Genomic DNA, 288,358 nt, shown 5'->3' with positions numbered 1-288,358 from the left:
AGAGGTTTCCACTCCTCTCCCTTTATGGCATCTGAAATTCTATTGTTTGAGCTTGTTTTGGGGTGGTTATTAAAACATTCGTGTCCATTATTTGAGATAACTTAAACTGTTATCAGTCCTTTGTACGTTAGGATTAACGAATGTCAGAATCTGTCCTGAAAATATGTTCATTCGTACTTTAAGATTAATAAGTGTCAGAGTCAGTCCTGGAAATATGTTTTGACAAGTCTGGCTGGGAAGAGGAAGTACCAGGTCACTAAATTCCTGAAAGTATGATGACAAAAGCCGCTCCAGGGAAAGGGAATTTTAACCCAGGAGACTGAGTGCAATAAACATTTACTTCCCACACTTCAGACCTGCACCTACCAGCTGGCCTGTGTAGAGGCAACAGATGGAACATTTTTAACAAATGTGACATACTTAATCTCAGCCTAAAGATGCGTCATTTTGAGAATTACTGAGGAAAAGTTCCTGAAGCATTTTGAGTCCCCGCAGAAAGAAAATAAATTAGATGACTGATAGATAGATAGATAGATAGATAGATAGATAGATAGATAAATGATAGGTAGGTAGATAATGATAGATAGATAGATAGATAGATAGATAGATAGATAGATAGATAGATGATAGATAGATAGATAGATAGATAGATAGATAGATGCAGATTTTTCTACTTAAAAATGGAATGTTTTAAATGGGCTGGCAATTTTATATCTAATATCTTACACAGTATTAATACTTGACTGTTTATTGCCTTATTCATTGTTATTTCATTGCAAACTTTACAATGAGAATCTCAGTAATACTCTTCTGCTAAAGATGATCAAATGAAGGCATTATCTATTTGAGCTCACACCTCATTATAACAAAATTAAGTGATTGCCAAGTCAGAATCAAAACATTTCTGACATTTAGATTATTTGTTGTCTTAGTATTGCATGTCTATATAACATAACTTTTTAATACAGGGTTCTCCTAAAATATTCAAGTGGTACCCACACATGCAAAGTAGCATGTTTGGTAGGAAGAAGGTCAAATAATTTGCATGCCTTTTCCCCCCACCTCTGGAGCAAGTTTCATATATCTTCCTGGGCTTCACTTTCCTCTCTATGAAATGACAATAACAATAATAATAATAATAGTTACCTGTGGATACTGTGAGGTATTGTGTTATGAGGATTAAATGATACAATGCCTGTGTCTGTGCTTTGTAAACTCAAGTACCCTGTATTTTTTAGTTTTATGATGTTTTATACATTAGGTAGAGGTATATAATATGTGTAGGTCTCTATGTAAAGGTATAAAACTTGGTCACTAAATTCTCATGAAAAGAACATAATCTTCACATGTAAACAATCAAACAACAACAAAAACATAGTCATAAGATTTTCTAATCCATGTTTAAAACACAAGTTTTTAAATAATCTCTATGTCATGTCTAAGACAAGCATGAATCCAAAAGTGAGATCAAAGAAATGACTGCTTCAGCTCTCAATTTCCAAAATAAAATATCCTGCTTCAGCTCTATGGCCAATTCACTGTGATAAGATCAACTACAGTCTCTAAAAACTTATATACACTGTAGCATACACCATGCACTTACACAATGGCATAATGTCAGAGTGCAAATGCCACCTCTTCAGAAGGGACTTTCCTATTGTCCATTCCAAAGAACCACCAGCCCACTAATCACTCTCTGTGCTAAATCTGTTTTATTGCCTTTGTAACACATGTTATAATTGGAAATATCTTATATTGGTTATTGGTGCATTATATCAGCATACAATTTCCCCATTCCCATTCCCATACAAATATACAAAACATGAAAGTAAATTCCTAAAGGATAGAGATTTATCTGTTCACTATTACATTAGTAGCACTTGGAATAGTGGATGGAATCATATTTAATAAATAGACAACAAATAAATGGACATTGAATGAATCTTTATGTAAAAAATATTGAACAATTAGTCATGTCAGAAAGATAACCAGTACAGGTAACATAAGTGCATGTTTATCTCCATCAGCTCTGTCCCTTTATCTCTATCAGATCTGTTGATGTTAGTATTGTATTTTTCTTCTAGAAGAACTTTGAAAGTACTGGGTCAATGACTCAACTTCTGACCCTGATTTCTCCCTGACATCCAGGTGTTGGGTCTTGAAGTATTGAGGCCATTTCCCCTGAGTTGTGGAAATATGAACTAACAGATTGTGAACTGCCAAAAACCTCCTTCCAGCTCAGTCAGAACATTGTCAATGACAGTAATGTTGACAGTTTTTACTTCAGAAAATATAGGTATAATGTGATTTCAGTTATTCATCTCCTCAGGTTGATGGATGGAAATCTGAGCACTGTTTTTAGATGCTCGGTGAGGAATCTACAGACATCCATATTTTTCCTCCTTCTGACAAGGCTGCCATCCCACTGTCGCATCTTAAGACTTTTCCAATTCATGAAGAACAGATAGGTTTTTGTTAGCTCACTTCTATCCTGGCTGCAGTGTACATGTGTCAATAACTTATGTTTAATTACCTCCATCCACTGCTATTATTTCTTCAGCATCATGGTTAAGAAAGCACCTTTAAGAATATGAATTTTTATCATTGTTTAAAGTAAGGTTGGGTGCCTGGCAGGTGTGGCTCAATGTATTGATTCCTTGTCAGGGCACATGCGAGGGTTGCTGGCTTGACCTCCAGTATGGGATGTGCAGGAGGCAGCCAATCAATGATTCTCCCTCGTCATTGATGTTTCTATCTCTCTCTCTTCTCAGAAATCAATGAAAATATAATAACTAACTAAATAAATAAATATTTGGTGATCTTGTCAAAATAGTATACTTGGTCCCACTATTTTCTTGGGGGGATATCAGGACTCCTAAAATACTGTTAGAGGCTTGGTGACCATATAACAAATGATCAGTAAAGAATAGATTGCCTTTATCTTGCAGGGTGAGGAGATAAAGACAAAGATAAGGAGTGGGTGTTCACATTATATAAACAAGAAAAAAGATACTGTGTTAGTTTGTAAGAATAATGTTAACAGGTGGTTGTTCTAATAAGTTATTAGGAGAAATCTTCCAGTTGTCAGAAAGCTGGACCTGGCAGAAGTGGTGTTCAGCTCATCTTTGATGCAAGTATTACATACACTAATCCATGAATGATAACATGAGAGTTGGTACATATGATAGTTAATTTTATGTACAATTTGGCAGGGCTCAGGGTGCCCAGGTATGTGGTTAAACATTATTCTGCGTGTTGGTGTGAGAGTGTTTCTGGATGAGATTATCATTCAGTTCAGTAGACTGAATGAAACAGATTCCCCAATGTGGGTGGCTATTAGCCAGTCTGTTGAGGACCTGAATAAAATAAGAAAGCAGAGGAAGGGAAAATTTACTTTCTTTGCCTGTTTTTTAACTTGGAGATTAGAGCTCTCCTCCACTCAGACTGGAGCTTACACCATCACTCTCCTGGCTCTCAGGCCTTTCTTGTTGGACTAGATCTAAAGTCTTGGGTCTCCTGGGTCTTCAGCTTCTATATAGCAGATAAAAGGCCTTCTAGGTTCCATAATTACATGAACCCATTTCTTATAATAAATTTGTCTGTCTATCTCTCATCTATCTATCTAGCTATCTACCTATCTATTGAAAGAGCAAGAAAGAAGCTTCTTATTGATTCTGTTTCTCAATACTGGCTAATATGGTGCATATATGTGGTCCTTGAAGTACCCATAGGCTAAAAACACTTACACTCAAAATCATGTGTCTTTGAGAGTTTCTTGTAGCCTAGAACACAATATTTGATTCCAATTTTTTAATAGCTGAATAAGTTGGTTGTCTTACTGTTCTTCTCATCAGAATCACCAAACAACAATAAGAAAATTGACCAAAACAAACAAACAAAAAAACTAAAAACCCTCTAACTCATCCTCACCAAATTTTTGAGGCATCTATAACCTAAAATTACAAATTCAAGAAAGGGCTAACAAATGAATTGAATATCCAACAGGGTGCCCCAGGAAAAGGATGCCTGTGTTTGCAAAGCTCAGAAACAACCTCAAGAAACATCTCCAAATCATTGACCCAAACATAGAGGTAAATCCAAAAGTCCCTTCTCTGGATTAATCAGGTGGCAATAACTTTCTCAGAGCAAAAGTAACACTAAGTCTCAAGAAACACACTGCCCAGTCAGATTTGTAGGACACATTCTTTTTGTGAGGCTAGTAGGGAAGAAAACTTGGCATTGTGAGTAGTTCTACAGTGTCAAACATTAGAAAAAGTAAAGGCTAAGAAAAATAGTTCACTCTCATAACAACTCTACTCCTTTAAATGGTTTTCTTATAATCTAGAAACTGCTTCTTAAAAAATATTTTTTTATTGATTTCAGAGAGAAAGAAACATCAATGATGAGAGAGACTCACTGATCTGCTGCCTTCTGCATAGCCTACACTGGGGATCAAGCCTGCAACCCAGGCATGTGCCCTGACCAGGAATTGAACCATGACCTCCTGCTCAACCACTGCTCAACCACTGAGCCACTCCAGCTGGGCTAGAACCTAATTTTTATTCCTCTTATCACATGAACCTCCACTGAGCATATCTTACTGAAAAATAATTAATAACCAAAAATTAGCAAGCACAGAAATTATATAAATATGCTATAAGGAGAAAATGAAGACAGTATTGGGAAAAATAAATAGTAAATGATTTTAAAAAACACTTTGGAGTGGCTGTTATGAATACATGAAAAGTTTGAACGGATCAACAGGGATTTAAAAAAAAAACAACTATATATAACACAAGGACGTAAAGGATATGTACTAAAATCAAAGGATATATAACTATAGAGAAAAAATTAAAAATAAATGATAAGCAGGCAGAGCTAAAAAGCAAGAACAATAATTCATTAAAAACAAAAACAAAAACAAAAAACAACCTAAGGAGTGTAAATGAAAATAGACATTTTTGAAAACACATTAAGAAATATGGGGCCTAAGATTTGGAAAAGGCAAATTAAGTAATATAGAAATGAATAAAGAATTACAGGACATCATAGAGAAAAATATAGGTATTGAACTACCTAAAAGCTGGGATCTTTTACATTCTGGAACCTAGCTCCACCATGATTGGCAAGTTGGGGACTGTTAGAAACTGTTCTGAGAGTTTGCTTTTGAAATTCTGAAAAATAGAAGGGAAAAAAATGGTCTTACATTAGATACTTAAAGATTCACTTTTTAAATTTCTCATGAGATTTATGGTCTCATAATTCCAAAAGACTAATGGAAATTGCCTCCGCTTTTTATTTAAAACACTTTTTCTCAAACAACTCTTCCCTCAACATTTCCTTAGTTCAGAGTTACATAAAGGTAGGCAGTGTGGTCTGCATTTCAAGCAACCCCAGTAGACCTCGTATGCATTTCTCCTTCAACCTATACACTCGCCTTCCAACTCTGCTGAGAACCAGAACAATGGCTGGATTTTAACTGACCATTTCTCTTTGCAAAAGAATCTGCATTTGGAAGGATGCATAAGGAGGGCTCTCTTTGGGAAAAGGAAGAAAAATGCTTTTTACCAAGGAAAACATAACAACCAGTGATCTTTCTTAATCCTTTTTTTTCCCCTACCTGCATTATGTTCACATGCAGAAAGCAAGATAGAATGTCCAACACTGTTTAGTCTAGCTTTGGAAAGAAATGATTATTTAAGTTGTTTTAAACAAATACCAGACTATCAAATTGTGTGCAATGGATGAAGAATGTTGATCACCCACACTTTGCTCTCTTTACTAGTGTTAAATATCACTCTTCCTTTAAACTGAATAAAACATCATCAACAGTGAAAGGAATATCCCCTTTGCTATATTTATAAATGTGGGAAGACAGATCTATCCCTAAAAGTGAACATTGACACAATTTTCTAGCAAAGAATGATCTGATTGCTATTGCAAAATACCTGATCAGGGAACAAGACTGCATTATTAAGAACTAATAACTCTACACCTCCATCTTAGTGGGTTTCAATATAGATGAAAATAAAAGCATATAATTATAAACAAATATCCCAAAGGTTAAATAATCTCAAGAAATCAAGACAGATGATTATATGCCTCCCACTTGATAATAATAATAATTTACTCCAATAGCTAATTTTCTCCCACAATATTTTTGCTTTGCCAAACACCCTTCAAATGTTAGTCCTCTCTCAAATGACTTCAAATTTAAAACTAAGTAATGAAAACTCCCATGCATTACTCACACACATACTTGCAAACATAGCCTTTGCATTTCCAATTCAAAATATAGGCAGTCAGTTCTGATGAGACCATGGGGGAAGGCTTCACGGTCAGGAGGAAACATGGGTTGGCTTTCCCCTCTCCTGCCATCATCAATCACAGATTGAAACTCATTTTAAAATTAGCCTCTACCAAACATAATTAAAGGAGTAAATCCACTGCAGACAAAAAAGATATTAGTAAACCCTCTATAATCCATGAGATTAGGTTAGGGCAGTAAGAAAATAGGCACCAAAATGCTTATGCAATAAATAAATAAACAAACAAACAAACAAAAAACATGGCCTGTTAAAATAAAAAAAAATAAAAAACAGGTCTCCATAATAATGGTCTCTCCCCTAGAAACCCAAACACTAGCTTGTATATTAATTACTGCTTTGTCATCTTTTGACAGCCACTGAGTAGTTAGGTCTTTCTTTCTATAGGCACTCAGTAATTTAATTTTCAAACATAAAATTTATTTTTCAAGTTACATATGTTTCATGGAGAAGGAAGAATGACAGCAACACAGTAAAAACCGAATTTGTATACTGACATTTTGCATATGTGAATGTGTTACCTCATTATAGTCATTTAAAAAAATCATTCATGATAGATGTATTAGTTTCTTGTTGCTGCTACAATAAATTATAAAGTTAGCAGCTTAAAACAATGTACATTTATTCTCCTTTGCTTATAGAGGCTAGAAGTCCAAAATGAGTTTTACAGAGCTAAAATCAGGTGTCCTCAGCAGAGTTCCTTCTGGAGGCTCCTAAGGAGAATCTGCTCTTTGCCTTTTCCAGCTCCTGGTGATTGCTGGCATTCCTTGGCTTGTGGCTGCATCACTTGAATCACATTGCATTCTCCTCTTCTGTAGTCAAATATCTTCCTCTGCCTCTCATTTTAAAGGATATGTGTAATTTTCATTTAAGGCTATAAAGAATCTTTCCATTTCAAGGCCCTTAACTTAATCATACCAGCCAAGTTTCTTTTGCCTTATATGATAATATAGTCACAGGTCCTGGAATTATGACATGAACATTTGTGGAAATAGTATTTACCTACCACAGATAGTCTTATTTCTGTATTATTTTTTCTTTTTTATATAGATGAGGAAATTAAAGGTCAGAAAGTAGCTTACCCACTTTCATGGGCTCATACAATCATAATTCAAAGCCCTCATTGATTGCCCTATTTCAGGGGAAAAAATTTGTATTTGAAAATTATTTTAGAATTTTAAAATATATATTAATACAAAAATTGGTATGAAAATGAAAATGTGATGAGATCTTATAACTGATGGCTTCCTCGATGTGCTTCAAAAAGACATACAAAATAAAGTTTGTGCTGTACAAACATATCTCCATGGTCCATGAGCTAAAAACAGGTGAAATCCCATCCCTCTTCCACAAAGACTAAAGCTTACTCCAGGTTTATGTAAATGTTTAATCATGTAAATGTAAAGTTATTGACTACAGATAATTTATGGCCATTTCCTTATAAAGGGAAATAGAAATTTTCTCTTTGATTTGAGTTCCAGGAGTTGCTCGGAGGAGGGGCTTGGCCAGGGGGTAAGGAGGAAGCTAAATGGGCTAAGCTTTGGACCTGTAAGCCAGAGCTCCACTTATCTCTCTTTTATATTTAAGAGTCCCGAGTGAAAACCCTTCTGGGAGTAATTTTTCTGGTGTTAAAATTAATTTGGAAAGCATTATTCCTAGCCTTTAAGGACTTTTATGACTCCTAATGTGTCTATTATACATCTAATACTCGCACGTGTGTGTCTGTGTGTGTGTGTGTGTGTGTGTGTGTGTGTGTGTGTGTGTGAGAGAGAGAGAGAGAGAGAGAGAGAGAGAGAGAGAGAGAGAGAGAGAGGAGAGAGAAGGAGAGAGATAACAGAGCCTGAATCTCTACATAGTGAATTCCTCCCTCATTTTTGCCATTTTCAAAATAGTTGCCCATCCCTCTAGACTCTAGTCTAGAGCTAGACAATCCGGCCAGATCACAGTCTTTAAGTTGTGAACCGAGTCAGAGTGAATGAATCAGGTGTGCCCGCCACAGCATGCTCAGCCACTCTTTCTAGCCACTAGGGTGTCTTTAGTGTACCCACTTCCTCAAGTGAGCTAGTCTATCATCACAGCAATAAACACTTAAAGCCCTCTCAGCCTCAGCCATTGACTTCCTTCGCAGCCAGCCACATATGCAGGCACTTCAGCTGTGTCTATAAACACACACTAGTAGGGGGAAAAACAAAGTAAAAGACACCGTTTATTTTGCAAACAACTGCTCAAAAACTATATACTCCTCTAAATCTAGTTAATTATTTTCAAAATAACTTGGCTGAATACAGTCTTTTTTTACATCTTCAAACAGATCTTTGTTTGTTGACACATTCTTTTATATTTGTAAGAAGCACATAAGGACTCCTGCAAGGTCATGCATTCCTAGTGTAATCAGCTCATAGCCTTGGCTTACAGAAGGAAACAGTACAGAAAATAGTCCTGTAATAGAAGTTCCTCTCCTGGTAATAGTGGGTAGTAAACTCCAAATATTGCACTAATGCTTAAGGACCACTAAAATACTTTAGAACTTCATACCAAGATCCTAGAATTATAGTTGACCCATGATCAATGTGAGAGTTGGGATGCAAACCCACCAAGCAATCAAAAATTGACTCCCCAATACTTAGTTGTACCTCAGTATCCACAGGGGCTTGGTTCTAGGATCATCCTTGGATTCTCCTATATAAAATGGAGTACATCAACGCACACAGTCAGTCCTCTGCATCTGTGGACTCCCAATCGTGGATTCAAATTCAAAACAGTACAGGTGTTTATTGAAAAACATTTATGTATAAGTGGACCTGTGTAGCTCAAACCAGTGTGGTTCAAGGGTCAACTGTACTTGATTTAAAGCAAGTTCAAAAGTATTCATTTAAATCAAGCTATACAGTAAGTCAAGCTGGCTTCTTTAGATTATATCCTTCTTTCATTCCTTCATTCATTCACTTATTTCCCTCTCTATACATACCACTCTTTCTTTCACATTAGTAAAAGGACAAAAGCTTTTGGTTTTGATGTAACATCCCATCTTTGCAAAATGAAGTGAGTTGCTCTACCTTTCTTAAGAATTATTTGTGCATGCCTTTTTCATATACACTTTTTTCCCCCAGTGCTCATTAAAAGGAGAGAGAATTCACATTAAAAAGACAGAACTTTGCTGGGATATATCCCAAGCATATACAATTGATTAAATGTGCAACTTTCTAAATGGTGCACATTTTTATTATTTGTGAAACATTTAGAAAAACATGTTTCAAAATATTTGTAGGAGCCCATGGTGGGCATACAAATAACACCAGTCTTTGAGAATTTATTTTTCTAAATAACAGTCCAGTGAGTAGCACAGAGTGCAGGATGTCACTAAGGTGGGGTGGGAGAGGGAGGGATAGCTATGCTGACACAGCACTATTGATATATTCAGATGAGGTAATCAGCTGTCATTGAGAAAGTCTTTGAGGTAAGTGGCTTAACAAGCATTATTATAATTGCCTCTGGCAGCAAAGGGCTTGGCAGGGGGCGGGGGGAGGGGGGGGAGGCTGAAAAGAGAGTGAGGACACCAAGGTCTTGATGGCAGGGAATTGTCTCCCCAAAGGGACTCACCTTCTCACCTTCTTAAGATAATTCCCTAATACACGTCTTTAGGAGGAAAAACTTGCTGCTTGCCAATTAGGCTTGTTAGCAGTTATTTTTTAAATCTCTCTTTATCTACCTTTAATCCATCATTTCCCATTCTGTTTCCCAAAAGACCACATTCCTAAAGCATGTTCAGTAGAAGTGGAGTTGTCCAGATGGTAATGCCAAAATCATTTATAGGGCAGCAGAAAGGGGCCGTGGAACTGGAGGACCTGGCGGCAGCAGCTCCACATGCTTCCCTCTGCCCATGCATGTGTTGGCAGTGTGCACCGGTGAGCCAGAGTTCAAGTGCTGTTATGAGTCACATTTCACACCCCTTGGCTACTGCAGAGTGTTTAGGAGGCAAACATCTCATCAGCCTTGTAGACTTGGGCAAACAAGCCTCTTGAGAATCACAAGTGATTTTTCCTCCTCCGTCCAAGCAGGCGTCCTCTCTGTCATTGTTTCAATTTAGACTCTGAAAGGCAGTCCTCAAAAACAAAAAACACAGACGCTCAAGCAGGTGAGACTTGCCAATCAATGAAATTGCAAGAGTGCAACAGGGAAGACAATCTAAGGCTGAATAGAAGCAAAGTTGGAGCCATCTTCCCTTTTCTTCTCCTGCTTGACCTCATTTGGTTTTGATAATAAGGATGTCTGGTCCCCAGACATCCTAGTCTATGAACTCATGGAAATCCATATTGGTTGTCATCTCCTTTTGTGGCTGTAAACCCCATGATACCAACCAGTTAACCAAGTCTAGCCTCATTTTTTTCTGGTAAATTCCATTTACCTTTACCCTAAGACCTAACTTCCAGAAATTTTTGCATTCTCAAAAAAACATGTCAGGGATTTGAAACACAAGCTATTTCTGGCAAAATGAAATAAAAAAGTTAGTTGTAATCCCATGGAAATGCAACAAGAGTCTGCTTCTCTGAAAAAGTGAATGTGTTCATATATGCAATGGACATGATATGCAATGATGGAGAAAAGCACACTTTAATTAAAGTGGATTCTTTAGTGTCATATCAGTTATAAAAATACTTTGGTACTATTTAGCACAATGTCTAGAGGAATAAAAATTGACTCACATATGAATCGGTCCTACCTCATCATGATTACTGTGAAAATCATATTTTCTCTTACTCCTCCTCAATAGCCAAAACCAAATCTTGCCTTCATCTCCATCTCATGAATCTAACCTGATCAAACAAGGACTTGGCTACTACTGCTCCCTTACCTAATTTTAAAGTCCTAAGAAGATATGCTGTCTTAGCAATTGGATTCTCAGCTTCACTACTTTTCTGTCAACTACCGAGGGATAGTCTTTAAAATCCCATGCCCATTGTAAACTAAGAAGCCCAACGCTTCACCTTCGTCTTTCTACTAAAGCACACAGTGACCTATCTAATTTGTCCCACCACCTTTTAAAAAATGTGAATAATGACAACACTCACAGAAATATTATACATATTGTCACATAGATGCTATATTCATTTGATAGGGCTGCAGTGACAAAGTATCAAAAACTGGGTGACTTAAACAACAGCAATTTATTGTCTCACAGTTCTGGAAGAAAGAAGTCCTCGGTCACGGTGTTAGGAGAGTTGGTTTCTTCTGAGGGCACTGAGGGAGAATCTGTTAGTGGGCCCGTCCTACCTTCTGGGAGTTTGGGCATCCCTTGGCTTTTTATAGATAGAATCCCAACTTCTGTCATTATGTCCACATGGCATTCTCCCTCTGTGCGTGTCTATCTCTGAGTCTAAATTTCCCCTTTTTATAAGTACACCAATCATACTGAATTAGAGCCTACACTAACGACCTTATCTTACTTGATCATCTGCATAGACCCCCATTTCCAAGTAAGGTCATGTTTGCTGGCAGTAGGCATTAAGACTTCAACATCTTTTGGGAGACCCAATTCAACCTATCACAGAAGCTAAATAAATGTCTTTTGAATTAAAATTGATTATACTTTATAAATCACAAACCCCTACCCAAACCTATATACTATATGATTATAGAAAGAGCAATGAAGTCCCTCCTGTCCAAAATGGGACATAAAAGAACAGGCAAAAAACATTTTATTCACTAGATGCTTCAAGTGGGTTCAGAAAAAAATAATTTTAACTAGATAGTTTTTGGCCACTGATGTTTGAAAATTATGGTCAGTACTATGCACTTCGGGGTGTAAGTTGATTTCTAAGTCAGCCTGTTTTGTTTTTGGTTTTTTTTTCTGACTTGTGTTTTGACCTAGACAAATCATGTAGGTTGACCCTCCTCCCTTGGTGGTGTTTCCCACAACCTGCTGGTACAGCAGCTGTTCACTCTCAGACACACCCCCACCCTGTATTAGGTTTGCAAGTTAGAGCTAAGTGGAGCAGGATATATGGTGGCTGCGTCAGAATCCAGTACAGGTTTGCTTTTAATAAGTTATTTAAATTTGAAGAGTTGATTTAAGTAGAATGAAACAATAGAATGTACTTTGACCTCAAAATTTTCACAACACTTACTATTCATTATAGATTTCTCTATGCAGTGCTTTTTCAACCATGCATATTTTTTATTTCCTCTCCCCTCCCTCAGAAATACAAAGGCATAAGTTTTTTTGTTTGTTTGTTTAAGAAGTCCTCTAATAACTGACGATAGATGAGAACAATGTCTTAGTTCGTAACAGAGAAATTTGCCTGCTTTGTTCTCCAAATTAATTCTTTCCCAATATGACTACAGTGTTCCTCTTCAGCTTACCTAAGTGCCAAGCTCTACTTGGATGAAGTGGCATATGGCTGCAAGTTATAAAAACAAAGTGATGAGCACTCCCTTATTTGCATTCCAGATTTAAATATCCACAGGGAATTCGCAGTACCTATTCTTATAGTATGAAGTTGATTCAGTCTCTCAGTATCGCAATTTGGTCACTCTCTGAAGGAACAGAAGAGAGAATGTTAGGTTATATTTACTGAAAGTGGATCATGCTTCTGGAACTGTGCTGGAGACATTACCTCTAGCCCTCAAACCAGTCACACAAGAAAGGTATTATTGTACCAACTGACAGATGAGAAAACAGAGACTCAGAAAGGTTATGTAGATTGCCCAAGAACACAGTTGGCAAGAAATAGAACTAGCATTCTATTCCAGATGCCAAAGTCTACTCTCCTTTTTTATCATGGCATTCATACTTAATTTTTTTTTTTACTTTATCAACTTAAAAAATGGTAACTCCAAAAACACTATTGTTATAGTCATGTCAAAAGCATATTAGAGTCACTGTCTCTATGCATAATTTTTTTAATTGCTCTTTTAAAAAAAGTTATGTGAATTATCCTTTCTATTTCAAAGATAATCACTTGTAAGAAATTCTAGATCTAATAAGATAGGAAGATATATTATTTTACATGTCATTTTTGAAAGTAAAACTTTAAAAATAAATCACAATTAATTGAATTCAGAAATAAACACTAATAAGAATGTACAGCTTACAACAGGGGTCAGCAAACTATCAGCTGTGAGATACATCCAGCCTGTGCCTTGCTTTTTATATGACCCATGAGCTAAAAATGGTTTTACAGTTTTGAATGGTTAAAATTAAATCAAACTTAGAAGACTGTTTCATGAGCATTATATGAAATTCAAATTTCAGCATCCATAAATAAAGTTGTTGGTTGTTGTTTTTTGGAACACAGCCTTCCACACACTCATTTGTTTATATACTGTGTCTGGCTCTGAGCTACAATGGCAGAGTTGAGTAGCTGTGACAGACATTATACACCCTGCAAAGCCAAACATATTTACTACCTGCCTTTTACAGAAAAAGTTTGCCAGATCCGATTATACTAGTCACTAATTGCTCTCAAAGAAAGTACAATATGGAATAGTGGTTCCCAACCTTATAGAATAGTGGTTCCCAACCTTTTTTTGGCCAAGCCCCACCTAAACATCTCTACAATCCTGATGTCCCCCGCCCCATGACATATAATTTTTATTATTCAAGAAGTGAACTCCTATTCACATGGAGGAAGCCTAAAAGGCCATTAACTTAATCTAAATAAGCTTCCAAAGAACATGGCATCTAAGAAAGAGAAAAATAAAAAAAACGGTAGGACAGTTGAGGTACTGAGGAAGAAATCACTAAGAAATTGTTTTAAAAATAATAATAATATGAAGTGATATGAAAAATAGCAAAGTTTTAAAACATATCATAGAGAACTGAAATGCATAAATACGTCATAATATATATTTATATACTGTATATAAAGCTCCTAGAACCATAAGAAATGCAAAAAAAAAATTCACTGTTAATAACTCATTCTCAAATTGCCCTCCTTAAAAGGCAAATTGTCCCCCTGTGGGGAGTGTGCCCCACATTGGGAGCCACTGGTCTAGACGGATAGGACATTTACACAATTATCTTAAGGACAGATCAGTTCATAAAGGACTTTGAGCTCACTGAATATTCAAAGGACATGAAGATGTAAAAAGACTGGAGGCACAGTGAGGGGTGAAATAGGTGAAGGGGGCCAAAGTTACATCCTTCCAGGGATAGAATAAATGAGTCCTAGAGATATGATGTACAGCACGATGATCACCCTGGTAAGTCTAGTACACATCTGACACCATGCAGAGTTCTTAGAACATAATTGATTATATTTTCTATGCTGTATCTTACATCCTCGAGACCATATAGCTGGCAATTTTTACTTAGGAATCCCTTTCACCTTCTTCACCTCAAATCCCTCTCATCTGGCAACCATCGATTTGTTCTCCGTACATATGTGTTTCTATTTTGTTTGTTTTTATAATGCAAGGCAGTCCTAAGTGGCAAGGCTGTGGGATAGACCAGGGCCATCAACAAAAAGGCAGTGTAAACCCAGCCTGTAAGACAGAAGTAGGATGGTCTGTGGGCCTGCGAACAGCCCACGTGACCTACAAGAAATCCCACCCACCCAAACATTGCTGAGGAGTGGGGGAAGGAGGCCCCTTTTCCCAAGAACAAATGGAAAGGCCTGTTATCTGAACTGTTGGCACTGAACAGAGCAAAACCCTCATCTCAATAAAACTCCTTAAATACAAAAATATTTAGTATGCTCAGTCTGGCTCCTCTTGGTTTTTCTTTTCTTTTTATTTTTTTTTTAAATGCTCAACGTAGCGTACAATTTATTTCTCCATTTATAGAAAGTCCTCCCCCCCCCCCCGCCCCCATTCTGTTTTGGTTTGTGGGGTTTTGTTGTCATTTCTTCCTAAAGCGCTGTTTCCTCACATTTGCATCTCCCAGCCTTTTTAATGTGATATTCCATTTAAACTGCCTTTTAATTGTACGTGCTGCCTTGGCAGAACATGACTGATGTACCCGCGTTAATTAGAGCTCCAGTCAGCAGCCCATGCCAGCTGGAAACTGAGAAACAAGCGTAAATTATTCTGTCATCAATCAGCTCGAAAATGTTTGAATCACTAATTAGTTTGTAATTTGGGTGACAGTTTATCTGACGCAGGCAGTGTCAGAAACTTCAGATCTTAGATGAATAATTTGCCAGGAACAAGCACAGATTCCCTGCTTTTAAATACATGAAGGTTTATCTGCATGTTGAAAGGTGGCTCGGCAGTCTTCATTAACTTCCCACTGGGACTATGTAAATCAGGAATCAGTGTGAGCCTCTTCAGGCCCCGGTGGCTTAGCAGATGATATTTAGAAAAAGAAAGCCTCCTTTTCTCTCCATGTTTTTTTTTTTTAATTAATAATTCATAAACTGATAGACAAGGATGTTTGGGCTTTAACAGCTTAAAAAAATCACAATGGCTTTTTTTTCCATTTTGAAAAAAGCAATCACCCCCCTTTTACATGAAAATTAGTTGTGCTGCATCTTGCTGTTTAACTGATTTATTCTCCTCCACCATCATGTGACTGGAATGTAAAATGGGGAGTGATTATTAGCCCTTTCAAGAAGGATCATTATTGGGACTTTATTAAAAGGCAGACTTATGTTTCCATTGAAAGAGAAAGGTATGTAGACAGGGGTGAGGGCAGGAAAGAAGAATGAGCAGTGAGAAATCAAAAAGAGGAGTTTTTGTCTAGAAGCATCGAAAGTCTATTCTTTACCTACTTTGGATGCTAGAATGGCTCCAGTTATTTGAATCAAGGATCAGGCCTGTGTCGTAACTCCCTGTGTTAACTGTTGATAGACAGGATGTCATTTGTGGGATACTTTGGGATTACGATGAGATTTGGATCTGTAGCTCCATTATCCCTGCATTTATAGGCCACACGTTGCTGTCTCCAGACATGACCACGGATAAAGGGAGCTGTCACCTTTCAAAATGTGTTTGCAAGAGGTGAAGTCAGGCCATCCTATTTATTGGAATAGGGCCTAGTGAGCCAGAAGTAGCAAAGACAGTGCTGTCCATTTCTAGTACTGAAAAGGTAGGTGAGTTTAAAATGTTCCATACCCTCTTCCTAGCCATCATTGAGTGCCACTATGACATTCCAGATGGAAAGGCAGAGGGATTACCATGTGATGGAAGAGCATATGGATCAGAAGGTGGTGTAGACTCTTTAGTCCAAGTCTGGGCTAAGGCATCCATAACCAGGAAGGGAAATATAGGGTGAAAGAAACTGAGCTAAAAACGTAGCATTAACCCTTTTTTCTTTCAAAATGAGGCCCTCCTTTCTTTTGTCCGGGAGTTTCATGGCAATCTCCCATAGCCCTGTCAGTCATACTTCCTCTCAGAGGTTAGTTCCTCATTTCACCCCAAAAGCCACTTCCTGAGTTCAAGTGGAGAGGTCTCTCTTCTGGGTGACCAAAGTGAGTTCCTGGCCAGACACCCCCGTCGTCTCTTCTCTTCCTCACTCATGCTGTACCTCCACATCAGTCCATTGACATTGAACTCATTCCAAACAGAAGGGTAGACAAATGGAGAGGAGGAAGGAAGCTGTGTTTGCCAAGGGCAAGGAAAAGAGCAAAAAAATAAAATGTTCAGAATCCCTATGGTGTGTTGAGAGGACAGTGAAATAAATAATCTGACTAATTAATACAGAGTGTTTAGATTTAGGGACAGTACATTTATCCTGTGGATAATGGAAATTCATTCACTCAAAACTTCCAAATGAGGAAGTAATATACTGAAGTTAGCTAAGTGAAATATACAATGTCTATAATTTGAGTAATATTATTTTGGTGGTATGCCTTGAAATTGGCTTATCTAAAACAGAAAGTTCTTAAATATCTTCACTTTTGATCTGCCACGGTCTTTCATTCCACTAAAGGAGTCTTCATTCATTCAACTATAGATTTTAAGAAGTCTATAATAATAAAAGCATAATATGCTAATTAGACCAGACATCATTCTGGATGACCTTCTGGATGAAGCAGGGGCTGGGAGGGAAGCCTGGGTCCTGGGGTGTCTTCCAGTGGGCCAGAGGGAAGCCTGGGTGCCTTATGCCAGAGGGAAGCTGGTGCTGGCAGTCGGGAGAAGGAAGGCCTACTCTTGCACAAATTTTGTACATCAGGCTTCTAGTTTTAAATAAAAACATAAATATTAAAAACTGAAGAGACAAGCTATAACCTGGGGAAAATATTTTCAAGCCACATACCCAACAAAGAACTAGTATCCAGAATATATAAAGAACTGTCAAAACTCAACAGTATAAAATAACAAACAAGCAATCCAATTGGAAAATAGCAAATGACACAAAGTGAGAAATTAGACTGAAGAGGATTTACAGATGGCAAATAATCACATGAAAAGATGTTCAGCATCATTAGCCATTAGGAAAATGCAAATTAAGACCATAATGAAACATCACACATTTTTATCAGATTGCTTACTATCCAAAATAGTGGTATTACCAAATGCTGGCAATGATTTGAAGAGACTGGGTCACTCCGTGCTGGTAGAAATATAAAGTGGCATAGCCCCTCCAGAAATAAGTATGGCAGTTTCTCACAAAACTAAATATGTAGTTACCACACCACACATCAATTGCACTCTTGGATGTATAGTCCAGAGAAATAAAAATTTGTTTACACAAAAACCTATATGTGAATGTGCATAGTGACTTTATTTGTAATAGTCCAAACTGGAAAGAACTCACAAGCCCTTCAATGGTGAGTGGTTAAACAAACTGATATACATCCATACCATGGAATACTATTTGGCACTAAAATGGAACAAACTCTCATACAAGCAATAGCTTAGATTAATCTCAGGAAAATTATGCTGAGTCAAAAAAGTCAATCCAAATGCTATCTGATTGCATTTTACTAGTAAGTAGCATTCTTAAAATGACAAAAGTATAGTGATGGAGAGCATATTGATAGAATTCTAGGTGGTAGGAGTTGGGAGGAAGAATAGTGAATGGGGTCATTAAGGCAAAATGAAGAATCTTTGTGATGATAGATAGAACTGTTTCTGCATCTTAACTAGTGGAGGATGCATAAATCTACAAATGTGGTAAAATTGCATAGAACCAAATACACTCATAAACACATTCACACACATACACAAGTACAAATAAAATTGGAATTGGAAAAACATTGGTGGGTTGTAGCAATATCAGTGTTCTGGTTGTGATATGCACTGTGGATTTCCATGATGTTATCATTTGGAGAAAACTGAGTAAACAGTACTCAGATCTCTCTGTATTATGTCTTGACAACTGTATGTAAATCTACAGTTACCTATAAATAAAAGTTTAATTTAAAAACTATGTTGTCTACTGGGCTGGGGGTCATGGAGTGATTAAACGAGAGAGAGAGAGAGAGAGAGAGAGAGAGAGAGAGAGAGAGAGAGAGAGAGAAGGAGGATTGTGAGAGGCAGAAAGGTGGATGGAGGTGGAAGAGGGTATAAGGAATAAATGGTGATGGAAATAAACAAAAGAAGAGAAAAGAAAAGGAAGGAAAAGATGTAGTCTAGAATAACTTTGTCAGTGTCTCTGCTTGAAAGGTCTGCAGAAACACAGGACCCATGGGGAATTTTCTCTCACCATTCCAGAGGTGGAAATGGACGCAGGTATTATTCAGGGATCCAGGTTGATGACAGCTCTACCATGTTCCACATATGGTTTCTAAGGCCACTCTGTTGGTGGGGAAGTAGGATTAAGATCTCAGATAGCTGGAAGGGGAAGAGTATGAAGAAGAAGCATGAAAGGGAGAATTTTATGAGACAAGCTTGGAAGTGGTGCACACCACTTGCTAAAAAGAACAACAAACAAGAAAGTTTGTCAGAGCCCAGGGGGATACTTTAGCATTATTTCATTTCTTCCCTTTCTAAATGATTCTGAAAGAAATCAAAATAGCCTCCTATGATGAAAATTATATTTGTTGAATCTTTGGTAAATAAAAGGGAAAGATGAAAGTGCTGCTTACTACTGCCACCTAAAGCAATATATCTTTAAACCTTGTTATTTTTAAGATAATTTATTTCACTATCAAGCTCTTATTAAAAATTCAGAAATGGAAAACCAAGTCGATGATTACCATATTAGCTTAGTAGCATCTAAATTGCCTTTTATAACCCTTAGCATATTAGTATAAATCAAGCATCTGAGGGAGTGGGACAGCATACAGGTTAAGTTTTTTTATAAGAAGGCAAGAGGGAAGACAGGCTCAGAGCCTGCTTTTAGTAGATCACTCCTGGATAGAGCATGATAGGATAGTGCATTAGGTAGCTAAGATGTATCATAAAAACTCTAGATACCAGGCAGAAGCTATAAGCAGATTAGCCTTACCTACTTCACAACCAACCATCTGATTTACCCAATCATTCATTCAACTAATGGGAACAAGTGTACAAATACTGTACCAGGGACTAACAATTCAATGGAGAGCAAAACAGACCAAGTCTATGTTCCATGGAGTGTATAGTCCCTTTGAGGGTCAAGCCATTTCAAATAAGATGTGATACGTTTTTGATAGAGGACGTAGAGTTTACTGTGACAGGATATAGCAGAAGTCTAGGCTCAATCAGAGATGGCTCCGTTGTGGAAGATTAAGTTGCCATGTGATGAATTATTAGGAGTTGAACTAGGATACGAAGATGGAAAGAGGCAGAATTGAATGTGTTGGGTGAATTTTTTTCTTGTGGAGGAGGGAAATTATAACAAAGAAGTGGGAAAGTTTGGGTGAGCACCTCAGGCTTCTGTCAATGTAAAGAAATGGGAAGTTTGATAATGAAACTCAGAGTCTAGGTGCCCTATGAAGGCAAACTCTGGCTCTATAATGGAGTGGTCATCCCAGAAAAGAAGGCAGTAAAAGAAAACAGTCTTTCTAACACATGCTCTTCCCTTTTCCTCTGTCCACACCTCAATGATAAAGAAGACTAAATCTCCAGTTGTGCATCTCCTTCTCTTGGGATATATCTATCCCAAAGTCAGTTTTAACTCTTTAACTCATCCAGTAGCATGCTCCCCAGAAAAGTCACTGAAATATTGACTAACCATTTATATCGCTTGGCTGTGGACTCAACTATTCAGTCTTGTTTCACCTTCTCGTTACCCTCAACTGCATGGTCCAAAATGGCTCATAACCTTATCCACAGTCCAGCCAGAAAATTGTGAGGGTGGGGAAATGGAAATGGGAAGAATGTTCCTTCTTTCATAGGAACTTGTGTACCTCCATCCCCCTACATTCCACAGGCCAGAACATATCTATGTGCCCACATCAAACCCTAAGAAGGCTAAGAAATGTATCATTTGTTTTAGGTGTTGTTATGTGCTTAGCTAAAAATTAGGAATTTGATTACAATGAGATGAAGGGGAGAATGGATATTAGGACAAATAGCAATCTCTGCTGCATCATTTTCTTTGAACATGATTAATCCCTTGTGTAGGAATTTACTGCAATTTCAATTCAAAGTAGATCAGTAGTAAAGGCCCACTTATGTGGAAATACAAAGGAAGAAAAAATATTTACAAAAAGCTCTGGTTATTCATTTGAGGGGGTGGGGAAAATCAGGCCACATTACACATTAGAATATTTGGCTCTAGAAATCTGTAGACTAAAGGAAAAACAATTCTATCCATCAGCCATCTTGAATTGTATACTCAGAATTCCCAAAGCTTTGGGAAATTTCATCTTAAGTTAAGAAAACAGAGAGTTGTTAGCCTCTGTTAAAAGATGGTCATAATCATTAGCCAGGTTCTTTATCCTATCATATAAGATCATTGATGATAATTCCATTCTTTAATCTGCACAGATAGAACCTCTTAACTCTGTCTACAGCCTCTGACCCACTCAGGCTCCAAGCAGCTTCCTGAAGAAAAATATAAAGTCGGTACCTCACAGCTGTCAGTACCTCACTGCTGTACTATTGATCCATTTTACTCCAAGTTTTTCTCTAACATTGGCATCCCAGTTTCTGGGTTCTGGTCTAGTCCTAATGATCAAATTTAGCCTTCTTTCTTACTGGCCAAATACTGTGAATCAGTTCCCTTCTTCCTTCCTATTACATTTCTTCCTAGGTCCCTTTCCCATGAATAGCTTTTCAATAGTAGATTCCTTTATTCTTTAAGTGGAATCATCACTGCCCTATTCATCATTCAATTTGATTATTAGATGTTTGAACTCCAATTTCTTTGGAAAACAAACTATTACTAAGCCAACTAATCTGAAATTCTTCTGGGACCCACTTAAATCCTCTCTCTCTCTCTCTCTCTCTCTCTCTCTCTCTCTCTCTCTCTCTCTCACAAGCACACACACACACACACACACTCCACATAAGGATGTTTTGGTTAACAACAAACAGCATATATAACACTGTTTCCAAAAAGATTATATTAAAACTAAAACATTCTTATTGCCTAGTGACTTCATAATGTCCTAGCATCGTAGTGCAATGCATTTCTCATGTGTTTGTGGTGGTGCTCATGTAAACAAACCTACTGCATTGCCAGTCTTAAAAAATACAGCGCATAGCATACAATTATATACAGTACATAACACTGAATAATGATAAATAAACATCTATGTTACTGGTTTATGTATTTACTATATTACACTATTATTATTATTATTATTATTATTATTATTATTATTTTAGAGTATTCTTTCTACTTATAAAACACTTTTACTGTAAAAAAGGAACCCATGTTATACTGGCAACTTGTGTTTATTGTGACTCTTGATTGCATCATTTACTCTTGCGCTTGACTTAATCTCATGCTGTTTTTACAATAATATGCTGTACAGGTTTGTAGCCTAGAAGCAATAGGCTATACCATATAGCTTAGGTGTATAGTTGGCTATGCCATCTAGATGTGTGCAAGTGCACTGTATGATCTTCACATAGTGACAAAATCACCTTACAACACGTGTCTCAATGTATCCCCATTGTTAAGCAGCACTTAACCCCATTATCAATAATGTCTAATATTTCATTTTTGCCCTCAAAGCCTTCTTTCCTCATTTGAGATCAGCCTTTAGATAACTATCTATGGATACTCATCCTTGGAATCACCAATTAAAGGCCTAATTTCCATTTGTTGACTGCTACCCCTTTGGTTCTACCTCAATTCCTGATATTACCTTTTATTATTGAAGATAGTTCATAACTACCTTAATTGGCAAATGACTTTGTTTAAGTGATGCTGTAGTCAAGAGCTTTCTGAGTTGTCTGGCATTTGCTGGTTAGGACTAGAGATATCCTCCATGAAGTAGGAGAAGTTGAAACTTCACACATCTTTCATGGAGTAGGTATCTAACTAGCTTCCATTTGTTGCTATAAACACCTGGCCCTTATGCTAATCTGTTTGGTATCCAAACAGTCTTTTTGATTCCCCACTGATAAAGCTGCTCTTAAGCTTGACACGTAGAAAGGAGAACAATAGAGTGAAATAGAGTTAGGAAAGGTCCCACGCCAAGAACACAACTACATAGCTTCCACCTGGTCCCAGCACAGATAATGTTTCGATGCAGGACACAGGAAATGGGAGACTGTGAGCCTCCTCATGCTTAACTGGGATCTGTTACCCTCTTCCTTCATCCTGCTGTGCCAACATTTTGAAATTCATTCTCACTCCAATCTTCCATGCTGGGCCTTCAATTTACATGGCCCATCAAGACATTATTTTCCACCCTTTTCAATATCATAATCAAAACATTGACACACTGCCATCAAGTACATGTTGGTGGACAAACCATAGGCTTGTACTCCAAATAATCTAGCTTCCCAGATTGACAGTGAACCTCATCAGAAAGGATTTGTTTCCTCCAAAAAAAATAAATAAATAAACAGAAAAAAAACCCACCCACACAGCTATTAAAACAAATACCAACAATTATTAACATTAGCCTATTCTCCTTCATTTTATTTATTTTTTAAATATATTTTATTGATTTTTTGGCCCCCCTCCCTCCCATACATACCATCCCTCCCCAGAGTTTTATGTCCATTGTATTCTCCTTCATTTTAAAAAATGACCAGGATCTAAATAAACTCAAATACCAGGGCACCCCTAAGGAATTATTTTGAAAAAAAATTTTTTATTTCCTTTACCCACTCAAGAAATGATGTTTAACTCTTTCTCTTACTTACTATATTAGAGTTGTAAAAAGGCCCCAGGCTCCATGTGCTATTAGGATCTACGAAGTATGTTTGTCCAACAATGGTCCGTAATCATTCAGCTACTAAAATAACTCTTAACAGAGATATATTGTACCTTTATAATCATCATTTCCCCAAACCATATCCATGTCAGGCATTAATAATCAATCTCAGACTTCTTTCCTTCCAGCCTAAAACCAGACTTACAATAGAATACTTCTCCACACAGTGTTCCCCATAGCAATTTACCACTGAAGAGAGTCAATCTGGGCACAGAACCTGAAATTAACTTGTTTTCTTAGTCCCAGCTAGAACCAAAAGTCCTTTGCCACCATGACAGCTACCTGTGATAAATCCCTAGAGTATTTCTCCAGACCATGTTAGTTGCCTTTTGCTAAGAATCCAATCTTTTCTATCTACAGAGTTTGGCAATATGACCTACCCATCACTTTAATTTCAATTTAGTAAGTTTTCTTTCATTCATTACTTCTCCTTTGTTGACTTCCCTTTTGTGCCTCAAGTTTTTTATTAACCTTATTTCACTTTGAATATTTAAATCTACATAGAAACTTGAGACAACACTAGTAATATTGGCAGATTCCCAGCTCACTTAACCACTTTACCTTTCTACATCTTTGCAATCACTCCAATTTTGAGCAGAGATAGAAAATGATTTTTGTTAAATAAATGTTTGGAGTTCTAAATGAACAATTGTAATTTAATAGTGTATTCATTTCCTAGGACTGCCATAACAAAGTACCAGGGATTGGGTGGCTTAAAACAACAGATATTTATTGTCTCACAGTTGCGGCATCTAGAAGGCAATGCTTTCTTTGAAACCCACAGGGGAGGATCATTTCTGGCCTCTTGCTCACTGCTGGTGGCTTGCCAGCATTCCTTAGGGTTCTTTGACTTGTTGCTGTCAGGTTTTGATCTCAGTCTCTGTTGTCACATGATGCTTCCCCCCACTGGGTCTGTCTCAGTGTCTCCTTTTCTCTTCTAATTAAGACACCAATCAGATGGGTACTAGACTTTTGCAGGTGATCACTTTGTAAGGTATACACATCTAATTGCTATGTTCTACTTAAAACTATTACAATATTGTATGTCAACTGTAATTGGAAAATAAAATTTAAACAAAGACTCCAGTCATATTGGATTAGGGCTCATCCTAATGACCTCATCTTAATTTGGTTGCATCTGCAAAGATAATAAAGTAAGATTCACAGAGGTACCGGGAGTTAGGATTTCAACATACATTTTAGGGAATTACAATTCGACCCATATCACCAGGGAACATGGCTTTAGAGACAGTGCTAATTGTCTACGTTGGCAGACTTGAGCCATGCTTAAATGGGAGAGAGAATGCATTACCCTTGTTGTGAGAGGTGTATCTCAGGTAGTTCATCTGCGTGTGCAGGTGTGTCACTCTCAAACATTTCTGTTTCCAGATGAGATGCTATACACCAAGTGACAGATTTATTGGCTGCTCTTCACATATGCAGTCTTGCCCTGAAGGAACAATTATTAATTCAGCAAGGATTCCAAATAGATTCCAGTTCCTGTTCTTTGAACAATATCTTAATTCTTGATAGTGTCCTTTGCAAAACATAATGAATCTAGATGAAAGAAAAAGTATTATTCTGTTTATATACATTTATTATATGCCACATATAAATATTGTTGGTTTGTTCTTTGTAAAAATTACACATTGCCATTATGGAAGAGTAAAAAAAATAATAGAAAAATATAATATAATAGCCCATCATTCCCTATATCTTATTATTATCTTCCTGTAACTCCTTCCAGTCTTTATGTATAAATTTGAAAAATAACTATGAACATACTACAAATACAAATCTGCATTCTTTTTTAAGTGAAAAGCTTTAAATCTGTAGTTTAATTGTGATGATAGTTACAAAAATCACTCAGTTCTTGGTAAGGAGACAAAAAAAAAAGAAAATAACGTATTCTTTGGCCCTAAGCTGAAAAAAATTGCATATTATGAATAAACAGCTTTAGTTTATAATAAATGACTATTAGTTATTTAGGTTGTATTAGATAACTAAGGAATTAGGTCTACCCACCAAAGTGGTTTAAATAATGCCATCTTGCCTAGCCAGCGTGGCTCAGTGGTTGAACATCGCCCTATGAACCAGGAGGTCATGGTTTGATTGAGTCCATATTGCAGGCCCAATCCCCGGTTGGGGGCATGAAGGAGGCAGCTGAACAATGATTCTCTCTGATCATTATGTTTCTATTCTCTCCCACTCGCTTCCTCTCTGAAATCAATAAACATATATTAAAAAATAGATAAAGGGCCTATGCTTTAGTTCCCCACAGATAATATAAATAATAATAACAATAATGCCACCTTTTTTCATCTCAGGCACATAGAACAGGAGAGAAATATTTGATGGGAATAAATTTGGCTGTGCTCATCACATATGCCTAAATAATCAGCAATGTAGAATCCCCAAATTAAATAGATAGCTGTATGTTTCCTGTCTTTTTTAAAAAAAATATATGTGATATATTTCTTAGAACTATATATAATAAATATATAGTGAAATATATGACAGAAATATGAGGCAACATCTTTAGTTTCTGATTTGTTTTTCTCTTCTTATAATTCTCAGAAATTTCAATATATCTACACTGACAGTTCTCTTGACGTTCCAATCTATCAGTTTGTCATCCTCCTCAACTCATTACTTAATCTCTGTGTCACCAAAGTTACTCACTGGTAAAGCTACAACTGGAATCCAATAAATTCACTAAAAATTCTCTCTACTCCATAACCACCCCTGCTTAACTTCTCTTATTCATTCTCTCATAGTTAAAGAATGTCCAATTCCTTGATAATTACCAATTTTCTTTGCTTATGAAATCTCATCTTGACTTCATATTTCCACACAAATTATAAATCTCTAGTCACTCACTATTTTCTCCATCTCCACTACTAGGAAGAACAATTGAAGAAAGTCGAGAAATTAAGCTTTTGAACTTCAACTAAGCTTTCATTGTTGGGTGTCTTATTTCAGTGTATTACAGCCTTCATAACAATTTTTCTATTTCCACATTCTTCAAGCCTTCGGTTCCACCCCAAAGTATATTCCCCACACCCAGGAAATGGCCACACCTGCAGCTTTAAAGGGAAGATCAAGGCATTTGTGGTCAGGCAGATCTAGGACCTCCACATAGTTGCTGTGTGACCTTGGGGAAGTTATTCACTTCCTGCAAACCTCTCACTATTGTGAGGATTAAAGAAAAGAAAAAAAAGAAAAAGGAAAAAAAAACTTTGTGAAAGCCCATCACCCAGTCTCCAAAAGGTGCCCAAAGTCAATAAATGTGAGCAGAACTCAAAAGTTGAATATTAGATAGCCACCTAGATTGCATTTGCTTAAGTCTGGCCAGGAACCAGGAACTGAGTGACAGAGTTTGTGACATTAAGACTCTACTCTTAAAAGAGATAGAATGTGGTGATGATAGCTAGGAACAATTTGGGTTGAGTGGAGTAGCCTCAGTATTTTTCTTCTTTTGCTTTTTCTAGCCTCTTTTCAAGATGGCTAGCTGGAGGAATTGTAAAAACTTTTGAAGGGTCAGCGGAGAAGTACATGAAACAAAACCAGGAGAGGATCTGGGTTTTTCAAGATAGGCTAAGTTTTCTGTGTTCACTTAGATGGCCAGCATGTCTATGAGCCCTGATTCTTGGTCCTATTCCAGCTAATGTATTTTCTTGTTAACCCAGTGCTGATGGCTCACATACTGACAATTTGGGCCCTTGTGACAAAGCTTGGGGAGATATTTTAAAACATCCACTGTGGTCCCATTGTGGAGGTGACAGTCTTTTTAGTGTGTGTAAAAGTTTAAGCTGCTCTCCACAGCCCATAATAGCAGAAACCACAGCTACTCATTCAGAGCAAAAAGGGTGCTTGAGTAATTTGAGGGTTAATGAACATTCTGACTTAGATGGGCTGGTTTTGGAGGGTTAGGTGCCATGGACCAAACTAGAACTCTTTCTAAGTTAGGCAGGTTGTTCTATGAAGATTCACCACAAGATCTGCAATGTGCTAAGCCATGTAATCTAAAAAATGCCACCTGAAGTAAAAGTCCTTACCTAAAATAGAGGAGGAGTGGGATGGTGCTAATAAGGTTGGCATCCTCTGTGTGACAGACTCCCTGTTAGAGACTTCACATATCCTATTATGGGGAACTATGGTATGCCTGGTTTTTTTTCTAAGCACTTCTCACATAATAACTCATTTAACACTCACAATAACTCTATGAGGTAGGTATTATTATTAGCTCCATGGGGTGGTGATAATCCTCACCTTAGGATATTTTTTCCATTGATTTTTAGAGTGAAAGGAAGGGAAAGGGAGATAAAGAGGGAGGGAGGGAGGGAGGGAGGGAGGGAGGGAGGGAGGATGGAGAGAGAGAGAGAGAGAGAGAGAGAGAGAGAGAGAGAGAGAGAGAGAGACAGAGACATTGATGTGAGAGAAACACATTAATTGGTTGCCTCCTGCACTCGCCTGACCAAGAATGTGCCCTTGACCAGGAATCAGACCTGCAACCCTTCCTTGTACAAGCTGACATTGTAACCACTGAGGGGCACTGGCCAGGGCTATTGGCTGCATTCTACAGAAACAAATGTAGAGGTGCACAGCAGGCAAGATCCAAACAAAAAGCTTGTACTGCCTCATTCAGCATCCAATCGCGTTCTGCGAGATGCACCTTATTATCTCCCCATTTTGCATAAGAGGAAACTGAGTCTCATAAAAATTATGTGGTGTCAGGTAAAGGTTACATCAATTTGGTAGCAGGTCTTTGGGTTCTGAAGTCTATCTCTGTCTCATCACCTCGTGCTGCCTAGTATTCTGAAGCCATGATTCCTCCTCCAAGCAGAAGTGGCACCTGACAACCGAATGGGTTCTGTCAACAGGCACACATGGAATGGATGAGCGCAGGTGTCTCGGCAGGTCTCCCCTGTGCATACAGTCTCAGCGAGAAGGGCCATAAAACAGGGATAAAATGAAAGGCTTATGAGTACTAAAAGGCTATAAAATCTCCCTGGGTTTCATTTCTAGCAAATCAAATGGAGAGGAAAATCCATCCTGGCTCTCTCTGAGCTCTGCAGAGGTGGTCTAATTCTGAGTCCTTCCTATATGCTTCTGTACATTGCAACACAAACCTCAACTCTTCTGGTTGAGATGCTGGTAGTTTGCATGGGGCAGTTTCAAAACTGGTCCCTGCTCCTGTTCAGAACTTGTGATTGCCGGGACCGGTTTGGCTCAATGGATAGACTGTAGGCTTGGAGACTGAAAGGTCTCGGGTTCGATTCCGGTCAAGGGCATGTACCTTGGTTTCAGGCATATCCCCAGTAGGGGGTGTGCAAGAGGCAGCTGATCGATGACTCTCTCTCATCAATGTTTCTAACTCTCTCTCTCTCCCTTCCTCTCTGTACAAAATCAATAAAATATATTTAAAAAAAAAAAAAAAAAAAAGAACTTGTGATTATTGCCCAGCTGGTGTGACTCTGGGATTGAGCATCAAACCAGGAAACAAGAGGTCATTGGTTTGGTTCCTGGTCAGAGCATATGCTGGGTTGAGAGCTGGATCCCTAGTAGAGGGTGTGTAGGAGGCATCCAATAGAATAGATGATGTTCCTGCCTCAAAGATGTTTCTGTCTCTCTATTCCTCTTCTTTCCTCTCTCTCTCTCTCTCTCTCTAAAAATCTATTAAACATTTTTTTAAAGGAACTTGTAATTATTACCTGATTCTGGGTTGTCTAAGAAGGAGTTTCCTCCCCAAGACAATGAAAGATTGCATTCATGATTTTACTTTATATGTTGGGAGAAGCTTCTGTTAAGATATTAATTTCCTTTCATCACTGCTTTTGTAGCCTTTGTCCCCTTGTGAATAATACTAATACATTATGTAAAAACTGCATGTTGTTAATATACTTTATTAACATTGTGACCACTGAATTCTTAGAGATTTTATTTTCCTACAAATAAAAATGTTAGTTAGCTTTGGCTGTTCTGAAATGAAGGCAAGAAAGGGGCCTTCATCAGTTGTCCAGTCAGTTCTCCTCACCCTGGCCTCATGGTTTAAAACTAGCTGTGGCAATATTGTCTGGCACACATTCTGTTCAGGCTGTTGAGCCAAAAGAAGCTGTCTGCTTTGATGGCTAAGTTGAGGTTGGATTAATATCTTACCAGTGGATATCAAGAGCAGAGAAGAGTATGCTGAAATGGGGTATTTGGGAGAGGGAGGGAAAGTGCCTGGTAGGAGCTGGGGTCTTCAGTAACATGGAAGTTTTGTACAAGTCTTTAGTAGGAAGTCATTCAGAATAAACAGTAAAATTAGGGTAGAATCAGAAGCAGTGGGGGTGGGCAATGAATAATGGGGTGAAAACAACAGTCAGAGATCAACTGACACCATTCCAGTAACATGGAGATCTTCAAGTTGTGTCTGATGGGGGGAGGCAATAAAGAGCCGTGTAGTAGACTTAATCTGTTTGATTCCCAATGAGTCATATAAGTGGATTTCTGAAAAAAATTAAGGAGAATGAGGACTAGACTGATCAGGAGCCATTCAGCCAAGCTGGTTGGCACTGGGTAGTCTCACTTAGTGTCCATGATGGGGGATGAACCAGAGGTTGTGGGTGTGAATAATCTAACCAGGCATCAAAGAAATACAGGCACAAGGGACCCTACAGATAGCCTAGACTTCCTATGGTGGTAGCTCTGTGAAAATACTAGGGATCTCTTTTGCAGCTTGGAGAAGGTAAGTCTGTCCTCAAACTTCTCAGACTAAGAGTAAGAAGACAATTAAGACTACATGCTGCTTGACAGTTGTGGGTTGGTTCCAGGAAAGGAGGTGGAGTTCTGGTGCAGATGGGGGTGGGGAGAAAGAGATAATATAAATATAATACTTGAGAGTTCAGGATTCATTTATTTAACGGGAATTTAACTAACACCTGCTGTTGACACGCATTCAGTTGTGGACAAAAGAGAAAGTGAAAAACAATTATAAATGCCAAGTGAAAAGGGCTACAGTGGTGTAATCCAAGGCTTTATAGAATACCAAGAGCCCCAGTCTAATCTTTGGGAGCTCATGAATGTTCCAAGAAGTGACACCTAAACTGAGAGCTGTGAGTAATGAGCAGTTCAGCCAATAAAAGGGTGATTGGAGTGTTAGAGAGAAGAAAAAATTTAAGGTTTAGCATGTGGAGAACTGAATCGTGGTACAATGGAGAACTGAAAGTTACCCAGTTTCACTGGAGTGAAATATATTCAAAGAGGTGGCAAGGGACAGATAATGAAGAGCTTTCTACAAGGGTTTATACAGTTCAGCCTCATCATTTCAAATTTAGGGTATAGAAGGTCAAAACTCCACCCTGTACTGTATTAAGAAAGCTTGATTTTTAGGGTTGAGAAGTGCTGATTTAGATTCTGGCTCTGCCATGTAATATAGGTGAAGTGAATGATTCCTCAAACTCTGAACCTCAATTGCCCATTCTGTGAAATGGAAATTCTTTTCATACATTGTGTAGTTCTTTTTCAAATTAGAATGTTTCACCATCCATTTGAGGAGAAATCTTTAGTAAATGGAAATAATTAGTCATTTAGATTTTTTATATGGTTTTTAATACCTATGACATTATTCAAATTCATGATATTTTCAGTAAAACAGGACAATGAATATAGAAGACAAATATACTGCTAGCATTGGGAGTCTAGGTTCAGACTCAGTTTTTTATCTATAAATCGAGAAAATAACACTTGATTTCTCATTTCCAAGCACGTTGTAAAGTTTAATTGTATGTTATCCATAGAGCACTATGAACTTCTCAGCATATAAATACCAGTTTCAGACCTCTTATTAATTCATCTTTCTTCTCTGACTTATCTACATGCCAGCCCTGTGTAACTCAGAACTTTCGGCATTTTCTCCTCAGATACTCCTGATCTTTCTTACAAGAAAGAGTCAGTCTCTTGTTCTTTTTCTCCATCTCTGGATGTCTGTGCATTGACCTTCACTCAGCCTATCTATGTCTCTCATTCATCACATCCTCTGATACATTTTCTTTGCTCACTGAGGACTTTGGTCAAAGGATGTTTCAGACCATAGAGACAGCTTGGTCTTCCTAGTACTCCCATGAACTTTCAATTTTACATTTTAATGGGTACCGGTCGGATTCTAGTCCATGCAAGACAGATTGATGATTTGGTTCTATGGTATATTCGTAACTCTAAATCTTCTAGACCCCTTTGGTTTTTAAAGAAATTGATAAGTCATTAAGGCTGAGACAGTGCCCTTCTGAACTGAAGACAAATGTCTAACTTGTTCAGGTCACTTGTGGCCTAGTGGGTTAAGCCTGTCATCTCTGCCCAGTTTTATTTTTCAGATATTATTAAGCAAGACAGTGTTTTTACCTGATTTTTTTCTGAGTGGGATTTCTACAGACAAAACTCAAGATGATGTGGTCCTGGAGGGCAATTAATACCTGGAAATAAGACCCTGCTCTCCTTCCTCAAATGAAATTCATTGCTTTTTGTGCTAACTGCAAAGCAGGAATGAATTTTATTAATACTGAATGCAAAGTTTTTAATTTTAATGAAAATCAACAATGGAGTTTTTTAAGGTTGGACTCAATATTAATAATCTCTCAAGTATTTTCAGTGTTTACAACAGATGCTGCCATATGTCACAAACCACAACTACACTGGATAAATAGACAAAACACTTTTGCTAAAAGTGAGAAAAGGTTAAATAATTTCAATACAACCTACAAGTTTCAAAAAGATATCACTAAAATGCTATTTGGGTGTAATTTCTACCAAAAATTAGTTGGGACACAACAAATATGGTTTAATTCTTGGGAGCAGCATAGGTAAATTGGTTAAGGTTCAGGTTCACAAGGGTCTACAATTGTATCCATAATATTTAAAATTTTTTTTAAAGAAAACAAGATCAAAAGCAAATGAGGCAAAATGCTGATTTTATAAGTGGCAAATGCATAGCTATTCATGGTATCATTTCTATTTTTGTCTCAAGTTTGAAATAAAAATATGGCTTTGAAATAACAGTATTACTTATAATATTTGTAATTTTTTTAATAAGTTTTTATTTTTCATATTATTACAAATGTTCCTCCCCCCCCCCCCCACCATTGCTCTCCTCCACCAGGTTCCCACCCCACCCTCTGCCCTTTCCCCTCTCCCCATTGTCCTCATCCATAGGTGCACAGTTTATGTTCAGTCTCTTCCCACGCCCCCCTCTCCCCTTTTCCCCAAGAATCATCAGTTCACTCCCCTTCCATACCTCTGATTCTATTATATTCAACAGTTAATATTGTTCATCAGATTTTTTTAATTTCCTTGGTTTTTAGATTCACTTGTTGATAATTACGTATTTGTTGTTCATAATTTTTATCTTTGTTTACTTTCTCTTCTGAAAGAACCCCCTTCAGCAATTCATATAATTCTGGTTTGGTGGTGATGAACTCCTTTAGCTTTTTTTTATTAGTGAAGCTCTTTATCTGGCCTTCGATTCTGAGTGATAGCTTTGCTGGGTAGCTTATTTTTGGCTGTAGGTTCTTGCTATTCATCACCTTGAATATTTCTTGCCATTCCCTTCTGGCCTGCATGGTTTCTGTTGAGAAGTCAGCTGACAATCGTATAGGTGCTCCTTTATAAGTTACTACCTTCTTTGCTCTTGCTTCTTTTAATATTCTCTCTTATCTTTTGCTCTTGGAATTTTAATAATGATGTGTCTCGGTGTGGTCCTCTTTGGATTCCTTTTGTTTGGAGTTCTGTGCGCTTCCTGAACTTGTAAGTCAAATTCTTTCACCAGGTGGGGGAAGTTCTCTGTCACTATTTCTTTCAGTATGTTTTCGATATCTTGCTCTCTCTCATCTTCTGGAACCCCCATAATTCTGATGTTGGTTCGCTTGAAGTTGTCCCAGAGGTTTCTTACATTATCTTCAATTTTCTGGATTCTCTTGCCTTCTAGCTTCTGTGGAGGAGTGTCTTCTGGCTCTTTATGTTCCAAATCTTTGACTTGATTCTTGCGATCTTCCCTTCTGTTTTTAGGACTCTGTAGAATATTTTTTATTTCAGACAATGTATTCTTTATTTCTTGTTGATCCCTTATCATTTCTTGTTGACTCTTTATTAATTCTAGTTGATCTCTTTTCATATCCTCATAGGCCTTATCCATCTTTTCTAGGAAATTCTTGAAAAACCTTATAAGCGTAGATTTGAACTCTATATCCAGACGCTTTTTGTCCTCCATTTCTCTCGTTTGTGATCTATTTTGTTGTCGCATTTCGCAGTTACAGATGGGATGGGGTTTCAGGGTGGAGCCTGCAGCTTTGGCTTCCGTCAGCCCCGCCCTATGCGGGTCCTTCAGTGCTTGCTGCCGGCGCCTCTGAGAGAAAGGTGCCCTCGATTTTCGCCTGCTGCCAAACAGTCTATGCTCTCCCACAATGAGCCCGGTATTGGGGTTCAGTTCAGTTGGAAGTGGAGTTGGAGGTGGCGTTCACAGCAGTCTGGAGCCCCAGTCTCCTTCCCGTCAGGGCAATCCCGCGGCACAGCCGGCCGGCCCTTCTCTGGGGGCAGTGTGCGCGCCTCCGGGACCTCCTTTCTCCGCTACCCCGGGGTTCCGACTTACAGCCCAGCTCCCTATGGCTGAGCCTGAGTCCCCGGGGTCTGGCCCAGAACTGGGGTTCAGAGCAGTCAGGGGCCCAGCACAGTCGGAGTTTTCTCTCCTTCCCGCTTGGGAACGCCCGCCAGGCACTCGGCCTCCCTCCTCTCCGGCTCCGTCCTCTCCGCGCGCGCCGCGTGTCTCCGTACCTTAGGCTTTTACAGCTCCTCCGTGCTTCCTTCTGGTTTTCTCCTTGCTTCTTGTTGTAGGATTTCCAGTCAGTCGACTTTCCTGTAGTTCTGGGTAATGTCCATTTTATATTTTAGTTGTATTTTATTAAAATTGTTGTGTGCGGCTGCGGCTAGTTGCCTACCCGAGCAGCCATCTTGGATTCCTCCAATATTTGTAATTTTGAAGAAAAAAAATGGATGATAAACCTTACAGGAGGTTCAGGACTCCAGTCAAGAACCTAACAGACTGTCTTTGCTGGAAACATGTTATGGATGGAAAGGTGGCATTGAGCATGGAAACAGAAACCTTAAGATGCTTTGAGAGTTCCATTTATGAGTTAGCTCTATAATTCTTTACAGCCAAAAGCAGAATTTTACATTTGTCCTTGTTACTTTTCATCCTGTGCACCCACAAATCTAACCTATTGAGGTGTTCCTTTAAAAGCATTTATTGTCTTTATAAACATACAATTTTTAAAAATAAGCATTTTAGAAAAAGAGAAAGCAAGAAATCTTTGTAAATACTATCTTTCAGAAACAGAAGCATTTTTTATATACCCCTTTTCCTTCACAAATTGAAATAGAAATGAATATTGAATGGACAAGAAAATTTCATAAAAGTCAACACTAAACATTTTTATTTAAAATTTAATAGAAAAATTATAATGCATAAAGAAACAGAAGGAATTTCTGAAACTCGGATAAGTGAATCTTTTTTACAAGAGATATTGATTCTATACCATCAAATTAGTTAAAAAGCAGATTTGGGCTTCCTGTGTCTGGTCTGGCTATGAAAGAAGCTTAGAAGTCCCCTCTCCATCCTAACAAGTAAAAACTTGAAGGAACTGAAAACTCAACAAAACTTGTTAGATGTGTCAGAGAAATGAAGTCATAGAGCAAACTGCAGCCTCCACATTGAAGAGACAGACAGGAAGATGCAGAGAATCACTGATAGGAGCAGAAACCCAGAGACCAGAAAGTTCTGTTGGAGGGGTTTAATTGATTGATTAAGCAACTCAAGCCCCATCTCTGGTACTGAAAATAAGATCATTCTCATACGAACCTCAAGTAGGAGATGAACTGGGTAAAGGAATATTGGGGTACAATTGGCAGGAACCTTAGGAAATAAATGCTATGGTAGGCAACAAATAAAAGTCCACTATATGGATTCACTTTCTTGTTTCAACTAAAGTGGTTCAAGTACTTCTTGACTGTCTCCAGCTGCAGTTAATCATGATGCCTTTCTTATAGATTCATGGTGTTCTCTTGTATTCTTTGGTTATCTCACCCTCCTCTCTTGTCTACTATTTGTTTTAAAAGCTGAATCTACTACAGAATTTCTTATGCCCTCATACTGATTTTTGTAGTTGCTCTCCCTTCTCATTCTCATGGGATATTTTAGAATTATATAATATTTTAAAAATATTTTTTATTGATTTCAGAGAGGAAGGAAGGGGGAGAGAGATATAGAAAAATCAATGATGAGAGAGTCATTGATCAGCTGCCTCCTGCACACTCCACACTGGGGATCAAGCCCACAACCTGGGCATATGTCCTGACTGGAAATCAAACTATGACCTCCTGGTTCATAGGTCAATATTCAACTATTGAGCCACACCAGCAGGGCTAGAATTACATTTTTTAGGCTCAGCTCCCATCCTCTCTATATGTGTTTTCCTGTATTCTTCTAAATACTTTAATAAAGGAACCTAACAATAGTGACAATTATATTGTTACTAGAGGCCCATTGCACAAAATTCATGCACTGAGAGGAAAGGAGAGGTCTCTCAGCCCAGCCTGTGTCCTCTCACAGTCTGGGAGCCCTTGGGGTATGTATGACTGATGGTTTAGGCCCACTCCCCATCAGTCAGGACATTCTCAGCGCTGCTGTGGAGGTGGGAGGGGCTCCTGCCCGGTTTCTGGCTCACAGGGGGCAGTTCCTGTGTTGAGTGGGATTGGGCCAAAACCAGCTCTCCAACGTACCCCAAGAGGCCCCCGACATTTCTCAAGGGGCCCCTGATTGCAAGAGGGTACAGGCCAGGCCAAGGGACCCCACCTCAGCCTGACTGGGGCCATGGGAGGTTGGCTAACTGGGGAGGGACCACAGGAGGGCTCCAGGGTGTATCCAGCCAATCTCGCTCAGTCCTGATTGGCCAGATCCCAGCAGCAAGCTAACCTACCAGTCAGAGCATCTTCCCCTGATGATCAGTGCATGTCATAGTGAGTGGTTGGTTGAGCACCCTTAGCATATCAATAGTATATTATGCTTTGATTGGTTGAATGGACAACCAGACGACCAGACACTTAATATATTAGGCTTTTATTATATAGGATGAGAAGAGATGCAAGAAATATATCAGTTAGCCTCACTCGTTCCTTTATGTTATACTTGATAGGGATAGGCAGGTGTTACTGTAACATGCTATAATGTTTTTCCCTAGGGAAGAACATTTATTTAGCAATCTTTAAATGGGTAAAAGTTTTGAAAAGAGAGAAAAAAATATGATTCCTGATCTGGTACCAGTCTAGAAATCTTTCTCCAAACTGCTTCTTAGGCTTACCTCTCCTCTGTTCTGAGTTTTCTATCAGTGAAAGTAAGAAATCTTTGTGATGTGAAAAAGAAACCCTCAAGCTGATTAGCTGATTGTATGCCATTTTGTTTTCTCCACACTTCATTAGCCCAGGTAATTGAGAGTCGGCTCCATTTCCCTCTCCTACGGAGATTCTTCCTTCTCTCTTTCTCCCTCCCATTCCCACTCCACCTATGCCTCCCTCTCTCCTCCTCCCCTCTCTCTCTCTATCTCTCTCATTCTTCCTTTCACACATATACACAATACACACCCTTGCACATACAATCTATCTCTTTCACAATATATCACTTTCATCTAAAGTTTGAGATATTCTAAATATTCCTTTAGCCGTGAACTACATGACAACTCTTATAGTGAGTTTAGGATGCAGAGAAAGATGGCCAAGTTTAATGAAATTTTGTTTGAAATTTTTGTAGGTCTTAAGGAATTAAATTATATATGTTTTATAGGGAGTTCATTTATTATTTTTTAATTGCTCCAATTTAAGATCTTTAAAAAACCAAGTAGTGAGTTATCCTACCTAATAAAAAATTAATATACAAATTAACCATCACTCCACTCCATAAGCTATGCCCACAAGCCAATCAGAGTGAGTATGCAAATTACCAACCAGTGGGATTGGGCCTAAATGGGCAGTCAGACATCTCTCTAGGGGTCCAAGATTGCAGAGGGTGCAGACTGGGCTGAGGGACAAGCCCCTGCCCCCCGCCCCCATGCATCAGGCCTCTAGTTTATAATAAGGAGGCAAGGTTTGAATAATCATCTTTTCTGTATTGCAATAAAAATATCAGGAATATGTCTTATATTATTAACCCCACCCTAATCACAAAACACCTTAAGAGTTTCTCAGATACATAACTGACACTTGTTTCTATGAAATGCTTAACCATATACTATTATAAATTTCTCACAAACTTTGAAACTCAATAATTATGAAAGATAGGTGTGTACATTCCTTCTCAATTTTTGGTGGAAATTCTCTTAAGAAAACCTTAACTATATGTCACTTGCATCTTAATGAGATAATTTTTATCTTTGATTAGTGCTTTTATACTAAGAAATTAGTATTTATTTTAGCTTATTAGATAACCTATGTTAATAAAATAAAACACTTTTCTTGTTTTTTTTCCCATCATAATCTAATTCACTTGGCCATACTCATTGTTCGGGTGCCAAATTTATGTGATGACAATTGGATGTGTGGTTCTAAGCCAATAGTTAACTGAGCCTTCTGACAAATGACAAACATTACCTCTTAACTGAATACACAAATATGTACCAAGTGATATGTTTACTGATATTTTTTACTTTAGAAGATAAATGATTGAATGACAACACTATGCATCTCTATTATAAACCCTATAAAGTTCTATTTATTTGTTATTTCCAGATAATATGTTTCAAGATAAAGTCTATCTTAACAGATTGCATTTCCAGGAAAAATAATTACTGTTTCTGTTTGTTGCTTTTACCACAAGCACTTTCAAAGGCTGCTTAGAAATAGCAGCCTTTGAAAATGAGCCTAAGAGCCCTACTACATACTGATGGAACCAAGACAATACAAATGGCTGATAAGATCAGCTGTAGGAGAACTGGAACCTAGTGACAAATCCCAAAGCCAAAGGCCAGTAGTGTTAAGAAGAAAGCAGACATATGACTAATGGCGGGAGACAGAATAACATTATCAAGTCACAAAGCCTAGGGCTAGACTAGCAGGGACAGGTAGAGATGGAGTAGGGGTCATGGAACATGGCGGAATGGATAAGTCAAATGGAGCCACTTGGAAAGGCAAACTTGGCTGCTCCCTTACATCTGCACATTGTTTTTTCATTGGCTACCTCTTGAGTTTGAATATGACAACATTTGGTAAGGGAAGTATCACAAACAGGTCTAAGATATTTAAAGATGAAAGCTATTTAGAGTCAGTTCTGTCCTTTGCTCACACATACACACACAAAACATTTATAAAATGTATTATTCACGCAAAGCCCAGCCATTATGACCCCTTGAGGGCATAATTTTGTATTAAAGAAGCATAAGTCTGGCATTCAAAATCATTGAAAAACAATGTGCATTTTTACTGCAGCCATTTATAATAAAAATCTAAGGAGGGATACATGCAAAAAAAACCTGGGCAATGTTTTCTTTCCAATCTTGTCAAATGCTTTCACTTAAGGTAGTTTCCCAAAAGTTCCTGTTTCTCCCCATAGTTCAACTCTCCAAAACTCTTGCTCAACCTGTGAGCACAGCATTTTTTGTTTCCTTCCTCATCTGTCTCTGGTGCAGCCTCTTTAATATGTTGTTCATTTTAACCTCTCTGACATCCCTGTTCCTTTTTTTACCAAGATTCTGTTGAGCAAAAGTATGTCTAAGAACTCACACAGCCATCAAAAAAAAAAAAAAAAAAGTATTCTCTTTGTTTTCCAAGAAGGTTTGTTGAGGGCGGGGAGAGCTTGAAAACACTTGTAACTTGTTTCTTTTATCCTGTCTCACCAGTAACATACATGATCTTTCCTTTTAAAGCAACAGTTTGTTAAGTAGCAAGGTTAAAAAGGAAAGCTCTGGCCTTGCCTTTGAATTATGGAATGCAGGCAAAGCTTTCCTTTGAAAGACAGCAAAGCCCCAAATCCTTGGCCACGTACATACACCAAGGAGACTTTGAATCCAACTTTACAAGTTTAAGTTGAGAAAACAGTCACATCAAGCTCAGGGATAAACCAGGGTTAGCTTTACAGTAACTCAGAGCTGCTCTGAGTGTTTATACTTCTTTCAGGGACTTGCTTTTCGACATTAACAATTTTATCTTCTATGATAAATATTTATTTTTGAATTAGCAATTATCAAATGGGCAAAATTGTGCATTAATCTCTTGAGCACAAAATATGACTGTTTGGGTCACAAACTCCCCACCAGGTCTGACTATTGGCAGAACTTTGTAATCTAGGTAAAGAAAGAACTAGGATCACTTGAGTGATGAGTAGTAATTCCAAAATCAGATGGACTATGTACAACAGTATGATAAGAATATTTGAAAATTAAACTTCCATGGGCCTCCCCAGGCCCCGATGAACCAGGACCCCACTGTTGGAGCCTGGAACTGCCTGCCCCACCTCATCAGGCCCCTGATGGAACAGGATTTTAAGACAGGGCCTGGGGCAGGCCCCACCTGCATATGCAAATTTACCCACCATCACTCCTGATTGGTGGGTGGCATAGGGAGGATACAAAAAATGCTGTGCTCACAGGTTGAGCAGGGGAGCAGTTAAGGGGCTATCAGGATGGCAGGCAGAGTGGTTAGGAGCAATCAGGCAGTCAGACATCCCGTGAAGGGTTCCAGATTGGAGAGGTTGCAGACTGGGCTGAGGGACAACCCCCACAGTGCACTAATTTTGTGCACCAGGCCTCTAGTTACTCTATAAATTTTTTCAGAACTTTATCCTGAAGAAAAATTTAGCTATGTGATTTACAAGCAAAAATAGTTATTACAATGTTATTTGTGGTATTTTTAAAACTCAGAATCTACCTATATGTGCAAAATTAGGTAACTGTTAAATTTATTATTTTGAAAAATGTAGACAATTCACAACTTACATTTTTGTAAATGTTTTAATAACATAAAAAGCATAATATTAGTAATAATATCCAGATACAAAACCATGTTCAAAAGGTAGTATTTTTTAATGTTTGATGTCATTACACTATACAACAGGTAACTTGATGTAATCCTGACACTTTTCTATATCTACAATAAGTATGTATTATTTTTATGATGGGAAGTGGGGGGAAAGGAGAGCATTTTGGTCAGCATGATAAAAAGGTCAGATCAATGCACTCTTCTTTTATTATTATCAAATAATGGAAATGGTTAAAGACACATAACAGACATTATAATAATTGTGATTTACAACTGTTTCTTGTGCTTAACAGGGTGAAAATAGCATCACTATGTTTTTGACTGTGAAGAATAAAAAAGCGATATTTTATTAATATGGAAAAATTAACTTAAATATATAATTTGTATGAAATTTACATAACTACCATGTACTTTTGGAATTTAATAACATTATTTCATTATGCGAGGTCTTGAGCTGACAATTAATAGCCTACTCTATGCTAATCAAAGACTCTTTCATTATGTGATGCTTCACAAAGCACCAGAATAGAAACAAAGAAAATGTATTGTCTCTCAGAGGAGCTTGGATAGTATACTTCTGACTCACTTGGACAATCTGACCCATAATTGTGGATAGGTTTTAAAATAAACCAAATTCTTCTGGTTCCATAATTAGAAATAAGCAACTGTGTATGTAATTGGGATGATCATAACCAAATAGAGGCAAGTTTTCTCTAAAATGGATTAGAGAATAAACTTGTCATCTTGATACGTCTGGCTTTTCCACCCTGTTCCTTCAACATACTCCAACTCTGGTTACTTTCTCCAGTTAAAAGGCAGGATTCAGCCTACATACGCATTAAATTGGGAGATATTTTGAACATCCTGCCACTTTCATTAGCTTGCTATGAGAGACAAAATTTCTTTCATTTTTTGCTAGATCCCTGACACACAAGAGAATTTAAAACGTCTCCCCAGAGACCAAAGGTTGAACACTTAGGTGGTGTTTGGCTCTACTATCTGACTCTGAAAAACAGTATTTTCTTTTAAGGGGGTGGAGAGCTGAACACATAATTCATCTTCATTTGATTGACAGATATATTGATAGTTGCATAGCAGTTTTGTAAGTAGTTTAGTTTCCCCAATTGTATTATTAAGTGACAAGTACAGGGAAGAAAAAAATCACTTTTAGCAAATATGAAATTTTAAAATTGTTTCAAAAGTGGAAGAAAATTGAGTGGCTGTTTACTTCACCTCATGTGTAAGATTTAACACCCTTTCTCTCCCGAGCCCCTCCTTGCCCTCCATAAAGTCATACTCTTATAAAGTGATACCTGTCCGATTGAATGTATTTAAGTAAAATGATTTCCCAAAACATATCTCATTTAAAACTGTAATTTCGGTGGCAGGAACTTTGGCATCAATTACAGAAATGTTACTGACAACAAAAACATTCCATTTACCAACAAAGGTCAGCCGTAAATCTTTAAAATATGTATGTATAGCTCATTAAAGTAATGGGTTTGCAACTGTGATCAAAACAGATGTTCATAAAATCAGCATTTAAACGCGAAGACACTATAAAATAAATGAAGATGAAATTAATTTAACAAGTTAATTCCAAAGCTGAATGGGAAAGATGAACAGTAAAGGAGGCATACTGCTCAAAGTGAGATGATTTGGGTGGCAGTCAAAGACAAGAATATTGCAGTGAGCTAACAAACTGGAAAGCCAACAGAGGGTTTATTGTAAGAGTGATTTGCATTGGGCACAGGCATTAACTTTATATTGTTTTATTACAGCAAATAACCTTGTGTTCTCAGATTATATTAATATATATGTATAATATAAAAAATAGAAATACTTGGTTCATTTCCTTTCTTCTCATTGAAGATGAGGGAGTTTCATCTCAACTAACTTAATTCTAGTTTTAGCAAAACCCTCATGGAAAAAGAAAAAGATCCTAGAACCATTGACAACTATTATTTTTAAACACCAAGTTGGGGGTACAAGGGTAGCAGTAGAACCAAAGTTGGAGTTCTCTAGAGCACGGGTCCTAAGGGATATTTAAGAGTTTCTTTCCTGAGCAGGTGCGAGCAATTATGCAAGTCACACACGTGAGCCTATAACCCAGCTCTCTCTGTTTGCATCTTATTTCTACAAAAAAGGGAAGGTTCAGAAGGGTCATTTCTGGGGCAGAAAGGGCACAGGCTACTTTACATACCCACACACAATGCACTACCCTGAAGCCCAAGGCATTTCCCATTATGCTCCTGGGTGGGAAGTAAATCTTGGACTGAAGTGTGTTCTCACCAGTGGGAGGCAGCTGGCAGAGTTTGGGTGGCCTAGCTGTGTCTTGGCCTTGCTGTTGGCGGCAATCTTTCTCGTGGTCATTGATAAAGGGCATGAGGGCAGCACTGGCTTTAAATCTTCATAAAATAAAGACAACTGTGACAGAAGTCTGGTTTGGATGCCTCACATAACAGAAACACAGCCAAATGTGCACAAACTTCTGTCTGGAAAAGCAGACAAAGAAGTTAGCACTGAGCTAGGGCAAGAGGACTTGGCCTCCAAAAGCAAGTTCCTGAAAATAATGGTTTCACTCAAAATTTGATTTATACTGAAATAATCCTCTCTGTGCCCACTACAGGACTGACTCCTTTGAAGACTGTAAAGCTGGCTCTGGCAGAACTATAGTTTTATTTGGGATCTTTTTTTAAAAAAAATATTTTTGACATAATTAACCATATAGCTCAACTTGAACAAATTGATTGTCATAAATGCAAGCCCTCAAACAATTAGGTGCCCCTCTTTTTTAAACAAAAATCAGGTCTAAGGCAGCCAATAATTATCCATGTTGGACTTCACCTTGAATTCTTTGGTGTTTTATTGACTGGTTTCTTCTTGTACATTTTCACCATATAGTGGATCTTATTAAAACTGAACAAAATTACCAAACTCATAATTTTTCAGAGGGATGAGTTAAGTCAATAAAACAAGTTAGGCCTAGCCAGCCTGGCTCAGTGTTTGAGTGTTGACCTATAAACCAGGAGGTCAGGATTCGATTCCAGTTCAACCAGAAGCTCTCTTCAAAGGAAAACTGTGATAAATTGCTTTGTGAACAAAAATACAAAAGTTTTGGTAGGATATACTCATCAATATCTGAATACTGGGCTTGTTAAAAGTTTAGGAGATTTATAAATGCATATATGAATATAAGTATAAAAATGGAAACATAAATTGCACTTATAAATATAAATATACATAAAACTGTTATGAAAGGCAAAACAGTTCAAATGATAATAGTCATCTAAACTGCTTTGCCATATCAGGTAACATGGTAGCCACTAGCCATACAGAGCTACTGAGAACTAAAAACTAAAATATAGCTAGTGCAATTGAGATATATTGTAAGGGTAACATACACCAAGTTTTTGAAGACTTAATACCAAACAAGTAAGATATTTTTATTGGCAATTTTATACTGATTGCATCTTGAAGTGAAGTTTTTGATAAGTTGGGTTAATAAAATATATCATTAAAATTCATTTCATCTATTTCTTTCTAATATTAATGTGGCTACTAGCAAAACTAAAATGACATATATGGCTCACATTACATTTCTATGGACAATGCTAATGTACAGGCCTTAAATATGGAGTTTACCTGGAGGGACGCATACGTGGAACCTCTTTGCATGAATGTGTCACAGGTACAGGCAAATGGTGATTATGGATTCTCGAGGGTTTGTTTTCTTATTTTAGTAAAATCTTCTTTTCCTATTTAAAAATGAACATCTAATTTGGAATGGATTCCCCTGATGCATTTCTCCCAAGTTTTTAGTTGTGACTGTGACAAAAAAAAATAAATAAATAAAAGTACCATCAGTGATGTTGAAAGCCCTTATTGATTAAAAGATTTCCTAGATGCATGTAACATGAAGTTTACAGAACTTGCTCAGAAAAAAAAGTGCTTAAGGTAGCAGAATGTCCAAAAACAAACAAATAATGCAAATACAGGAAGTGCCCAAGAAGCTTTAGTTATCAAGCAACACTTTGCTGCTTCTAAGTCAAAAACAGACTGCATTTAATCAGCAATTGAACACCTACAAGAAGGAGTCTCTATCTGGCTTAAGGTGACATTCAAAAAAAAACATCACAAACTTCCTTACAAAGTTCTGAGCCCCTTGCTTTAATAAATGTCAGGCTTGACTTAAACATAAATTGTCCACAGATATTGATGTCCTTTGTGTAAAGTGTTTGACATGGACAGATGTAATAATATGCGGGGCTAAATATTTTTAAGCCCTGAAAGATTTTTTTTTCCACAAAGGTTTGGATCTGTAACTAATTAAAAATTAGTCTTGTCTATGGAGATTCAACTTCACGATAAAACTGTCCCACTGGCTAAGACCTTTCATATTTTGGAAGACATAACTTTGTTTTTCTCTTTCCCTGTTGTTTCCTTTAAATACTAGCAATAAAACAGAAGGAAATACATTTAGCCCTAAGACCCATCTGGAAATGATATTTCAAATAATCCTCTCATGGGCCCCTGAGTTTAGGCCACAGTGGCCTACTTCCCTTACCTCTGGAAATTCTCTAGATGAAATCAGAAGACTATTGACAGTACTGCAACACCCTTGGGGCTTGGGAAAAATAAGTATGCAATCATCTTTAAAACTCAGCAATAGTTACACCAACATTCATAACAGTACTATTCACAAAAGCCAAAAGGTGGAAGCAACTCAAGTGTCTATCAACGGATGAGTGTACAAACAAATGTAGTATACATACATACAATAAAATATTATTCTGCCTTTTAAAGGAGGAGGAAATCCAATGGTAACAACATGAATAAACCTTGAAGATATTACACTAAGCGAAATTGCCAATCACAAAAAGACAATTACTGTATGATTACACTTATGTGTGGTAGCAAGTCACATTCCTAGGGACAAAAAAGTAGAAGGGTGATTGCCAGGGACTGAAGGAAGAGGGGAGGACTCTGTTTCATAGATATAGGGTTCAGTTTTGCAAGATGGAGAGTTTTGGAGATTAGTTTCAGCAACAATGGGAATATACTTAATACTATTTGAACTGTTCACTTAGAAATGGTTAAGATGGTAAATTTTATGTTACATGTTTATTATCACAATTAATTTTTTTTTTGAAACTAGGCAATAATAATCTCTTCCTTTAATTCCGGGAATATGCCCGCAACAAGGGTACATGCCTTGACCAGAATTGAACCCAGGACCTTTTAGTCCTCAGGCCAAAGCTCTATCCACTGAGCCAAACCGGTTTTGGCACCTCTTATTTTTAATGAAAAACCAGGTTAGGTGTAAATAATTCAATAATAATCTCTTCCTTTAAATCAACTATTTGGCTAGTTGATTCAATGATATTTATGTTCTTCAGAAGACGTTTTTGTCAGGGAAGTTCATTGAGTATTCAGTGTGGGAACTCAAAGGCCCTAGAGACAGCTAACCCACATCCCCAGACAGCGAAACCCACCATTGTACATGCAGGTCAGAGGAGTGAGGTCCAGGGAGGCAAGATGGCTTTGACCTAAGACCATGAAGTTAATTGGCAGTTTGGTCAGGGCAAAAATTAAATCCCTTCACAACACAATACTCTGTTTTCTTGTACACATCTGTAACCCAGCAAAGCTTCCTGAATAACATGTTAGTATTATAAAACCTCTTATTTTTTTTATTTTATTGATTTTTTACAGAGAGGAAGGGAGAGAGATAGAAAGCTAGAAACATCAATGAGAGAGATATTCATCAGCTGCCTCCTGCACACCCCCTACCGGGAATATGCCCGCAACAAGGGTACATGCCTTGACCAGAATTGAACCCAGGACCTTTTAGTCCTCAGGCCAAAGCTCTATCCACTGAGCCAAACCGGTTTTGGCACCTCTTATTTTTAATGAAAAACCAGGTTAGGTGTAAATAAATGTCAAAATCTTCTTTTCATCCATTGATGGCTGGCCCCAAAGCTCTTTCACAAACAGAATAAAATGTAGAAATAATGAGGTCTCGTTAGTATATGACTTCTCTGAATGTCTAGACTTTAGCAATTCTGCTATTATGGTTTTGATCTTCTCCAACACTGATGTGAATTGCTGCTGAATCATTCGTTTAGAGAACATCAAAAACGGCCTATAGAGAGATATGACTAGCCTGTTTAGAAGGCCACATTTTTAGAGTCATGATTAATCATAATTATTTGCACAGAATACCTACCTAAAGCGATTGTCACAAAATATAAAGATTTGAGCTTCCTCCCTATCACTTAGAAACTTCCAATTATGCATTCACATTCTCAAGGGTCTAATCCACCTGCGTTTCATTCCCTGTCTGGCCTTCCAGAAAGCCAGGCCATGTAGAAGCACAAATTTTTATAATTCCATTACCCTGTTGAGAACAAAAACAATTCCCAAAGTTCACAACCAGTACTATTTACAACACCTACATTCTCTCTCTAAACCAGACAACTTATGACTTCAGGATACATGCCCAACAAGGCTTTTACTTTTAATTTGGTCAGTCTCTGGAGCACACTATCTCAATAATAGCTTTATTATTTTTGCTCTCAACTTTTTGGAACCACAGCTGCCCGCCTCTCCACACAGGAGACCTGTGAATCTGCAGTAATCTCAGAGAGCACCACAAAATATTTTAAATTGTCAAGGAAATAGAATCTCGGTCACTATGCAAAGTGCTAGCTCCATTGAGTTGTCAGTTTTGACATTAGATCACATACATTACTTTGATGATGTCTTATCTTTATGTAGCTGGGTATTTAGTGGTTGCTGTGATATAAAGCAAGGACTGTGCAAAATCAGTGTGAATCAACAAATGAGGGCAACAGTGTCCAATCTGATTCCAAGTTTGAGAAGTTGTACAGTGCACAACAGGTATACCCTCCATGTTAGTAACTGTGGTTACCTACGAGAAAATTAAAATAGTAATTTTGCCTTTCAACATATGTGTATTATTTTATTTTCCAATGGTTATCAAGTTTTTAGGACAGAAATACATACTGAGTTGTTTGGACCTAAGTACTTAATATATAACTGTTAAGTATTTCTTTTAGCCAATGGACATCATGAAAAAAAAAATTACTAAATCACTGGAGTCACTGAGAACTGACAAAGTTAAAAAAAACTCTGCTCTCGGAGGTATTAGGGTTGATATTGTGGAAACTTGAAGTAGTTTGAGTTCCCACAATGAGTTGTTGTAAAAGGTTGGTTTTGTTTTGTTTTGTTTTGTTTTGTTTTGTTTTGCCAGATTGTTGATGTCCCAACACACCCTGTGACAATGATGACAAGGAGGAATTCTGTTACTAAAAAATTGGACAACAGGAGGGGATGAAAAGCAGAAATACCACTGCTAAGCAATTGAATGTGGCTTCCAACCTGAAGCTTAAATAGACTTTTTAAAAAATCTATTTTATTGATTTTTTTTGCAGAGAGGAAGAAGAGGGATAGAGAGATAGAAACATTGATGAGAGAGAAACAGCCATCAGCTGCCTCCTGCATGCCCCCTACTAGGGATGTGCCCGCAGCCAAGGTACATGCCCTTGACCAAAATCAAACCCATGACCCTTCACTCTGCAGGCTGATGCTCTATCCACTGAACCAAACCGGTTAGGGCTTAAATAGACTTTTTGTTTAAATTAGCTAGCAGGGACTCCAGTTTTTGGAATCTTATCCTAAGATGTTCCCATTCTATTTTAAAGCAAACAAAGGGCAGGGGCCCTAAACAAATTTCCTTTTAGCCTTGACATTCCCAATCTGCTAAAGGATATCAGCAAATGAACAACAAGGAGGCACCTGTAACTATGACACTTTCAATGAGATACATTTCCAGGTAGATACCATGAGGCAAAAATTTTCACAGCATTTTAAGTGTGATGACAATGTCTTGATGAAGTTCCCAGAAGTCATAGATAGCTTTCATATCAAAGAAAAGCCAAGCGATTTCAGACTTTCTAATTTCTTATTATTCAGCATGTTCTTAATTGTAAGACAGACTTAAATGCTTGAAATGCCCCGTAATTGGATTTCTGACCTCTGTTAAAATCACAATTCTGTACCAGTTGGTTGCAATACATCTGTTGCTGGCAGCGACCATTCCTGACCATGTTCAGGTTTGCCCTTTCTGGTCCAATTTTTCTCTCTGATGTCTTTTGCTAGAAACCACCTCAAATAAATTTGGGGGGGAAAAGGCAGAGTAATAAATTCCAGTAAAAAAAAAAAATTATGGTGACACTTACTTGGACTTCCTTGATGCAGATTTGTCAACAAAATTGATTTCTCATCGTTCAACATGTTTCTCCGTGTTCAGCAATAGTAGCTTACCCTGACAAATGGGGCAACTTTTGGAGACTCGTCTTAATTATCTTCATCCATAATTAGCTAATGACCAGCAGATACACAAGAATGTACCCTAGATGCTCCTTTGCCTGCATCATTCATTTTACCCTAAGAGATTTTCCTTGTTAAAAGCCATGTGGCTGGAACAGATGGCCTGCATGTGTTATCTCCATCTTTATCAGCTTCACGGACATTTCTGTTGGGGGGGAACTTGACAGTAGCCGAATCTTCAGGGATATCTATCCTATAGCCATCTGGCATTGATTTTTCAGCTCAAACCCCTGAGATTTCCTGAGTGTCTCAACATGAAGGAAGTAATAAGTCTTCGGTCACTGCATTTGCTAGCAGGGGTAACCAGGACTTTCTTCACCTACGAATGTAAGGCTGAGATCATTTTTATAAAGGTGCCATCTCCTTCCCATTCAAAAGGTTATACAATTAAACTGAGAGTTCATTTTATTTTTATAGGATAACGTGTGAAGCTAAAGATCCTGAGTACATTCTCAGCCCCTGAACTTAGTAGCAGTGAAAGCTGGAATAAGCCACAAATATCCTTGGCCTCAGTTTTCTTGTGTATAAAATGGGAATAATCTTAACATCTATACCACAAAGTGGTCGAGAGATTAAATTTGAAAGTGATAGTCACTATGAATTATTATTACTTACATGGGGAAACTGGTATTTTGAACTCAACAGGGTTGGGTAATCTATTTGACTTGAACCTTTTTATTGTCTTTAAGTTCCTGTTTATCTTTTATTGCGTTACTAAAGGGGGGGTGGGGTCCCTCAGCTCAGCCTGTCCCCTCTCACAGTCCGGGAGCCCTCAGGGGTGGGAGGTAACCCGGTGATCAGGGGAAGGCAACGCTCCATCACACCTCTGCTGCTACCACAGCCAGCAGCACAAGCCTAGACTGGCCATGGTTACCTGAGCCTCGGGCTACCCCTGGGCGGCTGGGAAGCCACCATCTGAGGCTTGCCTGGGCCTTGGGCCAGCCCTTGGTGGCTGAGGGGCTGCGGAGACTGGGGGACTCTGGAGGCAGGCTCAGAGCAGCTGGGTCTGCCTGAGGGCAGGCCTGGCCTTGCAGCACACCTGCTGACCCTGTGAAGCTGAGGGGACTGGACCCCACCATCTTGTGGCTGTGGGCACTGCCATCTTTGAGGGTGTGACAGTCAATTAGCATATTCCCTCTTTATTGGCTGTGGACGCCACCATCTTTGAGGGTGGGGTAGTCAATTAGCATATTCCCTCCTTATTAGCTGTGGGTGCCACCATCTTTGTAATGGCAGTGTTATAACTTTATAACCTTCTCTTCCTTTAACTCCTGAAATTATGACTTTTGAAGGATTTCTAAATTACAATTTTTAGTTCTTTTTCTCCAAAAAACTAGAGGATTTTTTCCCTTGCTTTGTTTTTTTCCTTAGTTGTTCTTAACTTGGCTTCATGGGTAGAACATTCTGAAAGTCACTTTTTTTTTAGAGAAATAAGTAAACAAACTCAGAGAGGGAGGCATTGTGTGGGATCAGAATTTTCTTTTTCCGTGGCCTTCCTATCATACATCACCCAGGGACAGCAGCACAGCCTTAAACAAGTTCAGAAGAAAATATGCCATTTTTAAAATTGCCTTAAGATTGACTCCATTCGAGGCCTGCTTTGGATGCCACAGCTGACTCTTCCATTCCTCTCAGGCTCTTGAGGAAAGGAGACTCTCCTTGTCTGTCAGTTCATCCACATCACTGGAATGGCATCACTAGAATGGCATGTTCCCTTATTGCTGATTCTGACTGGCAGTCCCCTGCAAGGGCATTGACAGGCACTGACTGGTTTTCCACCGTTTAATGAGGAAGGTACTCTGTACTCTTGACATCAGCTCGGCCCTCCTTGTCTTTTCATTTCAATCTCTTTTAAGGAGGCTTTTACTTTATTTTATTTTCAATCATATCACCTTTGTTGATCGAATACTAAATAATTATTTCAGGCCAGCCTTGCATACAAACATTTAGATTTTTTCCCCAGAGGCCCACCCAGCTTGAGATACTGGTCAGACAACCAGTTTGTCTCGGGTTGCTTGGGACTGTCCTGGTTTTAGTTAGCACTGAGGGGCAGCATCCCAAGAAATTCCTCTGTCCCGGGAAAGCCATGATGTGGGTCCTCCTAGCCCTACTGAACAGTGTAATTAATTTGGTCTAAATTTAGATTCTCCTAACTTGCTCTGAGATCGTTTCCACACAAAGCTCTCTTTATAGATTCCAATGCTGTATCTGAACAAGTTCCACTTGTTTAACAGTGATCTGGGGTCAGAGAACTCTTTGCAAGTTTGCCCTTCATCTATGAAACACTCTTTTTCTCATTCCCAGCATCCTATTTTTATCCCTTTTCTTGTTGCATCCATTTGTAAGCTTTGGAGAATTTTATAAAATGTGGTCACATGAGACCTAGCCAATTTGGCTCAGTTGTTTGGAGCATGGTCCCGTATGCCTAAAGGTCAGGGGTTCAATTTTGGTTGGGGCATATGCCTAACTTGAGGGTTCAGTCCCCAGTTGGGCATGTCTGAGAGGCAACAAATTGATGTTTCTCTCTCTCTCTCTCTTCCTCTCTCTCTTCCTCTCTCCAAAATCAATAAACATATTCTCAGATGAGGATTTAAAAAAAATAGATTTTTTTTTAAATGTGATTACTTGAACTCTTGTTTTATAAATTAATTGGTTGGGTTTAACTCAAACAGTCAGTTCACATAAAAGAAAAATAATAAATAATGCAGTTTAAAATATTAACTGTGGGTTTGTTCGATAGTAGAATTATGGATATTTTTATTTTCTTCTTTTCTAAATTATATTGTGCATATATTACTTTTATAAGACAAGATCTTTTATTAACTTTAAAGTTAGATTTTAAGCCAAAACCGGTTTGGTTCAGTGGATAGAGTGTCGGCCTGCAGACTGAAAGGCCCCGGGTTCGGTTCCAGTCAAGGGCATATAATGTGGTTGCAGGCACATCACCAGTGGGGGGGGGGGGGGGTGCAAGAGGCAGCTGATCGATGTTTCTCTCTCATCGATGTTTTTAACTGTCTATCTCTCTCTCTTCCTCACTGTAAAAAATCATATTTCTGGTCAGGACTGCCCGTGGGAATATACTAGAAACGAATCTAGGTCTTCTGTGCAGAAAGACATCATGCCAGGAAAGGAAGCTACTTGGGTTCAGGAAATAAAGTAGGAAAGCTTGAGAGCTGTCAGGCAGATCGTCCAGATATCAAGTGGACAACGTCAGTTGGAGCATGAACAAATTTCAGGAACAGGTGGCCAGAGGCAAAATGGAATTCAGAAGGGGAGGAAGATGTCAGGAAAATAAGTCTTACAGTATTTTTTACTAGACCAGGGAAACTTTCATATATGTACTCATTTATTCACTTAAAAATATTTATGGAATACATTCTATGTGCCAGAATTTTCATTAAATGAGCCAAAGGTATAAAAAAATCATTATCCTTCCTTTTGGAACTTACATTCCAATGTGATAGTGACAAGAGTTAGCAAATATAGTAAGTATATATATTTTTAAAGTGCTATGGCGAAAAAGTTTGAGTAGGCTTAGGGGCATCTGGAATGCAAAACAGAGTGGATGGAAGAAGGATTGTAAAGTTAAGCTTTAGGACAGTGAAGGACTCAATTAGTAAAAGTTCTTAAGGAAACAGTGAATGCAAACGAGGACTTTGTAAAAATTCACTGGGGTCAGAGCTATTTGACATGTGACCTGTATAATTGGTAAGATAAAAGGGGAACAGTGGCTTAATGTCAAATAGACCTGGCCCAAATTGGGTCTTCAACTGAGAACAACCCAGTTCTGCAAAGAAGTGCAGAAAGGATATAGAATCAACAAGATGAACAAATGAATGAAAGCAGCGATGAATGTAATAACAAGTACAAACCTTATGCATTATGAAAACTTAGACATATATCCACTGTTGCTTTTTATTAAGAAAACAAAGCATCCCAGAGGAGAAACATTATATAAATTGTACTGTTTAAAAATTGCTGTGTTCATTATGAGGAGCTTAATTATGGTTATCAATTATAAAAAAAAAATCAAAGTCTTGTCAAAGAGTTTGTAATAATGAATGTTTCTCATTAAACATTAATGAGCAAGTGGCTTATTCTGAAGGCATAAAGTCTGTGGAATACCATAATTTTCCTCTCTTGTTTAAAAAAATTAATATTCATGCAAATTAAGACCAAATTACTACAGCTTAGTAGTTACTTAGTACTACAGATTATGGATTTGTTTATTACCATAGAAGCCAATTATATTTGTCAGCATAGGCTAGATTATGCTATGATAAACAAACCTTGAAATCTCAGTGGTTTAATAAAACAAAGGTATCTTTCTCACTCATGCAAAATGTGATGTCAGTTGGAGTATCCCTCAAAACAACTCTTCTCTGTGCAGTAATGCAGCAAGGTCAGCTGCTTCTATTTCAGACCATTTCATTTTAGACCATTTTAGCCTTTAGGGCCATCAGGCAACAAAAAGAGACAGGCATCAGGGTGTGCAGCCACACTGAAATGCTTCAACCTGAAGTGACACCCATCACTTCTGTTCACAGCCCAATGTCACATGGTTTCAAGTTATGCATCTGGGATATGTGGGGGAAGCAGATGGATATTTAATGAATACTAATGTGCCTGTAACAGCAGTATCAAAACCAAGAGGAGAAATTAGTGAAAAGCATATTACCTACCTGGTAAGGAATGCTAGGATATATACATTATGTGATCTCTCAACACATAATAATCTGGCCACTCAGTGTATATCCTATATAATAAAAGGCTAATATGCAAATTGTCCCCTCTACCAGGAGTTCAACCAGCAGGCAAGCCAGCCAACTGCCCATGTCCCCTCCCCCTGGCCAGGCACCAATTCATGCACCAATTCCCCCTCATATATATATTGAGTGGCCAGATTATTATGCATTCAGAGATCATAATAATCTGGCTACTCAGTGTATTTTGCTTAAAATTGGAAGGAGAGGAGGAGAGAACGAGCAGACTATTCCAATAACAGCCCTGATTCTTGGAAACAGTAATTCATAAATCTATAAGTTAGTGATATCATTGCCATTGTATCCCTGTGGCTGAAATGGTACAATAATAATTACTCACAGTCCGCCCAGCCAGCGTGGCTCAGTGGTTGAGCATTGACCTATGAACCACAAGGTCATGGTTAGATCCCAGTTAGGGCATATGCCTGGGCTGTGGGCCCAGTCCCCAACGTGGAGCATGAAGGAGGCAGACAATCAATGATTCTCTCATCATTGTTTCTACCTTTCTATCCCTCTCCCCTCATCTTTGAAATCAATAAAAATATATATTTTATTTTATTTTATTATTTTAAAAATAATTCTTTATTGTTGGAAGTATTACATATATCCCCTGTTTTCTCCCATTGACCCCCTCCAGACCACCCCCCTCCCACCCCAGGCCCTCACCACCGGATTGGCTGTGGCCAGGGACCATGCATATATGCATTCAAGGTTCTTGATTACTTCCCCCCACTCCCCCCCCCTCCTCTAAGATTCTGCCCTCTGTGCCATACTTCCATGTCTCTGGATCCACTCCATTCATCAGTTTATTCTGTTACTTAGATTACACATATGAGTGAGATCATATAATACTTGTCTTTCTCTGACTGATTTCACTTAGCATGATACTCTCCTCAGGTCCCTCCATTCAGCCTTGAAGGGTAACAGATTATTCTTTTTTACTGCTGCATAGTATTCCGTGGTATAAATGTACCATGGCTTTTTTATCCACTCATCTACTAATAAGCATGTGGGTTGTTTCCATATCTTAGCTATTGTAAATTGTGCTGCATAGGGGTGTATGAACATATAGAACATAGGGGTGTATACATTCTTTCTGATTGGTGTTTCAGTTTTCTTAGGATATATTCCTACAAGTGGGATCACTGGGTCAAATGGCAGTTCCATATTTAATTTTAATAAAAATATATTTTAAAAAAATAATGTGTCACAGGCCAAGAGGGAGCAAACCACCTCTCAAAGGAAAATTGAAGGTGTGTCTTCCTTGAATGTGGGGTTATAAACAGTACAGGCAAACCCCACACTTCCGGTGGGTATACCACTCTTTCAAGTCTAAGAAACGCTCTCTCAGAGCAGTTACCAAGGAACACAGTGCTTGACTGGGAAGAAAAAATCCTCCATTCTAAAGTCTTGTTTGAGAACACACACCATTTAACTTCACTTTCTTCTTGATCCGTAGGCTAAAATCGCAAAATAAATGAAGGGCTGAGTTAATTAAATGCATATTTTAAAGGCATTTATCTGCCAGTGATTGGCTGAGGCCACTTACAGTAAAGTGTGGAGTAGTTAATATAAGTGCCGGCCATCTCCTAAAGGAGGTGACCTCGAGGTTATATAATTGTAGCAGTAATTTATTTAGCTTAAAATAAATGTTCTCAATTAGGTCGGGAGGCATTATAATAACACAAGTGGGATTTATATTTGCTTAGGTCTTGGCTGTGAGGGTTTAGTTATTGGATTTGTTTGCCTATATTTAGTCCTCCAATTCATGAGCCTTCCCAGTAAAGATCGGGAGGCTCGTTCATGTTGATTAATAGGGGCCCAGTCCTCCCATTGCCGATATTGGCCTGATCTCGCCAGAAGCAGTGGAGGAGCAGACACATTAGCACAGCTGCCAGCAATCAACATTATCTGGGGGGATCTGCTCATGGGAACTGCTTCTCCCCCCAAATACAGATCCATCAGCATCTTAAATGTGCACATAAATTGGGGCACTTCAGGACTTATTGCAGGATTTATCTTACTGAAATTTGTATTGTTACACACACACTTCTCTTCCTCTAATCTGGTCCTGTAAGGCAGAAAAACTATAATCTGTGATACTGTACTCTCAAATGTGAACTTTTGATTTAATTATTTAGATAGGGGGACTGAAGTGTCTTTACCATTCCTTGGTCAGATGTGGTAAAGACATTTTAAAAGTCAACATGCAAATGGCCGATTCTTTTATCTACCATGTCCACTCAGACCTCTCTGAATTTTTCAATCTCTGCATGGATGCCAAGTATGCAACTAATAATTCTTTATGAACAAACAGAATCATTATTATTATCATTTTTATTTATTTATAACCTGTCAAGAGATGAGAGGTTGGTCAGTCATAGGGTCCAGCAGGAACCGGTCTGAAAGCACAGGACTCAGCCAGTAGATGTCCCTGTTAGACTCACAATAGTGGAGTGTTCATGCCCCCTTGGGAGGGTGCCAGTTCTCTCAGGATGAGTGTAGCTTGCTTGCAAATGTGTATTTCTGTCCAAAATTTTTCAAAGCCTAAAAGGAAATCTGGCACCAGTTGTACTTATGTTCCAGTTTAGACTGTCAACTTCACAACATACTGTATGTTTAGATCAACCAATGAGGGAGAAGGGTCCACTCATTGTCCTGATGAAGAGGTTATGTTCTCCCATCCCAGTCCCCAGCATAAAACACAGCCTGTGGGTCACCTTCCTTCTCCAGGGGAACTGAAACGAACACCTATCTCACTATCTGCTCAGAGCCATCTGCTTTGCTGTTTGGGCTTTCACCAGCACAAACTTGGGGTTCTTGGAAATCATTGAAACCCTTTATTTCCTTCCTTCCTTCTTTCCTTCCTCCTTCCTTCCTTCCTTCCTTTCTTCCTTCCTTCCTTCCTTCCTTCCTTCCTTCCTTCCTTCCTTCCTTCCTTCCTTCCTTCCTTTTTTTCCTTCCCTTTCATTTTTGGTCTCTTATGCAACATATTCAAGTAAGTCATCAAACATATGAAACTGCTGGAGATGAAAACTGTCACCAAAGCAAAAAGGAAGGTGTATAGATGTATTTTCCAAACAAACAGTGCTCACTACCAACTCATTTTTTAAAATTTACTTTTAGAGATAGGAGAAGGGAGAAGGAAAGAGAGAGAGAGAGACATTGACATGAGAGTGAAACACCCATCGAACTGTCTCCTACATGTACCCTACCAGGGACTGAGTTGGCAACCAGGACATGTGCCCTGACTGGGAATTGAACTGGCAAGCTTTGGTGTACTGGACAATGCCCAACATGCCAGTTTCCAATTCATTCTTATTTGATGTACTTCAGTGGCTTTGCAACCTAGAGAAGCGGTTTCTTCAAGTATCTACCAGCACATCAGTGAAGGATATGAAGACTTTATTTAAAGGTTGCATAACTGAGTCTCAATTGCTATGATGCTTCTAGTCTCAGGAAACCCTGTCCAGTGGAAAGAAAATTAGACTCCACATTATGAGACCCATGTTCTATTTTCAATTTATCTTTCATTTTTTTGTGTGATGTTTAGTAACTTAACTTTTCTGATCCTGCTTAATTCTCTGAGGCACGGGGGATAATAACAAGAACAAAGGAAGACAAAGTTTTCATAAGTTGAAAATTTCTTACTTCTCAGAATTGTCCCAAGGCATAAGAAAGATAATGTGTATAATCCTCCTGAATTATACTCAATTACTGCTTACTTCTTTTCTCCTCCTTCTTTTTTCATTGATCTGATCAACAGGAAGGTGAAGATTACTTTTAAAAATTGATGAGAGGATTAAGCTGCTTAAATGAAGCTTGGGGATATTAGAACATATCAGAGGTTTTATTTACTATGCTCCATAGCATCTTCTCTATTCCTTTGAACACACAACATGTGTTCAACACCAGAAGAGCAATGCAGATTATGTGTCAGACTGCTCATAGACTCTTTGATTTGAAAGCTGTGTGGGTTAAGCTATGTTTTCTTAGCTGTCAGACCATGATAGAAGAAGTCATTTGTATAACAAATATAACATACCTAACCTAAAGTATGGGTAACTTCTCTAAGATCCATGCCTTTGTCACTTGCTCATTTGTGTGTTTATTGAAAATCTCCTCTATGTCTAGGCCTCAGATAGCGGGAAGGTGATTCTCAGATCATGGCTTTTCCTACTATTGAGATCACACTATAGTTTAGGAAGAACATCTCCAGGTGAATATCTCCAACTCTAACTGATGTATGCTAGATAGAATGAAAGAACTCAAATGAGGAAATTTTGCATGCTCAGAATAGTGACAAGAATGTGGGTCAGAAAAAAAGTCCCTAAAAATAACTATTTAAGAGGTGGGACTCAATTGATAATTTACTACAGAGGCCCCTAACTTTCAATCCAGCATCTCTATCCTTTCAAAGGCCAAACCAGACTTCTCAGTCCATCCAATAGAGCCCGGAGGATAGGAGGGCCAGGCACACTTCTGACTCTGTATGTTCATTGCCTCAGTCTCCTCTCTCCCCTTCTCAGATCACCACATTGCGTAGTGACCTCTAGATGTAGTAAGAGAAACTGGCTTGCCCACCAAGGACTATACATTGAGAGATAATTTTAAAATATTACAAAAGCATATAAATTTAACAGAGGGTTCTTATGTGTGTAATTTCAAAGCACTTAGAAAAATTACTCTTTTAGCACTACAGTGGGACCCAGTTCACGTTTGCATCCTGTTCATATTTTAGGTAATCAACCTGTAGACAAGATATTAACTCATTGTTTTAGGCTATAGACCCTAGAACAATAGATAGGAATAGGATCCTGTTATATAGAAACACATCTTTCGCTTCAACAATGATAGGAATTCCATATAAAATGTATACCTCCCACCATTAGGATAGCACTAAACATTTGAATCCGTTTCATGCTAAAGATTTTTCCCAATATGCATTTTGTAATCCTTACAAACCAGGCCAGGTGAAAACACAGCCCAAATATTGTAACTATAACTACAGCCGCTCAGTAATAATTTTTTAAAAGAGAAATATCTAGAAAATAGAAATGTTGAGGCAGGTAGAGCTCTGAGACACGTGTACTTGAAGTCTGTTATCACTTTGACCCATGGTGTTTATGAAGTAAATGAAGGCTTTTCCCAGAAAGCCATGGAGACTGGTCTTGTCCTGTAGTTGTTTTCTTAAGAGCCTGGAATAAATTATAATTTTAATGACTTTATTGGTATGACAGGGCAGATGTGTTGAGGAAACTCAATATAACTGAACACCTGCTAAAGGGTAGGTTTTGTGGCATCTCTCCTTTTGCTATCCTCTTTGTCCAAATCTGACTGTGTAATGGACCGCTTTCTCCCATACCTTCTTTCCTTTTTCTCTAATTTTCCCCATAACTGGTGTTTGGAAAAGGTAAGTGATTTAAATAAACAACAAAATAACAGCAACAACAAAAACACGCTACTTTTAAATGTCTCCAGTCCTTGGATTTTAGCCAAATACATTTCTATATTGTGGTCAGTGAGCCTGAAATGGATAGATTTGCAGAGTTTGTGAATTGGCCTTTTAGAAAAACAATCTAGGATATTTGTGAAATGTTCCTTGTCTGGAACAGCAAGTACAAATATTTCTACATTTACGACCATTGCCCATTTGAGAACCTTTAATAGTCGTGCCAGGAATGGAACTTGGGATGGTACAGAACAAAAAAACAAACTGTTCAGAAATATATACCATTCATCAAAAGGGTATCCGTAAGTGCATGGAAACATGTGAATACATATAACGCTATCAATGACATCTTCGATTTGCAATAAAAATAATAATATGAAATAATGTTAACATATCTTTGCTAATATCAGCAATCTAGTAATATTAATATAAGCATGCCTCACAGATACTGTGGGTTTGGTTCCGACCTCTGTAATAAAGTGAGTTGTAATCATTTTGCTGGTGCAGGGTCTTGCATTCAATTTGTAAAAAATGCAAAACCTGTGAAGTGCAATAAAGCGAAACACAATAAAATAAGGTATGCCTTTAGTGATATTAACTAGATAATGTCTTTTTTCACCTATGTTTTCAGACTTTATGGACATCCTGCACAATATTATCCCAAATTTATTTTTTAATGTGTGTGTATATATGTGTGCATATTTAAAACACAAGAAAAATATACATGAACATTTTTGCTGTGTTTTTCTCTGTGAGGTAAGGTTATGTACCATTTTATTCTTTTTCATTTCTTTGATATTTCTAATATTTCTAATACAAACATGTGTTACTTTTGCATTCAGAAAAAAATAGAAATAAAACAACAACAGGATAGGCTATGTGTCAACATGTCCACTATGCATATAAGGACTGATAGATAAATTCTATGAAACACACATTGGAATAATGGTTGTGAGACACATACTTTGAAGATAAATGACATGTTTCAAGAATCTAGGAAGGAAAAAAGTAAAGGAAAAAAAGAATAACAAGAAATACCAAAGGGTGCAAACATCTGTCTCCTAATCCTATATAATAAAAGGGTAATATCCAAATTGACCCTAACGGTGGAATGACCAGTACGACCAGTTGCTATGATGTGCACTGACCACCAGGGGGCAGATGCTCAACAAAGGAGCTGCCCCCTGGTGGTCAGTGAGCTTCCACAGGGGGAATGCCACTCGGCCAGAAGCTGGCTCATGGCTGGCCAGCACAGTGGTGGTGGCAGGAGCCTTCTCTGCTTCTGCAGCAGTGCTAAGGATGTCCGACTAATGGCTTAGGGTCCCGGGCTTCCAGAGGGATTTCTGACTGCCAGTTTATACCTGATCCCCTGGGAGCTGGCCTAAGCCATCAGTTGGACATCCCCTGAGGGGTCCCAGACTCTGAGAAAGCACAGGCTGAGCTGAGCGGACCACCGCACCCCCACCCCGAGTGCACGAATTTTCATGCACCAAGCCTCTAGTGTATTCTATAATAATCCCTCAGACAAAGATCCTAGGGAAAGGACAGAACATGATAGAGTCCTTCCCTTATCTTTAATTTCTTTCATTTGTCTTCCCTCCCCCATATCACCAAAAGCATTCTGAAAACAAACTAATACTTCATTATGTTTATAAAATAACAAATCATGCAAAATATGCTCTTAAAAGGCTAGCAGGAAGAAGAAGCAAGTGCTTTCCCCATAAGGAAGGGCACGTGTTCCCATACACCTGAAAGACAGAACATCATTTGCTTTTCTCTTATGGAATATTTCTAATGCATAGGTGTCCAAACATATTTGAAGCACATTAAAAAAATTTTTTTTTTAATTTCAGAGAGGAAGGGAGAAGGAGAGAGAGATAGAAACATCAACGATGAGAATCATCCATCAGCTGCCTCTTTCACGCCCCACACTGGGGATCAAGCCCACAACCCAGCCACATGCCCTGACTGGGAATCGAACTGTGACCTTCTGGTTTATAGGTTGACACTCAGCCACTGAGTCATGCTGGCTGGGCTTGAGGCATTTGAAAGCTGTTCAAGGACAAAAATGAAAATATGTAGAGAATCGAATGATTCTGTAGTTTTTGTTTTGTTTTGTTTTGTTTTGTTTGTTTGTTTGTTTGTGTGTTTGTGTGTGTTTTGTAAATGGCTGGCCATTCCATCTTAGACTGCTGACTTTACTACATCTCAAAAACATGCATTTCTCTTGCTTTTGTAAGTAAAGTGTTTTAATTCTGTGGACACTGGCACTAGAAGATGCAGATCTAACCTCAAGCAAAAATAATGATGACTTTGTAGAAAACATCACATCTGAATTATGAGTTCTACAGAGCACGTTGGTTGGAATGACACTGTCACCAGCTATCTCAGTACGTTTTTAATAAAAATTCTCCCACCTTGATCAATCCATGCTCTACAATTTAAAGCTGAGATTAATTCTCCAAGACACATAATAGTTCAGTATTAACACTTGAAATCATCTTATAACTGCTTGCTTTCATATTTGGCATGACTATTGTACCACCTCAGAAATGTCTTCTATTGACCTTTAGATTAAAGATGTGTTGGATTATCATGATTGACACTTTTAAAATGACTCATTCTTGCCAAACACAGCATAACAACTTTTTAACATTCTCTTCTCTTTACAACTGCCTCTACTTTCATTATATGAAACATGGCTGTATTCTACACCACCTCTCATTGCCTAACATGCTTTTCTTTTTCTTTTTCTTTTTTGATAGTTCAAGAAGATTTACATTTGGAGCTAAATGTTTCAGTGATTGCTCTGTTGAGTTTCATTATACCAGTGTAGTTAATCAAAGCAAGTCTGGCCTTGCTACCATGATTCATTGTATGGTTTTTGAACTTAATCATTTACACAGAATGAATATACACATCATTGCCAGGACTAGATTTCTTTAACAGCCTGCATGACATGGTACTGTAAATGCCTTTGTTGACTGCTTGTTCCTGGGAACTGCAGAGTTGCTAGGGTTTTTGTTAAGACATTTCATTGATGGGCTTTTGATTAGAAAAAGGCAAATAGGAAGCCCCTAGGTGGAGCCGCAGAGAGCAGAGGAAATGCTGGTGGACCACTTATCTCCAAGTTGGGCTAACTGGGAATCCTTTCATTTGTACATAATGTTTCCTTTCATGTGTGTGTGGTCTTCACAGTCATAATTAACAAGTAACCTTTCTTCGCTCTCATTCCTAATCCCATCATAAATTATTGGCTGCTGCCATCTGGGTAGGGTTTGGCAGATCTGGGATTTTAAGTACAGCCTGAGGGAATTACAGGGTTGTTGTTTTTAAAGTGAAGAAGCTAATTGTCTAAGTATTAACATATGGGAACTAGGTCTAACACCAGTAGTTTCTGTGTCTAACAAGTCAAGCCCAGTGATGCTTCCACAGACAACCTATTCCTCAACAAAGAAAGCAGATTCACATTTAACCAGAGATGGTGGAGTATGGAAGCCTGCTCCAGGCTCATGGTAGTCGACTCTCAATTTTTCAGGCATTTTATACACTGTTAGTTAGGTAGAAATATTATTAAAAATAAAAGTATATAAACATTTAATTACATTAAACTTTTAAATGGTAAATACTCGTAGTTCATAACTTTTTAAATAGTTTACTATATTTTACTACAAAAATAAATACTTTGCTACTCATTCTTGCATGGTGATTTGGCTGCGGGATTCCATTTTTCTGACTTCGTTCTACTGTTGTCTATGCTCTTGAGGTTATTTGTGTCCAGTGTATGTGTATGGTGGAAAACACTAAATACAGTCATGCCCCCTTACCAGGGTTTTGCTTCCCAATGTTTCATTTTAGATTGCGTGCCATTCTGAGTGTTGTGATGAAATCCCGTGCAGTCCTGCTCCTTCTCGCCCAGGACATGAATCATCCCTTTTCTTCAGTGTATCCACACTGTATACACTACCCACCCTTCAGTCACTTAGTAGCCATCTTGTTTATCTGATTAGTTATCAGAGAAAGAGACAGATAGACAGACCACATTCACATAATTTTCATTACAGTATATTGTTATAATTGTTCTATTTTATTATTGTTGTTGTTGTTAATCTTTTGTGGTACTTAATTTATAAATTAAACTTTAGCATTGGTATGTATATACAGGAAAAAAAAACATGGTATACGTAGGGTTCAGTGCCACACAGGGTTTCAGGGGCCCACTGGAGAACAATGGTGTCTTCCCAACTCCACATTCAGTGGCATCATGGCCTGCAGTCAGCCATAATGACAGGATTTGCTTCATAGAAATTGCAAATACTGCAAACCAGGACTTGATTTATGTTTTGGGCCCCTCCTTATATTTGAAGGAACTACTATTTTATTTTACCCACCAGGAAACTAAGTCTCGGAAAAGTTCAGTACTTGATTTGTCTGTAGAATTCCATGGTAAGTGTTTTCTGATTTCAAAACCCATTCTCCTAAGTTCTGTTTCTATAGCTCTCATTTAGTGGGCCTTTTACCTGCCCCTGATCCTGTATACTCATAAAGACTGCTGGTGCATGGTTCGTATATTTGTTGTGTTTTTTTAATAAGGTACAACTTAAGTACATTTAAATTGCCTCCCCCCCCATAAGAGCCAGTTATGCATTTGCCAACACATCACCATCCAGAATTAGAGATTCAATTTAAGCAATTCTATCCCCAGAAATAACCAAACTCAGCTACAGCAATCCCATATCTCCCTTGCCTATCTTCCTCACCATCTCCTAACCCCAGAAAACACTGAGAAGTACTCCTAAAAGTAACTATTTACTTTCTGTTTATGAAAAAAGTCCCAATTACTAGAATTTATGAAAAAGTCCCAATCACTAGAATTTACAAACTGCCCTCTTACTGCTGTCATTCACCATTCTTCAGGACTTACCATCACTACCACCAACTGTGTTTTCCATCATTAGCCAAAATGCTCCCATTTGATTTCAATGTGCAAGCAACATAAAGCCAACCGAATTAAAAATGAGAAAAGGAGGGAGTTACACAGATGTGCAAAGAAGCACCAGCTCAAGCCTCAGGCTCCGTGGGCTTTGCAAGAATCCGGTATTGGACTGCCTGAGTCTGTCCTCTCTCTATGCCATTCTCAGTTGGGAACTAACTCAGGGTAACTGAGTTCTATGCAATACTACCTTGCTGATGTAGAAGGAAGGAATCAAGTGAAGTGGTAGCTCAGAGACCTACTATAAGTCTGGTGAAATTATAAGGGGCTCACCCACTTCCATTTCTCCTTTTCTTAGCATTATTTGTGAGTACACTCACAAAAGAAGTACTAAGTCATTCTGCACGTGTATGTATGTTCAATCATCTTACCAGCTGTGTCTGCTATTTAAATTTTGTGTGTGAATGAGACTAGAATGTGCACTTTTCTGTGGGTGCAACTCCACTGATAGTATATTTTATCCCACCCACACCCTCCAAAGCTCTTTAAATGGTGACCCCAAAACCTGACTTCCTGGCAGGGCCTGTGTGACTTCCTGACACATTTAGGTCTTTTTGTTCATTATTGGTACTGTATGCACCAAGAATTACCTTCAGCTTTGCCGCTGATCCTGGAAGTCATGGCTTTCTCACAACTTTATCTACTCTGGCATGAAGAGTAGTTCTTCAAAATTATTAGTCACAGCAAATACTTCCCTCATGCGTACCGTCACCAACATCTTGGCCTGTTTGGTAACTTCTGATAGAAAGAAGCTGACAAGTTTCTGCCTCACTCCTGACTCAGAGGCCCACAGATAGCTCATAAATGAAATTGTTTGGTGTGTTGCAATTAGATACAAATCACACCCTAACTTTCCCAAAAGCATATAGATAGATAGATAGATAGATAGATAGATAGATAGATAGATAGATAGATATAGATATAGATATAGATAGATATATATATTTCCTCCTCAGCTAGACTAGGGATAAATTATTTTTCAAAGAGTAGCTGCTCAAAAACACAAGTCCACTGCTGACTTCAAAAGCTGTGGGATTCTACAAATTTATCCACTAAACAGATGCTTCCACCTATAAGTTAGTTCTGGTGATACTATCAATACAATGCAAGGTTAGATCTCACATAGACTTGGTAATGACACTCTCACCTAGTGTTTAAATTCAATATGTCAAAATTCCAATCAGGTAACAGAATGCTAGGAACATAGGTGTTGGGGGGCCGGAAGTTTTGACCTTCCAAGCTATGCTATTCTGTGCTGTTTTATTAAGGAAAATTTGTAGTTAATTTACCTTACAATTGAACTGGAAGAAAAATAAGCAGTGAATACATGCAGTAAAACTTTAGAGAGAGAAAAATTAACAATGCACTTTGGTGTAACTCAACTTGGTCGAAGGAGCAATTTCTATTCTGGAGTTTGGCTTTAGACTGCTAGTATGTTCTATAACTTTGGCCAAGTCTCTTTAACTCACCCACTGTCATACCTTTTGTGAAAGGGGAAAATAATACTGTCTTAGTCTGCTTGTGCTACCATAAGAAAATACCATATGTAATTTATATGTATGGTAAAGTACCGAAGTGATATAAACAACTGAGACTTATTTCTTATGGTTCTGGAAGCTGGAAGCCCAAGATTAGGTGCTGGGAGGACTTGCTTCCTGATTCATAGGTGGCCATCTTTTTGCTGTGTCTTTACAGGGTGAAAGAGTAAGGGATTTCTGGGATCTCTTTTCTTTTTTTTCTTTTTTTTCAAATATATATTTTATTGATTTTTCATAGAGGAAGAGAGAGGGATAGAGAGTCAGAAACATTGATGAGAGAGAATCATCAATCAGCTGCCTCTTACACACCTCCCACTGAGGACATGCCCGCAACCAAGGCACAAGCCCTTCACCGGAATCGAACCTGGGACCTTTCAGTCCTCAGGCCGATGCCTATCCACTGAGCCAAACCGGCCTCGGTTCTGGGATCTCTTTTCTAAGGGCACTAATCTCATTCATGAAGGTTCCACCCTCATAACCTAATCACTTCCCAACACCATCACATTGGGGATTAGGTTTCAACAACAAATTTAGAGGAAGGGGGTTGGCTTAGGTCAGGGGGTGGGGGCGGGGAGACGAACATTCAGTCCATAGCAAACGCATCACCGGAAAGTTTCCTAGGATTTCACAAGATGAGAATTCTGGCCTTGGTAGCTGCAAGTGCTCAGAGAGCCTAGTCTAGTAGGAGATGCTATGCATTTCTGGCACAATGGTAGGGAGATAAAGAGTCAGGCTGTGGGAGAGAGACACAGCTGCAGAGAGATGCTTTCTCAGCACATAGCAGGGTTCTGGCCTCCTGAGTCTCTGACACTCAGATTCACTGAATGCAGAGAGGAGGAGGACTATATGTATGTATATATTGATCTGCATGCTGTGGTTTCAAATGTGATTCATTATGTACTATTTCCTCTACCCTAATCCATCTGCTAGGGTTTTCTTCTGCTGTGCAGAAGGAATTTGAAAAAGAAATTCGACTTTAACTGAGAAGAGAGTAACAGCATGACATAGTTAGAACCACCTGCACTAAGAAAGATTCAAGATGGTATTTGTCAAATATTGGAAGATGTGTGTCTGCTAGCTGAGGGATAACGGGATGTTTTCAGAGACTGTTTTAAAGTTCTGTGGCCAAGAGAAAAAAAAAAAAAGCTGCATTTGCTTCTCATAATAGTGGTTATCATATCTCTTGTGAAATGTTTATCTACTGGTGATCTCACTATGGCTTCCTTTGGATTGTCTTCTTGTTTTATTTTCTCTCACTAGCAAAAGCAAACATCTTGCTTCCTGTCTCTTTCTATTATAAGTACCAAGCATGTGCAAAGTTAAAACAAAGGGTGCACATTTCCAAGGAACTAGATAAGTACAGTCAAGTGGATCCTGATGGGAATGCCATGGTGTGAGCATTTGGTAACAAAGGCTTGTTGATTCTGTAAGAAGTGAAGGAGAGATGGATAAAAGAGGGAGGCAGGGAATGAAGAGAGAATAAAATAGACACTTCAGATCGTAGTTCCTTAGGTGGGAGTGAATATCAGCTCAACTTAGAGCTGGTCGACTATGCCAGTGTTTTTCAACCTTTTTTGGGCAAAGGCACACTTGTTTCATGAAAAAAATCACGAGGCACACCACCATTAGAAAATGTTAAAAAAAATTTAACTCTGTGCCTATATTGACTATATATAAAGTAATTCTCTTGAATAGGAATCAAATAAACACAAAGAAAGTATTTTATAATTACTTTATTATGAAATATTAAGTAAACAAAATAGTGAAAAATTATAAAATTCTTGTCTTGTCTGCACCTACGGCACACCAGGCAACATGTGCCGCGGAACAGCGGTTGAAAAACGCTGGACTATGCTCTATGTGCACATCATACTAAATTTCACTTGTTGAAATCTGCTGATCTTCAATCAGGGATAAGCAAAATTATATATCATAGAGATATGGGCATTTAAGTTTTGGTCTACTGATGTGTTTATTATTCATACATATGGGAAGATGTCAACTTCACAAAATTGTATTTTTGAGCTTAACCAGAGTATTTATTATACCTGCATATTTTCCTTTATTCTTGAGTCTAAAAGAAAAATTTTATCATAAAAGTAACATAACCATATTGCAAAAAAATTATAAAGCAGTGAAAATGAGAACCAGAAAATATCCAAAACATAGCCACCTGACCACCTTAAGAATGTTGATGTATGGCCTTTTGCCTTTTTCATTCTTTTATGTCTACCTTGAATTTTTATATCATGTTATAATTATTCACATATATGTCATATATTAATATATATACAAATTTTCTATCCTGTCTTTTCTCCATAAAATTATATTTTCATCATTCTCATGTTAGTATTTGCTTTATAAATAAAATTTAATGACTGCATATTATTTCTTAGTGGATTTTAATTTATTAAATCTAACATAAGTCCATAGAAAATTACTATATGTTATTTCAATAACTGGGGTCCAAAAATAAACAGATTGGAATACACCTAGTTGTGAAATTTAAAAATGTTCTTTTGTAACATCCCCCTATGAAGTTTTCACTCCCGAAGAGGATCTCACCATGCTCATTTCTCAAACTTAATCAAACATGGAACCAGTTCACCATGGAACATTGTACAACATTGGTATTCCCCAGGGCACACTTTGGAAAACAATGGATAACCATTTCCTATTGTTGGATAGCTAGGTTGTAAGAAATTTTTCACTAAAATAAATAAGACTTTAACATCATGTGCAACCAGATTTTTCTACGTTTAGAATTATTTTCTGAGCCTAATTTCCAGCAGAAATTAAAACAAAATAAAAGAAGTGGAAAACCTTGTATATTTTTGCTACATATAACCAAATTTGCTTTCCAATTGCTTCACCAGTGTGTTAAATATCCTTTTGGCAAATATAACTTCATTGCAGAGTCATCTATGACACGATGGACAATCACTGCTGCTCTTGGATTTGAGTATGACTGAAAAAATCAACAATTATACAATCAGCAATATATTTCTACACCGTCTTAGGTGAACATACAGTCATGTATGTGCTCTGTGAGACTTCTCAACTTCATGAGCTGCAAAGTAAGTTACCTGCCACTGATATCATATACTTAGATTACAGGCTAAGAGTAGTTTCTGCTGTTCATAATGAGACTGAAGATGATGGTGCTATATTGTTGAGATACCAAGAAGGTTTCTGACACATGGTGTCCATTGATAAATATTTGCTGAGTGAAAGAATGATTAAATGTATGAATGCATACAAACAAAATGTTTCTTTTTAACCAGCCATCTTGGAATAGCCTTTATTTCACTCATTATCCCCTTACCCTGGGCTTCAGCAGTGAGCACGTAACCAATGCTCACACCATGGATGCCACAGGACTTAGATATGGCTGACAGGAGTGGTCGAGGTACTCAAAATGTTCATTGAAAGGGTGATATAAATAGAAAGCCTTGGAAGCTCTCCAGCAAATTTTAGAACTTTCTGAGTTTATTTGTTCATATACCAAATAAAATTAATAACTCCCTTTCTTGAGTATCAGGAAGCTCAGATAGATACAAAGGCATTTTGAAAAGTTAATAACACATTGAAAATATGAGGTATAATTATTATTTTTACCAACTCTGTATTACCCATTCCAAATAGTGAGTAAGTCTGTAAAATGGAGTTTGTAGATTAAAGAGAAAAGTTAATGGAAGCCCTAGGCATTCATTTTCCTTCAGGTGGCAAGCCTAAAGACAACACCAATGTTTTCCCTAAAACAACAAAAGTCTTTCCTCTTGCTGGGATTTCCTAATTCTTCAGAAATTTCCAGGGGTAGCAAACCTCAGAGTAATTTTCTGACTTAAAATAGTACATTGTTGACAAACTGGAATTATATGGTATCTTTTTCCTGATATCACTTTTTATTGTGTTTTAATCAGATCTGATCTTGTGAAATGCTTTGAAACTTGATTAAAAGGCAACATGAATAAAAGTGAAGGAGGAATAATAGCAGTGTTTCAGACCTAAATAATAAATTAACACAAATATAGAGGTAATTATATGTAACTAGAGGCCTCGTGCATGAAAATTCATGCACTGGAAGGGGGTTCCCAAAGCCCGGCCTGCCCCCTCTCACAGTCTGGGAGCCCTCAGAGGCAGAAGGTGACTCCCCCATCACGCCTCTGCTGCTACCACTAGCAGCAGCACAAGCCTTGGCCAGCCCAGGTTACCTGAGCCTTTGGTGGCCCTGGGCAGCTGGGCAGCTGTCATCCGAGGCTTGCCTGCACCTTGGGCTGGCCCTGGGTGGCTCGGGGGCTGAGGGAACTGGTCACCACCATGTTGTGGCTGTGGGTGCTGCCATCTTTGAGGGTGTGACAGCCAATTAGCATATCCCCTCCTTATTGGCTGTGGGATCTGCCATCTTTGCAATGGTGTGAGGGTCCATTAGCATATTCCTTTTTTATTAGATAGAACTAGAGTAGACACTTAACATTCGTGAGGGATACTGACTGAGATATTTGGAATCCCCAAATTTGTGAATTCAGAAATATTAATACAGACATTCCTATTGAGAATCATACATTTCTTGTATATATCTTCATATCAAATTAAACATTGTTTCCAACTTTGAAGTTTAGATCTTACCCAGTAATTTTGGCAGTGACTGGCACATTTTTCTGAACAGTTTCATGAATCTAATTTCCTGATTTCCATCTAGAGTTTATGATGGTCTTGTTTATTTTATTTTCTAAGTCACTGCCAAAAAGATATTGCACTTAATTATTTTCCTAAAACTCTTAGTTATTGTTCAAGAATCCATTATTTTTTCCTCCCTCCCTCTTTTTTTTCTTCTTTTTCTTCTTTCTTTCTTCCTTCCTTTCTTCCTTTCTTTCTTCTTTTCTTTTTTTCTTTCTTTCTCCTAAAACATCTTACAATTTTCAAATGGTATGCTGCAAGAATTTTTAAGACATGCAATACCTGACTATTTAGTCAGGGCACTGACCTCTTTTCCCTTAGATTGTCAAATAAAAAATGATAACAGCCAACACTACAATGTTGTGAATGAATCCAGTGTGAATGAATCAAAATTATACCCACTTTTTTGTGTTAGATAGGCAAAAAATATAAGATATTTTTTGGTGTGCTGCAGAATTTTAGTAGTTTATGTGTGGCATGAGATGAAAAACTGTTGAAAATTACTGCCTCACAACAAAGAATTACCTGGCCCAACGTGTCAATCATGTCAAGTATGAGTAATGCTGATCTAGAGTGAATTAGAGTAATGTTCAACTTAGGAATGATTGAGGATTCTTAAATAAGTCCCTTGCCCTTCCTTTTTCTTTTTGTGATTTCCCTGCTTACAGAGAACACACATTGTCATCAGCTTGCACTATTCTATGGGGTAAGTTTAGTGGGGCTTCTACCACCCACGGGGCAGAACTTCAGTTTGGGGGTATTCATTCAATTCAGGGGACTGAGAGCAAGCCCTTATATCTGCATTCCCTAATCCTTATTAGTTTATAAAAAGGGACATTTTAATCTCCTTTTGCTTTGAGTCTTTACTGTCTCTCTGTTTATCATAAACTTAGGTAAGAAAGGTTACTATTTGGGGGGACTCCCTCAAGTTCCAACATTTTTTTTTAAATATATTTTATTGATTTTGTACAGAGAGGTAGGGAGAGAGATAGAGAGTTAGAACCATCGATGAGAGAGAGTCATCAATCAGCTGCCTCCTGCACACCCCCCACTGGGGACATGCCCGCAACCAAGGTACATGCCCTTGACCGGAATCGAACCCGGGACCTCTCAGTCCCCAAGCCGACGCTCTATCCACTGAGCCAAACCGGTCCCGGCAAGTTCCAACATTATATATAATGAAGAAAGCATGAGACATGGATGCTTAATGGCCAGCTGGGTTTACTGACTAGCTATAGCTCTTCCTCCTCATACCAGCTCTACTAACAAACAGTTGAAAAGGTGATGGTTACAGTAATGAATGTTAAAGGCCTGGCAATTAGAAAAATTAAGGTCTTGTAGAGGTAGAAAAATTAAAGAACTCATTTATTTAAAGATGGAAGAATAACTATGAATGGAAACAACATATATAGACATGGTACCCATTTGGAATATGCCCACAAAATAGATCTGTCCCCAGCTTAAACACTAGAATGAACATGAGTTATTTTTGTCTAGTCTGTTCAGAAAACATCCTTTCAAAACAGAACCTACATTTTACATTTCTTACTCTCTTGGTTTATGTGAGCCAATACCCAATATCTGGCTCCAAGGGAAGGCATGAAACGCAGACGTGGCCCAGGACAGCCTTGATTTCCCTGGGACTCAGTATAGGGAGCAGCAATGGACACATGCCCCTATCAGAGACAAATGAATGTCAGAATTTTGCTGGAACAAACAGAAGAGAGGCGCTTTATTTCTCCTGGATTTGGTGCTATGAGCATGTTAGCCTGAGCTTCCATAAATAGGATGCATGAAATAGAAACCAACATACAAAATAAAATAAACTGAGAGATGGAAAGCATCCAGGATCTCATGGAATCATTTGATCACTGAGAACCAGTCATGCCTACATCTTGGATTCCTCAGTTATGGTAGCCAATAAATTCCACCACATCATCCTTTAAGAAAAACAAAAAACAAAAAAACTTTAAGATAGAGTCTTTAGTAAGGCTTTACCAGATTATACATTCTTGATTCCTCTCTTGATTTCATTTGTTCAGCAGCCTTAGTCACATTTGAAACTATTTCTTGCTGCTCACTGGATAGTCTGACAGCCATGAATAAATTGATGCCCTGAACCAGGCTACAGGTAAAACTTATCTGACCAAACCCTGGGAAAACCCACCTTAACCAATGTAATTCTACAATGATGAAAATAACAACATAACTTATCATAGTATTATATGTGATCAGTGCTTTCCTGCTTTTCACATATTATATAAAGTGCTCTCTGTATTATCTCATTTAATGCTCCCACCAACCCTGTAATGTATTTTTTGGTTTTTTTCTACTTTATAGAGGAAGAATCAGAGAGAGAGGTTAGTAAGCTAACAGCAAGTGGCAGTATTGAGAATCAGATCAGACTCCAGACCCTGTGGCTCAAACCACTAGCTGTTTCTTACTTGTCAAGGGTACTTGCTAATGGGTACTCTTAACAAAGACTCAAAGCAGTCAAGAGTGGGAAAGAGTGATGGTCCCTCCTATTCATTTTTCCCAGGAAATCCATTCACATATTGACTCCCTTATGACATCTACAGAGGACAATTTTAAAATAAAAGATTTACAGGTAAAAAATATATATAGTAGGAGATGTGATGCCCATGCAAAGACACAGTATCAGTCTGTAATCTTGGTCAACCTCTTACCTTTCTCAGTCTTACTTTCTTTACATAAATAGGAGACCACTGTAGCTCGTCATGACATTGATGATCAGTGACTGAGGGCCTACTATGTGGTAGGCATTATACTTGCCTTTTATACCCATTGGCTCTAAGCCATCTCCCATGCCATTTTAGGTATAACCCTTCCATGATGATAGGCTCTCTATGAATTAAGTTGTTTTTGAAAGGGACAAATGAGAACACAAAAATGTGACTGCTTCAAAGAGTTGGATTAAAAATTCCAAATCATACAGTTCCCCCCAAAGTTCCTTTTGACTTTTTCTTCTTCACAGGGCAGCATTGTCTGTCCTTGGCAAGTGTACACACTGCAGCCATTATCCCTGTCCCGGGGCAGCCACCAGTGGATTTGGTGTGACTAAGAAATGAAGTGCTGAGAGCTGAGCTCTTGGTGGCCTGCTTAACCTCTGGCTGAGTCCCATTGCCCTGCCGACACCCCAATGGACGCAGAAGAAGCCAGAGCATTTTGTTAATATGCAGGCGTTTCCTCGGAGGGCCATGAAAAGGCCTCTATGACTCAAAGAAAATTAGGTTCCTCAGCAGTAAACTGCCCTGTGGGGAAAAGCAAGAGAAATTCCAGAGGAGGAAAGGAATAAAAAGAAAGAATACGTTTCAACTACTCCCCTCGAGTATTCCTTTTAAAAAGGAGCACAGTCAATGACAATTGCTCATTTGGGGTGAGCGCCGCCGCCGCCGGCCTCGGAGTCATCTTCAAACTGGTTTCCTCGGTCTGTATTTTTTTTTTTTTCTTTAAATATCCTGGGACACGCACATCATTATCTTCCCTGGACATCTTTAGTAAACAGGGAGCGCAGGCATGTTTGCATTGTTCTGGCTTGTTGCAGTTGTTGACCTGATTGGATCACGCACCGCTTTGATCACTTAAAAAAATGAAAGCAGCTTTTACTGCAAAATTGCGCTGGAATGATTTGAAAACTAAACAAACCCAAAGGACATGTTCTATTTATTCTTTATTACTTACACATTTAAAAGAACACCCAGACCACCCTTCTCTCACTCCCCCAAATATGAATGTGTTTAGAACATCCTTCTGAACCACCTCCCCTTTGAACATTCCAGGCAAGATCCTCCTGGGGGTGCCTCTGAAAACGGGTCAACAGGCTGCCAGTTTTTAGTTTGGAAAAGCACTTTGTGTTGTTGTTGTTTTCACCAGACCCTCACCACAAGCCCTGTTTTATAGGCACAGGAGCTTTTGGCTTGACCCCAGCACTTACTGGCCAAATAAACTTTGACTCAATAGCCCAACTCTCTGCGCCTCACTGGGGTAGTAGCTCAAAGTCTATTAAAAGGATTAAATTTTTAAAGTACAGGGTAGGCATCTTTCAAACAATGGTGGATACTATTTTGGAAGGGGGAGGGGCGGCGAAGAAGGAGTAATTGTTATTTTCAATTTATAAATGAAGAAATCAGATCCCAAAGAAAGTAAATGACCTAAGTACTCACAGCTCATGAGTGGTGGAATTTAGAAACAACCCCTATTCTTTCACCTTAAAATTCACTTCTTCCTACAGTAGAGACAAAGTAAAAACTCTGTGTTTGCTGTACATATATTTTAAGATGAATCCGTCCTTGTCACCCTTCTTAGGTTGTCAACTCAGAGTCCCTAGTATAATAAACAATCTAGCCTGACAAGTGTGGATCACTGGTTGAGTGTCAACCTATGAACCAGGAGGTCATGGTTCCATTCCTGGTCTAGCACATGCCTGGGTTTCAGGCTTGATCCCCAGTAGGAGGCAAGCAGGCTTGATCCCCTGTAGGGAGCATGCAAGAGGCAGCCAATCAATGAATCTCTCTCATCATTGATGTTTCTATCACTCTCTCCCACTCCTTTCCTCTCTGAAATCAATAATATATTATTGCTAGGACAATAAAAATATGTCTTTTAAAAGATAGTCTGCCATTTTCTCTATCCTATTTTTTTAATTAAAATGCTTCGTAATTAAAAGATGATGTTCAGAAAATGAATTAAGAGACAGTGATTTTAAAACCACTATTTGCATAATGATGTATGTGTTGCTGTAGTTGCCTTTTTCTTGTCTTTTTTGATCAAGACAGCCTTATCTTTTCAATGCTATAGTCATGAGGTTATTAAAAGGGACCAAACACCCTACCAGCCTTACCTTTGATTTTCTGCCATTCTCTCTCAGTTAATGAGTAAAAGGGTCAGGGGAATTTATTTCTGTGCTTTAGGAAATCTACAAACAATATTAAAGGAGAAGTTGGTGGCAGATTAAAAAACTTTTAATAACCTTGTGTAAACCTTCCAGACACTCATTACTCAGCTTCGGTTAGCACATATAGGTGATTGAAATATGCAATTTCAAAGTATGCCGTGGGAGTTAAGAGAGAGCCAGTGGCTGAGAGAAAGGTAGTTTGGGCAGGAAAAAGGCGATTTCAGGGCCAAGGAGTTCAGTGAAAGAGATAGCTCTTCTCTTTTATGGTATTTTCACTAGAATTCCGTCTAAGAGGGAATGTTGGAAGTCTGGGAAGGTCTTGCACACACACCATTTCGAAACCATTAAGGGCCACTGATTGGTTAACATGAGACATGTATATTTGGGTTGAACGAGCACACTATATTCTCTCTCCTATCTTCCTTTTTCTCTTTTTCTTAAGATGATATTTTCTCTAGGCAAGCAGGTGAGCTTCCTAACTGCTTTTTTAGTTTGGGTCTAAGAAATGAAAATTGCAACATATTTTCCTATTCATCTTTGAACAGGCATTTATCTTCCTAATCCTATTTCTCCAAGCCAACTGCAAGTGTTTATATAGCTTGAGATTACCAACTGGATTCTAACTTCTAGCCTTAGCTTTTTCCAGTTCTAGGAACTTGTGCCAGCCACATAATGGTTTACCATAGAACACATTAGTATTTTACCCATGATGGATAGATGAGAATCTAAGGCTTAGAAAAATTACACAAAGCTAACTGAGTAAAATATTGAACATGAGACTTAAATCAATCTAGCTATAACATCCTTGATACCAGACTTCATTTTGGCATCAGCGTTTGCTCCATAAAATAGTAGTGATAACCTCTGCTTTACCTTCTCAAAGAAGTTTTTGTAAGAGTCAGTGAACTAATATTTGTGAAAGTGTTTTGCAAACTCAAGATAATAATAAATGAACATGAAATTTTTCAAGAGAAGAGAGGAAGGATAACTAACTCCAAGTAAGGAAATCACATGGTCAATGGCATGGGAAGAGAGAGCTACATACCTATAATACAGTCAAAATCACATTGACTTGAGTGGGAATCCATGTGGTAGTACAGGGGACTGCAAATTCTTTTGTAAAGGGCCATAGAGCAAATATTTTAAGCATTCTGGTCCATCTGTTCTGTCTCAAATACTCAGCCCTGCATTAAAGCAGCCATGGACCACCTGTAAATAAATGAATGTGTCTCAATTCACATAAAATGTTACTGATGGACACTGGCATTTGAATTTCATGTAATTTTCACATATCAAAAATTATTGTTCTTGTTTTTATTTTAATTATTTTTTAATGGAAAAAAAAAGAGCACACAATATTTTTAAACCACTGGCCATCTAAAATCAGGCAGTGGGCCCACAGGGCATAGTTTACAGATTTCCTCCAAAGCTATGAAAACTGATGAAGTGGCAGACTCTTTCAGACAGTGTTTAATAGGCAACACAATGTAACTACAGCTCATTTCCAAGAGGATTACAAACTAAATTAGTTTGGAGTGTTTTGGGCTACACGGAAACCAAAAAAGCTGACTAACATCAGCTTGGACTATAAGGAATCTCATGGTACAGTTAACAAACTACCTGAAGATGGGGATTTCAGGATCTGTTCCAATTCTGTCATCAGTGGCACAGACCCATTCCATCCTTTTGCCCCTCCATTACCAGCATGTTGACTTCCCATATTTATGTTTGAGGCTACATAGTGCTAAGATTGCTGCTACAGCTCCAAACATCATGTACTCTTAGTAGCATCACCAGCATAAAAGAAGAGAAAGGTTGTTCACCAACAAACTCTCTCCATGTCAGTGATCTTTGGTTAGGAAACAAAGGTTTTCTGGGAAGGCATGCAGAAGACTACCTATTGGCTTAAATTGAGACACATGGCCACATCGCTGCACTGCAGAGGAAAATGCAATTGTCATTGGTTCAGATTACTGGAGTCACATCGGGCTGCCATACCAAAATACCATAGACTAGGTGGCATAAGCAACAGAAATTCATTTCTCACAGACTGGGAGGCTAAGAGGTTCAAGATCAAGGTGCCAGCAGACCCAGCGTCTGGAGAGAACCTTCCTTCTGGTTTGCAGAGGGCCATCTTCTTTCCTCACACAATGGAGAGTATAAAATAATAATCTCTGTTGTGTTTCTCCTTCCTGGGGGCTCCGTTGTCATGACTTCCGCAAGGCCCTACCTCCAAATACCATCACACTGGGAATTTAAGTTTCAACATATCAATTTGGGTAGGACACAAACATTCAGTCCATAGTAATAATGTATCATATTGGTCAGACAAAATTAGGATTCCATTAATAAAGAGGAAGTGGAGTGATGACCTTTGGATATGCCACTGACAGGAGCTGCCCATTAATTAAAGAAGCAGTGTTTTTCTTGATCTAGACACCAAGATGAGGCAGGAAGAAATTTCTTCATTCCCATAAAATCCTCTATCTCTTCCATATCATGAAATATGGAAAGTAACAACAAATACTTCTATTTTCTAATTTGATCATAACATTGTGAAGGACCAGGACCATACCTTGTTGACTAGGGTGCTCTCAGTGTCAATATTTGTCAAATTGAAACACTGGTGCTTGCAGACAGTGTCAAAGAAAACTTCAAGTTTAAAAAAAAAAAAAGAATCTGAATCAGAGAGGAGGAGTAAGACATAGAAATAAGAAAGAAGAATGTTCATGAATTGAAGTTTATATGACCTTAACTATTTATTATGCCTGTGGGAGAGACGGAAGCCCTCCCACAGCTTCCTAGTCCTGGTGTCTCCTCAGTGGATGGAGAAAATGAGATCCAGTGCTTTTGCATCACGGTGAGTTAGCCAAGAAATGTTATCAGTGTCCCACTGTGAAGGGGCCAAGGAAAATTTGAATAAATGTAAAAGAAATTTCAGTGAAAATGAGAAGACAGACTCATAGTATGGGTGCTTCACCAGTAACAATTGGAAGCTAAATTCCAAATGCAGAAAATGAGGTTTTTCATCTTCTCTTCCCTCATTTTATGAGAGATGTATTATGATGTGTTATAGTCTCTTCTAACTTGTAAATTGGTGGCCATGTACTCTGAGCAGATGGTAATACCCTAGTGAGTTAGGCAAGCAAAGCTTTGTCTCTAGCAAATAAGGAGAACAAAGAACAGTAAATGCCTTTACTTACTAATTTTTTGAGAACATAAATTGTGTATGTTCAATGTTGTCATCAAATAAAGTGAATTTTTTACACCACCAGTAATACGCTTATTTGTCATGCTGCACAGTAAGAAGACTAAGATGGTAAGCAGTTCATATACATGGTTGTAATTATTATTAATCTTATGTAACAAAGCTAGAGTTCCACAATTTATTTTTTCTTTATTAGTTTACCCTTATCTATAACCATGTCAATGCTTATTGCCTTTGCCAACATTTTATATAGTATCCCCATTACACATAACAGCACGTGTATTTACACAGCAGCACAATTCATAGCAAGAATCACGCATGCTCATTTACAGGCCAATTTCTGAGGTCTGCTTCCTTCATAGCTAGAGGTTTCTGTGTGCTTCATCCTCTTAGAACCAGGTTTGCAGCCCATTATTCTCCCCACATCTCATATGCTTGGTGACCTCAGACAGGGATTATAAAGTAGCTCAATCTGCGGTGCCAACTTCAACTGTTTGGGACTTTTTGGTAGGACTGTGGTTAGAACATCTGAGAGCAATGTCTCTTCTGGACATACAGAGAGCCAAGTATCTTTCTTCCTGCAGCCCAGTGGTTCTGAGAAGGTATTGTTTGATCCCCCCCATTCCTAAGGAGGACCTGTCCTCAGCATCAAGCCTCTGAAGAACTTGAGATAGCAAGAACCAAGGACATGAGACTGCCATGGCCCAGGCCAGCAAGAGCATCCTTTAGTCTGCCTAAGAAAGAGAGAGCATGGCCAAAGAATGAGCTGAAAACAAGCATGGGGGTAGAATTAAGAAAGAAGTGTAAACAAGGAAAGAATTGAAAACCATTCAAGCAAGAGGAACTGCTTCAGGCACATCTCATATCTGTGAAATCCATTCTCTATGCCCAGTACCTTTATGGGAATAGCTCTTAACTAAACTAGGTCTGAGGAAAAATATCTAATGGCTATACCAGTCTCTCAATGGGAGAGCAGTGCTACCCATCCACCCGCATAGGGCCTTAAGCCTTCTTCACCACTCGAGTTGCTCCCACATGGATCTTCACACTTCTTATAAACATTATCCTTCTCTTGGATTCTCCTGTCATCACATAGGAATTGGTTGTGCAGCCCAGGAGCTGAAAGCTGTTTCTTATCAGTATGCAGCACTGACCTAGAGGCTTATTTTCATTTTAGGTGTGTGTGTTGCCAGGAGAGCAGAGTAGGTGGCAGATTACAAATAGAGGCCTTAGGCAGTGGTAATTGAGGGCTGGTGCAACCACAGTAGCACAAAGCTGAGAGGGAATATTGCTCCTGACTAGGGGGAGAGAGGCAAGAAATAAGCAGGCAGACGATGTCAGTGACTCCAAACAGCAAGTGTCTAGGGAATCTATTTGCAAGGTTGCATTAAAGTCCTACGGTTGAAATTAATCCTCTATATTGCTAATATTGACTGTGCTGCCCACACCTAGCAATTTACCTGAGGTCATTTTAAAGGCTGTTCTCTCTCCCTTTCACATTCATTGATCTCTGCAGGATTTTCCAAACAGAAGCTAAAAACTTCCATAATACAGTTCACATTGATGGAATATCGGTCATGTAATAGGTATTAGGTGCTTTGGGAAATGAATTGTGCTTGCCTCAAAGAGAGTACCATCTAGAAAATTAGAGAAAGGAACTAATAAATTAGAAGAAGAAAAAAGTAAGCTCAGCCAATATGGCTCAATGGTTGAGCGTCAACCTACAAACCAGGAAGACACGGTTTGATTCCGGTCAGGGCACATGTCCAGGTTATGAGCTTGATACTCAATGTGGGGCATCCAGGAGGCAACTGATCAATGATTCTCTCTCATTATTGATGTTTTTTTTTCTCTCTCTCTCTCCATTCTTCTCTGAAATCAATAAAAATATATTTTAAGAAAGGAAGGAAGGAAGGAAGGAAGGAAGGAAGGAAGGAAGGAAGGAAGGAAAGAAAGAAAGAAAGAAAGAAAGAAAGAAAGAAAGAAAGAAAGAAAGAAAGAAAGAAAGAAAGAAAGAAAAGAAAGAAGAAACAACATTCTGGCTTAAATTGGCATTCAGGTGCTTATCTCTCTCACTATCAGAAATGCCCTCTTGGATATATTTCAACACTGTCCACAGAAGGACCACAGTGATGAGGAGAATGAAGGCATATCACTGACACTTTGGAGACAATGCATCAAATGGTCTATCACAACCACAAAAATACTTGAAGATGTCATGCTTATATCAGTGGTTTTCAACCAAATGTGACTTTGCCCCCCATCTCCAGAAGACATTTGGCAAATGTCTGAAGACTTTTTTGGCTGTTACAATGGGGAAGAGCACACCGCTGGTATGCAGAGGCCAGCAGTGCTACTAAACATCCTACAATGTACAGGACAGTTCCCCACAACAAAGAATTATCCAGCCTAAATTGCCAATAGTGCCGAGGTTGAGAAGCCCTGCTTTGTATTAAATTGTATTCAAATTGTGCATTGTAATCAATGTTGGGAATAATATTTACATGGGTGTATCTTTCTTTGAGTGAAATTGACAATGAAAGAAAATGGGATCATGTTTTTCTGGTGCCCTGGCCTGAGCTCTGGCCCGAGGCAGTACACCATGCTTTGAAAAGCATGACCCCATCCCTGCCTCACCACTTATTCCACTTCAGTTCCCACCTCTTCTGTGAAGAAGTCACAGAAGCCAGCAGCTAAGGGTTGGCAGATGAAACAAATAAAAATATAGGGTGCCTTGATTAAATCTAAATTTCAGAAAAATAATAATTTATAATATGTCTCATACACCCGGACAACTGAAATTTAGAATTTTAGTTTAAATTTGGTATTTGAATTTTTTAAATAAATAGGTATTTTTTAAATATAAGTGTGTTTGATGTGATATTTGGAATATAGTTATACTAAAAAATATTCCTTTTTAAATCTAAAATTCAACTTCAACTGGATATCCTGCATTTTATCTGGCAACCCCGCCTAACCAGTGTTAAGTGTTTGCTGCCTCCTCTCAACTCCTGTGATGTTAGGGTTCTGTTCCTCCCTTGGAACTGTGTTTAATAACAGTATTTGAGAAATCGTCCTTTAGCAAGCATGTTTTAGACCCCAAAGTAGAACCTAAGTTACATGAGGATCAGCCCCCATTGTTGTTGTTCTTTTGGGCTAGAGAAGTGCCTTGGACATTGCAGGTACTTACTGGCTAATGCATCATGTCATTTTAATGCTATGCTAGAAAACCAGAAACCTCCGCGGGTAGCATTACATGATCAGTGCACATAAGACCCAGATTTTAGCATTGGGTATAGACTACTTGGTATATTGCTTAGGATAAGCCAAGACCAAAAAAATTTCACCCTTAAACAAAGCACAAGTTTGTGTCTCTCGTATGTTAAAACAAGGCCGTGAAAAAACAGGGCAAAATCTCCCTAGTCAGAGACTAGGGCTTCTTCCATCTTATCACTCTACCATCCATAGCGTGTGGCCTTCCTCCTCCTGTTCCAAAATGGCTGCTAGGAGATCCAACCCTCGCACCCACATTCCAAGAACTCAAAGGGCCTTTAAGGACAATTTCCTGCACTTACATCTCATATGAGAACCCAGACAAATGGCCACACACAGCTGCAAGGGAAACTGGCAAATGTGGTCTGTACTCAGGGAGAAGTGTGCCCACATAACTGTGAGGTTAATTTGAAAGCAAGTGGAGAATAAATATTTGATGGCAAAGGAGCAGTCTTTGATACAGGTCTCTTCCAGCCTCAGTCACTAACACTTTTGACTTCTAACCCTTGTTCTCAGAGTAACTGGAAAACAGACACTGGAAGAATTTCCAAACCTTTGTTGTTTTTTAAGGCCACCTCCTTTACCTAGCCTTAGCTTCTTCCTCGTGCTTATCTACCCCTTACGAACTATCCAAGCACTCTATGTACCTTTCTTGGGCCTGCATGGTTATCTTGCATCTTCATTATTTGTGTGAGTTTGCATTCCCTCCCGCTCTGCTCCCCCCACCCCCTGGACTGTTGACATCTTGAGGACAGAGTAAGCTTTGAAATCACGTCTGTGGCCTCAATGGCTCACGCACAGGAGAGGGACGATATTTGCTTCATGAGTGAATGACCTGTGGGAAAGAAGTGGCAGCCTGGCACAGTCACACTGGCACACAAGGGAGGCCTCGTTATCTTTAACGGCTGCAAAGATAATGTATTGTGGAGATTATTTCATTGTGTTAAGCGGATTTCGTAAAGGAAAAAAAACAACACAGAGTGTGTTTGGGGACTACGAGGAGCATTTAATATGACTTATGAGAGAGTCTCAAGATTTGGGATAAAAAAAAATAAAAAAATAAAAAACCTCCCTCAACCTGCACAGGAAAGCAGCACGTTTGCAAAACTCGCCATCACTGAATGACGTGGTGTAGAAAGGCTGTTAGTGAAGGCTCATGCCTCCACAGATGGGGTAATGAAGAAAGGGGAGGTTTAGGCTTGGGAAACCACAGCTCCAACAGCAGGAGCTGAAAAGATATAGATAAGATTAGCGACATATGTAAAGGCCCAGATACGGTGTGACAAAGTCTCCCCAGCTGAGCAGGCTGGGGCAGAAGTAATAGGTAGGCCATGTTCTCCCTAATCCTCGGAGATAAGCTGTTCCATCAAGAATTATCAGCCAACAATCTTCAGGGTATCAGGCTGAAAATGAAGTTTCAGACTGCTTTGATTCCTCATCCATAAATGAGAAAGTGCCTGAAGGATCTTTATTTATTCTCACTCCCACCGAAACACTCTTCAAAAAGTGCCAATATACTAGCAACAGATGCATAAAGCCTCCCTTCCTTTGATTGACAGAACATGATATAAAGCAACCCTCACTTGACATTTCAGTTTCATAAGTCTCCTAGCAAGGGGGAGGGAGGGAAAAAAAAATCTTGGAAAAAAAAAAATCCACCTGAAAATAAAGAGGATTTATTCAAACTTGCATGAATGTTTCAGAATCAAATTGAACAGTTTTAACTTCTCCCCAGCCCTTATTGGTATTTTAGGCTGCAGATGAGTCGTTTCAGCAGAAGTAATTTCAGCCATGTGCTTATTAATGTTGATGGCTTATTAAAACAAAGTATTTACATGTTAATGTTTGTTGATTGCTGGGTGCTTAAGTTGCTTAGTTATAAATGATTGGGCTATTCACTCTCGGGAGGAGATATTTAATTTGTGCTGTGTGCGCTTTAATTTAGACTTCAAAATAAGTAACTGAGTGGGAAAATGTCATCCGCACCTATGCATTTCAGTTTTGAAAGGTCATACCTTGGTTAGTTTGTACATTTAAAAATCCTTGTCACATTGTTCAATAAGATATTGAAGTCAACAGCAGTCCTCTACATATTTCTTGCAATTGACATATAAATGTTCTGTTTGAAATAAGAACTGAATTTAATGCCTACATATTTCTTAAGGAAGGAGGGTCGAAAAAATCTTCCAAATGAGCCTTTAAGAAAGCTATCCAATTTTTTTGTTTGTTTCATCGATGGTATCTCTTTTTATGTTTAATTTCTGAGTTTTGGGGAAGGTTACCTAGAGTAATTCGCTTCCTGTGGCAACCATAATGGGCTAGATTTCCAGCGTGCCAGCGTTTTTCTGACAAATATCAAAGCTACTTGGATCCCAGGGCTGACTTTATGTCACTCAAATTGTGTTTCAAATGATAGCCTCCAGACTGCAAAGAAGACTGGGTAACAGCAAGAGAAAGAATATACCAAATTTGACAAAGCCAGGCTAGATGAAAGTCAGTTTCATTGCGAGCATAATTTACTTTTCTGTGCCTCCTGTTTTCCCCACTGTCCAACAAGCTGAGCTGTAAAGATCAAGCAGGTGCAGCTAATAATTGTATTAACATTTTTTGTCCATAGGTGGTATTAGCGATGGGTGGCTTCAAATCTTGATTATTTTACCAGAAAGAAGTGGAAACTTGAAAAAAGCAAGCAGGGCAATAATGTTCCTGTTATGAACTGCATGTTTGTGTGAAGCTGAAGTCCCCAAAGTGGCTTATTTGATCACATCAGTGCCCTTATAAGAAAAAAGTCTCTCTTCTCCCTCTTCTTTGCCCCCTTCCTCTCCCATGTGAGGACATAGCAAGAAGGCATTGTCATAAGCCAGAAAATGACCCTCATCAGATCTGCCTCTCCTGGATCTTAGACTTCTCAGCCTCCAGACCTGAGGAAATATAAATGCTCGTCATGTAAGCCATGCAGTTGATGGTATTTCTGTTATAGCAGCATGAACTATGTTCCTAATGACCTTTGTTGACATGGAGATACTCTTAGAGAAGCCAGGAATACTTATTGATTTTCCCCCAACCTTTTTTTTGGGGGGGGGAGGGGGGGAATGAGAGATTCAGTAATGTTTCCAAATTTCAGCCAATGTCCAAGGACTTCTAAGAATTTTTTAATAAAGAACAATCTTAACTTTAGAAGAGGAAGTATCTAAATTCTTTCATCAAGAAGAGAGGAACTATATTTAAAATATTGAACAAAAAGTATATAGATAGACTATTTACATAAATTTAAGAGAATTCGTTTTAAAAATAGACTTCTCCCCACCCCTCTTTCATTTAGGATCTAAATGTTCATCTTAAGTATAATAATTTAAACGATACTGGCAAAATGGTAAAGAGCATAGGATAGGATGGAGTATTAGGGCTACATAATTCAGCTCCAGAAAAATAGATTTGATTAAATTTTACATATAAGCTCAACTATAAATCCTGAATCAGAAATAAATTCTTAAAAATGTAAAAATATATATAATTGTCTCCTAAAATGTTCCAAGCTTAACTACCAAATACATCGATGGGTATATATTTTGATTAACTGTAGTTCACAATGCCTGTACCCCCTTCCATCTATTTTGTCAGTTCACTTGGCAATTAAATAGTTTAGGTCATGGCAAAAATACCTTGTCTTCTCATTTAAACCTTGCAAAGATGATAACCAAGCTGATACAAAGATAGGCACTTAACATACAAAAACCTCAAAAATACAGATTCCAAAAAAGGCCAACATATTCTGTGCTATATAGACAAATCCACATCCAGCTGGCATTGGTGCAAGTCACTTATAAGCTGATGCATTTTCCTACAACTCAAGGCCACTATTTATTGTCCCAATTTTTGACAAATGCATAATGTCACCTAGAGAAGGACCAGGGAAGAATGGGATGAATCAGTCAAAATTCCCTTACTCCTTACCACATCTTCTGTATACGTCAGCAATAGATAATGTTTACAAATAAAGACTGCTATATAAGGTCAATGTGGATATGCTCAGGAAGTGCATTCCTGGAAATGGGAATGCTCAGTGAATCAGTACCCTCTGGGTGCTATGTCATTATAGGTTGCCCCTGTGAGGTTGTAGTTCCTGCATGGCATTTGTTCAATCATTAACAGTGCCGAAAATAGTCCTTTCTCAAGAGCAGACACTCAATAAATATTTGTTGAATGAGTGAATGGATTATCCATTCACTTCAGCTTCCCCGAAGTCATCACATGCCTTTGAACATTGTTTTTTCTGGGTACTAGCCATACCATTGTAGCTTGTCTCCCTGTCTGCAGGGATGTTTATTCGTCTGAGGGCTTCCGCCCATCCTGGGTGCCAGCTGATCTATTCCCTCTTTCTTCCCACCTGCAAGCTCATCCCTTGAAGGTCCCTAAAGCCATTGCCTACCTCATATTTTAAAGACCTGCTTGATAGTCTTTCTGGCACGGTTGGCCTCCTCTGGCATGTTTACAAATACACCTATTATTAGCGATTCTGAGTCACTGTTGTTCAGCTGAACTCAAAGCAATTAGATTCTCAAGAGAGTCAACACTGTCTGGCAAACACCAGTCATGGGGAGCTAAGGATCTCATGGCCGGCTACCAGCCTTGAAAGAGTCTTGCATTCCGCTGCTCTTTTCTGCATTGTCTGCCCGGGCATAAGAAAATTAGGTATTAATTACATTGTGCAGTATAGACATATTTAATAAAAAGTATTTCTGAGACAGAGAAACATGCCAAATCAGTAGTAACGGAGAGAGTCCTAAATATTTGCCTGCATTCTAGTTAGAAAACAACAGTTTTGTTTTGTTTTATTATCTTATTGCAATATAGCACACATACCATAAAATATACAAATTTAACATAAACATTTTAAGGAACTTTACAAGAGACATAACCCCCACATAACCCAGATAATAGATTATTGCCAGCAAACCAGAAGCCTCCTTCATACCCCTTCTAGGTATTACTTACCTCATTCCCACCAACAGCAAAGAAATTCTGGGATTTACTACCAAAGATCAGTGTTCCTATATTTTACTTTTTATAAATGTGTTATATAGTGTGGACTCATCTGTGTCTGTCTTCATTCATGCAAACTTTAATCACTGGGATTCATCCATGTTGTTGTAGATAGCTGTCATTCATCCATTCTCCCTGCTGAAGAGTATTCCATTGTATTAGTGTATCACAATTTATTGACCCATTCTCTCTCTCTCTCTCTCTTTTTTTTTTTTATTGATTATGGATGTTTGGATTTTCCCTGATTTGGGCTTGTTATGAACATTCTGGTACGTGTCTTGGTGCACATCTATAACATTTTCATTGGGTAAATATCAAGAAGGAAATTTATCAGGTTATAGGATAAGCAGATTGTTAATATTTAGAAGATATTGCCAAACAGTTACCCAAAGTGTATGTGAGTTCAAATTACTCTATATCTCTCAAACACTCGAGGTATTCTGGAGTTTCTTAATGTGGATTTAGTTTAGTCATTCTTGTGACTGTATAATAGTAACTCAGCATGGCTCTATTTGCATTTTTTCCAGATATTTAATGGTGTTGAAAATCTTTCCAAATGTTTATTGATCTTTAGATATCCTTTTTTTTTTAAATAAAATGCTTATTTAAATTATTCCCTGTTTATATTATGTTGTCTATTTTTTCTTATTGATATACAAAATGTAAGGTTTTTTTTATCACTTTATATATACTAGATAGATAGTTAGAAAGATAGATAGATAAATAGATAGATAGATAGATAGATAGATAGATCGCAAATATTTTATTCCACTCTCTCACTAGTCTCTTCATTATTGAATGATGTAATCTGATGAACTTGAATGCAATTCACTTAATAACATTTTTCTTCTATAGCTATCATTCTTTGCATTTTATTTAAGAAAACTGCCTAACTGAAGGTTTAAAAAAAACAAACAAAACCTCTTCTATATATTCTAAGGAGTTTAGTTTTAATTTGTCCATTTAGTTCTATGATGCTTCTGGAAGTGATTTTTGTGTATAGTGTGAGTTGTTAAATGTCAAGATTCACTTTATTTTAAATAGGGATATCAAATTGGTTGAACTATTTTGATTAATGTACTCTTAATAAATGACTATACTATATAAGGCCTCTTTTTTCCTCTTCTTTATATTATCTTTACTATCAATAATTTGGGCCATTTGCACTTTCATATAAATTTTAGGATTGAGTTGTTAATTTTCACATTAAAAATATCTTAAATTTTAACTGGATTTTAAGGAACTTTATATAAGTTTTGAGTGAATTCACATTTTAACAATAACAAGTTTTCTAATCCTTAATAATGGTATGCTCTTTCATTTATTTAGGCCTTTTAAATTGTTTCAGTAATTTTTTTTATTATTTGTGCAGAAACTTTATTCATTCTGTGTTAAATGTATCCCTAGTACTACATTTCAATACTATTGTACATGTACTTTTATTTTAATATCTAATAATTTTTTCTAATATAGAGATATAATAATTTTATGATTGACTATTTTTAGATTTTCTATGTACACAGCTACACCATCTGCAAATTAAATGCTTTTCTTCCTCTCTTTGCAATTATTTATTTTCCTTGCTGACTAAGATCTCCAGTTAAATGTTGAATTAAAATGATGAACATTGACATCTTTATACTTTTTCCATTCTCAGGGTAAAACTTTAGTACTTCAAACTAAAGTTGATTATTTTTTTTAATATTTTTATGATATCCATTATGAAATTTAAAAGTTCTTTTCTATTCCTAGTTTACTAAGCATTATTATTATAAATAAATGCTGGATTTATCAAGTGTTATTAATACATCTATATTGAGATGATTATATTTTTTTTTCCTTTACTCTATAAATGTGAATTTCATTGATTCATTTTCCAACTTTATTGCTGGAAAACTCTTTCTATTATTCTTTTTATGTTTCTGTATTTAATTTTTGCCTCTGTTAACAAATACAAATTTGCAAAATAATCAGTTCCTACTTCTGAATTAGTAGCATCAAGTAACTTTCTACAGATGTTCTGTTAAGCACAATAGCTTGTTTTAATTAGAAAATTGGCATTTGGTATTATATCTCATAAAATACTAAGGTACAATGCCTATATACAAATACAGATAAGAGTTTTGAGTCTTCCTTGGCTATGGATCTGCATAGCAGGAGGGAGATTTGAGGCTCTGTACTTTTTGGATATGTTTGTAAGCCCACAACTTTCTCTTATAGGTGGGTATGGTGAATCCATGTAATGGTCTTGGATGAAGGTTAACAACAAAAAAAGAACCTTGTAAGGTTCTGATAAATTCCAAACTCCTTAATAAAGAACCCACGTGAGGTCCTAGGGTCTACAGTCCTTTCTAGTTTCACATGTCAGTCTTCTTCCTAACTCCCCACTGCAATCCTCTTGGAATCTAAATGATTCAGCCATACTGACTTCCTTACAGTTTCTTCAATACACCAGGTTTTCACTCACCTTGGAGACTGCGGCTTCTCCTGATAGCACCTTCACTCTCTATTTATTATTTTAATTTCTAATATAGTCAATATCATTTGATAAAACCCACATAAACAAGAGCTCTTTTAAGTTCTCAAGCATTTTTAGGAACCTAAAGGGGTCCTGAGACCAAAATGATTGAGAACCTCTGGTTTAGCTGGTAGAGTTAACTTCAAAAGATGAAGTGAAGATACTCAAGATTATATACTAGTATATACATATAATTATCCCTGCTAACCCTCCAACTTTGGGCACAAAATGACAGACAGCATCTGCCTGGAAACTGAGGCCTTTAGTCAAACATCTATAATCTTCCTGTAAATCCAATGTTTAGCAGGTTTGGGGCTAACCTCTCTGGGTATTTGAGTGAACATGGGCAGGGCTCCATGGTGAGAGAGGTTCTCATCCAGTTATTTAGTGCTTCATAAACCCAGCCTGAGCATCTTCTGTTTTAATTGGGAAAATTTACAGCCTCTTCTTTATAGAAAACCAGCCTCTGTAAGTGAAATAAAAATTTAAATCAATTTAAACTTCTGGAACCTTTTCCTAAATGCTGCCTCTACGTCTCTTCAACCCAATTACTCTGGACCAGGACTGCTCAGCCATTGTCCAAGGTTATCAAGCTTGACTCTATAAAATATTCACTCACTCCGTATCTCTGCCCACTCCCTGGGCACCAGGGCACAGTATGTCCATCGTATTATAGTCTGATTATTACTTTTACTGGTAAATCTAAAAGTAACACAAATACTAGCCATAAGAGATCAGTTATGAGAAAACACTTCAACATTCATTAAAAACATACAAGCAATCAAAAAACAACAGTAAAAAACCTAATTTTAGTCTTTTGTCATACCCTCCCCCCCCAAACAAGTAATATATTTCTCTTTGCAAAAGTCATGCATGTTTTATTATGTGTCTGAAACTAAACTAGAAAAATTCAGCAACCAAAGAAAGTACCCCACCAAAAGAGAAAATAGCAGAATATATTTAATTGGCAGATTTTGAGGCCTATTCTTATAGCCTTGGTTAATGGGCTGAACCCTAAGAAACATTTATATTTGTGCCATATTTCCAAGCAGAAATCATCATATAATTTTGAGAATTCTTCTGTTTGAATTTAACCTTTTGCAAGGTTCTGACTTTTCATGTTATAAATATGCTCAAGCAAATTTATATGAGGTAATATATGTGAAAAATGCTTTATACATAAAAATGTATACTTATATACTAGATTAGTATTGGAAGTAAAAGAATAAAATTAAATATGATCACTTTATATAAAAAGATATTGACAATATTTCTATCTAATCCCCCTCCATTGATCCCTAAGAGTGCCTCTTGTTTCTTGACTAATGGAACATTTCTAGACTGATCTTTTCAAATGCATGCTATTAAGTAATCAATCTATAATCTGGAACCCTCTTTATTTAAAGATATCTCAGTCCTTCTTGGACATTAATTAATCAATTCCATAAAGATTCTCTATTAGCAAAGTTATGTAATATTCATTCTTCTATGTACCTGAATATTTGAACAAAATAATGATTTGCAGATGTTCTAATAGACAATGACCAACCTTTACCATTATGTTTACAATTAGAGGCCCGGTGCTTGAAATTCATGCACTGGGTGGAGGGAGGGAGGGTCCCCTCAGCCCAGCCTGCACACTCTCTAATCTGGGACCCCTCTGGGGATGACTAACTGCCAACTTAAGCCCAATCCCAGGGATCAGGCCTAAACCACCAGTCAGACATCCCTCTCACAATCCTGGACTGCTTGCTCCTAAACGCTCATCTGCCTGCCTGCCTGATTGCCCCTAATTACCCCCAGCCTAATCACCCTTAACTGCCTCTGCCTGCCAGCCTGATTGCCCCCAACCACTCCCCCTGTCAGCCTGGTTGCCCCATGCAGACTGTGGCTCAGCATTTGGTCGCCCCTCACTAATGCCACTGCCAGGCTGGTCACCTCACCCAGCCCACTGCTCAGTCATTTGGTTGTCCCTCACTAACCCCCCTGCCAGCCTAGTTGCCCCACCCAGCCTGTTCAATCATCCGTTCAGTTGTGACAGTCACTTAGGTTTTTCTACAGATTATTTATTCTAATTTCTTTGAGTTCATTGATACATTCTCCAGAGCTAGATTTTCCAATTCAGAGAGCTAGTAGGTTCTTAGAATTTTAGGAGGAAAAAAAAAAAAACACATAAAAAATCTAGCAGTAGAATAGCAAACTCATAATTGTCATTCCTGCTCTGAGGACTCAATTTGTTTGAACACATTTATCTAGAAAATAATGTCCAATGGATGTGAGTATGTAGAATTGTTACACATTTCCTTGAAATAGACTATTAATAAGACTTTAAAAAAATATCATGACACAGTAGGATGAAACTGCTTCAGTGTAATTATTATGTTAAGGACTATAAACACATGAATACAAATTTTGTCAACAAAATTTTCCATAACGTGATCATTTATTTGGAGGCCCTTGGTCATATCACTTTAATATTTTTAAGCTTCTTAGCTCATTGTGACTATGATTTGTAAAGGGAGACAGAGCCAGTGCAGAAAATAGTGACTTCACAGATTTGCTGGCATGTGATAATAATCCTTTCCTCCCCCAAAATTTCTATATCCCATCTTCATTTTGCTGATAATGTCACTCTAAAATGAAGAAAGGAAAAGGAGAAAATGTGAAAATTATTTTCTTAAAATCTTCTACCAACTTTAGCAAACACTAACTTCACCCCCAGTTTGAGAGAGAGAGAGAGAGAGAGAGAGAGAGAGAGAGAGAGAGAGCGCGAGAGAGAGAGATGCTCACAGATCATATTTGGGATCCAGATGTCCTACAGAGAGATCTACTATTCTTAAGTACATATATACTAAGAAAGAAAAACACCTTTCTGAGAGGAAAAAAAGAGACAAGAGTAGAATTTCAAGTTTCAGCTTTATGATATAAGTACCTTTGCTTCAGAGAAGAAAGAACCAGTCAAATCTGACAGTTCTTACACATTTCTGGGAGGCAGTGGCATGCCCTACATGGCTTGGTTTTCATAATCACTTACAACAATAAAATTAAGGATATGCCGCAAATATATCCATCTGTCAATCATGCATGATAAATTGAATTATAAAATTATTAGAATAAATTAAATGTATTTAAGTTCCCATTTGTATTACTAATGGAGATTTATATAAATGTAGACTAGCACCAAAGTCTATATAATGAGGAAAATATGCTTAGCATAAATCAGGCAAAATATTTAGTTTAATATTTGATGTATCAGAACACTTTTTATTAGCATTTCAAACTTATCTTTCTTTGTCCTGTCTCTATGTAATGTTAATAATGCGAGAGTATAACATATCCAGCCTCCCTTTTATTCTCTCTGGTTGGAGTTAAGCAGTTGATTGGCACATTCGGTGGGAAAGGGGCAGTTATTTGACAGAGTTAGGGTAAAGGGGAAAGCCTATGAAATCAGAATATTGGCTACTTAGGGGTATTGAACAAATACACAAATTAAAAAGAAAAAAAAAAGGAGGATAATAGAAAGCAGATTTCTCACCAAGAAAGAGGGGGTTACAGATATAAAAATAGGGAATGCTGGGATTAACCATGTAGTTCTGAATTAGAATTGGAAGAGTCAATGTAGAATCATGGTTTTCAAATATACATAAATAGAAATCAATATACTATATGTGTGCATATGTGGGTATATGCATACATGCAACTATTCCTTAGCTTTGTATGCACAAAGGGCCTAGATACAATAACTTTTTGTAGCAATAAGCATCCAAGCTACTCAGATCTTGATTTGTAAATAGTATTCTCTATTAAAAGAAACCAAAGTCCTTATCACAAGAAAAATATTTTTGTAACTGTGTATGTTAATGATGTTAATGAGACTTATTGCAAGGAATTATGGGTTTTTGGCAGAAGTATCATAGAAGTGATGCGCATCATTACTAGAGGTAAATTGATGTCCATATGTTTCATTCAGACAAACCAAAATTGTGGGACATTCTACAACATAATTGCTTTGTACTCCATATCAAGGTCATGAAAGACTAAGGAACTAGATTGTCTTTTAGATTGAAGACAACTGAATAAATATGTCAGCTAAACACTACATGTGATCTTGGGTTAGATCTTGGACTTCATAAAGAAAATTATTAGGACAGTTGGAAAATTTTAAATGGGTCTGTAGATTAGATGGTAATATTTTATCAATACCAATTACCCAATGTTTGATTATGATTCTGTAGGAGAGTGTCCTCACTTTCAGAAAATACACATTGAAATATTAAAAAGCCATGGGGTAGATTATCTGAAACTTTATTTCAAATGCTTCAAAAACATATTGTAATATGCATATCTATGTATAGTGTGTGCATGTATGTGTATGAGGGAGAGAGAGAGAATGGTAAAAAAATATATATATACTAAAATGCCAATATTTGGGAACCTGATTGAAGAGTATAACAGAGGACTTTGATTTTTTGTACATTTTATGTAAGTTTAAAATAATTTCAAAATGAAAATTTAATTTAAAAAATTTTAATTTCCCCACCCCTCAATAAAAGAGCATGGAGCCATGATTTTAAAACACACACACACACACACACACACAAGAAATAATGGTCCAGAGAGTCTACAAAAGAGTTTTAAACTATCAAAATATAACAAGGAAAGATTGTTGTCTATTGCACCCAGTTCTGTCTTCCAGGAGATGGATATCAAAATTTGAGTTCCAAATTTATGTCCACTTTTCTCTATTTCAATTTATTGATTTTTAGTTTTTCAAAGAATCATTTTGGCAAAGTGCATCCCTTTCCAATATTTCTTCCAAATATCCTGTCTAAAGCTTTATAAATGTTCTCAATATGACCACCTATCATATCTCTCCCTTATAGAAAAACAGAGATATTTTTACATTCCTAGACAATACCTCATATTTTCATTTGAGGTACTGGGTCTCAAATTATCTCTCTCTCCCCTAGAGTTTGGACTTAAAGGAGAGGGCATACAATTGAGTACTGACCCCAATTGTATTTGAGGTGGTAGAATATCTTATACCCTTTCTCTGTTTCATTTAGGGGTAAGAATTTTGTAAAATAGCCAGTTTCATGTTTGTTTTTCTGTGATTTTCTTTAATTCTAGATACTGAGTTTTATAACTAAAATTAAGATTATCTTTTAGGTATGATGGTTTTTAAAGGGGGTTTTTAATTCTCAATATTTATTTACATTATAAGCTACATTAAGCAGTATTTTCTCTGTCATATTTTTCTAAATTTTTAAATTCTTGATCAATTAACAATTGTGTTTTAGGAAGTTAAAAAAGAACTCCTCCAAAAAAATAATAAAATTGTGTGTTTGCCTTGTTAGGAAGATACAGTAATTGAGTTCTGGTAGAAATCTAGTGTTGCAGAGATCCCAGCTAGATCCAAGATGATGATGATGACAATGATGATGATGATTGGAAGGATGTGGTGATGGTGGTAGTTATGATGGTGATAGTGGTGGTGAAGGAAGAAAGAGAAGGAAAAAGAGATAAAATATAGATGATAATGGTTATAAGTGCTAACATTTGAGAATTAATTTAGACCCTCCTTGAAGACACTTAAACCTAGAACCTTCTTTTGGTGCCTCACATGCCCTTGACATAGTCTTTAAAATAACCCTGTGAGGTAGGCATTATCCCCATGCCCAACCTACAAATGCAGACACTGATCTTCAGAGAGGCGGGTGAGTTACCAGAGGTCACAGAATCAACAATAAAAAGTGGGTCCAGACTCCAAATGAAGGTCAGGATGTCTCTTTCACCCTAAAATGTTGAATTAGGAGTCCTGTCCCCCTCTACCAAAACACACCTGTTATAGTCCCTGAATTTTCATAGAACCCAGAATTTAAATGAGAAAAAGTGTTAGCATTTCCACTGTTGTAGTTCAGACATATATAGACATGTCTGACACACTTACGGGGGCAGGAGGACTATGGAGACAAGATTGTACAGATATCAATCAAGATGCTTGTGTTTGGGGGGGGGAGAAGGAGAGAGAGAGAGAGAGAGAGAGAGAGAGAGAGAGAGAGAGAGAGAGATTGATTCATAAGTGAAGGCAGCCTCAGTAACTGCTTGTAAAGAAAGAGAACTGTGGTTCAGAATATAAAAGTTACTGCACTGGAATCCAGCCTAATTTCAAGTCTTTCTGCCCTGGAAAGATGCAGATGAAATTGCAAAACTGAAAAAAAAAAAATGCAACTGAATGTTCAAGCAACTCTATGAAGTGTCCCTCTCTCATGCCCATTGCCGCTAAATAGGGGGACCCTTAGCACTACCTTCAAGGGGCAGGCACTACCCGGAAGGCAACGGGAAAAGTACTGACCCCAATTGTATTTGAGGTTCGGTATGGGTCAGCACCATTGCCTGGGTAACCTAAGGTGACAGCAGCCTGGTGGCTTCAGAGCAGTTCAGCACTCAGCCACCAATGGTTCAGGCTGAGCAAGAATTATGGCCAAGGAGAGCAGAGAAGTGGGCAGGGTGAGGTGCATTTCAAGGGAAGAAACCTTTCTTGGAAGCTTGAACTGATACCCAAGGAAGCGAAAGGACTGAATTTCTCTCTTTAAGAGGCAAGGAGCTCTTGAGCTCTGAGCCTTAGGAGTAGTCTTAAAATGTGACTCATTCTCACACCCACACACTCTCAGTACCCAAGGACATCTCAATATCCAAGGACATCAAAATACTAATATTGAACAATTGACTTTATTAGATTTACTTATTATTCTTGAGTTCTTAAGATCTCAACTTTTACTGCATAACTTTCTGTTATAAAATACTAGAGGCCCGGCGCATGAAATTTGTGCATGGGGAGGGGATTCCTTTAGTCCAGCCTGCACCCTCTCCAATTCGGGAACCCTTGGGGCAGTCAGACATCCCTCTCACAATCCTGGACAGCTGGCTCCTAATTGCTCACCTGACTACCTGCATGGTCATCTCTAACTGGCCACCCCCCAATGCCGGCCTGATCGCCCCTAACTGCCCCCTGCTGCTGGCCAAGTCACCCCTAACTGCCTCTTCCCTGCTGGCCTGGTTGCCCCATGCAGCCTGTTGTTCAGTCGTTTGGTCGTCCCTCACTAACCTTCCTGTTGGCCTAGTCATAGGCAGCCATCTTTATGAGGGCATGAGGGTCAATTTGCATATTATCTCTTTATTATATAGGATGAGCCAGGAACAAACAAACAACTTGCATGTCTGTACTTTCATGACATACTAGCCAACCATCCAAGTGTGACAACTGATCTTTTATGTTGCTCTTCCCAAATATATATAAAAGTTTGATGTTTAAATGGATCTGGTATAGTCCATGACTTCATTCATTCACTCATTCAGAAAACAATTGTTGAGTTCTTACTCTTCACCTAGTTGATATACACTAAGAACAAAGTTTGTAGTATGGGGGCAGAGATCATTAACACAGTGCATAATTAATAAGTTAATTATTTGGGATGTTAGGAGTCTTAAGTGATATGGAAAACAGAAAAAAGTAGAGCTGAGTAAAGAGAATAAGGAATGGCAGACAAGGGGGAGGGAAGGTAGGTTGCAGTATTAACTAGAATATTTAGCTTCATGTGTAGTAATGGGAACAAGTCAGAATTGTTTAACCTGACCCATTCCAGGCTGTTTCAAAGGTGCTGCCACTAAGCCATTGTAAAGTTATCCAGATGAGAATTTCTAGTTGAAATGATATAACTTGAATAATTTAAATTAAGCTTAACTATTTAGCTATTGTATATGTCGATATTAAATGGTACATTACAGAATTGTAAAGTTCTATAGCTAAAAAGGCTAATTACACAGCTGTTGGCTACTCATTCTATAGGAAAAAAACTATACACTGAGAATTTAAGGGATTTGCCCAGAATTAGTCAGCCAGAAGGTCTAATAAAAACCAAAACATAGTTTTATCCAAGAAAAAAAACACATATTTTTGTAAACACAATCTTCCATAATGAAATTATTCTTCTACTAGAGGCCCGGTGCATAAAATTCATGTGTGAGTACGGTCCCTAGGCCTGGCCTGTGATCACGAACATCTTCCCCAGCTGCCTGCAGCCAGCCCTGGCACTGCCAACACCCACCCCTGGTTCCCCATTCCCCATTTGACCATCAGAACCTGAAGGCTGGGGGAGGGGTCCGAGAGGTCAGCCATTCCCACCCTTTTGCTGGCCCCAACCCCTGCTGCAGTCACCCTCTGTGTGTGGGGCAACCTGAGGGTGAGCCTGGCACCACCCAGGTCCCCTGCCACCCACCTTCAGTTCCCTGTTTGCCATCAGGCGATCGGAGCTTGCCGGACAGAGAAAGGAACCAAGAGATGGTCAGTGCACTTCATAGTGACTAGTCGAGCAGTCATTCTGGTTGTACTGGTGTTTGGGTCAATTTGCATATTTCTCTTTTATTATATAGGATAGAGGCCCTGTACACAGGTGGGGGCCAGCCTGCCTGTCCTAATAGGGACTCCAGATCAAGGTGGGGGCCCACTGGGGGGCGGGGCCCGTCAGGCCAAGGGCTGGGGTTGTTCTGGTCTCTGGTCATTCTGGTCATTCCACCATTTCGGTTTCTGGGCTTTTATTATTTAGGATTTTCTGTTTGGCTTTTATTCCTCATTCCCTGGGCATGCCCACTCCATCTGTTCCTTCTTGTCCTTAGTTCTGTGGTTGTGCATGTATTTATCGTCTAAGTGTTTTTTATGTACGTACACGAAAATATGAATACACCATTTAGTAACCCCTTAGACACAAAACTAACATGTAGAGACTGAACTGTACTTTCATTTACTCTAAAGAAAGCCTTTACCTATTACCTAAATTCTCCGGTTCCTATCTTTCAGTGAAGGATAGAATACTAGCAGTGATCTTTTCTTAGCAGAAATTGGGACTGTGGAACAGTTCTTTAATCAGCCTTTCAGTTGGAAAGACTGCCGTTTGACTGCAGATAACAGAAACCTGACTTTCAGAGACTGGAACAAATAGACATTTTATTCTTCTCTTATAACAAGAATCCCTGAGGTAGGTGGTTGCTGGCATTGAGTCAGCCGCTCAACAATAGATCAGGGACCTGGATCTTGTTTTTTCCATGCTCTTATTCTTGAAAGTTGGCTTTTATCCTCTTGCTGTCTCCTTGCAATTGTGAGAGGCTATTGCGCCTTTAGGCATTATCTATGTTGGGAGGAGAGGGATTAAAAGACCTTGTTCTCAAGTAGCTTTGTATTATTAATCAGGAAGGAAAGTCTTCCCTACTAGCCCTCCCGTTACCACTTTACTGGCCAGATCAGAGTCATATGCCCACTCCTTGACCAGTCATAGGCCAAGGGGAATAAAGTCACCTTTCCCCATATAAACTAATTATCCTAGGGAATAAGGGGAGGATGCTCTCTTCCCAGAAATCCAGGGATCTTTGGTCTCTACCTAAACAAGAAAGAAGGGGGTCAGGAATGATTACTAGGTGGGCAACAGACAGTATCTGTCACTAGCAGTCACCAGAAGTAGCGGCTACTCTGTGCAATATTGTAAAATTGAGTATTTTGAGAATAGTGAGTGTTCTATTATTTTTCAAGAGTATATTACACCCATTGTTTTATTAGGTGCCCTTGCTTTAATATATTCTTTCAAGGATGTATATTTTTTCAAATTATGAGGAAAAACTACATGAGAACAGAAAATGAAAGAATTGGGAGGTTTAATTTCTTAGAGAAAAGAAAAATAGGGCTTCTATACCTGGATAGATTGAGGTTATGTCAAAATACAAAACCTGTGCTCCATTAAGGCTATCCTAAACTACACAATACATATGGATTTAAATAAAAACATACATATCAGAGCCCTATCCTTATAAATATTTACTAATTACAAATGGGAAAAAAGTAATAACTTTTCAGTGAGAAATCTGGCAGATATCACCTTAATAAAAAGGATGAAAGTTAACATCTAGTAATGAGATAAATTAAAACCATGATAGGAGGCAATGAGAAGAATAACTTGCCAATTATGTATAACCTATACAAATCAGGAAACATTAGACAAGCCCAAATACAGGATAGTCTACAAATCAATTGTGTCAAGGTCATAAAAGTTCAGAGAAAACCAAGAGTGAGCACAGAGATTAGAACTCAATGGCAGCTAAATGAGATGCATGACTCTGGACTGCATCCTTTTGCAATTAAAAAAATAATAGGACAATTAACAAAACTGGAAAGAAATCTGAGGAGTAGTTGGCAGGAATATACTGAGGTTAATTTTCTGATTTTGATGTTTGCACTAATGGTATGCTGGAGAATGCCCTATTTTGTAGGATTTTAAGTTGAAATCAGATGTGATAAAACATTATGTCTGCAACTTATTCTAAAAAAAATACAGAAGAAAAGAATTTTGTACTATCCATGCAAGCATTCTATAAGTTGAGATTTTCAAAATTAAAGCACTCTTCTGTTTTAATTTAGTGATATACAGGCTTGCTTCATTTTATTGCACTTCACAGATACTGCTTTGTTTTTTACACATTGAAGGTAAGACCCTTCACCAGTAGAAAGATTACAACTAATTGAAGGTTCATATGATGGTTAGCATTTTTAAGCAATACAGTACTTTAAAATTAAGATATTTACATGTTTTAGATGTAATACTATTGCACACTTTTTAGACTCAGTATAATGTAAGCATACTTTTTATATGCACTAGGAAATAAAAAAGTGTGACTCACTTTATTGCTACATTCACTTTATTGTGGTGGTCTGGAATCAAACCCACAGTATCTGTGAGTATATGTTTGTATACAGATGCTCATTCTTGGTGACGGCTGTAGAGTATTCCATTGTAACTAGTTTTCTATTGACAGACATTTAGATTGCTTCGATCTCTGGCTATTATATTGCAACTTATGCTGTAGTAAATATTTCTGTTCTTAGATTAATTTGCTCATATGCCACTTTATTTTAAAATAAATATCTATAAACAAAAATATATATTTTAACTAATTTTAAGTGGAAGCCATGTTGCAAGACATACAGTGTACAGTGCAAAAGGATGAAATATTTGTTAAATATTTTTAGGCTGATTGATCTGGTTTGTTAATATTGTCATTCATTCATTCAACAGATTTTATTTTTCTTTGATATTATAGAATAAGCTCTGTGGTGATAATAAATTCATAAAAGTTTGAGAGATTCAACAGGCTATAATTTAAATAGTTTCCAATTTAAGATATGTCTTAATATTGACAATTTTTAAATGGAGGTCAAAAAAAGTCAATAACCCTTTCCCCCCTAAGGTATATATAAAAATTGGTCAGCATGGAAAGGAAACACTTAAAAAGTTTTAGACACTTCACTAAAATCACTTATCAGCCTTAGTGTGGCTCTTAACATTGTCATTGTTAGGGTCATTTCAGTTAAGTCCATTTTGACACACTGATTTCTGTGTGTGTGTGTGTGTGTGTGTGTTTTCTCCCTATACTTTGTTTCACTGTGCTTCTTAGATATGTTTTTTCAATCACCTTCTGAAAGATGGAGAAAAACAGCCATCTCTTCAAGAACAAAATGTTATTTTCAAGGTTGTTTTTTCCACATATTTTCAGAAAAGAATTCAGAAGTAAATACATTCATAAAATTTTTTCTAACATAAGTGGAGGCCACTAAAGACACCCACTCTGAGAAATGGACACTTACAGAGCTGACAAATTGCATAAATAGCCTTCTATGGATATTCAGACCAGCTGTGCAGACAGAGGAGGCTCTCCATCAAGAATGTATCAAGGAGATCCTCAAAATAAATAATTGTGTAACTCTCAGACTATTCCTCGCCACGTTGTTAAGGAATAAATAATAACAATTAAAGCTGTAATTACAAGGAAATCTTTTACAATCAAAACATAATTGAGGACCTTGGTGAAAAGATTTTGAGTTGGAGTTAGAGCGACAGTCCAAATTTGAAGTCAACCTCTGGTTTTTAAAGGGCCAGGCAAAGACTAGCTGCAGAACAGGGCAGTGGTTGGGAGCAGAGGGACAGCTTGGAAGCATAGCCTTAGTATTTTGGTAGTGTGAGCATCTCATGGATCATGGTGTATCTTCTCTCAGTCTCACTTTTCCCAGCTATTTCATAGAGATAGGAAGCCTACTTGTTATAAAAAACATCTTAATCTAACTAGTAGCCCCTCTGCATTGAGATGAAATTTGCATGTGAGTGTGTGGCTTGACTTTTGTTGGGTGCCTTACTGAGCAGATCATTAAAGATATGCCCTCAGCCTGCTTTTCAGCCCTGTCTCCACACCCTCTCTTACTAATTTACAATTTAGAAATAGTCCCAAGACCACGTTGTAGTTCCCCATGCTGTTTCACATGTCTGTTCCTCTAGCCTGAAATACTTCAAAGGTTGCATCTACCAGGAAGCCTCCTCTCAGCACTGGCTTTCCCATCCGTCCAAGTCCCACATGTGCATGTGTGTTGTGGGTGTTGGGAGAGGGGAGAAGAGGGTGAAGGTATTGAGAGAGCAGGGGTATACAGGAAGTAAGAGGTGCATCAGGTTGCAGAGGTCCTTTGGAGTCAGATTGTGAACTGCCTTACATGTAATGCTAAAGAGTTTGGCTGAATCTTAAGGGCAAAATCTTATGGAAGCTAGAGGCGGTTTTAGCTAGTAGAAGAGAGACAGGCTCAGATCTTTTTAAATTAGGAAGATGACCTGTCTGCAGTAAAGAGGATAGATGGAGAGAGAGGAAATGTCACAATCCAGATGGGGCCTGCCAGATGATGAGAACAATATTCCTGCAAGCTTCCTTCACCTCCCTTTAAGGGTCTCTGGAGTTGGCTGGTTGATGCATGGGCCAGTGGGGTGACATTTAACAGGAGTCTTAGAGACTTGCAAAGCATCAGGGGATGAGTGTTGGGATCCAACATGTCAGCCCAAAAGCTATAAGGTAGTACCATCAAGGCAGAAACAGTAGTGGAGGGGAACAGCTCAGTGAGATGAAGAAGGTTCCACACTAGTAGGTATCTCAGCCTGTGAGGTTGCCAAATTTAGCAAATAAAAACACAGGAATCCCAGTTAAATTTAAATTTTTAAAAAAAAATATATTTTATTGATTTTTTTACAGAGAAGAAGGGAGAGAGATAGAGAGCTAGAAACGTCGACGAGAGAGAAACATTGACCAGCTGCCTCTTGCACACCCCCTACCGGGGATGTGCCCGCAACCAATGTACATGCCCTTGACCGGAATCGAACCTGGGACCTTTCAGTCCACAGACCAACACTCTACCACTGAGCCAAACTGGTTTCAGCTAAATTTAAATTTTAATTAAATAATGAATAATATTTTTAGTATAAGTATATCCCATGCAATATTTGGGACATACTTATATTTTAAAAATTATTGTTTACCTGAAATTCAAATTTAACTGGATGTCCTATATTTTATCTGCCAACCCTACCAGTGTGAGATGCCAGAGCCCAGCCTAGATGAGGAGAGGGCATTGACGTGGAGGAGGGGACGGGATGGGCTTCAGGTTAGCACAAGGGGTCAGGGATGAGATGACAAGGATATCCCTAAAGTAGAGGGGTGATGGCCTAGGAGATTGCTTGTATACAAGGAAATTGATCCAATAAAGAAATATATTAAGGATTATGTTGGAAATGTGAGTCACAGATTTGGAAAGAGGAAAAATTAGAATGAGTCCTGTGTTGTGGTATTGGGATTAGAGATATCATTGTGAAGTCATGGTTGATATTTGGAAATTTACACACACACACACACACACACACATACACACACACACACACACACTTTATATGCATATAAATATATGTGTATAATATATCTGTAATATGCACATGGGATTTGTAGCAGTGTTTACCTTTAGGAGGTATAATTGGGTGGTTGGAGCATGAGATGGAAAAAATTACTTTTTTCTTATGCTTCTTTTGTTACTTTTTTAAATTGTGTGTCATGTGCTCACATTACCTATACCAGATGATATTTTAAAAATATTTAAACATTAAAAAACCGGCTCTATTTTAAAACAGAATAATAGAGGTCACTTGGACCATAGAGATTTTTCTAAGCAACATTCCTGAATTTAGAATGGTGTAACTGAGGACTAGAGAAGTTAAGTGACCTTTAAGGATATATACCAACTAGTGTGTTACTTAGAAAAAGAATGGTCTCTGCATTCGATTCCTAATTCTATCCTATAGCAGCCTCATGCCCTTAGGCAAGTCACTTGCCTCTCTACCCATCACTTTCCCTCACCACAGTGCAGATTACAAACCAAGGACTTGGGAGTCAGCTTGTTCAGGGACAACGTGGCTCAGCTTCACCTGTCACAGTGCATGACCTTTGGCAAGTGGACTGCCCTCTTTGTACCTCAGACTCTTCATTTGTTATGATTGTATTCACTTTATTTCATCAAATGTAGAAGCCTTGATTATTTAAAATGCATCATTACTTCATATTCCATTAAGGAATTTTAAGTGCTGCAATTAATTGTGAGATGGCAACCACCATCAGATGCATGCTGATTTCAGAGATGTTAATGTGAAAAAATGTGCATCTTATGTGAGAATGTTTACCAAAGGGAAAATATATATAATATACAAGGTGGTCCAATGGTAATTGAAAAATAAGCAGACATAAGTGAAAAAAATCAGAATGCCATTGAAAACAACATTCGAAAGATGGGAAGAAACAAGAAACAAAATAAAAATATAATGGGAAGTAAATGCCTCAGTCTTTGTATAGTTTGTATTTAAAAAGCATAGACAGTTTGTACACAAGGAATTAACCAAAAAGAAAAACATAAACAAGATAGAATTGGAGTTACTTCCCAGGAAGACATGCACTGATGTCAAATAATAAGGCCAAGAACTGAAACCTATCCTTTGTCTTGCATTGAATGGCAGATTAACAGTAGGCACAGACATGCAATTCTAAGTTGGGCATGAAGGTAGACAGCACTGGGGACCAACCAGGCTGGGTGGGGAATACAGCTGGGCAAAGTCAAAAGAAGCAACAAAATAAGAAAGGGTTTTTGTGAGGTCTTTAAAATGCATCAATCTGCCAAAACCGGTTTGGCTCAGTGGTAGAGCGTTGGTCTGCGGACTGAAAGGTCCCAGGTTCGATTCCGGTCAAGGGCATATACATTGGTTGCGGGCACATCCCTGGTGGGGGGTGTGCAAGAAGCAACTGGTCGATGTTTCTCTCTCATCGACATTTCTAGCTCCCTATATCTCTCCCTTCCTCCTCTCTGTAAAATATCAATAAAATATATTTAAATAAATAAATAAATAAATAAAAAATAAAATGCGTCAATCTAAGTGTGAATGTCTGACTACTTTGGGGGAACTCTGCTCTGAGCCTATTTAATTCTCCAGTTGATCTTGGCGAGGTACAGAAATAAATAGATAATGTGATTGTGTATCCGGGTTGCCTCCCCCATTCCACCAAATAATTAATACCGTGAACCATATTCGAATTTTAGAAGGAGAGAACTGTATACTAAAGGAGAAGACAAAAGCTCTCCCTAGTGACCTAGGCTGGGTGAGAGGTGTCCAGGAAGTCAGTGGATCAAGTCAACAAGAAGTGAGAGGTTGAAGAGGCATTGAGCACTTACCTCATAGAGGTGTTATAAGAATTAAATGACATCACCACATCTGGCACATGACAAGTGCTCAATAAATGTTACTTGTTATCAAATGCGGAGAGGGGCTTTTTCAACCATAAAATGCTATACAAATATTTATATTGTATAGTTTTTTAAGCACCATCATGAATAGATCCTGATGGTTGAGACTCACAGTCTACACCTCTTTGCCACATGCCAGATTATGCTTATTTCATGCACTATTGCTTTAAATCGAACCCCTTTTCAACAAACTGCATTATATATACTTGTTCATAAACAATAGTTTTATGCATGGGGTGCTGTGTATCTTCTAGATATTTCCCTAATACATACACACACTGTAACGTAGAAACATAGATTTTTCTTTTAAAGAGCAAAGCTTCAGCAGTTTCTCTTGAATTTTATTCTGTCATTTGACTGCATTATATTTCTGATGCTCAACTTGCACTGAGTACATTATGGTCCTCTCTAGGGAACAGGAAAAAATTTTTTTATATGTAAACATAAACTGCTTTGATAAATCAAAACATGTGAATGAGAATTCTATTAAAAACCTTTCAATCTGTTTTGAGACTTGAAACAAAGCTCCATCTTTAACATAATAAAAACTGTTAGCCCAAAGGCAACAACAAAATAATAACTTATTTGTTACAGAAGTAATGCATCAGGCTTATTTTAAAAGTTGTTATATGAGTCACAAAAGAAATCTTGCTATGAACTAATTGTAAAGAAACTTAAAAGCTGCCAAGTCTTTGCTATCTGATTTAAGCTGGCAATAGAAAATGTAAATTGTTTGAAATCCTAATATGTAATAACTTATATCAGAAACTAGCCATAGTGTCTCCCACAATGAAAAGTCAGCTATCTATATACTAGTATATAAAAGACTAATATGCTAAGTGTCCCTCTGACCATCCGACTGGTTGCTATGGCCACTAGGAGGCAAATGTTCAACGCAGGAGCTGCCATGATGCACACTGGCCATTTACAAAGAAATGGCACCTTGGACCTGGTGCCAACAAAGCAACACTTAGCTTCCCCCAAGTGGGACACAGGCCCCACCACCACCTCGGAGAGACACCCCATCAAATCACAGCAGATGCTGCCAAGACCCAATGGCAAAAAACGCAGCCCACAGCCCAGCCCCAGAAATGGTAGCTGTGGGCACCAGGAAATGATGTCACATTGCAACACCCAGCTTCCTCTCCCTAGTGACTAGAATCCTTGAAATTACTTCAGCCCAGGAACATGACTTGCTTTATAGCCAGGTGCAAACATTGTACACTTTAACCAAATGTCTGTGAACCAAATGTCAGGTGCCTCATCTCATTTAATCCTGGATCAGGGTGGGGGTTCCTTTGGGGCATGGGACAACCTGGGTGAGGGGCCTGTGGTGGTTTGCAGGCCGGCCACACCTCTAGGCAACCCAAGCAAAGGCCCTGGTATCTGGGGATTATTTATCTTCTATAATTGAAACTTTGTAGCCTTGAGCAGAGCCAAGCCTCCTGCTCTCTCCAGTTCCATGGCTACTGCCATTTTTGTTGAGATTTATTTATCTCCTATAATTGAAACTTTGTAGCCTTGAGTGTAGGACTGGGCAGGCCAGGGTGGCAAGGAAGGTTGGCTTCCTCCATTGCTGGGGAAACCTAAGCCTCCTGCTTGCTGCAGCTCTGTGGCCACAGCCATCTTGTTTGGGCTAATTTGCATATTCACTCCTGATTGGCTGGTGGGCATGGCTTGTGGGTGTAGCGGACGTATGGCCAATTTGCATATTACTTTTAATTAGATAGAATATATGTGTGTGTATATATTGATATATGTTTATGTATATATATATATATACACACATATACATATACAAGTATTTCCTAACTTTTTTCAACATAACCTCTATGACACTCATGTATATATGTTTATACATTTTTACTTGAAATGTATATATTTTTATACATTTTTACTTGAAATGAAAACCAGAGAAACTTGTGGTTTGATCACTATCAACAATGGCAATGTGGTAGAGACTTCTGTCTCCACTTAAGCCTGTTCTTTTCTTCTTCTTGGGCACAGAGTTAAGTGACGTTTCCCATCCTCCTTTACAGTGAGGTGTGGCCATGGGTCCAAGTTCTAGGGATGGAATGTTAGGAAGTGGTGTGCAAGCTTGGCTCATAAAACCTCCCATGGATACTCCTCCAAATCATGCCTCTTCCAGCTCCTGTGATGGTGAAATGCCCCACCTTAAAAGCCATGTGTTGAACATAGTAGAGTCACTGGAGCTTTGAATAACTTTGTGCAGTAGATCATCTTCTCCCTCTCTCATCCCAGAAATGTTAGGAGACAATTTTCCAAGGGTCTTGCATGTTTTTGCATGTCCTGTGAGCACAGGCATTGGCTACCTTTGTTTCAGACTATCTTTTCAAGGATATTGGTACAATGAACAGCTTTACAAAACAGAGCTACTATTTCCCTTAGAAGCAGAGGGAATGTTTCTTTATTACCCAGTATAATAAAGGCATTTTACTTTCAGCTCTCTATACAAGATTGTGATTTCCTAAACTCAAGGATCCTTAGCGTTGACTCAAGCCTTCTCTATGCACAGAGTTCACTTGGGCTCTGCAAATTGCCCCTGTAAGACTTGGGCAACATGAAGCTTACTTACCTTGTTGCTGTGGCATGAGTAATAAAGTCACGTGTCTCTAACCCAGATACTTAGTGTCTTCTGTTAAAGCTTCCATGAAACTTGTGAATGTTATTCCAGGCTAACTCATGAGCTTGAGATTGGGTAAGACCTCAGATATTCATTGTTCTTGATGCCCACTCACCCTCCCACCAGAGAAAACCCCTGTTTTTGACTCTATGTGAACAAGCCATTACATTTTGAGTCTGTTTTTTACAGACTTAACCAATACAGCAGCAGTCACATTCTTACTGGAAAATCAGTAAGATATTATAATAAATTACTTATTTTTATCAAATAAGGTAATAAAAATAAAGGATATGAATCTGACGAATGAGGCATTGAATTAGATATTTTCAAAGTATACCACGGTGTAAACTAGTCCTATCCAATATCTGGTGAAAATAATGTTCTATATTCAAATATGTTTGCAAAACACTCACTGTTTAAATCTTATCCCCCCTCGCCCCCTGGAGAGTCACAATGCACAGAAGTTTATTAAAGATACTGAGGAATCCTGTAGCCAAAAAAATTATTTGCATTATTTAGTCAACAGTATTTCCTAACTTTTTTCAACATAACCTCTATTGACATTCATGTAACAGTTCCATGAAATACATGGGGGAAATGCAGGGCTAGATAATTTCTAAAATCCCTTTATGCATCTATGATTCAAGTGTCTGAAAAGCAAGTAAGAAACACATTTCTTTATTTATAAGACAAGTGTGAGTATTATATATTCAATACTTCTTAAACTTTTACACCTGGAAAGCTTGTTAAAATGCAGATTCAGACTGTCTGTGTAAGACCTGATACTCTGCATTTCTAACAAGTTGCCAGGTTATTTCAATGCCACGGGTCCATAGACCATTTTTCAAATAGCGAGGATCTAGACAATAAAAGATCTGAAAAAAATAATAGTCACACTTAAACAATGATTGTTTTAAGGCATATAGGAAATTGGTAGATAAGGATATATTACTGCACATAAGTTTTTATTACTAATACACATTTAAAAAGCCCATTTTGGGGCTTCATATTAGACAATTCGGGGTGATTTCAGAATTTCTCAGTATCACCTGATGAGATAAGGGACATATTTACTTACTAGAATAATGTATCAGTTTAGGATTCTGCATCATCATGTAACCCATTCCCAATTTAAATGTTTGAACACAGAGTCAGGATCTTCCATAAAGACTAACAGCCCTGGCCAGTGTGTACAGTGGTTAGAGTGTCAGCCCATGCACCGATAGGTCTCCAGTTCAATTCCTGGGCAAGGGCACATACCTGGGTTGTAGGTTTGATCCCAGGCCCTGGTCAGGACTCATGCTAGAGGCAACCAATCAATGTTTCACTCATTGATATTTCTCTCTCTCTTCGTCTCTCCTTTCTACTCTCTCTCTCTCTCTCTCTCTCTCTCTCTCTCTCTCTCTCTCTAAAAAAAAAAAAAAAAAAAAAAGGAAAAAATATCTACACTGAAAAAATAGTGTGTGATTTAACCCAGAGGAAGGGATTTATCTCATCAGATTGTTACCTTTATGGTATGGATTAAAGATTATTAAACATTTTTGTCTTCAGAAAATTTTTTCTTTCCTTTTTCCAAGCTTAGATTTGAATTTCCTGAGTTTAGGCTTTAAGATTCACTTCCCCATTTGCTCTAACAGTTCTGTAGCAGACTTTTTCCAACAAAACATAAAGGCATGTGAGATCAGGTAGAAGGGTTATAATAAGATGAATTTACAGGAGCATAAAAACTTATTATCAAAGTTACTTACAACAGTAAAAACAAAACAAAACAAAAAGTTTGGCATGTGCTAATTAAGGAATTTGATATGTGTTAATATGTTTCCAAATAGGAGATCTGAGTCCAATAATGAATTCTCTGAACCTGTTTCCAACGTAACATATTTGGTTCTATAATTAAATATTATACCAATCCCTAAATAAAAATAACTTGTAATCTTCATGATAGTGAGAGAAACAATGTAAAAAAGATACACTGCAAACTCTCAATGGAAAAAGACAAAAACAAAACAAAACACATTTTGCCTAGTATGTGTTGTTTAGTGGTTGACTGTAGACCCAAGAGATCACTGGTTCAATTCCCAGTCAGGGCACACACCCAGGTTTTGGGAGTAGGATATGTGCATGAGGCAGCCAATCAATGATGTTTCTCTGTTTCTATCTCTCTATCTCTCTCATTGATGTTTCTATTTCTCTCTCTCACTTCCTCTCTCTCCCTAAAAATACATAAAAACATATTTTTTTAAATTTAAAATTGTAAGAATCTGGAAAAATTGATGATACAACATGTGAAAAAATAATAAACAAGGTCTACTTTTCTTTTAAGTAGATGATAAGAAAATGAAAGTGGTTTAGCATGTGGGGTGATAAAGCATAAATGTCTTTTTCTATCATTTTGATTTTAGCTAATTTTATCTTTCCACTATTAGTAGACATTATCTTATTTAAATAAGTCTGTTAAGACAGCTCTTGCTGATGGCTCTGTGGAAACAGTATTAATTATATCAATGGTACTTGGACAACTACCATGCTTTGTTAATTTTTTTAACATGTTGGAGTGGAAGGAATGTTGATTGGCCAGAACTTTCCATCAATGTAATATATAAGGCTAAGCTATACACAAGGAACACATAAGAAATTCAACAGAAAACAGATGGCACACAAAAAGTGAACAGTTGAGGAAGGTTTAATAGACTATTTACAAAAGTGTGGGCAGGATGTAGGGAAACCAATAATGTTATGGCCATTCCTCTGGGGGTTGTAAGCAAGGAGCTGTTTTCACCTTTTGGCTTGAAGAAACAAAGATGGAGCAGTCTCTGGGACCCAGGCTGGGCAGCTGATTGGAAAGGGCCACCGAAGAAGGGAGGCAGCTAAAGCACAGCAGCCTTGCTGGGGGAGTCCGAAGAATAGATACCCCAACCTCACGTGCCTCCTGCCCTCTTATCCCATCTGATGCATTCTAATCATAAATCCCAACCAAAGCCAAAGGGACCTGGGTGGTGCATGTCAGCTTCCTAAGCCCAGAGCAGGAATGGAGACAGTGGACCAGGATCTGGAGGAATAAGTGGAAGAGAGTAGACAAGGGGCTAGACCACAGGGCAGGAACCGGATCTACATAGGTTCACATAAGAGCAAACTAAGTGCTTCAGGCTAATGCTAATGCTGAAAATATGACTAACAGCATTTCTGAAAACTTGGAGCATTGCATTAATACATTTGTTTCTCCTCGTGTACAAGAATGCCCATGCTGTGTTTGCTTGGCTGAAATAAATTGTTCCAAGACATCTTGCACTCTCCTTTGCATTAATAGCAAAGGATAATGAATCTGAAAATGAGAACCTCAGTCAGACCTTTGTTTTAAAAATCTCTCCTGATCAGTATGTATGTGTATGCATTAATCACCCTTATTCCCTCATTGCAACTTTCTTGACTTCCAAATTTCCCCCCAAAAGATACCCCCCTTTTTTTGCTAGAAGTGTAAATTAATGATGATGGTGGTGGTGATGATGATAATGATGATGATGATGATGATGATAATGATAGTTATCACTTATTGAATGCTTACTATATGTCAAAGCACCTATGAGTTAGGTACCATGATTGTCTCTATTTTAACATTGTGTGAGTGAAGAATTGAGGCTAAAGGAAGTTCATTAACTTCTTCATATCACATCATCAAAAATAAATGACTGGTGTTGGAGAAATAGAGCACAGAATCCCAAATTTTACGTACCATTCTCTCTCTCTCTCCCTCCTTCCCTCCCTCCTTCCCTCCCTCCCTCCCTCCCTCCCTCCCTCCCTCCCTCCCTCCCTTATCTCCAGTGCATTATGCACTTCTTTAAATATTGGAAAAGATAATTGGTGCTCTTTAATATTTTTAAAATTTTAAATTCTTTATTGTTGAAAATATTACATATGTCTCCTTTTTCTCCCATTGACCTCTTCCTGGCTGCTCCCACCCCCCAGCACATGCCCTTACCTCCCTACTCTATGTGTCCATTAGTTATGCTTATCTCCATGCATGCAAGTCCTTTGGTTGATCACTTACCTCCTCTTCCCCCCCACCCCATACACACACTCCTCCCCTCCCCTGCCTTCCCTCTAAGGTTTGACTATCTGTTTGATGCTTCTATGTCTCTGGATCTACTTTTGTTCATCAATTTATGATGTTCATTATATTCAATAAATGAGTGGGATCATGTGATATTTATCTTTCTCTGACTGGTTTATTTCACTTAGTATAATGTTCTCCAGGTCCATCCAAGCTATTGCAATGTTCTTTAACTTTTTTGCTTGAAAACTAACCAAATAAAATGCAAAGATGGAGAATGAATATGAGAAAAGATATCAGAGCCAAGGTGAACTGAAGGGAACTGTCAGAATGGGAAAGATTCTATGTTGATTTACTTGCTGGTTTCTGCCATTCACACATGTTCTCTTTTCTGTGCTTTTCTATCTAAAATGGAATATTTGTTCTTCTCTTTCCTAAATGATTTCAGTGAGAATTTGTGGGCCACATTTGATCATTTTGTTGAACCTATATTGAAAGTCCTACATACAAAGCTCTAATAAAATAGTTTTGCTATAGGCTCAAATTTGTCCCGGGTCAGCTTTGTTCAGTGAAATTCTGAGAGATGTGAAGCAATTGTGTAATGTGCATACGGCACACTGCATCTGACAGTGTAAAGTGGCTTTACTAACATGTTAAGCTGCTTTTGTAAAACATACTGGCCAATCAAACCCACCAAATAAAGTATTTATAGACTCCAATGTTCAAAACATTATCAAGAAATAAATAACAATTCTCAATTTGGAAAAACTAGGGATAAATAGACAATTATAGATTATTGAGTCTTGATACTTCTCTGACTCTGGACTGCTTGGCCTATTTTTCTATTTATCAGATGATAGTTCAGAAAAAAAAAAAAAAAAAAAAAATATATATATATATATATATATATATATATATATATATATATATATATATATATATATATATATATAAATGGAACCCTTCAGTAAGCTAATGTAATGACTTGTTAATAGTTTTGACAAAAAGGTTGGTGATGAATTTAAAATATTTATGTAAGATGACATATTGAGGTTAACAGTGGGATTCAATTACCCATGATATCCATTAGCATGGAAGGCTAAGATGTTGTAAATTTCCTCAAGCTTGGATTGCCCCATAGTTAAACCATATTTAGCAAAAGAGAAGGGGAAGAGAAAGAATTCATTGACTCCAAACTGATCTGATTTGCCTCGTGGCTGTGTGCCAGTCTGTGCTAGTGCAGATGTGTGAACTGTAGCCTGCTGAAGATGATCTTGTTTATCCCTCATCTTTGCCATTTGCTAGAAGAGACTTTATTAGGTCTGAACCTGGACTTCTGAAACTGTTTTCTGTAGTGCTTGTCTGTTGTTTTGCCTTTCTGAAATCTACTCCCTTTTTTCCCAGATTACATCAAATTTCTTTTGGAAAGCTACCCCATCCCAAATCTCAGATCATGTGGTTTAAGATGGACCACGTGACCCATGCTCAGGCACTAAATGCACTAAATTTCCTTAGCCATGTTGATTGGTTCAAGTGATGAGCTCATGAACCAGGCCTGCCCTAGTATGAAAATTCCAATCTTCTGGGCACAATGTTTTGTTTAGAGATGAGCATAAACCCAAAATAGTCTAATCACAGTTCATTTAGAGTGTTAAGAAGTTACACTGAAAAAAATAGTATTTTCTGGTAGAATGTAACAATAATATAATCTTATTGTTATAGGGCACCTGTATGGTGTTCAGAAATGAAGTCCATGGATGTAATGCAGACAAAACTGAGAAACCAAGAACTAATAATGCTTTTTGAGCCCCTGGACCATGCCATGCCTGAAGATATGAGTACTAGATTTTTAGTGATATTTGTTAATTTATCCTTTTTTTTTTTTTGCTTAAATGAGTTTAGTTTTCTGTCTAAACTCATTTAATGCAGCAAGAAAGTTTTAAATAATCCATCTTCTAACTACATTTAGTCTCACATTCCAGTTCTAGAAAAATACCACAATTGATCTTCTTTTTTGACCTAACATTCTCCTTTTAAAGAATATTTGACAATGAATCTTCAGCACTTAGTCTGATAGGCACCATCGAGTCTCTGCCTTACCTTAGCTGGAGCAGGCAAGTTGCTTAGCAGCATGAGGCTAGTTGGAAAAAGAACAAATAGGACCTCAACAGAAGTAATCAGGGGCCTTTAGCCTGTTTGGGACAGGACAATTGTGGTGTCTAACAATGCCCTGAGGTCATTTCTAAAATCAGGAGTAAAATAAGTATGGATAATTGGAGTTAATAACAATATTTCAGATATATCATTCTGGGAAATCTGAGTCATCAAAAGGAAGAGCAGTGACACTAAAGCTGAAGGGCTGGGTGAGTTTCCCTCAGTCCACTAGTTCTGCCTGGTAGCCATGTGGTTGGGCCACCAGAATGCCCTCTGGAAAGCAACTGTTGATATTTACTTAAGAGGTCCTCAGATGGTCCCAAGTCTGCCACACTAGTCCTTTAGTAGCTTCAGCTGGAGAAACAGAGGCAGAGAAACAAGGAAGCTGCCAACAGGTGCAGCCCAGTTTCCAGCCCTGAGGTGGGTTTGTATTCATTGGCTTGGAAACCAACCTAGATCTCGGCTTAAGTCTCAAATCCACCACCAGCTAGTGATATGACCTTTAGCAAGTGTTTAAACTGTCTAGGCTTCAGTCTTCTCATCCACAAAGTAGTTCTTTCCTCAGAAGTAATTGTGAGGATTAATTGAGAAAGGTGTGTAAAATGCTTAACACAGAGTACTCAATACATACTATCTCTCGGTACACCCATGTACTTCAGATAAGCTGGATATACTGCTTCCTGTACATAAGCAGTATTCCCCATCTGTATACATTCTATTTTCTACCCTTATGTTTTCCTACTGAAATTCTACCCACACATTAAGATTTAATTCAAAAGTCATTGTTTCTATGAAGGCTTCCTTTCAACTAGATGGAATCCTTCCTTCAGCTCTAGCTCTTCATAGCAGCTAGAAACCACATTAAAAAATCTATCTTTAGAAACCACATAAAAATCTATTAAAAATATTGATGTCTGGGCCCCTATACCAACAATTCTGATTTAATTGGTCTGGGGTGATGTTCAAGCATCAATATATTTTAAAAGCTCCCTAGGTGATTCTAATGTGCAACCAAGATTTAGAACTACTGAGGGTTGAATATGTTCTTAAATAATATTTATCAACGAATTCAAGCTAAGATATTAATGGCTTAAAGTTTTAATGGACTAATCTTTAGAATACTTGCATTTTTATTAAAAGCAATGAAATACTATGCCCAACAATACAAAGGTCAATAAGATTTTTAAATGTCTAACTAAAAGAAGGAATCATAATTTAACTAGGGAGACATTTATGGAGCTGGGAGTATAGAGTGTAATATATGAGTGGTATTCTAGAAATATATTTAAAGTATTTTGGGAGCATGAAGGCAAAAAGCCCAATTATTTGGACATGGCAGAAAAAGAGAAAAAGAGCTTCAAAATAGAAGTGATGTTGAGCTGAGTGTTGAAAGGTGAAAACAGGTTTGCAAGGTCAGGGTTGGGGAGACTTTCCAGTCTATATATAGTGGTATCAAAATGCATGGCTCATTTTAATTCATACACCTTCCTAACTCAAAGCATGAACTGCAAGTTTACCTGCCCAGATCTTAGTTGTAGGAAGATGAGAGGATGTTTTGGGGGCAGGATTTTCAAATCAAATCTATAGTAGGCTACTTGGTTGCAATGGAACAACTTCCAACTTAAGTTTAAAGAGAGACAGAGGTGACAGGAAGGACAGATGTGATATTGTGACATGTTTCAGGGATAACTGCACCAGAAACTGGAATGCCCCAAGCATTTATTCACCTCCTTTTTTCTCTGTTCCTCTCTGGATATCAATTTCATTGCTGCAGTCTTACATCAGCCATGCTACCTTGGCTGATGTTAATTCCTGAATTTACTATTTCTTAGCTCTCTCACCAGTGGAAGCATTTTAACTAACTTGAATGAGGCTTTATCCACAACTAGACCAAGCACTAAGGCAAGGTATGGAGGACTCAGGTGCCCATCTCTGTCTAATTACTATGGCCAGGAACAGTGTCAGTAGGGAGATATCAGCTTCCTTTTAAATAAAGCCTGTGGTTAAAATAAGCATTTCTTAGAAGACAGGAGGTATGTGCTACTTATAAAAGAAGAGTCCTGGGCAGATCTTAGAGATAAATCTCCACCACTGTCCCTCTCTTGGCCACCTAACTTTCTCATACACTTTAGGTAATTTCCCCCAAACCACTGTGGTGGAATGATTTCAAAAATGGCTCCCATCCCCCACCTTGCCCCTAACTCATACCCTTTGCTATGTGACTTTGCAGCAACTTCCATCAAAAGGTAGAGTCTAGCCTTTGCCCATTTCTCAATGGTTAGAGCATCAGCCCTCGAACCGAAGGGTTGAGGGTTCGAGTTCCAGTCAAGACCATGTGTTTTGGTTGCAGGTTCAATCCCCCACCCCAGTAGGATGCATGCAGGAGGCAAACAATCAATGTGTCTCTCTCATGTTGATGTTTCTCTCTCCACTTCCTTCTCCCTCCCTTCCACGATGTCTAAAAATCAATGGAAAAAAAATCCGAGGGTGAGGATTAAAAAACAAAAAAAGAGGTAGAGTCTATTTCCCCATTTTTTGAATTTTGGCTGGCCTGTAACTTGCTATGACAATAGAATAGGACAGAAGTGACAGGGCTAGTTTTGAACCTAGGCTTCTGTTGTTTCCATTAGAACCCTGTCACCATTAGAACTAGCTCGGGCTAGTCTGATGAAGGATGAAAAACTCTGGAGGCAGAGCATGTTGGGTGCGGTTATTGTAGACCTGACAGCCCCCAGCCAATTCACCAGCTGAGTCATAGACATGAGTGAGCTCAGCCAAGATCAGTCAAGCCCAACCAAGACTGAAGGATTACCCAGCCAACCCACAAACTCATGAACTAAATAAATGGTTGTTGTTTTAAGCCACTGGATTTTGTGGTTGCATGTTCATAACATTTTTTGTGGGAATAGATAACCAATATAGCCTCCAGTTTACAAATGCAATAATCCCACATATAAACATAGATATATCCAGCCCACCTCAATAGCTGATTGTCCAGTATCACAGAGTGATGTCTGTTCCTGACCATTAGGTACAAATGTGACTTTTCTGATATTAATATTTAATGTGGCATAAAATTAGAATTATGCCACTCAAACAAAGCTTCCCACTTAGAAATGAGAGATAGGGAAGCCACATGCAAGGGCAAGTGCTACACAGTTCTGATTTTTGCTATTGATCCTTGCTCCAATTGCTTTTGGGAATTGCCCTTAGGAATTACTGGTTAATAATAGCGGATTTTGTAATAAAAGAAAACATGATAATTTCAAGAGAAACATCAAAAGTGCTTTATTCAAAGTAATGTTCATCACTAGCTACACATTTCTCCCATTTTTCAGGTAATTTATGGATACCGTCCGAATAGAACTTTTCTTGTTTTGAGGCAGACCATTCAGAGACCCAATTTTCCACTTCTTCTTATGTTTTGAAGTACTGCTCAGAAAGTACATGTGCCATCAAACAGAACAAGTGGTAATCTAAAGGAGCAAGGTCTGGGGAATACAGTGGGTGGGTTAAAACTTCCTATGAAGATCTTTTAATGTGTCTTTAAGTGGTTTTGAAGTGAGTCATGGTGTGTTATCATGAAGCAAAATTACTTTGCTGTGTCTTCTGGAACATTCTGGTCATTTCATGATCAAAACGTAGTTCAAATTGATTATTTGTTGTCAGTAGTGATCAGTATTAATGGTTTCACCTATTGATAGTTTTAGAAGCTCATAATATACCATACCTTCCGTATCCGACCAAATGAAGAGTATCATCTTCTTTCCAAAGTGATTTGGCCTTGCAGTCGATCTTGATGGTTGAACTGGATCAACCCATGCTTTTGTGCATTTGGGATTCTCAAAATAAATCTGCTTTCATTGTCAGTCACAATTAGATGTAAAAAAAAGACTTTCTTTCCTGTTGCTGAAATAACATCTTATTGATGACTTTTCAGTTTTCCATTTGCCTTTAGTTCAGTTGATGTGGCACCCATTTTCCTTCCTTTAAAATCTTTCCCATTGTTTGTAAATGATCGGAAATTGATTGCTGAGCAACATTTAATCTTTCTGCAAGTTGTTTTTGAGTTTTACAAGTACCTTCATCTAATATTGCTTGTAATTGTTGGTCTTCAAACTTTTTTTTGTTGACCTGGACATTTTTTGTCTTTCACATCAAGATCATCACCTTTAAAGCATTTAAACTAGCATTCACAAGTATCTTAAGATGGAGCATGTTCACCATAAGCTTCCCAAAGTATATGATAACTTTTTCTTCAAAATAAAGTAATGAATTAAAACTTCCTCAAATGCTCTTTTTTGGCACGAAATTCGACATTTTTAAGCCTAAAATTAGCTATGATTTTAACACCTTTAGCAAATTTGACATGAAATTTTGAAGCTTGCTGTCAATACAACAAAATAGCATACATATCAAATCGCATACATATCAACATATGTGTAACTCCATCTATTGAAAAAAAATCCACATTATTAACTGGTACACCTAGCATATCTATGTGACCTTTGCAAGAGGTGGATTCCAGCATTCCTCACCTTCACTCCAACCCCCAACCACCCACGCTCCCCTCCCCCAAAAAAGAAAATCCTCTGGTCAGGGATAATAAGATAAATGATGACTTTGGTAGGTTTCATTGTTGAATCACTTCCCTGGCACTATGCTGAGTTCTTTAATTGGCCAATCTGGTAGCTCAGGTTCTGCCAGCTGGGTAATTTTCCTCCTCCATTATCTTTAGCAGCAAACCTTAAGAGAAGGGACAGAGGCTTTGGGAAGTTTGGACATTTTAACCACTCAGCTCACCTACAATTGTTGTAGATCTACAGATTTAAGGGTTTTCCTAGGGCCTACACTATCACTGGCTCCTGTGTCCAGATTTGACATTTCTCTGGCAATATCATAACTGCTTGTTAACCAGCACCAGAAATGTAGTCCGGACTGATATTTGAACTAAACACCACTGTCACTTTTTCCTCCTAGCCTCTATCTGCCCAGTCTTAGTTTAAAGTATTAGATTTTGCCCTAGGCAGTTGGGCTCAGTGGATAGAGTGTTGGCCTGCAGACAAGGGTCCCAGGTTTGATTCTGGTCAAGAGCATGGCTCCTCCTTGGGGGGTCTTGGTCAGGGCCAGTGCAGGAGGCAAACATTCTCTCACATTGATGTTTCTCTCGTCCCTCCTTCTCTAGTCCACTCTCTCTAAAAATCAGTGGGAAAATATCATTGGGTGAGGATTAACAATAAGTAAGTAAGTAAGTAAGTAAGTAAGTAAATAAATAAATAAATGAGCAGAGAGATGGGAAATTACCCCACTGTGCTCCCTATAAATAAATAAAGTAAGTAAGTAAGTAAGTAAGTAAGTAAGTAAGTAAGTAAGTATTAGATCTCTGCCTCTATCTCTGGGTAAGGGAGCTAAAACTAACCTCTCCTCTCACCCCAGCTAACACTTGAGAGGGCTTGTTGAAATCAGACTTCCGATTCCCCTGAGCTTTCCCAGGATCCCACTTTAGTTTGGGCTGAGAAATGGACTTTTGCAACTTGCATCAGTGTTAGAACTTCTGCAGAACAGGACTACTGCTGAGGGATAAAAACAGGATTCTCCTAACACAGCCATTTCTCCTTCTTGAAGGTCTGCCTTTCACCTGCCAAAGCACATCTTTCTCTAGCAGCACCATACTGAATGCCCTAAGAACTAGTTCCCTCACTCTACTAGCATGACATGTTTCTACCACATCCTTCAACATCCTTCCTAGACATTGATTGGGTGCCCAAAGACCACAGGCGACAGTCTAACCAATAACTTCACATCTGCTTCATAGCCCAGGGTTTGAACCACATGTTTGGAAGTCTTCACCCGAGGAAGCAGGGTGCTCTTCCCAGAACACCCCACATTCTGGGAAAAGAAAATAAATCCCTGACTCCTATGCCTCCACACAGAGCACTGCTCCTGTAGGGTTGCCAACTCTGATTGATGGGTGGGGCTGCCCTCAGTGCTGCCTTGAGAGGGATTCTGAGGCCACATCTGGGCTCGTGAGAAAGAATGTCATGATTAATTAGCTGTGTCTGCAAAGGTCAAGAGAGAGAAGAGTAACAAGACATATGCCATGTTTCCCCATCTTTGTTCTTTACCAATTAGGCATAAGATCAGGTCTGCTAGGTGGCTTTGTCTTTGCAAAGAATTTGAGAATTTGATACGCATTTGAAATAAAATTTAAGAAGAGCCTAATATGAAAAAAATAACCACCTAAAATTCCAAATAGAATACCTTCACTTGTTGGTAAATTAGTTCATTTGTAGATATACATCAACATTGTTTACAGAAACATGTGTTTGCCCTCCAAATGGCCCCAGACTTAAGGTTATACATCTCTTTCTTTTTAAAATAAAAAGTCAGAGAATAACTGAGCACTTTATATGCTACAAAAATAATATCATCTTTTTGAGGCTCAAATATAATTACCTGCTCTGCCTGTATCTCATTCTTGTGAAAATTAGATGTACTTTGAAACCTTTAAAATACTGTATGGAGGTTATTTTTACTGTCTTCCACTTTGAAAACTGTAATACTCTAAACTATTTTTGCTATCATGCACTTTTTTTCTTTTATTTTGGCTACTTAACATTGATCCCTCTTCCCAGAGTCTACTATCTCCTTTGGGGGTTGTCCTTGGGCACTGGGAGTGTGACCTTGGCGGGAGGGTGAGTGCAATACTCCCATCCACAAAAAGTAGGGCAAGGGTGGAGGCATCAGATCCTGCTTCCTCTCATTTCTGAATTTGCCAATGTGCACGCCTGTGAGAAAGCTCGTCAGAATCAGAAGCTTGCTTCTGAGATATTGGCTCTAGAAAAAGAGTGGAGGTCAGCAGCAGCAATAGAAATGGCCCATACCTTATGGTGGCCTTGACCTGATTCTAACTTGACCATTCCTGGGGGTGACCAGGACTGTGCCTCCTGATGTCTTTCTTCCCTCCCTGTCTTCTGATCATTTTCTAAGTCACATTCTCCATCTCTCAGTGTAACTCTCCAGTATCCAGTATCTTCTATGAAATATAAAATATTTTCTATTTTAACATTTTTATTCCAGTAATTTCTGGTACAGACAGAAGCCCTGGGTGATGCCATACCTGATAGGAGAAATGAATATGGGCCCTGTGTCTGTGTCTTGTTCACTAAGCTGGAAATGTAGCAGGTGCTCAGAAAATAATTGTTGAATAAATGCAAGTAAGAAATAGAACGAGCCTCTGACCTCTATACTCTAATCAACCATGTGCTGATCCCAACAGAGCCCCAGACAACATGTCTGAGGTCAAGGCAGGAAGAGCCAGGCCCATGGCGTCCACCCTTTTGGATAAGGGACATAAATCTTCCCCAGAAACCATTGCCTTGGCATCTTCTGCTTACTCTTCTTTCAACACTGCCAGCTGCCATGGAGGTTGGGAATCTCGTATCCCACTTGTGGCTGGGTCCTCTGTTGCCACCAACAGATATGGAGTTCTCTTAGTAAGGAAGAATTGGGCAGACAAATAGTGATGTGTTCCAGAAAAAAAAAAAATCTACCACAAAAGACATAATAAGCATGGCCCTCTGAGAGAAACCATGGGAATCTGGACCACAAAGGAAGTGGGAAACCTTCCTAATGAGCAAAAGCCTTGGTCCCCATGGTGCACTCCCTCTGCCCCATGCCAAGCAAGAGGAAATGCTAAGTCTGAGTATGGAGACATCCTCTCCGATATATACACATTAGCTCTGGCTGGAGAGGTGGACTTACTTCTTCGGAGGAACCAAGATTGCTGTAGGTTGCCCAGAGGTTTGTACCTGGAGGCAGAGATGGCCCTAAACTGCCCAGAATAAGAGGCTCCAGGCTGTAATGTGTTTTCCTAACGCAGCTACACTGGCCAAGCATTCCAAGCCCTGCCAACAATCCTGCTAAATCCTTCCTGGCAGCCTTACAAGGGCTGCCACAGAGTCCTGACCCCGCCCTGGCCTGCCCCCCTCAGGATAGATGGTCCCAGGAGACCCCACTAACCCAGCAATGACCCTTGCCACTCTGACCTCTCCTGAGCTCCCCGCCTTTGACCGCAAGAGCTAAACAGTCCCATACTCTGCCCGGAGGAAGCCCCAGACACTGAGCCCAGGGAGCAGCTAATTGGTTTTTTACAAGCCTAAGATAATTCAGACATTTAAATATTGATGTTCATTTCTGGGCAGCTATAAACACAAAAGGGGAAAAAGAGCATGTTTAACTGCTTCCTCTCATTGGGTCTCACCGTGATAATGGTCTTTAGTCAATAAGCCAAGCTTTCTAAAGAGGGGACTCATTTGCATTAAAAGGGATGTTCAACGGATTCTCTCTCATTGAGAGAGAATGGTTCATCCACTCAGTGGATACTCTGTTCGCCCAGCACACCCACCTCCCCGGGCTGCAGGAATCTGAAGTACCGGGCTGAAGGAAGAATAAAAGCAGATTACATTCAGCACCCAGAGAAGCATTTCCCAGTAGCTGATGAGACCCTGGTATTGAACTCCAGAGCAAGGGTGGGGGTGCCCACTACCTTTCCCTCCCTGAGCCACAGCCATCAGGGGGGCACAGGTAAGGACTTAAGATACCAGAAGCAAGTCATTGGAGTTGACATGTCCAAGAGTGACCAGGGAGCCATTTCTATCCCTCTTCCACTCCTGCTTACCTTCTTCACAAAGCACTTGTCTTGTCAAGCCCTCAAAATGCACTTATCTGTATGTCCTTGACATCTGCTCATTTTTTTTTTCCTTTACTGTTTTGCATTATATCTTGAAAAGGCCCTTTGGCAAGCAGATTTTTCCTAACTCTGATACTTCTGTGTTCACATGTATTTAACTGTTACCATCAAAAGGATGGTAACCCACCCATAGCATCTGCTTCTTTCTTTATCAGGATCAAGGAGAGCTATTAAAATGTAGAAACAGTGTTAACAGTGACAGTATCCTTTGATGCAATTGAAACACCATTACTACTACAGTACAGGCCATGGAATCACAATTTGCTAATTTATGCATAGTTGAAAGATGATTTCTCATATGCTCTTAGGTTAATGGGTAACTTATGCTATATTTATATAGGTTCTCATATTACTACTCTAAATTCCAGACTTCTTGAGAGTAGTCTCTTCATTATTCTGAGATTCTCAAATCACATTTTCACTTTTGGTAGAAATCAGGTATTGATAGAAAACATAGTTTCTTTCCTTTTTATCATAACTGATCCCCTTTATAAATGACTAACTGGACATCAAGAAAATAACGGTGTCTAGGAAACTATGACACATCCCCGTGAATCCTGGTTTCAGGGATACAAAAGTGTGAAAATATGAGTATATCAAATCAGTGAATCATTTATGTTCCTGTCCACCAAATGTTGGACTCAAGAAGAAATACAGAGTCACAGGCCAGATCACTACTAACCTTCCTCTCTCATTTCCTTCTCTCCACAATCCCCTAGGCCAAGAAAGATAAGCTTTGGGCTTTTTGTTTCTTGTCATTGCATCCTCCTGCTACCCCAGGGCAGCAAGCTTCACCACCTAGCATCCCCTGCTCATGGAGGAAACTCATTCATTCAGTCAGACCTAGGTCTTGATGTGAGGATACAAAGAATTTGGAAAGTCCTTTCTGTTTCAACCAACTTGGCTTCCAAGACTACACTGACTGTGACAAAATCCTTTTGGGTATCAGAAATTGAATAATGGCTCTTTTTTTTTTTTTTTTAAAACACTTATATAAAAATCCTCAACTTCTAGGAAGCATGCTTTTTGGATGCCTCTGGCAGAATGGGGAGGAGCTCAGTGTAAGAAAATACAAAAGAAAAATCAAAGCACATAAAAATTATATCTTGTTTCAATTTCCTTTCCCATAAGGCCTACCATGGAACAATAGGCAAAATTGACCTGTAATAAATTCTAGCAAAAAACAAAGAATGAAAATATTTCTACTTGTTCCCACAAACTTTTTGTGTGAGTACCACTGAAGGCAGAATTTGTATAATTGACTTTCTTGGCAATTTTCCACACCCCTATCCCCCAAATAAATAAATAAATAAGATCTAATTTTCAAGGGACCCATCTGTGGATGTTGACTTAGTAGTTGACCTTTTTGCCATTTTCAAGTTGATAATATCTCTCCCACCAAAAATAACTCTGGAGCCTTATTCAAGTTTGTATTTCTCTGTGTTGTATTCTTATGATAAGGAGCAAATATATATATATATATATTCGATTTTAATATCTCATAGGTGGAATAGAGATCATAAATGAAAATTGTTATTATCTTATATAAATGTATCTTTTTTAAACTATTATTTTGGAGCATTCCAAAAGATAAATTCCAAGGGCAGGACTTGCAATGTAGAGATTTGGTGTTACTGCTGAGGCCTTTTCTTCATTGCATTTTTAAAAATAAATTTTATTGAGATTCCCAGTGAGGAGGTGGAAGTAGGTTTCTCTGGCCAGGACTTAGCTAGATGCATGAGAAACAATTATCTGTAAGGGCCGTTCTCCTGGCTTGCCTGTCTTTTGTCAGTGATGACAAAATTTTAATATAAACCTAAAGTAATTGGCAGGTCAACAGCTGATAGTACTAGAAGTATACAAAAGAGTTTATAATATAATTGCCCCAACTTTGCAAACTGGTAGATGAAAGGAGAGAAAAACATACAGAATCACACAGACTTTTTCCTATTTTTTCTTCACCAAAACCTCATTATTTCTTCTATTTTCAGTGTCTTAAACAACATAACCATCATTTAAAATACAATTTCTAGGAAACTATCATATTTCTTTAAATATGCATTTTCAATTGTGATCTTTACCATATTTTGGGACAAAATTCTGTGTGTGTGTGTGTGTGGTCTGTGTAGCACTTAATCTCTAGAATGCTTGACTTGAATAAGGAAATTGTCAAGAGCGGGAGTGAATGTTGCTGAAATTCACATTACAGACATTTCTTTAGGATTCTGATAGTGAGCTCAACTCTCATCAGCTTTGCAAACTGATATTTCGGATCCTAAAATAAATGAAATGTTTTAGTTGAGAGATTTTCATATATATTGGAAGAATTGTTAGAGGTGGAACTTACCTGTACAAGGTGTGGCAAAAGGGGGTTTACAGTTGTGAGTACGTAAGATTTTATTCTTGTATTATTTATTAATTATTATACTATTTTCCATACGAACAACTATAAACCTACTTTTGCCCACCCTGCTGTGTGTGTGTATATATACTCACATACACACACACACACACACACACACAGCTATATGTACATATGGGCTGTTAATGGCTTTCTCCGGCTGCAAGTATTGTCCAGTATTTCCTAATCAGTTTTTTCTCCTGTTTGCAATTGCTCCTGTGCCTTACTCTGAGTAGCATTTCCCACCAGCAGGCTAATAGGTGCAACCCACAAAAAGGGCCAGTGAATCTGTTTGTTACAGTCTACTTACTAAAGCTGTGGCTACAATACTCCAGTGCTGAAGTCAGTGAAAAGGCATCATCCAAATACAATCCAAGGAAAATGCAAGCTGATACAGCACAAAGATGCTTTGTTTAAGAATGGCAGAAATTTCCAGCAACTATCTGGAAAGAAAAAAAAAAAAATGCAGGATGGGAGGGAATGTAATCAAATAACAAAACAAACCCAAACTAAAAAGAGAATCTTTATAAACCAGCACAAGGACACTTTGTTTTTAAGTGCACACAATGAGTTTTAAAGATCTTTGTTCAGAAGGGAAATAAAGTATTATGAAGGACTGACACATTTGATGGATGGATGGTTTCTGAAAAAACCACATTATCAATTACTTTTTTCTTGTTTGGCTCCAGTCCAGTAATTTTTATTTGAACAAGCCACATGCTAGCATGGTTTTGATTGCAGGAAGCGACTGGTTGTTGTTAAAGGCTACTATTTCACTGATGGGCTTATCTCTTCCCCCCCCTCCCCTTTCTGATGGGACTGTGATATGAAAGGCACAGCTTCAGTTGTTATAAACAGTCAGGGATTGTTTGACAGACCCACCCGTGTTTTGCTTTCAGCCTTCTGTGGTACAAACCGGACAATGTATTCAGCAGCGTTTCAGAACACAAACACTTGAATTCGGCTTATTTCTGTCCTCCACTTTGATACAAAATTTTGATTTTTCTGACATAGTGCTCATAAATCTAACTTTGTTAGCAAAATAATAGTTAATAACATGATATTCTTTTTCTTTTCCTTTTCTATTTTTTTTTTTTACATTAGACTACTATCTCAAGTGAACCTTGCTAAGAAAAAGTATCTTTATGAAATAGTCAACCTAAAATGTGTCAAGGATCTTCTTCTCAAACAATATGGTGTCTTGTTCTTGCTTTACTTATTATTCATCTAGTCAAAACAAGTACATTAGAACACTGTTTATGGTCTACATATAAGATATATAGCTAATTAACTATATTACTAAGTATTATCAGTTTTCCTCTGTAATTAAAGATTTTGGGACATAATCATCAGAATGCAGAACATTAACTATGAAATCAAATGTGGATACTCATAGGTATGTGTGTGTATGTGTGTGTATGTGTGTGTGTGTACAGATTTTTGCATGTTACCATGCCTGAAACTTGGAAAATATTTCCAGAGTCCCAGAGTAACATGCTAGATGGGCTCTGGATAATTACTGGAGTATGGCTCTTAGTTCTGTTGTTTAAACATTAACCTCAGTGATTATTCCTTTGTTGAGAATTAAAAAATAAAAAGATAGGCATATAGAGTTGGTCATTTGTTTATTCATCATAACATGAAAACGATCTGAATTAGGTTTTAATCTTGTTCAATGGAGGAAATATAAATTTTAGCAACCATTTGTTGACTCACTGGGTCATATCAAAATCCTTCTAAAGAAGATCCCACAGCATTGAGAGATACATAAAATGTATCATTAACCACAGCTTATGCCCTGAAAATAAAATTAAAAAAACAAACAAACAAAGCAAAACAAAACAAAAACACTTTTTAGAGTAAAACAGTCCTGGATTTAAATCTTACTCTTCAGTTTGTAGGTTGGGAAATTTATGCAAATTAGGGTCCATGGACTCACCTTTAAAATGAAGATGAGATGAAGTTTAAGATATTCTATTAGTTCATTTATCTGACATGTTTGGCACACCCAGTAAATGTTAGCTGCCGGTGGGACTGATTACATGTAACTGAGCTGTAGAATAAGTACAGTTCATTCCTAGGATAAAACAGAAGGCTGTGAGTCAAGGTTCATAATAGAAATCAGAGGCTTTCCAACATCCTGTCTTGATACTCAAAAGATTAAAACCAAAAGTACGCATCCTCCCTCCCCATTTTTTTAACCACTATTTAAATTTCCAGCTGAATGGACAGATAGTACTTCATTTGGCAATTCTTCCTCCATAAGCTATGACTTCACATATATTTGGTTTTAATAATTAGTAAAGTTCTAGTTGTGCATGCAGTAGCTATACAGATAATGAAAATTTAATTAAATTACTTTGATGCAACTTTGATGATAAATTTTCCTAAGCATTGCATAAATAATTCAAAAATGTATGTGACTAACATACTTCATTCAACAAAAAGCGAACTTTCAAAAGCTAACTGTTAAATATGGTTGTATGTGTTAGGCTATTGTAAACATTCTAGAACAGACAGAAAATGTACAGTTAGCATACCTTTTGCCAGTACAGTTATTACTAGGTAGCATTTTTAGAGCTTAGAGTACATTTCTGAATCTAAGTTTTACAACATGATTCACATGTTTACTGTTTTGGGAGCAAGTTGTTAGAGAACATTGATTGCTACATAGAAGTCTAAATGTTATAAAAAGGTTTCTAAATACAATTTGCACTAAACATTTGACAATTTTTCATTTTATATATTAAATGTCTTATTAAATTTTACTTCTACATGACAATTACCATCATAATAAATCATTTGCTGCATGATTAATTATATATTTTACAATTTTCAAAGAATATAAAATCCTCTAAGGACTTAAAAACAAACCGTTTGCTTTTAAGAAAGCATAAGTGCCAAATTTCTTAAGCCTGCAAAGGAAAAAGAGTCTGTGCTGCTATTTAAGTCCTTGATGAATGTCATTCCTGGAGATTATAAAATGATTTCCAGCATTGCTTCCCTTTAAAAATCCTTAATTTCCATTTAGGTTATGAAAAACTGGATTAATTATTTTTTTTTTAAATCTTGATTTGGATTACAAATTGAGAATGGAGAATGAGCGAGGAATTTCTGCATTTCTCTTCTATATACAGACGTTGAAAAAATCCATCAGATTCAGAAATTAATCCTAAGCTACAAAAGCAGCACAAAGTAGGAACTGTATAATGGAGAGGTTTGCCAAGCACTTATTGGGACCTTTCCTATGCAATGAGGGGAGATGAAGGAAGATTAGCTAGATGGAACAAAGCTGGGTGGTGTCCATGACTGAGCAGTTCAATAGGACTGAGATAACCAAGAGACAGGGTTGGTTAATAGACTACTTTCATTTGGATGCCCTTCCGAGTTAATGTTCTCCATCATCCAAACCTTCAGTAAAAGTGTGCTCCATAAACAGTTTGTATCGAGGGTATTTCTGAAGCGTAGAAGAATATCCTGAAGTGTAGCCTTGTATAGAAAAGAGACAGATAAGCAGGAGGCACAGAGTGGAGATCAAGCTTTCATTAAAAGCAAGAGATCACAGCCAGTGATGATTCAGAGAAAGAGAGCCCTTCCAGAATCCCTGAGCTACAGAGAAGGATGTCGGGTCTCTGACTGTACATAGTTGATGATGAATCATCCTGTAAGAGCAAGGAATCCTGCTGGAAGATGAGGGAGTCCAGTTAGCTGATATATGGGATATACTGATAACACCTTTCTGACTACATACATTATAGGATGTTAGTTATTATTATTATTTTATATCAATATACTGTACATATAAATATAGATTATAGAGTTGATGTGTACCTATATTGTATACACACACAAGTCAGACTAGTCACTTTGCTGACTTAACAGTGTCACATTTGTCAGACACTTGCAATACTTGCTCTCCCTACCTAACAGGGTTTTGTAAGAAAGGAAGAGGCACATGGAAACACTTTGTAAAACACAAAGCATTATAATTGATGTGAGTCATTAAAGGAAGTTGTAGTGTAGTGGAAAGAAGTGGAATCTGAAAGCTCAGCTTTGATTTCCAACATGCTTGCTTACTAGTTGTATACTTGAAGAGGCCATTGGTTCCTCTGACTGTTAGTTTCCTAGCCTATAAAATGGGGATTTTAATACCCATCCTTACTCCCTCTCAGTGCCTTTACATTTCACCAGATGTAATAATATGTGACAGCACTAAATAAACACTCATGATCCATGCAGATATAAGGTATCAAATGGTCTCTTTTGTGGACATATTTATAAAAATCCTATATAATAAAAGCCTAATATGCAAATTGACTGAACGGCAGAACAAAAGTAAGTCGTTATGACATGCACAGACCACCAGGGAGCATATGCTCAATGCAGGAGCTGCCCCTTGGTAGTCAGTGTGCTCCCACAGTGGGAGCACCACTTGGCTGACCAGGATGAGTGGCTGCAGCCACTCCGAGAGTAGATTCATAGCTGCTTGGCTGACCAGGATAAGTTGCACTTGCACTCCCACAGTGGGCCGATCCCCACAGGCCATCCCCCCCCCCCCCACCAGTGCACGAATTTCGTGCACCATGCCTCTAGTCTAATAAAAGCATTCAAATATTGTTCTATATAAAATTAAGCAGTGGAAGCTGTGGGGTGTCTACATGAATGAAAATTTCCCAGAATATTATAATCTTTTCTAAAAGTAATAGTGCACTGGGCTAGATATAATGCTGTGAATGATGGCTCATTCACACTATTCTTACTGGATTTCTATTAAAGGAAGTCATGTGATTTACCAGAATTGTTCCAGGCCACATAATATTGAGGACAAGTCCTGAATTAAATTATAGCAGTGGGAACCCACATCCTAGCATCAAGACTATAGATCCTTTCTGTTTTGATCACTTTATAAGAGAACTAATCAATTTTAAACAAAATGTGTCTGCTTCCACTTTCCCCAAATGATATTCATTCCAGAAGTTCATTTCTGGTATTAAAAGGGGGAAGGGGGAAGTGATCAAGCTTAACAGATGACCTTGAATAAAAATCCATTCTCTGTAACATTCTCAGGTTATAAAATGAAACCTTTTTAGAACCACAAATATTTGCATTTAGCAGAGATGGGTTTAAAGATCAGACCTCCTTTATGGGTGAGATACCATATGAATGAGATTAGAATGGTTAAAGGGACTAACTAACCAAAGTTAACCATATCATGGTAGGTTATAGTTTGAGCCTGTTTCAGGGAAAATAATACTGGACTTACATAAATTTTCCCTCACAGAGCAGTGTGGTATCTAGTTATTCTTTCCTACACCTACCCCATTCCCACGCTACCCATTTCAGAAAGTAAATACACAGTTTGTCTCCTGTAATATCTGCCCGACAGGCTTTTGTGATAGTTAGCAGGAGTGGGAGCCCGTGTGAAGGCATGGAGAGAGCTGCTGAATAGGTGTGAACCCTGCTGATAATGGAAAGGAAAGGACTAGAGCTTAAGCACCATTCATCTCTCTTGAACTATGCTTATCACACCTTCAGAGACCCCCAGGTTGGAGGTGGGCGAGAGGAAGGGAAGGAAGAAGAGAACCAGGTTTGCTTCCTGCGGCCTTGGGGATCCTCAGGTTGAGCTTTTGCCCAGTGGCAGCTGCAACACAGTCATCTCCCTGATTCATCCTCTACCCCCCACTTTAGCAATAAAACATCTGCTTGAAAAGGAGTAAAGCATGCAGGAGAGTTGGGTAATGCTTACATTGCTTACTTTAATTGAATATCCACTTGTGGAACTCTGGTTTTATACGGGAATGAAATAAGGAGGTAAGAGACAGAAGTTCTGATCTCTGCTTCTGTACTTACAAGCTATATAACCTTAGGCAAGTAAACTTCTTTCTGAGCCTCAGTTGACTAATCTTCAAAGTGGAAATAAGACTATCTTGTTTAAAGGTAAGATAATGGAAAAGAAAAGCACTCTTAATGATACCTTCTAGAATAAAGGAAAGTAAAGATAACATGAGTTTTTCTTGAGCATGAGAGTTACTTTTCATAATGTATCTTTTTTGTATGATTTGCTTTATCAGTTTTAAGTATAAATAACTTCAAAGATGCTTTAAATATTGACAACTAATTGTTCAGATTAGCTAGAAGTCCTGGATTCCTCTTAGACACTCAGGATGATTGCAGATATAAAGTTTTGACTATTGAAGATAGGGGTCCTATAAGACCTTTGTCATCCTTACACACTCAGCCATTTATCCCTAAGCACACTGTTAGTGCCAGATGAGTAAGCCCCCAAAATGGATGCCTATCCACAACCATGAGTTTTCAGAATAAGAAAGATCTACAACTCCCTGCCTATAGCTACTCAGGCTGAGCCTAGTCAACAGGTCCATTCTTCTGTTGACTTCATGGTGAGTTATAGACAACCTTCCACACCCCACCTTGTCTGCACCCCAACCCTGGGGAGAGGGTAAAACGGCTTCAGTGTTCCCTCTTGCCAGCAGACTTAATTAAGGACCATCTCAAGGGATTCGAACAATGTAGCATTTAAATAGAGTTCTTTTCTTCCAGAAACCTCCTTGGTCCTTGTGCAAATTTGTCCACCCTACTCCCAAGTCTAGTGCCCCCATTCAATAAAAAACAATGGGTGCCCACTCACCTCTTATTCATCAAGTTATTAAGAGATAGATATCTTAACAAAAAGACAGCTTGGAAATCCCTACCACTAAACATAGAGGCAGTTGGCAAAGATAAGGCTCAGCGTAACCAGACAAGCTCAGAAATTTGGCCCTCTCATGGACATTGATGTGCTAAATCTTTTAAAATAATGAGTATAGGTTACAGTTATGTCCATCTTCTCATTGAAGGGAAGGTGGTGTCAAGTCCATTATTGTTCTGGAAATGGATCATGTCCTTGACTCTCTAAGATCATTGCTCTTCCAGTTGTATATTCAAAGCAGAGCTTGACATGTCTGAATTGCAAATTCAAATGTACCCATCACTCATTAGTGGGGATGAGGCAGTGGCACTATCACTGCTCAAAATAAAAATAATGGCGATTCTTTAATATAGAAAAAGGTGTTTCTTAATATTAGGCCAAATGTGAATAAGGGCACTCATACACCACATATTTGTAATGATCCTGCTATTCCCTGCTTACAATCCTCCCTCCCCCAACAATGGCTTTCCACTACACTCAGAATATAAAACAAATGCCTTTATCAGGTATAAGAAGTTCCAAATGATTTGGATTCATAGATGTGACTGGGAATTGATTTTACGCTGTTTTGACTACGGCACACACCAGTCTTTTAAAATCCTCACAATCACCAGTACTTCTGGAGATGGAGCCTTTGCATCCACCTGAAATGTGCTTCTCAGTGATCTCTGCCACGATGGCTCTTTCTTGACATTCAGGCCTCTGCTCAGTGTCAACTTCTCTGAGATTTCCACACTCCCCATTTGTCCAAGATCCACCACTCGTCATTTCTATCCCCTTCCCATGCTTTATTTCTCTTCATTGCACATACTGCCGCCTTCACATTATGCTGCTTGTTTAACGGTTTGTCTACTTTCCTTTATCTGAATGTAAGCCCAACCTGGAAGAGACTTTGCTTATGCTGTTTCCTATATCAGTCTAAGTTTAATTAGGAGAAAGAGCACACAGTAATTTGAGCAAGGAAAGTTCAACATACAGAATTATTAACTATAGCCAGAAATGGGAATAAAGAAGGACTGGTGAGTAAGAAGTAAGAAGAGCCCTAAAGAATATAGAAAGAGCAGATATAAAGAGCAGCTGCCACCTCTGGGGCCAATATAGAAAACTCAAGAAAGCACCTCCCCAAGACTTACCCACCCCCATGTCTGAAATCCAGGTCTTTTTTGAGGATACACAGCTGGAGCAGATGGACCCTGCTGGAATTGGCCTTCTGGAATGTATCAGAAATCTACACTCCAGAACTCACTGGAAATCCATTCTCTGGGGTACCAGGGAAAGCTATTCAGGGAGATGTGTCATCAGAGGTATTCAACTCCAAAACCACTTAAGGAAGCTGTTGGCTGCTGGGTGCCACTGACTGCCACCTGAGCTATAGGAACCTGCCTGGCTTGCATACCAGAACCCAGAAGCCAAACTCTTTTCCTCTTGTCATGTTTCTCTAGTGCCTCTATTGACAAAGTTTTGGCACCAGCTGGCAAAGGAAACTACTTAAAAGGCCCAGCTCCAGCCGATACCGGTTTGGCTCAATGGATAATCAATAAAATATATTAAAAAAAAAAAAAAAAAAAGGTCCAGCTCCATTTTTCACAAAGCAGGCAAAAAGCATGCATTTGGAACTCAGATAATAAATAAAAACAGCCTGTTCAGGTCCCTTACTTTGGCACATATTAGGTGCTCGATAAATATTTGATGGAAGAATAAATGATTTGTAACATATAACATAAGCAAAAACAACTGCTTGCTTGTATTCTCCTCTTTTTATTGAAACTGTCAGACCTAGCTTCCAACAAGAATGCTGTTGCTAAGTTCTCCCCTATGGAACTTCTGAAGCTCCCCACTGTGCGGCAGGGATAAAACAAGCACCCAAGTGACTTCACATCTCCGCTCCACAGTCTGTGAGAAGCACAGTGAGAGAAACACCAGCGTAGAGAAGAGACAAATGTAACCATGGGCACCACTTTATGCTTGGGCCCAGGCTGAGCCACCGGTTGCTTCACTTGGCATCTTGCTGAGCCATCACTGTAGATGATACAGATCTGTCTTGCAGGCAAAATGTGAACCCTATCTAAGTGCTGTATTTTAAAACTATTTCAAAAAATGAAGAAAACATCCTCATTTCTTTAGACACTCTTCCGCTGACCCAGACTGCTGAGAGAGTTTAGGAGAAATGATCCTGCTACAAGTGATTTGATACTTCCTAACAGAGCAAAGGGTCCCCTTTGTCCTCTGACCCTTTCCGTAGCTCTTCGGGATCTTTTATTAGGATTCTCATTCCCTGTCCTGGGAAAGGACTGCAGAGAATTTCAAGAAGTGTGGCCCCCAAAAATGAGGAAGCTTCCTAGACTGACACAATGTGGCATTCACTCAGATATTCACTGAGGGCCAACTATGCGCGAGACATCATTCTATCATTTGGAATGCAGCCATGAACGCAACAGGTCCCTCTTCTCATGGATCTTGCTAAGATTCTGGCAAGAACAGATAACATGGAACTTTCTACTGAGGCACCATGAGTGACTTAAGAAACTATTGAAAAACTCCAGTGGCAACGAATTACCGACTGTAGATTAACACGTGGTCTTTGCTGATGTTCTTAGAAAATTCACTGTTCTTGTGTAGAAATAGTATCACTAATCTAATTTTTGGTTCTTGCAAAGGTTTCAAAACAGTGCTGACCAACGGGAATATGGAAGCCACATAAAGTAATTTAAACTTTTCTAGTATCTGGGCAAAAAAAGGAAAAATAAATATACAAATTAATACTAGTAAAATATTTCATGCAACCAATTATATTTTAAAAATTAGAATTTCAACATGTAATTATTATAAATTATTGAGTTATTCCACTTTCTTATTTTTGTACTAAATTCCACATTGGTGTCTGTATACAGCACATATAATTTTGGACTGGCCACATTCCAAGTGCCCAACTGCCATGAGTGGGGTATTGAACAAAGAAGATTCAGAAAACTGCCCACGGAGCCCTTTCTCTTATTTTGGGGATGGAGAAGATAAGTGCTTAATTGAAACATTTTGTGATCTCAAGTTTCAGGATTTTAATAATAATTTTTAAAAATATATTTTATTGATTTTTTACAGAGAGGAAGAGAGAGGGATAGAGAGTTAGAAACATGGATAAGAGAGAATCATTGATCAGCTGCCTCTTGCACACCCCCCACCGGGGATGTGCCCACAACCAAGGTACATGCCCTTGACAGGAATCGAACCCAGGGCCTTTCAGTCCACAGGCCGATGCTCTATCCACCGAACCAAACCAGTTTCGGCAGATTTTAATGATAAAAAAAAACCAAAAAACCAACTTTCTAGAGGAAGTTGAAGACCACCATAGCCCTCCTTTGCCTCTGCCCCCCATAATGCACAACAGAGAGAAAGGCTCATGTAATGGGCTAGGTCAGTGGTCGGCAAACTCATTAGTCAACAGAGCCAAATATCAACAGTACAACGTTGGAAATTTCTTTTGAGGGCCAAATTTTTTAAACGTAAACTTCTTCTAACGCCACTTCTTCAAAATAGACTTGCCCAGGCTGAGGTATTTTGTGGAAGAGCCACACTCAAGGGGCCAAAGAGCCGCATGTGGCTCTGGAGCTGCAGTTTGCCCACCATGGTGCTAGGTCATTGTTTGATCTGTCTACTAAGGCAAGGGGTATTCATTAAGGTGAATAGTTTTCCACTAATGATAAACCATCTTGGCCAAGGTCTCAGGTTAAGAGTAGGCAAAGGATGCCCAGAAATGAATGTCCAAAACCCAGCCAGACTCTTAAATTAGCCAATGCGTGACTTGACTTTTTCCAAATTCCTTCCTCCCTGCAAAGTTACAGGCTCACCTGGGAAGGCTGCGAGCTTTCAGGCATCCTCTGGAGGAAGACTAAGGGTGGAGGCGTGCCAGCCCGGGGCTGACCCTTCTTCCCACTGAGTCCTGGCTCACCTACTGTGCCCCTTTCCCTAAAAATGCCCCTCCCCCCCGCCTCTGTCTGGGGCCACCTCCACCTTCCCAGCCCTGCTCCCCGCGGCGGTGGACCCCAGATCCTCACACCATCCACCTCCAGGCACGCATCCTCTTCAACCACGACAGACTTGCCTAGTTCCTCCAAAAATCAGGAAAAAGAGGGGCAGTCTTCTTCCTCCTGGACGGGTGGGGGGGGGGGGAAGGGGAGCATCTCAAGGTGGGCAGTGGCATGTTCTTCCCAGTGCCTGGGGCTGGCACTCAGTGGGCTCCGCTTCAGTGCGGGCCGGCTCAGTCTGCGGGGTGCGGGCAGCTCCCGCCGCAAAGTTTCTTTGGTAATCGAGCGACCCCAGCCACAGGCCTCCAGCCCCTCCCTCGCCCCCGCCTCCCCGGGACTATTCCTCCGCATCCTCCCAGGGACTCCCAGGCGAAGGAAGCATCCTGGAGCACTCTCCTTGCAAAATGGCTTGGGGAAGGCGGCTCCGCTTCGGGGGTTAAACGGCAATCACAGCCCCCTCGGGGCTCAGAGAGGCCCCCTCCCCGCCCCCCTTCTCCATCTCCATCCTCCGGTCCGGGTCTGCGTTTCGCAGCTCCGCCGCCCGCTCAAAACAAGCACAGGGGCCGAGCCCACGCTCACAGGGAACATTATGCCGGCTCCAGCGGCGCGTAAAATTGATGTGAACCGAACGAAGTGGGATCGGCCTGATCCTCCCTCTCTTGTCTCAACAGGGGTTTCGGCGCGTTACACAAGGCCGAGCTTGTCTCTTTAAGGAGACATTGGACCCTAATTAGTCCGCATTTCTGGCAGGACCGTGGAGCCTGGGGATGGGGTGTTTGGATTGCAGGGGTGGGGGGGCGGGCGGGTGAGAGTCCGAGACTCGGAAGGAGACTAACCTCTGGTCCCACCGCCCACTCCACCCTCTTTATTTTGCCGCCACCACCATCGTCACCAACACCCGTTCGGAGGATGCAGCCAGGGCAGCAGGCAGCCACGGCGGCAGCAGCAGCAGCCACCGCCGCCGCCGCTTCTCCCGGGCCCACGTTACTTTGATTGACAGCTGAACAAATGTTTGCCGGGTTCGAACGCTCGCGCTCCGGAACGTCAGCCCGGGCGCAGCTCCGCCTAGGGCAGGCCGGCTCCGCCCCGCCTACGCCAGCCCCACTTCACTCTGTTCATTGGTCCCGGCCGAGGACGACGCCCGGCCCCCACGTGGGGTCCAGCCCGGCCGGCTCCACCCCCCCTGGCTCGCCATTTGTCAGCAGTGAAATGATGGGCAGTAACACAGAACGGCGATTAATGTTCAGCCGTCTCTGATTGGTTGCTGGAGACCCCAACTGAGCCGTGAGTGGGCGGGGCGCTAGGAGAGCGCCCCGGAGCGGTCGCAGAGCGGGCCGGTGATTGTAGTCCATCTGGCCGAATCCTTAGCTGGGAGTCGCCAGGGGCGCACTACATCTCCCGGGATGCCCCGCGGCCCCCCCCTCCACCCCACGGACGGTGGTGAATATGTATCAGAATGTTAATGATTAGCTGATGCTAAATTTGGTCATAGAAGTCACCTACACAGAGCGTGTTGTTAGAGCTGTTCTGAGCGGCTGTTTGGGCTGTTGGCTGCTGTCTTTTCCCCTCTCTCACTCACTTGTATATTATTTTGAGGTGGTGTTCGCAGAGTTTCAAAGGGGAGAGAATTTTTTTTTTTTTTTTTTTTTACAAAAAGCCGCAAGCGTTTTACTCTTATTTTTTTTTAATAATCCCCTTCCATGTGGGGTTAGAAAAAAAAAAAAAAAAGAGACAAGAAAACAGGAAGGAAGAAAAATAAGGAAATGAGATGTGGTCAAAGAAGCTAAAAGGTGCCTTTTAAAAAAGATCGTTGCTGTGAAGTGAGAAAAAAAAAAAAACGAAAAAAAAAAATCTCCAGAGAGACCAAAAAGCACGGCCGAGAGACCTCTTCCGAACCAAAGGAGTTTTGTGTTTGCTTTCAGGAACGAAGAGAGCGATCATTCATTCGGAGGAATAACAACCCATTAAAAGACAAATAAAAAAAAAAAGTTTGGAGTGGGACGCGAGAGCGAGGAGCGAGCAAGGCGGGCGTCGCTGCCGGCGGGCGCGGGGGTCCGCGAAGCCCTCACTTTCCGGCCGGGGAGCGGCTGGCGCGGCCGCGGCGCCGGGCTCGGCGGACGGAGCGAACGTCGGAGCGTGGCCGCCGCGAGAGACGCGCGCCGGACAATGCCCGCGGCGGGCCAGTGAGCCCGCGGGGAATGTGGAGCGGCCCGGCGGCCCGCCCGCACCCAGCCGCCGCCGCCGCCTGGGCTCTCCGTTCCTGCCGCCCGCATCACGCGAGACCCGGCGGGGGTCGGGACCGCCCGAGCCGCCCCTCGGACCCGGCCGGCCGCAGCCACCGCCGCCGCCGCCGCCTCCTCCGCCTCCTCGGGGCCATTCAACCCAATGAGCCGCGCGCCCCTGCCCAGCGCAGCGCACTAAATCGGTTTGGATGATTCGCGACCTGAGCAAGATGTACCCGCAGACCAGACACCCGGTGAGTGCGGGCGGCGGGGGCGCGGGCGGGCTCGCCGGGCGGCTCCCCAAGGCGCCCCCGGTGCGCGCCGAGTTGCGTCCTGGGTCGCAGGGGCGTGTGGAGGGGGACGGCTCGGACCCCGCGCGTCCTGCTCGGGGAGCTGCCCGTGGCCACCCCTGTTCCCCCATCCCCTGCCCCCTGCGCGGTGGCACTCTCCGAGACGGGGTGCGGAGAGGCAATTGAGTTGTAGCCATTTTCTTATTGTTGTCTTGGAAGCCCCTGTGCGGAGCCGTGTGTCGTCCCAGCGCCGCGACTCGGAGGGGGTGGGGGGTGGGGGTGCGAGCGATGGAGGAGGCGCGACTCCGCGCCGGGGCGGGGAGGAGGGCGCCCTCGGCGGCGGCGGCGGTGGCTGCGGCGGCGGCGCGGCGCGTCCGGCGGCGGCGGCGGCTTGGGAGTGCGGGGCCCCGGCCCCGAACGCTTCGGGGCCCTGGGGACTCGCGAGCGGTGGCCTCGTCCCGCTCTCCCCAGACCCGGCTGGCTGCGGCCCGACGCCATGGCGCGCGTCCCCCCGACGGGCCAGTTTCGATTCCGGGTGGGGAGACGGAGCGGCGGGGTGCGCCGGGCCCCGGGCGCCCGCAGCGGGCGCGGGAGGGCAGCGCGGGGTCTCCGACCCGCGGCGCCCGGGGCGGGCGGGGAGGGTGACGCGGGGGCCCGGGGTCACCCGAAACCGGCTGCTGCAGGGCTGTGCGGCGAAGGTTGTGGGGGGGGGGGGGCGGCGGGAGGAGAGTTTTCATCGCTCTTTGCCGGCCTGAGCGGTGTCCCCCCCCCCCCCAGTTTATCCCCTCCTCCCTCCACTAGCGCCGCGCGGTGTGTTTTCTCCATCTCCCCGGCCTCGCCTGTGATGTGGGCTAATGAAATATTTTATTGTTGTTCTTTAGGCACCGCATCAGCCTGCTCAACCCTTTAAATTTACAATATCCGAGTCCTGTGATCGGATTAAGGAAGAGTTTCAGTTTTTACAGGCTCAGTATCACAGGTAATGATATTTACTTTAGCTGATCCTCCTGTTTGCTTAGCTCTTGTCTCCTCCCCTCCCCCACATACACACACAAACACCCCCCCCCCCCCCCACCACTATCGGTCCCCCCCCCCCAATTACAAATGCATTACTATAATTTTTCCTTGTGGGCAGAAAGGGCATGTCAAGGCCTCTTTTTCTTAGGCAGGTGTAAAAAAATGAAGCATTTCCTCCCTTCTCCCTCCCTGTAAATTAAAAAAAAAAAAAAAAAAAAAAAAAGAGGCAGAACAATTGAAACTGGAGAGACTTGGAAAACGCTGAGGCTAAACTTTCGGTATTGATTATTGGGGCCAGGAGAATGGAAGGTTGGGAAGAATCCGGGGCCTTTTGACTCCCTTGGTTCTTTATTACTCTGGGCTTGATTCCTTCTCACTTCTTTCTGCCATTTCGCTGAAATACCATGAGCCGCGAGCTCTTGGAAGTCACAAGTGAGCGATTTCATTACTTTTAAGATGAAAAAATAATTTTTTTTTTTTTTTTTAAAGAAAAGATCAGTAGGCTGAGATTGCTTTTGAAATATTTTTCTTTCCCTGGCTTCTAAGTGACGTGTAATTCTTATTTTATACATGCAAGAACCAAAACAAATCACTGAACCCAATCCACACTTTGCCCCCTGGGTGGTGGTATTCAACTTGTCTCTGTTTTGGAGGGAAAAAAAGAAGACATCATTCATAAGGGATGGCTTGATTCATACTTTCATTAATCTCACCGTGGAACATTAAAGGAAAAATTCCCTTGTGACATTTTGGGGGACCTATTTGTGCTCAGATATGTAGACATTGATGTTTATTTTCTTGTTTTTTATTAAGTGGATTTAGTGAATATTCAAGTCTGGATGAGGTTCCGGAATTAAATTGGCTGGAGGGTTTTTGTTTGTTTGTTTTTTCTTAAAACAAAAACCCTACAGTTGATTCTCATTCAAAGGGCAAGTCCGGGCTGTTTCCAATCATCCCCTTTCTCTCCTGCCTCACCTTGAATAAGGAGGGTGGTATTTAAGATAGTTGACTTGGCGTTTTGTCGGTGATGGTTTAGAAGAGAGACTGTGTCTTTACATTCAAAGGATGTAAGTCAAGATCTGTGTTGTACTTAGATTTCCTTATGTCTTGAACAGCCTGAAGCTAGAATGTGAGAAACTGGCCAGTGAGAAGACTGAGATGCAGCGGCATTATGTCATGGTAAGAAAACTGTGTCATAGGTTCATAGTGTCTAATAGTTTTTGATACCGAAAGCAAGAATACCTTCACATTGCTAGAGGATGCAGGATAGATCACAGTCTCAGTGTCAGTGAAGCTGAGGTTGTGGGGCTGTGACCATTAGCAACCTGTAATTCCAGGACATTACAATTTGCCTCTGATAACCAGCTTTGATTTGGAATTTCAAAAACTTCACCTGCACGGGGTATAATTTTCTGTGCTTTGTTTCTACAGATTAGGAAAAAATACAACACCGTTTTGTTTAGAGTCACAGCAAAATGTTTTTGCTAGTGGTTTTCTTTGTTGTCTTATTGCTTCTGCTCCAAACAATTTTAACCAGTTTTTCTGGAAACTGTTGCAATTTTAATGTTTTATTTCTTTTTAAGAATGACGGATAACAAAATACACCAGATACCTTTTTAAATTTCCCCCACTCTATGTTACTAGTATGCGTGTTGTGCCTTTTCAATTTCCACATTGGTTTGAAGAGTGTTGTCATTTGTATAACCAAATTTCTATAATGCCAGTCATACCACATGTTCAAAAAAATCAGATCTGCTTTTTCAAAAGTATTACCAAGCATATTTTTATGCTTGTTCATAAAGATCCTGAGTACTAACTCATTCATTTCCTGTCAAGCCTTTTTCCTTTTAATGTATGAATATTAGCAGTGCACCAGGTCTGAGAAACTGAACTCTAAAGTAGCATCACCTTTTTGAACAGTTCTTTCAAAGCATCTGCATTTGTCTGAGACACATATTTGCCATTAACTTGCCTGCTGTGCCTAGGAAATAGAGATTCTGTGGCACCAGATTTTCATCAGACCTTTTTCATTCACCTTCTTGTAATATATAAAGACAACCAGAGCTGTTTAGAATGCTCTGTTTGAACTTGATTTTCTCAGTTTTGTGAGTTATTCTCTTAGAGTCCATTTTTAGGGTGGTATCCAGTTTATTAGGCTCAAGATAGTGGTAGGATGTTTCTCATTTAACAGCATAAGCATGGATATTTGGTTTAGGTGAGGCTTTTATGTTTGTTTTAAACATACTTGGGGGCATTTTGAGCAAGGGAGATTGTTTGGTGAAAGACATAAAGTTAATTGCTTTTCCTTCTTTGACAGTATTATGAGATGTCCTATGGGTTGAATATAGAAATGCACAAGCAGGTGAGTTATTTATTTCTTTATAACGATTTTAAATGACATTTTTGGAATAAGCTCGTATGTTTTGCAGTGTTATGCACATTTTTGTAATTACAGTATTTTAAAAGACTATTGGTGAGAATGCTATTTTTTCAGGTGTGGTTTTTCCATTTTTGTATGTATTATTTTAATTTTAATAATTTAAAAAAAGTGATTTAAAATGTCTGCTACATATTCAACTTTGTACCCTTTTGAAAGTAGGATGCTAAATTTTAAAATAGATTTTATTTTTCATTTGAAAGAATTAATTTTATGTATTTCAGGCATTGCAAACTTGTTAAGAGTTTTTCTTGGAAAATATTAAAAAGGAAAACTAAATTGTGTGTAGCCTCATGAGTTTGGTGTGAAAGAATGGATAGAGGGTGAGCTGGGAGGATCAAAATGAAATCTGTAGCGCTAGGAAAGAAATTGATGTAAAATCTTTGTACTGGGCCCCTTGAGGCTATTTAGTTGGGTCTTACCTTTTGTTACTTCCAAAATTTGTACCGCATAAATTCGGTTGATAAGAGGATATAAGGTTCAGCACTGGTCTTGAAACCAATTAATTAGTACAGCCAAAAAAGGAAAAGAAAAATGATAATCATTAGTCAGAAAGCACTGAGAAGTGTAATTCAAACAGCCTGTGTGCCTGTGTGTGTGTGTGTGTGTGTGTGTATGTGTATGTATAAAATGGCTTTTTTTTCCTGGATAGAAAAACAAGATATACATAAAAATATTGTTTGGCAATAATAATTTTTCTAGGAGACATTTGTTTTTTGAAAGTGCTTCAGGTCTGTTTCAACCATTTCCGAGTTAGGTGTGTATGTGTTACCTGCTGGGATAAGACGAGGGAAACTTAATGCTTTTCATCTCTTATTATATTCACGGTGGATGTCACTACCTTCTAGGTTTAAAAAATATGAAGTGATCAAATTAATAGGCTTTTATTATAGATTCCTTTTTGGATGTAGTTAATTACTATGTACTCAATATACTCAGCAGAGTTTTAAAGATAACGGTTAGATAATAAGTGATTAAATAGGCAGTATTTGAAAAAGTTGGGGGGGTGGAAATGAGTTCTTACATTGAGGAGTTTTTATTTCAGATACATTTTGTACTTTATATGCTATTTGGTTATGTCAATATTAATATTATAATATAGTTTGCTCAATGTTAAAATTAGATTCTTATTTTGGCATCTTTGCCATTTCTGTTTAGATTAGTAATGTAAATATCTCCTGCTTAAACAAAACCCATGAAGCTTATGGTTGAACTCCCCCGTAGCTGTACCTTACAGGAATAAATTACATGAGACATACTATTTGTTAATTATCCTCATTACATGTCATTTTAGGTCTGAATCTTGTATACAACTTGTCTTCTTTTTTTGTCCTCACCCCACCATCCAAGATTAATTGGTGTCTTTTTAAAGATTGGACCAGATGATTAATGTCCCTTTATTTGTCCTCCTGTATCTTATTTACCATAGCCAGTTAGCTTCCAGGTCTTTCTGTACCATTTACAGGATGCACAGAGTTGATAGTATTTGGTTTTTTTTTTTTTGGTGGAGGAGGGCCTGTATGGGAGATCCCTTAATTTTGCACATTTTATACTTTTGTAATTCTGTCATTTTCTTCCCCAGCTGACCTCAAATGCCATCTATTTAAAATTGAGAATGGAGTACATTTTCCCTTTTTTTCCTCTTGCTTTTAAATTCAATCATATCAAGAATCCTGAGGGCAGTTTATCACATTATGAAATACAGACAGCCCTGCAAACCACCTACTTATTATATTTTCTTTCTTTTCCCCCTTAAGCACAGAGGCATATCTGTCTTTATTTGTTTTCCTAGGCAGACAGCCTTAGTTCCTCTTGGCCTCTCTTCCAGATGCACTCCTTGGATGCCCTCGTAATGGAAAGCAGCAATAATGCAGGGAAGTTGCCCTGCGGCATAATTGGGCCTCGTTCTCAAGATCGGGTTAGGCTTATTCACTTATTAGATTTGAGTCTCTGAAGGGTTCAAGAGCAGGAGTCCCCGGAGTCCTTGGAAGCACCCTAGTAATCGGTGGCCCTGATATTTGAAACCTTTGTGTATTTTTTTGGTTAATGCTCCTGTTCTTCTTGGCTGCTGCCAGCCACAGAGTATTTATTTTTAGAGGAATTTTTCATTGGAACAGAAAATGATGGCTGTGATGGAGTCATGACTCTGTGACTTAGCAAATTGATCAGAGGATAAAAGCACAAAGCAGTGACAAACAGGGTTGGGGATGGGGGGGGATCTGGTATTATGGCCCCTCCCCTTTCTGTATGATGCTCATTGTCAGTCACCCTGTGTTGATTCTGATAGAGGACTATAAAGTGAAACCTATGGGGAATTTGTCATTCTGAAATGAAAGCTAATGTAATTAGTACCAATTAAAGTACATTTAGTAAATTGGATTTAATCTTAATTAAGCCTGCATAATGTTGCCAATTTTTAACAATTATGTTTGAGAACATAATTAATTTAAATTTTGGTAACTGAGTAAATAGCATTAGTCTGGTAGAATTAGTTGAATTTTTTTTTTTTTTTTAAAGGGAACTTGGTGACATGACATGGAATTAGAGCATAAAATATGAATCTAATTTCTGGCAATCTTTAGTAGGATTGATAGAGCTGAGCAGATGAAGCTGGGGAAAAGCCCCAGAAAAGTTAGGGAGGAGTGTTCTAGGCTGAGTTAATGCTTTGCCATTGTCTTAAGTTCTGGTATGAAAGTGAAGGTGACAAATGGGACATGGTTAGAAATGACACATGTTTTATTGTGATGTCTTCATAATGGGATTTTAATAGTGAAAGAACATTGGTGTTAGTCCCTAAGGATTTTCCTAAGTGTGGAGTTGTAGTGTTTTGTTTGTGGATAGGGCATTTTACCCATCTGTTTAATTGTTACTTTTTTTGCTGATTGTTCCTTTTTATAAATACAGTGTGGCGTCTAAATGGGTCAGTGACTGTGGGCAGAACAGGGTGATGCATGCAGTTGATAACATTGCTAAATGCTACTTGTTCCCAACCTTCACCTGTAATGCTGAAATTAAAGAAGACTGCCCTGATTTAATCTGACAACAGTAGTTACGACTTTAAAAAGTGAATATTGGATGCAGATTAGGCAAAATAGGTAGTATGTGAATTTATCCTCTAGGAACTATAAAATGGAGATGAACTTACCACATTTTGAGAACATCTCGGTGACTTCTTCATAGTTAATATTCTATAGTCTGAAACTCTCTGCTTCTAAAAAAATTTAGCTTAGTATTTGAATGTTAGAAATTAGAACATTTTAAAATTTGTAACACTTAGAACCTAAAAAAAATACTACATATTTATATGTGCATGTGTATGTATAAATGCATGTGTGTATGCATGTATATGTGTATACATAAAATTACTATTTTTAAAAAATCCGAGCAAGAAAATTATTTCACTCCAAGCCATATAACTTTTATTATGAGATTTGGGCCGCAACCATTTGAGTGCTGCTAAAATATTAATTGAATAGAAATGAAAGGGCCTTGCCAACTGATAGGATATCATAATTGTAGCCTCTCTGGTCGATGGTAAATGATGATAAATGACATTAGGAACCTTTTAGCAAACTGTAATAACTACAAGGAGGGAAGCAGTATGGATTTGCATTATATCTGATACCCTCTAGTACCAAGTGGATTGCCAATACTGCTTGTTTAGCATTTTCTAAGGGCAATAGGATATTGATTTCTGACTTACAAGGAACAGCTCTATTTTCACCATTGAAAAGTATTGCAGGTTGTTAAGAAGAAATTGACTTGAAGAGGCCGACTGCTGCCCATCATGGAGCAAATAAAGCAAAACTGCCGAAGCATGGTGGAGCAGTGAGACGGGCCCTCAGCAATTTGTTGCTATTAATTTACCATGCTCGACAGCAAATCAATCGGCATCTACTTCATCTGCTGGAGAAAATGCTGTCCAGGGCAGATAAAAGGCTCGGCATGGTAAAGAGAATAGACTGGATTGGCCAAAATGAGGCTGCAGTTAATGTGTAAATAAGTGAAATCAAGGCCACAGTTGCAGAGGAAGCTGTTGTTAATTAGGTTGGTGCTTTTTCGTGAACTATTTTAGAAAGAAGCTGAGGATTTGGAGAGCAGAAAGAGATTTATTGAGGTTGAAGTAATATATGACTGGCATGACATTGCAGTGTTGAGTGTACTTGATTCTAGGGTGCAGTAAATTTATTCCAGAGCTTGCAATGGAAGTCAGTTTGTTTAAAGTTCTGTTTAAACCAGATTTCCTGAAAGAAAACTTTTCTTTTGAGCATTACTGACTTCTTGCACATCTCCTGTCTTAAATTATATATGGTTAGATTTGCAGGAGTAGGTGTTTGAGAAAGTAGGCAAAAATGTGTCTTGTATTCTTACACAATGACTATGATTTTTAGAAAAGGATATGATTAAACTTGTATAATGAAAGTGAACTATTAGAGCTCAGGTGTTCTATCTGAAAGTACTTAAACAATAAAAATTTAGCTGAATTAACTCCCCCCCCCCCCTGTATAAACCCTGGTAAATAATCTAGAGGGGGTGAACAGTGAGTGGGTGGACTCTACTAGATTGAAAATTCCCAAAGAGAGATTATAAGTGAAATTTTGATGACTATAGAAAAACTCCAAGTATTATTAGGTGATCATGCCCATGAATGATGTGGGATTATTTGCATTTTTGTTTTTCATTAAGGTTTACAGCTATTATTTCCAATTTAAGATTACTCATACTTTAATAATAAAAACCTAATATGCAAATCCACCGAACAGCGGAATAACCGGTCACTATGATCGCACTGACCACCAGAGGGCAGACGCTCAATGCAGGAGCTGCTCCCAGCCTGCAGGCCCCAGACTAGCCAGCCAAGGCGATCCCAGTGGCCCCCCACCCTACTCCCATCCCCACCCCCACCCCCTTGCGTCACCCCACAGATTGGCCCTGATTGCCAGCCAAGCCTAGAGATGCACTGTGCCTCTAGAACTTCAATAGTATTCCACAATTAATATTAACCAACTGGGTGTTATTGGTGGTTTGTTTTTTTTTCTTCCTGCTGCTCTGATTTGGGCATTTTTGGGGGTAGGAAGACAACTTCTGCCCTGTTTGGTAAATCTAAATATATGTAGATTTTGTTATATTTCTTACAAAACTGAGAGAGGAGCTAGCATTAGGACAATTGATACCAAATGACAGTGCCTTGGGCAGGACCCAGTGACTTGTCATTTTATTTGTCACAGAATCTTCAAAAGAAGCAGATCTGGTGGAGGAAATTTTACCTGTTAGGGTGTGTGCATAATTAAGAGTGTTTTCTGGATGTCATAGGTTTCCCCCCCTTTTTTCTTGCATGTTGGGTTCTGGATTTTCTCATTCTTGAATTCTCATAGGATATCTGAACATATTTCACCTACAGCAGTAATTGTGGAGTGGAATTGGAATTTCCCGTTAATGGAAGTGAATGTTTATGATACTGGTATATCTAGCATATACTTACCACTGATGGGGCACATTGCCAAGATTCTTTCTCAGAATGATTCTAAGAAAGGGATTATGTACAGTAAAGGATGATTATACTGGGTCAAATCTATCCTGTTTCCCCGAAAATAAGACAGTGTCTTATATTAATTTTTGCTCCCAAAGATGCGCTAGGTCTTATTTTCAGGGGATGTCTTATATTTCCATGAAGAAGAATACGGTACACATTTATTGTTAAATGAAAATAAAGGAAATTTATTACCTGTATACGGTACGGTAGTACGGTAAATGTCAACACAAACCAGACAAACTGTGAATCCTACAGTATCAAGAATTTACTCATTTATTCAATGACAATCATGTCATCATCTTCTGGAACATCATCATAACAATCCAATTCCTGAATTTCCTGGTGAATTTCTTGTGACTCCATTTCTTTCAGAATCAGTGGACCAAATCTGTCATGTTTAGCCTAGGGGGGGCCTTATTTTCCGGGGATGCCTTATATTTCACTCAGAAGGAAACCTGTAAGTAGGTCTTATTTTCGGAGCATGTCTTATTTTCAGGGAAACACGGAATATAAGGGTGATACAGTTATTAGGTAGTAGATTCAGGATTTAGGATGAATTTACCTGGGAGGATGTCTCCTAAGAGATGGGTCTGTGCAGGGTAGAGATTCAGCTTCTGTTCATTTCAGGAATGGAGAGATTCTGGAAGGCTGGGAGAGTCCTTGGGTTTGTCCTTGAGTCACTGAACTCCTGGGTTGATGGGCATTCTCTGCAGCTCTGCCTATACAGAGAAAGTTGGGCCTGGACTCCATCCAGACTGTTTTTAGTGGCTAAGAAGGCAGGCGATGCTTTCTTTGACATGGAGTTTCCCCACAGATGGGGCAAAGAACTGTTTGCTTATCAAGATCTCCTTTGCTTCCTCCCTGGGCAACCTATTTCTCATTTGTTTATAAACTTGCTCTTCCATTTAACTTTTATCTTTTCCTTGTGGCTTCTAAAACTATGCCTGAAGACAAGAGGCTGTTTGTTAATCACCATCTTGTGGGTTTTTGAAGGGGGAAGCTGGGAGGGGAAAATGTGATGTTTTGTGGCCTCTTTGTAGTTCAGAAAGAGGTTTTTAGTTGCAGAAAATCACACGCAACTCCAACTTAAATGAAGGCAAATGTTTTGCTGTTATTGTTAAAAGATTTGCTTTGCAGCAAACAAAGGAATATTCCCTTCTCACTGCCCTGTATTTCCTGCTGGATGTCGTTTATTTATTTATTTTTTTTGTTTTGTTGGGCGAAGTTCTTTGTATCCTGAGTAATAGGATGAGAATAAGAAGAGTCTTACTGGTAGGTACTGTTGTAGCCTCCTTGGAGAAGTCAAGACAGTGCAGGTACCAGCATTACCTCACATTCTTCATTTAATTTTTCCTAGAATTTTCCTTTTTTTAAAAAAAAATCTTTTTGCACAATCGAATAGGTAAAATCATTTGGGAATTAAATGCTTAAAATGTGCACTTAGGAGTTATTTGTTTTTAATGAGAACATTTTTATTGCCTTTGATTTGACTGGTTAGTCTGGTTTATCACTTTAGCAATAGTGTATTTGATGGCTATGGAGCCAGTGAAAGGAATGTGATATTTAGAAGGTCCTTTCCCTCGACCCCTCCCCCCACTTCCTCTTAGAGAACTCTAGCACTGAAGCAGTGGTAGCACACCCAGGGCCCTGTGGCAAAGGTATCATCAGTTTGGTGAGAGTAGCTCTTAGGTTCCTGCAACTGAGTATTTCCACTGGTGATGACAGTCTTGTAAGGCTTAGGACCTGGCTTGTGTGGAATAAGTGCACTGCAAACAGTTCATGAAATTATTGCTCTACTTCAAGGGGGAAGGGCCTCAAAACTTATAGTCAAACAAAAATTGGAGTTGTTTTGACTTTGCCTTAGTAACAGCTGCTCGTGGTAGTTGTTTTATGTCTGTAAAGAGGGATTTAGCTGGCATTCATCAACACAAATCTGTATACCCTCTCTGTTTTCATTGGACTTGACCCAGCGCTTATGCCAAGCTCTTGCTGCTTCTTTACCACCAAGCCAAAACTTTCCTCAGAGAGTTGCAGTGTGTAATCTGTACTCAATCCAGGGGGACGAAGGTCAAGGTGTGACTTTTCTTAGCTGGCTTGTCAAAGAAGCAGAAGAGAAATCCTTCCTGACGCCGCCTCAGTATTCTGTTTTCTGGTGAGTAGATCAGTTTGTCTTCACTTTTGAGGATTTTGCCCACAAGTACTTTACAGTTTATATTGTGAGGGGAGCTTCTGTGTTTCATGGGAAGAAAGGCTGGCTGCTGTGCTGGCGTAGGCCTTGGGTTCCATTCATAGCCTGGCTGGTCCCGGTGTGCCTCAGGTCCTGCTGTGACCTGGTATTTGCAGCAACTTATGCAGTGAGAGGTTCAGGAAGGGATGTGGATATTGACTTTCTGGGTTTATTATTTTATTTTTATTTTTTTTTAACAAGCTTATTTCAGCTACTATACAAATTAGGATTCTGTTCTTATTTTCTGATATGTGTCCTATGTATGGATTATTTTGGTTAAAGAATTTGAAAATGCAAGGACATATAAATGAAAAGAATAATAATCAGAGAAATTATGAGCTCTAGTACTCTTTCTTTACAGAGAGCTTAAGGCATTTTATATGTTCTTCTTAACCTTCCTGATGTTCCTATAAAGCAAGTAGCAAGCTTGGATCCATGTACTTATTTAAATAGCTTCTGTTGGTGGAGTACCCGACAGTTTGCCAAGCAGTGTCATTCCAATGGCCTTCTTAAACAGATGACACCGAGGCTTAAGGGCTTAGACTAGCCCAGTGTCAAGAGTATTGGAGGATCAGCATGCTAGCGGGGACACCAGGATTTATGTAGGTCTGCAAACAGCCTGAGGTTGCATAGCCAGAGTCTCTGGCAGAAAAGGAAATGGGTTTCTTGACTTCCCTTCCAGGGCTCCTTTCACTGATCATACTGTTTTCAAACAGCAAATAGTGTGCTTGTTTCTATGATGTTCTTAACGCTATGCAATATGAGGAGCAAGGGGTGCTACTGGCAGTCTAGGAGGTGTTACAGTATCATCTCTAGCTAGAGATCTGATCTGTGTGTTTGTGCGTGAGTACAAAGCCTCTGTCTTCTTCCTTCAATGTCTTGGCCTTGCCCAAAGGGAGGCTAGGACCCACAACTTAAAATATGAAGTCTAGACCCCCTTTTAGCAAAGTGCTTAATAAAACTGGCTATTCCTGCATTCCTAAAGTGTATTGTGCAGACACAATGTACTAGATATAAACTTGTTTCTTGCCAGTCTCCTTTGTCCCACTAAAAGGTAAGCTTCATGGGAACAGGGGTGTTGATTGTTCTCTGTTGTATACCTGGTGCTGAAACCTGTGCCTCTCACACAGTAGGTGCTCAGGAAATATTTGGTGAATACTTACATTCAGATTGAGCTAGCCAAGAATATATGTGGTTTAATAATTTTAAGGATATATATATCAGTTGCTGGATAACAAATGCAGAGCTTCCAAGCTTAGATAGGCCTGTGGTACCTACTTGTTAAAATTGTGGGAAAGTGCAAGGCAGAAAATAAAATAAAAGCAACTGAATTTGGTGTGTCTTTCAGGAGAGAGTTAGGCTAGCTGCAGTAGAGTTTATTTTAGCATGTGGAATCTGCCTTTTTGAAAATGCAAACATGAATCCTTCCTAGCTGAATTTAAAATTCAGTTTGAACATCACTCTATCACTAGTCTGTGTGTATGAAGAATTCTTGTACTATTAATAGGTCAGTGTGCATGTGGTTTGAGTGGGTGTGGGGAAATATTGATCTTAACTACACCGTGGTGTGTTCCGCTAAGTTCCCTCCAAATCGGTAAAAGTGTAAGCTTCTAGTTCTTTTCAAGGGACAGGGAACTTTGAAGACATGTGTTTTTTATTAATGAAGATGGGATAGTGTTGTTGAATGAGTAATAATCATAGCAAAAAGCTATTTTAGAGAGCTTAGCTTATCGTGCAGGTAATATTTTAGCCTCTCAACAACTTTCTGAGATTATAATTGATTATATTTCTATTTTATATACGAGGAGGCTGAGATGTAGCTAAATTAAATAATGTGAGATCAACCAGCCAGTAAAATAGTTCCTGGGTTTTGACTCAATTTCAGATCACTGATAGGATAGTTTTTTCTGCTCTATTCCACATGCTTTGTTTGGAACACTGTGTATTACCAGTATACTCTACAACCTCCCCTAGAATACTTGATTGGTCAGAGCTGTGGTCTGCAAACTGTGGCTCTCAAGCCACATCTGGCTCTTTGGCCCCTTCCACAAAATACCACTGGGTTAGAGCATTCAGATTTTAGTTCTGAACTTGCTGGTATCCAGCTGTGTGATATTGCCTAGTACCTTCACTTCTTAGGACTGCTTTTTCAACTTAAAATTAGATTGTAAATGAAGACCAAGATCTCTTTTTGCTCCTTCGGTCTAAGGTGACTGTTTGATTTTAGTTTGTTATTTTCTGTGACCTAGTGATCAGAAATTGAGACATCTATCACTTCTTTTAGTCTCAGAAAGTCCCATTAAAATTTATTTTCCGAGGTTTTATTTTTCAAGTCCAAAATTAACCTAGTAAAGCTATGAATATAAATGGATATCTGTCTACATTATATATATTATTTTATATTTTATGTACACATGGTGGGACAAAAGTTGGTTTACAGTTGTGAGTATGGGAAATAGTTTTATTATTTCTTGTATTATTTATTTCTTGTATTATTTATTAACTAGGGGTCCAGTGCATGAATTCATGCACCTTGAAAGGAACTGTGGGCTGAGAGTCTGCTGTAGGCACAGGGGTTGGTCTCGGCCCATCTGCTGCACACCCGCCTGCCCCTTCCTGCCTCGACCCACGGTCTTCTGTCAGTGGCCAGGCCCACTCCCACCACTGCCATCGCTGCTCCCAGGCACTGACAGCACCAGCTTGGCTCACACCCGCTGTTGACACAGAGTGATTGGGGCAAGAGCCAGCATCAGGTGCGAGCAGCAGCTGCTGCCCTGATCGCCCCTCAGGAGCAGGGGGAGGTGAAGAAGCTCTGAGGAGTGATTGGGGCCAGTGCCACGTGTCAACAGCAGGTGTGAGTGGTAGCTCTGGAGCCAGCAGCAGGTGTAATTGCTGGGTGGGACCACAGTGCGGGGGAGCAAAGAATTTTCCGTAACCACAGAGGCTTGCCCCAATGACAGCGACTGTTAAACTGTCTTGGTTTGGTGCCCCCACTCACCTGCTTCCCCATCTCGCTGCAGCTGTTGCCCACCATGTTCTGCGCGTGCCCCTAATGGTCAGCGCATGTCATAGCGACTGGTAGTTCTGCCATTTGGTCTGTCTGCATATTAGCCTTTTATTATATAAGATTATTGTATTATTTTCCATGCAAACAATCTACTTTTGTCCTACCCTGTATATAAATAGATAAATAGGTATGTATAGTACTTTGCATTTTATCAGGTACTTTTTAATTCATAATGTTGCTAAGGATTTTCCTCTTACATATAGATGAATAAGATGACTCAGGTATTAAAAGTCCCACAGTCAATTAGTAGATAGTTAGAATTAAGTGATTTTCTTAGGGCCAGCATTCAGACTAAAGTAACAATAATGTAGAACTAAAGCAGTCATTGTAAAACATGTAACAAAAATAATATCCTATGTAATAAAGAGGTAATATGCAAATTGACTATCACGCCCTCACAAGATAGCTGCCTACCACCAGACAGGCAGGGGGGGTTAGTGAGGAACGACCAAGCGACTGAACATAAGCAGGCTGCATAGGGTGACCAGGTCGGCAGGGGGGTTAGTGAGGGACGATCAACTAACTGAATAAGCAGGCTGCAGGGGGCAATTAGGCCAGTGGGGAGGCTGTGAGGGGTGACCAGGCCAGCAGAGAGGGGCAGTTGGTGGTGACCTGGCTGGCAGTGGGGAGCAGTTAGGGGCAAGTAGGCCAGCAAGGGGGGGGTAGTTAGGGGTTATCAGGCTGGCATGCAGATGCAGTGAAGGGCGATCAGGCCGGCAGGGGTGGGAGTTAGGGATGACCAGGCAGGCAGGCAGGCAGGTGGGCAATTAGGAGCCAGCAATCAAGGATTATGAGAGGGATGTCTAAGGGGTCCTGGTTTGGAGAGGCTGGGATGAAGGGACAAATTTCCTGCACTGGGCCTCTAGTTTATATATAATACCAGTGCTTTTAGTACAAAGATGATAAACTGGGCCACCTGAGAAATAAACATGACACCTTGGTCTGATATGTCACAGCTGAGGGATCAAGGCAGATCTTACTGCAAAATAATCCTTCTTTTCTTTCAGTTAGCTTCATGCAAGCATGTCAAACTCATGGACCACGGGCTGCATGCCTTGTTTATTTGGCCCATGTTAGCCTTTGAATTTGACATGCTTGGCTTTGCTTGACATGCTTAGGTCAGAGTGCATTGTGTTTGTCTCTGTGTGGCCGTGATCACATTGTAATAAATAAACAAAATGGAATGTTGTATTTTCTAAGAAACATATGTGGGCACTGATCAGTGAACCTTCATTTTACTTGGGCTGACTACCCCCCCCCCCCCCCCCCCCCCGCCATATTCTGTTGTGCTCTGCTATAAATGTGGGTAACTATTTTAAAGGCTTTTGATTTTTGGGGGGAGAACAGAACTGTTTTAGAGCGTGGCGTATTACCTCTAAGTGTGCCTGCCTTGGTTAACCTCAAAAAATATTATAGTTCACCTAAAGTGGCCAATAAAAAGCATAGTGGTAATTCCACAGTTACTTGCTTGAACATTTTCTTGGCTAAGTTGGGAAAGACAAAATGCTTGTTTGAGCTTTGTAATGGAGAAATTGTGTCCTGCAAAATTCCAGCGAGCTTTTCTTTTATGTAAGTTCCAGGAATGTAGGGATGACAGCTCTACTTCCTTGTTAGCTTTTTCTTACATTCATGAGATTTAGGAGAGTCTAGGTCAGGCATAGTACATCTATGCAAAAAAACCTTGCTTTTTAACATGACAGCTCATTTCCAAATGCTCGATATAGCTGGCCTGAGAAGGAGGCCCATAGTTAGGCCTGCTTTAACCCGATTTAAGGAGAGCTAATAGGATTTCCTTATAAGCAAAAACTCGGGATATTTTGCATCAGTTTAGGATGCATACAGAACAACAGTTAGTGAGATCCTTGTTGGATTGTGAGATGGAGTTCATGCCATTTTCTTAGATTAGATTTATAAATTTCACTCTTTCTTTGATATTCAGTTTTAGTTTGAGAGTATGCTTTGGTCATTTTTGTGTGTTTGAGACTTACCTCCAAAATTATCTTTTTAAATGAAAATATTTAGCTTTTCATACTGAAATATCGAGAGCTAGACTTACAAAGATAAAGAAGATTATAACCTAAAGAATTAAATCTGAAAAAGAACTTAATCCTCAAGAGGTTCTTGTCATCTTCCTTCACTGAGAGAGATATTTAGTTAAGAGAGAATGGTGGACATCTCAGATGGAAGGTAAAGGCAATGGTGGCTTTTAATCATTCATTTAACAAATGTTACTTCATATTATCTGCAGGGTGCTTTGAGGGCTAGGAGGTAGAGCACTTGCCTCCAGGGAGATTCCATTCTTTTTTATGGCATTTGGCCCAGTGTGAACAGTGCAAGGCAATGGGGTGATGACACTGTTTTGACATAGGCAGAAGAGGAAGAAGTCTTTCTGGCTCAGGAGTGATTAAGGATGTTGTTATGGGGGATATAGGAACATTGTAGAGAGCAGGGAGTCACTTAGGCGGGAGGAAAGGAAAGGGGAGGATTCCAAATGGAAGCCACAAAGGAAGGAAACTGTTGTGCTTATTCAGACTGTGGTTAGCACGTCCAGCTTGGTTGGATGATACTGGAGAGAATAGGTAAGAAGGTACGTTTGGGATACGTTATAATAAGCCTTGAATACTAGCTCTGGTATTGAAGGAAAGCAAAGGGAAGATTAATCAGATAGTAGGGAAGGATCATGCCTGTTTGGTTAATTTGCTTTCTTCTCAGCACCTAGCTTGGGACCTGATAGCAAATCTTCAATAAATATTGGAGAGGGACAGGGTTTGAACAGGTGACATGTGGCTGGGAAGGAGAAACCCAAGTTACCCAACAGCTCATTGGATGGTGTGTAAATGCATAGGAAAAAGGCTAAGACAGTGACCTCTGCAGACTGGCAGAATCATAAAACCATTAATATGAGAAAACTTGGTCTTGGTTATGTTAGCATGTGAGGTGCCTAATACGTGATAGAAACACGAGGAGGGAATGAAAGTGGGTTTGTTGCTTCTTTCTCCTTCATTCATGTCTTCATATCAGTACTTTCCCTTCATCTCCTGGCAAACCAGTACTCTTGCCAAAAATCTCTCAGCTTCTTTTTCAGCAAGACCTATATTTGTGCCTTTATTCTGTACCTCAGACCATAGTGGATTTTGCCAGGCAGCCCTTTGTGAGCAGTAGTTTTAAAAACTTAGGATTTTAAGAAAGGTGTTTGACCTTTGACCTTTGTCAGTGTATGAGAGAGAGTGTTTCTCTTCATTTTGCTTGATTACTACATTTACCTTTATAAAGATACTAGAGGCCTGGTGCACAAATTCATGCACTGGTGGGGTCTAGCTGGTCTGCCCTGTTGGGGGCAAACAGGAGCAGGCTGACTGGGGCGAGGGGATGTGAGTAGTTTTCTTGATTGGGGTGGGGGAGCCCGATTGGGAGGGGCCAAGGGGCTGTAGGCGTTCCGGTCATTCTGCCATTCAGTCAATTTGCATATTAGATATAAAATTACCTTTTTTTTTTTTTCCTTTTTTTTAACTTTTTAAACTTTTTTCTAACATTGGAAATAGACAAAAGATGCTCTAAATCAGCGGTCGCCAAATGGTGGCCCATGAGCCACTGGTGGTCCATGAGGTCCGAAAGGTTGGTGACCTCTGCTCTAAATTATTCATCAGTTATGGAAACTCTTTGCTCAGTCATTCTTTTGTTTCTTTTTTAATTTTTATATTATTGGCTAAGAACTGTGAACAGGTCAGCGATTCCTTATCCTTTTTGTGTTGAGAATTTTCATGTAAACATGAGGCCAAGTTTGTAATTCTCTTGAGACATTCTATATTTTGGAAAAAAAAATTATTTTCATTGTTCATTATGTATAAGTTAAATACTAAAATGACAATGGATGCATTAGTCAATGTGAATTATAAGTGTGTGGTTAATTTTTGTCCTTTTTTCTTAATGTCAGGCATTTTAAACTGTATTTTAAACTTTCCCTCCTTTAGATGCTAGTCTTAAGCTGCTGTAGTTGAGTGAGAACAGCAGCGATGGTAAGGAAAGTTAAAGTAAGCATGAAATTAAAAAGGCCATAAGAGTATATTTTGGTAAACCAAAATATTGCTTGGTGGATGAAGCCACAGATCCATTCCAAAAAAAAAAAAAAAAAAAAGCGGAAATGTGGTTTTGCTGTCTGTCATGCAGTCTGTTTCAACTGTGAGAAACATACGTTGCTTTATGGGGTATTTTTTTTTTTTCAAGTCTGACCGCAGCTTTTAATTTCCTTCACTCCACCCACACCTCCCACCACATGCCCATGTATCTAGTGCTCAATTTATGGGCAATTTAAATGTAATGGCATAATCGTCAACCACCAAAAGGGTCAGCAGTTGTGGCAGAAGTTTCTTGTCTTAGGTGTGTTAGGTGTCAGTTTTCTGCTTTGGGAAACTTTTATAATCAGAACACAGTGTTTGTCATTGTTTTTTACACTTTTCAATCTAAGTTAAAGTGAGATTGCTTTTAAAAGGTAGTTTTAAAGTGCCTTTTTTTTTTTTTTGCTAAAAAAATAATGTTTAAAGACATTTTAGAAAGTAAAAGAAAATTTTTTTTTTTCTTTTTTTTTTTAATAGAACTCACCCATGATTCTACTACCCTTACCTAAATGATGTGGTAGATGGAGAATTGTGCTTCTTACCCTCTATGGAAAAAACAGGTTACATTCCAAAGGGTAGCACATAAAATAAGGATAATGTGCCCTCATTTCTTTAAAAAGTACAGAAGTACAATATAGTGTATACAAAAGTGAAGCCTTAGATCTTTAAAATTAATTTTGGTTTATTGGTAACTATGGTTGCTTCAACATTTTAGATCTACACTTAATTCAGCCACTAACTCCCTGTAATCTTGGTAAATCATTTAACTTTTCTGAGTCTCAGTTCCTTATCCATAGCCATAAAACGAGGGAATAGTACTCAATCAATGTGTTTTATAATACGCTGGTTCTTGGGTCCCTAACCTGAGATCTGGGCATCAGTATTTTTCTGAAAGCTCCAAGGTAATTCAAAAGTACAGCAAGGTGAAGAATCAGTGATCTAGAGCAGTGCTTCTCAAACTTGAATGTGCATATAAGCCACTGGGGATCATGTTAAAATCAGATTATTTCTGCAGGCCTGGAATAGTGCCTGATAAATCTCCATTTCTAATGCCCCGATGATGCTAATGCTGCTGGTCCACTGACCACATTTTGAGTAGCAAGGAGCCAGAAATCTCCAAAAATCTAAAAAAATCTGTCATTTCTTATTTCCACGGTATAATTTATATAGTACACTAGTGGCCCGGTGCATGAAATTCATGCATGGGAGGAGGTGTCCCTCATCCTGGCCTGCACCCTCTCCAATCTGAGACATCCCCCTCAAAATACAAAACCACTGGCTCCTAACTGCTCACTTGCCTGCCTGCCTGATTGCCTCTAACCACTCTGCCTGCCAGTCTGCTCACCCCCAACTAACCCCCCTGCTGGCCACTTCACACCCCAACTGCTCCCCCTTGCCAGCCTGATTGCCCCCAACTGCTCCCCCTCCCCCCCATACACACACCTGTCAGCCTGATCACCCCCAACTGCCCTCTCCTCCTGGCTTGATTGCTCCTAACTGTCTCTGCCTTGGCCCCACCACCATGACTTTGTCTGGAAGGACGTCCAGAAGGTCTTCCAGTTAATTAGCATATTATCCTTTTATTAGTAGAGATGGCAATCCATGTGCTGCTTGAATGGGACCCTTGATTAGGTTGTCTATATATAGTGGTATCTGCATAACCTTTGTTGCATCTCTGGAATAACTCAGTCAATTCAAGTAATTTTAATAGTACTGTACCTTGCTTTAGGCAACCTGCCTGAGCTCCAGCTGGTGGCTGAAGGGTTGGCACACTAATTCTGAGTTATACTTTTCATTCCTCCTTTCTCTGCTCACTGAGACCCTACTCCAATAGTTACTTACACTTTCAAATTCTGACTCTTTTCTTTTTATCCTCCAGTGGCTACCCTACCCATAGTGCCTTCTAATTCCTGAGCTGTATTTTAGTTAAAGGGACAAAAAGAATCATGAAGTAGTGATTTTATTTCAATTTGGTTTCTCTTTGAGCACATTCTCTGCAGAAAATATATTAAATATAACTTAAAGAGCAAGCAAAACTCCAGTTTTGCAGTTTATTTTGTTGTGGTAGAAGCACAAACTTCCTTATGCTGTCATGTTTTTCATGCTCTTCTTTAACCCTGTCATTTGGAAAAAGAAAATACTGTTTAGAACTGTGTAATCCTTTATTTGTGTTTGGTGTAGCACAGCAACAGACTAGCAGGCAGCATGATGAGTGGGAAGACCTTAGCTGGGGTGTCTGCAGAGCTGATTTTTTTAGGCTGTCATCTACCCTTAAGTAGTTAAGTACAACTCTGAACACTTCCCTTTTCTGCATAAACTAGTGCGGGGATCATGTACTGCACCATTTATTAGGGATGTGTTGGAGAGTTTCTTGCCCTGAAGGGATATCCCTATCACCTGTTCTGAAGTCCCAGGCAGTTTACGATTTAGAAATGTTGCTCTAGAGCAGTGCTACTCAGTGAGGTCTGTGGACTGCTGCAGGTCTGTGAACTATTTTTAAAAAATATATATTTTATTGATTTTTTACAGAGGGAGAGAAAGGGATAGAGAGTTAGAAACATCGATGGGAGAAAATTATGGATCAGCTGCCTCTTGCACACCTCCTACTGGGAATGTGCCCACAACCAAGGTACATGCCCTTGACCGGAATCGAACCCGGGACCTTTCAGTCCGCAGGCTGACGCTCTATCCACTGAGCCAAACTGGTTTCGGCTATGAACTATTTTTTAAAGGTGGGCGATATGATTAGGAGCTTGTGCCAGACTATAAGTCAATAAACTACTTCATCAAGAATGTCTTTATTAAGAAAAGAAAAAGAATTAAAAAATTCACTTAGCTGAATAAAACAATAGTTATTTAATTCCAGTACAAGCCTATTATCTTCTTGTCAGTGGATAACAATTTGGGGATTGACTACTTCCAGTAGCACTGCAATAGAGTATTTACTCAACCAAAAGGTTTATTAGGGTTGTTTTTATAAATTGGCAATAGACTGAAGTCAGAGTTAGTAAAATAAAGGGAAATGTAACCCAAAATTAAAAGGTAAGTTTAAGGACAAGTTAGGTTAAAGTTATGATTCAGTTCAAGGTGGTGGGGACATGTGCAGTCAAGGCCGTTTACACAGATACTGCAAGTAGGAAGCTGTAAGAGATAGTACATGGTTAATGCAAAACTCATTTAAATTCTTTTAGTACTTCTAAATTTTAAATAGCTTGCCTTAAACAGAATTTTTGTTTTTTATTTTACCATCTACTTGATGGAAAACACATCCTATATAATAATAAAATAATATGCAAATTGACCATCACTCCAACACAAAGATGGCTGCCCCCATGTGGACACAAGATGTCTACCACAAGATGGCCAGCAGGGCAGGGCATTTGGGGGTGATCAAGCCTGCAGGGGAGGGCAGTTAAGGGTGACTAGGCCGGCAGAGGAAGGAAGTTGGAGGTGACTGGGTCTGCAGGGAAGAGTAGTTGGTGGGGACCCAGGTCTGAAGGGGAGAGCAGTTAGGGGGGACAGGCCTGTAGGGGAGAGAATTTGGGGGTGACCAGGCCTGCAGGGGAGAGCAGATGGGGGGGGACCAGGCCTGCAGGGGAGGGCAGTAAGGGGTGACCAGGCCTGCAGGGGAGGGCAGTTAGGGCCAATCAGGCTGGCAGAGGAGCATTTAGGCATCAATCAGGCTGGCAGGGGACTGGTTAGGGGATGATCAGGCTGGCAGGCAGAAGTGGTTAGGGGCAATCAGGAAGGCAGGCAGGTGAGCAGTTGGGAATCAGCAGTCATGGATTGTGAGAGGGATGTCTGACTGCCCATTTAGGATCGATCCTACCAGAATCATCCCTCAAAGGTCCCCAGATTGGAGAGGGTGCAGGCTAGGCTGAGGGACAGCCCCCGGCCCCCCCCCCCCCCCCCCCCCCCCCCCCCCCCCCGCGCATGAATTTCATGCACCAGGCCTCTAGTATTTATACAAGTCTCACACAACTGTTTTTATGTAGTTTTAAATTGCAAGCTTTGAAATTCAGCCTGACTTCCCCTCCACCTCTCTTCTCCCCCACTCCCCTTTCCCCCTGCCTTATATTCTTTACTTTTTACTACTATATATAAAATTTACTGCAACCAGGGCAAGTATCTGTTTGCCAAGAAAAGGGGAAGAGAAATTCTTTGCCAGTAGTGAAATACAAATACTGAGAATGTCTTTTTTGGGTCACAGTTCAAGAAAGTGGAGAAATAGCAAATTTTCTGGGACTGTGACTTCACTTCTCTTTCCAATCAGTCTGGAAGCACTGTCCTACTGTCCTCTGTTACTGTGCCAGTGAGTTTGCTCCCCCACCCCCCACCCCAGGGATGTCTTTTTAATTGAGAGACAGGAAGAGCCCTAAGTTTTAATCGATACCTAACAATACAGCTACTCAATTTGTAGCACTATCTAATCTCAATTCTGTCTTAGAACATGCTGAGTTCTAAGAACTACTTACTTTAAGGGATTTTATTCATAAGTGTACCCTCATAAATATTTCTGCCAACCAGACATGGGACAGCTATTATTCTTCCCATTTTATGGTTGTAGAAATGGAGTCCCAAACCACTCAGGGGTTTGCTTAGAGTTATGGTTTAGCCGGATTAGTACTAGGGTCAACGTGGGAATTGACTCCACAGTTGTATCATTTACAATATCTGATGTGCTCACCAAATTGTTTTATTACTTGAGTCTGGATTTTTCCCTTGCCTTTCCATTACTGTCCCCAAAAGCAAACCTTGAAACCAGCCTGTGACTTCCTATTTTAATGCCTGGTAGCCCCATACCCAGGCTTTACACATTGGAATCATGGACTTCTTACTTTCATTGTTGCTGATCTCCCTGTGTAGCATGTCTCCTTTCCTTGCCCTCACCGTCGTTCCACCAGACTCTTATTATTACGCCTAGATTGCTGTGCTGGCCTCCGGCTAATCACTGCATCTGCAGCCTTTGCTCTCTGCTCCTTTTTTGGGGCAAAGGAGCTCGGGGTATACTTCTCTACCTATTTATGTCGGATTATTCTTTGGGGCCCCCTCTACTCCTGGAAATCCAGCCAACATCTTCAACATGCCTCTGTGCTCTTCTCTGCTCCTTTTACCTGCTACATAGGAGACCTTGTCCATGCTGCTAAGTAGATAGCTCAGCAATTTTTTTCGGTAGCCTGGATGTCTCTTCTGAGATCATTATATGTAACTTAGAATTGATGGGTACTTAAACTCAGCATGTCCTAAAAAGATATCCTCCTGCACAATCCTGCTCTTGGTCCAGTGATCGCTACCTCAGGAAATGCCAGCAGCATCTACCCAATTTCTCAAGCCAGATATCCAGAGGCAGTTGAGGACTGCCTTTCCCTCTCACTCTGTAGCTGCACGCAGGCCATCATCTGGTTTCTTGGAATCTACTCCCAGTTACTTCTCCATTTGTTTACTTCTCTCCAGCTGTCTGGTCATGGTGAGTTACTTGACACTTCCTTGGCTTGATCTATAAAATGGGGCAGAAGTAATGCTCTTTAAATTGTTCTGAGTTTAAGGAGCTTTCCATGAATTTTAGGATAATGGTGATGATGGCAACAATGATGATGACTGGCACCCTTAGACATAATTAAAATGACTCTGACCATTAGTAATGCTCTCATCTCCTATCTGGTCTAATCTTGGTGGAGATAATACTGGTACACAAGGCTCTGCTGGATCTGCTTTTCCAGCCTCATTCTGTGCTGCCTGATCCCTTTCACTTGGTCCCATTTGTCCAATTTGAATGTCTTCACTTTTTGGAATGTTTTCCCCTTTTCCCTGATCTTCTTTGTCTAGTAGACTCACTTCACCATCAGTTATTCAGGGAAACAGTACCTTGTTAAGCATTTAAAACTACTCTACATTTTACTTAAACTTCTATCTCATTTGCTAGATTATGAGCTCTATAAATCTTTCTTGTTCACCTATTCTTTTTCTCAGACTGTTATATTGGCCTACAGTATTTTAGACAACTGTTGAAAACCAGAATTGATATGAATTACATACTGCTCTCTCCCCAAGCCACTGTAATGACCTCTGCCAGCGGAGTTTCTGCCAACCTCACACTTGCATTTCTAGGGCTTCTCTGTGTACCACCTCAATACCAAATGGAGTCTGTTACTGTGCTTATTTCCATTTGTTCTTCTGGTTCACTAGATTATAAACACTTCAAGGCCCAGATCAATTGGGCTTTCATTGCTGTTTCTACCATAGCTGCTAGTTTAGGGTAAGAGTGAATGAATGAGCTGATATCTGAAAGCATCTTGTTGAATTTCCTAAGTCTGTTGGTGTTATGGGAATTCGTAATGTTTCTATTCTGAAATTATCTTTCATCCTCCATCTTTCCTCTTGTGGTATGTTTTGTGGTTTTAAATCTTTTCTGTCCTTCCACAGCCATTTAAATACAATCAGTGGCAAGAAAGGGGGGTACAGGGCAGAAATGCACTGGAGTGTCTTAACCTCCTGTCTGGTATTTATCACAGCTTTCCTAGGAATTGTCCTTGATAGTCCTTGCTGCCTTCCAAATAAAGTTCAAGCTCTTTAGTGTGGCATTCAAGACCTTCCACAGTCTGACCCTAGTGAACTCTTTCTGTCCTTATTTTCCACTTGGTTTTTTATTGCACGCATCCTGTGCTCTGGCTTAATGGTTTTCAGTTCTGCCTGTACATTAGAATCACCCCAGGAGTTTTAAAATAAAATACTGGTGGTAGGTTCTACCCTCTGAGAGTGTGTGTTCATTGGTCTGGGGTGAGGCCTGGGTGTTGGTGTTTATGAAAGACACACTTGTAATGCTAGTGTAAAGCCAGGACTGGACACCATTGACTGACTCAGTGTTGCCCACGAAATAAAATCTCTAAGAGTGTTGAGAAGAAAGGATTTTATAGTCAAAGAAGTTTGATTAGGACTGCATTTTATGTGCTTATTTCTAGAGATAACATTATCAAGTAAGAGGCTCTGAGATGTTCAACAAGAAAGAAATTTGTTTAACCTCTTTAGGTAATCTGATCAGAGAGCTCTTATGTATGTGATACCTGTTAATGACATCTGTTAAACTTAGTATAGAACCTGCTTTGGGCCATGCTGTACCCAGCCACATCACAGCTTTTAAGTCTCTTTTTTATTTGTCTTTTCCTTGATTGTACCTAAACTATACCGCCACCTGCCCTAGGCTTCTCTCAGCGTTTTTCAGCATCTGAAATTCTTCTTTACATACTCATATGTTTGCTTCTCTTTCCCACTCTATGATGTGAGCTCCATGACAGCAGGAACTTATTTGCCTTGTTCACCCTGTGTCTCCATTCATCCCCTATAATAGGCCTGATAGATAGTATGGGCTTAATATTTGAATGCACAGAAAGCAATACCGTCATGTTTTTGGCTTTTACTAATGTACATGTGTTTAAATATTTGAAACTGCCTGCACAATTTAATTAAAAGCTTGAAAATCATTTTAAAAGTAACTAGGAATACAGAAGCAAATATAGATGGCAGTAGTTTTCTATACCTATAATTTTCTCAACCTGCCTATAAAGTATTAAAAAAGAAGAAAACAAGGAAAAATAGATAGATATGTTTTAGCATGATTGTAGAGAGAATACTAAATAATATTACTTTACTGTTTAGAGAGAATTCTTGGTCTATGGTATGGGAGTTATTTTTTCTTTTTAAATTTTTTAACCAGAGTTCCAGGGGTCATACCTATGTGAGAAATTATAAGAGATTAGGTGAGGAATCAGTGAGCAATAGTGGGCTTTTGTGTAGGATATCCAGTATCAATGACAAAAAATAAAAGCAGGCAAGGAATTAGTAGGCTCTATGTAAAAACTTCTAATTATTAGAACTCTCTACAGTGAGAGTATTTAAACAGGTTTGTCAGGGCCAATGGATAGGGTACCTGAATCCATACTTGGAATCCCATTCCTGTGGAGCTGCAGCATTCCTGGACTTCGTTTGGAAGGAATTCCCATGGCATGCTCTCTCTAGAAGTCCTCATGCTACAGCTGTGTCCCTTGCTCCCTATACCTGTTTCTGACTGTCCAGGTGCTGAGTGTATCCAGAACCACTTTTATTTCCTGTGACATTAGGGATGTTGGTGCCTTTTTGGGCTGTTGGAATCATCCCTGTGGTTCACTCTGGAGATATAATTGTGGAGATTATTGTGACTCAGCACACAAGGTGCCCATCCACTGTGCCATCTTAATGGTTATCCTAATTTTAGTGAATCAGGTGATGGCAGTCTGGTGTGAGTTATCTCAGGAGGGAGGTTAAGTGGCATCTCCTTTATTGCATTTCTAAAATAGTCTTTTAAACATGTCCTGCAAAGGTTTCAGAATGGAACTTTAATCATTTACTTATCAGTGAGGAATTGTCTCAAGTGAATTTGTATTTCCTTTGGGGGTCCACTATGATCACTTATTATTTTTGAGTTTCTTGGCATCCTAAATGCCAGAAAAGGTATGTGTTAGGAAGGTTAACAAACCAAATTAGACTCGAAAGCAGGTCTTGCTCTAACTTTCCCAATTTTAGCATGCTTGCAAAGATTTTAGGAGATTGCAACCTAACCTGAGCTGCAGTTACTTCTGTTCATTCAACCAGTGTTTTTGAGAGTCTTCTATATACCAGACAATTCTTTGGAACCTTGCTTCTCGGGATGTGGCCTGTGGACCCTACAGCATAGTGTCACCTTAGGATTGTCAGAAGTATAGACTCTTGGGTTCCACTCCAGGCTTGATTTGAACAAGATTCTCATGTGATTAGTGTATACATTAAAGTTGTAGAAGTACTACTCTAGTTCATGAAAACAAAAACATGTTAGCTAATTTCAGATTATTATAAATGCTGTGAAGAAAAGACTAATAGGCAGAGTGAGTGGGATGAATGGGAGGAGTCATAGAGGAGGGGTGAGAAAGGATGTCTGAAGAGGTGACCTGTGGACTAAGACTTATATGGTAAGTAGGGACTAGCCCTGGAAAGATCAGGAAAAGGCAGGACCCTCCGTCATCCTTGCCATGCTTTGTCCACACCTGTCTTTTTTGATGCTGGGGTCAGACCTTTGCTTCTCCCTCTTCTTTGTGCTCTGTCTGCGGAGTCACTTGTCTGCTGTGCCTGGACCTGGTTGGTAATGATATTATTTGGCAAGTGTAAACAGCAAAAGAGCAACACTTTTGTTTTAATAAAAGCTGGCTATTTATCAAGGCACAAACACAATCCAAAGGAATGGAAGGGTAACTTGGCAGAGATGGCTTCCGAGAGTTGAAATTATATATACTTGGGAGGAGGAAGGGCAATAGAAGCTAGAATTGAAAGGACAAGAGGAAAGGGAGTGTTGAGGGGGTTTGGATATTGATGAAGTTTTGTTGAGAAATGGAGATAAATAAGAAAGAAAAAAAAAGAGAGACAGTCTTTAGCTTCGCCTGTGGGTGAGGAATACAGCATATTTCTCAGCATTTAGGAGGTGTCTTATTTTCCTGGTGATAGCTATCCTTCATGAGAACTTGATAAAAAGCTAGTGTTTTTCTTTTTGGTTTTATTCCAGTATTCAAAGTTCCTTCGTCTTTAAGGTTTTTTATCATATACATTTTAATCACATACATCATGTGGGGGGAAAAACACAGTGAATGATCTTGATGGGCACAGGAATATTTGTCCTCTCCACTATGGTTAATTATCATAATGCTTAATCATACATCAGCATTCGAAGGCTCCTATACATTTTTGTCAATAAGAAATAGTAGGGGGAAAAGAGAGAGAGAAGGAAATTCAGATTCAGATTCAGAGAGAGAGAGAGAGAGAAAGAGAGAGAGAGAGAGAGAAAGAGAGAAAGAGAGAAAGAGAGAGAAATATTCTGAGATGGAGAGAGAGAAGAGACATCAAAAAGTAAGCTGGTAGTGCTTGCTGGCCCAGGAGTACTGAGTAAATGAGCATTTGCACAACTTGGGTGTGGGTGTTTTAGTACATACAGAATGATCAGGGGCTGTGACCATCCCTACCTTGTTCCCTGAAGGCTGAAGTTAAGCTCATCAGAGAAAAACATTTTCTCTCCCTACTCCTGACATCCCACTTTTCTCTCCCATCTTTTTTTCCATTTCCCCTGTCCTACCTCTGTGGTAGAGCTGAGTATAACAGTGATTACATTGGTTACAGTGTTATTTAGACTTGAGAACTGAAATGATTTGACCTTTTAGGAGTAACTGGATATCAGGCACAATGATCATCAATCATTCTCAGGCTTGATATTATATCATTCTTAACATTTGAAACAGTATTTAACCACAGTAACAAGAGCCCAGAAGATGTAGGTAAAATAATAGTCAAATATCTGGGATTTCAGGGGTGAGAAATAGGGGCCCTTTTTTTCTAACAAAATGCTTTAGTAAAATACTTCTTCACCTTTGACAACAGATGGGAATAGTTTCACGAAATGCAGGTGTACTGTGATAACTCTCTGGGAAAGATATTGTCCTGCATATTCCTACTGTAGCACTCATATGTCTTCTTAGGACAAACAAATGGAGCACTTCAGTGTGTGCAGTTAGGTGAACTGTGTACACTCAGCGCATAGGAAAATCGCATATATATATATGAGTTCAAAACACAAAACATGTTGCTTTAGTTAAACTTTTGGGGTTAGGGAAAAAAAATGGTTGAACATAGATACTTTCAATTCTAAATGAGTGCTCCTTAGTACCACGTTCTTCTGGGTACTAAGGAGAAATAGTCTTGGTAAAAAAAAAAAAAAAAAAAAAGTGTTGGTAGTTTGAATCAGTCCTTTAGGGAACTGATAGATATCCTATTGAATTGATTGTTAATATGTTATTACTTCATTTTATTGCTTTATCTATAATAATAAAACCATACTATGCTAATTAGACCGGACGTCCTTCTGGACAAAGCTGGGGCTGTGAGGGAAGCCCGGGTCCCAGCTGCCAGAGGGAAGTCGGTGCTGACCACAGGGGGAAGGAATGCCTACTCTTGCAGGAACTTCCTGGATTGGGCCTCTAGTTAGTAATATAAAGTAATCACTTGAATTATGATGACAATACTTTTGATCTAAATCTCTTAAGCCTTATTCCAGTTGGGCTTTAAAATAAAACAAAACAAACAAAACCCCATAAAATTTGTGTTATCCATTATATGTTCTTAGATCTTTTGTAAAGTTGAATTTTGATAAGATAAAATCTGAGTTGTCAGTGTAGACGAGCAATAGTACTACTTGAATATATTCATTACATTTAGTATGGCGTTTTATTAAGTTGGGAAGAATTTCTCATTAGATCTCTGATTATTTATTTATTTATTTATTTATTTTTTAAATCCAGAGACAGGCAAGATCAGTTCCAAAAGTTGTACTGTTTCTCAGAAAATTTGGACTAGGTTGATGAACAAATGGATATAATTTTCTGATTGAATTAAAATTATAGTCTTGGTTCTGTTAGTGGTAAAGGGAGGGTGAAGGAGAGAGTTGGAAGATTTATTTGTACTTATTCCAAAACAGATTTCAGACAGTATAAGAAGGAATTATTCTTCACTTAAAAAAAAAAAAAAGTGTTTATACATAGTGGGTGTTATGTTCTTGATAAGCACATAATAAAATAAATAGGTTCATCTTTGGGAAAAATTTTGGCAAAGAAACTGCTGTAGAAAACATTAAGCTGTTATTAAGGAATGTTTTCTGAAACTAATTGTTTAGACATTTTTTGTTCTTTTTTGTTTTTTTTCTGGTTGGCTGCTAAAATGGTTTTCTAATGTTTTGTTATTCTGTTTTATTTAAAAAATGTGTAATAGTGTTTTTCCTATTTCATTGAGAGGCAAAAAATTGTAAGAAACATTTTAAAACGATTGATTTTGATATATCTCTTTGGTTACTAAAATAAAGTCATCTGTACTTTCTCTCAAGTTTATTATGTGCTTAAAATAAAATTTATTTTTTTTAAAGGATATTATGTAGGCGGAAATAATCTAAATAAAATTTAGATTTATTGTATTAGAACTATTTGAGAGGTTGCAATTTAATTTAAGCATAGGCTTAGTCATGTGTTTTTTTTTGTCTTAAATGACATGTTTTGTTACATATGATAAAGAAAACATGTTTTTGATGCTGTGTGCCTTAGTATTTGTTGCTTTGTAATCTAGTGATTGAATCGTGGCATTCTTTTCAATGCATGGCATTGCTTTTCCATGTTGCAAGGTAGTTAATAATTTTCAATGATTCTTGAGTTGGAGTGTGAAGATAAAAGGGATAAAAGGTTCTTCTCAGTATTTTTCTTTTTTGTTACTGACTGGTTATGCTGCTAGTCCACTGGCCATCACCACTTGGAGTTAGCTTGTCAGCATTCATGTGCCAGGTATGAAGTGTATAAGTAAAGGATTTTCATAGCATGCCTTTTTTAAAGCTAACTTTTTTCTAAAATATATAGCTCAAACAGTTTTTTTAAAAATTAGAGATGATTATCAATTTTATTGCCTCTTTATTGGAGGGGTGGGTTAAAGGTGGGAAATTATAGAAGAAATAGAATGATAGTGAGTTGAGGGTGGGAAAATATGTGTAACTTATTTTTTTAATGAATATTTAGATGATTAGAGGAAGACATAATAGAAGTGTCAAAAATAATGTATTTGACAAACTATGGATGTAAAAACAATCTTTTTGTTATATATTGACAATTGAACAATTGTTCTTTTATTGGGGCCGTTAATGCTATTTTGGTATGTCTTGGGCAACTGAAGACAATAGTTAGCAGCATCCATAAAGCATCGAATTCTATGATAACATCCAGTAACCCTAACAGCAGTATTTCAGAATCTTTGTCTGTTTAAATGGGCTATCTGTGAACATACTTGCTCAGGGATGCATGAGCCACATCACCTATAAATTTGATTGGAAGCTACAGTGCTGGCACAGGCTGATGGATAGCAGATTAGAACCCTGATTAACCATGTGATTCGAAGATGGAATATATTGTCTAAGCAAGATTCATCAGATGCAATCAGAATTTCAAGTGGTCAGATGAAATTCAAATGTGTGTATTGTGGCTTTTTCTCCCCTAATGCTTTTCTCCTAGGTTGCCTATTTTTCCCCTCTCTTTACCCAAAGCTGAAAAATACTTCTTTGATGAATCTGCTCCTTACCCTAAAGCTGCCTGTCTGTTATTCATCAGAAAGCAGGTCTCAGTTCAGTGAGCAGAAGAAAAGATTTTAATAGAAGCTATGCCACGGGCTGTAATGCATCATTTGAGGGCCCTAATTACATTACAATGACAAATATCAATGGTGACAACAGCAATAACCTACATCCCTTAATGGCTGTGCTGGAAAAGGAGTTTGGTCCTCACGCCATTAGATTAGACTCAGTTTCAAAACATAGGCCATTAGAAGTGTGTGTCCACAGTATTATTGGTTGATCACTGAAGCCCAGTGGAAGGGCCTGTAAATAAATGATGCCTCCCTAAAGCTGGATCCTATGGGACAAAAGAAGCAAAATTAGATGACCATGGAAGCAGCAGTGTTTCCGAGGCAACTTTAGCTTTCAAAGTGAAGAATGACCGGCTTAATTTTATGAAATCACACACACACCCTACCCCCCTGCTGCCAATTAGCCTGACCATGAAAATCCATTGGCATGACAACGTAAAGAAATTAAGAAGTCTTTTAAACAAAAGGGGGCCTTTAAGAAAACGTTTGGAAGATCACCCCCTCTGCCTTTTCTGTTAGGTGTGTGTGTTCACATGTATGAACCGATAAAGCGACTTTTCTACATTTTTAAAGAAAACACAGACTCTTTTTCATAGTTGTTGAGACTTGAAATAGCCTAGGTCCAAAGTTAAAGAAGCCAAATAAATACCCCTTAGTCTTTGTTTTGTCAGCTAAGTTTCCTTAGAGTAGTTTTTATTGCCTATAGGCAAACTAAAGAACTCCGTTTTCTTATGTGCCCACACATTTTCAACCCTCCTAGCAAGGGACTATTTTATTTATGTAAACAACATAATGAGGAAAATATGCTTGGCAGATGGTTCTAAGCATTAGAATCATCAGTTTGGTCTGCCCCAAAGTGTCTCATTATCTTTTATTCTCTCTCCCTCCACCTCTTGATGCAGAAAGCTTAACAACCAAATGCCTTTGAGACATTGTGCTTTCAGTCTGGTGAATGTTACTCTCTTTTCTCAGCTCACAATGGAATTTCACCCCATAACCACTGTGGTATGTTCATCCAGGTGGAGAGTGGTTTGGTGATTCCCATTGCAGCTTTTCATGGTGGTTTAAACATTCTTAAAGGATAGCTAAATGCTCCATGGGGCCAGTGCCATAAATTAAATCAGGTCAGCAAAGTTGGGTCCTTATTCACTGCTGCTCCTTGTTGGTGCTGGGTTTTTGTCCATCCGTTAGGAATGCAGAAATAGAATGGAAATTTTAAGTTTGAAGCTTGGTGAATTTGTGTTTTTTCCTGGCTAGCAAAGTTTGTAAGGTGCTGGCATTTAAAAGATGCTTTGCTGTCAAGTCAGGGGTTGCTGATGAGAGAAGGAAACCTAGAATGCACAAGACATGTCACTATCGTTCTGGTAATGACTTAGTAAAAAGAAGAGCATTTTGTTCTTTTAAAAAATGAGGAACTGACCCAGATGGAATTTATTTTAAGAACTAGAGGCCAGGTGCATGAAATTCATGCAGGGGAAGGGGGGGTCCCTCAGCCAGGAGGCCTGTACCCTTTCCAATCAGGGACCCTTCAGGGAATGTCCCGACTGCCTCTCCCAATCCGGGACCACTGGCTCCTAACCACTGGCTCCTAACTGCTGGCTCCTAACTGCTTGCCTGCCTGTCTGATCTCCCCTAACTGCTCCCCTGCTGGACTGATCGGCCCTAACCGCCTCTGCCTCGCCCTGTGCCCGGGACCCAGGATTTCCTCCTCCGGCCAGTTAAGGCACCCAGGACCCCGGGCTTCCCTCCCTCTGGCTGGCTTCACCCAGGCCGGCCCCAGCTGCAGGGGACCGTGGACAGATTGCTTTGCTAGGGCTGCAGCTGCAGGCGCCCAGGACCGCAGCCTGGATATTTCCCATTCCTCTCTTGCAAGCTCATTTGTGCCTGGCTGGTCCCATTCTTCTCAGTGTTAAGTGTCTGAGCCATTATGACATGACTGTGAGAGTGTGATGACCTTTTGCATATTAGCTCTTTATTATATAGGATGTTTTAAAAATAATAATTGTTTTATGTCATCTGCCTTTCAGTACTCCTCTCCTTTTGCCCACCTCATCAGTAAAAAATATATTATTTTATTTGTATGTATATAAAATAAATGTGTTTACCTGTCACATGCCAAAGTCTATAAGGAGCCATCTATAATAATAAAAGCTTATGTTAATTAGACTGGACAGCTGAATGACCTTCTGGATGTCATTCCAGATATCTGTATGAAGCCTTAGTGGCAGGGGCTGGGGCAGAGGCCGTTAGGGGCAATCAGGCAAGCAGGCAAGTAGTTAGAGGTAATCAAGGAGGCAGGCAGGCAAGTGATTAGGGGCAATGAGGCAGGCAGGCAGAGTAGTTAGGGGCTATCAGGCAGGCAGGTGAGCAGTTAGGAGCCAGTGGTCCCGGATTGCAAGAGGGATGTCCGACTGCCGATTGGGCCTAAACCGGCAGTCAGACATCCCCCACAAGGGGTCCTCGGATTGCAAGAGGGTGCAGACCAGGCTGAAGGCCTCCCCCAAACCCCTGCAAGAATTTCCTGCACTGGGCTTCTACTCTGATAATACAAATTAAGATGAACATTGGTGAAGCTTTGAGTAGCCTTTTAAAGGAAACAATAGTGGTCCCCTAACCAGTTTGGCTCAGTGGATAGAATATCAACTTGCAGACTCAAGGGTCCCAGGTTCAATTCTGGTCAAGGGCATGTAACTTGGTTGTGGGCACATACCCAGTAGGGAGTATGCAGAAGGCTGCTGATTGATTTCTCTCTCTCATTGATGTTTCTAACCCTCCATCCCTCTCCTTTCCTCTCTGTAAAAAATCAATAAAATATATAAAAAAATAAAGAAAACATAGTAGTGACCTTCCTTCCTTTCCTCCCTCCTTCAAACTTACTGTAGCATCTTGTTTTTGTAAAATGTGTATACTTAGAAAAATTATTAGAGAAAAATCTGTTATCTGACACTATTGGGATTCTTACAGATAAATAGTGCAGTGATTTAGTTCCCAAGGTTAGTTTCCATATACACACAAATTGCATGTATAGGAAGATTTTTAGCATGTTCTACACCTCTTTACACAGAAAATCTTGATTAATACCCTTGGGAATTTTTATGGTTAAAGAAAACATGCCATTTTTCAACAATTTATTGCTAAGGATATGAATTAATTTTTTGGGGTTGGGTTGGGTGTTATTTTTGCGGGGAGGTTGGAGACTTAATTATAAAATCTTAGGAGTACTAATTGAAGGAAGTTGAGATACAGAGGAGAATGCATACTTATCTAAATTCTAAAAACTTGGGTTTTTTATGAAAACCCACATCAAATTGAATAAGGGTCCTGTTGAAGCTTTTGAAAACTGATTTCCAGTTATGAAAATTAAATTTCTTTTATGTTGTCCTGATTCTTGAAGATTGAGTTTTAAAGATGAATTCTGGCTAATAAATTGTGCTATTAATGTGGCACTATTGTCACTGTCGCCCTTTAGTGGGCTAGCTGATGAGCGTTTTCCTCTTTCTTATGAAACATACTAGCCAGAATATAAAGTGTGTTTTAATATCATCCTGTTAATATTTTGGGAATTTGTAACCAGCTGACCTCTTCATTGCTTTCCTTTCCTTTTTTACAGGCAGAGATTGTCAAGAGGCTGAATGCTATCTGTGCACAAGTCATTCCTTTCCTGTCCCAAGAGGTAAGGCAGTTGGTTTCAGGCACTGGGCTAGAAGGTGCCGTTTTAGTGGTTTTGCAGGAGGGGGATTATTGGACTGACTCTTTGCCCTTGCTCTTGGTGTTTGTATTGCACATTTCTAAGGTACAGTGTTACATTCCAGCTTCTACAAATTATTTACATTCAGTGGAAAATAATTGTGTTTATACAATAGAATATTTCTAATATGTGAAGGAAAAATTTAATTGTTAAAATATTTTGCTGTCATTGGACAATTTAGTGTTACTCATAATTATGACTGACTGTCTTAATGACATCTAATAAGGTAGTTTAAAAAATTGCCCAGAAGACAAAAGCTTGTTCTATGTTTGTGTCATTGGGCAATGAGTTTTCAGAAGAGGTATCAAATAGAAAGTACTTTATGTAGTAAACACAAACTAATGTAACTTTTGTCTAGATGTTCTTAAAAGGTAACTATTGTTACCTCATGAATCTTTTGTATTGCCTGTGCATTTGAGAAAAGATGCAAGATGGGCTCAGTGGACTCACTGCTCTGAACGCCATGGTCCTCATGCATTGCCAAGGCCAGGGGGCATGCAGCGCTCTCGCTCTCTCTTGCTCACCACCTGTTGGCGTGCACACTGTCCACAGATCCACACATGCTGGAATGAGGAGGTGCATTTCTAGTGCACGGTGGCTTCCATTGGCTTTTTTTTTTTTTTTTTTTTTTTTTCCTTTTGGTTTTATTTGCTTGCTTGCTTTGGGTAGTTGGAAATTTAGGTGAGCATGCTGGAAAGGGATGCTTTTTTGATTCTGTATTACTGCTCAGGGCAGATCAGCTGTGAGAAGAAGCTAGCTAATGAAATATCTGCATGTCTTGCAGCCATAGAGCCATGTGTTGTGGGATAGAAAGCACGGGAAACTTTCCTCCTACTCTTCAGTTCTTTTAAGTGTGTCTGTCCCTGCTTTGCAGGAGAGTGTTTTGTTGCTTGCCTACCATTGGGCACGATCTGATGATGTTAGTGTGCAGAGGGTATTTGTGATATGCATGTATGTTACAGAGATGTGGATTTTCTGTGACTTCTTATTTGGTCTGAACTGGGTTAGACTTGAGTAACCATGGCTGCCTTTCATTGGGTATATATCCCTTTCTGGTGCTCATATTCACAAACCCTGCATGCATGTTAAAATCCTGAATTCAAATGTTCTTCTTGATCACAAACAATAAAGGGTGTATTGTCTTTCTCTTCCTTTAGCTGTTACCACAGAACCGCCACCCACTGTCTCTCCATTTATGTATTTCCACTCAGGATTTGCTTGTAACTAGATTAGATGGGGTGGTGAAGGAGAGTCAAGGGGCCTGTAGGCATTCCTTTAGGAAGCATGGGTACCCTTTGCCCACTCCAGACCAGTGTGCATTTCTTCTGATTTGAAGCAGCTCTGCTTTATGGAGAATAGGAAGAATGTGTAACCCACAGAGCTGTAACCAGACTGAGGTGACACAACCCAAGGCAGAAGTTTGAGTTATCCCTGGGTGGTATTGGAACTCCGCAGGCCCAGACCTCTATATAATCACTAGACAGTTTCTTCCCATGGCATTACTGCAGGATCTGTGGTGTTATATTTAGAAGTGGAAGGAGGTCTTGAGGGTGTTGGTGGAGCTGATTTACCAGTAGGTTGTTTTCCCACGTGAGTTATGTTGTTTGTGTAAGCAGGCCCAGTAGGAGCAAAATGTGTAATGGTAGTTGCTGAGCAAGACTGGACTGGAATTAATTGGCTGAGAAGTTGTACCCTGTAGAGGAAAGCCACGGGGGCGATACTGGAAGCTCCTTTTCTGCTTTAGGTGCGAGAGTAGGCATCACAATTTCATCACTTACTGTTTATTTCCCTGCTACTTTTGACATTTCTTGGTTGAAATCCTTGATTCATGAATGATCTATGTCATGGTTTTCTAAGTCCTAATTCTGTGTATATCTTTTCTTCTGCTTACTTTGGATTTATTGCTCATCTTTTTTCAGTTTCTTAAGGTGTGTTTATATCTTCTAATGTGTGGGCCACAGACATGTTTGTTCCTGACCAATCCATTCCTCTCTGATGTTTTGTGTGTGAGCATTGCCCACCTTCTTTCCCCTTTTGGGCATTCTGTGAGCATCAGACTTCTTGCCTTTACCCTGAGGCCAGATGGACGGTAATGTGGAGGGAGGCGAGGAGGCAGGTTATTAGAGGAAGATGAATTCTATTTCCTGTCTCTTCAGAGGCATGGAAAATCACTCTTGCATGGCTGCGAGCCTCACTGGTGCCAGGACTGAAGGCTCTTAATCTGATCTTTTAACACCAGCTCTCTGTGTGACAGTCTCACTGCCAAAACGGCAGCTGCGGTATTAGAATTTATTTTAAAATGTTTTTATTTTAAAATTAAATGATTGTATTTAGAGAAAAGAAAGAAAAAACAAAACACCTCTGCAGGACTAGTACATGAAGTACAGAACAATGGTTGGAGAAATTTTTTTTGGAATTTGATAGGAACAAGAGGCAAATTTATATACATTTAAGTAACATCTATTTTAAGTTAGCTCCCATGAGATTATAAATGTACTTGATTAGTGCTTGTGTCTAGTGTACCACATTTTCTGAAATTAAAAAAAACACACATAGAGTATTGGATGAAATTATTAAATTTAGTTTCAACTGCAAGACCTTATTTTAGAAATAAGTTGTATAAGTGTAGATAAAAAATACTTGAAGGATCCTGGCCAGTGTGATACAGTCGTTAGATGACAGCCTTCGGACAAAAGGGTCAAGGGCACATTCCCAGTCAAGGGCATGTAACTGAGTTGTGTGAGGGAGGCAACCAGTCAGTGTGTGATGTGTCTCTTTCACATCAATGTTTATCTCTCACTCTCTCACCCCACCTCTCCCTCTCTTCCTCCCTTCTACTCTGAAAATCAATGGAAAAAAATATCCTTACATGAAGATTAACAAAACAAAAAAGTTCTTGAAGTGTATGGATATAATACAGAGAAAATTATTTTTCTATCCAATTTCACTAAAATATTTTGAAAATTTTAAAAATTATAGTCAACATATATTTTAATGATGTGCTTGTTTACTCACATACAACTGCTTCCAAAGTCCAGGCATTAAACAAAGATATGCCAACTTTTGTCATTAAAGTAACTATCAATTATAGTTCTTAGAATTTTATAGGACTCCTACTATCAGAATTTAGAGAAAGCTTGTGTGTCTTTACCCATCTAAAGCTGTTTTTTCCTCCCCCTTTCTTTTGGCTTTTAGGAATGGGTAAAGACTAATCTATAGTCAGCTGCCCTCAAGTTTCTTCTCTAAAAGGCAAACCTCAATGTGTAGTAGTGGGAAGCTCTTCTCTACCCCATTTTGGGCCTTATTTGCAGGGAAGGAACTAAAAATAATCAGCTCCCAGTTGGCAATTCCATAGAAAGAAATGCCAGGATGATGACAGTCAGATCTGAGTCAATTCTTGGCCTATTACAAATTGAGTGGCTTTCTGTAACCGAGTTAAGCTGGGTGACCTTTAGCCTCTCTAAGCCTCAGTTTCCTCATCTGTGTGATGAGGTTAATAATAGCATGGAACACACAGTCACTTTGGGGATTACTTGGATTAAGTACATGAAATTTAGCACATAGTAAGCATCTCCTGATGTTTACTAGCATCAGTACTAGCTACAGCAGGGTGAAGTGCTAGATTTCCTTGTGAGAGGACCTGGAATCAGCCCTCCCTCCTCTTTGTAGTCATTGTTTTTTGGGAAATTGTGAATTTGTTATCTTCTCTCTAATGTCCTTCTGGCAAAGGAAAAAAAGTGTAAATTAAAACAAGCCTGTGGCTGACACTAGCTGAAAATCTCAGTGAGACATTAGGTAGCCTCCAAAGTGATTGTCTTCTAGCTCCAAAAATTAATTTTCCCATTTAGCAAACACCTGTGTCTCCCCAGTCAGCAAGCAAAGTTCCACCCATAAGATAACAACTATTCAGGGTGCTCAACCAGTAGCGCTCACCTCAGAAGGATTCGTGGTTTTGGATGGGGTCTGTGTTTTACCCACAAAGTTATATAGAAAAATAAACTTCTCAGTCCCATTGAGATCTGGCTGTTTTCAAAATATACCTGATGGCTTAGCTGAAGCTGGTTTTGGTTTTACAAGTAGATTATGTGGATGGAGTCTTTTTTTCATCAGCGATTTTAGGATATAGCTTTTGTAGACCCTTAGACATTAGGGCCTTGAGCAAAATTGGAGGATGCCAGTAAGTAGACTTGCCACCAGTGTCCCCCTCCTTCTTTCCTAAGAACATACCTTTAAGGAATTTCTAATGTAGATTGAAAACTATAGGCACTTGTTACACCCTGGCAGCAAGGTGCAATGTTTCTGCTAATTTGAAATCAGACCAACTCTGCCTTTTACTGGCTTTGTATTGGGAAAGTTGATCTCTCCGAACCTTAGTATTCCTATAGAATGGTGGGAATAACCCCATCTTTATAATATATATCACATGTACTGAAATGTAAAGCACTTGGGATTTGTATGGTTTTCTTTTCCTTTTCCTGGGAAATGGCTTCTATCCAGCTTTTTTTTGAGTCCTAAGCCATTTGGAGAGGAAGGACTTAATAAACGATGGGAAGAGTTCATGGTAGTATTTCAGAACACTGGCTGGCAGCCTTCCTGGGAAGGTAGGTTGGCCTTGCAGCTTTAGGGGCTGCTTTGAGCAGCTGGCAGGTAGCTCCACACAGATTATCTTCCAGAAGGAGGGGGTACTTTGTTTTTTGTTGAAGAAGTAAGTACGGTTTTAACCTGTTAGATTAAGCATTAAATTAGGCAGTAGCTGAGGACCTGATTTGGAGGACAGTTGTGTTTTTGAACTCTTCTTTTCCTAGATTTTAAAATTGTTTACTTTTGAGAAGAGCAGGATATGTTTCATGGTGATCAACAAGAGTTCCTAAGACCTTTGAGAACTTCAAACCCCTGATAGGCTGTAGGTGAAAATTTATTACATTATACTTTGAAATCTCTCCTCAGGGCACAGTTGTATTTTTCAGAAACTCACTGCTCCTCTAACAAGGAACAGAGTTCATTGTAGAGTTATGCTATGTGATAAGATCCTGAGGGTCAGGTACACCACACCTGGAGCCCAATTCAGGCTCAGCCACTTGCTTCCTTTATCGTGTTGGGTAAAATACTTCTTCCTGGGCTGCAGTTTCCCCATCCGTGTGGGAAACCTATACTATTGGGTTGTTATATATGGATTTGTGACAGTGTAAAGAACCTACCTGGATATTTGGCTGCTTAATATCCAAAGGCGTAGTAGTTTAGTTAAGATAAAAGCTGTTTTCTCTCACAGAACAGTTTGCATAGAAACAGCTGTAGCTAATTTGGTGACTTAAGTGAATTTTGAAAAATGTAACTGTGCCCTGAGTTTAAGAAGATTTCTCAACTATCCTATATAATAAATCACCATCACACCCTCACACGATGGCTGGCAGGGGGGTTAGTGAGGGATGACCAAACGACTGAACAGCAGGCTGTGTGGGGCGACCAGGCCCACAGGAGGGGCACTTAGGGTTGACCAGGCAGGCAGGCAGATGAGCTATTAGGAGCCAGTGGTCCAGGATTGTGAGAGGGATGTCTGACTGCTGGTTGAGGCCTGATCCTGGGGTCTCGGATTGGAGAGGGTGCAGGCTGGGCTGAGGTGTGCCCCCCCCCCCCTTCCCCGCAAGAAATTCATGCACCGGGCCTCTAGTAATGTAATAAATTTTCACTGACAGCCTCTGGTATTATTCTTGTATTGATTACCATCATCACTGGTAGCATCATATCCTGCCCCAGCCAGAGGAAGGAGAAGACAGAGCATATGCCATTATTTTTTTAATGATACGAAGTTAAAGATGTTTTGCTTACTTTGCAATGATCAATGCCTAATTACCTGCCCACAGTTAGCTGCAAGGAAGACTTGGAAATGTAGGCTGAATGGCCATTATGCTCACTTAAACCTTATACTAACTACCGTATTTTTCGGACCATAAGACGCACTTTTTCCCCCCCCAGAAGTGGGGGGGAAAAGTCCCTGCGTCTTATGGTCCAAATATAGCCTACACATATACTTTAAAAAAAAAGTTTTTTTACTTGCCCGGCTCTGTGTGGTCTCTGTGTGCTTGCCCGGCTCTGTGTGCTTGCTGCAGCCACTGTCCATTCCTCCGTGCCCAGAGTGTCTGCCCCGCTCTGTAAACCCCGAGTGGTAGAGGAGTTCCCATGTATGGTAGTCAGCCTCCATGCCCTCGCTGCAGCCATATCTCCATGTCAGCCCAGGTGCGGTGTACGGTAAGTGCGTAATCCAAACCGTAATCATCGCCTGTACCCCTTGCTGGCCTGTACTCAAACCGTAATCATCGCCTGTACCCCTTGCTGGCCTGTACTCCGTGCCCGGAAGAATGCCGCGTCTCTTCCCCCAATCATTCCTCTCCCCCCTCTGTTGCCGTGCTTGACTACTGGGTAGGCGTACTGTAGATCTCAGCAGAACCTTTACCATAAATCTTCAACTTTATTCTAATTTATTACTGAAGTCTCTCGTTATTGTGTTTTACAGTACATTTTGTCTTTTGCTGACTGTATTTGTTAATAATGGTTCTAAATGGTTCTAAATGCTGCTGTTTACAGGGTTGATTACATGTGTTTATGACTGTGATGTTGGGTTTTAATGCACATAAAATATTTTAGGACACTATTTGTTTCAGAATCTTTTTTTCTTCATTTCCCTTCTCTAAAAATTGGTGCGTCTTATGGTCCTGTGCGTCTTATGGTCTGAAAAATACGGTAATTTAAGAGAAGGGATATCGGGACAATTAACAGTTTCTTCTAGACATCATGCTACATATAAATAAAAGCAGTGGCCATTGTTATTATTGTCATGGTTGATATGAAGGGAAGTTATATTGAGCTAGTGGTATGTCTTTATATGAAAACTCTAGCTCTGACTTTATAATTAGTACAACTTATATTTTAATCTATCACATAAAATATAAACACATATGTCTTGTTATAGAATATAGAAGTCTCCTCCAAAGAATGAATTATTAGGAGGAAAGCACCCTTCAGGGATTGTTTATCCTTCAAATAGTCACAGGAGGTGGAAAGCAACCCAGCTGAACAGTTATGGGTCCTTTAGGCTGTCTAGGTCTAGATCAGTGGAGGCAAACCTTTTCTTTGCCAAGGGCCATTTGGATTTTATAACATAATTGGCAGGCCATGCAAAACTATCAACTTAAAAATTACCCTGCTGTATTTGGACAGATATTTAATTAACTCACCCCTAATGCCTTGTCACAGCCAGACCAAATGATTTTGAGGGCTTTAAACAACCCACGGTCCTGACATTCCCCACCCTGTTCTAGATTCACAACTATGTTTATACTTGTGTTTTTTAAAGTACAAAGATTCTTGAAGACCTCTTACTTGAAGGGTGGGATATAGCAGAGCATACATGGGTCTGCCCTATTTTGTAGTAGACTGGCTGGAAGAAAAATGCTAATTGAAGTGAGAAGTTATGTTAAGAAAATCTCTTCTGGTGAGTGGAACATTTTACAAGTCTTTAACCTAGAACTTTCTCCTCACATATCTCAGACATCAGGCATATTCTTGTGAATATGTATTGCCTTTGATCTGGGGAAAATGGAATTAAAATTTTTTACAATCTCTTTCCTCACGCCCACTCCCCCCCCCCCCCCCCCAAATCATGGAGGATATTTTGGATTGATCACTGTTTTGTTTTGTAGAATTATAAGACAGCTCAGAAAAATGAGCTCAGGTTGGTCGTATTGCAGCATCAGACTTGATCCATTTTAATGGTCTTGGGCCTCAAACTATTTCCAGACCACAGCCTAAAGTAACTTGAAATGTGTGTACTATATGGAGAGAGCAAGAGACCATAAAAGCACTTCCTTATGACCAGTGGCTTTCTAATTCCCATTTATTAAACCCCTGGTCATCGTAACCTTTGGAGAAATAGCATTCATCTTTAACCTTGTTTTCAGCAGAATGTTACAACTTGTTTCCATGCCAAGGAGGATAGATATCCCTCACCTCCCCCACTTCTCTGTAAATCCATAGCTAAGTTTCTTGGTGATTGAATTACTTACGTGGAAGAGGGCTGCTTAGAGGCTGGCAGGGGAGGAGAATCCTGGTGGGGCCTACCTTAGAGGCCTGAGTTTATCAGAGAGCAGGTATTTTTCCTTGCATCTGTAAATATTGACTTTACAAATGAAATAAAGAATTCAAGTTAGCCCTAACTGGTTTGGCTCAGTGGATAAAGTGTCAGCCTGACCAAAGGGTCCGGGGTTCGATTCGGGTCAAGAGCACATACCAAGGTTGTAGGCTCCTCTCTGGCCCAGACCCTGGTCGGGGCACATGTGGGAGGCAACCAATCGATATGTTTCTTTCATATTGATATTTTTCTCTTTTTCCTCTCTAAAAGTCAATGGAAACGTATCCTTGATTAGGATAAAAAAAAAATGCAAATCTTTCTTCTGACCACACTTAATAATACTTCTATGATCATTAGAAGTTTTGGAATATAAAAGGAAAATTAGAAGTGAACATTTCTTTCTTTTTTTTTTTTTTTTTAATTCTAATATTTACCTAGGGAAAGAGAACATCCCAACTTTGAATGCTTTCTGGTGCAAATTTAAAGTAATCCCAAATTTGATATTTATTGCCCCGTTAGCTTTTCCAGTGAGTAGTACCAAATAGTTAAAAGAGTTTTGCTTCAGAATTCTGTAGATTTATTTGGGTGCTCTACATTACATCTAAATGTAGAAAATAATACAGAATCACATAATAATGATAATATGCATTTATATAAATTCTAATTCCAATAGGCTAGAATAACTAGTCAAATGAAATGATACATGGATTTCTATATAAGACACACTATTGATTTGATCCTTTAATTTGATGGAAAATACACCCCTTCTACATTATGAGATATGGGTGTATCTTAAATGCTATTTATTTGGCATCTGGGTTAATTTAAAATGGTGCTGAATTACTCTGAACCACATTTTGCATGTATGGAATAATTATAAAATGGAAGTTGAAAAATGTGATCAGCCACTTTCATATTGAGCCTCAGGGAGGAAATGAACAAAATATAGTGGTTACATGCACTGGTGGCAGTGTTGTCGCTTCATAATGGCACCAGGTTAACGTCTCTTATTGCTTGTTAACTGTAAGGAAATCAATGGCTTGTGATAACATGGTTTGATGTAGGAGAGGCTGGCTGAAATCACCAGAGATCTCCTGATAAGTATGCAGTGATATATCGGGAAGATGATCTTCAGAAGTCATTCATTAAGTAGCAGCAGCCTTCAGTGTCTTCTGCTTCCCAGTCAGGGTCATTTTTGTCAGTGTTGGTTAATGTGTCATGATAGTTCTGTATATCTAAGGAATATCTGGAAATGAGTAAGCACACCTAGATTGGGGCTTTAGGGGATTTGGTTCAGTTTTCTGATTCTTGCATAGGATAACCTTTCATTTAAAATCCCCCCTCCCCTTCTTCCCCCCACCTTTCACAATACTGAATGAGGGATCAGAGAGCATAATCCTGTCCCATGTTCCATGGTTGATTAATTGGCTTATTGTATGTGATTACGGTGGCAATTGGATGTTTGGCAAAATCCTTATGGTGACGTGATGACCTGTTTGCCCTCCGTAAGTGAAAGATAATTCTCAGGAGGGGTTTCAGTGTAGGCCTCCTTCCAAAGAGCAGTGCCAATCCTTATCTGTGTGTCTAAAAAAAATTAACATGTATTTGAGAAACTGACTCATGTCTGACTTTCAGTTAGGTAGTGATTAGTTTATTACTGGAGCTAAGCTTTAAAATATTGTACTTTAAGTAGGGCAACATTGTCTAGTAGAGTAGCCATAGCCACACGTGACTATTTAGATTTACATTAAACTTAATTAAATAAAGTTACACAGCTCCAGTAGCCATAGTTGAACTGCTCTGTGCCCACTAATATGTGGCTAGTGGTTATATTAGTGCAGACCTAGGACAGTTTCAGCATTGCAGAAAGTTCTCTTGGAAGCACAGACTTGTGGAGCTTATTGGACATATCAGTGAAGAATGCCCTGTCTCTGTGTGAGTGAGAGTGGAGAAGGCAGGGCCAAACCCAAATCCCACTGTGTGCTGAGAGCTTTAATCCCAAAATTCCAGAACCAAAATTGTTTATAAAGCCTTGCACGTGTACTCACTCTCTGTGAGATTTGAAGCTCAGAGAAGACCTGCAGTTTACCAGGTATTAGCTAAGTTAAACATGGTGTTTTTTTTTTTTTTTTTTTTTTTTTTTTGTAATACCTAATTTCTTGTGGGACTAACATTTTTTGGAATACCATTTAGGAAAGGCTGACTTGAGTTTTGGTTAAGTTTAAAGTTTATTTGTGTCTATAAACTTTGTAGAATTTCTGAAGAAAGGCTTGATAGGATTTCAGCCTGACTTAACTGCATATAGAGTGACACTTTTCACTCAGATTTAATCTGCTCAGCTGTACCTGAAGTATTATGTCTAGTTGCATTGAGGAAAACCAGAGGAATAGCCAGAAGAATGAGAGCCCCAGAGCCAGTGACCTTGGCGATATTCAACCTGGAATACAGAAAATTGAAAACACATATTATTCCGTTTTCAAATACTCAAAGTGCTCTCCAATGGAGGAGAATTTAGAGGTGAAAGACTGGGTCCAGTGGGAAGAAGTTATCTGCCTCAGTGTCTACTCAGTATTAGATTCCATTATCCCCAAATGGAAAAAGCTTATCCATGAGGTAGTGCATTCTCTTTCAAAGGATGTGATCAAGCAGAGACAGGCTGACTACTCTTTAGGGTACGACAGGGGAGATTTATCTGTTGGATATAGTAATGGCCTTAGGCCTGTTAGGGTAAGGCAGTGCCACCATTCCAATCCCCTCAACCCAGGCGCATTTGGAAATATGGAGAGACTTATTGGTTGTTACAGTGCTTGGGCACTACTGGATTCTCGACGTCATGATTTCTAAAGATCCTTTCTAGTTCTGACTGAGTGGCTTTTTGTACCTGTGGTTAGTGATTCCTATTAGTAGGAAGAGATTTGGTCTAAGTTCAAGCTTAACTATCTTTCACCCTAGATTATTAGATTATAACCCTCTAACTGTGCTCCCTCCAGTCTGGTTCACTTCCCTGCCATCCACCTTCTTACTGTTACCAGATATATCTTTCTAAAATGCAGAACTGATAGCACTCAGCTGCTTAAAACATTATATATATATATATATATATATATATATATATATATATATATATATATATATAAAATTGATTTTTTACAGAGAGAAAGGGAGAGAAGTAGAGAGCTAGAAACATCAACGAGAGAAAAACATCGACCAGCTGCCTCTTGCACACCCCCTACTGGGGATGTGCCCGCAACCAATGTACATGCCCTTGACTGGAATCGAACCTGGGACCTTTCAGTCCGCAGGCTGACGCTCTATCCACTGAGCCAAACCGGTTTCGGCGCTTAAAACATTTTTAATAAAAAATGTTTTACTGGTTCAGGCCCAACTTCTTTGTACATTTGAAGCTTTTCTCTGTTTGCCCCCCTCTTGCCTTGTGGATTCCACTTCCCACTAGTATGTGCTTCTGTAGAGTATGTGTATGCCATACTCCAATGATTTGCTACACTTGCCTTTGTTCTTCCACTTGAAAGAGTTTGGGATTGTGTCTTGCCATTCCCAAGAAGGCCCTCAGAATCCAACCTGCCTGTCTCTCTCAACTTTTCCTGCACCCTACATCCTCTTCCAGTCACATATTCTTTCTATTCCTTGACAGACAAGCTCCTTTCTCCTTCAGGGACCTTAGCCAAACTATTCCCTCTCCCAGAAATTCTTTTCTCTTGCTCTTCACAAGACTCTTGAAAATCCTTTAGGTCTCAATTGTTGGGTCAGCTTCCCTAGGGAATTTCCCCCAAGCTTGAGATTCAGATATTTCCCTAGTAAGTGATTACGTAGCATCCTGTAATTTTCTTCATGAAAATGATCCTCTAATTGTAATTATAAAACCTCTTGAGTATTATTAATTCACTGAATGTCTTGTTCGTTACTTTTATCTCAATTCCTACTATAGTGCCTGGTACATAGTAGGTGCTAAATAAATATTTAATGAATGAATAAGAATGCTTTCTCATTTCTTTTTATAACCTTCCTTAGTATTTTATATCCTGCATTCCTGTATGTCTGCGAGCTCTTTGAGGAGTGGGGCCATTATCTGTTGCTCACTTTTGGATCTCCATGTGTAAGGAACATTGTTCATTATAAGAACCCTCCTTCATTTTACATCATTGCCCTTACTTTTCCCTTTACTATACCTATCAATAAATGGGAGTATTAATTTCTGAGTTTTTGCAGAGTGGTATTTTTTAAATTACTCTTTTTATCAGAAGTGCCATATCTATTGCCATGCTTGAAAAGTTTCTGCATGGCAGATACTGTCATATAATCTCCTGAGAGGATTGAACATCCATTGTATACACTGTTGATTGTGATTTGTTAAGGTCTGTTTCTTAGCAGGCTTTGTTGGACTTAGGAGCTGATGTTATTTATATTTTCAATAATTGTTCTTAACAAATGCAAAAGATAATTTTATGATCAAAGTAAGTAGTTGATTTAATATATAGAATTTCATTTAGTGACCGTGTTTCCCAAAGATGCTTGTATTCCTTAAATCACAGTATTTTATTGAGATATAATTTACACATCATAACATTTACTCTTTTAAGTGTAGAGTTAAATTATTTTTAGTAAATTTAGAGTTGTATAACCATAACCACAATGTAGGCTTTTGTTTTTTTTAAATAAGGATTCTTTAAAAATTATAAATCAGAGTATTTTAAAGAATAATTTGGCTTCTTTCTCTCTCTCTCTCTCTCTCTCTCTCTCTCTCTCTCTCTCTCTCTCTAACACACACACACATATCCAAATTCTGGTTAGAGGAACTCCCATCTTACCTTTGACTTATTAATACATTCTTAGTGGTATTTTATTTGTTGGTGCTGGTATAAAATTTAAACTAGGAGCTTATATCTGAGTGAGCAGCTTGAGCAATAAAAGAGGCCATAAGGATTATTGCTTAATGCAGATTTACTGGATCTAGAGTGGCTTCACCACTTGTGGTGAGGTGGCAGAGGGGATAGGCAGGAAGTGGGAGAGGAAATGAAATGTGGGGTGGGGTGGGAGGAGAGGAACAGATGGGGAAGGGAAGGAAAAGGGGAAGAGAGATGGCAGAAATAATGGGAAAGCCATTCTGTTTCTAAGAAGATGTGAAAAACTTGCTGTATTTTCTGATTCAGAGAGGTTATTTGTTAAAATTTGAACATAGAAAAAAATGCTTCTTTTGGGTCAGTTTATGAGAGTATTATGGGCTGCTATTATGTTATTTCTTCTCATTTGCCCTTCCTCTCGTTTTAATTTTCACACCTTGTGCACACTTCTTTACTCTGTGGTGTAATGGTAGTGTGTTGCTGAGTGAGCAATGTGGGGGTTTTCTGGCCCTTTCAGAGCACACAGGGGAGGAGGCATTTTTTGCCTTAGGGATCTTCTGTTCAAAGGCTCTTTCCTTAAATAGCAGATGATTCACAGAAATAGGGAAGTAAAATTCTAACTAGAAGTAAAGTTCAGATGTGGCATTATGTGGCCATTGCTATGAGAGACAAGGAAGAAGCTGAGTCTTGACTTCCATTGTCATTTTAGCTTTTTAATACGTTTCTAAAGGAACATCAGATGTCAGTGTTATGGCTCACTGGTGTGTTTCTGGCTTTCTCAATCAATGCATTTGATTTTAATACTGAGGCAGAAAGCTATCCCCACAGCCTAGGCAGCTTTGCCTATCTTGGCAGTTGGAATACAGTTTAAGAAGCAAGAGTTGAACGATCTTTATGGTAGAAAGGCCCTAACTAGATTTATTTTCTGCATTTTTATCTTTTGGAACTGTTCCTTGAATGCTTAATATAAAATAGATGATATTTTAGTAACATTCAGAAATGACAGATAGTAAGACATGCCTAAAAGCCTGCTAAATGAATGGATACATGAGTAGAATGAATGATATGTGTGTTGGATATGTGTACATGTGGGTCCTGGGCTTTCGGGTTTTTGGAAGTTTAGAGCGGCCATTGTTGAATTTCAACAATTCCATTATCGAAAATGTGGAAAAGTTCATAAAAATCTGTCTGTATACTTACTTTGGGTATTAAATGAATCCTAGAATCGTCCTACATGTTGTATTTTTCTCTGCTTTCCAAGTACTTCCGTTTTCATTACTCAGATAACCAAAATATCTTAATCTAAATGCGAGCTCTGTACTTGGGCACATAGTAAGTAGGTACTCAGTAAGCATACATAGTCAGGTTGGCTTTAAGGGAAAAATTACTGTTATAACTGGTCATTTTATTGATTATGCCCCTCCTTCTAGTGTTTCCATAAATTTTTAGTTTCTTTTTTCTAAATATGTTTTCATTGATGTCAGAGAGGAAGGGAGAGGGAAGGAAAGAGAGATAGAAACAGCAGTGATGAAAGAGAATCATTGATTGGCTGTCTCCTGTACACCCACACTGGAGATCCAGCCCACAACCCAGGCATATGCACTGATCAGGAATCAAACCGTGGCCTCCTTGTTCATAGGTCTATGCTCCACCACTGAGCCACGCCAACTGGGCAACTTTCGGGATTTTTACTTTTATTCAGAGACAGAGAGAAGTGAATTATTTCACTTTGGCAGATATATTATTAAAAAGTAAGAGAGTGGGCAGGGATATCTATAAAGACATTGGGATTGCTTTTTAAGCCTTGTTTTAAAAGTCTTACAATTAAAAGCAAAGGTACATTTAATGTTTATTTAAAGCTTCAAATGCAGTGATCTATTATTTGACGTTTTCCCCCATAGGCACAAAATACATATTACTATTAGGAAACCAGGGGTGAACACACCACATGTAGATAACTGATTTAAAGCAGTTTCCTCTCGCACATCACCTCCTCCACTACCCCTATACAGCTGGGCGGTGGAAATGGTGGTCACCTTAGTTAACCTCAGTAATTATTTATTTGAGGGTTTTGGAATGTGTAGTACCAGGTAGCTCAAGGGGAATTTCATGTTTCACGATGGCTTAGCTCTTTGTATGTACTACTTAGTATGATATCTGAGCTTCATATTCACTTCAAAGCAGTGGAGAAAGTTAGTTACTTTTCTCAATTGGGATCAACCAAAACAAGACTGTTCCCAGGGACACAGCACAGTCCCTTTGGCTCTTTATTCACTGAACCAAGTTAAAAGGACTGCAGAAGAGACCTATTTTAGACTGATCCTAGAATGTTGTGTATTTTGGTGGTAAAGGTATTTGTATTTAGGGCACTTGGGTATGTCCAGATGTGAGGGCCTCCATGTGGAGACTTCTGTGCTATTTAATTTTTCTAACATCATACAGTTTACTAATATGAGTAAGATAATAGTAAATCAAGATCATTCTTTGTAGAACTGAATCTTGGATAGAGAAATGACAGTATACTATCCATTTTAGTCCTCCCTCTCTAGGCTCTACAGCAGCAGTTCTCAACTGCTAGTAGGGTTGCCTAAGACCATTGAGACCCACAGGTTGAGAACTGCTAGCAGGGTTGCCTAAGACCATCAGGAAACACAGATATTTACATTACAATTCATAACAGTAAAAAATTACAGTTATGAAGTAGCAACGAAAATAATTTTATGGTTGGGGTTCACCACAACATGAGGAACTGTATTAAAGGGTCATGGCATTAGAAAGGTTGAGAACCACTGTTCTAGTGTTTAACAAAATCAGGAGAAAATTAAAAAAATAAGTGTTTCTAGGAAATATTTTGAATATTTTTTTAGGTAGGTAGGTAGGTAGAGAAGAGAGTACCAAAAAAAGCAGATGAAATGGGTTGCTGTATTTTGTTTGTTAGAACTGTTGGGAAGAGGTTGAGTCAAAGTGTACCATTGAGATGAAAGTATAATTTAAGCTGCTTTTACCAGTTGTAAGGGAGCATCCTTCATGGGGGTACAATTGTGGATGCCCAGTTGCTTCTCAGCAGTCTAGACCCAAATGTACTATAGATGTTTAGTCATCTATTTCCTGGGCGTTTCTTTGAAATGTGGAGACCCCTAAATCCTGTTTTGCATGTAATTGAAGTTAGAGATATGCTAGGGAAAGCTATTCTTGATCTATTAGAAAGCAAATAATTGTATTCTGTTTCTGATCTTCATTTATAGCACCAGCAACAAGTGGTGCAGGCTGTGGAACGGGCCAAGCAGGTGACCATGGCAGAACTGAACGCCATCATTGGGGTACGTGGCCTTTCCATTTTAGCTCTGATCTTGGTGTTTGTCTTCAGTTCTCTCATTCTCTTTTAAATTCCATTCCATCAAAAGGGCAAAAGGCAGTAGAGGACCACAAAAGGAAATTAAGCACTTTACCTTTAATCTCATGTGAATTTTGGTGGCTACCTTAGAAACTTTGGATGATACTCTCACCAATTCAAGTTCACATATTCCTGAAAACTCTCCCCTAAAGAGACTGGATAGTTTTCATAATATTTCTTTCCTTTGCAATCAGCTTCTGTTACTAACCTATGCCAGAAAAAGATTCATATATCCGTGATATTAGAATGACCTGATTTCTTTTATCTTTCCTCAAATACAGAGTATCTTAATATCATTTTTAATGAAATAAAAATTTTGCATCACCCTGCTACTCTATTCTGTGATGAGTGGTTCTTATGGACTAGTGTCCATTTGTAGTAGAAATGATAGATGAACAACACCATTTAGAAAATCAGTGGCCCAGTTATAGAATCTTTCCTGGTGATAGTAGCATTAATAATGTTGCTGGAATTCATAGATTTGGACAGTCATTCCAACTCCACTTGTATTTTTGTTTATCCCCAATTAAGGTAACAAGTGATAAAATAAGGTGCTAAAACTTAGAAATCAGTGAGAACTTGTAGCTGAAAGACCACAGTATTCACATTTCTATGTGGCTGGTACAAGCAGTTCCTTCTTTATTGTAATAAAGACTCTACAACTGTACTTGCCTCTTTCTGCCCCTCCCAAATTTTTTCTTTTGTGTATAAATTATACACAAAAGTCCTTTCTCCCCCCCCCCCCCCCAGTGTATCAAACACACTTTGAAATGCTAATTATTGCATTTACTTTCATTAAAATTCAAATTGCTGAATGAAGATGCAGATAAGGGTCGCTTGATAATCAATCTGAAGTGAAGATATTGCTTCAATTATGCCTCTGTCTTTTAACAAGGAAATCAGAACTCTGGTATGACTGCGATGGTGGTTGAGCAGATAGTGTGATTGTAGCTTGTTTTTTAATGAGCTGTTTTGAGCTTTATTTTCTGTTCCTCTGACCACACGAAAATACTGATAGTAAATTAAAAGATGTAATACATGGAATAAAGTGACCTTTATTTCTTCAGAAGTGCCCTTGGAAAGAAGAGGCTGAATCAGAACAAGCCATGTAGACTCATTTGTCACACATTTTCTGACCTCAGGGTTTAGGGGAGAGATGAGAGAGGAATACATTTTACAATTAGTTATTTCCTAAAATTTCAGAGCATTGTTAGAATTATATGTAAAACTAGAGGCCCCGTGCATGGTGGAGTCCCTCAGCGTGACCTATATCCTCTTGCAATCTGGGGTCCCTCCAGGTGGCCTGCAAAGATTGGGACCCCCAACCTCACAGCCCCAGCTTGTGCCCACAGCCTCACAACCCTGTAGCCCCTCCTGGCACCCCACCTTGGCCTGGCTTTGCCCCCTCACCTGCTCCACCATCCCTCCTGAGGGGTGATCGATCAGTGCCAGGCCTCTTGCCTGGCTTCCTCAGCTCTTGGGAGCCAGGAGGCAGCCCTGACCCCTGCCGCCATCACTGGGTAGCCATCTGTGGGATGGTCAGGCCCCTGCTTGCACCCGTCTTGGTCTGGCATCACCCACTCACCTATCCACCATCCCATCGTGGTCAAACTCTCAACGGGGACAGTCGGGACCAGCAGCGCCTCTACTGCCAGCACTGCGTTGCTAATGTATGCCATGTTCCGTGCCACCCCTTGGTGGTCAGAGCACATCATAAGGAGTGGTCGAACGACCACCTGAGAGGACAATTTGCATATTAGGCTTTTATTATATAGGGTAGATACCAGCTGTGCTTGCTTAAAATGTGTGCTGTGTTCACGTTGGGATGTATTATTAGGTCACTAGGTAGTATTAAGTCACTAAGGATAAAACCTACATTTGTCAGGTACTATACTGTTTGATGGTGAAGTAGTGAGAATGGGTGGAATGAGAGCTTACTGGGTCACTTCTGGCTTAGTGTTCATTGTTTGTAGGAACTACTAAAATATGGGTATCCATCCTAACCTTATGTCTGGTTGGCAGTCTTCTCTAGAAGAACAGAACACTTATTTTGTTTCTTTTTTGACTCTTATTAGTTACTGTCTGTACAGTGGAGAGATTAATCTAAATAAAAAACATTGTTTTGTGTTGGATGTTGCTTAAAAATATGAGGGAATGTATAAAAATCAGAACGAAGTTCCCTTCCCTTCACATAAAGTATATTTTATTACTCTTTTGTATCTATTTCATTTTGCATACTTTGCTTTGAATGGGATGGCAAGGTTGCCTTTTCTCAGGGAATAGGTGATTTATTGGACTTTAGCAGAATAACTGATATAGACTGTGTATATATGGATTTAATTATTAAAATAAAACTAATTTAATTTTGTGACCTGAAAACTTATTTGAAGAACTCACTCAGTAGCAGTATGTGTAGAGCTGGTGGATCTGGTGGCAATTCCAGATTATTTGTATCTGAGCAGAAAATGAAGTCTAAATCACATAGTCTGACTTCTGAAAAATAGGTTGCAGAAATACGAAAACAAACCCCACAGTTTTAGAGAGAAGGAAAAAGCTTGAAAATAAACTCACATGATACATTTCTGCTGCTGCTGTTCTGTCTCCTTGGTCTTTGTTTCAGCCCTGGTAGTGCCTTGTGTGTTGGACTTTCTGAGGTGTAACATTGTAGAATTTTAAATGCACCTTCCCTTACCCTTGGGCATGGCTGAGTTGTGAGGTGATTTGACATGCAAACAAAAGTGATGAGGGGTCAATTTTAGATTGTTACTTGAGCCTTAGACTGTAGTCCGCAATGATTTTCTGTGCTGAAGGGATGAAAGTTTTTCTCCTGAAAAGACCGATCTAAGCGTCTGCAGACCATTTATTTATCACCATATATGTATCTTTTTTATATGTATGCACACCATCCAGACAAGTGCAAATGTTCCCAGATTTAATGAAATCTGATGAAGCACCTTTTTAACTCTGCAATATTATTCTACCTTCATTGGTAAATGAGCCAAACCAGTGATCCATGCCATTTAAATGCAAAATGCTGAAGTGAGCCCGGAACCTGCCGAGGCTGCTTGTTCTCCTGACAATAAGCTAGTTGTGCTTAATGGAATGAAACACAGTTATAATGATTTCTTTCACAGGTCATGTTCAGTTTAAAACTGTTGATAGATTGAAATAAGTTAAATATTATTTGTCTTTTATTTATAAGAGAAAAAAAAAACAGGAAAATTTCTGCGTTTATAATAAATATTTTGTGTTTTGTTTTGAATTCGTTGTAGCTCAGGTTTCCTTGAAGCCTTCCTGGAGTTCGCTCCAAATGGGCTAAGGGAGTGTTATGCATTTAGCTTGATCTTGTCATGTGTCCTACTAGCCACTGTGTTTTTAAATTAGAATCTCTGCAAGATCACACTGTTGGAACAACACACAAATTGTAGTTTTAAATCAGTAATATGATCTAATTAGAAATGATGTTTTCATTTCCTATATTATTAAATTGAGTCATCTGACTGTCTTAAAATGCTTTTTAAATCCATTATGCTATATAATCAGCACATGCTGTGTGAATGTGGTTATGTTTAATAAAGGAGGCTGACATAGGAACGTCATAAAATTTCACCAAAGAAGCTACCATTAAGAAACAAAAAGTTTTATTAGGGATAAACATTGGAAAAGAATATGTTTAGTTTGTAAAAATAGGAAATGAGGCTCCTATGGATTCCCCCCACTTTTTAAACCTAATTCTTTGGAGATAAACATGATAGAAATAAAGCATTTTTTTTAAAAAAGCACACCCCTTAAAAAATCCTTCAGAACAGGTATGCTGTGGTGTTGTAGGAAAATGCAGTTTAGCACAAGAAATGCTGAACCTCAATTTTTAGCAGTGACATTTTAATGATAGGAAGTCTGCAAAATTATTTGCCATCAATTGTGAAGGCAATAACAAGCCTTGGTGGTTTTTCACACTCTCTGTGTTAAGTGCTTTCAGAATGACAGCGTAAACTGTGTTAGAGAACTCCAAGGAAGTAAAACTGATTAAAATGTTCATGCTTGAATGGTGCTGATGGAATAGTTCATTTGGACTTTCTCTACCTCCTGCAGCTCAAGCTGAAATATTAAAATTCAGTGGATTTAAATCTCTCTCCTCTCAGCTCAGGAAAAAAACATTACATTTTAATAGGTTTTAAACCCATAATTCATTGGTTTGGAGCAGCACTATTAAATCTATTTAAATATTACTTGTATTACTAAGGAAATGATTTAAATGACTTTGCCTTTACTACCCTATGTGTTGGAGTTATTTAAAAAAGAAAAAGAAAAAGAAAGACAATACCTTTGGGGGGTTTTCCTTCCTCTTAGTATTTTGTTTTATTGTCCTTGTCATATGATTGGCCCTTAAATTATACATGTATACATTCCAGATTGGCATTTTGGCAGGAGGTTTTGCAGTACGACAGTTTTCAAATATATGCCACTCTTTTTCCATTGTAGATTTAAAAGCTGCCATTTTAAGTTGCAGAGGCATTTAGGTGTACCATTGTGGTAATTTCCCTTGTAATCTCTTTAAAAAATGATTAGCATTTGGCAAAAAAAACCCTAAAAGATATAAATATTTGGGCAAATATAAAATGAGTGTGTGTGTTTTCCCCTCCCTTACAACACAGACTCCAGTAACACAAAATGTGAAATAAAATAAAAAAAATAACTACTTTTTAAACAAAAGTAAAAATGTATTAAGTATCCAAGAACCCAGTTTTCATCTCTTCTGTGTTTGATAGATAATAAAGGGCTTTCCAGAGGTATTGTTCCTTTCGCAGTAGTTGTGCTATTATCTTTCTGAGACACAAATGTTGTTCTTTCTGGGCCCACTCATCCCCCTTTCTCTCTAGCCATTGCCTTTTCCTATGGCCTGGCCGGACAGCTCTGCTCAGCCACAGTGCTTTTCCTGGGGCCTTTGTGGGACTCCACTCTTCATTTATGCATATGTAGCTCTGCAAGGTGGGAGAGTCACCATGCTGTAGGGTAAATCCTGGATCTGCAGGCTAATAGGCAGTGGAATGTGCCCCTCCTGCCCCTTGGATGGACAATCCACAAAGGGTCCCAGCGGGGTGGAGCTTAAGTTGCTCATGGTAATTATCAACTAACTCTTGGTATAGTGATCAAGAATGCATCCTTGTTTTGTGTTTCCCTCCTCTGATTCATTTTCCCTAGACCTCTATTCCTGCTCTGGGATCATCTCTCAAAATTACCTTCAGCCAAGTCCTGTTCCTCCTCTGCTTTCCTGGAGGAACTGAGACTGGAGACTGGACTCATAGGCCCCAGGCTCTGTAAGGAGGTTTTCTGGTGTAGGAAGGCAGTTAAACTCATTTCACGGGCTAGAAGCATGAATTGTGAACAGCTCAATTTTACATTATTTTTTAAATACTTTTCAATAAACTTATTAGGTGAGCTTCCCTTTCTTGTTCTTCTCCCAACTGATTACTACTGCTATTTTTAAAATGTATATTATATAGGATAAACTTAAAAATGAGCTATCACCTAGATTTGCATTTTATCAGAGATTGTTATTTTTAGCTTTGTTACTGTCTTTACTGAACAATGTGCCTGGAGCTTAAATATATAAAATATTCTGGCCACTGGCTGCTTCCTATATGCAGCTTGCTGGGATGGGAGTTGGGGGCCAAAGGCAGGTTTTCTGCAATTGTAAGGCTTTGCTCACCACTCTCACGGGGTATGATAAAGCTGTGATTGCATAGAAGCCAAAGGAAGCAGTTTTATGGTGTAGGTCTGCACTTCACCCTCATTTTTAACTGGTTCATGTACTGTCGATCAGTGATGTACTCATAATCTAATCTTTGTGCTATAAGTCAGTGAGGCTCTAAGAGGCAGTAATTTCTCTTCTCATAACAAAGGCTCATATTATTTAAATCATTTTTCAGCTCTGCATCCATTTCAGAACTCCCAAAAAACCTAGGTAAACGACAGGATTTCTAATTTGCCCTTATGTCCTGTACTTATTAATTTCTATTGAAAAATTTATCTAGAAGAAATTTCTAGAACCTAGTTTCAGGTTTGGTTTTTTTTTAATTGTTGCTACCATGAAGTGCTACTATTTTTATTTTTGTTGGGGCAGGGGTGGGGGCTGGGGGTAGGATAAGGAGCCCTTCTTTCCTTCCTTCCTCCTAATTAATGTATTTCCACAGATCAGGGTAGAGTTCAGCACACAGTGTTACAAGAGTTGTCTAGTGTGTTCAGGTGGGTGTATCTTACATTGTTTAAGGCTTGTGGACATTGGGCTTCTACTCGAGAAAGCAGTTTCCCAGGTCTGAAAATCTGCATTTCATTCACTCCAGGCCTGTGTAGGGGCCCAGGGATCCTGATGGAAATGCTACAGAGAAACAGGTTACACTCATAGCAGTTTGCAAGCTTGTACATTTTTATCCTTTTTTTTTTTATTTATTTATTTTTTTATTGCTTAGCATTTTTGTTTCTTCTTTCCATTTTGCTACATCTTTTCTAATTTTCTTACTGACTGCTTCCCAGTAGTGTTCTTACAAGCAACATCACCAACTTCCATTTAGTCAGACCTTTTCCCTTGTGGACCCAGCCTGCCTTGTGTCCCTCAAAATGAGATAGGCTCACTCCAAATAGGCCAGTTAACGGTTAATGGCTTAAGCTAAGTTTTAAGCAGGACTGGTGTGTGTCCTCCTCAAATCTCTCTTGGAAATCAGTCAGGGAATTCTTTTACCCAAAAAATGCATTTGTGATTTTGAGTGTTCTAAGCATCTTTGCAAAAAGGTAGAATTTTTTAGAAATAGTAAGAGTGAATTAATCATTACATCTACTCATTCATTCAGCAAATATTTAAGTACCTTTACCACATCCTATTAAAGGGGCACATTTTATTTTCACTTAGAATGATATTTTTCTATGTTTTCTGAAATGTATTTTGAAATGATCTTCATATTATATTTAAATAATCTTATTAAAGTCTTGGCAGTTGTAAGATTTCAGGTTTTACATTTTACTATACCAAATCAACTTTTAATTAACACATTTTAATTTCAATAAAACTTTAGTTTCCAACAATAGCAGAGTAAAGGGAAACATTATAAAAAATAATTAAAAATGAGGTTCCATACATTCACAAATTTGTATATTTCTTTATACTTGTGAATGTGTGGAATTAGGAATTTAGCAGCACACATTCATTGCTGATATATTCTGTATTCTTTTTTAAAGTTGTATTTATCAACATATAATTTGCATAAAGTAAAATGTACCTCTTCTAGCATACTGTTCTGTGAGACTTGACAATTGAACACAATCATGTAACTATCTACCACCACTATCAAGATCTAGAACAAGCATGTCAAACTCTTGGCTGGTGGGCATGCAACCTGCCAGCTGCGAGTTTTACATGCTTGACTAGAATATATCTCTTCTGCCCTGCTTTTCTCCTTCACATTCCTTTGTTCTTTGTAGTCAATTCTTTTCCCTATTCCAGAGGGAGCCTTTTAAAATATTTTTATTGATTTTTAGGGAGAGGAAGGACCAGAGAGAAATATCAGTGTGCGAGAGAAATGTTGATTGGTTGCCTCCTGCAGTGCCTGGGATGGAACCTGAAACCTGGGTATCTACCTTGACTGGGAATCAAACTCACCACCTTTCAGTGCACAGGACGACACTCCAACCAACTGAGCCACACCAACTGGGGCCCAGAGTAGGCCTTTTTGAGGTTGTCATATATATGGAATTATATACCATGTATGTAGTCTTTTGAATTTTCATCTTGCATTAAGCACAACACATTATTTGGTTGTTTATATTAGTATGAGTTCCATGGTATAGCTGTATAGTCCATTGTGCAGATATAACACTTTATTTAGCCATTCACTTTTTGAAGAACAGTTGGATTTATCTCCAGTTTTTGGTGAATGTAAATAAAGCTCCAATATTCATATACAGGTTTTTGTAAATGAATGTGTTCATTTCTTTTGGATCATTACCTAGGAGTAGGATTGCTGAGTTATATGGTAAGTCTGTATTTAACTTTCTAAGAAACTGACATATTGTTTTTCAATGTGACCACAGTGTTTGTAGTCTCACTAAGATGTAGGAGAGAGTTTCGAAAAATAATCCTTATCAGCACGTGGAATTGTAGGTTTTTAGCCATTTCCGACAGATCAGTAGTGGAATTTGTGTTGTTTTTGTTATTGTTTGTCTCTCCCCCCCCCCTCCCCCCAATCCACTCATGCCCTCAACCCCCTGGTGTCTGTGTCCATTGGTTAGGCTTATATGCATGCATACAAGTCTTTTGGTTGATCTCACTCCTTTACCCCCATCCTCCCTTACCTTCCCTCTGAGGTTGGATGGTCTGTTTGATTCTATGTCTCTGGATCTATTTTTGTTCATCAGCTTATATTCATTATATTCCACAAATCAATGAGATCATGTGATATTTATCTTTCTCTGGCTAGCTTATTTCACTTAGCATAATGATCCAGTTTCAGTTAATTTTTATTTATGGTATGAAATGTGGGTTGAGTTTCTTTCTTTCTCTTCTTTCTTCCTCTTCCTCTCTCTCTTTCCCTCCCTTCCATTTTTTAGATGGACATGTGGTTCAGTTGTTCAGCATAATTTTTTAAATATAGTTTCTAGTAGCCTCCTCCTTTTGAGGCTTGTTTGTGCATTTGTTTTCTGCACTTTATTCTGCACACAGCAACCAGAGTAATCTTTTTCTGAAATATAAATTGAATTCCTGCTTAAAACATTTCTCTGATGGCTGCCCATTTTGCTTAGAATAAAGCTTAAGTTTCTTACCATGGCTTTCAAGACTGCATGAACCTACCCTTCACCTGCCTCCCTGACTTCACACACCACTCTCTTCACTTGACTGCCCTTCAGCCACATTAGCCTTTTTCTTCTGTCCCTGGGTCACCCCAGGCAACTTCTTGACTGAGGGTGTGTGCATCAGCAATTCCACCTCTAGAAACTCATCCTCTGTGTCTTGACATGGTTTTCCTCATGTCATCCATAAAGTCCCAGCTCAGCTGTTACCTTGTGATAAAGGACTTCCCTGGCTGGCAGACTTTAGTAGCTCCTTCACTCAGTTCACTCTCTATCCCATTAACCCATTTTATTTTCTGTATGGCACTTGCCATTTATTGATGTGTGTGTCACTTCCCCTTCACTAGCAAGTGAGATCTTGTTCACTTTTATAGCCATGGTGCCTAGAACAATTTGTAGCTCATTAATTTCATTAAATATTTGTACAATGAGTACTCAGTAACTTTTGTTCAATACACATGCAGTACTGTGTTTATAATATTTAATGAAGATATGTTCAGTATTTATTAAAGGAACAGATATTCTATTTGGAACTATTTTCAAATTTGGATTTTTCCCTCTGCAATTTGAACCAAGATTGAAAGAAAACAAGGACTAGTAGAAAATACATTTTCCTGGGTGTCACTTACAGTATGATCTTAGGGATTTCACTTTCTCGCCTGCAGAATTCAAGGATGGAGCTAATAGTTTCTAAAGTGTTACCTAGTTTTCTGATATTGTATGGTTTTGTAACCATATTTTGATAACTATGGAGTTGTGTTTTGTGTTTTGTTTTTTTTTTGCTTGGGAGCCTTTGTGTCAGTTATTTCTCTAGATTTGCTATATCCTCAGGCTTATATCTCCTCCCTCCCCCCCCCCCCCCAAAAATGGTTAACAAAACATAGAAAAATATTTATTGACTACTTGCTCTTTGTCAGATACTATGCTGTTCTAAACATTTGCATATGTTATTTTGTTTAATCTTTAAATCAACCCCACGTGAAAGTCAATAGGATTATTGTTCCAGCTTCACAAATAAGGAGACCAAGGCCCTGAAGGAGGGGATAAGTAGTTTTATGAAGGCCACACAGGGACAAAGTGGCAGAATGGGGATCTAAACTTAGACAGACTTCAGAGTTCACATACTAACACTTGTCCTTTTTTTGTTCCCTCAACTCCGTGTTCTTTTTTTCTTTTACACTAAGATCGGTAGTTTCTTCATCCCTATCTGTTAATAGGTTTGCCCAGTGTTTAGTGTTCAGAGCTCAGCAAGGAAAATGGAAATTGGGTGTGCCTGATGCACATACTAATTGGTTAGCATAAATTGCCTGAATTATATTAGTTCTATAGTTTACTTGGATACCCTTGACTCATAGGTTTCTTCCTGTGTGTTGTCACTTACTCTCATATGTAAGAATCAAGAGTCTTCATAAACCCACTGCAAGGCAGGTGTTTTAAACCTAGGTCCATGGATCTTCTCAGATTTCATGCTTGAGTATTAGGCTGTCCATTAATTCCCTGAAATGTTTGCAAAATTGAGTGTCTGTGGGGAGATGGTAGTGGTGCACATTTTCTGGAGTAGAAATTTTGGTCTTAGAATTATAAAGGTTCCCATGACATAAAAAAAATGTTTGAATCCGTGCTTTACAGGACTAGAACTATACAATATCTAGATGTGAAATAAAATATTTGGTGGAGTACACATAGACAGAAAACAGTTGTCCATAGCATTATAAGGAGATAATACTGGACAATGGTTAAGAAGCCTGAAAATCCTGAGTTTACACTGAATTTGTTTCTAAATATTGCCCAGGGCTTGGGGAGTTTCTTAAACTGTTGACAGGTTAAAACACACACACACACACACACACACACACACACACACACACACACAAAGCTATGTTTTGTTTTTACTGTTAGAGGAGGTATGGAAAATAAGTTAGCCACACTAAACTTTTAAGCTTTCACTAACAATGAATAATAATGACTGGTTAAGATTATGCTTAGATTAAGAAGAAATAATTGGAGCCAGCAATTTATGTAGTTATATCAGAAGAGAAAACATGCAAGCAAATATTCCTTCACTTTACTTGTTACTGATTGTTCCTATTCATGGAGTCATCATTTAAAGCAGTGATTTTTAACTGGTGTTCTGCATGTATTTTAAAAACATGCAATACTTGACTATTTAGTCAAGCCCTACCTATTTTCCCCTCTAGTCAAATAAAGAAAATGACAATAGCCATCCAATGTGAATGAATTAAAAGCTGTACTTTTTTTTTTTGTCAGATTGGTAAAAAATAAAGTTTTTGGTGTGCCTCAGAATTTTAGTAATATATGTGAGCCATGAGATGAAAATCACTGCTTAAAAATTCTGGGCACAATGACTACTGAGAGCTGGTCCCTGCCTCTTTGGTGTTTCTAGTTTCTTGAGAAGGATACATACATAGATGGTTAAGTCATATTTATATAAATTTATGATCCAAGGACAAGGGGAGTGGGAATGGGGTAGCAGTTACTAGGTGAATGAGGAGCAGTGAGAGAGGGAGGGAGATGACTGGTAGAGGAGAGCAATAAAAGGCTCACACCAGAGGCCAGTTAAGGATTATTAGTTTAGAACCATAGGCATTGCCAGCATATTTTTAAAATTATTTCATTGCCTCCATTTCTCCATCTTGAGAAAATTTTGTCTACCCTATTTAATCCGGTCTAATTAACAGCTAATTCTTGGGATATACCGTGTTTCCCCAAAAATAAGACATCCTTCGAAAATAAGACCTAGTGCATGGAAAGATAAGACATCCCCTGAAAATAAGACCTAGCGCAACTTTGGGAGAAAATATTAATATAAGACACTGCCTTATTTTCGGGGAAGCAGGGTAGTAATATTACAAACTTAAATAACAATGTTGACCTAATAATTATCAAGAATTTAGAGGAACCCCTTCCCCCTCCCCCCCACCCTAGACTTTGTAGAAAAACTAAAAATAGCACATTTCTTGAACCCCTTTTACTCCACAGCTAGTCTGCTCTTTGTGGTTCTCATACATTTTCCCCTTTGCTAGATTCATAAAAAAGGGGAGTCTTTGTCTTGGCCCAGATGGTCTTGTGTGACCAGTAAGGGAAGTGTCACTATGGTCCCAAAGCAAAGTGGCAGTCATGTTGTATGTTTATTTACTTATTTCCCCAGAGTGTTTCTGGGTTGACCCAAAGCAATTTGTAGACACAGTAATAATCTGGGAGAAGAAACTGTTGAGGGGAGAAAGACAGCTTAAGCTGCTGTCTACTGGGATTGAAAGCTCAGAGGTTACTTTTGCGTTTCTTTCAGCTAATAACCTCAGAATGGTTTTGGAGCCAAAGATAAGTGTTGGGGCAGGCTTGGGGATGTATTTTCTTGCAGGCAGAACAGGGCCTACTTCCTACTTTGGAAGGTAAAGCATTCCAGGGGCTCTGTTCAGCCTTCCTCACAGCTGAAGACTTACTAGTCTTTATGAAATAAAGTACTCCACAATAGGTCCACTCGAATGTCAGAAGGACCATCTCAGTTGTGGGGAAAGATAGACAATAGTAAATAGTACCAGGGGGATAGTTATTTTTATGCTAAAAGTGAAATTAGATCTACTTATCTCATGTGCAGGAGTCAAAAACAAAAAAAAAGACCTTTTAAGAAAAAGAACCTTTTTTTTTAAATCTTGGGGTAGAAAAGCATTTCTTATTGGGTCACAAAAAGCTCAAACTATAAGAAAAAAAGATTGCTAATATTGCTCAGTTAAAATTAAAAACATCTGTTTATCAAAAGACATCCTAAAGAAAAGGAAAAGGCAGGCCAGAAACTGAGAGAAGATATTTGTTAACACATAGCCAACACATGATTATGACCCAGTTTATACCAGTAACTACAAACTAAAAATCTATCTTAAAACCAAAAAAAACTCACCACAGCCTAAAGGTCTCAGCATTCTTAGGTGAGTCTGAAACCATAATCTGATTTCCGTTATATTTGCATTGTACCACACTTTCTCTTGCTCGCTGGGTTCCCACCAGACTTCCTTTTTCTCCCTTGGTCGCTACAGGGCCTTTCCTATTCTGGGCCTTTGCAACTGCTTTTCTCTCATCTCTGATTCTCTTCTCCCTGCTCTCTGCAAGGTGCTCTCATTCTCATCCTTCAGGTGGCAGTTCAACTCATTTCCCAGAGTGGCTGTCTCTATTGATTCTTATGAATAAATGATTAGGTTAAGACCTCCCTAGTTAGGCAAGGTCCTGATGGTATAGCCAGTATACCACTGGACTGGATGGTAGGGACTTGTGCTCCATTCTCAATGCTGATAGATCCCCATGACTTTTTCTTGGGCCTCACATGGGCTGGTGTTGGTTTGTAAAATTCTGCACTCAATTTCAGTTCCAATGTGGGGTGGTTTTACCACACCACCAAGCTATTCTCTGACACTATCTGGGAACCCTACCATTCACCTCAATTCTGATGCTACCTGACAATAGCATTAGATTCCACAGGTTCAGGGCTTAGCCCTACGACATAGCTCACCACCCCCACTTCAGATGCCAGTTGCAAGTCCAGGTTGTCTTCTGTGCTGCCAACAAACCCCTTCTTTGGTTTGATTAATTTGCTAAAGCAGCTCAGTCCTAGAAACTTGTTAGAAATGTGTTATAATCTATTACAGTTATTATTATTTATGATGCTTATATTGTCTAAAGTTTTGCCAATGAATACTCCTATTTTGTTCGTTGTCCTATTTGTCACTCCTCATTAGACTATACACAGCTTTCTTGCTCGCCTATTTTTTTTTTTTTTTAAGCAACTGAGATATGGCACTAAGTATTCTCTTTGCTACTGGGTATCATTGCTTTTAAGCAGGATTTTAAGGTTTCTTCTGCTGTTGATAGTGTAGAAGAAATTCAGGGTGGTGGAAAGAAAACTTCTGCCTAGTTTCTCAATTTTGGTTACATAGAGTGTATCTTATTTAAATATTTAATTGGTCTGTGCCCTCCTCTTTGATTCTTTGGCTTGGTAGTTTTGATTTTTTTCTTCCGAAGTAAAACTTTTTAAATTGCAGAATTATAATTATTATGAGTGGGGATTTATCTTACACTAGAGGCCCAGTGCACGAAATTTGTGCACGGGATAGGGGGGTGTCCCTCAGCCCAGCCTGCACCCTCTCCAATCTGGGACATCTCAAGGGATGTTAAACTGCCCGTTTAGACCCTATCCTACTGGGATAGGGTCTAAACGGGCAGTGGGACATCCTTCTCACAATCCAGGACGGCTGGCTCCCAACTTCTCGCGTGCCTGCCTTCCTTATTACCCCTAACCACTTCTACCTGCCAGCCTAATCACCCCCTAACTACCCAATGTCAGCCTGATCGATGTCTAACCGCTCCCCTGCCAGCCTGTTTGCCCCCAACTTCCCTCCTCTGCCGGCCTGGCCACCCCTAACTGCCCTCCCCTGCCGCGTTGATTGCCTCCTCTGCCCTCCCTTGCAGACCTGGTCCCTCTCAACTGTCCTCCCCTGCTGGCCATCTTATGGTGGCCATCTTGTGTCCACATGGGGGCAGGAACTTTGACCACATGGGGGCAGCCAGCTTGTGTGTTGGAGTGATGGTCAAACCCCATATTACTATTTTATTAGATAAGAAGGAGGCCTAGTGTACAGGTGGGGGCCAGCTTGTTTGACACCTGAAGGGTGTCCCTGATCAGGGTGGGGGTTCCCTTGTGGTATGGGGTGGCCTGGGCGAGGGGCCTGTGGTGGTTTGCAGGCCAGCCACACCCCAGCAAACGGTTTGATTATTTTGGAATGATAAGGGAAAACTCAGAACCTCTCTGAATGCACTGGAACATCTTCGAGCATGATTTTAGTGGAAAAACTGGGGAACTCTGAAGAAAGTTTATGATCTGATCATCAATAGTAATGTACTTATGTTAATTTTTTAGTTTTGATAAAAATATATGCTTATATAAAATGATAACATTAGCTGGGTAAAAGGTAATCAGGAACTCTCTTCATATTTAGTAGAAATTTAATTCATCAAATGCTTTAAATACACATTCATATGTCCAAATAGTGGTGCTCTAGGTACCAGGGGTGCAAAGAGGCCTGATACTGGTCTCTTCATTTCAGAGTCTTGCAATCTTATTGGCAAGTCAGGTCTTCTTATTCTTAAAAAGATGGATAACTGTGCCATTAAAAGGCAGCTTATATCAGTGAATGGTACCAGGAGCCCTGTAAAACAGCAGACACTTGGGGTATTTGAAAAAGTCTTTGCAGAACAGATGAAACATGAGCTGAGCTGGAATCGGTGAGTGCAACTTAATTCAGATAAGTAATGGAGAGGTTGTTCTAAGAGGAAAGATGACATGAATTTTGAAAAAGAAATTTCCCATGATAATGCAGGATTGGAATGGAAATGAGCTAATGGAGACTTGTGGTAATCAAAGTATAGGATGATAGGGTCTGACTTAGTGTGGTGGCAGTAGAAATAAAAGGTTATTTTAGAATGGACAGGAGTCAGTGTTTATGAGTAGAGGAGCACAAAAGAAAGACGAATTGATGGTGACTGATAGATATCTTGACCCAGTAGAAATTACTTAGGGGATTTGTGTTAAACATTTTCATTTTCAGAAAATGCTGGACTGCCAAGTGGAACTGTCTGGCAAGAAACTAGACCAGAGATACTGGAGCATGGGAGACGAGCAAAAGATTTAGAGCTCTTCTCCTCTAGTAAATGGGAGAAGAAAAAGCCCAGAAGGAGATGTAAGGGGCCCAGACAGAGAGTTGCAGAGCTGTCCTGGTGGTGGCAGGGATCCCTAGGCAGGTCGGGGAGCCAGTCAGCAGCAGGACATGCTGCCTTTGGCTGCAGGCTTGTCAGAGAGAAGGAAACTGAAGTAATTGCTGTCTGAATGGTCATCAGGGTTATGAGAATGGTGGGCCTGAAATCTAGTTTACAGGGAGTTAGAGAGGAAGTGGCATGTTGAAAAGTGTAATCTGCTTTTAAAAGAAGTTTGTGCAAAGACAAGGATAAAGTGTCTGGTCGTCCAGTTGGCCATTCAAATAAAGTATAATATGCTAATGATATATTAAGGCCACTCAACCACTTGGCTAAGACATGCACTGACCACCAGGGGGCAGACAGTTGATCGGTCAACCAGTTGCTATGATGTGCACTGACCTCCAGGGGGAAGATGCTCCAAGCAGTAGGTTAGCTTGCTGCTGGAGTCCGGCCAATCAGGACTGAGCAGGATGAGCTAGACACACTCTGGAGCCCTCCCATAGTCCCTCCCTGGCTGGCCAACTTCCACATCCCTCCTGGTCCCGATCATGCACTGGTGGGGTCCCTTGGCCTGGCCTGAGCTCTCTCACAATCCAGCTTGAGGGGATCCCCCCAACCCCTGCCTCGAGTGCACAAATTTCATGCACTGGCCTTCTAGAGAGTGTGTGTGTTTGTGTTTGTGTGTGTGTGTGTGTGTGTGTGTGTGTGTGTAAATTGTCCCCTCTGCTGGGAGATCGATCGGGAGTTTGACCAGGGGACAGGACCAGCTGGCCAAACACTGGAGGCTCTTGACCTATTTCCCTGGCCAGCACCCACCTCCTCCCCTGCTCCCCGATTGGGGGAAGGCCGACTGGCCAACTCTGATCAGGGATGAGGCTGGCCAGCCAACCTCCCGCGTCCGCTGCCTCCAGCTAGGGGCACAGCCTGAATTCGTGCACTGGGCCTCGTGTGTGTGTGTGTGTGTGTGTGTGTGTGTGTGTGTGTGTATATGGCAGAAGCTGGAGAGGGCAAAAGATGGTTATTTTAATTAAATTTAAAAATATTTATGTGCCAATTAATGTGTAAGGCACTCTTAGGGGCAATGAAGGACACAAAATTTCATTAAAATACATTTTTTTTTCCCTCCTGGAAAAAGGCTACCCTAAGTTCTTTTGGCATTAGATAGGCAGTTCATCTTAAGCAAAATGTTAGGGACCCTGGTATTAAGTTTGCAAGCAGAAGGACACAATTAGTGGCAGAACAATGAAGATGCGGGGGAGAGAGATGTAGAACTGATGGAGCAATGAGACAAGGAGGGGGAAAGATGACCCCACTTGTGCAGGTGAGGAAGGGTCAGCCTTGGTGGGAAAGGGGGGCCTCTTTCTCTAGGGCATAGGGAAGAAGAGGGTAAGGTAGTGTTAGAGCTCTTTTGAGGTAGAATAGAGCACAAGTGAGGATCCCAAGAAGTGTTCACTACGAATGGCATGTGCAACAGACAGAATAGGGTATAGTTTTTGCCTTTGAAAAGTTCCTGGTCAGATGGAAAAATGGAAATGTTGGTGCTTATTTTTTTGTGCTATAAGAAAAGAATAAAAGTGAAACACCTGTATCTCTGAAGGTGTTGCTTTTGGATGCAGGTTTGTTTGTTTTTTTAATGTCTAAAGAAATAGATGTATCTTTTTAAATAGCTCAGATATTATATGAGTGTCTCAGTGCCTTTAGTCATCTAGAGTTTGTGTCAGATGTAGGTTCTCATAGAGCTTTAGAGTCTAGGAAAGATGATCAGAGAGACATACATGCTGGCTCTTAATAAATGCTTGCCAATAGAACTCTGGTCTGAGAAAGTAGCTACGTGCTCAATCCATACACACAAAGTATTAGGGGATTTAGAGGAGAAAGAAAATTGGAGCAATTTTCTGGCAATTTCAGTTGAACAAGGTCTTGAAATAAATTTGCCATATATTTACCTGAAGGCCTTGTTTTCTTCATAGGCATTATTTTCAACACATTTAGAAACTGTGATTGTGTGCTCCTACTTTCTGGTCCCAACTAAATAACAGTACATAAAGAATTATGAACATGAATTTGGCCACACAAATGAAGAAATACATTATTTTGAACTAGGCAGTTAGTTATTGCTTTGGCAGGTCTTGGGTGTGGGCATGGCAGGGTAGAGTATCTGGATCATGCATGGCACTGATTTTTCCATCTTATGTATGTCAACTTGACTTAGAAGTGATAGTACCTTACTAGAGAAGCCAGAATATAGGTGCCGGTCAATTGGAGAAAAGAGCTAGTAATTAGTGCTATGCTTTCGCTTTTGTAGTCTTGACACACACAGGAAGCCATTAGAGAGGAAGAGGAAGAAAATAGAAGTAATTTTGGGAGCAGAAAAAAAATCTTATTTTTTTCTTTCAAGTACTTTCTTTAAAAATAAACACACTTCAGGATCCTTCTTACCAGTGAAGGGAGGCAGAATTTGCCACCCTACATATTTTTAATAAGCTATTTTGTGAAATTCTGCTTAGAAAATTATAGGAAATTATATTGGCTATCAGAGGATGGCCCTGGCAGGTAATTTATTTAAAGGCATTAATTAAAATGTAATCACTACAGAAGTTAGAGAATTTCTCAGCACTTGTTCTCATGGAACATTGTTAAGCAGGGTCTCAAGTTGAAGGGATTTCTGTTGAGGGACATATTAACTCAACATCCTCCTGTCATTTCTCCCCTCCCCCTTTCCACTAGAAGAGGCAGCAAGGCCTGCCCACAGCCAAGCTTGATGCAGCCTCAATCTAGATGCGGCCTCTGCTAAGGTCAAGCACTCCCATTCCAGCCTCTCAAGGGCTTTCTCCGTGTGTTGCCAGTATGCTGGTAAAAATGACTTTAAACTCTTGTCAGCACAGTTACTGGTGCATGCCTCACAGTCCCACTCAGATAAACCTGTCACAACACAGAGGCGGCTGCCGGGGAAGAGTACAAGGGCAGGCTCTAGCTTTTCATTCGAGCATCACTAAACGTGCACAGAGTGCCCAATTATTTCAGCATTATTGAGCAAGCCTACAGGAGGACCCAAGCCTTGCTACATTAGATTTTCTTTAGTAATTTGCTTAAGTACCGCTGAGGACACTTAAAGGGGCTTAAAACGGTGGCTGCAACCAGTTTCCTTCTCTGGGTTGTTAATTCAGGTTTTCTCTTTCAAATTAACTCACACTGCATGCTGTGCAGTGATTCTGGGAGAACTGTTTAACACTAATTTTCTCAGTTTTCAGCTTTTTTTGTTCAACATAACTGCTTTAACAGTTAGTCACGTATATGTTTTGATTAGAAATGCATGTTGGTGCGGCCTTATGTTTTGGAGAACAAAACACAGATGCTTTATTAAAGAAAGCTGAATTTTGGCTATTAAAAGTTACTTAGATAATTTCACTATTTAAAAATTAAGTTATTTACATTGCATTGTACAATCCTCAAATCTAAGTCAAAAGACAACATTTCTCCATTAAACATCTTTCTCCCTCCTTTTTAAAAATCTATATAAAGGTTAAATCTTTCCTTCATGGGTGCTGAGTTTTCCATGATCTTATCGTATGTCTTTTCTCTCCTTTTATTTGGGTGGGGGCAGGTGCAGATTTAGGGAACAAGTTCAATATCTTTGTCTCATTTTTCACAGCAGCAACAACTCCAGGCCCAGCATTTATCACATGGACATGCTCTGCCTGTGCCTCTGACCCCACACCCTTCGGGGATTCCGCCTCCTACCATTCCACCCATTGGTAGCAGTGCCGGCCTTCTGGCCCTCTCCAGTGCCCTGGGAGGCCAGTCCCACCTTCCAATTAAAGATGAGAAGAAGCACCATGACAGTGATCACCAAAGAGGTGAGCCATTCTCTGTGAGATGTCAGTCTGACATTACCTACCTGCTGCTCATGCCATTGTTTGTTCTGTTTCTCTCTGGATTTAATTTTACCATTGACTAAACAAAGGATTTCTGCTGGAAGGTAAATTAGTTATTGGAAGCAGACTTTTGCCAAAAGATACCCTAGTGGTTGGCAAGAGTTAATGCACTCCTCCTAGGTAAGGGGTTCTGTTTCTTAGTTATTACCTTTGATCTCTTGCTACTATCCCCTATGTTCTCTGAGTCTAAATCAATAATGAAATCCCACAATGCTCTGTGTTTGAAATAGTGAGTGTCATTAATAGCTTATTTTCATCAAATCTATTTTGGGGAAAGACTTACTGATAAAGGCTTACTTTATTGTTTGATAGAATCAATTATTATTTATAAATCAGATCAGCCTATATAGTACAGTAAAAATCTCACAGGTATGAAAACAGTTTTAGTAGTCTGAGTAATTAAGGAAATATAGCCCAAATTAGTGAATCTGTTGCTATAACTACATTTCTCATCCAGTCTGATTACAAGCATGAAATTAACTCACTTCTTTCTATAAAAACACAATTGTTTGTGCAGCATATCTGATTTAAAGACCAGTTCTGCTCTTCAGGTTGTTTTCCTCCCTCCACTAAAGTAAATGATGGTGCAGATACCTTTGATGTGACTTTATGTTTGTATGGTGCTTACTAATAGCTTTTATTAGTTAATGGTAGAAAAGCAAATGAAAAGGTCTCTCCCAGCCTTCCTTTGTGGGAATTTACTTTTAGCACCAGGGTGGTTCATAATTAAAACCTCTTACCTCCTCCTGTTGCAATGTCATTACCATGAATTATAATCCGGGGTAAAAGATATTTATCACATGAAATAAATTTCCCATCTCTGATGTTAGAAGCACTGCAATATTTGTTAGCCAGTTATCTCACTGTTATGGTTCTGAGCTAAGGCATAATTATAAACACTTTCATAAATGGGGAAGTTGATAAGAATATGAATAGGAATATCCAGCTTTAGTTTCCAAAATTGTGTCAGAGGTAGATTGGCCTTTGTGAATCTGGTTGAGTAGTATTGATAATTTATCGCAAAGTTGACATCTGTGCCATTTATGATTTAGCAGTGATCAGGTTTGATAAATGTATGTTTTTATGTAAACTAACTAGTTCTTTTCCTTTTTCCTTCTTCCCACCACTTGATCTACATGTGTTGTTGCTGTTCTGCCTGCAGACAGAGACTCCATCAAGGTAGGACTCAAATTCACAGGCGAAGGAATGATTATAAGGGGCTCAGAGTGATCTGAGTATATCGAGTAATGGATTTGAGATTTAGAGAATGATTTGGTGGGCCTTACCAAATAGTGGTTAGCTGCATTTTTGGATTACTTTCAGTTGTGTTGTTAAATTTTTTGAAAATATTAGTCCCATTTCTCTATCAGAATTAGATTTATATACCAAGATTGAATTATGAGATCTGGCTTGCATTGCTCATTTTCTTATGTCTTGACATATGAAAAACAAACCAATGCAAAAGCTGATTTTCTTCAGATTTTGGATATATGATAAATAAATAATGAAGTAAATAAATTAGTTTATAAGGAAATATGCATTAGTCTCGTATTTTGGGAAATAATTTCATCCTACAAAACTCCTTAACAAACATTTGTTTAAAAGCATTTTTCTTCACCAGAAATAATCTATAAAAATAAAACCATAATATGCTAATTAGACCATACAGCCAACTGAAAGTAGTCCAAAAATGTGGCTAGCCACTATTTGGTAAGGCCCACTAAATCATTCTCTAAATGTGGCTGAAAGGGCTGAGGTAAGCCTCCATGGCTGCGAGGGCTGACCCCCTTAACACGAATTTCGTGCACTGGGCCTCTAGTTTTTTTTGTTTTGTTTTTTTACTTCATTAACATCTTGGTTTCCAGTATAGCAAGTTATTCTCCTTAAGTTTTGTATCTGTCTTACTTGCCTTCTGTATCTCTGAAAACAAGTTTTAAGGAAAGATGAAGAGTATTAAGGACCTAATGATTTGGATATGCTTGTGTAATACCAGAATAGGATATGCTAAAGATCCCTGATTTTATATAGTAAGCAAATAAGAAGAACAGGCTACCATGGCAGGAAATGAGTAAAATAGGATGAAATTTGCTTGATCACTTTTGAGCCAGGCACAATGTAAATATGGTACTGATTATGTATAATTGTATTGTGTATGCCATTGTGTTTTGTGTAAATTAGGAAGGTCAGGTCAGTTCTCAAGCGATGGCCAAAGTACAGATGCTGTCAGTTACTTTGCATTTCACAGTTGAATATTTAGGAGCATAGGCAGTGAGATCTCTTGCAGTTTTTAATGAAGTTATGAATGAAGAATGAAATCTTCCCTTGGAGCCACTTCTGCTGTCACTTGGAATGCCTCTTTATTTCTGTCCTTATTCAATCAAAGGGAAATAGGGTTTTTACCAAAGGCCTTAAATAATGGAAAATAAAAATTAATAACTTCTACCCACCAAGAATCTTTGTAATTTGAAAGGGCATCTGTCCACCCATAGAAATGTCAACATTTACAATTAGAACACACATTGAATTACTTAATTAATGCATTTACAGTTGTATTTTGTTATATAATATGCATATCAATACATAGATTAAAAAGCATTCTTAGTCTATAGTAAATGTTCCACCCATGTGTGCTTAGGCAGTAGTGAGTAAATACACTGACCAGGATTAGCTGATAGCAGCCATCGGAAAGCCTGTCTAGTTATTCTGAGGCTATAATATAAACAGTCCCTGCCTTTTTATGATAAATACATACCTTTAGTCAGGCCAGTGAACTAAACAAAAACCTCCTCTCCTGCCCCACTCCCAGAAGACTGTGAAAATATTTACACTTCAGTGCACACTTTTGTGTTAATTACATTTGATATTCCCTCACACTAGAGTAGGGTGCATTTTGAAATCATCTATAATCACTCAGTATGAGTCTGGGAGTGAATTCCTAAATGGCTAGAAACCAGGGGGAAAACAAAAAGGAAATAGAGGTGGATGATTTTTCTTGATTTGTTATGGAATGGTAGCCACAAATAGATTGGAGCAGGGGGTATCATTCCAAAATTTGAAGTCAGCGAGTCACCTTTGGAGCTGTCCTATGGCTTTGCAAGGTGAAATAGTTTGCTAATTTTCGTAATTGTGTTCTGTGACACTCAGAGAAGCAGTTAGTAGCTTGTTCCATCCATCGTTCTCATCCTGTAAGTGGTTCCTGGTTAAGAGCGGCTTTTTACGATTGTCTGCAGTGTGACTTAAGATGGTTTTTATCAGCCAGAGCGTGCCACTTGCCTGCAGCTGTAGTCAGGCTTGTATGGAATAATTTATTCATGCAGGATAATGCTCCTTAACATTTAACAGGTAATGAATGTGACATAAATTTCCTTCTTGCTTTTAATTTTTCCCTTTCCTCTTCTAATGTGCAAACAGGCAGCTCTGGTACTCTAAATAATAAGTAATTTTTGGCCATCTGTCAAAAGGAAATTTCAATACAAATTTAAATTAATGGTGCCTGAAATTTTTTATAGCTCCTCTAAAAGCCTCTAATGTGCAGAAAATTCTGAATCTGCTGGTAGTAATTAGTGTTGCATGTAATGAGGATGTGGGTAGTGTTATACAGCCCCAGTGTAACATTTTGATATGGTAGCAAAATTTTGATTTATGCAAGGTTGTGGATAGGTTTAATTGTGAAAGACACTTTAAATGTTTTCTTGATGTTACAGATTATTAAACAGTGCAGATGTCAGAATAGCTCATAAAATATAAATATAAACAATGTAAAGATTCAGGTAATTAAAGTGCTTTACCTTTAGGTGTCAAATAAAATGAATAAAATTCTCCTTTTAAAGTGTTGAGCTTTTTCCCCTTTTTTAAAAGTTTTGTGGACACTAGACCACATGCTACTGGCTTTATTGATCTTGTTTTCTATATCTCCAGTAGCCAAGTTCATTCCTAAGCCTGTTATTTGCAGGCCTGTATCTGAAGTTTGTCAACACTGGTGGTGAATGTAAATATGGACCTAAAGGAGAAAGCACTGTAGGAGCCCAAGAATCAACTTATTTGGTGATAAGAAACCAGAATGGTGTGTGTTCTAGGGTTGTTGACAATCTGCTTGTCACTTGGCTATCCAGTGACTCCATATGCCCAACAGTAAGCCCCAGATTTGGGAGCTTAAAATGGCAAGAAACAGACCATGATCCACTCCCATGCTTAGTGGTAGAGTAGAAAGCCCAAAGCTCTATAAAGCCTCCAAATAGGTTCCCACTTCTCTTTTCTGGGTGCGGTCTTCTTACAGCCTTCTAGAGTGAGCGTTTAAAACCATTTATCTCGCCGAAACCGGTTTGGCTCAGTGGATAGAGCGTCGGCCTGCGGACTGAAAGGTTCGATTCCGGTCAAGGGCATGTACCTTGGTTGCAGGCACATCGCCAGTAGGGGGTGTGCAAGAGGCAGCTGATCAATGATTCTCTCTTATCGATGTTTCTAACTATCCTTCTCTCGTCCTTTCTGTGGAAAATCAATAAAATATATTAAAAACACACACAAAATAAACCATTTCTCTCATCCATCCCATGAAAGACATAGGTGAAAACCAAGGAAGTCTGTTCTGGGGACCTTCCCTTTCCTCCTGTCCATCACTCCTACTGAGGGCTGAGAGGTAGAAGTTGTTTGGCTACAAGTGGTGGCCGAGAGGACATTCCCACCTGCTGCCAATTGCTTCCTAATCGCTTGAGGTGCCAGCTCATGAAGGAGTGATTGTTTCCTCACATCACTGTCAGTTTTCATCTGAGTGGCTGGAATGAGAATGATGATTCAGAGCTGTGAAGGACAAATTGCCTAAATCTCAGTACGAATTTGAAGTTGAGAAATTAGTCTAATTATCCACCTCCCTCCAAATGTCTGACAGTTCTAATACCTTCGAGCAAAAAATAGGCACCAAAATCAAGACCAGCTTGAATATAAAGAGCAAAATTCACTATCACCAGCTATTGATTACCCCTATGGTCTCTCCTAACTTGGTATTATTTTGTATGTTTTATTACTTCATAAATCCTTTATATGTATCTAAATGATCCTCCTGAACACAGTAACCTCCTCAAGTCAGGTCTGTGAGGGATTTGCCTTGTTCTATTTGTAAAATATAGCATTAGTAACTTTCTTAACTCTAAGTGGTATTATATATTTTTATTATTTCATTGGAATATCTTCCCCAAAATGCTGTATGGTCATCCAATAGTATGATCATTTTTAGTGACTTATACATTACCAAATTTATCTCCAGGAACACTACCATTTTAACATGCCATCTGCACTGTTTGAGTATGTTTCCACACAATCCTCTAATATTGAACTCTATAGTTTTTGAAATTTTTGCTAGGATAAATATGAATTGTGTGCTTTAAAAAATTAATATATAGAGGGGGGCAATAGTAGGTTTACAGTTTGTAGGGAAAATAACACAATAATTAATAAATAATTCAAGAATAAACTGTTTTGCATACTCACAACAGTAAATCTACTTTTGCCCCACCCTGTACACAGTTATTTTTCAAGCTGAATATTTTTCTGTGAGTGTGTATATGTTAAGCTTTTTCTCCTCCTATATGGATTCTTTGTTTTTAAGTGTTTCCATAATAATCCTTTCATTACTTGTTTCAAGGCAATGCCTATTTATTCAGCCTCAGCTATATTTTGGTGTAAATTCTTTGTAGATCACTAAACTATCATGCATTGCTTTTACTTTTGTCTCTTCACTTATTTTCTGGTGACAATAAAGGTTTATCAATGGGAAATTAGACTAAAGCTGTTTTTCTGTACAAATTGAAGTGTATGCTTCAGACCAAAAAAAGAACTTTTGCTCTCATTAATTGGTGTTAAGGTGAAAGTGGGTTTTTAGTCTGAATTAACAGAATGATTACATCTCTTGTCTCTTCTCTTTGTAAATTCAGACTTTTAATGGTCAGGGTTATAGTCCAGGATCTTGTGTGACCTGTGTGACTTGGTCCACCACCCCCATTTTTCCTGCCTCAGAGGAAGATCAGTTTGAGGAAGAGGTGCCTTTAGTACGTTTACCCCTTGGCATGAACTGTGTGGGAGAATACCAGAGAAGAAACCACTGGAGGAAAGGGGAGCCAGTAGGAGATGGATAGCCATGTTGGTAGAAGAGCTAAGTCTAGATTTGTATGTACATGTTAGTGATGACTAGTTTAATGAAGTTTACCAATAACTAAGGCAGTAAAATATCTAGAAATGTATGCTGATCACCAATAAATGATCATAAACAGAATTCTTTTTGCATCCTTTAATGTTTAAACACAGACTGTGATGTGCTTAAAATTCAAGTCCACTTCCCAAACATAAGTATTAAGATATGCTTTCAAAGTATATTTTTAAGTAGGGTTTTAAAAATATATTAAGCAAAATTATTTCCTTGTAGGTGGTGTCCCTGATGTCTGTTTCCCACAGAGTAAAATTCTTTCCCACTAAATTTTTAGCTCCTTGAGGGCAAGAATCAATCTTCTTTGTGGAAGTTCTTAGGACAAATCAAGGATTAGTTTGAGAAAGGAATTACAATAGAATTAGGAAAACCCTGACATTGTGCTAGATATCCTCTCTCTCTTCCTTTAGGCAAGTTGTGTGTCAATGGGCAAGTTACTTAACTTCCTGGATCTCCAAGATACTCTCTACACATTTGGAATGTGGATATTTTCTTAGGTTACTCAACGCAATCCTAGAAATGAATTTTACAGTAAAAATCTTATACCAAAGGGTATGTTTCAGCAATAAAATTAGCCATATTATTAGCCAAATAATTACAACAGTAATTATATTTCATTTTGGGTGTTAGGCTGTTAGGGGAATAGTCTTTTAAATTATGCCTTTTAAGCATTTAATGTTTAACTGGTTATTTGAAGTTCACTGTTTCGGTACCACTGTTGCTTTTTAATTGTTTGCTGAGACATTTGTTTCTACCATGTATTTTACTATTTAGAATTACCTTATCAAAGAACAATCAGGAAGTTTTATTCTGTGGGTTTATGATGCAGTACTTTGTTCAGTATTAATTGATACCTGCCTCTGGGTGTGTAAGGTTAGTGAAATGTAACAGGTGCTTTAATTCCAGAAAATACGTTGTAATTGTTTGTCCAATAGATGAATAAATATCTTTAGGGCATAGCCAGTCCATAAGTGGTGAGCATGATTGGGGGAGACATGCTTGTTTGTTGTGCCCTCTTGTACCAGAACAAATATTAATTAACAGGGGTGGGCTGGTAGTGGGGTCTGCATTTTCAAGCTGATTTTTGTCAAGTGTGGTTTAATTCTTTTCCTCCATAAATGAACCCTCTTAGTTATAACAAACGTTTTCATCCTGATGTCCATTGTCTTTAATTTTCTTAATTAGAATGTATTTCATGTCTTGCAAAAATACTACACCATAAACTTTTATATAACTGACACTTGAATTTCACATTTGCTTCTCAAAATGTAAATAATTCTTCCAAAGAACTGTTCACCTTTTCTGTGTTCTTATACTAACATTTTCCCATAAACTATTCTCTCATTTCTTGCATTCTTAAATAATTTCTGCTGTGACAACTACCTGTATCCAACTTAAATATTTTGTTCTACAGTGATTTAAAGTAATTCTGGATTAAAGACTCTACTTGGGGGCCACTGCTAACAAAAGTTATAATTTTGGACATGATGAGGAGTCATATCTAATTATTACCATGGCAACTGCTTTGGGACAGGACTAAGCAGAATTCCGGCTTCATGAAAGAGGGCTAGAAAGAAGTTTGCTGAGTAATACTTTCTGTGTAATTCTTTTAAATAAGCTTGCTCTTAAATGAAAGTAATACAATCATATTTCAAGGTTAAATAATGCTGGACATTAGATATGACAAATCAAAACTATAAATCTTAGAAATGATCTAAATATTGAATAAAATATTACTTTAAGTTGATCAGATTCATTATGCAGAAACAATCCATTTATTTCTGTATGTAATAAAGCATACTGCTTTAAAAACACTTTAAGCTTTAAGTATTAGTATTAAAACTTTAATATATGTTTATGTGTAATAGTTGTAATTAGTGGTCAAGTCCCCTCTCCCCGAGGTTCTGTGAGGCCTCCGGTTTTGCTTCCTGAGAAGCAGGAAAACAACAGCATCAACACACACACACACACACACACACTCACACACTCACACACTCACACACTCCACTCACGCACAGTCTGCCTGTCTTCCCTCACACTGCTTGATATTCTGTCTCCTCTTCAACCACTGAATGTTCATGAAAAGCTTACTCTTTCCTGTTCTTTATAACCCTCTCCTGGACTGAATTTCAGGCAGTAAGATGGACATGAAAATGGCTTAAGTATTGTAAGTGAACTTACAAAGATAAGGAGATAGGTGAGCTTGAGGAATTCTTTTTTATGAAAACGACTCATTAATGAATTGTGTCACACCCTAAGGATTCTTGAACTATTTTCCCCAAATCTTTACTTTTCAAGTTGTTAAATGTTCAAGTGTAAGGACCAACGAGGTGGTTAGGTAAACAGGTTAATGATGCTACAAAATGAGAGCAGCCTTATAATACCACCTCATTTTTATGCATTTTTCCTTTTGATCATTTTCATTCTAGAAAATTTTGAGTATTTCATTCACTTATCTTTTTTTAAACTTATGTTTTCTTGGGCGACATTTGGCCTTTTGAACAACAAAATAAAATTGGAAATGCTAATGTTTTAAGCCAACTAAAGGAGGAAAATAAAAATGTCACCATGGTAACAAAGCTGCTTTCTAGATGGTTTCCTAAGATATGCCTGAACTAGAAGGCAGATGTCTGATTTGAGAATCTTGCCTCCTTCAATGTAAACAAATAACTTCTGGGCAGGTGTTGGAAATAATATGGAAATCCTATTAAGGGGCCCTGGGTTCCTGTCAGTCAGGAAGCCCGTGCCACAAAAGGGCTGGTTGTCACATAAAGGAGCAGAGTAAAATTCTCATTAGGCTTGAGCTTTTCCCAGGAAATGATTGTCTCGGTGTGTTCTTTCTCCTGTGAATCTGAATGTAAGCTGTTGCTTCTACTGATCTATTCACTGGATTTATTTTTTTTCTCTTCATTCCAGATCCTCCCTCACCCCATCAGCCTGTATTCTCCCCCTCAGCCGCCCCTTCCCTTTAGATTAACACTTGATCTGTGCTACTGCTCTGAGAGTTGTGACATTTGTGATTTTAACCTCCCACCTTGAGTGGAGAAGGGGAGGGGAAGGGGAGGAAGGGGGGAAGTCAGTCTTCATTTCTGGGCCTTTTGGACAAAGAACCAGGTCGCTGAGGCCCAGTGCTGAGAACTGTTTGGAACAGGCACAGTGAGTGGCAGCCACAGTCCTGAGTACTGTACTGTGTACATTTACTTGGAGATATTTTTTTTAAATTTTTTTTTTTTTTTTTTTTTTTTTATGAATTAAGCAGAAACTATAAAGGCATGGAGAGACAGCTTTTTATGAACTTTTAAAAGCCTTCACTGGTAAGCCTCTAAACCTCCCCACCGTCCAATATGATAGCCACTAGCCACATGAAGCTATTTAAATTTAAATTAGTTTAAATGAAATGGTATTTGAAAACCCAGTTTCTCAGTTGCATTAGCCACATTTCAAGTGCTCAGAAGCCACATGTGGCTGTCGCAACCGCCCTACCAAGGCAGAGGCCGAACATTCCCATCCTGTTGGACATTCAGTTTGATAGGAAGAGACTTGGGGCTGATAAGCCTGCTGTTTCTGCTGCTCCATCTGTGGGGGGGAGGGAGGGGGGGAAGCAAAGCAAGGTTCTTCCCGATGCTGAGGAAATAAGGGGCATGTGTGTATTTTGGTTTTATAGCTTTAGTGCTGCTCAGGCATGGTTGATATGGTTGGCTGCACTAATATAGTGATCTTTAAATGGTTGTAGTTGTGTCTCCTCCTCCCCCCCCCCCCCCCCGTGGAACTGGTTGAGCAGTTTAACGTGGATCTTCCCAAAATGGACCCCCTAGGAGATGCATTTTAATGTTCCTAGATAGAAAGAAGTTGTGGCAGTTTGGAGGCGGCAGCTGTGGTGGTGGTGGTGGTGGTGGTGGTGGTGGTGGTGATGGTGGTAGGGGGTTTGAAGGCTATGCATAATGATGTTCTTGATAATACTCAGAAGGTTAAAAGTGGATAAACACAAAACAAGGCTTCAGTAAAGCTACACTATTATTATGCAGCATTCTCGGACTATAGTCCCCGCGACGCACTTCATAAAGCCAATAAAGCGCATACTGGTGGTCTCCCGTTGCCCTAGCAACCGACCATGGGGCATAGTGTATGTGAAATGCATGAACATCTGTGAATTAATCTCTTTTAGTTTGTTCTTTTCTTGGCACTGATTGGGCCACTCCTGCTTGTGCCTGTGACATGGTGTGTGGAGGGGTAATCTGGAGCGGTCCCCAGGGCCTTGCCCTGAAGTGGATGGTGGAATGGCAAGTAAGGGGAGCTTTATCATGGTAGTGCATTCAGCAGTGGAGGGATTGGGCCTGACAACACTCTCAGTAGGACATTATTAGCTTACTTTCTGGTACATGGGGAAATGAATAAAATTTTTTCTAGTAAATCTGAGCATTATTGGGTTTATTGGGCTGCCCTGAAAAACATAATCTTTAGAGAAAATTGAAATAATCACTTGTGTTTATACCACAGTTGTCAGGATTTGAAAGTTCTCTGAGTTATATTCTACATCTTTGTCCCAGCCCCAAACCCATGCCCAGTCTGTGCCCTGGGGATCCTCCGCCCTGGGGATCTTCCCCCCCAGGGATTATAACCAAACTATATTGGACTAGTCTGGAATGAGACTCCAGAATTGACTGCCTTGTCTGGGATGTTTTGATAAATCGGGTAGTATCCTAGACTGACCTTACTTAGAGAAATTTTAAACTAAACTGGTGACATTTTTGCCCTAGGGAGAATAGAATTAATAATGACTAAATAGAAAAGCATTCAGGAGCAATCCTTGGTTAGTTACTCCCCCTCTCCTCACAGGATTTTCCTCACTTCTTCCCCTTTCTTACTCCTGCCCCCCTCTTGAGACTGGCGCCCCTCCCTCCAGAGTGCAGCACCACTCTGCAGCCAGTTCAGTTTCTCCTGTCCTGCAAGATGCTCACTTGTCACCTGTTTTGCACACCCTTGTTATTTTCAACTAGAGGCCCGGTGCACAAAAATCATGCACTCTGGGGGGAGGGTTCCCTCAGCCCAGCCTGTGCCTTCAGACATCCTTAGTGCTGTTGTGGAGGCAGGAGAGGCTCCCGCCACTGCCGCTTCGCTGGCCAGCCCTGTGGGAGCACCCTGACCACCTGGGGGCAGCTCCTGTGTTGAATGTCTGCCCCCTTGTGGTCAGTGCACATCATAGCAACTGGTTGTTCTGCTGGTTAGTCAATTTGCATATTAGGCTTTTATTATATAGGTCACCCTTCTCTTCCCTTTTCTCCTCTTCTTTTTTTTTCCCTAATCTTGCATTGTTCTTTAGGGGTCAACCCTTTTTCTTTCAAGGGAAGAAAGAAAGTCTATTATATTTGACACCTCACTCATGCTGGATTTAGTCTGTATGTTTACTATTTAGAATGAGAAATTATTATTCTCTAATAAATGTATTAAGGTTAAAGTGTGAGCTATATGCTAATCCATTCGATTTGTTTGATTGTCATTAATATTAAGGCCACTTAAATAGAAAGAACTACTTGTTGATCTGTGCATGCTTTCCTTTGGACATTAAAAAGGTACCGCTGTAGCTTTGTAGCTGAGAGATTTTCCTGATATTCTATTAGACAACTAACCAATAATGATTATTTTAATGGTTTCTGATTTTGAAACCTGTTGGTATTGATAGATGAGCTTAAAAGTTGAGCAATAAAATCTAAATAAAATATTAAAGTTAGTTAGTAGGTATTGATTTGGCAACCAGATGGCAAATAGGTCTGCATTGCATTCTTGGGGACACATAGTAAAGATTAGACTCAATTCCTGGCCTCAAACCATTTTCCTATTAAAGTATGGAACTGAGATATGCTGCCTTCTTTGGAAAGTAAAATATATTAATGGATTGTTCTTCATTTCTCTCAGCTTCTGGTTAGTTCTGAATTCCTTAAAAATGTGCACATAAAACTAGCTTATGATGATTGGAGGGCTTGCTTATAAAGGCAGTATTCCCAGGAAGCTGCCAGTGCTGATGTGCAAATACATGCAAACAGGGAGCCTTTAGCAAACATTGACAGCACCAGTGGTGACCTTCTGTAGACTCCCAATCTTGACCTTGTCTTTTGATGGCATTCAGTTAGTGTTTTGTAGGAATCAGCAAAATAAAATACTCATTTCGGACTTGTGGGTGTCCCTCACTTGCTTTACAGGCAGTTCTTTGAAAGGTTTTCTGTTGCTGCTCTCAGTAAATAACCCTGTTTCTATTCAGATGAAATTTTTATTCTTTCAGGTACCAACTTTTTAGAAATACAGCTTCAGAAATACAACAGTTAAAGGCATTATTAGAGTCCTTTAGAAGGAAGTAGAATTTTCAAGTTGTGTTTTTCATATCTTGGATTAGTATTTGGTTTTTGAAAGCACAATTCTTTATGCCCCAAACTGAAAAATTTTAGACACTTGTAGTAAGAAAGGAAAATTCCACCATAGTGATAAATGGCAGTGAGTAAATTGGCTATGGTGAAGAATGGAAATTAGTTTGAATGAGTTTGACTCTGTTGTTTCCTTCATCTGTATTTGTGTTAAAAGCAGTGATTTTGTAATCTGGATGTTCAAAGGCTGGGAAGGGAAAGAGATTACAAATAATCTAGAAGAGAAAAGATCTCTAGCATTCAGATTTTTTTTTAATCCCTACTATATGTGATTGCCCAGCAAACAGCAATAATCTTTGACTTTTATTTTTAACTATTACTGTATTTTTAAATAATTTATTGAAATAAAATGAACATTTTCATTACTGGTGTGGATATGTGGACCTGTAAATACAAAAGGTATTCAAGAGGAAAAATTCTTGCATGGTTTTCTTAAATGCAAATTATAGTGCATTGGGTGATAGGACTCATCTCAAAAGGAGGGGTCCCTAAAATTATTATAATACCTCTCCGTTGGGACCACCCCTGGCAATTATGGGCCAGGGGTTAAGTTGTAAAGTGGAAAAGAATAAAAGTAAAGGCCCTCATAAATGTCTGAGTATTTAAAAGTTATAAATCCACTTAATAAATATACCCTCATTATGATCTGAAAGGCCAGGTTTGAACTTTAATTTCTCAGGCTCCTTTTCTTTTATTGCTGGCACCATGGGCCTATACCCTTTCCCCACCTTTTTTCTTTTTCTTTCTCATATTAAAGCTTCCTTTCACCCCAGTGGCTGTCCTCAGGTCTAGATGTGCTCAAACCAACAGCTTAGTTTACCCCTTGAAAATCCTACGAAAAACACTGATCAGTCCTGAATTTCGGCTTTGGGGCAGGGAATTTCAGGGTCCCGGTATCCCCATCATGGTCTACAGCAGGTGGGCAGAGTGTGGGCGTGTTTCCTTGGTCCTGAAGAGGGGCTTAGCTGCATGAGGACTCAGACCCCAGGTCAGGGGCCCCTCTTGCCAGGCTGTTTGGTTTGTATATGATTTCACGAGCCATACATTTTAAGAGGAAAGAAAGGGAAGTGGGAATTTGCAACTGTTTCATCTCAAAATAATTCTCTGTTAAATGAATATCATTTTAATCAAAATTAGTTCATAAATTGATATTCTAAAATACAGTCTTTAGAAACAGGTACTTTTAAACTACGCTTTGTAACTTGTTAATACATATCTAACTATATTTTTAAAATGTTTCTAAAAGTCATAAACACATACTGTACTTATTGGCAGTGCTTATGAAAGGGAGGGCTTAAGTTGTAAAGTCGAACAAGGTAAAAGATGGCCGAGGGCCATGGTTGTGGGTTCTGACCCAGTCTGGTCCATAGTGAAGCTTCAGCCTGTGGTGGTAGTGCCAGGACAGGTTAAATTTAACAGGATTAAATGGAGAGGCTGGGCTTGAGATTATCCCTGGGAACTAGCTCAGTTCATGATTTCTGTTTTCATGGTTTTGTTCCTTTCATGTGCTTCCACACGGGCAGTCGGACAGCTGGAAGTGTCACAAATATTTCAAGAGCCCTGTTTAGTAGTTTACATGGAAAATTGTTGAATAATTTACATAACAAATGATTAGACAAGCACTTGTCCATCTGACTGAATTATTGTACCTGTTTGCCCACGCAACAGAGGAGGCACACAGTGTTTCCTCTTGCAGCGGGTATGCAGTGGCTGGATTGACCCATCTAGTTATTGGGTTTCGGTCTTTTGTTGACACTGTTGTAAATGAAAGCAGCCCAAGCAAGCTCTGAGCAGCTGGGCTGGATAATTGTGAAGGATTCATGCTTGTTGCTGTTACCCCCAGTGTTTGCAGTGGGTTGTTTGCTTTGACTTTTGTTGAACTGTTGACAAAAGCATTAGATACAAATGGGAACAAATAAAGTGGTGAGATGCCAGGAGGGCTTGGCAGCAGTTGTGGTTTTCATTCTGACTTAAATGGGGGATGTCAGAACTTATCTAGATGGGAAATGGAAAGTATAAAGTTTGTGTGTGTGTGAGTGTGTGTGTGTGTGCGATTGTGTGTGTGTGTAGCAGTTTTCTTTTCAGGTACCAAACTGGAAAGTCCTTTGCTGTTTATTGCCTTGGCTCAAAGAGGTGAGAGAATTAAGGAGCCACCATGTCTTATAACCTTTAAAAAGCCACATTATACTCATGCCCTTCAGGTGTGTTGCTGGCCGGGAATGCTGTAACAGAAATAGTTTCTGGACTCCCCCTGCCCAATTTAGGGGGGGGGGGGGGAAGCTTTTTTTTTTTTTTTTTAAATAATGGAAGTATTTTGGCTTGGGGAGATGACAGGCATGACATTGAGGTAGGGAGGATTAAGAAAAACAGTATACGCTAAAATAGTATAGCTAGCAAAATGGAAGTCATTTACTGGAACGCTTTTAATTTGGTTTAAACAAAATACTCTTTTGTATATTCAAATTGGGAGTAGCTCAGCTGTTGTGAAGCCAGAAAATTAATGGTATTTTTAGTGAAATAGCAAAAGCATGTCAACAACATAGCTGCAGATGATAATGCTGGCACTTTATTCATGAGGAATTATCAATGCAGGTTACCGGACAGCATAGTGTGACTGAAAATGATTGAGTGTCGGGGAAGCTGCTGTCCTTCTGCTTGGTGATTTCATTTTGCATTTAGTCCTTCCGCAGGCTTCATTTGTGCATGTATTTTCCCTAGCATAAACCAAAATATAGTCTACTTGGCTGTGCATATTTCTCCCTTTAAAATTTCTTGAAATGAAAGTTCTCTTTGAGTATTGCCTTAAAAGCTACAGAGTGTGTTTTCTGTGTGCAGATGGTCAGTGGATGTGGGCAGGCTTCAGAGAAAGGTCTCTGCAGATTTCATTTGAATAGATCTACCGGAGTTGTTTAAAGGCACTAACCAGCACAGCTCACCAGGATGTAGTAGGTGGATAACTGCCACAGAATTGCCTTCCCTGGCAAGGAAAGGATTTGGAATACTGGGGCGTCCCAGTGCTGGACCAAGGAGAAGCCTGGTGCTTCCTCATTATGTGTTCTGTTCTCCTACCTCCTCTGTTACATTCCCCTCCCCTACTAGTGATAAGAAGGATGGCTTGTACCTTTGTGTCATTGTTCTTTGGTTCCAGTACCTCATATGACAAAGTCCTAAGGAATTATAGTGGGAAATAATAAGAATCTGTTGTTTATGTTAAAAGTGGGAGTGGTAGACTATTTTTTATCTTTTCAGCATCTCTGGTCCTAGAGATTAGTAGTCCATTGAGAGGTGGTGACTTTAGGGGAAAACAGAAGTGGTAGTATATATTACAGACCGTGCTCTGTAGTTTGGTAAAAAGAAACACAAAATTAATGCTCCCCAAGTTTCAGCTCACAGGTGACATTTTGCTTATATCAATACTAGATGATCAAGTGTAGGGACCTAGATCTGAAGTTTGTAAGGAAAAAGCCCCTGAAAGGTCTCTTACCGAGTGGAGACAAATGCATCTCTGTGACTGAGAAGTTGGTGTCTTCTAGGGTTTTGTCCTCAAGAGAAGAGGTGAGGAAATCATACAAGTTAGGAAACTTGAAAAGATACTGAGGTAAGAAGTTTATCATTGTTAACAAGTTAGAAGAAGAAAAGAGAGACTGAGCTGAGACTCCAGACTTGACTCAGCATGACTCCAAAATTATGAAAGACCGTGGGCAAAAATGCAATAAAAGGCTCACAATTGAAAAGAATGAGTTCAGGAGAAATTTACTTAGCCAAGACAAATAGATTGGTACCTGCACCCCTGAGGCAGTGGCCAGAGCCACGAGGATAAGCATATTTTGGAAGAGGCCGGTTTTATAGATAGATGGGTCTGTCTTCCCTCCTCCTCCTTTCCCACTACTCAATGTGTATTATTATGTTCACTGTGCTCTTACAGCTAAAATAACATGCTTGAAAAGGGTGACTCAGGGTGGCTCTTTGTACACTCTGTATGAACCACATTACTGAAGTGGGAAGCTGGTGTGTGTGATGACCTATCCACATCTGTGCATGTGATACCCTCTGATCTCTAGCCAGCCTGCAGTTGAAAGATAGTGCTGGGATACTGGTTAGAAACTCAAGCTCAGGAGTTAGGGGGCCTGGGTTCAACTCTTGCCTTTCGATATTTACCAACCTGTGACTTTTGTGAGCTACTTCTCTCACATTCTGTTTACTCCTAACAGGGCTAGTAAAATTAAGTTTTCAAAGGTGCCTAATACTTAGGTACTGTTGTGTGTTTTTTGTTTGTTTGTTTGTGTGTTGTTTTTTTTTTTTTTTTTTGTGTGTGTGTGTGTGTGTGTGTGTTTTTAGTATGCAATATGGATAATTTTAAAATAACTTATTTTTCATTTATTCTTTTGGGATTTAATATTTAAATTAACTTGCATTCCACAGGCAAGCATCAGACTGACAGCAGAAAGAAGTAAAGTAGAAATGTGCCAGGCTGTGGGGAAAATTATTCTGGGATTAAAATTTTCCTGTAAAAAAAAAAAAAAATCTACAAAATGGATCTCGTACTTGGAGATGGTTGAGAATTAACTTTAGCTGATCTGAGCACATATTTAATTCCAAAAGGGATTTCAGGTTTTGGGATAGTTCAGCCTCGGCCGAGAACGTGACTTTTATGTATTTTACAGCAAAAACTACTTGCCACTCATAATAGATGAAATTGGAGACCAAACAGGGAGAACCTCGTGGGTTCCTGTCGGTCTCAATCTAAATCCTCTTTTTAAAAGTGATTGCCCTGCTGTGCTGGCACTGTGTGCCTCTGGTGGGAGGAGAAGCTACTAACTAGCCTTACAGGCACTGAGGGAGTGGCCTGCGACCATGGTCTCAGTGTACCTTGTGTTTTGCAGAGAGCCTCCGTATTTGCCATGTCAGATTATCTGTAAAATGGACTTCTCCCACCAGTCTGGTAAGCCATAACAATTCTGGCGCCCCCCTAATTGTGTGGAGAGAAAGGAATACACCCAACAGATGCTTTTGGAGCAGAAGAGAGACTTGCTGCTTTCCATTATTTTACTACCGAGACGCCTGATCCCTTGTCAGTAAGGTTGGCTGTTTTGGAAAAGAACACACTTCCCTGCACTATAACACCGATTTATCTGCAGCTCCTTTTTTCCCTTCAGGCTGAGTTAACAGGAATCTCACGAGGCAGTGACAAGCAGACTGGAAACATGTTTTGGCAGGGGTGCCTCTGAGGAAAAAAGGACATTTGCAATATTGAAGGTGCTCTGGGGACAGCCAGCCCGGGCCCAGCGGGGCAGGGTAAGGACGGAGCACAGCCCTGTTTGAGAAATGCTCTCATAAATGTGAATGGTGAGAAGAGGAGGGTTCCCATAGGGTGAGAGCCTGGTTGCTGTGTTTTCAGTAGACTTTAGCCTCGGTTTCTCTAAAAAATGACAATCAGAGATTATATACTGCCTGTGCTTTTTAGGCTGTCGGAATATTACGTTGCTTGTCTTTGCTTATTTTTTGGCGTGTGCCATTTCAGTGATCCGAATCTTACTGCAAGCTGTCTTTCTCAGAGCTTACCAAATGAGGGAACCCTCCTGTCACCTGTCATGGGGAGAGGCTGTGCAGAATGTGAATTTGCATTCCTCAGTCACACCAACAGGGTTCTAGCAAATTTCCATATTATCTTAATAGGAATGATGAGAGGGCCAGAGTTCTGGAAAGAGGATCCACCCTGGGCATAGGATGGGGCTTGCCCTCCTGGAGAGGATGCTGACAGAGCCAGGTTTCCCACAGGGACTGGGTATCCCAGGGCATTTGAGCACACAGGATGTGTCAGCTCTCCACGGTGCCAGGGCCACCTGACAAAGCCTTACACGTGTCTTTCAGGTGATTGTTTTTATAAGAATTACCTCCTGGATGTTAAGTGCCATCTCCCTGGATGATGTTTTCTTTGAGAATAGTACCTGGGAGCCATCGTGTGGCCCATTCAACAACCACCAAACCTTTGTATTTTGGAAAGTGCTGTCTCCACTAAAGAAAGGCCCAGGAAGTTTTGCTGGGGTCAGCTGTGCTTGAGAATTCCTGGCTCTTTGCACCCCTCTACTTTCTCCTGCCTGAGATGTCACGTCGGAAAGTTTTTTAGCTCAGGTTGGGAATCTGTTGAAGAGGAATTAAGATTTTTCTGATTATCAAACTAAACAACAACTGTGGTATTGTTTTTTTTTTGGTGGAGATTTATTTTATTTAAAAGATAAGGAAAGGAAATATGCATTAATGTAACTTAGAAACTCAAAGAAAAAAAGGATTAGAAGAAGTGGAAACTTTCTACGCCACCATTATTAGAGATCTGGTAAAGAAACAAGTGCAAGCGAGGGCAGGTGAGGTGTAGAATACTCTGAGCCCAGGGACTCAATTAAAAATGCTTTAAAAATGTAATTCCAATCAATTTGGATAGTCTTAGAACATTGCAAGATGTGTGAAAACATGCTTTGAATGCCAGCAACCAGTGAAAAGGGCACGGTTTCAGAAACCATGCTATAAATTATCTGCCCTTGGCTTTCGAAATGTGGAGCTACATCACTGAAATATTCAGAATAAATATCAGAGAGAATTGTACATTCTACATTGCACATTCTTACAAGGAATGAAATTTTTAAAGACCTAGTTTTGTTTGGCCCAAGATCCTAGAAATTTTTTTAATGTTTGTCACAACATTTGTTTTGGAAGACATACAAATCAAATTTGATTATAACAAATATCTTTACAACAGAAATATCCTTATAACCAAACATTTTCTAGACCCCCCAACCAGTTCTCCACTTACTTAAAACAATATTGAATGGAATCCAATTCCATGAAAAGAAAACAATGTGGGCTAGTCTTCGATGTTTTTCCTTCATGTTTTCTTACCTCCTGGAATCCATGTACATTAATTGGTGGTAATTGATTTCAAAAATGTTTGTCTACCTTTGGAATATACTATATGATTTTTAAATTGTAGTTTCCCTTACAGATTACTTTCCATATTGAACTTTGTGGGAGGAGTCAACCCCAAATGAAATGCTCCTGTGGATTCCCTACTTTGCATGTTTTAGTTTTGTTTTTTTTTAATACCGAGAAAGTTTTTCATGTAAACTTTTCCCTAAAAAGAAATTAAAGTAGTAGCATAATTTATATTTCATTCATTGTAATCCACCAAAACCACAGGCCACAACTTGATCAAATGTGAAACAAAACATAGGCTCTGAATAGTTAATAGTGATCGGTCATTGTCATGTGTGAGTAGTATGTGCCCAGTTGCTTCCAGTCCTGGCTGTGTATACCCTCCTCTGTGGAATCACTTTGTAGAGGGGCAGTTCTGGTCAGTGCCAGATGGCTCCTGCTTCTGGCTGGCCCTGGGCCCATCACCCTGGGTTCTTCCTCATAATTGCCCTCACCTTCTCTAGTCTTAGCACATGACACTTGTGTCAGACTTTCCTTCCCAGATAAGAAAAATTCAGAAGTAGCTTATTGCTTTTCTCTATGTTTATGAAAATTGATAGAAGGCTGCTTAGTACACAATGAAAAGCATGTGCTCTGTGGCTGCTGCCATGGGTTCTAGAGACAACTCTACCACCTGCTAGCTTTTTGACCTTGGACAACAATAAAAATAATTAGCACTAAGGGTGCATTTACTGTGTGCTGGCCAGGTCCTTACCGCCGTCCTTTTGTTCAGCCATAAGAGCCCACTAAGGTAGAGTTTATTGTTATTTCTAAATTGCAAATGAGGAAAATAAGACACAGCAACAGGCTAAAGCAACTTGTGCACAGTCACTGAGAATGTAAGCTATCAGCTGAGCTATTCAGAACAAGGCTAATTTCTAAAGCCCATTCTCTTAATCTCTATATCAGGGTCAGTTTAAACTTCATTTGTATGTGCCTTACTTAGTGTAGGCCAAGTAAATATTAGAGCCACCTGTGAGGAGACCCAGCCTGCCATTCAGGAAGTTAGTTAATAAGTGATACATGAGCTTCTTCCTTTTCTTGTCTGTCACATCCACAAAAATCCAAACTAAGTAGATGCTGATTTTGTATATCTGTAGCAATGCTGTTGTTATGTATTCTTTTGTGTGACTTACCTGTCATATTACTTGGAGTATAAGCTTTGCGCAAAGGAAAGAGGTGGCGTATTTTTACTAGTTCATATTTTGTATGCCTTCAAAATGGTAACTTGAGACCATTTTTATTTCACAGCATTTTGGAATGTCGTCATACACACATAGTTCTATGTGTGTTTTGTGTTAAATGTCTCATATCTAGCAGATGTATCCTCCTCCTCCTCTTACAGCTCAGAATCTGGTTAATTAAATTTTATGCAGATTAAAATATCTGAGAAAGAATTTAACTTACAGTCTCATCAGTTTTTGGAAGTTAATAGGAATATTCTTATAATAATAGAATTCTCTAATTTGGATTTTATAGTTGTCATTCTCATTTCACGGAGAAACAAGAGTAGTTTTTTTGTTTTGTTTTTAAAAAACACTACATCTGGTGATATTTAAAAACTAAATATCATAATTTATAATTTTTAAATTTATTTATGCTTTCTGATCTTTAATTGATGAGCAAATGCTCATGCTTTCATTGTTTTGGCTGCTGACCTATCAACTGACTTTTGGAGATTTATGACATGGATTGAGAGGGACTGACAATTAAATACCTTTAGAATAGAATAGATGGGATGTTTGGGTGGGAGTCACAGAGGAATGAGTGCTTGATTCCAGGGCTATATCAGTTTGTTGAGGATAACTGGAGGAATTAAGTTGAGGGCTGCATATGATGGTGATTTATACTTTTAGAATACCAAATTAGGCCCCATTGCTTGACAAAAGCATTTTTGTACTGATTTGTGAATCCGCTTAAAAAGAACAAAGACAGAGAAATTAAATATCATTTATTCTACATTTAAGAAGCCACCTTTATTGAAAACAAATAAAGCATGCTACCAGGCTATCCTGTAAATCCAGAATGTATAATCATTAACAGCTATTTGTGATGAAGGGGGTGTTTATCATTTTCAAGATTCCTCTTTTGTTAACTAAGCACTGTCAGTGTCACTGTGATTAGTTATGTTGCTCCTCTTTTAAACACCATTTTCAGCTTACATTAGGGACATAAAGTGAGGTGAAAGAGGTGTCTTTGAATCCTATTCCAGCCAATTTGATCTGATTGGATCACAGGCACCATGCAAGATACTTAAACCTAGTGTGCCCTGGCGAAGAGAGGCAGTAAGGGAACCTATTTTATTCTGTCATATTTGGTGATCTGTTAATTGCCACTGATGTTTGTTTTAGATACTCTAATTAATGGGATCTTTACTGTTTTTGTTCCCTAAGGCCTTTCTAGCAAAGGGCACAGGGGATAGAGTAAATAAATTACTGCTTTTGTTACCACTGATACTGTCTGGGTTAAGTAGTCTAACTCATTAAGATGTTTGTTTATTTGTTTTGTAGAAAGGGGGGGGGGGGGGACCAATTAGGAATATTGTAGAAAGAGCTCTGAACTGGGAATCAGGAGATCTATCACCCTATCTGACCTCCAGTGTGCCCTCTATTCTCTTTCAGCTGCAGGTTTCTCATTATATTGCATGACTGGTCAGGTTCTCTGAACCTAGAGTTTATTGATGTATTCTATGATAAACCCTTTGAAGTATTTTTCTTATTTAATAATAGTATTTTACTATGCAGAAGCCCCAGTATTTTAGAACCAGGTGTTATTTTTCTGTACATTCAGGTATTCTAAATGGAATGCTGGAGCTGACTCAGGCATGTATTTCAAAGATTTTTAAAAAATACATTTTAATTTATTTTGTTTGAAGCTTTATTTCCCCCTGAAAATTCAGTGAGAATTATGGATTTAGCCAGGAATCAGAGGTATAATGGGAGGAGACTAGATTTGGAATTGGATAGATTTAGGTTCAAATTATAGTTTTTCATAGACTAGGGATAGATGACTTAACAAATTACTGTTTCTCCCAACAATAATGTCATTTTCATAATAATGATAACAATAATAATATTATCCATTTCATTGTTTTACTATAAAATTAAATGAGACAATGTGTGTAAAGTACTTTGCAAAGTTCTTGGCAATCAGTCTGAGTTCCCAGTAAATACAAACATCATGTATTTAAAATGGCATTCTGGCTAATTCAAAACACTCCTTGCATGCTAAAAATTGTGGTGCCTAGATTACTTCAGTTTGTGGCATTTTCATGATTTTCTGTTCTTCTGAAGATGCATCCACAGTAGAAACAGTATTAATAGCTTCATTAAGCATCTGGATCGCATGTTGTGGATCTGTGTCTTGTCACATTTTAGGGTGTCCTTTCCTTGTTCTTCAAGATGGTAATTTTAATTTTCTGTAAGTACTGGACTAAGATAACAGCAGGGATGAGATGATAGTAGACATTTTTAATTTTTTAAAATTGATAATCATGGGTCCTGTAAACTTGCTAATAGTTACTTATTCATTAAGCTCTTTTATAAGATACTTATGTATTCTGAAATTATATATAACCAAAACAAACATATTGAGTCTGCACTATCCTACAAGTTTTAGGATGTGACATCCTCACAACCATCAGGATTTTTTAGGCTTGTCATTCATTTCCTATCTATATAAATGAGATCTAATTGTGAGTGTTCTTTAACTTATAGAATCAGAAGTAGGCAATGTAAAAGATTATTTACATTTATCAAACTCAGAAACTTCAGAAGGAACATTACTGAAAGGTTAATCTTACCCCAGGTATTCTTAGTCAAATTCTTTTTTGTGTGTAAAGGTGAGTATGAAGTCAGAATCTTGTTAGCAAAACAAGTAATGAGTGATGCAACTGCTATACAAGTTCAGGAAACTATTTAATACTGAATACAGTCCCTGTGTCTGTTACAGAAATTTGTAGGAAATATGTGAACTCTAATGAGGCAGAAAAGGAATTGTGCAGGGGCTTACCAAGGATCCAGGATATTTAGGTCCAGGGATAATGAGCTTCATCAATTTACATATGATACTGTCCCTTTGATTTCCTTTAATTCTGACTCTGTGAACCTAATGTGTAGTAAGACTAAAAACAATCTGTAGACTTTAATCTGTACATATTGTATTCAATAAATGTAGTAGTTTATCAACAGAATTTCATTGCCAGCTTGAATTTGAAACCATATGCAGACACCTTATTTGAATCCTAGCTTTGCTTTTACTAACTATAGGACTTCAGACAAGTCCCTTCATTTGCTTTTATTTGTAGTAACATTAAAGTAGTTGGAATGAAAGCTCTCTAAGCTTGTGTCTACATCTAAACATTAAGTTAAGATTCAATCTGGGGCAAGTTATGTATTGAAATAAAATGAATCTTGGATATACTCTATCCAGTCTGGTAAAAGGAACTTGCCATTTGCCAGTTCTATTAATGATATGTTTTGTTCTTCATGGTTAGGTGTACCAATGAAAATGGCTTTCATGTATTTGTTAGATTTTGATAAGGTGCTTGCTGCCTACAGATCTTGTAGCAGAAGAAAAGGTGAATTGGACATAGAATTTTCCTCTATAGAGTGACAGGACATATATACTGAGAGTCAGAAGATCTCTAGCTTTCTTATTATTGGGTGTTTGAGCGTGATCCCTTGGTATTTAGTGATTTGATTGGTAATTTATTAAGAAAGCCATGCTACACAATTCCCAAAGATTCTTAACTATCTCCTAGATGTATTTTTTTTAATCTGGTTTTTTTATTACTTGTGTGACATAAGAAAATGCTACTAAAAGTCAAGTCTTAATTAGCTTGAACTCACATTATAGATGTATCATGTGACCTGTTGCTATAAGGATCTGATGCCATAAAGAAGGCCACATTAGTTCAGCAGAGGTTGGCAATTGCTTAGAATTTGGATCTGAAATCACCACATTTTATTTAAAGGGAGGGAAGGAGGGAGGGAGGGAGGGAGGGAGGGAGGGAGGGAGGGAGGGATAAAATAAATTTGCCATCTCTTCTAAGATTAGACAGGCCCACAATCCCTTACCACTTCTCTGAAACACAAAGCTCTGAAAGCAGTTTGTTTTTTGTTGTTGTTTTTTTGTTTTTGTTTGTTGTTGTTTGCATTTTGTTTGGTAACAAAACTGACTTGACTATAGAAATATTAATGCTCGACTGTCCAGGTGTTATCTTAGACACTGCTATAATAAATGTATCATTACCTTTCTCTGATTATCAAAGTACTGAATTTCAAAGCACATCTGGCTCAAAGGATTTTCTGACATGCGGTCTCTAGTTGTAGCCTTGGAATTTATGTGCTTATCTTATCTCTAACTTTTCAAGACTCTTTTAGGGTAAAGACCTTGTCTTTGCAGCTTTGAATATCCCTGTATTCCTATAACCTCTGTTACAGAAGTCATTTGTTATACTCTTGAATGACTCAGTGAAGGGGGAGAATGTTCAGGCAGCTTTAGCCCATTTTACCCCAAATCAGTCAGTTAACATTTTCTCCAGGGTTCTAGACATAAGTTAAACCATGAAACTGAGTTGACTAATAACTGAAGTTATCAGATCATGACTTAGGACCTTTCCCCTGCATTTAAAATTATGAAAATTAAATTGCTCAAGCATCTCAGAGTGGTGAAATGACTCCTGGGTGGAACTGGATATCATATCTGCAGACCCTCATCTCTCCTTTCTGGAGTCCTATGTAGTGCACCCTGGCGAGCGAATGCTAGACTCTTGATAAGATTGTCATGGTGATAGTTTTTGGATGATAAAAATTGTAGGAATACACCACATTCTGTTTTAGCTACATGGAAGAGAGGGTGGGCAAGCTATAGTCCACAGGCTAAGTCCATTTTCTGGGTTTGTTGCCTATGAGCTAAGACTAAGTTTTTATATTTTTAAAGAGTTATAAATAAAGAAACAAGAATATGCAACGAAGACCATATGTGGCCTGCAGCCTAAAATGATTACAATCAAGGTCCTTAAAGAAAAAGTTGCCCAACCTTTGATTTTAATTCCCAATTTACTCCTCCTTGTCTTTAGGTGAATTCTCTCATTCTTTCTTCTTCTTCCCCTTGGTCTTCTGACTCCAGTCATGGTCATTCTTCTAGGGCTGAGGTGGTAGTTTTTTTCATGAGATGCTAAACCTAAAAGATGGATGCTTTTTACCCCTCTTTATAATTCTTTTCAGGAAGAATTTTTAATTAAAATTTTATGTAGAATTAAGCTGAGCATAAACATGAGAATTCTTTTAATAATAAAATGTGGAGAGAACCAATTATAGAGCTTCCACAATGCCTGTTGAAAAGAATTTTACGATGGTATTCATTACTTTCATCCCTTTATCTTAAAAATTCTTTTGATTCACAAAGCTGTATGCACAATTTGAATAATAAAAATATTTTTAAAAATACTGATTTGGGAAAATAGTCACTGTTTTTTTAAATAAATGACTTTTTTAAACTTACGCTACATGAATAAATTATGTAATCCTGGAATATCAAGGTAATTTAGGGTGCATACTGTGAGATATTCTTTTTCCTCTGGATTATTTCAGGTACATAAATATATCTTCTTTTATTACTCTATGAATTGATAAAAGTGTGAGTAATGTCCCTGACCTTGCCATATTCTTATTTCTTATGAGGGTATTAGTGAAAATCAATTGAGGTCTACAGTCAGGTGTCCTATATTTTAATACCAGCTTTACTTCTTTCTATCTGTATGACCTTAAGCAGTCATTTAATCTTGCTAAAGTTCTATTTGCTGATCACTAACATGGTGGTAATACTATCCTAACAAACTTTTAGGGCAGAGGGCATATACAATGATATGTGGAAATAATCTGAAAATTAGGGAGTGTTTTCAGATGTTACTTCGTTTGAGTTTATGATCATTTATCATTTCTATATATTTTAATTCATTTCTTAAAGTATTAGAAATCATGAGGCTGAGAACCAGGGAAGGCATGAATTTGCTTTTTAATCTACATTATTATCATCTATTCCTAATATGGATGGCTTAAAAAGAGGAGGGGACATTTATTTGTGTAGTACATATTCTGAATTAAATGGTTATATCAGCCAGTAATTGCTGTGTAATAAACCTTTCCATAGCTTAGCACGCATAAAATGAAAGCTAGTTGTTATATCTCATTAGTGTTTGTGTCAGCTGTCAGGGGAAGTCCTTTTCCCTGAGCTGGGCTTGGCTGATCTTGGCTGAACTTGCTCATGTATCTTCAGTCAGCTGGGTGTTCTAGAATGTCTTCAGCTCAGGTAACCTGGCTCTTCCCCATGGATCTCCTTACCCTCCAGCAGACTTGTTCTTTTGACAGTGGCAGTGCCCAAGAGGGCCTCTCTGCATCAGGTGTGTTACTGAGTCCTTGGCCAAAGCAAGTCACATAACCAAGTCTGACATCAGTATGACAGTACTGCCAAATGTAGATAAAGGGAGGTGTGAAAAATTGTGGCCACTATTGAAGCTTGTCTACACAGTGTTCTTACAGGTAAAGAAAAATGTGCTCAAGTGGGAACCAGATTGTAGCCTGGTGTTATGATTCATGGTGGTCTCATGTTCTTATGAACGCCTTGCATAATTTCAGATCTTGCATACACTCCCATTCCTCATCACTAGACTAGAACCTTGGAAGCCTCACAATGTGACTGCTGGGAAAGAAATAGCCCATGCCCAAATACACACTTCTTGTGTTATAAATAATACAGAGAATATTGCTTCCAAGACAACTTTGATGAAATGTCAGCTTTCTCTAGGTTATCCTCATCCCTGCTGGGTAATTTGTATACTGCAGGAGTTTGTTTGGAAACATGCCTGTTGTTCTTTAAAATACGCTTAATGCTAGATTAGAGAACAGAATTTTTTTTCTTCTGTTTATGCAAGCTCATTTCTAAAGCATTTAAAGTAAAGAGCTTGTGCATGTATGGTATTTAAAAACCCTTCACATGATGTTTTTAAAACAGATCAATTTCAGCATTAAAATGTTAGGAATTCAGCCAAGGAAAATTCAACTTGGGTTGTATGGCTGTAATGATAATGTATTATAGCCATCTTCTTTGAAAGTGATTGTACCAGCAGAACTGAACCTGGTGAATTACATAATTTAAGAGTGTTTGCCAGAACAACGTTTTAGGGAGATTATTCAAGCCTTTTCTAAACAAAAGCAAAACGAAAGATGGATTTTATTATGAGGTACTTAAATTCCAAGAATAGTCATCACAAAATATCTAAAGATAACCCATGTGAATTGAACAGAAGGTCATATGTCTGGATGTGAATTATCACACTTAACTTCTTGGCAGAATAATAGGATGTAAGAGAGTATGATTTCTGCTTTTTAGCTATGTTGGCTTGAATTTTGAAAAGGTCTTGAGTTTGCTTATTATTTACCCAAAAAGTAGTTTCAGATCAAAAGTAACTTCATGATTGAAACTTTATTGATGGCACATACTGACTCTTAAGTAACAAAGAATATTTATGTGTCATTCACATTATTTAGGCATATCATTAATCTTAAAAAAAATTTTTTTTTTCAGGGAAATAGATCATGTATTTTTAGCTTTTCCTCAGCCCAGTAGCCCTGTGTCTCAAAGGACCCACCATATATTGCATAAGGAGCATTTCTGTGGATCCCTCACACCTTGTTTGTTGCTGCCTTCACTCATTCAAGTTGAGTCAGAGAAGGTTTGGATGGTCACGTTTATCATTTTTGTATTGTAAATATTGTTTTTTGGAGAAGGGCTACAGGTTGAATTTCTTAGGTAGAGATGAGGCAAGGGTAAAAAAGAAATAGGAAATGGATAGGAGAACTTCTGTATAGGGATTCTAGTTTTAATAAAGCCAGCGCCTCCATTTTGGCATTGAAGCCATATGGATATGGTGAGAAAGTCATCTAGAGGGAATAGTTACTGAGATACTTCAGTGACATTGTCACCATTACTGGGAGTTGGTGTGGGGACAGGGAAGTACATAAACTAGAAAGAAGAAGGCCATGTGAAGGTAGAGACAGACATTGGAGTTGTGCTGCCACAAACCCAGCAATGCAAGGATTGCCAAAAATCACCAGAATCTAGAGGCAATCACCAGAACTTTCAGTGTGGCTCTGCAGACACCTTGATCTTGGGCCTCTATTCTCCAGAACTGTGGAAGAATGCATTTACATATACATACATATATATATATATATATATATATATATATATACATACATATATATATATATTTATTTTTTTTTTTAATATATTTTATTGATTTTTTTTTTTTTACAGAGAGGGATAGAGAGAAACATCAATGAGAGAGAATCATCGATCAGCTGCCTCTTACACACCCCCTACTGGGGATGTGCCCACAACCAATGTACATGCCCTTGACTGGAATCGAACCTGGGACCTTTCAGTCTGCAGGCCAATGCTCTATCCACTGAGCCAAACCGGTTTTGGCTACATTTATATTATTTTAAACTACCTGCTTTGTTGGAAGTATGTTAGGTCAGCCCTAGGAAAACAATATGGCTCCCAAGAGTTAAGTTTATCTGTCAGCATATATATATACAACAAGCCACAAAACTGTTACGTGTTAAATGTTTTCAAATTTTTTTTATCTCATGCCTAGCCAAGTGCAAGCACTGAGCTATAGCTGTGGGGCTATAATGGTTAAAAAAGACAATAAAGTCTTTCTACCCTCATGGAGCTTACATTTCATTAGGGAGAGACACATATATAATTAACAAGTCTGATGAAATTGTCTCATTTGGCTTCTATATAGCCTGCATTCTTGTTCCTTTTTTTTTTTTTCCTTTCTTTTTCTTTTTTTTTTTTTTTCATCCACTGGAATTCTAATTGACCTTTCAATTTAATCCTAAATGAAGCAACAAACTTGCCCATGGGCTTGGGTGGCCCGTGCAGTTGTGCAGGGCACAGTCACAGTCCTGACTTGTGCAATCCTCATCCTTTGCAGTCACATGTAGAGGATCTTTGGATGCCACATTTGTCACATTTTTTTTTTCCTCCTCTTCCTCTCCAAAAAAAATAGCCTACGTTTCTTCCCTCCCTCCCTCCCTCCCTCCCTCCCTCCCTCTCTCTCTCTCTCTCTCTCTCTCTTTCTTTCTCTTTCTTTCTTTCTTTCTTTCTTTCTTTCATTTAAGGTCCTTTTCATCTTTCATTTTTACAGAATTTGTAAGTTTTCACTTCATACATGTTTGATAGAGTTCTTGGCCTAAGTTAAGTAGATATGAACCCAGATCTGTCAGACTTAATGAAGCAGGCCCCTTTGTCATCCCCTTGACCTCTTTTGTGTACTCCTTTATTAATGGTGTTTTGCTGCTCTAGAAACCAGTTTGTTTCTTTTCACAGTATCCAGGCACCATTTCATGTGCCTGTTATTAAAGTCAGAGGACTGGATTGTCTTCTAGACCTGAGTAACCTTGTGTGAGTTATGTAATTCCTTGGGATTCAGGTTCTTTTTATATGAAGTGAAGGAGTGGAAGCAGATAAATGCCCCTCGAACCTTTAATGAGTATAAGAAACACACATGTGACTTAAAATGCAGATTCTGATTCAGTTGGTCTGGGGACTTGGGGCCAGAGATGCAGAATTTGTAGCAAGCGCTCACATCTCAGTGCTGCTGGACCAAGCACCACACTGTGTAACAAGGGGCTAGATATCTTCTCTGGTCCTTCCCAGCAAAAGATGAGAACTTTCTTGCCTTGTTTGAGAGCCTATTAGTAGCTGTGACCTTCACATTGAGAAGCCCCACTGCTTGCTGTCTTCACATTCCAGGATTCTTACAATCCCAGCATACTGTGTTCAAAGGAGAGTGCAAAGAGCACTCGGTGCCATCCATAGTGTTCCATAGACCTGCTGTCTGAACTTCTTGTTTTATAGCTTGGCTCCCCTCCCTTTTTTTTTTTCCCCCTCAGTCTAAAGCTAAACCCACTATCCAATGCATAATTAGCATTCTCCTTCAGGTTACATAGTTCTTATGGCTATTTGCCTTGGGTTTCCCTCATTCCTTCATCCACAGTAATGGTAGATTTATAATCATCCTGCTAACTATGATTAAATGTCTCAATTCTTTTGCTTTATGTGGCGTTCTTGGCCACTTAATTACACCACATTAAATGGTATGTTGTTGCTGTCAGTGCAGTTGGGTTGCACTGTGGATAGCATCTTTGGGTATTTTGAAAAATGTTCCTGTCAGACAATTTGAGCTGGTAAATAGAAATGCTGAGCATGCATAAATGCGCTTAAGAAATTATTTCTTTATTACTGTTTAGTTGAACTGATGGTGACACTAAACATTAAGACTTTGATGTTTTATACGGCATTCTTCCCCCACTAATTAACTTCATTAGCTCAGTTAATTACTGGGGAAAAATACTGTATAAAACATCAAAGTCTTGATGTTTAATCATAGCTTAAAAAAGAAGTTTTATACTCTTCGATTGCCAGATACATTCCAATTACCCAAAGGAAGGTCAAAATTTCTGTTTTCACTCTTCTGGCCTTCAAAGCTTTTCCTGATTCTTTTCTGGTTGACCATGAGTTACTGGAGCCTGGTGAAATGCAGACAAGCTGACAATGGCATGTGCAGGGCAAGATACCTTCCCACCAGGCTAACTAAAACTCTGTTTTTGCAAAGGCAGTGAAGACCTCTCCTGTAATTTGCTAATGGTGGGTGAAGGGTGCAACTCAAGGAGTTGCGACATTTGTTTTTCTCTTGTACCCACTGCTTATATGATTAGCTTAGAGCCTCTTCATTTTTCTATATGTTAATACATGCTGTCCTTCTGAGCCACTTCTAATGTCTGGTAGGCATGTTTCCCTAGTGAACTCAGACTGTAAAACTGAGGAAACATACTTTGAAGGGATATGATTGCTTACCGGAATTCTTAAATGACCAGAAGTCAAGCAACAAGAACTCCTCAGGTATTTCCCTGTGGTGTGTGTTATATCAGTTTTTATAGTTTTATTTTTTTTAATCAAGTGGGGTTTACAATAGCAATAATGAAATTCAGATAAGCAATTATTGTAATTGACCTTGGCGATGAGTATCCTTGGTTTTTACCACAGTTTGCTTAATACCTGAGGAGGGCCAATTATCTCATAATGCCCACTTTATTGAGGTTATTGTTTTAATTATGGCAATCAGAATACATCACTTTGTCAGCATTGTCGGGTCACACATAGGAACATCACATTCAGGCATTCAGAGAGCATATAAAGAGCATCGTGCCTCATTTTGTGACATAGTTGTGATTGAATTGTTCTCTTTCCCAACTCTAAACTTTGATTTTGAAATATGTTGTTTCTTACTAGTTAAATGTAGTTCATCCTGAGGAGAACAGCCACATAGAGATCAAGTCTGAGATGTAGTCACACTACCATGGAGCTAACTGTGTGCCCTCTGAAAGGGCTGGACGTTTTGTTTTGGGGTTTGTTTGTTTTTTAAGCTCCATAGGTAATTCTGACAAGCAGCCAAGGTTAAATTTTGTTTGAAACCTGCCAATTTGTCTTATTCCTCCCAGCTCATGACCTTGTCCATTGTCCCACAAGACAGGACACGTTTTGGGGGGCTTTGCTCTTCACCTTTCTCCTTCCTTCATTTCCTCAAAAACAGCCTACACACCTGCCCGAAACTCTGCAGTCCAGGTGTGGGCCCTGCAGTGGTTACTCCCCCATCCCAATAATTCCTGGGCCTGTGTCTCCCATGGGAAGTCTCAGTGGATAACTCCCACTTCTGAAACCTGAGAGCACTGTTTCTTATTCATGTCTCCCTGTCTAGTATAATTCAGTTTACTGTTGATCACAGAAATGTGTCTTCCTTTCCCTTTTTCCAAGTTTCTTTGTGTAAGAATCAGCTTTTATGCTTTAGCATCTATCTCAGATACCTGGTCTATCACTCCGTGGAAATACAATTCAGGTTTATTAGATCATCAGTTCTAACCCTCCCACTTGTGTTTCTCCCTTCTGTAATAAACCCAGAGGATATGGGTCCCATGAGCCACTTGAGGTTGGGAGCATTCTTGTGGGCTACCTAAGACTACTGCCCTTTCTTTTTCCAGTAAGAGCCAATATCAGATTGCAGATGCATGAAGATGACATCACTATGTTGACACACTTGATTCCATTCTAATTATACACATACATATATACTTACACACACCCATGCATACTTATGTGCACACACATACCTATATTTGTATGAGCCAATGGGTTACACCTCTATCTCTCTCTCAATCCATCTTCTTCCCTTCTCCAGCAGCCCTTTCCAGCCCGAAACACCAGCATCTTCCCACATGCTGCTTCCCTCCAAAGCTCTGTTACCTTGCAGGCCCATTCTTGTAAAGCAGGGACACCAAAAGTGATGACAGCTCAACTTGGATGAGCTGATTGGAAATTTTACTCTTTATTTTTAGCACACCTCTAAGGTTTATAGTGTATGAATCGTATTGGGCAACACAGTCTCTTCTGTTCTGAAGTGCTTTTAAAAGTATGACGCCAACTCTGGTCTTAGAACTTTCTAAAGATCTCTTGGGAGATTTCAATACACACACATATATCATCTCATTGTTCCCCTTTGGTGGCACTTTGCATAAAACACAAACTTCACCATGGCCTGCTGGGCCCTTCCTAGCTCCTGTTTCCTCCCCACATTGTCCCCTCATGCTCTCCTTCCATGGCCACACCTAGCCTTCTTGTCCCTTCTTATCACCTTAAGTTTTCTCCTTTGGGGCCTATGCATGGGCCATTCCCTCTGTCTGCAGCATTCTTTTTCTGGCTATTCAAATGGTTGGCTCCAACATCTGTTTGCAGTGTCAAACTGAATGTTGTCTCTCTGAAGAGGCCACGGCTGACCACCTTGTTGTCTCAGTGTTAGCATTCTGTTTATCTCCTTTGTACCACATTGTCATTTGTACTTTTTAAAAATTAATTTTATTAACAATAATTTAATTGACTTTATTTGTTCATCCCTTACTAGAACAAGTGCTCTATGAGGGCAGGGTCCTCCTCCACCTTTTAATTGTGTTCTGAATCTCAGTGCTGTAGGGCCTAGCAGACTGCCTGGTACAATTGGGACTCCATTCAGCAACTGACGGTATTCAGTTATTAAGAAGAGATACATGCTGTGTTCCCTCACCCCATTAGTCCTGATGCCTCACTCACTTTGGAGTCATTTGTCAGGTTCCAGTGTCACTCTTAATTCAATGTCATGCTAAAAGGTGGGTTTGACATGCATTCTACAGATAAGAAAGAGCTGAACTTTGAAAGGGGCACCAAGCCAAGAAGGCAGAAAGATGCCTAGAATGAAGAACTTGCAGTCTGAAATGTTTGAATCCGGACAGTGGTTTTTGCCCAGAATCCAAGGCTTGAGGAAGTGCCAATTGACCTCTTTCAAAGGAAGGCCAAGAGAAAACAATCACAGCCTCACCTCTGCTCCCCAGGCCTCCTGCTGTGCCCGGATTGGGCTGAGTTGCTAGTAAAGGCCTGGCCTTTGTCTTTTAGGGCAGATTCCAGAAATAAGGAAAGTAGTGTGCCTGCCAGTTCTCGTAGTTATCTCATTTAGACTTTATGACAATTCAGTAGGATAAATATCCTTATCTCTGTTTTAAAGGTATGAAAATTGAGTCCTTGAGGGGTTAACATTGCCAGTACACAGTTAATAAGTACTGGAGTTGAGATTTAAAACCTGAGTGCTCTTCACTCTGGAGCAGCAATTTTCAACTGGTGTGTTGCAAGATTTGTGAAGTGTGCAGTATCTGACTATTGAGTCAGGGGCACTGACCTCTCTTCCCTTAGATTATCAAATAAAAAAATGGTAACAGCCAGCACAACAATAGCTATCCAGTGTGAAGGAATCAAAATTACCTCCCCCCCTTTTTTTTGTCATATCAGCAAAGACTATTTTTTAGTGTGCCACAGAATTTTAGTAATTAATGTGTGCCATGAGATGAACAAGGTTGAAAATTGCCGTTTGAGCCTATAATTATTATTCCATTCCATCCCCTTCTCTCTAGACCCCACAGCGCTGTGAAACTGGTGCCTTATTCACTTGGTGTCCCCAGTGTCTAGCAACAGAGTAACCATTTAGCTACACTACATGACTCGACTGGCGTCACAACATGAGCCTTTGCTTACAGAGCCTATTATTCTTCAGCTAGAGGAGTAAAGCCTCATTTTTTTCATTTACTAACTAATATTGAAAGTACTGGAGAATCACCTGCTTGTAGTGGTCTGGCTGGCTTCGTCAAGGCTGCTAATGGCCTTTCTGACCCACTCTCTATTCCCCGTGGAAGGCAGGCCATGGGTACCTGTTCTAGCAGACTTTGTCAATGGTTCAAAGTTCTGCGACATGACATATTTATTAATCCTGTGCTCCTGGATGCTTCTTTGTATGTACTAGGTTGTGGGATCTTCTGCATCCAAGGTGCCTGTTCCCTGGATGCTTATAAATTAAAAGATGAGCATGATAGTATACTGTTGACTGACAGCAGAGGGCTGTCCTGTAATGGGATATGTGTACATGTGTGTGTGCATGCGTGTGTTTGTGTGTGTGCACACACGCGCACATGTGAAGAGAGAGACTGACTTGCCACAAAAATCATATCTACACTTGTAGTTATTTTTATCTTCATTCATTTATTCAGCACATACTTACTAGATTGCACTTATGCTACAAAGTGCAGGATGTCCTTCCAGCCATATTTCCTATTAAATAGCAAAGGCATTCCACTGAGCTGATGTTCTTCCTTTTTAATAAAATAGTGATTGATCGAATGGTATTCGCCTCGTTTCTCAGTGTGGTGAGTGAGAGTATTTTCTTCTAGTCCATTTTCAGCACGTTGCTATTACTGCACCATTTAGCTCGATGCCAAATTGCAGTTGGCTCAGTTCAGTTCTGTTTACCCGAGTAGCACTATAATGATTAAATGTCACTGGGTACACTGAGTATACAAAAGTAATTAACCTAAAAGGACATGTTAGAATAAGGGTCAACAACCTCTTTAGCCCATAGTGCAACTGGCAGGACTAAGTATTGACAGAGGTATTGCTGGCAGGTGGGGGCCGGGTAAGGGGAGGGAGATGGAGGAGGGAAAGGTCAGAGGAGTAGGAGCTGCAGAGCAGCACTCACACTTGCTTGGGATGGCAAGTAGACAGAACTCTGGAACATTTTCCCTAGTGACCTGTGATTATTTGAGGGGAGCCGGGAGATTTGATCTTGACCTGATTTCCCTTTCAACAACTCAGCCATGGTTCGACCAGAGTCATTGTGGCACACGTTTGACGAATTGACCTGTTCTTCCAATGTTTGTTTATTTTGTTCAGATCCTCGCAACTTTAGATCTAAGTTTTCAAATGAAAGCTGTGGGTTGAAATCATTTCTTTGGAATGATTTTAAGTTATGTCTCTAAGTAGCTGTGTCTCATTTGTTTTCATTCCTCCATATACTGAAGTCATTGTTAAACTGACATTAATGCTTTATATACAAAAAATTCACATAGAGTTCTAGATGATGGTCTAAGATTTAAAAATAGACCAATGTAAAGCTCTTTAAAAAACAAAACAAAAGGTATTATATCTGTCTGCCCTATATTTGGCTTTCCCTTTCATCACTGTATGGTGATGATTTACTATCCAGGGAAAAAAATATTGAGAATTTTTTTTTTTCTTTTTACCGCATACCTCCTTGAGGGATAGACATTTCCAGGGATCCACATTCTCCAAATGAGCAGCCACAGGAAAACTGCTGGCGCTGCACTCTTCACCTGGTGGTCAGTCAGGCAGGATTCATTTAAATCCTACCTTTTCAGTGGCCAGACTTGAGTGAGATTTGTTGCTCCCTGGTCACACACAGGTGATGAGTACATGATGAAGGATGAGGACAAGGGCTAACTAGTTGAAAAGTGTCTCCCTTATGCTGAAGATTTATCTCTTTTTGAATAAAGAAAAATTGGAGGCCTTGATACAATTATGCAACAACACATATTTCTTGCATGCCTACCCAGAGATCAAGCCTATGCTAACCTTGGGAGAAGGGGCCTGTGCATTTGATTAAGGGGGCAAACAGGGAAAAGGCACCACTATTGACCATCTTCTCTACCCGTTACCATTCTGATCTTTGTTTCACTTTTATTTTTTGTATTTTTAGTATCAGCACAGTCCTGAAAAATGTTTTACCACTATATCACTTTCAAAATTACCACTTTTGAAGGCTGACTCCTTCCTTTGGTGTGCCTACATACATGCCCCTGCATTTACCACACACACACACACACACACACACACGCACACGCACACCTATTCTTCTGACTTTGGCAATCATATTGAGTGCTAAGAATACGAAGAAGTAAGATACAATAGTGCATGCCTGTTAGGAATGCCTAATCTCTAATCTCAACATAATGAAAATAAGGTGGGCACAAGGAAGACATATGCATAAGCATTGGTGCATGAGCAATCAAGTGTTGTACTCATTTGTTTGTTCAGCAGCTGTTCATTGAGGCATTAAAGCAATTACTGGATTTTTATGTGATGAAACCAGGCATAGACCTTGCCTTCCAGGAACTTCTAATCAAAATAATAGTTGTGATATAAGTGCTAGGACATTTTAAAAGGGGGCTTTGATAGAGATTTTCAGAAGGAATCTTGGATAGCATATTTCACCAGATCTTTCTAAGAAGGTGGCATTTAAAGCTGAGATATAAAAGGTGAAAAGAGGTTAGTCACTCAGAGACTTAGAAAAAGAGTTCTTGGCAGAAGCCTGTGCTGAGAGGTGAAAGAGATGGGGTGTCAGCACTCCGAGGAAAAGAGGCTTTCAACTGAGATTGGAGGAAAGAGGCAGCCGCCACATCGAGCCTGTACCTCTGTAAAGCACTAGATGTTTCTATTAATAGGGGATGATTCCTATTCAAGACATTTTAGGCCTATGCCATCTAATATGGTAGCCACAAGCCACATGTGGTTATTGAGCACTAGAAATATATGACCAGTCCAAATTGAGATGTGCTGTAAGAGCAAAGATTTTAAAGACCTAGTACTAAAAAAGAATGCAAAATATATCATTAATAATTTAGATATTTATTACATGTTGACGGTGATGTTTTTTTTTTTTAATATACATTGGGCTAAATAAAATTTATTAAAATTTTACATGTTTATTTTAATTTTTTTAAAAACTGGCTACTAGAAAAATTTGTAGCTCACATTCTATTTCTGTTTGTCAGTTCTGTTCTAGAACACAACTCAAGTCAGTACTTTAATGAAAGGCCTTATCACTAAGAACTATTTAACCCTTTGTGGTGGCACAAAGAAGACCTGGAGTTTTTAAGGATTAGCAATCCTAAAACAGCTAGGCAATCTACCTTTAAATTGATGTACTGTCATTTCCTTCTCTGTTCCTGCGAAATTACCCTCTAAGATTATAGAGTATATTTGCATGCATAATACATAAGGATATATATGATGCTCTGTAGAGTTAACACTTTGTAAGAAAAAAAATGTTTGCCTTTCAGATAGATTAAAACAGTTTACTGGAAAAAAATAGCAATATGAAAATACTTCCTTTTTCAATAAATGTTAATAGTTACTAAAATGAGGATTCTGGTCCACTAAGATACAGCTTGCCAAGTCTTAAAGCTGAGTCACTTATTTTCTCTGAGCAGCTAGCTACCCTACTTCAGCTTCTTTCAAAGTAGCTGTTAGAAAAAGTACGTACATATTTTGATTCAAGAACAGAGCACACACAGTATAAGAGTAAATCTAACATCAATTCAGGAAGGAAATTTTTGGGCTCTACCCCCCTTGTTTTTAGGGCAATCAAACTCATGTAGTGATTCATATTTGTCAATGAGACTCAGTAAAATTGATTATAAAGCAATAGGTGAATGAATGATTTAGGATATATTTTATAGGTGCTAAATGGAAAAAAGTAATCTCAGAATAAGGTGGTGAGTCTATATGATTAATGTACATAGTGTCTGCATACAAGATTTGTAGAGGGAAGGGATTTCTTGGTGGAGGAGTACAAGTGCATGTAGGAATGTTAGGTCTTGCAAACTTGGAGAAGGTAAATTGGATTGGAGAGCATGCAGTGGCGTTGGGTGATTAGACAGTTTACTATTAAAAAGATGTGACTTCTGTGCTACATTTGTGTGCACTGGCTTTTCTTTTCTTTTTTTCTTACAGTTTGTGGGAGGCTGTTAATCTTCTGCCATCTCTAAACTCAGGAGTGAGATTACTTGACTAATTTAGTGCTTGGGCTCTTCCCATCAGTGGTTTGGGAATATACTTGTCCTCTCTCAGTTCCTCTAGTTCCTTCCTCATGGGAACCACAGTTTGGACCACATGCAGCCAATAGCATAGCTGTCAAGAGGAAACTAAGGCGTCTACACAAGATTTAAACCTGCATCTTTGGTGTCAGAGCATCTTGTTGCAGCTGCTCAGCTCACCAGCTAAAGTAACAGTATTTAATGAAATTTCTGGGGTGGAGCCAACAGCTTTATTCCAGGAAGAGGAAATAACAGTCAAGAAACCCCAAGAGGACATTAAGATAATGTTCTAATTTAAAATCAATTTTATTGATGCCTTATAAATTATTACAGCATTTTATCCTGACCAAGTAATACATAATGCTGAGTCCATGGCAACAAAACATGAGTGACTGAATACTGGAGTGCTGTATATTGTACCACAGGAAGGAAAAAACTATGTAGGACTTCTGTATTCTACCAATAAGTATTTTCACCTCAGGGATCCTTACTGGAGGGCAAGGGTGTTCAGTAAATACTGAGTGAACCAATAAGTGGACTACGTTTGTGTGGTGGGTTCCACATGAGCAGTAGCTCTTCGTGGTGCTGGGTGCTGTGCTTAATAGCATGCAAGCACTCCTGAATCCTTGCAGCAGCCTTCCAAAGAAGTACTCCAGTTATCCTCTTTTTACCCACTGGGGAAACGGAAGCTTTGAGAGATTCATTAACTTGCCCATGGTGGTACAACAAATGGTACAGCCTGGCTTTGAGCCCAGGGCTCTCTGACTTGCGTACCCATAGCATGACCATTGTGGCTACTGCCTTTCTGGTTTGATGGAATTTTTATTACCTGCAAAAGAAATTCATCATAAACCAAGTGTCTTTTACCCGGGGAGAAGCTGGAAGACAACGACAACAATGGGACATTTTAAAGAACTTGTTGTTCATGAAATGTTATAGAAGGTGAAACCTTTATTAAGAACAGACCCATTACTTTATATGGAGATCATATTAAATCCTGTTTTAGCAAGGGCAGGTCTGCAGAAAGTCCCAGTCATTTTTGAAGATTAATTTTGAGTTACATTAATTTGAAAAAAAGTGAGTTCTTTGAGGGTTATATACAGATTGTGTTTTTAATGACTTCCTTAATTTTAAAAAGCTTTATTGTAATGCGCAATAAACTGACACTATAGTCAAGTATTTTACCACTAACATTTTAAGCTAACTTACACATAATTGCATGTGTTATCAGGCAATAAGAGATGTGCATTTTGACCAAATAAGTTTTTAAAAGTTCTTATATTTTTTCTCAGTTGAGGATTATTTTTTTTTTATCTCTCCTGGTTATTCCCTTATAAATTAGATAATAAACTTTAAAATGTTTTATTAGTTAAAAAGAGCTCTATAAATAGGAACATGTAAACATTTTGTTTACATAAAATCTCAATCAGAAATGCACTGGGATGGGGTTTGGTGTACATAGGTTTATTCAGGATATTTTTTCTTCAGGACTTGTTGAAAGTATTTTGTAACTGAAATGCCTGAGGACTTGTGACAAGATTGTGGTTGTGAGTTTGTTTCTGCTTAGGAATGGGTTGAGTCCCTGTGGAACTCCAGGAGTATATTGGCCTTTCTGAATTCAAGAAAGTCACCAATATTCGTCTCTGCTCTAGGTATTGGTCTTTTGCAGAGGAAATGGTGATTGGATACTTTGGTTATAGCATCAGTAAAGGGTCTACAAGACTTATGACCTCGTCCTCTCCATCCTACCCATTCCCACTGCCATGAACATGATAAAAATTTGTTCCTGACCAAACTAATTCCTGTACAGAATAAACTACAGGTAGAGTAGATTTTTGTGGTGCCCTCTGCCCTGTCATCATCCCCTTTATCTGTTTGAAAACAGATTTACAATTTAGTGCCAAGTAGATGGTGTATTTGAAGGCCATAGCTGATGGACACACAAGTAATGAAGGAGTTTATAGTTCTTGATCTGGTTGTCCACTTGGCCTTTTAGCATACTCTTTCTGGTTGGAATCTTGTAACTAAGCAGGGAAGTCTGAGCGCTGCACCTATGCAAAGGGAAAGCAGAATCAGCTTGATGTGCATTTGAAGTGAAATTAGAAAGTCCAATGTGGAGGTGGTATTTATAGTCCTTCCTGTACTATTGAACCAAAAGCTTACTGTGATTGTTGAAAGGAGATATTTTGGTTAATAGCAGCCTATTGAAACCCTATCATTATGGACTATTTGTATATCTATGCTGAAGGGTAGTGCTACACAAATACCTAGAATAGTCCTTATGTGAGGCTTAAAATAGAAGATCCAAACCAGCTCTATAGTAAATAGAGAGCAATCCACAGTTATAGTGCTGAGTTGCTTATTGTAGAGGGCTCGGTTGTCTGCCTGGGACAGTATCTTGTACCTTATGTGGATTCTTTCACATAGTTCTCCAAAGCAATGCAGTTGAGGAGGAGGATGGGGTATTGTTGACCACAGACTGGTTGAAACAGCACCATCCCCAAGGCTACACACCTATTAAATGGGAAGACTCTAGACTCAAACCCAGGCAGTCTGACTCAGAGGATGTTCTTGTCTGCTAGTAAAGTCTGTGTGTGCCCTGTTATTAAAATTAGCCAATTATAACAATACTACCTCTTTTAAGGGTAATAGTTTTTATAGAACTCTTTCTTATACAAGGGCATCTTTGATCATGAGGATCTTCAGGACTTGTTGAACTAAAGTGAAGGGGCGAGTCATCTCTTTAGATTATGGAGGTATCACTTTTCCAGCCAACTTGTCAAACAGCCTTACTAAGTCTAGGTTGGATTTCAAACTAGGATCTATAATTTTTCTTATTTTGAGATAAACATGATTTGTAATCTATATAATAAAAGCCTAAGTGACCGTTATGGCAGAACAACCAGAACATCTGGTTGCTATGATGCACACTAACCACCAGTGGGCAGACACTCAATGCAGGAGCTGCCCCCTGGTGATCATTAAGCTTCCGCAGAGGGATTATATTAAATCTCAGCCAGAAGCCAGGCTCAAGGCTGGCAAGTGCAGCAGCAGTGGCAGGACCCTCTCCCGCCTCCACAGCAGAGCTAAGGAGCAGCAAGCTAAGCAGTAAGGAACAACAAGCAGGCAGTGGGTATGAAGTGAGGGGGTCCCAGACTGTGAGAAGGCACAGGCTGGGCTGAGGGGCCATCCCTTCCTTTTCCCCTAGTGCACAAATTTTGTGCACTGGGCCTCTAGTGTTACTTATAGCTGTCTTTAAAGCTTATCTTTTACGTACTAACAAAGCAATTAGGATTTTCCATTGAATAAGACTTATAAATTATTTTCCTTTAGTTTCTCCTTGTTTATTTCCCTCATCTTTTTCTTTCATTAAACCTCTATCTTGTTCTTTTTTTAATATTCCAATAGAAGTGTTCATTTTTTAAAAAATACAGAGCTTTTTAAAAAGTTAATTCTAAGTGATTGCTTTATTTTTCAGAGTTTTTTACTAAATATTCACATTTAAGGTATTTCGCCCTCTTTAGATTGGCCACAGGCTTTCTGTTCATAACAAATTTGTTAGTATATTTATATGATCAAATTGTAGTAAGAAAAGATTTATGTTTAATGTTTCTAGCTGTGTAGATTTTTACAGAATCATGATGCAGCTCCAATAGTTTCTTATGTAGTAAGAGAGGGAAATGGCTCACCTAGGTAAGCTTTTAAAATAAGAATAAAGAAATTAAAATAAGCGTTTCTTGTAAAAGTATGATGTTGTCTTTATCAGCATTTATTTAATCACTCCTGTTCACATGCCCCAAAAACACTGAGGTGGTCTTCAGTGGCAGAATGGTGGGTTTGTAAGATTCATGAGAGTCCATGCCAAGTCCAATTTAATTCCAGAGCAATCATGCTATTAAACATCGCTTATTGCCTCAGTGCCCATTGTTCAGCTTAACCTTTAAATGCTAGTGATAATTAACTACTTTATTGTTCTGTCAGGAAACTCCAGCATGTACTCCGATCTACAGTAAAATTCACAAATAAAATACTGCTATTTGTATGTGCCAATAAATAAGCATAAAAATCTAAATAAGCATTATCTTTATTAATTTTTAAGAAAGTACTTAATCATTGTTTACAAACCAATTTGTCCTTTTGGATAGAGTGGAAATAACTTTCAATAAAATATATCAGAATCAAAATAACCAGATAGTTATTAATCATACACATGGACATTAATTTTTAAAAATATCAAATTAGTAGGATTAAGGCATTTAGAAGTAGGTTATCACTTCTCGGTCTTTTGGCTAAAATCAGTTGTAGAAGTAGTGAAGTAGTAAAGGTAAAGAAGAGACAGAAATTTCATACTGCCAGTTCCAAGGGCATCACTACTCAGATCTTACAGTAGCAAAGGGTTTCCCTTGGAACTGTTCAGCCTAAAGGACAATCTGAAGGGGACTGTATCATAGGAATTTGGGATTAAGATTAAGGAATACAGAGGGGATGTTTTGTCATTTATGTTCAAAAACATTTCTGGGCAGTTCTGTGCTGCTCCCTATGCCAGCTTTCCCTGCCCCCAGGACTCTACAGCCTAGAGTAGGAAGTGGCCTTGCAAACAAATAGCCATAAATTGATAATCAGGGCTCTGTTCTTTGGGTGAACAAAATGTTAAAGGAACAGAGGAATGAGTGATAATTCTACCTACCAGTATCTGAAGGACTTTTGAAAAGTGATAGTGAAGCTGGTTCTTTTTTTGATTTTTTACAGAGAGGAAGGGAGAGGGATAGAGAACTAGAAACATTGATGAGAGAGAAACATCAATCAGCTGCCTCCTGCACACCCCCTACTGGGGATGTACCTGCAACCAAGGTACATGCCCTTGACCGGAATCGAACTTGGGACCCTTGAGTCAGAAGGCCGATGCTCTATCCAATGAGCCAAACCAATTAGGGCAAAGCTGGTTCTTACGAATGAGGAAATTTCAAAAGATGCTGAGGGAAAGGGCATTCTCTGGAGCCTGGCAAAAAGACTACAGATGCAATATAAATACACGGAGAATCGGGGAACTGTAAGCTCATGGTGCTGAGAAAAGCCAGGACCCTGCATCAGAGCAAAAAGGGAAGGCCTATAGTAGAAAAGAAACTCAACTCAGAAATTTGGATGGTGGGAAACCATTTGTTGCTTTTTTTAGGGATTCAGTTTGTTGAATATGTTGGAAATATTAGTCCCAGAAATGTAGAGGATAGACTGGGGAGGGGAGAAACGAGATCTGGGCTCTAGCATTAACACTGGTAACGCACAGGTGATGGTTATGTGCATGATTTCAGTGGAGCAGTGGTTATGAAAACCTGAGTTCATTGGGCCATGGTGTGAAAGCAAAGCAGAAGCATTGAACCAAGTCTACGTCTTGGGATCGAGGACTCAGTGAAGATATATGATAGTTAAGAAGCAATCCACTTTTAAAATCGTTTGGCTTCTAATGTTTGGTTTCAGTCTTCATCTTTACTAAATAATACCTGCCATCTTTTCTGCCACTAAGCTTAAGGATGGATGAACATTTGATATGGATAGTTACAGGTTTTGGTGCATGCATGAAGAGTATTTATAAAAAACCTTGAGATGAACTGGTACAGGAAGGAAGAATTTAGAAATACCTAGCCCCTATTAGTGGGAATCCACTCACTGGTCATTCTGATGGTTCTCCTCTATCTAATCTACCACCTTGCCGAAACTGGTTTGGCTCAGTGGGACACACTTCAGGGCAAACCACCCAGCCCCCACCCATGCACCAGGCCTCTATCCTATGTAATAAAATAATAATATGTAAATTGACCATCACTCCAACACACAAGAGGACTGCCCCCATGTGGTCAAAGATCCTGCTCCCATGTGGACACAAGATGGCTGCCACAAGATGGCCAGCAGGGGAGGGAAGATGGGAGGGACAAGACCTGCAAGGGAGGGCAGTTGTGGGTGATCAGGCTGGCAGGGGAGGGCAGTTAGGGGAGACCAGGCCTGCGAGGGCGGGGGGAGTTAGGGGCAATCAGACTGGCAGGGCAGCAGTTAGGCATCAATCAGGCTGACAGGGGAGTCGTTAGGGGGTGATCAGGCTGGCAGGCAGAAGTGGTTAGGGGCAATCAGGAAGGCAGGCAGGTAGAGCAGTTGGGAGCCTGCAGTCCCAGATTGGAGAGGTTGCAGGTTGGGCTGAGAGGCACACCCTCCGTGCATGAATTTCATGCATTGGGCCTCTAGTATTTCATAAATGAGTGAGATCATGTGATATTTATCTTTCTCGGACTGGCTTATTTCATTTGGCACATGGATAGAACTAGAAAGCATAGAACAATGCTTTCTAGTTCTATCCATGCTGTTGCAAATGGTAAGAATTCCTTCTTTTTACAGCAGCATAGTATTCCATTGTGTAGATGTAACACAGTTTTCTAATCCACTCATCTTCTGATGGGCATTTAGGCCTGTTTCCAAATCTTAGCTATTATAAATTGTGCTGCTATGAACATAAGGATGCATATATTCTTTCTGGTTGGTGTTTGTTTTCTTGGGATATATACCTAAAAGTGATATTACTGGGTCAAATGGTGGTTCCATTTTTTATTTTTATTTTTAGAAAATGCTGTACATTTTCTAAAACGTTTTAGAAAATGTTTTCCACAATGGCTGTACCAGTCTGTATTCCCACCAGCAGTGCAACAGGGTTCCTTTTTTCTCAGCATCCTCTCCAGCACTTGTCCTTTGTTGATTTGTTGATGCCATTCTGACAGGTGTGACATGGTACCACATTGTCGTTTTGATTTGCATCTCTCTGATGATTAGTGACTTTGATTATGTTTTCATATGTCTTCTGGCTTTCTGTATGTCCTCTTTCAAAAAGTGTCTATTTAGGACCTTTGTCCATTTTTTGATTGGGTTGTTTACCTTCCTTTTATTAAGTTGTATAAGTTCCCTATAAATTTTGGAGATTAAACTCTCATTGGAGATAACATTGGCAAATATGTTCTCCCATGCAGTGGTATTCCTTGTTGTTTTGTTGATGATTTCCTTTGCTTTGCAGAAGCTTTTTATTTTGATGTAGTCCTATTTGTTTATTTTCTCCTTAGTTTCCATCTCCCTAGGAGTGGTGTTGGTAAAGACATTGCTGCTACAAATGTCTGCTATTTTGCTAAGGAATTAATTTTATAGATGCTCCTTTTCCCTTTTCCTCCTTTGTTTTCTCTCTATATGTTTTCTTTTCACTTCCTCCTCTCTTCTGTTTCTTGTTACCAGCTTTGCAAGTGTGTACTAATGAACAAAAAGGAGATAAAGTCTCAAATGATCAATGACTTGTATGCTTGCACTTAAGCATACAGACACTGGGGAGTGAGGACACAAGCTGGGAAGAGTAGGGGGTAATGGGGGGATAAGGACACATATGTAATACCTTAATAAAGAAAAAATAAAATAAAAAAACCCACATTGTTTAATGGCTGATGGTCTCTCAACCCTGCTTCCCGTTCTGATTTCAGAGCTCTTCAGTATCCCCGTCAGCCAGTTTCCGAGGTGCTGAGAAGCACAGAAACTCCACAGACTACTCCTCTGATAGCAAAAAGCAGAAAACTGAAGAAAAAGAAATTGCAGCTCGTTATGTAGGTTCATTCACCTTTGCTTTGGAGGATGCCAGTTTACCTTGCTTTTTATCTATGGCCATGTTACCCTTTAACTGTTACCAGCCAAAACTAGAATACAGGATAATAACGTCCTAAGAGTGTGTGTGTGTGTGTGTGGGAGGGGGGTGGGAGGTCAAAGTTTTGTCTTAACTGATTAGCCTGAAGTCCTGTATGGGTGCAGGAGTGAGGAGTGCACACATGTATTGACGAGAACAGAGTACTTTATCTGGCAAAGAATTGAAAACTTGGGTATTCCGTATTATTATTTCTATAGATGTATTTGTTTCCCTCCATATATTTCCAGGTGGCTGAATTTTTTGTGGTCAGCTAGAAATGTCAAAGAAAAATATAAAATCATAGAAAACCTATTACAATGTTTAGATGACCTCCTGTGCTGAGGAGTACAGAAAGTCTAAGGCCTGGGACTTGCAGAGACATCCAGTATGTCCCTGGTATTGGTTGGCACTCATTTTTCTTCAGTGACTGGTTCATTTGGTCACATAGCAAAGGGAGCAAGCCAGATGGGACAGGGATGGAGGCAAGCAGTCCCCACTTCACTTCCTGTGATCTTGCCTAGCAGGACTGCAGGCCTGAGGGGCAGATGGGGGTGAGGTGGGGTGGAGGGGCTGAAAACAAGGGTTTTCATCTGAAAACTGCCTATTTTAAAATTATGGCTACTTACCCAGTTTTTATCTAAAACACTAACAGAACACATCATACCCATGTGTAGGCAGATTCAGTGTGGGTGTGCCAGTTTGCTGCTGATACTATAGAGTAACAAGGAAGCTATAAGCTTCCAGTTTTTCAAACTGTAGAATAGAATCATCATAACTACCTACCTCAGAGCTTCCAGCATGAGGATTAAAGGACATAGTACACTGTAGAGTGTTTAGCATCGTTTGGTACAGTTCATTTTTGTAAGACATGACCAGTTAATCTGGACTTAACTAGTGTGATTTTTTTTTTTTTTTTATGGGTGGAGGAGATAATACTTGTCACTTGTTAATACAGGACAGCGATGGTGAGAAGAGTGATGACAACTTGGTGGTTGACGTTTCCAATGAGGTATGTTTACGGCTCATTTAGCTTCCTATTTTTACCCAGCTTTAACAATGACTAGTGTCCTAACAATTGGTATCTTCAATGTTTTCTTAATTTTTAAAAGTAACTGCTTTATATTTACTTGGAAATTTTGCGTATTACTGACTTTCTATGTTACCGATGCTTGTTATTGCGATTATTTTCTATGATGTACAAGTGTGTTTTGCTCCCACTCCAAATGCACACCAGACCTCTGTGTTAGCCTATAGATCTTATTGACAAGTGACTTGCCAATTTTTAGAGTTTGGATTTTTGTTATATATAAATACTATAAATTTTTAGTATTTTCTTTGTCCTCGATACTGAATATTTTCTTCAGTGATTCAGTGACTTATCTATTCCAGAATATTTTGCATTTCTAAGCTATTAAATACTTACAGTTAGAAACGTCCACACCCAAGTACTCCAGCATTGTGAATGTTCTGTGCTGCATTAATACCCGAGATGTTACTTTGTAGGATCCCTCTTCCCCTCGAGGGAGCCCAGCACATTCCCCCAGAGAGAATGGCTTGGACAAGACTCGCCTGCTCAAGAAAGATGCCCCCATCAGCCCAGCCTCAATTGCATCCTCCAGCAGTACTCCTTCCTCCAAATCCAAAGAACTTAGCCTTGTAAGCAGTTCACCATCTTTCTCAGTGTTGCTATTTCAGGATGATTGGGTTTGACATTTTTTTTCCTTTTCACATTTTTCTATAGGACATTTATTTCCAAATATATGTATATGTTCAGCATTCAAGTTTAATTGACAGGCATTTTTGGAGCAGATGGGTTTACCGATTTGTCAGTGATGGGTGTTTGTTTTGTGAGTTTCTGCAAGGCGAGAGTGGGAGGTGGGGACGTTGAGTAATACATGTCTTAGTGAAGATGAAGAAATGCACACTGGGGTCACAGAGAGTTTTGTCACCTGTGGTTTATGGTAAATTTAGTTTTTGGCATGGATGTGATTTTGTTGCTAGTTTTGGTTGAATTACCATGCTATATATGACTGCAATAATTTTCCTTTTCTATCTAAAAAATAATCTTTCTTTTAAAAAAATTCACCTTGACTCATACTACAAATCAGAAATGCTATTGAAACTGCTGGCAAGTCAGGGTGATCTCCTCATAACCCCCTCTGTGGCTATGCAGTTAATTTTGTGTTTTTTTGTGGCACCCTCCTTTTTCCTCACCCGTTATTTCCTTGTAACCTAACATTAACAAGAACAAAAGTACAAATTTAGTTTTTAAGTAACCTTTTGAATTCACTGCTAAAGGAAAAAAAAAAAAAAAAATCAACAGGTTTTTTTTTTTGCAAATTAATGGACTAAGTCTGACCAGGAGCTAGATTAATTTTTTTTGTTTGTTTCTCTGACCTTTTTGCCTTTTCGGAGAGGATCAGCACAGATCCTCTGTGCTGATCTGTATGATGACTCAGGCTTGGATCTTTTCTAAGGGGATCTGTTAACCTGGAAGTCTCAGTGACTTAAACTGTCCACCAGGAGCCCAACTCAAACCATTCAGTCTTAAAACTACCAGCAAGTGGTGGTCATAGAAATCATGACCTGTTCGCATCCATAGGACGCTCACCAGTTTTCTGGAAGTAGTCCACTTTACTCTAAATTCACCTTCTTTGTATGTTCTCCTGGACATTGGTTTTGTGGTCTCAGGGAACTCTTTTTAGCTTTCTTTAATTAATGAAAAAAAGGCCCAAGCTGAAGAACCTTTTCCTATTGTTTTTTATTTTCTTTACCTTCTTTTAAAATGTAAAACATCATTGTTTTTAAACATAATTCTTAAAACTGTGTTCTCATTGCCAGTGTATCTTATTGCATCTCTTGTTAGAATGAAAAATCTACTACTCCTGTTTCAAAGTCCAATACCCCTACTCCACGAACCGATGCACCCACCCCAGGCAGTAATTCCACTCCTGGATTGAGGCCTGTAGCTGGAAAACCACCAGGCGTCGACCCCTTGGGTTAGTAAAAAAAAAGTTTTCTCCATATTTATATGTTGCTTGATTTTTACAGAAATTAAAGCAGCTTAAAGAGTGCGGTTCTTTAAGAGTTAATAACCAGCATTTTTTGGCTGTTTGACAAAGTTTCTTAACCCGACCAGGCACGATGTCTGGCACATAGTAAATGTTTAATAAAATAAAGTGAATGAACGAATTCTGATGAAGGCCTGGATGATTTTTGAGAATATAAAAATAAGCTTATTTGAATCATCCTATTTTTAATGTATATAAGAATGTCTGACTTCATTATTGTTACCTATGTTCTTTGTTTTTCTCTTTCCTCTTTCCTTCGTCTGTAGCTTCAAGCCTAAGGACCCCAATGGCAGTTCCTTGTCCATATCCAACCCCGTTTGGGATCGTGCCCCATGCTGGGATGAATGGGGAGCTGACCAGCCCTGGAGCTGCCTATGCAGGGCTGCACAACATCTCCCCGCAGATGAGTGCTGCTGCTGCTGCCGCCGCCGCTGCGGCTGCTTATGGAAGATCACCAGTGGTACGTCTGTGGTTTTTATAAAATAAACATTTCAGGGCACAGAGGATAATAATTCATGTTCTTCCAATGCGGTCTGTATAATTTGAGTTATTTATAGTGTGTATTTATAAATTAAACTATATGTAATTATATCATGATATCTATTTTCTTTTGTAAGGAGGGAATTTCTTTTTTATTTTCCATTTAAAAAAAATCTTAAATCTACCAAAGGATAGCAAGTATTTCAATAATTTTGTGAGTGCTTCCTTTCCATAATAAGCATGAATAATTATTAGTATATTTTTATGTATGTGCCACTCCCAGTTATGTTACCTAGAAATCATAAACATCCCATCATTTCATCAATAAATGGATAATTCCATATATGTTTCTAAAATGTTATTTTTAAAGAATCTGTCTCCCAGGTTTTAGAAAAGATACTGAGAAAGATGAAATGAGTAAATGTAACTGTCTGTTTTTATTATTTTGCTTGCAAAAAAAAAATGTAGGTTGGATTTGATCCACACCATCACATGCGTGTCCCAGCAATACCTCCAAACCTGACAGGCATTCCAGGAGGAAAACCGTGAGTACCTCTGTCCCCCCAGCTCACTGTGCACCAGGCTCTGGGTTCTGCTGGCCCTTTAAACTTTGGGCACTGCTAGACAGTGTAGGGCAGTTCCTGTGGCTTGCATTTTTTTTCCTTGTGAAGTATTTTCCATTTTCTCTTAGCATAAGGAAAGAGGTAATGAGGTGAGGTTTGTGTTTTCAATTTAAAATCTTCAGCTGCTAATATGAAAATGCAAATTGCTGAGGCGTCTCCAGCAGTCAGGTTTTCTCTACGTCTGTTACTGTTTTCGAGGCAATTCTTTTGTTGCCTTAAAAAAAAAAGTCTCATATGTAAACCTGGATGCTCAAAATTTGAGCATGTTGGGAAAAGACATGCCAGACTTTAAAGGCTGAAAAGAAAGAAGTGTGGTTTTATGCTCAATTGTGTTTCCGGAAAAGTGGCTTGCTCTGTTGTCAGCTGGCTTCTTGTCTTGGGATCTGGATATTTGGAGTTCCTCTATTCATAGCACCTCTTGAGTCATGAATGATAAACTTGTACACATCATTGTTCCAGCCTCTTCTTGTACATTCTGATCTTGCCATATCTCATTCCACATCCTTCATTTCAATCCAGTATAACTTTCAAATAATATAACCGTGGACAGGTCTCTCTGCTATTTGGCTTCATAATCCCAGATACAAAACTCTATACTAATGAAAAAGAAATATGCAAATTGACCCTTCCTCCATGATGACCATCAGCCAATCAGGAGTGAGTATGCAAATTAACCCAACAAAGATTGATTAATTTGCATACATAGACTCGGAGCAGCAGAGGGGGGGCAGGATGCCTGCTATGATGAAGAGGGTGGGGGCAGGGGGAGGCAGAGGGAGCTACAGGAGTGGTGCTCTGGCTGGAGTGAAGACTGAAGGCTCTGGCCAGAATGAAGGTGGAAGGCAGCAGCCTGAGCGAAGGCCTAGGACCTAAGTGCTGGATGAAAACCAGTGCCAGCAGCCAGGGGAAGGAAGGCCTATTCTTGCACAAATCTTTGTGCAACAGGCCTCTAGTTTACTATAAAATAACACTGGATTTTCCTTTAAAATCCCAGCTCGATTCCTCTCTTTTGGGAAGCATCCCATCAGCCCCTCTCTACCTTATCAGTCACATGTGTTTTCTATTCTCATTTCTCTTTCCTCTGGCATCCTGTCTGTCACCTATACACACCATATACATGCTGCTTCCCCAATCACTAGTGCTTTCTCACTTGCCCTCTGCTTTCCAAACTCAGCCTTTAGTAGCAGCTAAATCCCCTTGGCACACAGGCCTCCCTACTGGCTTGCCTACCTTGGGGCATTTGCTTTCTCTGATCCTTTGTGCACATTCAGGTCTTCTGTGGCCTATTGTCTCACTTTGGGTCTCTGCTAAGATGTCATTTTGAGTGTTCAGCCCTGACAGCCCTATCTAAAATAGCATCCTGTTCGTCTTTCCTCCCCATCATTGTTCTTTTTTGTTCCTTGCCATTTTCATACTTGTCTATAGCCATTATCTGTCTCTCCCCACTTGAATGTAAGTTCCATGATAACAGAGCAGAAGAGCTCCTGGCTGTTCAGTTACAGAGTAGCTCCAGCGCCTAGAATGGTACCTGGTTCACGGTTGTTGATCACAATTTATACCTATTGGGTGCATGGATGAAAGAAAGAAAATATGTGCCAATCTCTCCCTTTTCTGACTTCCCATTGCTTAGTTATTTACTAAGTATACACTCAGGGACTGGTCACCTTTTTATCTACTAAGTGTTCTCTTTCTCTCCCCAAGTTGCCTGCCCCTCAGTCTTAATCATCCCTGACCATGACCCTTTTCTTCACTTTCCCCCTGATATATCAAACTCTTGGTTCTTCCTTCTGTAACTTACTGCTTTACATTCTCTTTTCTGTTGGATCAGACACGTTCTGGCTCCATAGTCAAGTTGCTCAGTAAGTATTTGACTGATTATTAAGGGAGGCAACACAAATTAGACTTCAAGTTCCTTGAGAGTTGAAGGTATAATCAATTATCATAAAATTCTATGTACATATGTGTGTTCTGCAAATAGTTGTTTACTGACAAGTCTTGTTGACCAAGAACTTTGATGTATTTGAAGGTGAAAAGTTTGGTCTATATTGCAAGCAGTGACTAAATAACAAGGTCAAAGGATTAATCAAATAACTCAAATACCCATGAGTTCTATATGAAGCCATGGGGATGGAGGGCTCCCTTAGGAAAGAGGCATCATCCAGTGTTCAGGTACTGCAGTCACTGCTTAAACAGCAGTTGCACCCACAGCTATAGTAAAATCACCAGAGCAGATGAGGTGGTGCTTCTCTCAGCTGCTGCCCAGTGGCTCCCTTCATTCCCGCAGTCTTGACTCTCGGTATTATAAACATCGTGAAAGCCTTTTAGAAGGCTTGATGGGTTGGAGGATAGTTGAGAAATGTTGTTCCTAGGAGTGCTAACAGTCACAGCTAATGTAATTGTCAGATGACACCAGGAATCCCAGAGAATGTGGTATGGTCCACAAAGTATGGCTTCTGGAGTGAGACAGATGCAAGTTCGATTCTGACTCTGCCAATTTACAATTGTGAAGAGAGTGATTTTGTTCAGTTTTTTAATTTAGTGAGCTTCAGTTGGCTTATCTGTAAACTAGGGCTTGCATCACCAGACAAGGAGGATATGAGGATGAAATAAGATAATATGTTACATGTTTAGTACCCTGTTTGATACAGAGTGGCTATTCACTCAACTACAGTATTATTTTCTGTTTAGCTTTGCCCCAGTTTTTCAACCTCATATTTCAACCTCAGGTTTTCTCATTGCGCAGAATATAGGGTGCAGAAGTGGCCAAAGAAGTTTAGATTGAGTACATTAAGTTCCATATTCCTGTTATTGTGATGTCTTTCTATAACAGGGCATCAAAGCATAAATTCACATTCATTTATGTGTATAGAGATAATATACTTTTATTATAGACTAGAGGCCCGATGCACAGAGATTTGTGCAAGAATAGGCCTTCCTTCCCCTGGCTTCGCTCCTGGCTGTCCAGGAGCCTGCAGGTCCTCTCTCCCAGCGAGAGCACCACTCCTGTAGCTCCCTCTGAACCTTCCCTCTTCCTCATAGCAGTTGTCCCGCTCCACGCCTACATATGCAAATTAACCCACCGAAACAAATTTTCTGGGGTAAAATAGGACAGGTTTAGGAAATATTAGAAATTTTGGAAATTATGGGGACCATGGAGGAAGCACAGGGCTGCAGAGCAGCAGAAGGTATATTTCCCTAGAATGGGGGAGCTGAAAAGCTGCAACATGTACATTTTCATAGAATGAGGGTGCTGGGAACAGCCAAAGGTCTATATTTACAAAATAAAGAGAAGGAAACCCTTCATTCAGAAGGAGAAGAAGAAAGCCCAAATAGGACAAAGGAATAGGACAATAAGGAAGGAGGGGAGAAAACCTCACATGTCCTATGTGAGGTTCAACCTTTGAGCCCAGGAGTTACTATGGTAACCAGTCTAAGGAAATAGTGATAGGGATATCAAGGCACCAGTATCTGCAGTCTATATAAGCCCTGGGGAAAAAGAACTCAGTGGAACTCTTCCTCCTCTCTACATGGGAGTCCATTCTATGGGACTCTTTCCCTTCCCTACTTGGAAGTCAGTTCTGTGGGACTCTTCTCCCTCCCTATGTGGGAGTCTGTACTTGTTCTTCAATAAATCTCCATCTTTGTTATACCACTTTCTGTCCATGGATTCATTCTTTGATTCCAGTAGACAAAGAATCTGGGTTCCATTCCAAAAATTTGGTATCATCGCCATCTTTGGTTAATTTGCATACTCACTCCTGATTGGCTATTGGTTTATCAGAGAAATAGTCAATTTACATGTTTGTCTATTAGGTAATATGTTTAGAAAAGAAATGATTTTACTGATTATGTGACTTTTCAGATTATAAGATACAAAATTGTGAAACTTTGTGTTGTGCATACTTTTCAACAGAAAAAAATAAATACTTTTTGTGGTAGAACATCTATATATATAAAAGGCTAATTTGCTAAATGTTCATCTGGGTAATGACATCAGGTAGCAATGCCCAGCTTTCTCTCCCTAACGAATAGCCTCCTTGCAGTTTCTTCAGCCCAGGAACACTACTTGCTTTATAGCCAGATGGAAACATTTTACACTTTAACCAAATGTCTGTGAAGTGATCCTCACTGAAGTCCTGGACTAGGTACAGAGGAGACTCGGTGGAATCCTATTTTCATTAGTTGGAAAATGGAGATTTAGAAAGCTTAGAAACTTGAACCTACTGAAAAGAAGTAAGAAATGGTGGAACTTGAAAATGAATTCAGGTTTTCTCATTGCGCAGAATATAGTCAAACAATGCTGCAATTAAATAGTTTACCCTTTGTTCTCCCTGTGTGATCTACAATAATAACTTGCTTCGTGTTGATATTTACTGCTGTGTTTCTGACAATTACCTGAAAGAGAAGTTGGTGTGTTTCACTGGGCTGGAAAAGTTTAGTTAAATCAGAAATCAGGTCTAATTAAGCAATTTTATCTATATACATATATATATAAAAGACTATGTTGACTCGTTTATGCACGATTCATATAAAGCTCTCATTGGTGCCAATCGCACACATGTTTTGATCTGTCATTGTCAATTGTGAATTTAGTTGACACTTCTATTAGAGAGAAAGGGCGAATAGTGATATTAAAATATTTCTTATAATTAATTTTCTTTCAATGTGCACAAATCCATGTACCGGGACACTAGTAAAACATAATAAATCACCTAAGGTCACCCCTCTCCCCCACACACACACAGTAACTGCCTTTCCCCAGAAAGACTTTAAGAATTGAGCATCTCTGTCTTAATTAGTTTTATAAAATGAATTGCTAGATATTATAAAAAATTATAATTAAATGCATGTTCCAAACTAATGAATAAAATAGCATTTATTTGATAATTCACATTGGGTGCTCTAGTCTCTTCTGGTGAATTAGCAAGGGTTCCACTCAGTATATAATTGGAATGACAACATAGTTTAAATTCAACATAAGCCAAAATGGACTTTCTCTCTCAACTCTGCTTAAATGAGGCTTCTATAAATAGTGTGAAACTATTCGATTAAAACCATGGTACTAATTGTATTACAGGCTATGGCATGTGAATTCAGCCATAACAAAGACCTCAGGTTTATGGGGTTTAGGCTGCTCACAATTCAGAAGTCTTTTCTTGCTGTTTTTTGGGGGGGGTTTTTATAAAGCAAGATTTTTCAAAACAGGAACAATGCTTGAAACATGGTAAATCCTCAAGTATTTGTTGACTGGCTAACCTACTAGTAAGTTCATATGCTCCTTACAGAACCTACTTTTCTATCATACTTTATAAAGTAGAATAGCCAGATCTTTAATTGTGAATTCAAGGTCTAGTTCAGACTTAAAACATTGGAAAAGGTGTTGCAAAGTATGAGAAGGGAGAATGTAACATTACAGTATTGGACCTCTTAGTGAGGGTAAAGGAGGTGGATTGTGTGAAGGCCAAGGACATTCTTTAAGCTAGGATTTCATCAAAAGGTGATGATCCAAATAAAATAATTGTGATGCGCATGTTTTAAAAAGAATGATGTGCAGATTTCTTGACTGTTTGAAGCACAGTTCTGTCAGAAAGTTCAAACTTCCTATGTTCTCTTCACCATCTGCTTTAGAGATCCATTCTTAGCTCTTGGTAGCTTCACCTGCCTTTGTGCACAGCTGGTCACTATATACTAAGTATATTGGTTAATAATTTGGATTTTGTAATCAAAGGAAAGGCGATAATTTCAAGAGAAACATCAAAAGTGCTTTATTTAAGTAATGTCCATTGCTAGCTACACATTTCCCCCATCTTTCAGGTAATTTGTCGATACCGTCCCAATAGAACTTTTCTTGTTTTGAGGCAGACCATTCAGAGACCCAATTTTCCACTTTTTTATACACAGTGGTGCCTCACACAACGAACTTAATTCGTTCCAGGAGCAAGCTTGTTATGCGAAAAGTTCGTTATGTGAAACGCGTTTTCCCATAACAATACATGTTAAAAAAATAATTCGTTCTGTAGCATAAAATATGCTAAGATGACATAAAAAAAATATGCCAAGATGACATATTTTTATTTAGATACATCTAAAAACATAATTTTTTTTTAAAAAAACACATTTTTTTAATTTTAAGACAGACTAAGTAGAGTCTACCGAATCTTGCACATCTTCATCCATTTTCTGCTTTTTGGCCGATGGTTTCATGAAAAACCTGTCCAAAGTTCGCTGTGCGATGCGTTCGTTATGCGAGGCACCACTGCATTTTGAAGTGCTGCTCAGAAAATACGTGTGCCATCCATCAGAACAAGTGGTAATCTGAAGGAGCATGGTCTGGGGAATACAGTGGGTGGGTTAATACTTCCCAGGCAAGATATTTTAATGTGTCTTTAACTGGCTTTGAAGTGTGTGATGGTGCGTCATCATGAAGCAAAATTACTTTACCGTGTCTTCTGGCACATTCTGGTCATTTCACGATCAAAGCATAGTTCAAATTGATTACTTGTTGTTGGTAGCAATTAGTATTAATGGTTTCACCTGGTTTTAGAAGCTCATAATACACCACACCTTCCTGATCGCACCAAATGCAGAGGATTATCTTCTTTCCAAAGTGATTTGGCCTTGCAGTCAATATTGATGGTTGATCTGAATCAACCCATGATTTTGTGCATTTGGGATTCTCAAAATAAATCCACTTTTCATCGCCAGTCACAATTCGATGCAAAAAAGACTTTCATGCTGTTGAAATAACATTTTACTGATGACTTTTTGGTTTTCCATTTGTCTTTCATTCAGTTGATGTGGTGCCCATTTTTCTTCCCTTAAAATCTTTCCCATTGCTTGTAAATGATCGGAAATTGTTTGCTGAGCAACATTTAATCTTTCTGTAAGTTGTTTTTGAGTTTGACATGCATCTTCATCCAATAATGCATGTAATTGTTGGTCTTCAAATTTTTTTTCTGTTGATCTGAATGTTCTTTGTCTTTTACATGGAAATCATCACTTAAAAAAAATGTATTTTATTGATTTTTTACAGAGAGGAAGGGAGAGGGATAGAGAGTTAGAAACATCGATAAGCTGCCTCCTGCACACTCCCCACTGGGTATATGCCCACAACCAAGGTACATGCCCTTAACCAGAATCGAATCTAGGACCCTTGTGTCCTCAGGCTGACGCTTTATCCACTGAGGCAAACCGGTAAGGGTGAAATCATCACTTTTAAAGTGTTTAAACCAGTGTTCACAAGTATCTTGAGATGGAGCATGTTCACCATAAGCTTCCCAACGTATACGATAACTTTTCTTCAAAATTAATGTATTAAAACTTCCTGCAATTGCTCTTTTTATTGGCATGAAATTCAACATTTTTAAGTGTAAAAATATCTATGATGTTAACACCTTCAGCAAATTTGACATATGAAATTTTGAAGCTTGCTGTCAATACAATAAAATAGAATACATATCAAATCGCATATATGTCAACATATGTGTAACTCCCTCTATTGAAGAAAATCCACATTATTAACCGGTACACCTAGTATTTCTCTGGATCCCCACACCCTCTCACACTTCCTAGATGATAAACCATTTGTGGATAAGGCCAGTGTCCTGCCTGATTTTGTATTCTTAGCATGACATATCAGAGTATGTGGCTTGGAGTGTGCTTTCTGATGCATCTAATTGGATAGAAAAAGAATAGTTCTTCAAGCTTGGGTAGTTCTGATATCTAGAAAGTTCGGCTTTTAGTACTCATGCCAGTATTTATTGCATTGTACATATCAAAGAGTTGTTGAAACCTGATACATAGTATGTATTAGAGCTTTATTTTTTTTTTCAATCTTAAGTATCACACAAACTTGCAGCAGAGGACCACATTATGTCCTTAATGCAAATAGACTTTTGAAATTCTTAATAAGGGAGTTCCAGGACCATCATAGGTGTTCACAGAGTGGTTGTGGTTAAATTGAAGACTTCTCCTATTGAAAACCTCCGAAGAAATTGTAGGTCTGGTTTCTTAACTATTTAAATTCTCAAAGCTCTTTAAAAACCACTTAGTGATTCTAAAGAGGAGAGAAGGGATGTCTTTTCAAGCAAATTATCATTAAGAATGTATAACACCATCTAAACTTGGAATAACCTTTCTTTCCATGTCTTTAAGATTTAGTCTTCATGACCTCTTAATTGCTAAATCAATTAGCCTTTTTCTCGGTCATCATCTCTCAGAATCTCAGCCTTTCTCTACAGGCATCAAGAGGCATCTTCTCCTTGCCTGAGCCGACACCTGGCTCTCTCTTGAGGGGCCCCTCCACTGCAGCCCTGTTTCATACCCACAATCCTCAGGGCCATGGTGGGGTGATAAAGGCTGTGTTGTCATTGTCCACCATCCCCACTGGCTGCTCTGGTCTCTTCTAGAATCGAACTCTTTTACCTTTTTTGTAAAAACCCTGTGCCGTCAGGCTCATGCCCTTGGACTCTACCTGCTTTTCCACCTTGTTGGGGGACTTTCCCCAATTCATTAAGGTCTTGGCACTGGCTTAAGGTCTCCCTCCAGCAGTGTCCACCATCATCCTGGGTGACATGGTGTTCATTCACAATGTCAGTCCCACAGTAACTGCATCTTGGGTCTTGGACCAGGTCACCTCCAGTGAGTTTCTGCCTTTTTAAACTTTTGTTACCTACTCACACACTCACAAAGAAGACCTTGTCATCACCACTCACTGGGTCACCTTCAGAATTCAAATGCCCCATAAAACACAGCTTCCTCTACCTTCACCCAGCCAGAGTAATTTTTGAATTGCAAATTTATTCCCAGCTTTCTCACAGTCTCCCAAGCCCTAGCTGCTGCTTCTCCCTAGATGACAGCACTAGTCCCTGGCTACTTTTCCTTTTTTTATCCTGCCACCAACATTTCACTTTTCACCCAGCAATCAGAACAATCCTTTAAAATGTTAACTGAATCCTGTCACTCCCGTGTGCAAAATCTTCAGTGACTTCCCATTCTGCTCTGAATAACGTCCACACTCCTCATGACAACCTAATCAGCCTTTGTGAACATGGCCCTGCCTCTCTTCATCTTGTCCTTTTCCACTGGGCCTAGCCTTCTCCTTTGGTTCTGCTTTAAGGACTTTGTATTTGCTGCTTCTCTTCCATAACATTCCCCTTCACATGTGCAAGGCCTGTGTCCTTCCTTCTGATCTCATTCAAACAACACCTCAGACCTCTCCCTGCATCTTTAGTCTTTTATCTGAAAATAGAAGAGTGTGTGTGTGTGTGTGTGTGTGTGTGTGAGCGAGAGAGAGAGAGAGAGAGAGAGAGAGAGAGAGAGAGAGAGAGAGTTTAACCACCATTGAGGTTATTTTTATGCTAATCTGATATCTGTTTTCCCTTCTGGGATGTAGGCTCTGGTGGATAGGGGCTTTGTCTGTCGTATTCACTCTGATTCCCCAGCACCTGATAGAATTGGGCTCCTGAGGCATTTAATAAATATTCTCTGACTAAATGATAAGCATTGTATCTCACTCTACTCTTCAGTTTCCCATGCTCTTTCTCCTCATACTACCCTTGCTGGGGAAGTTAACATCCATTCCTAGATTGCTGCCCCATTGCCATATCCCTGTCCTCTCACCATGTCAAGTTGCCGGAGAGCCGTGGTATGAGCACTGTTCACAGCATTGACCATCTGACATTTTAATACTTATTTATGTGAATCTCTCACTAATGAAATTGCTGTTGTACCCACCTGCTGCCACCCACCCCCAGGCTGTAACTTCAGGAGAACAGGGGTATGTGGGTTCTTTCTGTTGTATCCCAGCCCTGTTAGCATAATGCTTGGCACTCTGGGTACCCAGGAAATGTGTGTTGAAAGAATGAATCTCTTGGTTGTCATATAATGAACCATTTTCTCCTTTCTTTCCATGCATCTTCTCTCCGGATTATCTGCCTCCCTGATTGTTCTTGTTGTAGATTCCTTAAAAGTACCCTGCTCTTAGATTCTGCATCTGTTCTGCTCATGACATATTCTGCTCAAGGATTATTCTTCCTGCTCTTTGGCTTCACTATCACTTCTTTGTGAATGACCAGACTGACCTTTTAGCCTGACTTCTCTCTTGAATCTACAGTGCTCAACTTCTGGTTGAGTTGTTTAGGTTCCCCTAGGCTAGGGGTGTCGAACTCAATCAGAGAAGGGGCCAAAATCTAAAATCCAGCCTAAATTGCGGGCCGAATGGTTTACTGAACAGTCATAAACTGACAATGTCATAAACTGACAGCGGAGTGCAGTGATGACAGCGCGGTGCGGGCCACATTGCAAGGCCTGGCGGGCTGGATTTGGCCCGCGGGCCTTGTGTTTGACACATGTGCCCTAGGCCCTCGAGTTGAAGAAAACCAAACCTTCTAATGTACTGTGGTCTACCTAGTCACCTGGGCTTCAAGCCTGAGTCCACCTCAGTACCTCTCTGTGTCAGGTCACACATCCACGGTCTCTCCAAGTTCTATTGATTTGACCAAAGAAATACCTTGCATCTGTTGTGTTCCTAGCTTCCTCCCTTCTTCCCTTCAGCAAGTCTAACATGCTGCTTTTCTTCTATTAACAGTTCTGAGGTCTACAGGGACAGAAAGCTCTCCCCTCTTTCTGGCGCCCACATCTTCCATAGCCACATACTTGCTTCATCCTCATGGGCCTCCTCAGTGATGGGCTGACTTTTTATGAATGTGGCTGTCCTGTAGATTTTTGCATTAAGGAACCATAAACTGTTTTAATTTGATTTAAATTTTCTCTACAGTTGTTCCAAGTGCTTGTCCTTTGTGTACCCACAGATGCTTTCCCTTGGTATGACTTTGGTCAACTTCTTCCATAAATGCACATTCTGAAGCTCCATGCAAAGCAGAATGGCATCATTTCAAATGGGCTCTATGCCCCCAAGACTGGCCCAGCCCTACGCCCATGCCCACCCCCACTGCCCGCCACACCTCCTGCCTCCAGAGGCATAACAGCCCACTCTCATCCCTGCTTGACTTCAGTGCCCTCAGAATAGAGAGGTCTGTGAGGGAGAAGCTCTAACTTAAGTTACATTGCGAACCAGGTATTTTACTGGAGATGGAGCCTGCGGGCAGTCACACTGGACACTTTCAGATTCTAATTCCATTTAGAATTACTGGGATTTGTTGTTCAATTCCTATAGGACTTTCTTTTCTTTCTTTCTTTCTTTCTTTCTTTCTTTCTTTCTTTCTTTCTTTCTTTCTCTCTCTCTCTCTTTTCTTTCTTTTCTTTCTTTCCTTTCTTTCCTTTCTTTCCTTCCTTTCTTTCTTTCCTTTCTTTCTTTCTTTCTTTCAGCACATTTGCCATCTCACCAAGTAGGTCTGGATCCTTCTTAAGCTTTTTCGTTTTGGCTGATTGATCTCCAATCAATAAGTCTTGATTGCTGTGAAATGATCTTCAGGCAAAATCTCATCACAGGTTTCTAAATCATCCAGAGTGGAAGGCAATGTCCTAAGTGACTACTGAAGTCATATAGCGGCTAGTCAAGAGTTGACCTGAGAAGTGATTATAGTTCTAGCTGTGACTGAAAATTATATTCTTTCCACTGTACTAGGTAACTGTGACTTGTTTGCACATTATAAGTAGCGCTGAGAATGTTTCATCTCATTGCACTGCTCAGTTAAGTACCACCTTTTACATTCCCTTCTTTGTCTTTTCTCCCCTCCGCTGCCTTAGAGCATACTCCTTCCATGTGACGGCAGACGGGCAGATGCAGCCTGTCCCTTTCCCCCCCGACGCCCTCATCGGACCCGGCATCCCCCGACACGCTCGCCAGATCAACACCCTGAACCACGGGGAGGTGGTGTGCGCAGTGACCATCAGCAACCCCACCAGACACGTGTACACGGGTGGGAAGGGCTGCGTCAAGGTCTGGGACATCAGCCACCCCGGCAATAAGAGCCCTGTCTCTCAGCTTGACTGTCTGGTGAGTGAGCATGCTGCATAGGGCTTTAAACCTCCATTCAAAAAACAGTGTGGGACGGTGAGAGACCAGGGTGTATGAGCCACACATGGTGTTGATCCCAAATGGGCAGTTGTTTTCAGTGGTTTGTAGTCTTTCATGTGGATGGAGATCTAAAGTGCTGGCTAGGGTGCATGTCTTCTTTCAGTTCCTTAGGGTGGAATTATCCAGTTGTTCATGTGACACTGTGCCAGGATAGCTGTCATCAGCTGGTGCCGTGCCGAGGAGCCTGCAAACCACTTGCTTTTCTATCTGGTAAAGGGGTGTAGGAAAGAGCCCACGTGGTTTCTGGGAGAGTGCACCTAGCTGTCCTAACTTGTCACATTGCGAAACAAGAGTAATTTAATACATCCTTTGACCAACACTGCAGACCCCCTTGGCTGTTTCCTATTTGTCCTTGAGCTTTCAAGGAAATTTTGGTTTGATTTTCTTCCTTAGACCAGCATCAGATTTTATCTATGGTACGATGCTATGTCAGTTTAACATATTAATTAACTTACACAAGATTCCTGTGACCTCATGAACTAAGAAGAAAGTGTTTTTTTCTGTCATTAAATGCTCCTTAATCATATTTTGCCTCCAGCTGATGCTGCTTAATCATTCAGACCCACGAAGCCTTTAGCCAGGTAATGCAGGGCCAGGTGGAAGGAGGAGACTGTTAGGTCTCCTCAGCAGCCTGGCAGTTTGGCAGCAGTGGTGGGACCTCTCCCCTGCCAGGTCGAGTGTGCCCGGTCCCCAAGCATAGCTGCTTCAGGGCTGCGAGGGCCGCTGCACTAACGAGCATGTGCGCCTGCGTGTGCAAATGACTCAGGCAGCTGGTTGATTTGGTGGTGGTGGGAGTAGGTCTAGATCTTTGCATTTATATGCTAATTAAGATTAAATATCTCAGTGCTAAATTTTGTAGATCAAGTTTAAGTACTTCTCTAATTTCCTGTAATTTTCTAGCATTAATCCACTTTATCATTGTCATAAGTAAAAATGGCTCATTAAAACCAGGAGGGAACACAATACTTTATGGATTTCTGCTCTCGTGTTAATGCTGTTTTCCTTTCCTCATGACTAATCTCTTGATGGTTTTTGTCTCTACAGAACAGGGATAACTACATCCGTTCCTGCCGATTGCTCCCTGATGGTCGCACCCTAATTGTGGGAGGGGAGGCCAGCACTCTGTCCATCTGGGACCTGGCCGCGCCAACCCCTCGCATCAAGGCGGAGCTGACGTCCTCGGCCCCCGCCTGCTACGCCCTGGCCATCAGCCCCGACTCCAAGGTCTGCTTCTCCTGCTGCAGCGACGGCAACATCGCCGTGTGGGACCTGCACAACCAGACGCTGGTGAGGTGGGTAAGCAGGATTCCTCACCAGGGAAGGAGGAGGAGCTGTTGTACAACATTGTACCCGAGATCTGCGTGCGTGTCTGTCTGCCTAAAAGAGGAAATAGAACTGTCTTACTAAAAATTGTTATAAATGGGCCCATTTTAAGATGCTAGGAACATTATTAATATAAAAGCTTTGTTTTCTGCCATAAACTTTATTAAATGAATGGGGTTGCCTTCTTTGTTCCTTTTTTCCTTTTTGACATTATACTAAGTGGTGTCAATTCAGGTATTTAAAAAATGAGGTCACTTTTACATAAGTAATGTACATAAGGTTCTCATGACCTCATGAGCTCGTTAAACATCATAATTTGCCATCTGTGCTTGCTAACAAATGCCATTGTCGATAGACGCTCTCTGAGAAGACTCACAGTGTGTGGTGCTTTTGGTGTCATATGCATCTGATATGGTCGTTCTCAGCAAGTGACTATTGAGCACCTGCCATGGGCCAGGCATGCGTTTGGTTCTGTTCACCCTGAAAAGTCTGGATTATCTGTAGTCCCACCTTTAAGGGTGGATAGACATAACTAAGATGTCTGTTTAGAAATGAGATTGTAGAAAGTGGTGTTGATATGTAAGGCCCTGAAACAAGTCTCCACATGTCAGCACCAGAGAGAGCAGGAAGTAAGAGGTGTGGGAAGGTTGTAATCAAGCCTAGCTACAAGTCAGGGGCATGTGCAGGAGAAGAGGCCTCTGCTGTCTGTTGTAAGATATGTGGCAGGACGAAGCTCTGTGTATGATTCCAGTAACAAAATAGTCATTACCGTGTTCCCTTTGGGTAAGGCTCTTAAGAGGAACTGCTAATATTCCCTCCTTCCCCCGGTGTCTTTGACAGTGTACCAGCTCCTGCGGCAGCTGAGTCACCCCGAGTTTCTTTCGTGTGCCTTACTTAACCTGAGAGCACAGCCACCTGCACTTGCACCTGGAAGAATTCCTTCTCCCTGCGCCCTTCCCCATAGTCTGTAGAAGGGAGATATTCCCTCTTCCCTCTTGCATTTTCTCCTTCCCTCATATCTCAGTGGGAGGATAGGTGTCGACTATGGCTTACATCGTCCATACATATGCCACAGTGTTTTTAATTCTTTAATTCAGTTGGAGTTTTTTTCCTATCAGTTATTATTTAACAGTAATTTCAAGTATTTCCTAAGTGTTTAAAGATAAATAAAAATACAACCTCTCAATTTAACATTAATCTCTCTTACATATGTGCTTTGTCATTACTAAGAATAATCAGAAAACATAATGAAATCCACAAATAAGACCTGCAATGACATTGATTGCTGAGGAATTCTAAAGCCAGTTCACCTAAAAACTAACTTTTCAAGAATTTTCCTCTTCATTTTGACATTTTTAGGCAGTTCCAGGGCCACACAGATGGGGCCAGCTGTATTGACATTTCTAACGATGGCACCAAGCTCTGGACGGGCGGCCTGGACAACACGGTCAGATCCTGGGACCTGCGCGAAGGGCGGCAGCTGCAGCAGCACGACTTCACCTCACAGGTGCGGTCTTGCGCCATAACATTTCAGAAGCCTTGGTTTTGTGAAATATGTGACATGCTTAAGAAGTGGGTTTCCTTTATGGTGAGACAAAGTCACTTTTGACTCTGGATTAGGTAGCTGAAAATTCCATTGTTTTCTATCAACATAAAACAGTTTATATTCTATTGAAGGGTTAATAAATCTCTCTTATTATAAGCTTTTAGCACGTTTTTATTTCAAAGTCCATTACTCTGTTTTTATGAATTGTACATTATTTATTACTAAATTATATTTGTGGAGATCTGTCTCATTGATTTGGGATCACTTCTTTGGCTTTGATTTTTTTTTGCCCTGTACAATGTAAATAATCTTGATTTCCTTTATAATTTAAGACGTATCCTCAGAAGAAACAGTGCCTCCCAGTTAAAGGAAGTGTGTCCTCTAGCCATTATAACTGCCACCTGTTTTAATTCTAGATATTTTCTCTGGGCTACTGCCCAACTGGAGAGTGGCTCGCAGTGGGGATGGAGAACAGTAACGTGGAAGTGCTCCATGTCACCAAGCCAGACAAGTATCAGCTCCATCTGCACGAGAGCTGCGTGCTGTCACTCAAGTTTGCCCACTGTGGTAAGCAAGCCCTCTGTCCTCTTCTGTCAGCCAGAATCCTGCCTTCTGACCTCCTGCTGACGCTTTTTAAGTCAGGCCCTGCAGTTCATTAACATGTCCCTCCTCAAAACTACCACTTCATTATGCATGCCTACTTCCCCAATGCCATGCAGTTTTCTGGCATTCAGCCACTTTGTCCTTGTCATAGTATAATCGACTAATATAGGAGCTATAATTTTCAGTGAAAACAACTATTGTTTGTTGCAAATTAGACGAGTTTCCTGTGAATAGCTTGAAGCTCTGTTAAGCAGGTCTCAGTGTCTGAGAGAGTATTACAAACACTGCTTTTTTCAAAATCCTCTTCCTGTAGGCAAATGGTTTGTGAGCACTGGAAAGGACAACCTTCTCAACGCCTGGAGAACACCGTATGGAGCCAGTATATTCCAGGTAACAACTGGTTTAGCCTTCACTTCCCTTGTGCTCACTGCATGGGAGTAGTTTAACGAGCTCTTTCTGAGCGTCCTTGCAGATGAGTAATGGGCAGGGAGTGTCCTAGGAAGTAGGAGCAAGTGTGATTCCCATTGCACAGAGCAAGAAGACTGTGCCTGGGGAGGCTAGTGTCACAGCCACAAGCTGTGCAGCCGCCAGGAGCCTCTCCGGTTCTCTCTGTGCCCGGAGCCTAGGTGCTCTGCCTGCTGCACGGCCAGCTCTTTATGCCTCAACCCCTTTAGACTCTGTCATGGAGGGTTTTTGTTTCGCTAATTCTTATTTGTTTTCATGGTTTACTTAAAATTTTTGTTGAATAATTTAGCATTTTGCTGATTACTATTATTCTTGCTCTTTCTTTGAATCCCCCCCCCCCCCAAAAAAAGAGAGCGTTATGGGAAAAAGTTCAATAAATCTTGATTACTTTTATAAACTTTTATTCTTACTGATTTAGTGGTACTTTTTGTAGTTTGTGAAATTACTTGTAAGAGAACTAAACTTTGACATGATACACATACAAAATCTCCTCACTCTCTTATTGGTATGGAGAATTTTATAGGCAAGTTAAAGAAGATTCTCTTTTTAACCCTATTTACATAGGATGTTATTTTTTTTTTAGTTTTTTTTTTAATAGGAATAACATAACGGATTTTTTGACCTGGTGATATTAAGTCTTCCTAGATTATAAGTGAATCAAAAAATACATAGATTGAGTGAAAATACTATGCAAAGTAATCAATAGAAGAAAAATTGCTGTCATAAGTTTATAATCTAATACAGTGGCAGGTGTTTTGTATTGTGGGTCACAACCTTTTATATGGTCCCAACTAGGCCTTTAAAAAGTAACAACAATATTAGAGTGCATGTTTTGTAGCAAGTATACATATATATCTTATGTGTGTACTGAGTTGTGGAGTAAAATGTATTTATTCAGGTCGTGATCAAAAAAATTTGAGGACCCCAGCCGGGTGGCTCAGTAGGCTGGAGCATCATCCTGTGTACAGAAAGGATTTGGTTTGATTCCCAGTCAGGGCATACACCTAAGTTGGCTGTTCAGACCACGTACATGAGGCCACTGATCGATGTTTCTCTCTCACATTGATGTTTCTCTCTCCTTTCCTTCTTTCGTCCCTTCCTCTTTCCCTAAAATCAGTTTTAAAAGAAAAAAAAAAGTTTTAAAAAGTTTGAGAAACACTAGTAGTGGGTTAGCAGCTGCATGTCATTGTTTTTTTAAGTATTCAAAGTCCCAGTTAAAATCCTGAGGGTATTTTTGTTTGCTTGTTTGATCATTTGTTAGCACAGTTCAGTTAAAAGTTAACATTAACCCCTTTGTAGTTAGTACAATTGAACAAGTTATCCAAGAGCTCAAAGTGTGATACATTTTTCTTTCTAACTATTGACCCCCTTTCTCCTTGCTAATTGTTTTTCCAGTTTTTCACAGGGGAAAATTAGAAATATTTTTACATTCCCCATTAAAAAATGCAGTGTTTTGTCTTAATTTTATGCGCTTATTGTTGACACTATTACAGATATCCCCTTTTCCTCCTTCTTTGCCCACCTCTACCCTACCCCTGCCCTCTTCTCTGGCCATCACCACTGTTGTTTGTGTCCATGGGTTTTACATACATGTCCTTTGGCTAATCCCAATGTTTTCATTGCCCTAGCCCATGTATTACCTTACTTGAACACTATAGCAATCCTCTAAGAGAGGGCAGGACAAGTAAGATGTCTTCACCTGTGTGCCTTTATTAGGAAACTGTACATCATGACCAAGTGTGATTTATTCCAGGGATGCAAAGCTGGTACAATATTCTCAAATCAATAAATGTGATACATCACATAAACAAATTGAAAGACAAAAATCACATGATTGTATCAATAGATGCAGAAAAAGCATTCGACAAAGTCCGCCACTCATTTTTGATGAAAACTGTCAGCAAAGTGGGAATAGATGGAGCATATCTCAACATGATAAAGGTCATATATGACAAACCTACAGCCAATATCATACTCAATGGGCAAAAATTAAAAGCATTTCCCCTAAGAACAGGAACAAGACAGGGATGTCTGCTTTTACCACTCATATTCAACATAGTACTGGAAGTCCTAGCCACAGCGATCAGACAAAAAGAAATAAAAAGCATCCAAATTGCAAAGGAGGGAGTAAAACTCATTATTCTCAGATGGCATGATATTGAACATAGAAAACCCTAAAGACTCTACCAAAAAACTAGATTTAATAAATGAATTTGGCAATGTAGCAGGATACAAAATCAACACCCAAAAATCGATGGCTTTTTTATACACCAATAATGAATTCTCAGAAAGAGAAACTAAACAATCCCATTTATCATTGCAACAAAAAAAAAGTAAGATACTTAGGAATAAATTAACCAATGAGGCAAAACACCTGTACTCAGAAAACTATAGGACATTGAAAAAAAGAGTTAGAAGAAGATATAAACAAGTGGACAGGAACTGTGAGGCTCGGGCAGGTTAAATGACATGTTTTGTGGTTGTAGCTCCACCTGAATCCAAGTCAAAGGAGTGAAGCTGAGGGTTTTCATACTAAGTCTGCTCTGACCTGTCTGGAGAACAGAATTTGAAATAGGGCCTGGCTTCCTCAGGTTAACTTGCCTGGCATCTCATGTACCCGGGGCCAGAGCCTGCAGACTAACAGGTGAAGTGTCCCCGGAGGGCGCCCGGCTCCGCTGCGTTAAGGAAGCACATGACTGCCCTTCCTGCTTCGGCTCCTCTTTGGGCAGCGGAACGCACTATGCTGCTTTTTGCTCTAAGTTCTCCAGGCCTGCCTCGCAGTACTAATGGACTTCTCTTTTGTATTTAATCGTTTTATTTTTATGTTTCTTTCCCAGTCCAAAGAATCCTCATCGGTGCTCAGCTGTGACATCTCTGTGGATGACAAATACATTGTCACTGGCTCTGGGGATAAGAAAGCCACGGTTTACGAAGTTATTTATTAAGGACAAATCTCCATGCGGACTGGACTCCTTCTCCTTGTAGCACTTTGTTCTGTCAGCCCCTCCGGGCCCCCGCCCTATCTAAAACCAAGGATTTCAAATACTCATCGCAGTAGTGGCATCAAGCCCCCATCCTTCCCCCTCCTCCTTGCTATGGAATTGTGAATAGTCATTAAGAACCTGTGATACCAAATCTTCAGCTCTCTACTTGGAAGAACATGGAATAATCATACTTAACAGTGAACGGAAACTTTATGTATTATATCTGTAATATATTTATTTTGTTTAAAGAAGGCTTTCTAACAATGACTGACTAAATAAAGCTGTCTGCTTCTGCATTGATAATGAAGATGCGTTGTATTTGGTACCCCTCCCCCCCTTTTTTTGGCAAAGGAGGGGAAAGGAAGGTTTAAAATAATTGATTAAAAATGTCACTAAATGTAGACTAATGACTGTATAGAGATGTGAAATGTATAATTACATATTGAAGCAATATGTTTCTGTGTTGTTAGGTTTATTTTCTACTTTCAAGCTGTTTGGAAATTTGAACAATTAGGACATGACAGGCCACATCATATTCATTTGAGTCTATTTGGACAACTTTAATCAGTATATCTATAGCTTAAGATAATATTCAATAAAAGTAATTGGACTTTTTCTTCTTCTTTTTTTTTTTTTTTTTTTGACTTGTTGGCAAGTGTCTTTGTAATATGTTCTTAATTCCTTTTTTTAATTGTATTATAGACAAATGAACAAGTTAAATTTGGCCTCAAAGAGAGAACTGGATCCCTCTGAATATTTTTGCCACATTTCTTTGCAAAGGGAGATGTTTCTCTTGAGGCAGTTTTGTCATTAGGAGAGATGAGCTATTTTTTGGCATGTTCACAAACTGCACAGATTCCTCCTGCTGTGCAGGTCAAGTCTTTTACAAAACAAGGACAGCAGAGGAGGATTTGCAAGGACCTCCCTCTGACCCCCAGGAAGAATGGACTCTCACCTGGGATGAGGACTTATTTCCTTACCTCCGCTTCTTTCCATGTCTTAGTTGGATGTCCCTGAAATGGACACAGGCTGTGCCATTGTGCCAGAAACAATTGTGTTATCTTTTATGTTGTCGTTGTTGCTGTTAAACTATGATATGTGACTCCTTTTTTTATTATTTTTTGTTTGAATGCTTTAAAAATCTTCTAAGTCTGTGGATCTGCTGATGTACAGTGCCTTTGCTGCTATGGATCAAAATCAAGAGAACCGTGTAGATAAACTTTATTGTATACGTAGAAAATTACTTAATTTCATACTAGAAATGGATGGATGCTGCAAGTTGAAATGGGCTGTCCATTGACGTTCCTAATGTGGTAGCAGAAAAAAACTGGTGTCTTAAGTGCTTAGTGTTTGATGTCATTAACAGTTTCGTAAAACCCTACAGTGTAGAAAGATTTTGATACTAAACTGTGCATTGTACATAGTTTTAATGCATTGTATTGACCACCAGTACTTCTATAATGGTAGATTGTTTGTGCATTCAGACTTTTAAGCATTAAACATAAATAACTTCTAGTATGCTTATTTCTAATTCTTTCTTCTGCTGGCAACAGTTTATTTTTGTCTTGGACTACGCCACTTCTAACTTAAAAATTATTAGTTTTATTCAAGGAGATTAGTGTTAAACTAATGTGGGCTTTTTATTGTTGCTATTTTTATATTTACTTGAGAAGAGCTAGAGGGGGAGAGGTTATCAATGACAGGTTGCTACCAAATATTTATTGCATGCCTCTCCGGTGCATAAAAATACTGTCCATCAAAAAGTGGTCATGTTACTCAAAGCCTTGGTGCTTTAGAATTGCTGCTTAGTATGGTTACCACTAGCCATTTGTGCCTGTTTAAGTAGATTTATTAAAATTAGAGATTCAGCTTATCAGTCACACTAACTACATTTCAAGTGTCCAGTAGTCACAGGTGACTATGGGATGACACGAATTGATAGAACCTTTCCATCATTAAGGTAAGGTCTGTGAGGCCAACGATGATGTCGAGTCACCCACACATACCATTTCTACCCATGTGGGTTTGGGAAACATTCCCAACATAGAGCATCAGTCTCTTATAGCACAAGGCCTCTTGGACTACTACTGGTTGGGTGTGAACATTTGGTATAAGGAGGAGCTTTAAAGAATTTTAAATTCCTGGGACTCAAACACCTGATGTTTTCAGGCTTCACTGGGTGGAAGCCTGGGAGACGAGAGCCCCACGGTGGTGTGGAGTGTGCTCAGTGCTCAGCGGCAAGAGTGTTGACTTCTTGTGCTAAGAGTTCAGTGTTCATCAACACAGGGTTGGAAGCAGCACTTCTGTGAGTACTGTGAGAGCTGCTACATCAGATGATGACATGTTTTAAGTATTCTTAGCTCAATTAATTGCAGTGTATCCTTATTAAAACTTCTTAAAAAGTGAGATCTGGAGTAAAATCATTTTGGCACAAACAGTAGAACATTTGCATACTTGCATTTATGCTTCCAGAAGGAGAAAGTGCCACCCTCAGGAACTTAATTCCTTTTGGTGTCTGATATGTCAAATCTGGGATGTCCTTCAGTTTTTTTATGACACAAACATTGTTGTACTGGAATAAAAATTGAGATGAATATGTAAATAGTCTACCCCTTTAAATAGGCATCTGTCTCCTCTCCTTGCAGAGGTTTTATTAGATTCAGTTGTTATCTACCTAATAAAAGAGTAACATGCTAACTGACCGTACCTTCACAATGCCCACCAGCCAATCAGGAATGAGAATGCAAGTTAACCCAACAAAAATGGAGGGTTAATTTGCATATGCAGGCACCAAGTGGCTGGGGATGGGGCAGGACACTTGCATTGTTGCCATGGCAATGACGTAGGCATACTGCACCAACCCAGCTGCTCTGGGCCCCTGGGAAGGAAAGGAAAGGTGGCTCCGGCCAGAGCAATGAAGGTTCCCACAGCCAGGGGAAGGAAGGCCCATTCTGGCACGAATGTTCTTGCATCAGACTTCTAGTATCTTCTATAGAATATTCAGGCATGGATTGACCTGTGCAGAAATCTTAATGTTGTTTATGTAATCATAACTTGATTTACCATAGGTTTCACTCCAAAATATGGTGTTGCAGAGTGAACAACAACAGATAGAAAACACTCCGGGGAAAATTAGTCCCAGTAAAAGAACAGAATGTTATAGGACTGGAAGATTGAATTACGTGGGAATACCAAGAAATAGGGAAGAAACAAAATATATACAGACTAAAGCCATCAGACCTTCCTAAGACTGGCAGGTGAAATGGAGAAAACACTCAAAGATCTTCAAGTGTCTGCAGATACACACCTCACTTTTGGGCCACTATTTAGCCAGGTTGGCTCCTTGGCTAGTGAACTGCAAAAAATCAGCCGAGTCCTGGAAGGGTGAATGCTGAAACTAACTGCAGCCCTGAAACAACTACAAGTGGTTGGCATTGCACCGTCCTGGGATAGAAACTTAAAGCATCTCCCATAGCCTTGGGATTGACACCCCAGAGTGAGAAGGCTGCAGACAGAAACAAGAAGTTCCAACACTGTGTGTCATCTGAGGTTTTTGGCTGTTGTAAGGAAATCTTTACTGCATCAAGTAAGCAATTTTAAAATTGCCAAGATGGTGGTGCAAAAAAAACTTAATTCCTTCACACTCTGGCTGCTCATTTCTGTAGCTCTACAACTCCTGGGCCGCCTGTAGTGTGACCTTCACCAGTGAGCTGTGGGGCCTGCTGCCCATCATAGGCTACCGACCAGTCCTGTTTGTTTTGAGCTAATTGCATTGATTTACTTTTCTATGCTAGCTCCTATTCAGAACTGACAGTGGAAATGACATTTTTGTTAACCCGAGCACATCAGAAAACCTCTTGGGTATTACAACATTTTATCAGTGATGCTATCATGATGGTAGGAACTAACTGTGGCTCTAAGCTGCCATTAACATTTTATTTTAGTTTTGTTGGGGCTTTTGGCAGCAAGTGACAGAATTGTATGGGTCTCAGGTAGAATTAGTAGGGAAATTTCCAGCCGGAATCTTAGGTACTGGCTTGCAGGGAAGGAGGATTCCCACAGGGCTGCCTGTGTCCAGTGGAAAATCATGAGCACAAGCCTTTTTGCAGAAGTTCCCCTTGATGTCACAGCAGGTCTACACAAGCTGGATGCTGGAACACAATTTACACAGAGCGCCCAAAGGATTGGAGTATGAGAAAAGTCGTTCACCAAACTCCCTTCCCTCCCTTGGAAAACTAGCTGACCTGAACCCCAAGGCTCTGAATTGCAGTTGAAATTCCATGCCAGTTGCCCAACTTGGCAGGTTGGGAGAAAAACGAGAGCATGTTCCAGATGCTTCCCCCTCCCCGCCGTTTGCTTCTGTTTCATGCAACGTAGCTGGCTTGAGATGTCAGCATCACAGAACGTCTGGAAAACTTAAATCCATGACAAATTGTGTTCTGAGTTCCTGTGATACATGTGCGTAGTACATACAAGGCAAAAACCCACTCGGGGGTGAGTGGGCTTCCCCACATGTGACCCTGGTGACCCTTGGCATCACCACAGGCAGGGAGCCTCCCCCATTAACTTCATCCTGTGGCTTGATGAGAACATCCAGAACCAACAAGTTCAATGTTATTTTGGAAGAATAAACTCTCATAAATGTCATGCTTTATTTGACTTGAGCCTAGCAAGATACACACACACACACACACACACACACACACACACACACAAACACACACACTAGAAGGCACTTGTGAAGCATTTGAGTTTTGAGAATGTTTTCAGAACTGACCTTGAAAATGACATTTTTGTTAACCTGAGCACAACAGAAAACCTCTTGGGTAAATATTTGGACTCTGTTACGGTTGAGTCCAAACTAATGCCCAAATGGTTTTTGGTGGCCCAGCTTTTCTCCCCAGGTAGCAGTTGGCCATTTCGCAAACTATTCAGTCTCTTCTAACAGAAACTACCATAGGGAGTACCCTGGCCATATCCTGTGTCACGTGGCAGAAAGTTGGACTTGAGCTAGAGATTTTTGTTCCTCCCCAGGGTTGGGGAAATAGCAGAATGTGTCAAAGATAGAATGCTGCCGGCCTTGTGATCACAAGGGCACCAACAAAGAAAACAACCAGGTCAGCATGTGTCTGCCTTCTCCCAGGGCCAGCACCACGGGGACAGAGGAAGAGACACCGACAGAGTGAGAACTGGAACTGCCATGCAGCAAGCAGAGCAGTTTTCCTTACTGGGCAGCTTCTCATTCGTGGAAGGACTTCACTATAAAGCCTACTTTCCCCCAACATCTATTAGGTCAAGTCTTGGCACCATGCATCCAATGCAGAAGAGGCTGGTGCAGCTGCGTACAGAGCATCCCCACCCCCAAGCCTGTCAGTGGTTCCTTGGTGAACGAAAACAAGACTTTGGATTCACTCAAGAAATTGTATTAAACTTTGTTCTTAAATCTCAGATTTTTGCAGCCCGTTGTATTTATTCTCCAAGTAATCAGTGTCAATGAAATGTAATTTCAAGTTTTATGACTGACCTGGGAAACTCGGGCTTTCTTCAGTGATAGTGAGTCCACCTGACTCCAGGCACATCTTTAAGCATCGAAGTCTTAGTGTGAACAAGAACAGCCTCCTGGGCGCCAAGCAGTTGTGAAGATGTCTCTGAGGCCAGTGGTCTTGGTTCCCAGACACTGGGTTCCTGGGAGACGGTCTTAAAAGCAAAGGGTGAAGTGTCCCTAATGAGATTTTCAGTGGTGACTCAAGCTATGCGTGAAGGATCTAGCCCCAGTCTCTGAGAGGGTGGACTCGCTTTCTCATTGAGTGGTTGGGCTGGACCTTGCAGACCTTCTGTGGCTGCGCTTTGAGCCAGAAGAACCAAAAGGACTTGTGTTCAGTTCCTTCAGCCTTGGAAGACACCATTTCCACATTGTGGAATTTTGTGCTCCTTTGACTTTTTCCGCCGAAGATTTGATTTTGCACAAGTTACAAAGAGCAGTGTTCTTTGTCTCTTTCCTGTTAGTTGTTATTAGGTTTGTAAAACTCATATAAACTTGTAACCCCACCACAGACCTGCAAGGGAAAGAAGATACAGCATGTTGGTGCTCAGGTTTATAAAGTTGTCTTTTCCCACAGCTTTAATAGGTTATGGCATAGTATGTAAGCTGAAGGTATGTATACATGGTGGCGATTTGATACACACACGTATATATTGTGAAATGGTTGTCACAATAAGGTTAGTTAACACATCCATCACCTCAATTTCTGTGTGTATGACAACAGTTAAGATTTACTCTAAGTAATTTTCAAATATATAATACAGTATTGCTACCTATAGTCACCATGCTATATATAAGATTCCCCAGAAATTATCTTATAGCTGGAAGTTTTGCCCCAAATGCATCATGAAAAAAACTGATATTCTTTGAATAGTCCATCTTGGCATTGTAAATAGAGATTTGTGGATCTCTATTCCCCATGTTACAGGTGAGAAATTGGATCCACAGATGTCAAATGACTTGAATGACAAGTGAATTGAATAGAGCCTGTGTCCTCCGCCTCTCCCCTCGGTCAACAGGTCAGTGACCAGAACACGGTTGCCCAGGGTGTTCCTTTAGCTCCCTCTTTTATATTGCTCTGTCTCACTCCATGTGCTCTCTGCTCTGTTCTTCTAATCAGTTACTGAACATTTCTCTTTCACCATGGGCCAAGCAAACTGTCATACATTTTCTTTAAAAAAGTTCAGCCTGGGCTTTGCTACAAGTGGTCTCAGCTCTGAGAAGCTTGCTTCTTGGTGATACTATTTCCTATATGACTAAAAGTCTGATCTTTAGTCAACAGGCATTGTTATAAGTTTTGGCTACTTTAATGGTAATCAAAACATCAGCAAGAAAGATGTGGCACCAAAAAAACCTTTCAAATTTTTTTTTAATCCTTGATATTTTTCCCATTGATTTTTAGAGAGAGGGAGAGACAGAAACACCAATTGATTGCCTCTGCATGCCCTCGACCAGGGCCAGGAGCCTGCAACCAAGGTTCTTGCCCTTGACCGGAATCAAACCCGGGACCCTTCGGTCCGCAGATTAATGCTCTATCCACTGAGCCAAACCAGCTAGGGTGATATTTTTCAATTTGTAATTGGAAGTATTTTAGTTCATGCATTTTCGTTCTCTTCCAAACTTTAAATTTCTTTTTTTTTACTTTGTATTAGTCTTTTGATAAAAGGGCTTGTTTTGTTTGGGACTTTTTTTGTTTAGTTTGTTTGCTTGTTTGTTTCATAAAGCACTTTGTAGCTTAAAAAATAGTCTTATTTGAAAGATGGATCACATGGGAAGATTTTCTTTGATTACTAGTGTGTTTTGATGTTTGAGCTCATAAAGGCCCAACCATGGTGGTTAAAACAAGTGTTTTCACTCATGTTAAAATTTCATCGAGATGACAGGAGGCCCTGCTTACAGGACAGATTAAGCTTCAAGGCAAAGGACACAGGTAGTTTGAAATCCCGGGAGCCACTATTCTGGGTCCACAAAGGCGTTTTGATTGATTGCTCCAGTTCAGGGACAGTTTGATTATGTACTAAGTGCTTGATAACACGCACCTCTATTGAAAAGGTCAATTCTTTCCCATCACCTAAAAGGGAACTCTTAGGTGTTCGAAGAGATGACTTTGTAGAATTTTAATTAAGATCTCATCATAGAACTCGGACCAGTCAACTTACTATCTGATTGCTTTCCTGTGAAAAACGGGACTGCCGGAACCAGGGCAGAGATGCATGGCTGTTTAGACAAGTATGTAATTAGATTCCTCTAGGACAGTGGTCGGCAAACTCATTAGTCAACAGAGTCAAATATCAACAGTACAATGATGGAAATTTCTTTTGAGAGCCAAATTTTTTAAACTTAAACTTCTAATGCCACTTCTTCAAAATAGACTCGCCCAGCCTGTGGTATTTTGTAGAAGAGCCACACTCAAGGGGCCAAAGATCCGCATGTGGCTCGCGAGCCATAGTCTGCCAACCATGGCTCTAGGAGAAGTGAGCAGCTGTGTTTTAAGGATCATACTTTAGGGATGTGTTCATCTGTGATTCTGAAAAATCTTCCCTGAAATCTCTAACAGTCAGGAGTATGACTGTCCAGATTTGGGCAGTGATGCTCTGCTCATGTCACTCTCTCTTTGGAGGTAACGGTTCTTTATGATGCCAGTGGCTGGCACACCAGGCAGTGAGAAATGTTAACTCCTTCCCTGATTCACCCACTTTCCCACATGCTATTATGTAAGAGAGCATTTTTTAGTGGATATTTCTTTCCAGACTATTGTTTGACTAATGGGTATGCATAGAAACTGCCATGTGGCAATAATCAAGCAGGTTGGCAATGGTGTTCAAAAATAAAATATTGCACAACTATTTACAATGAAGATGGAGGAAACTTTTGAAAATAAAATTCTGTATTATTCCAATGTTTTCTAAGACTCTTAATCTTAGGGAAATGAGCTAGACACAGACACAGAAATCCACAGAACAGAGATGGTTCCTGTCCTCACAGAATTTGGGATGGAACAGGACTTCCTGTAACTAAGTAATTGATGAAAACATAGTTGGATGGGTAGGATGCTAGGAGAGTTCAGAGCACTACAGGACCACACAGAAAGGATCATAGCCCATTGGAGGGTCAGGGTTGGCTTTTGGAAGGCAGAGTCGGGATAAATTTTAGAAGTGACATCTGAGCCGAAACCTGGAGAATGTGTAGGGATTGATCTTATAAGGAGTTTATATAAATGGGAAAGGAAACCAGTGCAAATGCCAAGAGATGGCAGAGAGCAAGGCAACTTCAAAGATTTAAGCACAAAAAAAAGGGGGTTGTTGGGAGAGAGAGGGGAAAGGAGCATCTCTCGAAAGGCCTTGAGGATAGGCCACAGAATCAAACAGCCAGTGAACAAGCAGCCTGGGGATCCAGGAAGCAGAGAGCTTCTTCTCTTCGGAAACTTCAAAAGCCCAAGGTGCCATTGTTTTCTAGAGTGCTGCTGTCAAGTGAGGTGGTATGAGTCA

The 288,358-nt window shown here is 39.2% G+C and overlaps 1 protein-coding gene across 6 annotated transcripts; it reads left to right on the top strand.

The window, feature by feature from the left end:
* The first annotated feature begins 137,287 nt into the window (after positions 1 to 137,287).
* On the top strand, positions 137,288 to 280,843 carry LOC311629945 (transducin-like enhancer protein 4). Of its 6 annotated transcripts, none has more exons than XM_084898546.1 (20): positions 137,288 to 138,280; positions 139,198 to 139,295; positions 140,449 to 140,512; positions 141,651 to 141,695; positions 173,544 to 173,606; positions 189,911 to 189,985; positions 209,318 to 209,519; positions 210,760 to 210,776; positions 255,997 to 256,116; positions 257,149 to 257,202; positions 257,697 to 257,849; positions 259,060 to 259,192; positions 259,531 to 259,724; positions 260,213 to 260,289; positions 272,077 to 272,326; positions 273,452 to 273,699; positions 275,090 to 275,237; positions 275,693 to 275,843; positions 276,193 to 276,269; positions 279,182 to 280,843. In XM_084898546.1, the coding sequence occupies exons 1-20, from the start codon at positions 138,236 to 138,238 to the stop codon at positions 279,287 to 279,289; spliced, it is 2,322 nt and encodes a 773-aa protein (XP_084754672.1). In that variant the 5' UTR covers positions 137,288 to 138,235; the 3' UTR covers positions 279,290 to 280,843. The 6 variants fall into 6 exon arrangements, with proteins under 6 accessions (XP_084754672.1, XP_084754671.1, XP_084754675.1 ...); XM_084898545.1 differs by having other exon boundaries at positions 209,315 to 209,519; XM_084898548.1 differs by lacking the exon at positions 137,288 to 138,280 and adding an exon at positions 138,651 to 138,851.
* Positions 280,844 to 288,358: the final 7,515 nt, after the last annotated feature.

Source organism: Pipistrellus hanaki, assembly GCF_964339955.1.
Source record: "Pipistrellus hanaki genome assembly, chromosome: 11".
NCBI classification, from domain to species: domain Eukaryota; kingdom Metazoa; phylum Chordata; class Mammalia; order Chiroptera; family Vespertilionidae; genus Pipistrellus; species Pipistrellus hanaki.
The sequence above is the reverse complement of the archived record's forward strand: the minus strand, read 5'-3'. Positions and strand labels throughout refer to the sequence as shown.

Excerpts from the sequence above, each read along its gene's own strand:
- LOC311629945 (XM_084898545.1), top strand. The coding sequence starts at position 138,236 with ATGATTCGCGACCTGAGCAAGATGTACCCGCAGACCAGACACCCG. Across the intron at positions 259,193-259,530 it reads ACCAGGCGTCGACCCCTTGG|CTTCAAGCCTAAGGACCCCA; the intron begins GTTAGTAAAAAA and ends CTTCGTCTGTAG. Across the intron at positions 275,238-275,692 it reads AGCACGACTTCACCTCACAG|ATATTTTCTCTGGGCTACTG; the intron begins GTGCGGTCTTGC and ends TTTTAATTCTAG.